At 46.0% G+C, this 288,358-nt stretch overlaps 4 protein-coding genes across 8 annotated transcripts; 3 read left to right on the top strand and 1 right to left on the bottom strand.

The window, feature by feature from the left end:
• Window positions 1-21,237: 21,237 nt before the first annotated feature.
• On the top strand, window positions 21,238-215,991 carry LRP8 (LDL receptor related protein 8). 2 transcript variants are annotated; one of them, XM_040408154.1, is made up of 19 exons: window positions 21,247-21,372; window positions 22,484-22,606; window positions 114,729-114,857; window positions 140,848-140,976; window positions 195,373-195,741; window positions 195,835-195,957; window positions 197,076-197,204; window positions 200,865-200,984; window positions 201,835-201,960; window positions 202,442-202,613; window positions 203,715-203,942; window positions 204,088-204,206; window positions 205,364-205,503; window positions 205,759-205,900; window positions 207,192-207,344; window positions 210,782-211,027; window positions 213,426-213,494; window positions 214,228-214,406; window positions 215,566-215,991. In XM_040408154.1, exons 1-19 carry the CDS (start codon window positions 21,297-21,299, stop codon window positions 215,602-215,604), a joined length of 2,811 nt encoding a protein of 936 aa, XP_040264088.1. In that variant the 5' UTR covers window positions 21,247-21,296; the 3' UTR covers window positions 215,605-215,991. The 2 variants fall into 2 exon arrangements, with proteins under 2 accessions (XP_040264089.1, XP_040264088.1); XM_040408155.1 differs by lacking the exon at window positions 22,484-22,606 and having other exon boundaries at window positions 21,238-21,372.
• Window positions 215,992-229,981: 13,990 nt separating this feature from the next.
• MAGOH (mago homolog, exon junction complex subunit) lies at window positions 229,982-239,968 on the top strand. The gene is made up of 5 exons (XM_040408161.1): window positions 229,982-230,161; window positions 233,714-233,772; window positions 236,732-236,842; window positions 238,670-238,752; window positions 239,743-239,968. The coding sequence occupies exons 1-5, from the start codon at window positions 230,074-230,076 to the stop codon at window positions 239,840-239,842; spliced, it is 441 nt and encodes a 146-aa protein (XP_040264095.1). The 5' UTR covers window positions 229,982-230,073; the 3' UTR covers window positions 239,843-239,968.
• Window positions 239,969-244,811: 4,843 nt separating this feature from the next.
• CZIB (CXXC motif containing zinc binding protein) lies at window positions 244,812-262,121 on the top strand. The gene is made up of 8 exons (XM_040408160.1): window positions 244,812-244,884; window positions 247,900-247,983; window positions 249,257-249,313; window positions 249,502-249,583; window positions 250,563-250,594; window positions 256,989-257,066; window positions 260,617-260,682; window positions 261,852-262,121. Exons 1-8 carry the CDS (start codon window positions 244,879-244,881, stop codon window positions 261,927-261,929), a joined length of 483 nt encoding a protein of 160 aa, XP_040264094.1. The 5' UTR covers window positions 244,812-244,878; the 3' UTR covers window positions 261,930-262,121.
• Window positions 262,122-265,203: 3,082 nt separating this feature from the next.
• Window positions 265,204-276,400, bottom strand: CPT2 (carnitine palmitoyltransferase 2). Of its 4 annotated transcripts, none has more exons than XM_040408158.1 (6): window positions 276,375-276,400; window positions 273,371-273,551; window positions 271,789-271,869; window positions 271,583-271,689; window positions 268,579-269,883; window positions 265,204-265,662 (listed from the first exon to the last, which is right to left on the bottom strand). In XM_040408158.1, exons 2-6 carry the CDS (start codon window positions 273,544-273,546, stop codon window positions 265,331-265,333), a joined length of 2,001 nt encoding a protein of 666 aa, XP_040264092.1. In that variant the 5' UTR covers window positions 273,547-273,551; window positions 276,375-276,400; the 3' UTR covers window positions 265,204-265,330. The 4 variants fall into 4 exon arrangements, with proteins under 4 accessions (XP_040264092.1, XP_040264090.1, XP_040264091.1 ...); XM_040408156.1 differs by having other exon boundaries at window positions 276,280-276,382; XM_040408157.1 differs by lacking the exon at window positions 276,375-276,400 and adding an exon at window positions 276,232-276,300.
• Between the last annotated feature and the right edge of the window lie 11,958 nt (window positions 276,401-288,358).

Consider the following 288,358-nt stretch of genomic DNA (forward strand, 5'->3'; position numbering starts at 1 on the left):
GCACTGTTATGGGGGATCTGTGGATGACACAGTTATGGGGGATCTGTGGATGACACTGTTATGGAGGATCTGTGGATGACACTTATGGGGGATCTGTGGATGACACTTATGGGGGATCTGTGGATGACACTTATGGGGGATCTGTGGATGACACTGTTATGGGGGGATCTGCGGATGACACTGTTATGGAGGGGATCTGTGGATGACACATAGCATCTTATGCTATATATGTGTCATACACAGATCCCCCCCATAACAGTGTCCCTGTGTAAATAGTGACCCCCAATACACAGCAGTCTGTATATGTAAAGTGTAGGCATAATCCTTAACCTGTGCTTTGTTAAAGTAGGTCAGTGGTCTGTACTAGACTAGGAGTATAGGGCCTCGTGTGACAAGGGCTGTGTCATGATCTGATCATCGGAATGGTGAAACATAAGGCTGTGGACAGACAGTGAGGGGAAGAGGTGTCACAGCAGCGCAGTGTATTTCCACAGAGTGTTATCTGTCCACTCATATGGTTAAATGCATGAGGAAGGGAATGGAGAAAGGTGGGGGGCCATAGATTTGAATGGAAGGGGCTTCACAGCAGTACAGAGTGTTTCAGTGTAGTGGTCTAGCGAGATGCAGGGATCTGTCCACTCATCTGATTTGCAAGGAGGAGGATGGAGTGGAAACATGGAGATCACAGACAGTGAATGGAAGAGGCTTCACAGCAGCACAGAGTATTTCAGTGCAGTGGTCTAGCGTGGTGCAGTAATCTGTCCACTCATCTGATTAAATGCATATTAGGAGGTGGATGGAGACAACATGAAGATCACAGACAATCTGTGAATGGAAGAGGCGTCACAGCAGCACATAGAATGTCAGGACTCCAGGAGTCCTACTAGTACTCATTCTTACTATCAAAGTAGTGTTGCGTAGCAGGCAGGCCGGCCGGACGGCAGCGTAACATCACTCACTGCGTCACACGCCTGCTCCTCCAACTTTAATAATGAAGCAGGCGGAGCAGGTGCGTGACGTTACGCTGCCGTCCGGCCAGGCCTGCCTGCTGCGCTACTTTGATAGTGAGTAGTACTAGTAGTACAGACCCGGGGCAGCTGCCGCGCGTTAAAGACGGCCCTGCAGGAGGAGCCTCTCACGGGGCCCCCTAGTAGCCGCGGGCCTTCGGTTCATGCCCAACTGCCAGAATGGTCAGTCCGCCCCTGACCCCCAGTAGTAATAATGCCACCACAGTGCCCCCAGTAGAAAAAGGCCCCCCTATAGTGCCCCCAGCAGTAACAAGGCCCTCTATAAGGCAACCATATTCAGCCCCAAGTAGTAATAAAGCCCCCCTATAATGGCCCCAGGATTTATAATGCCCCCAAACGTATGTAGTCCCAGAAGTTATAATGCCCCTAGTACTAGTCACAGTATTTATAAAGCCCCCCTGTCATGGCCCCAGTATTTATAATTCCCCCTACAGAGCCCCCTGTAGTTAAAATGTCTCCTGTAGCACCCCCAGTATTTATGATGCCCACCTGCAGTTATAACCCCCTGTATTATAATGCCCTCTGTATAATGCCCCCATAGTACCCATATGTATAAATCCCCCCACAGTGCCCCCTGTATTTTAATGCCCCATGTAGTGCCTCCTGTATTATAAAGCCTCTTATAATGCTCCTGTATTATAATGCCCCACCTGTAGTGAGTGTCCCCTTTATTATAGTGCCCTTTGTGTTATAATGTCCCCCCCTGTAGTGCCCCGTATGTAATGCCCCAATGTAGTGCTCCAGACTCTAAACCTCCCTGTAGTGCTCCAGCCTCTAATGCCCCCAAGAAGTGCTCCAACCTTTAATGCCCCCCCCCTGTAGTGCTCCATCCTGTAATTACCCCCTGTAGTGCTCCAGCCTGTAATGCCCCCTGTAGTTCTCTAGCAGCCTGTAATGTTCCCCCAACTATGGTGCTCTAGCTTGTAATGTCCTCCTGCAGCGCTCCAGCAGCCTGTAATGTTCCCCCAACTATGGTGCTCTAGCTTGTAATGTCCTCCTGCAGCGCTCCAGCAGCCTGTAATGTTCCCCCAACTATGGTGCTCTAGCTTGTAATGTCCTCCTGCAGCGCTCCAGCAGCCTGTAATGTTCCCCCAACTATGGTGCTCTAGCTTGTAATGTCCTCCTGCAGCGCTCCAGCAGCCTGTAATGTTCCCCCAACTATGGTGCTCTAGCTTGTAATGTCCTCCTGCAGTGCTCCAGCAGCCTGTAATGTTCCCCCAACTATGGTGCTCTAGCTTGTAATGTCCTCCTGCAGCGCTCCAGCAGCCTGTAATGTTCCTCCAACTATGGTGCTCTAGCTTGTCATGTCCTCCTGCAGCGCTCCAGCAGCCTGTAATGTTCCCCCAACTATGGTGCTCTAGCTTGTAATGTCCTCCTGCAGCGCTCCAGCAGCCTGTAATGTTCCTCCAACTATGGTGCTCTAGCTTGTCATGTCCTCCTGCAGCGCTCCAGCAGCCTGTAATGTTCCTCCAACTATGGTGCTCTAGCTTGTCATGTCCTCCTGCAGCGCTCCAGCAGCCTGTAATGTTCCCCCAACTATGGTGCTCTAGCTTGTAATGTCCTCCTGCAGCGCTCCAGCAGCCTGTAATGTTCCTCCAACTATGGTGCTCTAGCTTGTCATGTCCTCCTGCAGCGCTCCAGCAGCCTGTAATGTTCCTCCAACTATGGTGCTCTAGCTTGTCATGTCCTCCTGCAGCGCTCCAGCAGCCTGTAATGTTCCCCCAACTATGGTGCTCTAGCTTGTAATGTCCTCCTGCAGTGCTCCAGCAGCCTGTAATGTTCCTCCAACTATGATGCTCTAGCTTGTAATGCCCTCCTGCAGTGCTCCAGCAGCCTGTAATGCCCTCCTGTAGTGCTCCAACCTGTAATGCCCCCATATATATAAAAAAAAAAAAAAATACCTGGTTCCCGTTCTCCACTGCCACCCCCGATGCAGTTCTCAAGCCTCTTCCTATCTGTGGCCTGAGCTGCTGCATCCCAGGGCAGGTGGTTGTGATAACATTATCGAAACCTTCTGTGCCAGGTCTCAACCAACGTGATCACAAATGCCTGGGCCAGGATGCAGGAGTTATCAACCACGTGATTAACCCGCGCAGGAGGTCGTGATAATCTTATTCCAACCTCTTGCCTTGTTCTACTGCCTCAGACCTAGTGGCCTGCAGCCTTATGAGGCTGAACGGCGGCGACCATAGGCTCCCCTGCCCCTTAGTAAACTGCTGCCCCCATAGGGGCAGGTCTGCCGCCTGAGTCCAGAAGCTCATCTCGCCTCTTGGCAGATGCGGCCCTGCGTACTGTTTATGTGGTAGTTGATGAAACAGTGGCCGAACAACCTAATGTAAACCTGAAGGAGGAGGATGATGATGGCAATACGTATAATCGGAGGTAATGAAGCCTTCCACTTTCCCGCCTTGAGTGCCGATCGGGCCATATAACTTGGCGACTATGTAAAAATGCAGGTATACAGTAACCTAACACATCTACTCGTGTCTGAGCTACAGTGCAATGGGAATGATTGCAGCTGTGTATGTAAAGAAGAATAGTCTCAATTCACTGACAGCAAGCATGGATTTTGAAAACGGTTAGGAATTTAAACACAGAAAGTTGCAGAACTTTTCATTACGAAATAGAAGGATACATTGAGAGAAAATTCTACGAATACTTCCTCATACAACAGCCACGTGACACTACTGAAAAATCCCTTCTTCCTTCCATTATATGACTCACCGTGGACAGGACGAAGCAGATACTTCATTAGACAGATGTTGCAGTGGTGTCTTTGCAGTACGCATACATTTTCAGGCCTGGCTTCCCCGAACAAATTGTGAAATATAAAAGTCCTATCCATAGACACGAGCTCCGAGGCAAATTTTCCAGTCTAGTAAACAGGCGGCTTTACAGGGATTGTAACAGAGTGTACAGTGTAATACAAAGCCCCTGTATTATCCACAAAGAGAAGGTGGGAATGTGTAGTCACACCCTGATCTGGACCCCCCAGATGACCTGTAGTGCCTACCGATCCCCCAGCCCACCTCCCCATATTCCTGAAAATAATGGGAATGTTGCCAGGCATAATCAGTGGCATAAACTGGTTTTGCTTCAGGAACTATTGCTCAGTGGTTTGTACCAGGGGTGGGCACAAAAAAGAGGGGCACCCATCTTAAAGGGGTTGACCCATCTCGGCACGTACTCTATTTTCAGAAGTCTCAAAGTGAATGTAGCGACCCCTGCGTGAGTGGCCACCTCTCCATTCCTGGCGGTTTGTGATATAGGACCCTGTTCTGAACACTGGATCTGAATACTTTTGCAATTGGATGTAATTAAAAAGTTAGTATAGCCACTGAGTTATTCATTAAAATCTCTACAGCGCCACCTGCTGTTTGTTCTTCTCATCTCTCTGTCCACCTGGCAGAGGTGGTCACACATGCTCGGTTCCATCCTTCAACCGCCACCAGCCATATCTACTGTTAGAAGCTGTGACAGTTATAGGAGAAGAACTACAGAAAAAAGGGAACGCCCCTTAGGCTGCAGAAGAAAGAACGCGCCGGAGTCCTGAGTTGTTATAGGAAGAGAGCTGCATCAGAAAGGACACACCCCCTGAGCCGCCAGCTTGAAATAAGTCTAGCAGAACAACTGGAGCAATGAATGTGGAGATCTCTGGATACATGGGAGGTACATGGCGGGTTCTCTGTTTGTTAGAGATTGTCATGTACTATATAATGTCTGATTTTCATTTTTTTACATTAATCAGGGGATAACCTTAAGATAGGAAGTGGGACCTGCACCTATCGGACATTTATGGCATCCCCACTGGGGATGCAATGAGCAGGACACTGGTACGGTGGCTAATAATGCAGTGGGTCAGGATATGTGTATCTAAGTCTCTGGTTTGTTCGTGACGCCAATTGCAATGTGCACAGGGTACTGTTGCAGGGCCCTTTAAGATGTTATAGCTCACGTACCAGGTGAAGAAGGCCAGAGTGGGGATAGTGTCTCTGTGTAATGTCAACGGTGTCTCCTACCTTGGTACGGCTGGACTCCTGGACCCTGGCTCACTTGCAATAAATTGAGTGCGGTTAGTAGGAGTAACTGAGGGATTTTGGTAATAATGAATGAGATCCAGACTGGTGATATAATCCAACTTGTCTTTACTGGTTGCAGCTTTAATCCATACGAGTTACAGCAATAGTCTCGGGTCCCAGCAGGTATTGGCAATATGTGGCAGGGATCAATATCTCTTCTGCTTCTAATTATATGCCTGGAGAATCTGGCAGGAATCTATATCTTCTGCTCTGTCGGTCTTCTGCTTGATATGGGCCTGACTAGCTGAGGAGGAATTTGGCTTCTCCTGGACTCTGGATAGTACTCACAGCTATGCTCACAGGAAATGGCTCTTCCTGGAGGACTGGAGATGCTGCTTGCTTTGTCAACCAGCTGAGGCTGATGGCTCAGTCTGGGAATGGAGATCTTGGGCCTCAGCCGAGGCTGGCTCCAGGGTTGGGATCCCTGTAACTGGGAGCTCCTACCAACACAGCCTTCCCCTAGCAGGGGTGGCTAGTACACTCACTGAACTTCCTTCTCCTCCCCATGAGACAGGACATGGGACCAGCCCACTTCTGCTCACAGAGGGGAGACTAGACTGGAATGAACTATTCCAGTCTAGATATACTAAACTGGCTAAAGTCCTGCTGAACACATTGCTGCCACCTGCTGGTGTACATAGAAAACTACAGCATATGTATATATAACAGGCAAAATGCATATATAGGAAAATGCAATGTTAGATTACACCAGATGACAATATACATACACCTAACATGTTGTAACGGGGTAACAGAGTGTAGTAACATAACTCTGGGATGTTACAGGGACAACCCCTTTAAACCTCAAGATCGACACTTTTGAGTGGGCTGTGAAGCTTTTTCATAGCCTCCTCTACATTGCCAATCATCGAACAGTACACAATTTAGACATTTGCAACCGTTTTCTATTTCTCTGCGGCATCTAAAATGTGAAATGAACTTTGCAAATAATTTTTGCTACATGGCTACCATTTTGTGCATACAGCTCCTATGGAGACTTACCTGTCTCCAAGGTTACAGACCGCAAACAAACCCTGTGTGTATAAGGCCGAATGCACGCGGCCGAGAGCGGTCCGTGGTATGCCGGCCTGGATTCCTGCTGACAGCAGGAGCGCACGGCGTCATTGGTTGCTATGACGCCGGGCGCTTCATGGCGCCGCTGCACTACAGTAATTCACTCGTATAGATCATTCGAGTGTATTACTGTAGTGCAGCGGTGGCATGAAGCGCGCGGCGGAACACGGCCGTGTGCATTCGGCCTAATCCATACCTACCAACGTTTAGGTTGGTAAAATCGGGGCATTCGAAACCCCGCCACCTGGGAACGCCCCAACTCCGCCCGGAAACGGGTTTACATTATTCCTGATCATTTTCTGCACAGGACAGCCCGAATTTAACGGGAGTGTCTATGAAAATCAGAATACCCATTAGCTATAGTCCAGGGATGGCCAACCTGAGGCTCTCCAGCTGTTGCAAAACTACAACTCCCAGCATACCCACACTGCCTACAGCAGGGCATGGTGGGAGCCATCCCTGCTATAGTCTCTGGTCGCGGAGACCCTTTGATCTGCCTATGAGCTGTATACAGTAAACGGTAGGATACTTCTGACTGACTAAGGACTCACACACAAGAACGTGTGTCGGCCGTGCCCGTATTGCGGCCTGCAAACAGCGGGTCCGCAATATACGGGCACTGGCCATTTGTGCACCGCATCAAGGATGCGGACTCAATCCAGAAGGAGCGGTGCGAAACGGAGGCACGGAACGTTTCTCTACGCGCCTCCGCACCGCAAAAAGAATTAAACATGTTCCTTTTTTTTTTGCGGTGCGGACAGATCATGGACCCATTCAAGTTGAATGGGTCTGCACCCGTCTGCAGCTACCGCATAGATGGTGCCCATGCATTGGGGACCCCAAATTGCGGTCCCCAGTGCACGGAACGGCCGGCGCCGTTTGTGTGTATGAGCCCTAATCCTTATACATGGATCTCTATGCATGGGATTGTCTCAGAAGAGGGAGCAGAGGCCCTGGACTACAATCAATGTGACGACATATGAATATCATAGTAAAAGGAACGAACATCCCCTGTAACAGCGCTGCATTTTCTCAGGTTTCCGAAGCATTCTTGCGCTGTGATTAGTATTTTTGAAGCTGGCTGCGCGGTGGCCTCTTGCCCCTCTTAAATAATGAGTGAGCCACCTACAGCTAGTGGCCAAGCAATGGGGGTTAAAGCATTAAACTGTGCCCTGCAGCAGTAGTGGCACCCTGCGTCTCCATATACCACACGGGCTTAGATCTGCTTGACTCTCTCTCAGAGATGAGTGATTCACCATGACAGCCCATTTAGCAGGTTATAAACACTGATATGTAGCAGAGCTGACTGTGTGGCATTTCAGTTCAGTATCCTTGATAAGAGATACTGAGAGCTGTGGGGCTTGGGCTCAGTCTATCTCCTGGCTTACTGGGTGTAGCCCCTCGCTGCTGACCCAGGGGGGTTCTGCTATTTGCCTTTGTTTGTGGTGTCGCCTGGTAAGGCTACTTTCACACTCGCGTTTGGTGCGGATCCGTCATGGATCTGCACAAACGCATCCGTTCAGATAATACAACCGCATGTATCCGTTCAGAACGGATCCGTTTGTATTATCTTTAACATAGCCAAGACTGAAAGTCAAAGGGGGATGGAACCGTCTTGAACATCACTGAAAGTCAATGGGGGACGGATCCGTTTTCTATTGTGACATAATGTGTCAGTGAAAACGGATCCGTCCCCATTGACTTACATTGTGTGTCAGGACAGATCCGTTTGGCTCAGTTTCGTCAGACGGACACCAAAACGCTGCAAGCCAAACAGACGCATTCTGAGCGGATCCTTATCCATTCAGAATGCATTAAACTGATCCGTTTTGGACCGCTTGTGAGATCCCTGAACGGATCTCACAAACGGAAAGCCAAACGCGAGTGTTGTTGTTATGTGTTGTTGTTGTTGCCTTGTCTGATCTTCTGTACCTGTCCTGTCATGATCTTGATGTGATGTCCTTGCCTGTGCTTCTTTATGATGTTGATATCATTGTCCATGCCTTGTCTGATCTTCTGTACCTGTCCTGTGATGATGTTGATGTTGTCATCCTTGTCCATGCCTTGCCTGTTCTTCTGTACCTGTTCTCTGTCTGGATCCACTCTGTTCAATGTCTAGCCTAGCAGTGCTCTAACTGCGTCTGATAGCCTGGCAGTGCTAAACTGCTTCTGATCCTGCCTGTTCCTTGTCCAGCCTGGCAGTGCTTACTGCTTCTGATCCTGCCTGTTCCTTGTCCAGCCTGGCAGTGCTAAACTGCTTCTGATCCTGCCTGTTCCTTGTCCAGCCTGGCAGTGCTAAACTGCTTCTGATCCTGCCTGTTCCTTGTCCAGCCTGGCAGTGCTAAACTGCTTCTGATCCTGCCTGTTCCTTGTCCAGCCTGGCAGTGCTTACTGCTTCTGATCCTGCCAGTTCCTTGTCCAGCCTGGCAGTGCTTACTGCTTCTGATCCTGCCTGTTCCTTGTCCAGTGCTTACTGCTTCTGATCCTGCCTGTTCCTTGTCCAGTGCTTACTGCTTCTGTTTCTATGTGTGTCCTGCCTTCGTGAGAGGTTCCCTTGATTCTCCGGAGGGAGGATCTCTAGTCTGTGTGCCGCTCTGCCTGAGACCGCCATGCCTACTTCCGCTTAGGGTCGAGGCATCTGCTTCTTTGCTGGTCCTCATTCGTCTTGTTGTCTGTTCCATGTCCTGTGTTTGCTTGGGTTCCAGTTTTGTTGTCTTTCCGCCTGGTTCTCTGCAGGTAGGGGCCAAGTGTACCGGGGGCCCTTCTTGGAGGTGCGACCAGTGAGCCCTCGGCCCAGTTCATCCTCACCACCAGGGGCTCTGTGAAGAACGGGGCTCACTGGCTCTCCGCTCTCTTGGTTTTGCCTCTGCGCTTAGTTCTGTGGTAGTGCTACCACTATTGCCTAACCTGCTTACTGTCAGGGGCTTTTATTACACAGTTATCTGTCGGTCCTTGGTCTGTTTAGCCTGTGTCCTGTTTGCATGACGTCCCGGAGGTCTGCCTTGGGCCTCCGGCATGTGACTCCGGCAGATTCCACCTTTCATTTTTCAGAGCTCCTTTGGAAAATGAAAGGCGGAATCTGATTGGTTGCTATGGGCAACTAGGCCAGTTCTACTTTACACCGGTTTTGATCAGTCTCCCTGTGTTGCTGGAAATGTACGGAGCCAGACTCATAGTATACTACAGGGAGGCGTTCCTTATATTTGGGTCCCGTTACAGAGATCCCTCTTATCGTTTCATTTCATTTTTCTTCTCCATAAACCCTGGCATTTGTAAAAATCAGGACAAAGGTGTAGCATACAGATAATGTATAATGTCAGACTTAGGGCTCATGCACATGAACGTATTTTATTTCTGTTTCCGTTCCATTTTTGCGGTCCGTATGCGGAACCATTATTTTCAATGGTTCCGCAAAAAAAAATGGAATGTACTCCGAGTGCATTCCGTTTCCGTATTTCCGTATATCCGTTCCGCTAAGGGTCCATTCACACGTCCGCAAATGGGAACGGGTGCGGACCCATTCATTCTCAACGGGGCTGGAAGAGATGCGTAGAGCACACTATGTGCTCTCCGCATCCAGATTTCCTGAGCGCGGCCCCGAACTTCCGGGCCGTAGCTCCGCAAGAAAATAGAACTTGTCCTATTCTTGTCCGCAATTGCGGACAAGAATAGGCAGTTCTATGGGGGTGCCAGCCGGGTGTATTGCGGATACGCAATACACCACGGACATGTGAATGGATCCTAAAAGATAGAACTTGTCCTATTATTGTCCGCATTACGGACAACGATAGTACTGTTCTATTAGGGGCCAGCTGTTCATTCCGCAAAATACGGAATGCACACGGACGTCATCCGCATTTTTTGCAGACCGCAAAATACATACGGTCATATGCAAGAGGCTTTACTCTCCTTTCCCTGGTGCTCTGCTCCATCAATTTGGCCCCCGTGATGCTGAGTTCATTGGGCCACCATGTCACGTGGCAGCATTGTCGAAAAGCTGTAGACTGCTGGTGACGTTGGGAGTAGTGGTTTTGCATTTCTGGGGCCCTGAGCAAAGTTACATTGGGGCCCCCATCGCAATGCTATGCTCCCTGTTGCATCTCTAAGACCCTCCCCATTATACAGTTTAGCTCTGCCTTATCAGCCTATTAAGCCCTACTCTTGGCTTAGCAGTGCAGCCTGGTCACTTTTGCCATTGTTGTACAGCTGGTAAGGGCCCCTTCTTCCCCCGGGGCCCTGTGCCGCTGAACCAACTGCACAGGTACTCAGTGGCGTCGCCAGGGGGGGGCCACGGCCCCCCCTACATCATGCTGTGCCCCTCCAACTAAAATGCCCCCCACCTAGTGAGCAGCCGCCGGGCACAGGGAGATGAGTGCTTCCATTGCGCTCATCTCCATTGTAAACTGCCTATGCCAGCGGAGGTGCGGAGGTGCAGGGGAGGAAGAGGCGTGTCCCTTCCCCTTCCTCTGATAGGCTGCAGGCAGGCCCCGAAGTGGAGGAGAGGCCCCGCCCCCTAATTGCTCCTGTTTATCTTTCTAAAGCTAAAGGACCTTTGATGATGTCATCACAGGTCCTGTAAGGGAACTGCACAGTGTAAAGTGTAGTTCCCAGGTTAGAACAGTGCATCTGCCAGGACCTGTGATGACATTATCTTCAACATCACAGGTCCTGCAGAATCTAGCAAAGGAACTGCACCAAAAATGGTGTAGTTCCTAGGTTTCAAAGGTATATCTGCCAGGACCTGTGATGACATCATCACAGGTCCTTCAACCCCTAATAGCAAGTATTAGAAGTTCGCAAGCAGCTCTGCATTGATCCATACAGACGGGAATGGAGAGGTAAGGCCTCTTTCACACTTGCGTTGTCCGGATCCGGCGTGTACTCCACTTGCCGGAATTACACGCCGGATCCGGAAAAACGCAAGTGTACTGAAAGCATTTGAAGACGGAACCGTCTTCCAAATGCGTTCAGTGTTACTATGGCACCCAGGACGCTATTAAAGTCCTGGTTGCCATAGTAGGAGCGGGGAGCGGGGGAGCGGTATACTTACAGTCCGTGCGGCTCCCGGGGCGCTCCAGAATGACGTCAGAGCGCCCCATGCGCATGGATGACGTGATCCATGTGATCACATGATCCATGCGCTTGGGGCGCCCTGACGTCACTCTGGAGCGCCCGGGGAGACGCACGGACGGTAAGTACACTGCTCCCCGCTCCCCGCTACACTTTACCATGGCTGCCAGGACTTTAGCGTCCCGGCAGCCATGGTAACCACTCTGAAAAAGCTAAATGTCGGCTCCGGCAATGCGCCGAAACGACGTTTAGCTTAAGGCCGGATCCGGATCAATGCCTTTCAATGGGCATTAATTCCGGATCCGGCCTTGCGGCAAGTGTTCCGGATTTTTGGCCGGAGCAAAAAGCGCAGCATGCTGCGGTATTTTCTCCGGCCAAAAAACGTTCCGTTCCGGAACTGAAGACATCCTGATGCATCCTGAACGGATTTCTCTCCATTCAGAATGCATTAGGATAATCCTGATCAGGATTCTTCCGGCATAGAGCCCCGACGACGGAACTCTATGCCGGAAGACAAGAACGCAAGTGTGAAAGAGCCCTAAGAGGAGGTCCTCCACTTCTCATCATTTACCCCCCCCCCCCCCCCCATGCCCTGTTTTTACTCATTGCTCACTCATGTATACTACTTCAGACAGTTACAGGGACCACTACCTCATGTACTTCACACACACAGTGACCATAATGTATAACTGACCACATATTTCTATAAACACTGCATCTGCAGTATTATACCTTCTATGTGTCACATCAATACACTGCTCTGTGTGTAATATATATATATATATATATATATAGATACACACACATACATGCACACACACTGCATATATTACACAGTATTATACATGAAATATGTACAGATATATAGTATATACCGCAGTGCACTGATATGTGAGGTACAAGGTATAATAGATGCTGTGTGTACAGATATCAGTACACCTCTGTATTTACTATATATGTGAGGTACGAGGTATAATAGATGCAGTGTGTACAGATATATAGTATATACAGCAGTGTACTGATATGTGAGGTACGAGGTGTCAATACACTGCTGTATTTACTATATATCTGTACACACTGCATCTATTATACCTGGTACCTCACATATACTTTCACACCTGCGTTTAGGTCGGATCCGTCTGGTATGTGCCCAGACGGATCCGCACCTATAATGCAAACGCTTAGATCCGTTCAGAACGGATCCGTTTGCATTACCATAAACAAAAAAAAAAAAAATTTTTTTTTTTTTTTTTTTTTGTTCATGATAAGGGTCCATTCACACGTCCGTTTTTTCTTTCCTGATCTGTTCCGTTTTTTTGCGGAACAGATCTGGACCAGATCTGGACCCATTCATTTTCAATGGGTCCTGGAAAAAAACGGACAGCTCAATGTCTGATTTTTTTTCAGGACCCATTGAAAATGAATGGGTCCAGATCTGGTCCAGATCTGTTCAGCAAAAAACGGAACAGATCAGGAAAGAAACAACGGACGTGTGAATGGACCCTTATGCAAACGGATCCGTTTTGACTTTACATTGAAAGTCAATGGGAGACGGATCCGTTTGAAAATTGAGCCATACTGTGTCAAATTCAAACGGATCCGTCCCCATTGACTTACATTGTAAGTCTGGACGGATCCGTTTGCCTCCGCACGGCCAGGCGGACACCCGAACGCTGCAAGCTGCGTTCAGGGGTCCGCCTGCTGAGCTGAGCGGAGGACAAACTGAGCCAGACTGATGCATTCTGAGCGGATCCGCATCCATTCAGAATGCATTAGGGCTGGACGGATCCGTTCGGGGCCGCTTGTGAGAGCCTTCAAACGGAACTCACAAGCGGAGCCCCGAACGCTAGTGTGAAAGTAGCCTTACACTACTGTACATATTGTATACCTGTATACACTGTACATATTATACCCCGTACCTCACATATCAGTACACTGCTGTATATACTATATACCTGTACACACTGCATCTATTATACCCTGTACCTCACATATCAGAACACTAGGGAATATACTATATACCTGTACACACTGCATCTATTATACCGCGTACCTCACATAACTGTACACTGCTGTATATAATATACATCTGCATCTATTATACCTCTTTTGTGTGCCAGGGCTGTTTTGTAATCCCATTCCGGCCCTGATGGCATAAATTATAAAACGCAGCAGCAAGAATAGTTTATGGAACAAAGGGAGGGGCTATAAAAGGGGAATGGGGGCCCAATTTAGATTCCTGCTATGGGGCCCAGTGATTTTTATGGACGCCCCTGGCTGCAGGCACTAGGCCGGCAGCCTATCAGAGGCCGGCGCAATGACGTCATCGTGCCGCCTGAGCCTTACATTACAGCGTGGGACACAGGAAGAGGCTGCATCGCATCGCTGAGACTGAGGTAAGTATAAGTGTTTTTGTTTTTTGTTTTTTTTACAATAGTGTTACTGGCACTTTGGGGGGGGCTTATTACAATACTGGCACATGATGATGGGGGGGACTTTATACTGGCACATGATGATGGGGGGGACTTAATACTGGCACATGATGATGGGGGGGACTTAATACTGGCACATGATGATGGGGGGACTTAATACTGGCACATGATGGGGGGACTTAATACTGGCACATGATGATGGGGGGGACTTAATACTGGCACATGATGATGGGGGGGACTTAATACTGGCACATGATGATGGGGGGGACTTAATACTGGCACATGATGATGGGGGGGACTTAATACTGGCACATGATGATGGGGGGGACTTAATACTGGCACATGATGATGGGGGGGACTTAATACTGGCACATGATGATGGGGGGGACTTAATACTGGCACGTGATGGGGGGGACTTAATACTGGCACATGATGGGGGGGGACTTAATACTGGCACATGATGGGGGGGACTTAATACTGGCACATGATGGGGGGGACTTAATACTGGCACATGATGGGGGGGACTTAATACTGGCACATGATGGGGAGGACTTAATACTGGCACATGATGGGGGGGACTTAATACTGGCACATGATGGGGGGACTTAATACTGGCACATGATGGGGGGGACTTAATACTGGCACATGATGGGGGGACTTAATACTGGCACATGATGATGGGGGGGACTTAATACTGGCACATGATGATGGGGGACTTAATACTGGCACATGATGATGGGGGGACTTAATACTGGCACATGATGATGGGGGGACTTAATACTGGAATATGGGGGGGCTTAATACTGGCACGTGATGGGGGCTTATTACTGGCACGTGATGGGGGGCTTATTACTACCACGTGATGATGGGGGGACTTAATACTGGCACATGATGATGGGGGGACTTAATACTGGCACATGATGATGGGGGGACTTAATACTGGAACATGGGGAGCTTATTACTGGCACGTGATGGGGGGCTTATTACTGGCACGTGATGGGGGGCTTATTACTGGCACATGATGGGGGCTCTTGTTACTGGCACATGATAGGGGCTTATTACTGGCACATTGGGGGGCTCTTGTTACTGGCACGTTATTGAGGGCACTTATTACTGGCACATTATTGGTGGGCACTATAGGGGCATCTACTGAGGCCACAAAGAAGGGGTGTTTTATATGGGGGGCTCTGTACAGTAGCATTTTATACTGGGACACATTATGGTGGGTACTATGGAGAAGGGGAGAGAGGAGTACTATGGAGTCATCTACGGGGGGCACTAAGAAGGGGTATTTTATACTTGCAAATTATGGGGGACACTGAGGGCATCTACTGGGGCACGATATATGGGGCATTTTATACTGGTACATTATGGGGGGCACTAGCAGGAAGGGGGGAGAGGAGCACTATGGAGGCATTTACTGGTGCACTATATAGGAGTATTTTATACTGGCACATTATGGGGGACATTAGCTCAACTGGGGGCATAAGGGGGTATGTTTTGCACATTATAAGGAGAATTATTTCTACTGGGGGGCATTATGGTGGGTGTTATTACTCGCCCATGGTATGACCCCCTAGTAGCAGCACCAGCCTCTCCCTCCTCTGCTATCCCTCTGCCCCTTCTCCAAATCCTTATTATGAAATCTTTCTCATTAGGATAAAACACAACATCAGCTCCACCGAGCCCCCGGCCAAGTGTTGAAGTGGCGTCCGAGATCCCCAAGGGCCAAGCCAAGTAATTGTAAGTGTTCATGTGAAATATGTTTATTTTATATATGTACACTCCTGTGAGAGGCGGGGAGGGAGATCTGTGGATGACACTGTTATAGGGAGGGAGATCTGTGGATGACGCTGTTATGGAGGGGGAAATGGGGATGACACTGTCATGGGGTGGATCTGTGGATGACACATATAGCATAAGATGCTATATACGGTATGTGGCATCCACAGATCCCCCCCATAGCAGTGTCATCCACAGATCCCCCTCTCTATAAAAGTGTCATCCACAGACAGCTGGACTTTTCTTCCCTGTTGCGGTTTTAGGTATTGGGTAAAGTATCGCAGCATTTCTAAGCGTACTTGTGTAAATCTATCGTTGTTATAGCTGCCCCCCCTACTTTTGTCCTGGCCCCCAGTGTGCCCCCCCCCCCCAAAATTTGAAAGCTAGAGACGCCACTGCAGGTACTATGTCTACCCAAATGGGATGTGCTGCCAACAATATACAAGATGAATGGGAGACAAACAATCGTAGTAACGATCATTTCTCCACCATTCAATTTGCAACAGGCTGTATGAAAGGCACAAAAACCATGAGCCTTTCATATATCAGCGCTTGCTCAGGACTCAGTATATAAACTGTACCATAAGGGGGGGGGGGGGGGGGTAAAGGGCCCATGACCATTACTGACTGGGGGGCCCAGACGATTCTTAGGGCTCATGCACACGAACATGTATTGTTTCCGTGTCTGTTTTTTTTTTGCAGCCCATATGCGGAAACATTCACTTCAATGGGGCCACAAAAAATGGAAATGACTCCATGTGCATTCCGTTTTCGTATGTCCGTATTTCCGTTCCGCAGAAAAAAAATAGAACATGTCCTATTATTGTCCGCATTACGGACGAGGATAGGACTGTTCTATTAGGGGTCAGCTGTTCCGTTCCGCAAAATACGGAATGCACACAGACGTCATCCGTAATTTTTGCGGATCCGTTTTTTGAAGACTGCAAAATACCTACGGTTGTGTGCATGAGGCCTTAGTCTGTACTTTGCTCCAAATGATTGGACCACAATGCATAGGTGAAGACAGATAACAGGCCAACAGTTGCCTGTGGTATAAGCCAAATTAGGAGGAGGGCGGTGGCGGACTTTATTGCCATGTGATCCGGTAAACACAAAGCTTTAGGATTTCGGTGGAATCACTTCCCTGAATGCAAACGAGTTCACCAGAACCCCATCTGCCATGTCTATTACAGTAAATTGTGAACTTATTAGTAGGAGTCAATCCATTAAGAAGATGCCATTAAAAACAATTTAAGATGATCGGCCTCGTGGCTGATCCGTTCTCTCATGTAATTGGGAACATTTTAACTATTTATCAGGAAATCATGAATGAGATGAACCTGAAACAGGAATATTTAAAGGCATCAAAATCCTCTTTCATACACAGCCCTTTGATATAGGACGCGTGGCACTTCAAAGGCGACGGCGGCTCTCACCGCAATAAAGTGATACGCGCTCACGTAGCGCCGTCTTTTTTTTTATCCTGTAAAAGTAAATTTCAAAGTAATTTTCAGAAAAAAAAAAAAAATTGGAAATCATTGGATTTTATTGAGGGGTCACTGGGAATATTAGAATTGTCAGTATTTTGGTCTTGAGTCCCTAAAAATAAAATGATTCTGATACAACCGTTTTTTTTTTTTTATCCGTGTGCTATCCGGATATCACAGTGACCCATTCATTTCTATGGGGCCATGCACTTCCGTATTTTGGCTGGATCTGTTTTCACATTCCACAAATGATAGAACATGTCGTCCTTTCTATTGATAGGAGTGAGAAAACTATGGAATGCACGGGGAAGGTATTCGTAGTTTGCAGATTCACAATGCTTTCATGGCCGTGGACATGGAGGGTAAAATTTGCATTTCACAACCCATTCATTGAGCTGCTGACTATAGGGGGGCTCAATGCTGCCACAGATCACGCCTGCAAGCAAGCTGCAGTTGATTGCATGTTAGGGCACCATGGCACGGTTGGGACGTGGCTGCGCTGCAGTCCAGCAGCGATGAGCGGCAGGGGCAATATTCGAACCTGACATATTTTGCGAATATTTGGGTGATTATTCGTCATATATTCGCAAATTCGAGAATTCATTATCGCCAGTCATTATTTTCTTGATTGTGAAAATCGGAAAATTCACGTTAAAAATTCACGATACGAAAATTGGCGATCAACAATACTTCTAAAGTCAAAGATATTGCAGCCTTCTCATTGGCCCACAAGCAAGAAGCAGTGAGGGATCATGGGTACTGATAAAAAAACAAAACTAGAATATTCGCGATTACAAAGATATAGCACTATATTCTAGATATTCGCAAATTCTTGAAGTGCCAATATTCGTGCTAAAAATTCACGATTAGAATATTTGCGATCAACACTACAGTCCAGCACCCCACAGCTGTACGGGCCACAGTTGGCTCTTGTTAACTTTTTAGTCAGTCTGCATTGTTAATAGCTGCGTAGCATTGAATGTGCCATTAACAATGCAGACTGACTAAACAGTCTGATCTTCATTACTTAAAGGGGTTGTCCCATGACTAATGTGAAAAATGAAAATCAGACATCATCTAGAACATGACAGCCTCTTTCTAATAAAGCTAGGACCAGCCCTGTACCTCACATGGATCCAGAGATCTCCCTATTCATGGCTCTGCTAGATTTATATCAAGCTGACAGCTCAGAGGGGAGTGTCTTTTCGGCTGCAGCTAAGGGGGCGTGTCTCAGCTCTCCCTATCACAGCTCAGGGGGTGTGTCTCAGCTCTCCCTATCACAGCTCAGGGGGTGTGTCTCAGCTCTCCCTACCACAGCTCAGGTGGCGTGTCTCAGCTCTCCCTATCACAACTCAGGGGGCGTGTCTCAGCTCTCCCTATCACAGCTATGGGGGCGTGTCTCAGCTCTCCCTATCACAGCTAAGGGGGCATGTCTCAGCTCTCCCTATCACAACTCAGGGGGTGTGTCTCAGCTCTCCCTACCACAGCTCAGGTGGCGTGTCTCAGCTCTCCCTATCACAGCTCAGGGGGCGTGTCTCAGCTCTCCCTACCACAGCTCAGGTGGCGTGTCTCAGCTCTCCCTATCACAACTCAGGGGGCGTGTCTCAGCTCTCCCTATCACAGCTCAGGGGGCGTGTCTCAGCTCTCCCTACCACAGCTCAGGTGGCGTGTCTCAGCTCTCCCTATCACAGCTCAGGGGGCGTGTCTCAGCTCTCCCTATCACAGCTCAGGGGGCAGTTGAAGGATAAAACTGAGCATGTGCGGCCACCTCAGTGAGAAGGACAAAGAAATAAGAAAAAACAAGCAGCAGGTGGCGCTATACACATACATTTTATTGAATAACTCAGTGGCTATGCTAAATTTTTAATTACATGCAATTACGAAAGTGTTCAGATCCAGGTGCTGGTTTGAAAACTGTAGAATATTTTTCATGGGACACCCCCTTTAATAAGAGCCAGCGCAGCTCAGAGGGCCATGCAGTACCCAACCACAGTGCAGCTGCATCACACCCTTGTAGTGAGCGCAACCTAATAAGTGGCATGATTAATCCACTGTTCTGCTAAATTGCCAGCTCTGTGGGTGAATGCAGATTAAGCCTACCTATGGCTCTCGTGGAACTACAGTTCCCAGCATGCACCTGTCAGAGCACTCATGCCACAGGTTGGAGAAAACGTTCCTAAAGCGTTATGTAAATGCTACTGCAGATCCACTGTTGACCACTAGATGATGAAGGCTTGGTTCACACTTGGTGGAAATTCTTGCCGTGGATTCCTCTACTCTAAGTTTACCCCCCCTAAAAAAAAAAAAAAAACAACAACAAAAAACTGTACAGATATTCCAGCATCTCGAGCAAATTAAAATTGATGTACAACTGATCTGTCTCTATTGCTTGACTTTATTCCAAAACCAGCCCCCTGCTTCCTCCCATTTCTGCATGTGCAGTGCAGTCCAGTGCAGCACTGCAGCACTGCAGAGCGAGGGTGCACCAAGGGACAAGGCCCCACCCTCAGTGCACTTAAGAGCTCACTTACATATTGAATCAAAAGGCTTTTTCTTGAAGATGCAGCAACGGGTGGAAAAATGGTATCATTCTACAGTATTATTCCCTTTAAGGCCTCTTGCACACGACCATATGGCTTCTTCAGTATTTTGCGGTCCGCAGAAAACGTATCCGCAAAAAATACAGATGACTTCCGTGTGAATTCCGTTTTTTTTTGCGGATCGGACAGCTGGCCCCCGATAGTACAGTACTATCCGTGTCCGTTATGCGGACAATAGGACATGTTCTATCTTTGAACGGAACGGAAAAGCAGAAATACGGAAACGGAAGGCATACGGAGTACCTTCAGTTTTTTTTGCGGATCCATTGAAATAAATGGTTCCGCATACGGAACGCAAAAAACGGAACGCAAACGGAAAAAAAAAAAGTTTGTGTGCAAGAGGCCTAACATTGGGACCCATACTGAGGCAGCGGAGACGTCATAAGCCGTGGCGCCGTGCTGGATCCATTGTACGATAGATTCAATCAGTGAGGGACAGACTGCGCTGACTAAGGCCTCGTTCACATTTCCATTTTTCACTGACGTGTGCTATCCGCATTTTCCACGGACAGCACACGTACCCATTTATTTTAATGTGTCTGTTCACACGTCTGTATTTTTTCAATGAAATCACAGAGACCTGCAAACCTCTAGTCCGTGATGCGAACCAAACACGTTCGTTGTCCGTTGAAGTCTAGGGGTCCGTAAAAATCATGGAGGCAACATGGATGGCATCCGCATTGCATCCGTTTGGAAATTCATTTTCAGCCTGGAATACGGATGACACACGGAGGGCAAAAAATGGACACATGGACCAACCACGGATCCTTCACGAATAAAAACACGAACGTATTTTTTTTTTTACGGATGTTAAAAGGACCCGGAAATAATGAACGAGGCCTCACAGTGGATTCCGTTGGCGTTCCGTCCAAGTTTTTGTCATTTTGACAGCAACAATGGCGCCCCACGCTGACTACCGATGAGACAACAACAGCGGCGCAAAAAAAGAATGTTAGGCGCTGTTCACATTTGTCTTGCGGTCAGGTCACGTGGCTGACAGACGGATACCTCAGTGCTGCAAGCCATGGAGGCTCATTATGTGAACAGCGCCAATAAACCTTCATGGCGCCGGTTCTAACGCACAGTACTACAAGGTGATACTCCCCGCGGATTTTACTATTTTCCTCATTCCGATCTGATTGTGTCAGGGCTGCAGGTTTCCATCTTTTTTGCCGCTGTTCTTCCCTTTGCAGTTGTTCTGCGGCATTGGGCAGCGCTGTGTCTGAACTTGGCCTAAAACAGGCGGTTTTTTATTGCAATGGTGTTTTCCCCACTGAAGCCAATAATGATGTAACGTCTGATCACTGCAGCAAATTACAGAGTCAGAAGGTTTATACACTTTTACTATGGATGTGAATTTATAGTCTGGATTTTTGAAGAACCAGAGGTCCCGTCCTGGGCACTGTTCAGACCTGCGGTCTCTGTGAGGACAGCGCAGCCGGTATAGCAGATATTTCCCCGGACACTATGGCGTTAACAGCACAGTGCACAGTTTGTTTTGCATTTCCTCCTTTGCCCCACCCACAGGGGGCGTGTCACACACGGCGCAGGTTGACAGCGGCCACGCCTCTCTTTCTGACTGTCTCCTGGTAGCCACGCCCCCTCTTCTTGTCAATCCTTACGTGTAAACGCTTGCAGGTTCCTGAAGTCCCCGCCCCTCTCTGGTCACACCCCTTGGGCGGAGCTCCGGCCGTCAGTGCTCAGGCTGCCGGCTCCATGCGCCCCGGGACCCGGCGGAGGCACCATGAGGAGCGGCCGCAGCAGCGGGGCCATCCCGGGCCTCCTACTGTTGCTGGTGCTGGGGACCCGTACTGGGAGAGGTAAGGCGGCGGGGGACGGGCTCGGGGCTTTCCGCTTCTCCAGGTCTCATTATCACGTTCATCCTTCTCCTGTGCGGTGTCTCCTCCTCCATCACATCCAGGCCGGGGCTCCATCAGCACCAGCAGCACGACTCCGGCTACCCCCCCATCATCACCCCCCCACACTGTCCACCTCATCCCCTCTGCAGCCTTTCCTGCACAACGCACATGCGTCTTCCCTGCGATTTCCCTCATAGGTGGGTGAACATGCCAGCTGTGCCCCATCTCCATTCATTCCTATGGAATGGGACTGCAAAGTTTTGTAGACAGTGAACTGAGTGGCACATCATGACCCAGGGGGCCCTAAGTGCTGACCCAGGGGGCCCTAAGTCCTAGCTCAGGGGTCACAGGGGTTGCACAGTGGCTTCTGTCACCTGCCTGTGTGCAACCCTCCAGAGCCAACCAGTGGGGCAGGTGTAATATCGCCTAGTGGTGCTATCACTGTGCAGTATGTGGCGCTACTTGATTTCTATAACATGGCGCTAAATTGACAAGATCTGGTCGGAATCGCAGGGAAAGTTTCTGTAACTTGTGATCTGTCATATTTTGTGTCGCTCCATTTACACACAGGTTGCATCACGCACCTGGAATTGGGCAACACGCTTGCGCCAGCCATTGCTTGGCACATCCCTGTGTGGTCATACCTATCTACCCCCTCCCCAAGTATTGTGTAGCCACTGAGCCTTATTTAATGTCCCCTCATCGCCCCTCCCTCTAGTGCCCCCCATTGCCCCTGGTTTACCAGGCTGTGCCCAGTGAGGGTCACCCCCCCACCCAACCTACACTCCTGTGTGTGGTCATACCTATCTCCCCCCCCCTTGTGTTTTGAGCCTAATTTTATGACCCCCCTCATCGCCCCTCCCACTAGTGCCCCCATTGCCCCTGGTTCACCAGGCTGTGCCCAGTGAGGTTCATTGCCCGTAATCTACCCCCGCTCACCCATCATTTTCATTGCACGTCTCATGGTGCCCGCCATTGCAGAGTGTCTCATCCTCCATTCATCCACCACCACCACCCCTCTTTTCAGTTGGTACCCCTCTCACCTTTTTGCTTTCTCCCCCCCCTCCCCCAGCGCTGCCCCCCTCCGATTGTGAGGAGAACCAGTTCCAGTGCTCGAACCAGCGATGCATCCCCAGCTTGTGGAGATGTGATGAGGATGATGATTGCTCCGACAACAGTGACGAGGAGGGCTGCCGTGAGTCTGGGGTCCGGGTGTGGGGGGGGGTCTGCGGTATTGTTTATACTGTTACACTGCCTATTATATTAGGGGGCTGCCGGTACTGGATGGCCCCTATGGGCGCTGGCATGTTTATAGAACATTGCATTGATTGACATGGAGGAGATATTACATGGATGAAGATGCCTACATAGAAGCGATTTGGAGCTTCTCGTATATTCGTAAATCACGTTCTCAGTCATTTCTTGAAGTCCCATGTTGATCAGTCTGGAGGCAGATTGAGGCGGTGTGTGTGGGGGGACGGGACGGGGGGGGGGGACGAATTCCCAACGGTTGCCCCGGGAACCTGTCAACAAACGACAGCGCGCCATTTATGAATGCCCATTGTGTGTAGCCTGCTCATAGATTGTGAGGAATGGGTGCACCCCATGGCGCCCGGGTCCTCCGGCGTACTGTGTGTTCAGAATCCTACCCTACCTGCGCACAGAAAACCGCAGCATAGTACAGTATCGGCAACGTGTATGAGATGACGCAAATCTCGTGTATACTTTGCGGATGTTGTCTGTGTGGAAATTGACCTGCCGTGAGGATTTCCACATCCGCAGCGTGTCCGTTATATTGCGGTTTTAGCTGTGGATTTCATCATTTTCCAATGAAGGGTGAGATCTGTGGTAAAACCGCATCAAATCCGGTTTGCGTGCAGAAACGCACAGAAATCCGCACAGAAAGTTGCGCTGATCTTCTGCCCGTTCACATGCACCTGTGTACAGGTGCCCTTACAGCAGGAGGGGTGAAGATTGGGCATTTTGTCATATACAGTATAAGATGGTGTCACAATGTCTGCTCTTTCTTGCAAAAAAAAAAGTAGCGTTTTTATCAACTTTTTTTGTGGCGTTTTTCCATTGTGTATTTTATTTATTGCTTGCCCCTTTTTTATTTTTATTGCAGCATGTGTGGCATTTTTTTTCTGGCAAATTCCCATAGATTTCTCGATAACAAAAATTAAAGGTCTGGTCTCTCTCCCCCCCCCCCCCAGAAAACATTGTGTGACTTAAAAAAAAAACACTCTCAAAAACTGCTTGTAAAAAAAAAAAAAACACTTGAATTTCATGGTGTTTTTTCCATATCCAAAAAAAAACCTGTGCACATTGTGGATTACGAAAACTGCAGCCTAAGGGAGCATTCACACGACCGTGTTTTTCTTCCGTGTCCGTTCCGCAATTTTTGCGGACAATGCACGGACCCCTTCATTTCTATGGGTCCGCAAAAATTGCGGAATGCCTTTCATTGTCATCCGTGTGCCGTCCGTTCCGTGTGTCCGTTGCTTTTATTTTAGAACATGTCCTATACTTGGCCGCAAATTGCGGTCCGTGGCCCTCTAGAAATTCATTGGGTCCGTAAAAAACGGATAGCACACAGAAATGCATCCGTATGTCATCCGTTTTTTGCGGACCCCTGGACTGAAAACATTCTAGGAAACCCCATTTCAGTCCCATTTCAGTTTTTTGCGGACCGTGAAAAACAGATGACACACAGAAGCACCACGTCCGTGTTATACGGACGTTCGGAACGGAGACGGAAAGATAACTGAAGACATACGGAACACACGGATCCGTGATTTGCGGACTGCAAAACCAACACAGTCGTGTGAATGCTCCCTAACAAAGTACCGGAGATTTTCAAATCTCATGCACAATTTGCGGAAATTGACCTGCCGTGCAGATTACGAAATACGCAGCATGTCGGTCAGTTCTTTCACACAGTTTTTTGGGAGGAGGATGTGAGGCAGATTTTCCGGCAGGATTTTCAGCTGACGCTAGAAGTGGATCCAGCAGGAAGAAGTAACAATCCTTCCTTTATATTTCCGATTCCTTGCAAATCCACTTCTGGCTTTGACTTAAAAACCTGTAGGAAAATCGGCCCATAAAAACTCCAGACACCCCCTTTAATGTTTGTAAACCACGTCACCCCTACTGAGATCCAGTACAACAAATGTCTCCAGGAGGACTGGGTGTCTACCGCTAAGGCCTCTTGCACACGGCCGTTGTGGGTTCGTTCTGTGCATTGGGGACCGCAATTAACAGACGACGTCCGTGCGGTGGCTGGGACGGGTCGAGACCCATTCAACTTGAATGGGTCCGTGTATGTGGGCCACAATACGGTCACGGGCACACAACGGCCATGTGCAAGAGGCTTAAGGCCTCTTTCACACAGGCGAGTTTTCCGCGCGGGTGCAATGCGTGACGTGAACGCATTGCACCCGCACTGAATCCGGACCCATTCATTTCTATGGGGCTGTGCACATGAGAGGTGATTTTCACGCATCACTTGTGCGTTGCGTGAGAATTGGAGCATGCTCTATATTGTGCGTTTTTCACGCAGCCCTGGCCCCATAGAAGTGAGTGGGGCTTCAGTGAAAAACGCATTGCCTCCGGAAGCAAGTGCGGATGCAATGCGTTTTTCACTGATAGTTGCTAGGAGATGTTGTTTGTAAACCTTTATTTTTATCACGTGCGTGAAAAACGCATCAAAACGCATTGCGCTCGCGCGGTAAAAACTGAACAACTTGAACGCAATCGCAGACTTGCAAAATGATGCGAGTTTCACTGAATGCATCCGGACCTAATCCGTCACGCTCATGTGAAAGGGGCCTAAGGCCTCTTGCACACGAACATGTGCGCCCCCCGTGGGGCAGCCGTGATCTGGCCGTTCCGCAAAAAGATAGGACATATTCCATATTTTTGCGGAACAAAACCCCACGGAAGCACTCCGTAGGGTTCAGTTCCGCACCATTCCGCATCTCCGGATTTGCGGACCCATTGAAGTGAATGGGTCCTCATCCGTGATGCGGAATGCACACGGAACGGTGTCCGTTTATTGCGGATCCGTGTGCAATAAGCCTAAGTGATGGGGGCATGTGCCTCAGGGGGTCGACGTACCACAGCCTGAAAACTGGGGGCATGTTCTTATCACTTCGTCAGATATTGATGGTGTCAATTATATTGTATCTAATATTTGACATCCTGGATGATATGTGTCTTATATGTGCCTTAGGCGACTTTCACACTTGCGGCCGCAGGTTCCGGCGGAGGAATAGCCTGCTGGATCCATGCTACCGCTAGTCCACCGTGCCGCCGGTGGTCCGCTCTGGCCCCATTCACTGTAATGGTCCGGCCACAGCACGGCAAACAAGCCGAGAGGCGGCCGGACAAAATCCCCAACATGCTGTTGATATGTGTCTTGTATGTGTTCATTTATGTGTCTTGTATGTGTTCATTTATGTGTCTTGTATGTGTTCATTTATGTGTCTTGTATGTGTTCATTTATGTGTCTTGTATGTGTTTATTTATGTGTCTTGTATGTGTTCATTTATGTGTCTTGTATGTGTTCATTTATGTGTCTTGTATGTGTTCATTTATGTGTCTTGTATGTGTTTATTTATGTGTCTTGTATGTGTTTATTTATGTGTCTTGTATGTGTTTATTTATGTGTCTTGTATGTGTCTTGTATGTGTTTATTTATATGTGTTATGTGTCTACTATTCTACTATTCGGTAACATGTACTTTAGTTCTTTCTTTGAGCTCCATGTGATGAGCAGTCGCTCGCGTCCATGTGACCACCTGTTGTTTACCGCATGGACGCTCTGCAGCATCTATGAGGACGTGCACCTCTCCAGGTCTAGGCTTCACACGGTCAGATCTATGTTCATCAGATCCACTGGATACAGCGGCTCTTTCTGAATGAACAGGATCACCCGGGGCTCATTGGCTGCGGCGCAGCATCAGATGGAGTCACATGTAGCGGAGGTGCCCAGTAATAACTCCGAATTTGTATACACACCCCTGACCCTGTGTCTTAGAGGGTGTTTCCAGTATTAACCCATTGCAAGCCCCTTCCTTTCAGCTCTCATTCAGTGTCATTTATCACACCTTGATGGCTGATGATCAGTAACATGTGGGGTGGTATAGATCTCCTGACTGGGGGGGGTTATACATCTATAATATCCGCAGTGATATATTGCTTGGCTGTGCACACAAACCATGCAGCGTCTGGTTACACGAGGGAAGGAATGCACGTCCTGCTTTGTCACGCTGTCAGGGCATTGTCGCTCGCCACGCCTCATGGTGACATATGTGGCATTGATGCAACCACACTTCCCCATTACGGGGCTTTGATGCTGTCATTTGCTTTGTATTTGTGGATTTCTTTCTGAAATATCAAAGAATTATACTGCTGAGTATTGTGTACTATACACGTGTAGATGGGGAGTGACGATGCCCTTCCCTCCATAGCAGTGCTTGTAATGAGATTAGTCTATAGCTATAGGGTTAATGAGAGAAGATTACCGCCGGCGGTTAGCACTTGTGAATCTCCTGTTTAGCATGTTTGTTTTAAACGTGCATTCATTTGGTGGAAGAAGAGGTTGCAAGATACCTTTAGGTGCCGCTTATCTCGGGGACCAAAGTCTTGGTCCTTAAAGGGAATCTGTCCCCAGCGACCTCCCTATCCAGCTGTTTGTATAGACCAGGCATCCTCAAACTGCGGCCCTCCAGCTGTTGCAAAACTACAACTCCCAGCATGTCTGATCAGCCTACAGCAGGGCATTGCAGGAGTTGTAGTTTTTCAACAGCTGGAGGGCCGCAGGTTGAGGATGCCTGGTATAGACACATAGTCGTAGTTCACCTGATTAAAACTCTGTTTTTCTTTTGTGGATCCAAGGCTCCATTCCCAAATTAGGCCTTTGGTGCAATGAGGACGTCACCGTTGCTCTTGTTGCAGCCAAGCTCCGCTCCTTTCTGTGGCTAGCCCCTCCCTTGCCACTGTTTGACCCTGTCAATAAAAACAGCCAGGGAGGGGCTATACACAGTAAGGAGTGGGGCTTGGGTGCAACAAGAGCAATGTTGGCGCCCTCATTGCACCTAAAGTGAATATTTAGAAAAATTGACATAACTTTAGAATGGAGCTTAGGATCAACAAGAGAAAAACAGAGTTTACAACATAGGTGCGGGTCCCAGCGATTATGCTCTATTGTCTGAGATGGGAATAACCCTTTAATTTCCAGAGCATATCTTCGCAACGATCCATGAAAACCACGGTCCAAACACAGATAGCTTCTGTGTTGTGTCCACGGTTTTCACAGACCCATAGACTCAAATATGAGGAATCCATAATCGTAAACGATGATAGTGCATGCTTCCGTGGCGTCACCGCAGATCCGCGGTCTTTGGGTCTAAACCAACACTCTGTGTTGATAGATTTCGCACAACTTTTGGCCTCATGCACACGACCGTTGTTTTGGTCCGCATCCGAGCCGCCGTCTTTGCGGCTCGGATGCGGACCCATTCCCTTTAATGGGGCCGCAAAAGATGCGGACAGCACTCCGTTTGCTGTCCGCATCCTTTGCTCCGTTCCGTGGCCGCGCCAAAAAATATAGCATGTCCTATTCTTGTCCGTTTTGCGGACAAGAATAGGCATTTCTACAATGGGCCGCCTGTTCCGTAAATTGCGGAAGACACACAGGCGGCTTCCGTTTTTTGTGGATCTGCGGTTTGCGGACCGCAAAAACCAGAATGGTCGTGTGCATGAGGCCTTTAGCAGATGTTAGATAATTTACTCTACTAACACCAACTCTCAGTTGGCTTATGTTGGACTATTAGGCTACATGCACATGACCGTTCCGTTTTTTGCGGTCTACAAACCGCGCATCCGCAAAAAACGGAAACCGCCCGTGTGCCTTCCGCAATTTGCAGAACGGAACGGGCGGCCCATTGTAGAAATGCCTATTCTTGTCCGCAAAACGAACAAGAATAGGACATGCTATATTTTTTTGCGCGGCCACGGAACGGAGCAAAGGATGCGGACAGCACTCGGAGTGCTGTCCGCATCTTTTGCGGCCCTATTGAAGTAAATGGATCCGCACCAGAGCCGAAAAAACTGCGGCTCGGATGCGGACCCTAAAAACGGTCGTGTGCATGAGGCCTAAATTTGAAATTTAAAACTGGGACACACTGATACATTTTGCTCACTTACAACTCCAGCCGTGCCCACTTTTGAACCTAAAAAAAAAAAAGCGTTGAGCGTGGCATGCTCTGTCATTTTTTGGTGCAAACGAATAATGAATCTGTCCAAAAAACAATAGGCAAGACCATTAGGCCTCTTTTACATGTCAGTGAATCACGGATGTGTGCGGTCTGTGGTCTCCATGGACCATTCACGTATCCGGTGACTTTAATGTGTGTATTCCCAGATCAGTGCTTTACCATGGACCATGGGTCCGTGGCGACACCACGGATTACTGCATGTGTTGCTTGTAACATTTGGATTGGATTTGATGCAATTTTGCTGCACATTTCATCCTCCCACTGTAAAGGGTGAAATCCGCAAAAGGATTGACATGCTGTCGATTTCAAAATCCGCACGGCAGGTCAATTTCCGCGTGGGGAAGAAAAAAAAAAAAGCAAAGTGTACAGGAGATTTTTCTAATCTCATTCACTTTGCCGGTACTGTATTACGCTGCGCTTTTTTCCGCATGAGAATCCGCAACGTGTGCAGGCAGAATGATCTCTTTGCGGTTACATCGCTGTGTGCATTCTCTGGGCTGTATGAGGTACAGAGGTTGCAGTTCATACTCTTCGGTAAGTTAGCACGTCGTGGACTTTCTCTGCTAGGCATTTCCCCACTGGTTTCTAGTGAATGTTCAGAAATTTTAAATAAGTGAGAGCCTCACCCTGCCCTCAATATGCAATTATGCGCAGAGTGCTTCTCGAGCGAGTCGGAAAAAAATTACAGAAAGCCTCAAACTGCACCAGTTTGCACTACTTTTTAGGCCTCATGCACACGACGACTGTATGTATTTTGCGGTCTGCAAAAAACGGATCCGCAAAAAATACTATTGACGTATGTGTGCATTTCTTATTTTGCTGAATGGAACAGCTGGCCCCTAATAGAACAGTCCTATCCATGTCCGCAAGGCCTCTTGCACACGAACGTGTGCGCCCCGTGGCCGTGCTGCGGCCCGCAGATTGTAGGCCGCAATGCATGAACACCCACCCACGCAGCGGATCGCGGACCCATTCACTTTAATGGGTCCGCGATCCAACCGTTTCGCAAAAAGATAGGACATGTTCTATCCTTTTTGCGGAACAGAAGTACGGGACAAAACCCCACGGAAGCACTCCGTAGTGCTTCCGTAGGGTTCCGTTCCGGATTTGCGGACCCGTTGAAGTGAATGCACACGGAACTGTGCCCGTGTAATGCGGATTCGCAAATGTGGTCCGCAATACGGCCACGGAGCGCACACGTTCGTGTGAAAGAGGCCGTTGTATTGTTTTTATTTTATATTATGTACATTGTTTGTTATTGCTGATAAATATGTACTTTGTATCCAGTTGTTGGAAGGTTTTGTGGCAGTTGCCTCCACTTTTCGCTACTTTTCGGTTCTATCTGCCCCGCGGTCCGGCTGCTTTGCATAAAATACTGTAGAATCTACAGAAATTTCTGGATACTTTACTTGTGAATTTTGTCTTCGATTGTACAGCAGATTTTCCACAGTTTGCTAATGCTTTGCCGTGCTGCACTAGTTTTCCATGTTTTTTTTTTTTTTTCATGCATGGTTTTTACATGTGAAACAAGCTCCTTTGGCTACTTTCACGCTTGCGTTGTTATTTCTGGTGTTGAGATCCGGCAGAGGATCTCAATACCGGAATGATACGGATCCGTTTTGATTTTGCACATCAGGATTTATCCGTTCCTTTAGAATGCGGTGTGAAATCAAAACAGAAAAAATTAGATCCGTCACTAAATACATTAGATTCCTAAAAAAAAAAAAAAAAAAACCTGATCCGTCACCATTGGCTTTACATTGTTTTCAGCGAGGGATCCGTTTTTTATGACCGGACACAAAACCGCAGCTTGCAGCCTTTTTTGTGCCTGGTCACAAAGCGGAATGAAGACCTCCTGATGCATCCTGAACGGATTTCTCTTTCCATTCAGAACGCACGAGGACTAAACGGAAACCTTTATTTTATTATTATTTTTTTCCCGGCATAGAGATCCTCAATACCGGAAAACAACAACGCAAGTGTGAAAGTAGCCTTAGCGTGTTTTACTTGTAAAAACCATGGATGAAAAAACAATGCTATATGCCGTAAAAATGTATGTGGTTAAAGGGATTTTTCCAGGAGTAGAATTTTGATGATCTGCCCTCAGGATAGGTCATCAATATCTGATAGGTGGGGGGTCTGCCACCAATCAGCTTTTTGAAGAGGTCGCCGACACTTCTTAGGCACATGACCTAGGTGCAGCGACAGTCCCATTCCAGTGAATAGCAGTACCAAGCACAGCCACTATACTACGGATGGCGCTGTGCTCGGTAAGCTGTGAGCAGGCCGCAGTATTCACTGCAACCTCTTCAAACAGCTAATTGGCAAGGATGCTGGGAGTCGGACTCCCACCGATCAGATTTTAATTGCCGTCAATATTAAACTTCTGGAAACCCCTTTTAAGCTACAGTGTGATATTACATTAAACATTTTACCTCGCTGCTAAGTGTTATTTATTTTTTATTTTTTTGCCTAAATCTTCCGATGCCACTTCTTGCCAATGTCTATTTTTACGGGTGACCGTCATATGTCATCAATGTGAGATGTGCTGCCGAAAAGAATGACGCAGCATGTGCCCAAACTAACTGCACGTGTGAACACGCCCGCATCCTGACCGTGGAACTGAATATTCAGAGTCAAAATCTGCACTTTTTTTATATATATTTGTGGATAGGATCCGTCAACAGGACCCACCCCTGATAAGTCTCAAGTCTGAAGCGTAAAGCCTGAGACGTCCCATAGAGACGTGTGGAGTTATAACGCAGGCGCGCGGGGTTACGGAGACGTGAAGCTGAATTATTAATGTCTATATGCCGGATATTGCACTAATTGGTATTGGTCTGAGCGGAGATTTCTTCATGCAGGATTTTGACATTCCTTACAAGGTCTCCGTCGGTAGATCTGCTTGGTGTGCACCTATGGAATGTAAATATCGCGCTTCTCCATCACGGCAATGGCGGATGATGGTAAAATGCATCCAATTCTGGAGGGAAGTCTGCAGATCAGATCTGGCGGTAATGCCGGATGCTATAGTTATACTGTCTAATGTCTATTCTCCCGAGCTGTGCTGGTGATCAGCGAAGTTCTGCTGTGCGGCGGAGCTGAATCAGCACCACTCGCAGAGGACAGAGCTTGCATTGCTCAAACAATGACTTCATGCTTTCCAGTATTTGAAAGAATGTTCGCGGGGACCCGCTAGATCGCAGCGACACAAACCAGACCGTTTTAAAATATGGCGCGACACGCCGGACTTTAACAGGCAGCGATGGCCCGCGCTTTGCATGTACTGTATAGATTGATTTTATTTGCCTGGTCACATTATCCTCGTGCGAATTGGAAATTTATTAACAGGAAAATTAAACATTAGCTTACGTGTATGACGTTTGGTGGCGCACGTCACAATTTGCCTTCTGTCGGATGGTGGTTATGGATCTGTGTGAAATCTATGGGTACTGTAATACGGTTCCGTCTATGCACATGGTGCGTATTATTATAAGCAGATTTTTGTGCTAAACATCCACAGTGTAATACAGCACCAGCCAAAATCTCATGCACACGGTTTGGAAATTTTCCTTGTGGAAACGGACTAGGGACGTGGATTTTGAAAAACGTATTTGCTTGTGAAGATTTTCCATGTAATTGTCCCTCTTTTTGCAATGTAAAATTGGCAAATAACACATGTGGATTTGGTGCGAAAAACCTCATGAAAATCCACATAAACTACACTGCTGTGTGCATGTACCCTTAAAGGGCTTGTGCATCTTGGCAGACCCCCACTATGGCCGCTGCAGCCCCCACTGTAAACATTCAGTTTGATATCGTTGCAGCCAATGCCTTGCTGTAGTAGTGACCTCTCCCCCCCCCCCCCCCCTTGTGTCACATCAATTGGCCACAGGACCCAGGGGTGGGGGTGGGGGGGGGGCTGTTAACTGCTGCGGCCAGTCAGTGGCTGCAGCAACGTCAAACTGGATCTTGACCCAAGGAACTGCAGCGGCTGCGAGGTTCGGCATCAAGGTGGGGAGGTCTTCAGAAAGACTCCAGGAAGATCAACAACCCCTTTAAAGTCTTACAAAGCTGTGATACGACTTTAGTCCTTGGGGAAAAAGTTGCACAAGTTTTCTTGCAAAAAAAAAAAAAAAAGTTTGTCTAGCTGCATCTAAAAAAAAAATTAAAAAATCTCCTTGCGCTGACGTAACATTTGCATATCTGATTGCAGTCCTATAGACAGCAGCTGTCACTGAGCCAAAGTCCCCGCCCAAAGTGACGTCAGCGACGTGTGTCCGGTGTGGTTGTATGACTGGATTTAATACGCTGAGTCATAAACCTTCTGCCTCTGCCGCACCTCAGATTTGGGTTGTAAAATCCTTTCTAATCGCGCTTCAGGAACTGTCGCCGTGCCGGAAGTATTTGCATAGCCGACCTCGCTTATCTCGGATTGGACATGCTGAAATCCAACAGTCTGATCCTTCTTTCCCTTGACCTCTGATGTCGGGGAGTCTGAATCTGGAGTCGCAGAATCTCAGACATTGGTAGCATGTTGCTGGGATATGCCACTGGTGTCAGATTGGTGCGGATCCCACCCTTGGACAGGGGTGGTGCTGTTTTTGGAAGAAAGCAGCCATGTTTTTCTAACCCTTTAAAGGGGTTGTGTCATCTTGTATATTGGTGGAATATTGCTATGTCAGACAGGTGTGGGGGTCCCACCCAAAAAATTTATGAGGGTGCACTGTGCAAGCATGGCCACCCTCCATTAACTTCTATGGGGGTTCTGAATATAGCCGAGCAAGCCAGAACTCCCATGACTGTGAATGGAGGGTGACCCGCACCTCTCTGACATTGGTGGCACAGCCTAACGATATGCCACCAATGTATGAGATGACGCAACCCCTTTAAAGGGTTAGAAAAACATGGCTGCTTTCTTCCAAAAACGGCACCACCCCTGTCCATGGGTTGTCTGGCATTGCCCCATTGAATCTTATATTGCTGAGCTGCAGAGTTGGACGACCCCTTTAGGCGCCTTTCACTCGAGCGTGACGGATTAGGTCCGGATGCGCTCAGTGAAACTTGCACCTTTTTGCAAACAAGTTCAGTCAGTTTTGTCTGCGATTGCGTTCAGTTGTTCAGTTTTTTCCATGCGGGTGCAATGCGTTTTTCACGTACATGATAAAAATACTGAAGGTTTACAAACAACATCTCTTAGCAACCATCAGTGAAAAACGCATCGCATCCGCACCTGCTTCCGGAGGCAATGCTTAGTTTTTCACGCAACGCAGAACTGATGCACACAGAACCATTGAAATGAATAGGTTTGGATTTGGTGCGGGTGCTATGCGTTCACGTCACGCATTGCACCCGGAAAACTCGCTCGTGTGAAAGGGGCCTTAGGCTAGGTCTACACGACGACATTTGTCGCGCAACATTTTATTGCCCCAATGTCGCGCGACAACTTTTTTAATGATAGTCTATGGTGTTGCACTGCGACATGCTGCGACGCGACAGTCGCAGAAAAATCCATTTTGAATGGATTTTTTGTGACTGTTGCAGTCGCAGCATGTCGCAGTGCAACACCATAGACCTAGCCTTAGTTTGATTAGATAAGACAGCAATTCGTCCCCTTTCCTCTTGTTTCCCCCCAAAAAATAGGCTTACCTAATGCCCCCCATGCTGCAGCTTAGGCGACTTTCACACACTCGTTTGGTGCGGATCCGTCATGAACTCCATTGAAAGTCCGTTTTCTATTGTGCCAGATTGTGTCAGAGAAAACGGATCCGTCCCCATTGACTAACATGGTGTGTCAGGAAGGATCCGTTTGGCTCAGTTTCGTCAGACGGACACCAAAACGCTGCAAGCAGCGTTTTGGAGTCCGCGGCCTCCAGAGCGGAACGGAGACTGAACTGATGCATTCTCAGCGGATCCTTTTCCAATCAGAATGCATTAGGGCAAAACTGATCCGTTTTGGACCGCTTGTGAGAGCCCTGAACGGATCTCGCAAACTGAAAGCCAAAACGCCAGTGTGAAAGGGGCCTTAGGCTGGGTTCACACTTGAGCGTTTTACAGCGCGTTCAAACGCGCTGTAAAACGCTCAACAAGGAGAAACCAATGCTTCCCTATGGGAATGGTTCTCACCTGGGCGTTTTACAGCGCGTACGATCGCGCTGTAAAACGCCCGACGCTCAAACAAGTACATGAGCGTTTTTTTGGGCGTTTGTCGCGCGTTCCCGTACATAGACTTTCGGGAACGCGCGACAATGTGTGTTCACTTTGTCTCTGTATGCGCGCTTGTAAACGCCCGTACAATCGCGCATACAGAGCGCTTCTTTCAGAACGCTCAGGTGTGAACTGAGCCTAAGGCTGGGTTCAGACCTGAGCGTCTTTGATATGCGCGTTTTTGACGCGCGTTTTTGACGCGCGTTTTTGACGAGCGTTTTTTGCAATAGTAAACGCGCGTTTGACGCGCGTTTGTGTGATTGACTGCAATGTCCTATGGCCACAAACGCGCGTCAAAACGCCCCAAAGAAGCTCAAGTACTTGTTTGAGCGTAGGGCGTTTTACAGCGCGTTTTTCAGCGCTGTAAAACGCTCAAGTGAGAACCAGGGCCATAGGAAAGCATTGGTTTTCATGTGTTGAGCGTTTTACAGCGCGTTTGAACGCGCTGTAAAACGCTCAAGTGTGAACCCAGCCTAAGTCTTTAGGCTCTGTTCACATCTGCATTGGAGGCTCTGTCACATTCTGTTGCCTTTGCCAGAAACCAATAATGCTCTAAATAGCTTTCCGGGAAAATAATGGAGACCATGTGGGAACATCGATGGACCCCATTATAAGTCACTGAGGTCCTTTGGGCACCATCAATGTCCATCGTGTGACGAATCCATCCCAACTTGAATTCCGTTTTTTTATTTCCTTTGTGGAGCAGAAACTGGGAATTCAGAGATAAGACTTGTGCTGCAGAAGGCAGAGCCGCTTCTGTCACCTAGAAGGTGGCCATGCCCATATCCACCGGAGTGTGGAGATCCAGTGTGGTCACCTGTGGCGCCGGGCCTGTTGCTAAGCAACCATTTGGAATCATTGCTTAAGATTGCTCACTAGGGATCCCAAAGTGCTCTCTGAGGCTATAGGCACACGTCAGTGATTGTGAGCCAAAACCGGGACCGGAGCCTCCACAGACATGAGGTATAAGGGCTCAGTACCCGTACTGCGGATTGTAAACAGCGAGTGGCAATACACAGGCACTTGCCATGTGCACTACATCCATGACTTGAATGGGTCCACAATGCTATCAGCCTACAGCAGGGCATGGTGAGAATTGTAGTTTTACAACAGCTGGAGGGCCGCAGGTTGGCCAGCCCTGGTATACTGTATAGGCCATACAGAAAAACGGAACGGAACCGGAAACACTACTGAAACGGAAAAATGGATCCATTAAAACCGGCCCGCAAAACACTGAAAAAGCTATACAGTCGTGTGAAGGAGCCCTAAGGCCTCTTGCACACAAATGTTTTTTTTAAAAATTTTTTAATTTTTTCATTTACGTTACGGTTTTTGCCTTCCATATACGGAACCATTCATTTCAATGGATCCCCCCAAAAAAACAGAAGGTACTCCATATGCCTTCCATTTCCGTATTTCCGTTTTTACGTTCTGTTCAAAGATAGAACATGTCCTATTATTGTCCGCATAACGGACAAGGATAGGACTGTTCTATCAGGGGCCAGCTGTTCCGTTCTGCAAAAAACGGAATGCACACGGACGTCATCCGTATTTTTTTCAGATCCGTTTTTTGCAGGACCGCAAAATACTTGAAAAGCCATACTGCCTAAGGCCTCATGCACACGACCGTATGTGTTTTGCGGTCCGCAAATCCCGGATCCCAGCCATGTGCATGCCGCCATTTGCTTATTCACTTCAATAGAAATGTCCAATCCTTGACTACAAAATGGACAAGAATAGGACATGTTCGATCTCTTCTGCGGGGCCGCGGAACGGACATGCGGATGTGCACACCACATGCCGTCTGCATCTTTTGCAGCCCCCTTGAAATGAATAGGTCCGCCTCCGATCCACAATTGAAATGAATGGGTCTGTATCCGATCCTCAAAAAATGTGGATCGGATGCGGGCAGAAACTATGGTCGTGTGCATGAGCCCTAAGGTCTTAAGCCTCTTTCACCCGTCAGTGAATTATGGAGACAGCACCTAGACCCCTGGACCTCAATGTGTATATTCACACACGAGTGGAGGGAGCGTGCGTCATTCTGCCTGTGATCCCTCACGTACATTATAGTCTGAGACACAACATGGATGCCATGGAAGCTCCAGCTGGGGCTCCATTCACACTTTGGGAACTAGATTTTGCTGTATGTTTCGAGAAGGCCTGGGGGGCATAGGCTGAATATGTCCATTTTGTCCTGTTCACCTATGGCAGGGGTGTAGCTATAGCGGCTGCTACGGGTCCCGTCCGGGAGATTTTATTGTCAGGGCCCCCTCCGCAGTATATAGAGTGACATGATACAGTATATACGTGTAGGAAACGGAGCGGCCGCCGGGCCTTGTCTAAGGGTCCATTCACACGTGCATATGTGTTTTGCGGATCCGCAAAACACGGACACCGGCGTTCTGCATTTTTTGTGGACCGCACATCGCCAGCACTCTCATAGAAAATGCCGCAATTGCGGACAAGAATAGGACATGTTCTAATTTTTTTTGCAAAACGGAAATGCTAATGCGGACAGCACATTACGGCTCCATTGAAAATGAATGGGTCCGCACCTGTTCCGCAAAATTGCGAAATGGATGCGGTCGTGTGAATAGACCCTAAGAAAGCGATCTTGAATCGCCGCAGTAAGGTGGTTGAGGGTTGCATGGGTGGAGGGGGCGCGTTCAAAAATGTGCTATGGAGCCCAGTCATCAGGAGATCTTATAGCTATGCCACTGACCCATAGTTTGCCTAGAGGGTCCATTTGGCATGTGCCAGGCCAGTATATGTCGGCCAGCAGCACGGTATACATGAGAAATGCAGAGTACAGCAGCACGCAGTCTCTTCAGAGTATTTTTTTATTAATTTTATACTATATTTATTTTACTGTGTTTTTTTTTTTTCCTTAATTTTTAATTTGCAAAGTAAGACAAGTGGCTTATCTTTTCATATCCGGCCCTAAGCGGATTTGCATCGACTTGACTCGAAGACTCGGATAGTGTTCTGTTTACCCAAAGATCCGGCAATTTCATTCTCTATGTATTTAATCCAATTCAATGTGTGGTTTTATAATAACCTCGTTGAATAATTTAATCCAATAGAGATTTTTATTTTTTTTAAATGAGCGCCCATGTGTAGTGTAGCCACAATGTGACACGTAATTATTCAGACCCCGACATCTTTATATTTTTTTTTTTTTTTTTTTTTTTTTACTCTGTAATCTATTTGCTGGGCTTTAGATCTGAGGAGTCATAAAATCTGGGGCATTGCTGGTTTAATGCTTCTAAGATCGGATTGACTATTTTGTACGTATTTGTAGGAGTCAGCTAGGGTTATAGGCGCACTTGTCATTGCCAGGTTGTGGCGTTGGTATGGGTTATCCTCAAGTATTGCATCCTGATACGCGAGGCATTAAAAACGCACTCCTCGTCTCCTCAGTGCCTGGCCCAGCCGCTCTGTCCTCCCCTCATGCTTTACGCTGCAGCTCCGTAGGCGCGTTGCTTGTTACGTATACACACAAGCCCAACTCGAGTTGATCAGGAAGTCGGTGCACGTAAATAATGAGGTGCAATGTGGGGAGAAAATGAGGGTCGGGCCTGTTGGGTTTTAAAACGCCCAATCCTTTTGTTTATCCACAGCACCTATAGTATCAGGTAGCAGCATGTCTCCCTGTTGAAATAAACATGCATGCTTGATTGAGCTGAGCATGCATGTTTATGGGGACGTGTACCTGAAATGAATACGAGAGGGGTCAGGCATCCCACATCATAATCCCAGGGGTTGAACAGGTGTGATGTTCCCTTGTGAAGGCCTCTTCATGATGTTACCTCTGTGGTCTCCAGACCAATCTCCAGTATCATTGTGTGCAAGACAAAAGCAGGACTCGTCACTGATGAGGATAGACCTCCATTCCAGCCCCCACTGCCGTCTTGCTGTGCACCATGATAGTCTTTGTAAGCGGTGACATGAGGTCGGTTGAACACCGGTAGCTGGATGTCCGGCTCATAGCCCAATGTCATGTTGATGGTTGGTGTAGACACTGTTTGCCGCCCTAGGCTTGGGATGTGGGGTCCAATTTCGCTTGCAGTACAGAATGGATGACTACGCGCCTTTCTTGTAATCAATCTGTCCACGCAGAAGTTTGCGATAAGTGACGATAACTGCCACTTTCGATGAACAGGAGGCATCAGACAATCATCTCACATGACTCGATCTGATTTTTGAGATTTCATGTGGCTAAAAGCCTTTGCTTTCAATCTGGCTTTTATGCCCCTCCCACTTGCCACCGATTGGAGCTAGATGCTTGAAAATGTGATCATCAGGAGATCTTACTACTGCGGCTTCCTTGATTTGTATAACGTTAAAGGCGCATTCCCATCTGAGGCGATCAGGGCATATTGCTAGGATATGTCCCCATTGTCTGATAGGTGGGACACGCACCTATATCGAGAACGGAGCGGGGAAAGTGGTGGCTGGAGGACCCTGGGTTTCCCTGTGTCCGTCCACCAACAAGCGATCACTTGCCTGGCCACCGGTCCCATTTATTTCTATGGGGCTGACGGAAATAGCCGAGCCAGAGGTCGGTTATTTTCGGCCGGCCCATAGAAATGAACGGAGGGCAGCCGCACATGCGCGGTGTGCCCTCCGGGACATTGCCGGCTGCGTTTACAAGATAGGTGTGGGTCTCACCTCTGGGATCCGCACCTATCGGACAGAACTATCCCTCACTCCTCCTGCCAGTCCTTGGACATGGGGAGGATTTGGTCAGGACTTTCGTGAAAAACTGCCATTCCAGGCTCCCTCCTCCCTGAGGAATACAGAATAGAATGTAAATTCTGTTTATTGCCCACAAGTGAATACAGAATTATTATTTTTTCCCCTTAGTCCCATAAACATTTTGAGGTTAGCGTCCCTTTAAATGAACATTCAGCTATATATCTATTTATCTGTATTAGAGGACGGCAATTTTTATTCTAATAATAACCTCCTGGTAAATAGACGGGGGCGCTTGTCGCTGATCTTCCTACACTTTGGTCCCCTGTGAGCGTCTTTTGAAGAACGTCTCTACCATTAGCGAGATTTTCTCTGAGGAAACCTTTTAACCTGTTACTGCTGCCATTAGTGGTCCTCGGTGAAGGACCCTTACACTTTAGTCTTGAGTAAAGCCTGTGACTACCTCATTACCCTTTACTTGTACTTTACACACAGATGAATCGGCATCAAATCAGCATTGAGAGCTGGCTGTCACCGAAACTGGAAACTTTGTGTGTGCAAAGTGTCATATATGTCTAAAAAATAATAATAGGCTTAAAAGAAATCTGCCAGTTAAAACCAGATAGCACATATATAAAAAAAAATCTTTCTAATATTTTTGTTTTTTTGATTGCAGTATTATTTATTCTATTTTCTGAACATTATTATGGGGGCGGCCATCTTGCCTGAGCTGTTTATTAAGAAAATTGCTTTACGGCAGCCCCATGGGCCATAGACACAATGGAGGGGACCTCAGTGACTTCTATGGGAGAGTTTTCTGGGCATGCTCTGTGACTTGTGCAGAGGTCATTGTACAAGGAAAGTATAGATAAGGCTACTTTCACACTAGCGTTCAGGTGTCCGCTCGTGCGCTCCGTTTGAAGGGGCTCATGAGCGGCCCCGAACGCATCCGTCCGGCCCTAATGCATTCTCAGTGGAGGCGGATCCACTGAGAATGCATCCGCCTGCCAGCGTTCAGCCTCCGCTCCGCTCAGTGAGCGGACACCTGAACGCTGCTTGCAGCGTTCGGGTGTCCGCCTGGCCGTGCGGAGGCGAGCGGATCCGTCCAGACTTATAATGGAAGTCAATGGGGACGGATCCGCTTGAAGATGACACCATATGGCTCAATCTTCAAGCGGATCCGTCCCCCATTGACTTTCAATGTAAAGTCTGGACGGATCCGCTCAGGCTACTTTCACACTTAGAAATTTTTCTAAGTTATAATGCAGACGGATCCGCTCTGAACGCTAGTGTGAAAGTAGCCTTAGCTGTGACAATCGCCTGTTGTGAACGGTGGATTTTTGATGATTTTCTTTTTATATTTTTTAATCTTTTTATAATGCCGGATCCAGCACTAATACACTTCAATGTAAATTAATGCAAGTGTTCAGTATTTTTGGCCGGAGAGAAAGCTGCAGCACGCTTCGGTATTTTCTCCGTCCAAAAAAACATAAGAGGGACTGAACTGATCCATCCTGAACGGAATTCTCTCCATTCAGAATGCATTAGGATAAAACTGATCCGTTTTTTTCCGGTATTGAGCCCCGAGAACGGAACTCAATACCGGAAAAAGTACGCAAGTGGGAAAGTACCAGTTTTTCTTTTTGACACCAATTTTGATAAATCTCCCCCATTGAGTGAGCATATTCAACAATGTACCAGTATTCTGGGAGATTTTAGCTCTGAAGCCTTGAAAAAAACCCAAAAAACATTGGTACAAATATTAAGCAAGGGAGCCTGGTTTTCCTCATGCACACAACTGTGTTTTTCTTCAGTGTGCTTATTGTTTTTAATTTTTTTATTTTACACATAGCGCACTGACCCGTTCATTCCTATGGGGCCATATGCACTTCTGATTTATTTATTTTTATATATATATTTTTTTTACGATTCACAGGCCGGATAGGCAGATCTCGGCTGAGGTCCTATTTGTATTTGTGGAGGAGAATGGCTCTTTCTATTGATGGGAGTGAAAAAGAAAAAAACGGAATGCAAGTCGAGGATATACGGTTTTAATGGACTAAAAATCGGAGGCATGAGGCCGAATAGTGAATCTGAGAATATATATTTTTTTTTATTTATTAATCTGTATAGTCTGTTTTCCATTAAAGCAATCCCTCCTGCATTTTTTACGGCTGGTGAAATCCATTCCGACTCCCAGGAGGTTGAATAATGGGAATGTCATCGATGAGCTGGAGCGTCTGTGTGATATGGCTGCTCTCAATACCTGACATTTATCATATAGTAATTGTGATCCGGGGAGAGGTCTCACTATTATCAGTGAAAGTCTCCAATTACGGAAAGCATGCATGAGATGGGGATTACTAGAGGGATATCCGTGCCTCATAAATAAGGACTAGCCCTCAAGTCATTGCTCCTCTATGTTCACCTTTATCAATATAACAGTCCCGATGTGGGTTCTAAAAGGTGAACTGTATCCTACTAAGCATAAATACAGCGTGGACCGTTCTGTGTGATGTGCGCGTGGGCCGGATTATCAGCAGGCAGGTGCAGACTGGCAATCTGGGCACTGGCCACTCCGCTCTAAATGTGAGGCATGGTGATGCCCTGTGTGGGCAATCGGCAATATTGCCGAGCGCAGGAAGGGGTGCTGACGTCAGCATGTCAGACACTTTGCTGAGCTTCTGGCTGCTGCCATCCCCTCTGCATCCTCAGCGTGCGGTGGACTCCCATACAGTTTGGGACCCCCGAGACGACGTAGGTAGGCCTGTATATGGACTCCATATTATAGAGGTCCTCCATTGCAGGATGTATGTAAGGAGATGATGAGCTATGTATTATACTGCCCTATGGAGGATGTATGTTAGGAGACTATACAGGGCAGTATAATGCATAAGTCATAGTTGCGGCCCAAATGGCTTTGTAGCCATTTTGGGGGTAATTTATCAAACTGGTGTAAAGTAGAACTGGCCTAGTTGCCCATGGGAACCAATCAGATTCCACCTTTCCAAATGAGCTGTCCAAAATGAAAGGTGGAATCTGATTGGTTGCTGTGGGCAACTAGGCCAGTTGTGCTTTACACCTGTTTGATAAATGGCCCCTTTATGTTTGTGGGCTGGTGAGGTTTTTGTGCCAGAGATGCTTTTTAAGTGCCAGTTCAACCTTTTGTTAATGTAAGAATTGTTTTTTATAAACTAAAACCTCAATATTCCGGTTACATTGCCGTGTTGGCACTTTGCAATAAAGTGGGTTTTGGGTTGCAGTTTGGGCACTCGGTCTCTAAAAGGTTCACCATCACTGCCCTAGGGGTTTGCATTCAAACTGTGTGTATTTTGGGGTCTGCAAAACGGATACGGACAAAAGATACAGTCGTGTGCATGAGGCCTCAGTCAGAGCAGAGGGCTGCTGATGCTGAGGATTTCAGAAACGTAGCCCTCTGACCAGCGGGTTGGTTTCTATCTGGAAAGGTGGGGCATCTCCATTAGAAAACTCCTTTAGGGCTCATGCACACGAGCGTGTGCTGGCCAGGCCCATGCTGCGGACAGCAGTTTGCACAGGCACCGACCGTGGGGCAGCCGCATGCGGATCGCAGACCCATTCACTTGAATGGGGTCCGCAATCCGCATCCGACGGTCCGACCTGCAAAAAAGTAGTGCATGCACTACTTTTTTGCGGTGCGAAGGCACGTACAATAAACCCACGGAAGCACTCCATAGTACTACCGTGGGGTTCCAATCCGTGCCTCCATTCTGGATTGGGGACTCGTACAAGTGAATGGGTCCGCAATCCATTATGCGGGATGCACACGGCCGGTGCCCGTGTATTGCGGACCCGCCATATGTGGGCCGCAATACGGCCAGGCAACGGCCGTGTGCTAAGCCAAATAGTAAATGAACGCTGTGGACACTTGCCTTTTTAGGGCTTGGCACTTGTTAGGCCGCGTCCATGACATACTGTACAGCTAAATATTTTGTGGGTGTCCCAACGGTCTATGGGACTGTCAAAAACAGCCAAATAAAGTGCTCGGCTATGTCCAGCAGTCCACATAGTTTGAATGGAGAGGCAGCGTACGCGCTCAGCCACCAGTCCGCTGAAAGGAGGCACACTAGACCCTCATTCATGATCGTGGGGGTCCCAGCTGTCGTACCCCCATCAATCAGACACTGATAAACTGATCCTTCTGGTAAAACCCCACAAAAATGCAATATGCGGATAACTGGTGAGGCTGGAGGATATTGGGAGTCTAGGGGCTGAGACCCTACCCGTCGTTAGAATGATAAGGGGGCATTTACAGGACCGTATGTATTTTGAGCTCCTCAAAATCTGGATGCAGAAAGCACGCAGATCTGCTAAATCTGGATGCAGGACTGTGCGCCTTCCACTTCCGTATTTCCATTACACAAAGGATAGATTCTAGAACATTTCCTATCAATGGGTCCACAAAAAAACGGAAGCAACATGGTCGTCTTTTTATATTTTGTGGATCCGCGTTTTGCAGTTGTGTCAACGCACCCTAAGGCCGAGTTCACACGTGTGTGATCCGTGGCCGTATTGCGGCCTGCAATACACGGCCATAGCTCCATGTGCATTTCGCATCACGGATGCGGACCCATTCACTTCAATGGGTCCGCAAATCCGGAATTGCGAAACGGCCGCACGGAACGGGACCCCTCGGAAGCACTACGGAGTGCTTCCGTGGGGTTGCGTCCCGTACTTCCGTTCCGCAAAAAGATAGAACATGTCCTATCTTTTTTGCGGAACGGGCGGATCACGGACCCATTAAAGTGAATGGGTCCGCGATCCGATGCGGCTGACCTACGGCCGGCGATCGTGCATTGCGGCCCGCAGCACGGGCACGGGCCACACACGTTCGTGTGAACTCGGCCTAAGGTTGTGCTGTGCCCCTCCTGTCTCTATTGACTTCACTTGGGAGAGACCCTCTAGCGAAATCTCAGCAATTTTTGTTTTTTTGTTTTATTTTTGTTTACTTTTAATGATATTTTTAGTTTTCTAGTAAATATTTAGACGCCACCGTAGTGTGGTAAACAGATGAGGGGGTTATTTTCACCATATCTATAGGATCGTCGGTAGACCCCCCTCTCTCGCGGTGACTGCCCCTGCAGCTCAAGATACTTCTTGAAGCTTTCCGCATTCTTTCCGATTCGGACCTTTTCTTTTAGGTTGACACTGTTAATCAAACCTCTGTTTTATCCCGCTGTCTGCTTTCAGCTGGAAGTTCCGCTTCAGGGTGTGTGACCCCAAATGGCTTTTGTTGCTGCGTGAAATCACGGATGATCCGTTCCATGGGGTACAGATAAAAAGGCTTTTCTAGAGAACGTTTGTACATTGATACGTCTGTGAGAGAAGTGTGGATGAATGGTCCTAGGTATTTAAGAATGTACGTTTTTATTTTATACTACGGTATTTCACATGCTCCCCCCCTCCCCCCGCTTGTATGTACCCTGCGGAATTATCGTCATTGTGTCTTTTAATTGTTTCTTCTGTTTCACAGACTAGCAAATTTAATTGCTTGTGTTTTTGTTCCTTTAGTTAAATCAATTATGAGAATTATTATTCTGCTTGAAGAATTTTTAATATTTAATTTTTAAGATAATGTGCGATGCGATCTGCCGGCTTCTTCAGTACGGTGGATCACTGTTCAGGGCAGAATTCTGTCTTACCTTGTAGATGTCGTGCATCATTTAGTTTTCCACTATGAAGTGAACTGCGTGCTGACTAGCTGCTTATCACTTGTATCGCACTGCTTTAGGGCTCATGCACACGACCGTATGTATTTTGCGGTCCTCAAAACGCAGATCCGCAAAAAATACGGATGACTTCCATGTGCATTCCGTATTTTGCCAAGAGTTGATTGACCTGTAGTGCTTCTGCTGTCTTAAAAAAAGAGGTTCTTCAGCAGCTGATAGGCCATGTCACCGATGAACGAGACATCACTGGCCTAGGAAGAGGCCACAGCGCCCACCAGAGGGCTGCAGCTTCTTCCAACAGCTGATTGGCAGGGGTGCCAGGAGTAGGACCCAGAGATCAGATATTGATGACATATCCTGAGTATAGGTCATCAATATACGAATCCTTCCATTAGGATTGTGCTGCAGAAAGGCCGCCTGACCCATAGAAGTGACGTCGCTGGCCTAGGAAGAGGCTTCAGCGCCACAGTATGTCCCGGGAGTTGGACCCCACTCATCTAAGGCAGGGATGGCCAACCTGAGGCCCTCCAGCTGTTGCAAAACTACAACTCCCAGCATGCCCAGACTGCCTATAGCAAAGCATGGTGGGATTTGTAGTTTTACAACAGCTGGAGAGCCGCAGGTTGGCCATCCCTGATCTAAGGCATCATGCACACAACAGTATTTTCAGTCCACATCCGATCCACATTTTTTTGCAGATCGGATGCGGACCCGTTTCATTTCAATGGGACCGCAAAAGATGGATCATTTCTACAGGATGTCAGGATGCACACTGCCGGGATCTATGTTTTGCAGATCCGCAGCTTGCAGACCACAAAACGCATACGACCATGTGCATGATGATGACTAATCCTGAAGATAAGTACTCTTCAGTATTTAAGTACTGTCCTTGTATGTTTGTTTTGTGGACAAGAATAGGCATCTTTACAATGGGGCCCCCAGAAATTACAGGATCCACGTGGCTGGTATCCGTAGTGTACAGATCTGTGGTTTGTGGACTGCAAAATACATACAGTCGTGTGCATGAGGCCTTACACTGATGACTACCATGTAGCCGAAACGTTGCTGTTTTTGGACCTTTTTTCTGTCTCGTGCACCACGTGTGAATAAACCTTGTTGGACTGGAGATGCTGCCATCGCTTTCTTTTTGGATTCGGTCATATTGACCCCTATGGGGCCTTGGATGGGCTGATGCATTCCTGAAGTTCCACACCAAGGGACTGTTGTGCTGCTCTATATTACATATTGTCTAATCCTAAAGATAGGTCATTGATATCTAAGGCTACTTTCACACCAGCGTTTTTTGCTGGATCCATCACGGATCAGCAAAAACGCTTCTGTCTTGAAAATACAACCGCCTGCATCCGTTCTGAACGGATCCGGTTGTATTATCTCTAAAATAGCCAAGACGGATCCGTCATGAACATCGTTGAAAGTCAATGGGTGATGGATCAGTTTTCTATTGGCTTTGAGAAAACGGATCCGTCCCCTTTGACTCAGGGCTCGTTCACACGAACGTGTGATGCCCGTTGCCGTATAGCGGACCGCATTTGCAGATCCGCAATACACGGGCACTGTTCCGAGGCCATTCCGCATCACGGATGTGGACCCATTCATGTCAATGGGTCGGCAAATCCGGAGATGTGAAACGGAAGAACGGAACACTGCGGCAGCACTACGGAGTGCTTTCTGGGGCTCCGTTCCGTGCTTCCACACCGCAAAAAGATAGAGCAAGTTCTATCTTTTTGCTGAACGGAAGGATCGTGGACCCATTCAAGTGAATAGGTCTGTGATCCCCATGCGCCTGCCCCACAGACTGTGCCCGTGCATTGCGGACGGCAATTTGCGGTCCACTGCATGGGCATGGGCTTCACACGTTCGTGTGAACGAACCCTTAAGGCCTCTTGCACACAAACGTATTTTCTTTCCGTGTCCGTTAAGGTTTTTTTTTTGTTGATTTTTTTTTTTTTGCTGACCATATGCGGAACCATTTACTTCAATGGGTCCACAAAAAAAAACGGAAGTTACTCCGTGTGCATTCCGTTTCCGTATGTCAGTATTTCCGTGCCGCAAAAAAAAATAGAACATGACCTATTATTGTCCGCATTACGGACAAGGATAGGACTGTTCTATGAAGGGACAGCTGTTCCGTTCCGCAAAATACAGAATGCACACGGATGTCATCCATATTTTTTGCGGATCCGTTTTTTTGCGTACCGCAAAATACATATGGTCGTGTGCAAGAGGCCTTGCATTGTGAGTCATGACGGATCCGTCTTGCTCCGCACCACATTGCGGACAGAAAAACGCGTTAAAACAGAATGCATTCTGGTGCACTCAGTTTCGTTCAGTTCAGTTCAGTTTTGTCCCCATTGACAATGAATGGGGACAAAACGGAAGCGTGTCTCCCCCCGCTATTGAGATCCTGTGACTGATCTCAATAGCGGAAAGGGAAAACGCTGATGTGAAAGTAGCCTATGTGCTGGAAACCCCTTTAAGTTCGGTGGTGACCCCATGAATATTTATTTTCCTTGGACCTGTATTCCATTCATTTCCTGTTGACGGTCTTTTCACTTTGAACATAATTGCCCTTCGCTATGATTACCTGGGGCTCTGCTATGACTCCTGGGCGCAGCGTCTGCTTTGCTTTCCAGGGTGGTTATTTGGGAGGGGAAATGCGCACAGGACGAGCTTTCCTCTTGTTTTATCTGCTGGGCGGTTAATAACAGTTCCCACATATATCCTACAATGAGCACGAAACTCCCCGCCGGGATAAATAAGGAGTGATGGCGATAGTCTCTGCGGGCGCTCCGGCAAAGAAGAACTTCTGAAAAAAAGTGGAGGGATTATATAGCGGTATACGTGCAGAATCCGGGGAATTACTAGAGAGCGATGAGCAGTGTGAGCGGCTGTTGTATCGCTCAGGTCTGTGCTGTGTCTTTGTTCTCAGGCAATCAGATGGTGGTCCCTGTGTCCACGGCTTGTTTACCTGCTTCTTGCCCTATAATTATGCCCACGTCAGGGATCCGCTTTCTCTTCTGGTTGATAATAAGCTGCTCCCCCCCGCAGTCATTGTATACATTGTTGCAGAATGATTAGATGGGGACTTTCCAGTTTGTGTACATGATATGTTACATTGTTTCATATTTACATCTACTGGCGTTGTATGGATTGGATACTGAGTATATATTCATATAGGGCACTAAATTAGGCTACTTTCACACTTGCGGCAGAGAGATCCGGCAAGCAGTACCGTCCCTGGAACTGCCTGCCGGATCCGGCAAAACGTATGCCAACTGATGGCATTAGTAAGACTGATCAGGATCCTGATTAGTCTTAAAAATGCCTGATCAGTCAAAAAAATGCATTGAAATGCTGGATCCGTCTTTCCAGTGCCATCCGGCAAAACGCATCCGGCATTTACTTTTTTCCCCCTTTTTTCGGTCTGCGTATTTTGGCTAATACATTCCTATGGGAAAAAATGCCGGATCCGGCATTCAGGCAAGTCTTCAGTTTTTTTGGCCTGCAGCATGCTGCGGTATTATCTCCGTCCTGAAAAGTCAAAAAGACTGAACTGAAGACATCCTGATACATCCTGAACGGATTGCTATCCGGAAAAGAATAACGCTAGTGTGAAAGTACCCATAAGCTATGCTATGCGTTTTTGCTGGATACGGCAGGGTTCAGCAAAAACGCTTCCGTTACTGATAATACAACCGCCTGCATCCGTTATGAACAGATCCGGTTGTATTATCTTTAACGTTGCCAAGACGGGTCCGTCATGAACTCCATTGAAAGTCAAAGGGGGACGGATCCGTTTTTGATTGTGTCAGAGAAAACTGATCCATCCCCATTGACTTGCATTGTGGGTCATGATGGATCCGTCTTGCTCCGCATCCCAGGACGGAAAGCAAACTACAACATGCTGCGGTTTGCTCTCCGTTATGAGAACGGAACGCATTTTGGAGCATTCTGTTCTGTTCAGTTACGTTTTGTCCCTATTGACAATGAATGGGGACAAAACTGAAGCGTTTTTTTCCGGTATTGAAACCCTATCACTGATCTCAATACCGGTAAATATTAACGCTAGTTTTTGCTGGATCCGTCATAGTTCAGCACAAAACGCTTCCATTATGGTAATACAACCAGCTGCATCTGTTCTGGATAGATCCACTTGTATTATCTATAAAATGAACAAGGCGGATCCGCCACTAAAACCATTGTAAGTCAATGGGCATCGGATCCGTTTTTTTTTCATGTGCGAAAAAAATCGTATCCGGCACATTTGACTTACATTGTATTTCATGCTGGATCCCTCTTGATCGGTATCCCATGACGTACACGGCATGGGAACGCAACCAAATGGAACAAATGCGTTCTGGTGCGTTCTGTTCAGTTCCGTTTTGTCCCCATTGACAATCAATGGGGACAAAACTGAAGCGTTTCCCTCCCGTTGTTGAGATTCTATGATGGATCTCAATAGCGGAAAGGAAAAGCGCAGATGTGAAAGTAGCCTAAGGGTCCATTCACACGTCCTTTTTTTTCTTTCCTGATCTGTTCCGTTTTTTGCTGAACAGATCTGGACCAGATCTGGACCCATTCATTTTCAATGGGTCCTGGAAAAAAACGGACAGCTCAATGTCTGATTTTTTTCAGGACCCATTGAAAATGAATGGGTCCAGATCTGGTCCAGATCTGTTCAGCAAAAAACGGAACAGATCAGGAAAGAAACAACGGACGTGTGAATGGACCCTAATCCATACACAGAAGTCGGTAAAAAAGCAAGAGCAAAACAGACTGTATCTCCTGCATGCAGCCCTTTGACTTGGCGCATGTAAAGTAAAACTGAAGCACCTTGCACCCCTCTCGCCGGTGGACCCCAACATGTGGTGCACCTCCATAGCCACAACTCTGCTGTTAATGGCAGATATGCAATATTCTACCATACTGACGATGGCATGTACCTTTATTGGCGCCAAGTCATCACAACGGCGTGTGTCGTCCATCTTCGCAGTTTGTACCATCGTGACAAGGGTTTTCCAAGAGTTCAATGTTATGGACATCAATATCTGATAAGTTGGGGTCCGACTCTGATGCCCCTTCCCCCCCAATCAACTGTTAAGAGGCCGCGGCCCACTGGTGAGCAATACATCCTCTTCCTAGGCCAGTGGCATCACGTTCATCGGTCACTTGGCCTGGGCACAAGTGAATGGGGCTGAGCTGCGATGCCAGACACGGCCTCTATTCAATGTACAGCACTGTGCTAGGTAAGATGCAATGAGGCTGCAGTGATCACTAGAGTGCCCCCCGGCCTCTTTAAACAGCTGATCAGATATTGATGACCTATCCTGAGGCTATGCCCTTAATATTGAGTTTTTGGAAAATGTACCCACCACAAACATGAATCATCCCTTTAAAGGGGTTCTCAGGTTTTCCCATATTGATGACCTAAACTCCGCATAGCTCATCGATATCAGATCGACGGTGGTCTGTTTCCCGGTCAGCCTTTTTGAAGAGGCCGCGATGCTTGTGCGAGCGCTGCGTCCTCTTCACTGTCTGACTGCTCGCCATAGTGGTGCAGTGTCATTGCAAACGCTCGTCCATTCAGGCAGCTGTAGTTGCACTGCACCACTGCAGTGGGAGTCGGGGGCCCCCCCCGCCAACTTGATATTGATTATCAATATGGGAAAATCGGACAGCCCCTTTAATACATGGACAGCTCGACTCAGCTGAAGCTATTTTTTGTTCTACGGAACCACCTGAAAATCTGTATTGAGCTAATTTTCTTTAACTTTTGTTGATTCTCCCGATTCGTCGGCCATTGCTGATTTAACTTGACATGATGTTTTTGGCAAATTTTAAAAAGATTGCAATTAGTGAAACAGCTGGCAAATCAATTCACTCATCTGCGTTTGTCAGAGATTGCATTGCTCATCCTAAATAATGAACGCATTTACACAAATCTTATAGCTTTTATTCTAAGCACAGGTGCATGTAAAGGTTCCCACTCCCCGTCATAGCGTTAATATCTTCTGCTACAGTAGTCTATTCGCTAGAAATTCTTCCTTCGAGGGGTTGTCCAGGATGTTGATAGTACCAGATCGATGGCGGTCCGACACCCTGCACCCCCGCCGATCTATTACCTTATAGCTCCCATGCCTGATGTCTGTGCCAATGCTGCACAGCTCCATCCATTGTGTGTATATATGTGTATAGTGGACAGTTCTTCTCACATTCACTTCAATGGGAGCTGCGCTGCAGTTACCAGCTCTGTCCACTAAACAATCGATGGCGCTCTACAATTTCAGAGCTACCCCGAAATAGCTGATCGGCGAGGATAAGATAGGTCATCAGCATCAAAATCCTGTACAACCCCTTTAAAGGGGTTGTCTGGGTTCAGAGCTGAACCCGGACATAACCCCTTCACCCAGGCAGCCCCTCTGAGATGAGCATTTCATGCTCCAATGCTCTCCCTTGCCCTTTGCTGAATTGCGTGGGAAAAGGGCTTTTTCTGCAGATCCAACAGGCTAGGGCAGCGCTAAATCCTGTCTATTAGGGCCGGTAACGTCACCGGCAACACTGCTAGGCAGGAGCCTCTGTCTAGCAGTGTAAAATTGTAAACAAAAAAGCCCTTGCCCTGCACGATCCAGCTTGGGGCAAGGGAGAGCATCGGAGCAGGAAAGATGCTCATATCAGAGGGCCTACCTGGGTAAAGAAGGGGGTTATGTCTGGGTTCAGCTCTCAACCCGAACAACCCCTTTAAGTCGTTGATCAGTAATAAACTTTGCAGATACCTTCAATACTACAGTCGTGGCCAAAGGTTTTGAGAATGACACAAATATTAGTTTTCACAACGTTTGCTGCTAAACTGCTTTTAGATCTTTGTTTCAGTTGTTTCTGTGATGTAGTGAAATATAATTACACGCACTTCATACGTTTCAAAGGCTTTTATCGACAATTACATGACATTTATGCAAAGAGTCAGTATTTGCAGTGTTGGCCCTTCTTTTTCAGGACCTCTGCAATCCGACTGGGCATGCTCTCAATCAACTTCTGGGCCAATTCCTGACTGATAGCAACCCATTCTTTCATAATCACTTCTTGGAGTTTGTCAGAATTAGTGGGTTTTTGTTTGTCCACCCGCCTCTTGAGGATTGACCACAAGTTCTCAATGGGATTAAGATCTGGGGAGTTTCCAGGCCATGGACCCAAAATGTCAACGTTTTGGTCCCCGAGCCACTTAGTTATGACTTTTGCCTTATGGCACGGTGCTCCATCGTGCCGGAAAATGCATTGTTCTTCACCAAACTGTTGTTGGATTGTTGGAAGAAGTTGCTGTTGGAGGGTGTCTTGGTCCAATTCTTTATTCATGGCTGTGTTTTTGGGCAAAATTGTGAGTGAGCCCACTCCCTTGGATGAGAAGCAACCCCACACATGAATGGTCTCAGGATGCTTTACTGTTGGCATGACACAGGACTGATGGTAGCGCTCACCTTTTCTTCTCCGGACAAGCCTTTTTCCAGATGCCCCAAACAATCGGAAAGAGGCTTCATCGGAGAATATGACTTTGCCCCAGTCCTCAGCAGTCCATTCACCATACTTTCTGCAGAAGATCAGTCTGTCCCTGATGTTTTTTTTGGAGAGAAGTGGCTTCTTTGCTGCCCTTCTTGACACCAGGCCATCTTCCAAAAGTCTTCGCCTCACTGTGCGTGCAGATGCGCTCACACCTGCCTGCTGCCATTCCTGACCAAGCTCTGCACTGGTGGCACTCCAATCCCGCAGCTGAATCCTCTTTAGGAGACGATCCTGGCGCTTGCTGGACTTTCTTGGACACCCTGAAGCCTTCTTAACAAGAATTGAACCTCTTTCCTTGAAGTTCTTGATGATCCTATAAATTGTTGATTGAGGTGCAATCTTAGTAGCCACAATATCCTTGCCTGTGAAGCCATTGTTATGCCAAGCAATGATGGCTGCACGCGTTTCTTTGCAGTCACCATGGTTAACAATGGAAGAACAATGATTTCAAGCATCACCCTCCTTTTAACATGTCAAGTCTGCCATTTTAACCCAATCAGCCTGACATAATGATCTCCAGCCTTGTGCTCATTAACATTCTCACCTGAGGTAACAAGACGATTACTGAAATGATCTCAGCAGGTCCTTTAATGACAGCAATGAAATGCAGTGGAAAGGGTTTTTTGGGATTAAGTTAATTTTAATGGCAAAGAAGGACTATGTAATTCATCTGATCACTCTTCATAACATTCTGGAGTATATGCAAATTGCTATTATAAAAACTTAAGCAGCAACTTTTCCAATACTTATGTAATTCTTAAAACTTTTGGCCATGACTGTACACAAACTTGTCTTTTCCTTATTGCACTTTTGTTACACGGAGACCCAATTAATTTTACCTAAAATCCAAGTCCTTGAGATTTAAAATGTTAAAATTCTAAGTAGCTATTTGCTTTGCAAAGGTGAGAACTACTACTAATGAGCGTTTCGGGCCCTAAACGCGTTGTCACTAGGCCTGCTGAGAAGTGGGGTCCAAGCACATGAGAAACCTGTATCTATAGGTATAGACACTGGGCGGTGACACGTGGAATCCCTACAGATCCCTGTAATACAGAGCCGTAGTCACAGTGTAGTACCTCTGCGAGGCATCATATCCCCCCAACCCCCTAGAATATTCCACCGTCGAGAAGCAAATGGACATAAATCAAGCCTCTTTAACGGTGGAGTGTGCGGGACAATGCAAGTCACAATCGAGACTAGTTGCCATGTATGACGTGGTCAATTATTTTTTGCTCTTGCACGACTTCATAATTGGGCCACGACAACTCCTGTGGGAGCTGTACAATTGTGTGACAACCCCTGCGGGAGCTCTAAGGTTACCTTCATGCGTTGCGAATTATGCACGTTTTTTTGAGCGCAGAGTCTTGTGCAGAAAAACTGCAGAGTAATCCAGTACCAGCAAAGTGTATGAGACTGGACAAATCTCATGTACACTTTGCTTTATTTTTTTCCGTGCAGAAATTGCAGATTTAACTCTCATCAATGCAAGGGTGAGATCGGCAGGAAATCCGTATCAAGTACGCCCCAAAAATCACAAGTAATGTGGTTTTTCTTGCGGAATTGGTGCGAAACGGCACAGATTTTGAAATCTGCACTTTTCTATGCAGAAAATCCACGCCAAAACTGCCTGTAAATCTGCACTGTTTATTGCGATTTTGATGCTTTTTTTGTTGTTGCAGATTTTCTGTTCATGTTAAGATGGTTCTCTTACTTCAGCAATATGTAGAGAAACTTTAATACAAGGCACTTACTAATGTATTGTGATTGTCCTTATTACTTCTATTGCTGGCTGGATTAATTTTTCCATCATATTATATTATACACTGTTTGTTTCCAAGAGTTATGGCGCAGATACGAGGTGGCTGGGACTGCAACTGCTGCGCATGCGTGCCTGTGCACACTCCAACACTCTTTCCTGTAGTGTGCAGGCACAGCCACCTGTAACGGGGTGCCGAAGGCACACTCGGTCTCCCATCAGCCGCAGACCTGCTGCTTAGCTTCGGGAGCGAGGATCTGTGTTTGACCTCGTTACCAGGGCGGCTCCCTGCTCCTAGGTCTGCCTTGAGCGCCGAGCTGATCACTCGGTGCTAGACTGGTTGGTCTGTCGGTCATGTGACGCTGGCCACCTCACATGACCCTCACTCCCCACTATAAATACAGGCAGCCTGCTGGCCACAGGTTGCCTGTTAATTTAGGTTCCTGGCAGTTGTTGGATACCTGTGTACTTACCTGATCCTGTTCCCTGACGATCCTTTGCCTGCTCCTCCTGTACTGCGCATCCTTCTTGGTATATTGACCTCGGCTTCCACCTGACTATTCTTTGCGGACTCCTTTGGTACTTCTCGACTCTCCTGGTATTTATGACCCCGGCTTCCCCTGACCTTTCTTTGCTTATCCCTCTGTACTGCGTTGTCCTCTTGGTTTTGAGCCGGTCCGTTCACTATCCGTTATTTGTCTTGTCTGTCCTTCCCGCACGTATACTAAGTTAGGGACTGCCGTCCAGTTGTCCCCTGTCATCAGGACTCGTGAGGCAAGTAGGCAGGGCCAGGGGTGAGGGTGGAGCGCAGTGGTCACTATCCTCCCCCCTGTGTGTGTGTGTGTGTGTACGTGACCGTTACACCACCGCTGCTGGATTGCAGGGTGGTCGTAATGCCTGGAAACGAGCAGTGTATTATGTGATGGAAAAATGAATCCAGACAGCAAAGGAGGCAACATGGAGAATCATAATGCATTAGTAAGTGCCTCGTATTAACTTTCCCTACATGATAAATACCATTTGCTGATGTGAGACAACCCCTTTAAGAACCTCATTTAAGTCTATGAGGAAAGCCATTCTACAGACGGTGCGGAATCGCACAGACCATTGACATGCTGCGTATTTTTAAATCCACACAACAGGTGGTTTTCCCCACGGAAGAATAAAGCAAAGTCTACACGAGATTTGTCACATCTCGTACACTTTGCTGGTACCTTATTACACGTAATCCGCATCATGTGCACATACCCTTACGGTGACCGTATTGATTGTCATCCAACCATGATACAGGACTGGATCCGTCGCAACGGGCCCCTTCACTTGGAATCTAGCCTCCGACGCAGACGTGAACTTTAGAAACAATTCAATATAGGTTTTAACTCCAGGGCTGTCAACTGGGTTTTTGTTTGCGCATGAGACTGAGCAAAATGGATTCCGTAGTATTGTTTTCAACGCCAAAAAGAAAAATGGCGGCTGACCTTGTGATTTTTGGGGAGGGATAGGAAATAGAATTGCAATAGTTCCTTTCTGTTGATAACACGCACTCAATTAAATGCTCGTTTGAAATTTAAAGGAGCACAATGTCGTTTCTGTTTGGTGCCTCCGCTTTAATCTCCCAGCAGCTATTTATTAAGAGCGCTCCACTTCATACCCCGTTCCTGCCGCCCTGAACGGTCTTTTGTATGTGGAGTGGGGCAGAGAGGGTGTTGCGAGGAGGAGGGGTGGGGGGACGCTTTTGTATCACGTGAACTGTATTTCATGCACGTTGTGAATGCCCCCCACCTTACGGTATAGAGCTGCTGTCGTATGTACCATTCTTGTCTCCTAAAAGATTTGTTTCCTTTCTCCATGGGAGCAGTAGGCGGCCATATACGTCATGCTAGAGATGCCAGGCTGGGCATGAAGTGGACAAAGAATGTTGGAGTTTTGAGCAGTTCCTGGACGCGATCAGACTGCAGAGTGTAATTTGGAACAGGAGGCTTTGTGCGGAGGGGCATGTAGGCCAGGAACCGCTCCCCGAGAGAGGGGAAAGGAGGCCGGAGGATTTAGTCTTTCCCCAGATTTGTATTACCTATTCTTTACATGACAGAATGAAATAATTAGTGTCAGGTACACGCTGAATTACGGCAGCTAGACGCTTGTAAACTCCGTACCCTGTGTGTGTATGTAGCCGTGGAACCGTGCTGCCGGTGTAATGACAATTACAGAATAGTAGGGGGCAGAAGACAACGCTCGGAAATACATTGCTGTGTAGGTTTATAATGGATAACGCCAATAGGCATGCACGTATCTTGAATCCGATGCCATTTTGTTTGCTTTATGATAGAGTTCAACCTACCAGATAAATAGTATTCAGTCAGCTCTTAGGCTCCCTCTAGTGGTGGCTGCGAGCAACTACAATTTAGTCTTTTCACTTTGTGTCTGTTCAGTTGGCACCGAATTCTGGTTCTAAAACTGGCCTGATTTTGGTGGAGATTTTTTTATTATTATTATTTTTTTTTTTTAACAGGGATTGTACCAACTAAATAACTTCTGTCCATAGACCATGAAAGCTCTTTGGGACGACTGCTCACATTGCCTTGAAAAGAAAGTTGGTCCTCTGAAAGGACATGGCCAGTTTATAGAAGAAATGATGGAGCTGGAAATCTATCATGGAAAATTTTGCTCTATGTAATGGGTGATCTTGTCAAGGAGGTGGCCTTCTCTAGGAGGTGGTCATCCATTAGGGCACATAGATATCATAAGGAAGGGTCCTCCATTTGCATACGCCTTCTTTTAGGAGATAAAAAGGTGTACGGTAGATCTGTGATGGCTAACCTCCGGCACTCCAGCTATGGTAAAACTACAACTCCCAAGATGTAAACTTGCTTGGCTGTTCTCAGAACTCCATAGAATTGAATGGAGCATGCTGGGAGTCGTAGTTTAACCACTGCTGGAGTGCCGGAGGTTAGCCATTACTGGTGTAGATCATTTGGCACAGCTCCTTAAAGGGGTTTTCCAAGTGTTTTTAGTGATGATCGGTGGGGGCTCAAAATGCGGGACCGCCTGTGATCAACCGTTTGAGAAGGCATCAGCGCTCGCAGTAGAGCTGCAGCCTTCTTTTAGCTCACCAAGCACAGCGGGGCTGAGCTGTGCCTAGGCCACGTGACCGATGAACGTGAAGTCACATGGCCTAGGAAAAGCTGGAGAAGACCACAGCGCTACTTCTCAAGCAGCTGATTGGCGGTGTCCTCAGGTGTCGGACCCCAACAAATCATTTACTGATGACCGATCCTAAGGATAGGTCATCATAATTTAAAGCTCAGAAAACCCCTTTTAAGTGTCTTCATTCCATGCTCATCTTGTAGCACCTTTAAAAGGATTTTCACTAGAAATTAATGGCACAGCAGTGCATAGGCGTCTACAGGCTACGAGACCGCCTACTTTCTTGTGATCAGTGGGGGGGGCCCAACGGTAGTGTAGGATCCGCCACCACCAATCTTTAACTTAAACATACCGGAACACCCCTTTAAATCTGCATTTAACTTGACAAGCGGTGAGGATTTTAATTCCACAGCATGTCGATTTACATTGTAGATTCTTTGCCACGGATTTCGGTCTTTGCACTACCGAAGGCGAATTCTTCAGCGTTTCGGCACAGAATTCCACAGGAGATTTCACACTATTTTGGTCCGAATTGTGATGCTCTGGATCTTGGATAGGCTGGCTGCAGCTTTTCCACCGGCGGAAAATCCACAGCAGACCCACTACATGTGGCGTATCCTAAAGTAGAGATGTATGAAAGGGTTCAGCATGAGGACTAGAGTAAAAATACATTAGGCACCTTCTAGCTTATGTATGCATGGCAACAAATATTATCCCCGTCTTCCTTCGCATAACCACGAACCCTGAAACCCCCCCAAACCACTGGTCTATTTCGTTAAAGGGGTAACATCACATTCATGACCCATCCTAGTGAATGGCCCTGATCTTGCAGTGCCAAGCAGTCAGTGTACAATGTACGGATCTGTGCTTGGTAATCTGTCGGGGGGCCGCAGTACTCGCTTGAGTGCTGATTGGTGGAGGTGTCGGGGACCCCACCGATCAGATATTGATAACCATCAATACTGAACTCTCGAAGGAATGGCTGGAAATGTCCAACCAGTCAATCATTGTATGGCTGAGGTAGGTCACCACGTCCAGCCATTTCCTGCGGGTCAAGCCAGGACCAGGAAGTTGAGAGTAGTAGGCTGAAAATTGCTTTTTTTTAGCCCTTTCTGGCCCTTTTTGAAACCGACAACCACCTTCATTTTGTTTTTGCCTTTTTTACGATCGCTTCATCGAAGGTTTGAGCAGATGAGGAAGGAAATGACTCTCATCTACTCACTGTAATTGGTCTAGATGTTCCTCATCCTTCTTGCACCTTCCTTCCTTGGCAAAGTAATAGAGTAACTGTAAACAAGGAAGAGATGCAAGGACTTTGTAGATGTGAAGATTTTGGAAGTGATCGTGTTCTGTGGGAAAGAAGAAAGAGAATGGCAGATTAGAAATGTCTGAGGAAGTCTCTCTTTATGCTGAAAGTGGTGAGGGGGTAAGCCTTCAAACACGGTCAAGCCGTGCCAGAACTTCTCTGAACCGTGGCCCTCATTGGCCGGGAAAGACACGATTACCTGCTGGTGATGAATATATGAACATTTGGATGTCCTGGATGACAAGACACTGTATAGTAAAATATCCCCTTCATATTGCTGATATATGCTCAGCCATTGCAGGCGGCGGTAAAGAAAGGCTAAAGAGCTCATCAATAATTTAGGAAGAAGGTGCTTTGAAGAGTAAGGAGTATATCAAGACCACGTTCACCGCAATGTCATAGTCTGTATGCCATATACCAGTATGTCTCTGCTAAATGGTGCATCACATTCTCTTTGAGTTTTATGTTCATAAAGAAAAGCACAAAGATCAGCATTTTTTTTAAAGCATTTTTTATAACCGCCTGCATAAAATGTTGAACGTCGTCACTGTTTTGCAATGTATTTTTTCTTCTCTAGTTGCCTCTAAAGCCTCTTAACTGTTAATTCTAGGCAGTAGGAGTAGAAGGGGACTTCAGCGCGGCATGACCTCCAGACTCAGGAGGCATAAACTTTCATCCCCTATTGGTACATAAGTTGCGCGTTTCCTGCTTCTAGGGTCCTGTCTTAGCACTCTCCCCCTTGTAGTTTACTTTCCTGTTAGTCAAACAAAGTGGGATCACAAGTCCGTCTGCAGAACGTAGACAAATCACTAGTGAGCTAGTGGAATGTTTAAGTTCACTTTGGATGCGAATGGAGAAGAAAATAAGAAAAGAAAAGTATTTGAAGGATTACAGAACGTTGTATGTAGATATAAAGGGGTTCTCTGGGCTGTAGATAAGTGATGACTGATCTTCAGGATAGGTCATCGGTAGTGTTGAGCGAACTTGTGTTTTAAGTTCGGCGTCTAAAGTTCGGGTTATCGAAGAATCGCGTTATGGATTCTAAATTCCGTTATGATCCGTGGTAGCGGAATCCATAACGCGATTCTTCGATAACCCAAACTTTAGACGCCGAACTTAAAACACAAGTTCGCTCAACACTAGTCATCGGTATCAGATCATTGGGGTTCTGACACCGGGACCCCCACCAATCCGCTGTTTCAGGCTGGCGTACTGAAGTTCGGCTCCCAGTCACTTGAATGGGAGCTAATATGCACTAACCCGGCACGTTCACTACATAATATACGGACCGTGCCGGGTGTCGTATCCCCACCAATCTGATACTGATGACCTATCCTGAATATAAGTCATCGGTATCTGCAGCCTGGAGAACCCCTCGGAGAACCTGTCGCAGGTGGCCCGAAGCTTTTCCTGTTAAAGGGGAGGGGGGGGGGGTTAGAAACTGGATGTATTCGGTATTTCAGCAATACAAAATGTTTGAGAAAGATTATGAATGCTTATGCCCCCCCCTCCCCCGTGTTGATCATCTTTTGGGTAGGTTTTTGGCGATTATTATTATTTTTTTTCTACCACAAGTACATACGAAACAGGGAAAACACTGGTTAAAACTAACATTAAAAAGGAATTGTAGAATTGTAGTAACCAGTGTCAGGCGGCTGCTTGCCAAGCTCAATAAGATCATGGGGGGTGCATCAAAAGAGGGATAAGCAAGAACATGGTTCTACCACTGTACAAATCACTCGTCAGACTGCTCATGGGGGGAGATTTATCATCTCCCTATGCCTCTTTTTTTGGGCGAAAAAGTAGCAAATCTCACGTTTGTGACTTTTTAAACAACACAATTTTGTTGCAAGTGGTGTTTCTGTGCTACACTCGGCACTTTCTAAAAAGGAGGACAGGGAGCGGAGTCCGTTAAATTCACCTTCATTTGCGCCTGTTTTCAAGCGCAGATGAAGATAGAAATCTACGGCAGCTCTGAGCTCGCTGCAGAATGATTCAGGTTTGTACACAAACATAGAAGAGGATTCTTTACGGTAAGAGCAGTGAGACTATGGAACTCTCTGCCTGAGGAGGTGGTGATGGTGAGTACAAAAAAGGAATTCAAGAGGGGCCTGGATGTATTTCTGGAGCGTAATAATATTACAGGCTATAGCTACTAGAGAGGGGTCGTTGATCCAGGGAGTTATTCTGATTGCCTGATTGGAGTCGGGAAGGAATTTTTTTTCTCCCTTCTACCTCATGAGGGTTTTGCCTTCTTCTGGATCAACTTGCAGGATGACAGGCCGAACTGGATGGACAAATGTCTTTTTTTTCAGCCTGACAAGCTATGTTACCTGGTCATTGGAAATGGAGCAGGTGTAGTGACTGGTTTCCTTGAACTATTCACCTACAATGACATATATATATACCGCACACGGTGTAAGGGTCATACATAATTCTGTATTACAAATCTATAAAACATCCCTGTATTGCAGAGCTGTAAAATATCACCCATAGACTTCTACAGGACCCTCCTGTACCCCTGAAGCCTCCGTTCTTATATGGGGCATGGTAAGGAAGCTGTCTAATGGAGCTATTCCCTTCTAGAAGTGTTATTTTTAGGGGATAATACCTTCATAATATGGCGTGCCTAAGACCCCATTAGACTTATAGGGACCGTCTTTGTACCGGTCCACTGATAATAAAGGAGCCGTAGATGAAAATATATTATCGAAAGGAAGCTCTGCGTTTGGGAAAGCACTTTTTTCTTGATCGTCTTTGAGATTACTCATCTAAAACCTTGAGACTTGGGATGACTTGACTAAATAACAAAAATCTATAAAACCATAAAGCCATAAAAAAAGTGATTATATTACAAAGCGTCATAAAACAGAGGAGCCTCAACATAAAAGCTCTTCCTCTCGGCTGTAAATTAGCCTAGAAGAAAAGAAGCCCTTTGGGCGCGCTGACTAATCGAGGATAAGGTCCGCGCGTCGTGAAGTTTCTTGAGAAATTCATTAAACTCCATTCGCGCTCTGGAATTGGACTTCTCATAGGTTTTTTTGAGATATTTTAAGATACAGTGCTCACTTTTTTTATTTTGTCCTCCTGGTGTTTTTCTTCGATGTAACAGCGGGGAGTAGTTATTGATGTTACTGTACCGCAGGCCATAACTGGAATGATTTTAGCGCCTGAACTGACGAGAATCCTGCTGTGAACTGGGAGATAAAGTGTTGCTGTGTTACATGCTTGAAAATTGACTCTTGATTTTTCCCTAAAACAGGGGAAGCCTTAAAGGGGTTGTCTCTCTTCAGCAAATAGCCTTTATCATGTAGAGAAAGTTAATACAAGGCACTTACTAATGTACTGTGATTGTCCATATTGCTTCCTTCGCTGGCTGGATTCATTTTTCCATCACATTATACGCTGCTCGTTTCCAGGAGTTACGACCACCACTGCAGAGCAGATACAAGGTGGTCGGGACGGGAGCTGCTGCACATGCGTATCTATGTGCGCTCCCACGGTCCCGGCCACCAGAGAGGACAGTGCTTATTCCTATAGTGTGCAAGCACGACCACCGCTGTGGGAATGCATAATGGTCGTAACCCTGGAAACAATATGGCTGGACCTGATGAAGGAGCATTCAGTCCCTGTAACACGTAGCCTGAAGAAAGACAATTTTTAATATTTTAGTATTTAAAGTATTTCCCGGCAGAGCGGTTACAAAAAAAAACACTCAGTGTGTGCCTAAAAAAAGCCATATGGTGACCTATACTGTCTTGAAAACAGGATCTGGAAACAAGTGAGATTTTATTGCATTCATTTATTTTAATATTTTTTATATTTAAAAATAATTTTACCAAAGCAAAAGAAAAGGGAACCTGACATAACTGAGATGAAACAGAGGTGACTGATAAAGGAGGCAATTACGATAGTGTACGGTCATCCCATAGAAGTGAAGGGGACGGCCCTGTTCGCCGCTGCGATGGTGAGCAGGTAAACCATGAAGGGAAGGCTACGTGACCTTCTCTTCAACCAGCTGATCGGCAGGGGTGCCGGGTGTCGAACCCCCTGCCAATCTGACATTGATAACCTGTTCTGAGAATAGGTCATCAAATAACGATATCCCTTTAAGGCCACTTTCATTAGTCAGTATTTGGTCAGTATTTTCCATCTGTATTTATAAGCCAAAGCCAGAAGTGGGTCGAAGACATTTCCGCTAGACTTTTTCTCTGTGTTCCTCTCCTGGATTTAGGTTACAAATACTGATGCAAAATACTGACCATATGAAACCAGAATAAGGCCTCTTGCACACAAACATTTCTTTTTCTGTTTCCGTTTGCAGTCCGTATGCGGAACCATTCATTTCAATGGTTCTAAAAAAAAAACTGAATTTACTTTCCGTATATCCGTTCCCCTAAAAGATATAACTTGTCCTATTATTGTCCGCAAATAACATTCCGCGGCTCCATTCAAGTCGATAGGTCCGCAAAAAATACGGAGTGCCTACGGAACACATCCGTATGTCATCCATTTTTTGCGGATCCATGCCCACTTTGCCCATGTGTTTACTGTTTAAAAACATTACAGCAATGATGACAAATGTTATGTTTCCTTTTTGCGATCCGCAAACAATGGATCGCATAGGGAAACCATACAGAGATTTTTTTTTGTCTGATTTTTGTATTTATTTTTATTTTTATATATTTCAAATTTGTTGCATTTATAGTAAAGCTGAGTCTCCGTATTAACATAACCATTAAATATCCATCTCTCCTGGGGGTTATTATACCATATGCTGCAAAGTGCATGTTAGTTTTGCCCTACTTCTGACCGTCTGTGTTGAAATAAAAAAAATTAATAAAAAAATTCTGACTATGACATGCGCGGCTTTATAGGTGTGTGTTGAGCATCATACATGCAAATCATTTAATTTTCACGCTCCGTGCAGCAATGACCCCCAGTGTTACCGACTTGTACCTACTATAAAATGTAATTCTCTAAATAATCTGCCCTGCTAATTGAGTTCATTCAGCCTGTGGCTAACGTCAGGTGCAGCGCCGATGGCTTTTTAGTGCTCTCCCAAAGCTCGTAATTACATATGTTTCAGGTTTGTGCTTTCATCATCTCGAGCTTAGAAGGTGTGGTCTTCGGGGACCCGAGGTCGTCTTAGATGATTATAATTTTTCTAGTGTCAAGAGAAACCTGCAGCCTTCTGGGGAATGATTTGCTCGTCGTGTTAATTTTGGGCCTCTACTTGACAAAGACTGAATGAAGTGCTTTATTCTGTTTCCGAATCTTTCCTGAAGGAGCCTTCACTCGGCAGTACAGGCAAGACCTTCGTAACTTTTTGAAGGGAAATGTTGTACTTTTGGATTTTGGATAATTATGATTTAAATGACATAAAATAAGTCATTACATTGTAGCTATTTGATTCTTATTGTTTATTTATTTTGCGTTATTTCATATCTTCTCTATTCTCATTCTTCACTGCTTTCAAAATTCTTTTGGTTTCCTTGGAAATGGACAATCGTTCTTCACTGTCAGACATCTGACCTAACGGCACGGCTCGAACTGGCTAACTTTCCCACAGTGCACTCTTCTCATGAAGGTATTCAAGAGCAAGTACTTGCAAGCAGTGGTGGCCAGTTCGCAGTGTTCACCAGCGAACACATGCGGGCTGCCATCTTGACTCACTAGTCCGGCGATGCACAGGTAAGCCCTTACCCGTGCCGCGAGCCGGTCTGAAATCAGATGCGGTCAGCGGGAGCAGGCAGTTCCGAGAACAGCCCGATGAAGGCCCCCGGCGGCTGTTCTCGGAACTGCCTGCTCCCGGTGACCGCATTTGATTTCAGACCGGCTCACGGCACAGGTAAGGGCTTACCTGTGCATCGCCGGACTTGAGTCAAGATGGCCGCCCGCATGTGTTCGCTGCGAACTGGCCATCACTGCTTGCAAGTTTACTCGGCATTAGTGGACACAGGAGATGTGGTTCAATAGTGAAGTAGATCTTCCTAAATCCTATGTGGGGGTGCTGTAAGTTTCGAAAAGAGTGATATGGGTTTTCCTAGGTTGAGGATTATGAGCTAGAGCGGGGTGCTGCCAATTAAAAGCTATGTACACCTTTTGGAGGCAATTTGTTTAAATTATTGCATTGTACTCATTTTGAGCTAAATATTTTTTTTTTAATTGGCCTTTTTTTAAAATATGGCGTCCTTTTTTCGGTAAAGAGCTGACATGCTCTAGAAGCACCCTTTGGATTTTCTATCTTTTCCATCAGACCAGGAGCTGACGGACTCCTTATATCTGCTCTATGACCCCCTAAACATAGCTCCGTTCTTATCTTAAGCTACTTTCACACTAGCGTTTTTGCGCCAGGGTTCAGCAAAAACGCTTCCGTTACTGATAACGCAACCATCGGCATCCGTTATGATCGGATCCGGTTGGATCCATCGTGAACTCCATTTAAAGTCAGAGAAAACTGATTCATCCCCATTGACTTGCATTGTCTGTCATGCCGGATCTGTTATGATGGAATGAAAACCGCAGCTCTCTGGTATGAGAACGCAACCAAACGGAACGGAATGCATTTTGGAGCACTCCGTTCTGTTCAGTTCAGCTTTATCCCCGTTGGCAATGTATGGGGACAAAACGGAAGCGTTTTTTCCGGTATTGAGACCCTATGACTGATCTAAATACTGGAAAATAGAAACGCTAGTGTGAAAGTAGCCTTACTCATAAGAATGCGGCTTAAATAAGTGTCTATGACCTCTCAGTAGTTTAGAGATAAGGGTTATTAGATGACCGGCACCAAGTGAAAGTACCAGTCACACAGTTAGAAAACCAGTTAACCCTTTGTGACAGACCAGCTCAATATTTTTAATAAAGGGCAAATGAATAAATCGATTTTTAGACAAAAATTAGTTTTAAGAGGACTGATTTTAGGGTGGAACAGGTGCTGTTCAACAATATAATGTCCAGCAGCATACTTTTAGGCTAGGTGTACACGACGACATTTGTCACGCGACAACATTTATAATGATATAATCTATTTGAAATAGATTTTTCTGCGACTGTCGCGTAGCAGCATGTCACATGTCGCAGTGCGACACCATAGACTATCATTATAAATATTGTCGCACGACACATGTTGCAGTGTAGTTGTGCCCTATGTGTCGTGTGACAAATGTCGTCGTGTAGACCTAGCCTTGAGGCTTTATTCACACGTCTGTGGAACACGGTCCGTGAGATACCGGACTGGCATCCTGCTTAGTCCAGGAGCTCACGGCGTCATTGGTTGCTATGACGCCATGCGCTTTGTGCCGCCGCCGCAGTACAGTAATACATTCGTATGATCTGTCAGCAGCACATCCCCTATTTATTATTATGTGTCCGTCCCATTTTTTTTTTTTTTGCAGCCCATATGTGGAACCATTCAGTTCAATGAAATGACTCTGTGTGCTTTCCATTTCCGTATGTTCATTCCGCAAAAAAATAGAACATGTCCTATTATTGTCCGCATTACGGACAAGGATAGGACTGTTCTATTAGGGGCCGGATGTTCCGTTCCGCAAAATACGGAATGCACACGGGCGTCATCTGTATTTTTTGTGGATCCTTTCCTTTTTTTGCGGACCGCAACGTACATATGGTTGTGTGCATTAGCCCTTAAAAAGATGGTGCAGAATCTCCCCCTTTTTTTTTTTTTTTTTTTGTACTTTTAATGGGATTGTTTCACAAAAAAAATATTCTACAGCTCTTAAACCAGCCCCTCCTCTGAATACTTTAGTAATTGCATACTGTATAGTTAAAAATTTGGTCTAGCCACTGATCTATTCAATGAAATCTGTATAGCGCCACCAGCTGTTTGCTCTTTTTTAAAAATTTTATTTCTGTGTCCACCGCACTGAGGTGGACGCACATGCTCAGTTCCATCCTTCAACTACCACCAACTGCTGCAGAAAGGACATGCTCCCTGAGCTGCCAACCTGAAGAGAATCTAGTGGAGCAGTTGGAGCAATGAATGTGGAGATCTCCAGATCCATGTGAGGTACAGGGCTGGTTCTCGCTTTGTTATGTACTATATGATGTCTGATTATTATTTTTTTACATTAATCTTAGGATGACCCCTTTAACTAAAAAAAAACTAGAAAATGTACATGAAAACAGAATTTGCAGAAAGTGAACCACAAGGCTAGTCCGGTAAAAGTGATTTACTCCCTCTGTTGCAACGCTGCCAGCTTCCGTGTTTAGATGCTTTTGGTAGGGAATGTCGCTTAGCAGCATGTGTAGACCGTCCCATGACCTATACCTGACATATTTACTGTAGGAGCGCTAGACCATAGGAATCAAGCAGACTTATGGACGGCAGAAGGCGCAGTATCACAACCAGGTGTCAAAACAGATTTCAGTTTTTTCAAAGACAACGCGTTTCGGGGCACAAGACCCCTTTATCAAGTATGGGGAGTCACAGCTGCTGCATGGACGCGGCCGCTGCTTGCCAGCATGTGGGGCGTCTGGATCGCTGCGTGCTGGCAAGCAGCGGCCGCGTCCAGGCAGCAGCTGTGACTCTCCATACTTGATAAAGGGGTCTTGTGCCCCAAAACGCGTTGTCTTTGTAAAAACTGAAATCTGTTTTGACACCTTGTTGTGATACTGCGCCTTCTGCCGTCCACAAGTCCGCTTGATTCCTATGGTCTAGCGCTCCTACAGTACCTTTGTCCACCTGAGTGGCGTGATTGGCTCCTGCCTAAGGTGTTTGGACAAGTTCGGCTGCACCAACCAACGATCATCTTCATCCAGGCCTTCATTGTGGTTGCACCCAATTTGATGCAACCCAAATAGGTCTCCAGTGCGAGGGCAACATTACCTAACTTATTTACCCTATGAGCGCCTTTCTCTTCTTTTTGCCACTATACCTGACCTATTACAGCTGATGAAGTCTCTTGGGCGTTCTCCATAACCGAGCTGTAACTTCTCACATAACGGCTCTCCAGGTTGCCTGATATACCTACTATTGTAATGAAGGCGGCGGGCACTGTCGGTACTTCTTCCCAGTGTCTGCCAGTGCGCGCTGCTGCAGGCAATGATGAGGCCGCCGCTCACCTTCAGAGGGAGGGTTATGTTGTGGAGTACGGCTCTGGGTGATGTGATTGAATATTGTACATGGGTTTCATTGTAAAGACTGAGCCAGTCAAACAAAACCCGTCGGTGTTTGCTCTCCGATATTGGACTTTTTTTTTATGCTGTGTGCTCCAGGTTAAATCTCGCTCTTGCTTTGTGGAATATAATTTATATTATTTCCATGTTTCAATATTATTATCATTTTAAAGGGGCTGTGCAAGAATAGGGGGGAGGTTTGGCCGGACATGCTTCCTGGCGCTGGGCTCCCTCACTGTAAACATCTGGATTGATGTGGCTGCAGCCAATCACTGGCTGCAGCGGGACCAGAGCCCCTTGCATCATGTGACCACTTGTCATGACATACCGATATCTGGTCACCACTGCGGCCAGTGATTGGCTGCAGGTGGCATCAATACAGATATTTTCGGCGAGGGAGCCTAGCGGGGGGAGAAGGAGCATGGAGCCAGCGCAAGGAAGCAGGTAAGTAAGCTTTTTCTTTACAGGTCTGGCCAAGTGGGAAGTTCTTGCACAACCCCCGTTAAGTCTTTGTCCTCACCAGCATCATGGCTTTTGACTTTTATGGTGGATTGGAATCTATCGGTGTCTGTACTGTGCTGCGCCTGCGCTGAACACTGAAGCCAACGTGCAGGCGTGAGACTTCAGGACCCCTACAGTGCCTCCCCAATAGAAACGCCCCCATATAGTAATTGCCCCCACACTGCCCATATAGTAATTGCCCCCACACTGCCCATATAGTAATTGCCCCCACACTGCCCATATAGTTATATCCCCCACACTGCCCCCGTGAAGTAATTTGCCCACCACACTGCCCCCCCCCCCCCCCGAAAAGTGATTTTTTTTTTTTTCCCCCACTGCCTCCATGTAATCATTTGCTCCCCACAGCAATATGTCCTCCTCTGCCCCCCAAAGTTGGCACACAAAAAAAAATGGAATAAAACAAATAACAGCTAAAACTTAGCTGTGTCCAGGATGGTGAGGCAGGCTGCAGGCACGCATACTTCATTGTCCTGCGTCCCGACGCAGGCTCGCGATGATGTCATCATGCACACCTTCAGCGGGATTATACTACAACATAGGCCTCAGGCCTACTGAGCCTGAAGCCCATGGCGGGGATCGGCGGCGGGGCAGGGAACTATATGCTCCTGTGCCCTGCTGCAGTATGTGGGCATTCGGACCAGCGTTGGGCCCGCCATCTCGGCTGCCGACCCGAACGCCCCTATGTTAATCCGCCATTGTCAGCTGGATTTATTGAGATATATTTGATGACACATTCCCTTTAACAATAAGCTAATTACAACCTGCCCCCCTGCTGAGATCGCCAGCTGTATTCTGTGGGGAAACAGTAAGCATTCAGTTTCCCTACAGCGCCGCCACAGGAGACATAAAGCATTACACAATGTCCATGTGAGTCATGCAGGACAGGTCCTCCAGAGCGAGAGACTTCCATGTGTATCGGGGGAAGGGAGTCGGAAAAGGTAGCTGTTTGCTTAAAGAGTAGCGGTCCCCTCTCCTGACATGTCTGTTTTAGTAACTACTTGCATTCTCTATGTGATACAAATCCTGGATCATTCATTTTTATGACTCTCTCTCTATATTGTGCCATTCCTTTCTTATTCCTGCAAGAAGCTAGGCATGAATTACTAGCAGTTTGCAGTGAAGGTCTAAATGTTGGATAGTGTTAGACCAGTGCCATAACTGGTAACACCCGTCTGGACCTTCATTTCAAACCTCTAGCCGTTCATTTATAACTTCTAGTAGGAATAATATAGGAATGGCACAACATAGAATCATAAGACGAGATGCTCCAGAATAGTTTTTACATGAGAATGCAAGTAGTTACTAAAAGACACCGGTCAGGAGAGGGGATAGCCCCTCTAAGCATTTGGCTGTCAGCTGTCCGGCCAGCCTTACAGCCCGTAGATTTAGTTCAGGGTCCGTATCAATGTCCAAATGCAAACTAAAGGGAGTTCTAGTTTGGAGATTGATGTAGGCACTGATTTGGATCCTTTCAGATCTCTTGTGACAAAGCTGAAGCTCCGAGCACCGCATTTCCAATAAGGGCTCATGCACACAAACGTATTTTCTTTTTGTGTCCGTTCCTTTCAATGGGTCCATTAAAAAAAAAAACGGAAGTTACTCCGCGTCCATTCCGCAAAAAGATGTCCTGTTATTATAGGACTCTTCTATTAGGGGCCAACTGTTCCGTTCTGCAAAATACGGAATGCACGCAGACATTATCTATCTGTATTTTTTGTGGACCGCAAAATGCATATGGTCGTGTGCATGAGCCCTAAGGCTGCGTTTTTCACATGTTCTGGGAATATAATAGTCGGTATTTCTATTTGTTTGTGTAGAATTAAATAATCCTTTATGTCACGCTGTACAAAAATAATGTGGTGGCCCCAAAGGTAATTGCCACCAGTAATAAGTGCACCAATAAACTAGGGTTAAAGAAGTGACGTCTCCTTTAGGCTACATGCACACGACCGTATGTGTTTTGTGGTCCGCAAAAAAAACCTGATGGCATCCACATGCCATCCGTTTTTTGTTTTTTTGTGGATCCATTGTAACAATGCCTAAAACGGACAAGAATAGGACATGTTCTATTTTTTTTGTGGGGCTACGGAACGGACATACTGATGCGGATAGCACACGGTGTTCTGTCCCCATTTTTTGCGGAACCATTGAAATGAATGGGTCCGCATCCTATCCGCAAAAAAAAATAAACTGAATGGACACTGAAACGAACAACGTTCGTGTGCATGTAGCCTAAGAGTATTTTTTGTGGGAATAATATGACACTTCTTTTGTCGAGAATAAAGATGACATTAAGGGTCTATTCACACATCTGTAAGTGTTTTGCGGATCCGCAAATTGTGGATCCGCAAAACACGGACATTGTCAATGTGTATTACGCAATTTGCAGACCGCACATCGCCGGCACTATAATAGAAAAGGCCTAATCTTGTCCGCAATTGCGGACAAGAATAGGACATGTTCTGTTGGAAGCGCGGATCCGCAAATGCGGATGCGGACAGCACATTCCGGCCTCATTGAAAATGTATGGATCTGCACCCGTTCGGAACGGATGAGGACGTGTGAATGGACCCTTAGGCCTCATGCACACAAACGTATTTTGTTTCCGTGTCCGCTCCTTTTTTTTTTTGGAAAGATGCGGACCCATTCATTTCAATGGGTCCGCAAAAAACGCGGCCAGCACACTGTGTGCCGTCCGCATCAGTATGTCCGTTCCGTTGCCCCGCAAAAAAAATTGTGCATGTCCTATTTTTTCTAGTTTGCGGACAAGGATAGGCATTATTACAATTGATCCGCAAAAAAAACGGATCCGTCATCCGTTTTTTTAGCGGATCCGCAATTTGCGGACTGCAAAACACATACAGTCGTGTGCATGTAGCCTAATTATGATTTATTAAACTAGCCTTTATCCTACGTACAAGGTGGTGGCACCAGTAATAAGTGCGTCAATAAACCAGGGGTAAAAAGAGTAAATAGGGAAATATTGCTTTATGGGCGGGGTTACCTTTTTATATGTGTGAGTATTTTTTGTGGGAATAATATGACGCTTCTTTCGTCCTGAATAGAGATGACAGTAATTATGATTTATTAAAGTAGCCTTTACCCTGTTCCCTTTGACTCCTCAGTCCCCAAAAAAGCGGGGGCCAGTGTCCGTCCACAATCTTCTTATTCTGCCTGATTAGGTCCCGACTCTTCCCATCCATCTCGTGTTTGACATTTTTGCTTTGACTTTAAGTTTTCCCCAAAACAAAAGCTTTCCCTTTTTGCAGTCAGATTCCTGCCTTTTTGCCCCGAATCGCCAAGGGTTTCTATTGAGGACAAAACAAACAGCTCTTAATGTCCTGTCTAGACTCGTACAAGGGTGTCATGATTGGGTGCTTGTATCGGGGAGGGGGGTTTGTCACAACCCGGCACTAAGACGGAAATGGGACATCCGTCTTCGGAAGAACAAAACGGCGGCTTTATCTGCGGAACAGAATCGGCTCATTATTAATAGAGAATCGATGTAGAACGGAACAAGGGCGAGCGAGGTGTGAGAACAGAGAAAGCCTATTGTTCCCCGTGGCCATTGTGCTACCGGCTGTGTAGGGCCTGCACCGAGCCGGATGGCGCCCTCAGTGCCGAATTCCTTGCAGAATTAATGGGGTTGATCACAAGTGCTATTCAATAGCTATAATAATCATCGGTGCATCATAAGCTACAACCTCTCGGCTGCAGGTCTCCCGGGGAGCCGCTCGCCAAGTTTTACCTCTTGTACCACTCGGTCCTAATTAAGCATCACGTCAGAATGTCCTCGGCGCTGTGCGCCGTTTATGCAGACCATCATTTTGCGTGTTGAAGAAGAAAATGTATAAAAAGCGCGGTGCCAAAAGAATGCGTTAATTTTGAGCAAAAATAAATTGTAAAATTTCCTACAATAACAGTAGGGGTCATTTATCAATTCCGGCACGTCTTGGTCTCCCTTGCGCTACCAGAGGATATTTATGACGGCAGTCCGTGCACCTGATTGAAATCTGTCAGCTCATAGCTGGTGTAGAATACAGCAGTCATTGAAGCCGGAAACCTGACGTAAATGTTACACGGCACAAGGCGCCGCCCTTGCTACTCATGCTTTTTGGAAAGTGGTGAGGGTGATGAACCCATACCCCCCACCCCCCCAGTAGCCAATAAATTTAGTCACAAAAGGTGTTTCTAAAGTTGCAAACTGGGGCTTTGCTACTTTTTTACGCTGGAAAAAGTATTTTTGTAGTGGTGTTTTAAATGTTTTTATAATTTTTTTTAAATTTTTTATTATTATTAATGCATTTTCTAGATGGTTTCCCATAGATTTCTCTAAAGGAAAAAAAAAAAAGTCTGAAAAGAAAAAAACACCACTCCCCCCCCCCCCTCCCCTTTTTGCGGACCCATTGACTTGAATGTGATAAAGACGCCCTAAATTAGGGCATTTTAGATACACTCTGGTGTTCCAGATCAATGTACCCCCCCAGGGGTTAATATCCACGCGTGGCTGAGAGACTGAACACTGACACAGAAGTTGGTCAAAGCAATCTCTAACTTTTTATTACATGGGATAAGCCGTATATACATCTTCAGAAGAGGGCAGTCCTCTCTGAGGCTAAAACATTGTTTCATTGGTCAAAAAGGAAGAAGAGATAAGAGAAACAGAGATAACACTTCAACATCTGCGCAGTGAATACCACTTTGGAATGTGAACTAATGTAAACATCTAAGGGTCTCCATTTTGTAATGGCGGACAATCTAACAATAATACTGCATACGTCATATGTGACACTTCAAAGAGGTGCTTCTCTATAGGCAGTGGATAATAAATATCATCAAGTCATATGATTGGTCTACGCATTCCACTACACTCCATGGGACACCTGCAGAAAGATGAGAAATCAGACACTTCTCACAGCACTTTGCCCCCCTCTCTCTCTCCTCTCCAGCCTTGAAACAAAGAGAGGGGTGGGAGGAAGGCACTTGGAAAAGAAAAAGTTTAACTCATTACAGTCCTAGATATACAAAATATAGAATAAAATTCACACATCTTTAACAAATGGAGCCACGTAACGTTATTTGCGGACAATAATAGGACATGTTCTATCTTGGAACGGAAAAACTGAAATACGGAAACGGAATGCATACAGAGTACATTCAGTTTTTTTTGCGGACCGTATGCGGAACGAAAAAAACGGCCAGTAAACAGGGAAAAAAACGGTCGTGTGCAGGAGGCCTAACACAGAGAAATTAGATTGCAGGTCCCACTGAGACAGGGACTAATCTGACTCCATATAATCGGTGTACTGTATGGTTGCTATTTATCAAATTTAATACACACCAGCACTTGGACAGCAGCTCTCATAGGCAGCGTTCACATCTACGTTTCGTAGATCCGGCGCAAATGCTGGCTTTTAGCCGAACAAAAAATAGTTTTATGCAAACAGCAGCAGTTCCATTGGCTCAAATGGGGTTCAGCTGCAGTACCAGACACAGCCCATGGACAAGCGTGGCGCTGTTTCTACAAAAAGGCAATCATTTTGCAATCTCTGAGAGACCCTTGAGCACTACAGCTGAGAGGCGAAGTTCTCAAATTTATTTATTTTTAGTCGTCATCAGCCCCAGACGACACACTGGACAGATTTTCTGAAGTATTACAGCATCTTATTATCATAGCAAAGTGGTGGAGAAAACGTCAGCCATCTTGTTCGGTAGCAGTTGATGGCAGCACAAGGCTCATTTATCACGGCGCACACATGGACTCTGCGCAAGGAGCAGTTATTTTTTATTTATTTTTTTTATTACACGCGCTCCTGCAAAGTGGAAAAATAAAACTTGTACGTGCGGTGTCAGGCTGCGGCAGGAGCTATTACTGTAAAATGTGGCCTTTTAATATTAATGATGCCGTAATACAACACGGGAGTGCAGTCTATATTTGTCTTGATACACAGAGTACGCAGGAACCGCTCGTAACGCCGCCATCAGTCTTGCGCTATTGTCTGTGTCAGGACACGTACACTCACAGACTGATAGTTGCCGTACACATGCTAACATAGTAACTAATAGAAAAAATGAAATGACTCGAGCAATAAAAGAAACGCAAAGATCGTAAGACTGAGGCCACATGCACACGACCGTATGTGTTTTGCGGTCCGCAAATTGCAAAAAAAAAAACAACCATCCGTATGCCATCCGTTGTTTTTTTTTTTTTTTTGCGGATCCATTATAACAATGCCTAAAACGGACAAGAATAGGACATGTTCTATTTATTTTTGTGGGGCTACCAAATGGACATACTGATGCGGACAGCACACAGTGTGCTGTCCGCATTTTTTGCAGACCCATTGAAATGTATGGGTCGGCATCCTATCCGCAAGAAAAACGGAACGGACACAGAAACAAAATACCTTCGTGTGCAGGTCCGCAATGCACGGGCTGCGACTGTGGGCCAGGCGCATGCGGATCGCGACCCCATTCACTTGAATGGGGTCCACAATCCGTCCGTTTGCAAAAAGATAGAATTTGTCCTATCTTTTTGCGGAACGGAAGCACGGAACGGAACCCTACGAAAGAACTCTGTAGTACTTCCATTCCGTGGTTACGTTCCGCACCGCATCTCCGGATTTGCGGACCCATTCAAGTGAATGGGTCCGCATCCATGATGCGGAATGCACACAGCCGGTGTCCCGTGTATTGCGGGCTGCAATACGGCCACGGGGGACACACAGTCGTGTGCAAGAGGCCTAAGCCTGGCTGACAAACCCCCAAATAATACTGCATAAATAGAAATGTGAGTGGGTGTTGCTTGATCACGTCACAGAATGGGGACCGACCTGCTTCTTAAGCTTCCTTATATGGATTCCTGCTCCCACCACTTAGCGTCCACCAATCAGCAATCGTCATTATTTTAAGTCCTGCCCATGAGGAATTTTTGGGTGCTTCACCTACTCCTGTTATTACTGAATACTGAAATATCGGAAATGGGTTTTTTCTTTACCATAAGCTGTGACCGAAATCAAAAAGAATAGGTCTTAATTTACTAAAAGTGAGGACACCCACCGAACACTAAAAAGAAGGAACCACCGCTCCTTTCTCTATGTTTTCTGTATAACTTTGGATCAGAAAGTTACTTCAGTACAGCTTTAGGCCTCTTTCACACTACAGTATGTCCATTTCAGTGTTTTGCGTTCCGTTTTTAACGGATCCGTTGTTCCGTTTTTTGGTTCCGTTGTGTTTCCGTTTCCGTTCCGTCGTTCCGTTCCGTTTTTCCGTATGGCATATACAGTATACAGTAATTACATTGAAAAAATTGGGCTGGCCATAACATTTTCAATAGATGGTTCAGAAAAAACTAAACGGAACGGAAACGGAAGACATACGGATGCATTTCCGTATGTGTTCCGTTTTTTTTGCGGACCCATTGACTTTAATGGAGCCACGGAACGTGATTTGCGGCCAAATATAGGACATGTTCTATCTTTCAACGGAACGGAAAAACGGAAATACGGAAACGGAATGCATACGGAACACATTCTGTTTTTTTTGCGGAACCATTGAAATGAATGGTACCGTATACGGACCGCAAAAACGGACCGCAAAACGGAAAAAAAAACGGTAGTGTGAAAGAGGCCTTATTCAGAAGGAACAGGCCTCTGGCACCTCTGTTATAGTGATTGGAAGGGTCACAGAGGTTGGACTCTTACTTAAAAAAATACAAACTAATTAAAAAGCTGTACTGCAACAATAATGGCACGTGTGAATACAGTCCAAAACAACTTCTTGTACCAGGAAAACATTTTCATGGCATGAAGCAGAAATGCAGCATGTGAATACTGCTACCAAACTTAAGGCTATGTATACATTCGGAGTCCATTTTTTTAAATGATTGCCTGTTATTCATTTTTGGCCCAAATTTTTTTTTTTCAATTCGCCTTTGTTAAAAATATTGAGGCGTTCTGTCACAAATGGTTAACTGTGTTTCTAGCTGTGAGACTGGTACTTTGACACAAAGTAAAAGTGATGTAATAAACCTTGTCTCTAAACTACTGAGAGGTCATAAACACTTATTAAAGCCACATTATCAGTAAGATAAGAGCTGAGCTATAATGAGTGTTTATAATGTCAGAGAGCAGAGATAAGGAGTCCGTCAGCTCCTGGTCTGACGGAATAGACAGAAAATCCAAAGGGTGCTACTAGAGCATCTCGGCTCTGTACACAAAAAAGAATGCCATATTTTTAATGAAGACCAATTAAAAAAATATATATTTTCAGCTCAAAATCAGTATAATGCAATAATTTAAAAAAATTGCCCCCAAAGGTGTTTTATAACCTTTTAAATCCGTATCTGGGTGTTGGTTGTAGTATGGCTGCTAAAATACCGATTTTATTACGGCTAAGGGTACTTTCACACTAGCGTTAAAGTTTTCAGGTATTGAGTTCCGTCCTAGGGGCTCAATACTGGGAAAAAAAATGCATCAGTTTTATCCTAATGCATTCTGAATGGAAAGCAATCCGTTCAGTATGCATCAGGATGTCTTCAGTTCAGTCCTTTTTGTGGTATTTGGCCGGAGTAAATACTGCAGCATGCTGCAGTATTTTCTCCGGCCAAAATTCCGGAACACTTGCCAGATTGCCGGCAATAATTTCCATTGAAATGTATTAATGACGGATCTGGTACCAAGTGTTCCGGAGAAACTAATCCGGTATCCTGGTCTGCGCATGCGCAGACCTTTAAATCTGTGAATAAGATAAATACCGGATCTGTTTTTCCGGATGTCACCGGAGAGACTGATCCGGTATTGCAATGCATTTGTCAGATAGATCCGCATCCAGAAACAAATGATATCCGTTTGCATACGGGTTTCCGGAACTGCCTGCTGGATTCTTCTAACGCTCGTGTGAAAGTACCCTTAATGCTTATTGCGCAGGAAGTGAACAGGTTTTGTTTCTTTTTTTTTTTTTTAGGGAAGGGTGAAAAGAAATACACATACCCTCTATATTCCTAACAACTAGGCCTCTGAAGCAGGCCATGTATATTAGATTAAAGGGTTTATCCAATGATTACTATAAAAAATAAAATAATAATAATCGGATCATATAGTACATGACAGACACTTTCTGACAAACCTACAACCAGCCCTGCACCTCTCATGGATCCAGAGATCTCCCCATGCATTGCTCCATTTGCTCTGCTAGATTTTCTTCTGGCTGGCAGTTCAAGGGATGTGTCCTTTTCTCAGGGGGCATGTCCTTTCTGCTGCAACTCTCTCCATCACAGCTTAGTTGGCATGTCCTCTCTGCTGCAGCTCTGTCCCTGGAACTGTCAAAGCTTCTCACAGGTGTCAGTTGAAGGATGGAACTGAGCAATGTTACAGTGGTGGACAGAAAATAAGGAAAATAGGAAACACAAGGTGGCGCTATACGGATACATTTTATTGAAGAACTGGCTATACTGAATTTTTAATTACATCCAATTACAAAAGTATTCAGATCCAGCTGCCGTGTCTCTAGCTCTGCAGTCCTGTGCTATGGGCAGACGTTCATGGTATGGACAATTTTTATTAATTTTTTGCCGTATTGAGTGGTAATGATGGAAGGAATACTTTGGTTTTCGTGCACAGGATGTGGTGCCCCTGGCAGCTTAATCCTGGGTTAACCTTTTTAACTCATGGGGATCTCTTCCAATGCATGCTTGATTGCAGCTGCTTAATCCCGATCATCTCCTGCTTATCTCATAGCCTCAGATCAGGAACGTCTCACATAGACCCGACTCCTGCAGACAGATGGGCGACAGTTATCTAACTTGCCAGCCTCCTCGCTCCTCAGTCTTTTGTCTTCTGCCAGTGACTCTTCTGGGGTCTTCACAACTTCTGCCAACTTTGTGGTCCATTTAAAAAATTTTTTTAAAGTGGAGAGTCATTGTTCCAAATGCATTGTCAAAATAAATAAGGTAATGTGCAAGCCCCGCTGATCTCCGCAGTATCGAGCAGTCACAGCATGCACGAGGTGGAACGGCGCCTGAGCCAGGAGCATTTTATGGCATTAGATCATTCAGAGCGTGTACAAGGGAACTTTGTCAGGTTGTCAGTGTGACATCAGGATGAAGAGTCACAGACCGCTGTGCCTAATGACTGGTTGTGAAGTCTTTTTACCATGGCCTGGGTTAGTTGCAGCAGCAGCAATGTTAAAGTCTATGTAAAATAAAAGTTAATAGTATGTTGCGTCAAATATTGGGGAATTGCTTAAACAATGGTTTTAAATAAATCTATAAATGGTGACCACTAGGGGGAGCTTAGGAGCTTACTGCATACTGTTTATACATGGATCCCAATAGCTTTACAGTATGCAGGAAGCTTCTAAGCTCCCTCTAGTGGTGGAAGAATGTTATAATTTACTTACATTGTATGCAGGGATTTGGAGATTTGGAGCTTTGTATAAAAACTGAGCTCCTTCCACTATGAAGATTTATTAAAGGGATTTTATGGGATTTCCGGGATCAACTGGGTCCATCTCCTGGCACCCCACTCCGAGCAGCTGTATGAGGAGGCCGCTGCGCTCAGTGAGCACTTAGGCTTCGTCCCAGGCTATATTATGCCATGTTCATCAGTCACATGACCAAGCGAATAGGGCTGAGCTGCTATACCAAGCACAGCCACAATACAATGTACGGCGCTGTGCTTGGTAAGCTGTGAGGAGGCCATAGCGCTCGCTAGAGCTCCTGTGAGAGCTGCAGCTTATTTAGACAGCCCGTGTCAGACCCCCGCTGATCTCATATTGATGACCTATCGCTCTATATGAAAATCCTGGGAAAAAGCCTTTAGGAAATCAATCAAAAAAGTATGTTACAACATGACGTGAAAAAGTCTCTTGTTGCATAAAAGCTCCTCCTGAGGGTACGACCACACATAACGGATACACACAGTTGCCAATTGTCCCAAATTTGCCGGGACTGTCCTTGATTTTCAGAGATCTCGTCAAATTTGGGCGAAAAGTTGGCGGGACCAATGCAAAATCCACCTATAAGGGGGTCAGGGCAGGCTTAGATACCCCGATTTTTACCAACTAAAGCGTTGAGAAGTATGTGGCTACGCTTCTGATTTTCTGCAACATTTACATGAGATTTAAAAAAATCGGTGGCGTGAAATTTCTACAGTGGAGACAGCACATACAGTGGATATAAAAAGTCTAAACATATACATATATATATATATATATATATATATACACACACACACACACACTTTATATAAAAAGTCTACACACCCCTTAAAATGTCAGGTTTCTGTGCTAAAAAAAAAAAGACGAAGATAAATAATTTCAGAACTTTTTCCACCTTTTTAATGTGACCTATAAACTGTACAACAATTGAAAAACAAACTGAAATCTTTTAGGCGGAGGGAAGAAAACAAAAAAAAAACCTAAAATAATGTGGTTGCATAAGTGTGCACACCCTCTTATAACTGGGGATGTAGCTGTGTTTAGAATTAAGCAAATAAAGTTCAGCTGCTCTAGTTGGTCTTTCCTGAAATTTTCTTAGTCGCATCCCACAGCAGAAGCTATGGTCCACAGAGAGCTTCCAAAGCATCAGAGGGATCTCATTGTTAGAAGGTATCAGTCAGGAGAAGGGTACAGAAGAATTTCCAAGGCATTAGATCTACCATGGGACACAGTGAAGACCGTCATCATCAAGTGGAGAACATATGGCACAACAGTGACATTACCAAGAACTGGACGTCCCTCCAAAATGGATGAAAAGACGAGAAGAAAACTGGTCTGTGAGGCGACCAAGAGGCCTACAGCAACATTAAAGGAGCTGCAGGAATATCTGGCCAGTCCTGGTTGTGTGGTACATGTGACAACAATCTCCCGTATTCTTCATATGTCTGGGCTATGGGGGAGAGGGGCAAGACGAAAGTCTTTTCTTACGAAGAAAAACATACAAGCCAGGCTACATTTTGCAAAAACACATCTGAAGTCTCCCAAAAGCATGTGGGAAAAGGTGTTATGGTCTGATGAAACGTTTTGGCCATAATTCCAAAAGATATGTTTGTCGCAAAAACAACACTGCACATCACCAAAAGAACACCATACCCACAGTGAAGCATGGTGGTGGCAGCATCATGCCAAGGGGCTGTTTTTCTTCAGCTGGAACTAGGGCCTTAGTTAAGCTAGAGTGAATTATCAACAGTTCCAAATACCAGTCAATATTGGCACAAAACCTTCAGGCTTCTGCTAGAAAGCTGAACATGAAGAGGAACTTCATCTTTCAGCATGACAACGACCCAAAGCATACATTCAAATACACCAAGGAATGGCTTCACCAGAAGAAGATTAAAGGGTTTCTGTCACCCCACAAAACTCATTTTTTTTTTTTTTGGATAGTTAGATTCCTCATAGCGCGATATAGGAGAATATAATAGTCTTACTTACTTTCATGCGGCCGATTCTTTATAAAACGAAGTTTTATAATATGTAAATGAGGGCTCTACCAGCAAGTAGGGCGTCTACTTGCTGGTAGCCGCAGCAGCAATCCACCCCCTCGCCGTGTTGATTGACAGGGCCAGCCGTGATCTCCTCCTCCGGCCGGCCCTGTCAGTAATTCAAAAATCGCGCGCCTCTGGTCATTCGGCGCAGGCGCTCTGAGATGAGGAGGCTCGTCTCCTCAGCACTCCCTCAGTGCACCTGCGCCGATGACATCATCGAAAGAGAAGACGTCATCGGCGCAGGCGCACTGAGGGAGTGCTGAGGAGACGAGCCTCCCCATCTCAGAGCGCCTGCGCCGAATGACCAGAGGCGCGCGATTTTTGAATTACTGACGGGGCCGGCCGGAGGAGGAGATCACGGCTGGCCCTGTCAATCAACACGGCGAGGGGGCGGTTTTCTGCTGCGGCTACCAGCAAGTAGACGCCCTACTTGCTGGTAGAGCCCTCATTTACATATTATAAAACTTTGTTTTATAAAGAATCGGCCGCATGAAAGTAAGTAAGACTATTATATTCTCCTATATCGCGCTATGAGGAATCTAACTATCCAAAAAAAAAAAAAAAAAGAGTTTTGTGGGGTGACAGAAACCCTTTAAAGTTTTGGAATGGCCCAACCAGAGCCCAGACCTGAATCCGATTGAAGATCTGTGGGGTGATCTGAAGAGGGCTGTGCCCAGGAGATGCCCTCGCAATCTGACAGATTTGGAGTGTTTTTGCAAAGGAGAGTGGGCAAATCTTGCCAAGTCAAAATGTGCCATGCTGATAGACTCCTACCCAAAAAGACTGAGTGCTGTAAAAAAAAAAAATTATGAGTTTAAGGGAGTGCAACAATATTTTTATTTTTATATTTTTTCTTCCCTCTACCTAAAAGATTTCAGTTTGTTTTTCAATTGAGTTGTACAGTTTATAGGTCACATTAAAGGTGGAAAAAGTTCAGAAATTATTTATCTTTGTCTCTTTTTTTTTTACATCACAGAAACCTGACATTTTAGCAGGGGTGTGTAGACTTTTTATATCCACTGTAACTTAAGGTGCGGATTTCACCCTTCACAGGTCAGAAGGGGAAATTTACAGCAAACTCACTCAAGCTTTTGTGCTATAAATCTTGCAGCAACATCTGCACCATTTGCTCTGGATTTCGCTGCTGTGAAAAATCTGCAGCCGACCTGTCCCGTGTGGACGTGACCCTACTTGGAGGTTGCGCGGATGAGAAATGAGGTCCCTAATCATAGAGACTGTGGAGGTCCCAGCATTGGTGTCCTCAGCAGTCTGATAACATTTATGTAGATGGGAGATCAATGTTTTCTGCATCTTTTTGGTATCCTTTTTGTATCGATTCCTCACTGTATGAATGGATACATTCTTATATACAGTACATTCCACATCAGGTCTGTGATGCATCCTTTTTCTCTCCCATTTTCAATGCTTTTCACGTTTATTGATGTGCACCCGACAACTGACACCTCCGAGAGGTAACCTGCAGGTCGCTGACACAGTTCCGGGCCTGCATTTTGTATAAATCGCCTAACATATAGCAATGGCAAAGTATTAAAGGAGGCAACACAAACCCTTCCCCATGTACAGAACACATGGGCACTACACAGGAGCCTAGATTTCATCTTTGCCCATTTATTGCAGTCTTTTTGCTTTGTAGGTAGAATTGCTGAAAACCGTCTCTGCACGATAGTGGCTTAATGAATAAAGATGGCGTAAAAAAAACCCCCGATACCGTCCCCATCCCTGCGCTCAGGCGGACTGTCTCTGTGGTACTGGCATAAATTCAGCCATTAGATCTTGTGCCTCATTGAAATTTTTAGATCAAAGGTGGGTAAGCTGCTGTTTCCCAGGTGATGCAATAGCGTATATCCCGCATGGCCTGAGATAATGAGCCGCCAGTAAGGCGTGCGGATTGTATGTATGGACAGCTTCCAGCCTCTCTCTATAGAAAGAACCTGATTTAGTAAATACTTGTGTGCCTCCTACTATAACACATTTCCAGGAGGAATAACAGAGGAACACGCAATGCAAAATCTAGGAAAAATAGGGGATACAAGTATGTTGTCTTTTCAGCTATAGCGGGTGCTGAGGTCGGTGAGTAGGGGGCAGTTATGCCACAATATAAGCCACGTGGATTGGACAGAGCCATGTTTTCAGCTGTCATATTTCAATAATTGGTTATTCCAATCCAGTAACTGTCCCCATCTGTACATAGCAAGACTTATGCATCAATGGAAAATTAGGGACATGCTGCTGGTGACAAGTGTCTAGCGGGATAATTATATTTCGGTCCCAATTAGAGAACACCCTGCAGATGGCTGCATTGAATTTCTGGCTTCCAGTATAACACATTGTCCCTGTAGCACTTGTTTAGAGAATATTTTGCTCGCTTGTTGTGTATGACTCGGCATGAAATGCTTTTGTGACGGATGCCAAGCTGCCACCGGTGGGGGTCGTAAACCCGTGTGGTCCTTAAATGAAGCAGTCGCCGCACAGAAAATGTCTTCTTTGTCTTATCCCGTTATAGAGAAATATTCATTGTCCGTGGTTCTGAACTCGCCACGTTGGAGAAAGTGACTAGTGTTGAGCGAACTTGTGTTTTTAGTTCAGCGTCTAAAGTTCGGGTTATCGAAGAATCGCGTTATGGATTCCGCTACCACGGACCATAACGTATGGTCCGTGGTAGCGGAATCCATAACGCGATTCTTCGATAACCCGAACTTTAGACGCCTGTGTTATCTCTGTTCACGTAGCACAGCGCCGTACATTCTACAGTGGCGGTGCTTGGCATTGCAGCTCAGACTAATTCACTTGAATGGGGCTGAACTGCTCCTAGGCCATGTGACAGATGAGCGTGACACCACTGACCTAGGAAAAGCCGTGGCACTACTCTGAGCACAGCTGCCTTCTCGAACAGCTGATCTATGAGGGTCCCAAGTGTTGGACCACCGCCAATCAGGAACTGATGACCTATCCAGACCTGTCCACCAGCTCTCCATAGATTGAGATACTTTTCTTATGGTGGAAAGGTCCTCCACTTGGCCATGTAAAGGACCAGTACTTTGGACTATTGAAGGACAAGACAAGGTGTGACTCTATATAGCGGTACTTATACGCACCTATCTGCAGTAGGTGCTTCACATTAGGTTTGTACACGTCAGTGACTGAAGGGACTCATACGGAAGGTAATTCCATTATACCTTCCCAGGAGGCCGATAATAAGGGCTTATATAGTGGAAGAGTTCTATGAAATAATACAAAACCCGCCGCGTATCTTCACTGCGACACGGAGTGCATTAATCGCACAGGTAGAGAGGACCGAGCTGCGCTCACGAAGAGTCCTCATCCCGTGGGTAGAGATGCTGCCATTCCCAGTGGGGCTTCTTCGCGTGCCCAATCAAGAAGATCATTTTTAATGAGTGTTGTCATGGTGGAGGAAATCTGCATTTATATCGGCCGGCTGCTCATTTACCTGCATAGAACGGCTTTATTGTCGTTTACATCTCATGTGATCGGGAGTCCTGCAGAAGTGGACCGCGTCACTGCTTTATACCGATATACCAATTCTACTTCTTTGTGGGTATAAAGTTATGTCACAGATGCAGTCCATTCTCATTACGTTGACCACAGGAGTTAAAATCAGGCTGTATTCAAAAGAATAATGTGCGATATTAACCCTTAGCGTTAACCCGTGTCGATTTTCTGTTTTTGCAATCTTTTTTTTTTTTTTTTTTTTACTCCCTGCCTTCCCAGAGCCATTCTTTTCTGTTCTGTCGTTTTGATGGCTTTTTTTTTTTTTTGTGGGACATCATGCACTTTTAGTGTCACCGTTTAGTATTGTATATGATGTAGTGCAGGGATGCCCAACCTGCGGCCCTCCAGCTGTTGTAAAACTACAACTCCCACTGTAGGCCGATAGCTGTCACTCTCCAGGATTGCTGGGATTTGTAGTTTTGCAACAGCTGGAGGGCCGCAGGTTGGGAAAAAAATCCAAATGGCATGATGTTGGAAAAAAACCCACAACTGAGTCATAGTGTTCTCGTTTTTACCTCGTTCCCTATGCAGTAAAACTGGCCTGTTCCCTTTTATTCTCCGGGTCAGTGCGATTACAGCGATATTTATTTATAGTTTTTCTTGTGTTTTAATAATGAAAAAAAATTATGAAAACTTTGGGGGGAAAAAATGTTTTTCTTTGCATCGCCATATTCCGACCCTCGTACCTTTTTTATATTCCGATCTACGGAGCTGTGTAATGGTTGTAATCTGTACTTTTTTATTGATACCATTATGGCTTTTTTATCACTTGTTTTAAATTTTTTGGAAGGTAAAGCAACGAGAAAACTGCAGGAAGGCCATTTTGACTTTTTTTTTCCATTATAGTATTCACTGTTACAGGATAAAATATATTTCTATTTTAATCAGGCATTTTGGCATGCGGCGGTGCACTTTTTATTTTTATCCTCTGCCATCTGGAAAGAGCGGTTATCCGTGCGGGTGCGATGCGTGACGTGAACGCATAGCACCCGCACTGAATCCTGACCCATTAATTTCAATGGATCTGTGTACATGAGCGTTTTCTTTCACGCATCAGTTCTGCGTTGCGTGAAAATCGCAGCATGTTCTATATTCTGCGATTTTCACACAGCCCTGGCCCCATAGAAGTGAATGGGGCTTCAGTGAAAAACGCATTGCATCCAGAAGCAGGTGCGGGTGCGATGCGTTTTTCGCTGATCGTTACTAGGAGATGTTGTTTGTAAACCTTCAGTTTTTTATCACGCGCGAGAAAAACGCATTAAAACACATTGCAGACAAAACTGACTGAACTTGCTTGCAAAATAGTGCGAGTTTCACTGAACGCATCCGGAGCCAATCCGTATCGTTCGTGTGAAAGAGGGCTTAGGCTACTTTCACGTCTGCGTTTTTGCTTAAAGGGTTTCTGTCACCCCGCAAAACTCATTTTTTTTTTTTTTGGATAGTTAGATTCCTCCTAGTGCGATATAGGAGAATATAATAGTCTTACTTACTTTCATGCGGCCGATTCTTTATAAAACGAACTTTTATAATATGTAAATGAGGGCTCTACCAGCAAGTAGGGCGTCTACTTGCTGGTAGCCGCAGCAGCAATCCGCCCCCTCGCCGTGTTGATTGACAGGGCCAGCCGTGATCTCCTCCTCCGGCCGGCCCTGTCAGTAATTCAAAAATCGCGCGCCTCTGGTCATTCGGCGCAGGCGCTCTGAGATGAGGAGGCTCGTCTCCTCAGCACTCCCTCAGTGCGCCTGCGCCGATGACGTCTTCTCTTTCGGTGATGTCATCGGCGCAGGCGCACTGAGGAGACGAGCCTCCTCATCTCAGAGCGCCTGCGCCGAATGACCAGAGGCGCGCGATTTTTGAATTACTGACAGGGCCGGCCGGAGGAGGAGATCACGGCTGGCCCTGTCAATCAACACGGCGAGGGGGCGGATTTCTGCAGCAGCTACCAGCAAGTAGACGCCCTACTTGCTGGTAGAGCCCTCATTTACATATTATAAAAGTTCGTTTTATAAAGAATCGGCCGCATGAAAGTAAGTAAGACTATTATATTCTCCTATATCGCGCTATGAGGAATCTAACTATCCAAAAAAAAAAAAAAGAGTTTTGTGGGGTGACAGAAACCCTTTAATGGATCAGCAAAAATGCTTCAGTTAGGCCCCTTTCACACAGGCGAGTATTCCGTGCGGATGCGATGCCTGAGGTGAACGCATTGCACCCGCACTGAATACCGACCCATTCATTTCTATGGGGCTGTTCTCATGAGCAGTGATTTTCACGCATCACTTGTGCGTTGCATGAAAATCGCAGCATGTTCTATATTCTGTGTTTTTCACGCAACGCAGGCCCCATAGAAGTGAATGGGGCTGCGTGAAAATCGCAAGCAAGTGCGGATGCGGTGCGAATTTCACGCACGGTTGCTAGGAGACGATCGGGATGGAGACCCGATCATTATTATTTTCCCTTATAACATGGTTATAAGGGAAAATAATACCATTCTAAATACAGAATGCATAGTAAAATAGCGCTGGAGGGGTTAAAAAAAATAAAAATAATTTAACTCACCGTTAGTCCACTTGATCGCGGCCCGGCATCTCCTTCTGTCTCCTTTGTTGAATAGGACCTGTGGTGAGCATTAATTACAGGAACAGGACCTTTTGATGACGTCACTCCGGTCATCACATGGTACATCACCAGGGCTTTTTTTCTCAGAGAAAAGGTGGTGGAACTCAGCCCCCCTCCCCTGGCCACGCCCCTTTTTGAGAACAGGGATGCAAGTAAAATTTGGGGGGACTATAAAAGTCCAGCCCAGCAAAGAAACCCCCCAGATGGGGATGGCACTGTTAATGGGGGATCTGGGGATGGCACTGTTAATGGGGGATCTGGGGATGGCATCCGCAGATCCCCCATCCTATAACAGTGCCATCCACAGACCCCCCCCCCCCACCCCATAACAGTGCCATCCACAGACCCCCCACCCCATAACAGTGCCATCCACAGACCCCCCACCCCATAACAGTGCCATCCACAGACCCCCCCCATCCTATAACAGTGCCATCCACAGACCCCCCACCCCATAACAGTGCCATCCACAGACCCCCCACCCCATAACAGTGCCATCCACAGACCCCCCCTTAACAGTGCCATCCACAGACCCCCCACCCCATAACAGTGCCATCCACAGACCCCCCACCCCATAACAGTGCCATCCACAGACCCCCCCACCCCATAACAGTGCCATCCACAGACCCCCCTTAACAGTGCCATCCACAGACCCCCCCCCCTTAACAGTGCCATCCACAGACCCCCCCCCCATAACACTGCCATCCACAGACCCCCCCCCCCCCCCCCATTGCCGCTCCAGTACAGTTATAAAATGTGTAAAATTAATAATGATTCTATTCATGAGGCCCCCTCTGTAGTAGAACATTCAATATATCCATCCTACTCACAGGGCTGTTATCGTAATCCAGGCCGGCCGGGCAGACGAGCGGCAGCGTCACTGACTGACGTAACGTCCCTGCTTCATTCATAAAGTATGCCGGTCAGGCACGTGACGTCAGTCAGTGACGCTGCCGCCCGGCTGGCCTGGATTACGATAACAGCCCTGTGAGTAGGATGGATATATTGAATGTTCTACTACAGAGGGGGCCTCATGTATAGAATCCTTATTAATTTTACACTTTTTTTAACTGTACTGGAGCTGGGGGCCGGAGCACAGTGAACGCACCGGCCCCCAGTTCCTCCTCCCAGTCCCTCCCCGCTGATACATCGCAGCCTGCGGCTGCGATGTCAAAAGGTGGTGGAACGCCGTTCCGGTGCGTTCCGCCAGAAAAAAAGCCCTGTACATCACATGATCTTTTACCATGATGATGGATCATGTGATGACCGGAGTGACGTCATCAAAGGTCCTTTACCCAGGTCCTGAAGAAAGAATACAGAAGGAGATGCCGGCTGCGCTATCAAGTGGACTAAGGTGAGTTAAATATTTTTTATTTTTATTTTTTAACCCCTCCAGCCCTATTGTACTATGCATTCTGTATTCAGAATGCTATTATTTTCGCTTATAACCATGTTATAAGGGGAAATAATACGATCTACAGAACACCGATCCCAAGCCCGAACTTCTGTGAAGAAGTTCGGGTTTGGATACCAAATATGCGTGATTTTTCTCAAGCGAGTGCAAAACACATTACAATGTTTTGCACTCGCGCGGAAAAATCGCGGGTGTTCCCGCATGCACCCGCACATTTTCCCGCAACGCCCGTGTGAAAGAGGCCTTAGGATAATACAGCCGGCTGCAGCTGTTATGAACGGATCTAGTTGTATTATCTCTAAAATGACCAAGACGGATCCGGCACTAAAACCATTGTAAGTCAAAGGGGGATGGATCCGTTTTCTCTTGTGTCTGAGAAAACGGATCTGGCACCATTGACTTACATTGTATTTCAGGCCGTATCCGTCTTGCTGCATCTCCCATGACGCACACAAAAACGCTGCTTGCCGTGCTTTTGTGTCCATCATAGGAACGGAACGCATTCTGGTGCACTCCGTTCCGTTCATTTTTATTTTTTTCCCCATTGACCATGAATGGGGACAAAACTGAAACGTTTTCCTCCGTTATTGAGACCCGTCATAGGATCTAAAAAAGCAGATGTGAAAGTAGCCTTAGAACCACCAGATTCAGGAACAGTTTCTTTCCTTGAGCCTTAAATTGGTCACACCAGCAATACTAAGTGGAACATGACCACACGACAGACTGGTACTGAGCGGAATAATGCTGGAAGCTTGTACTTGGATTGAAAATAAGCTGCTAGTGCTTTTTTTTTTTTTTTTTTTAAGTCTTTTCTTTCTTTTTTGTTCCTGTACTGGAGAAGTTGTCTGAATAGATGATTGAATTGCATTAGACCGTGTCACTACCTGACTGCCATCCTTACACCAAACTGTGAACTGAAGGCAGCATTTACACAAGACTGTGACTGACCACTGTGGTTACAGAAGATTGTGCTTCACATTTTGGCTTCCTGCAGTCACCACTAGGGGGAGCACAGGAGCCCACTGCATATTGTCATACAGTGAACTCCATGATAACTCCACAGTAAGCTCCCAAGCTCGCTCTAGCCAGAATGCTTTCAAAGAGGTGTTCCAGTAGATAGGCCTTAACCCTTTTAGATTGGTAAGGGGAATCTGACTACTGGGTCCCCCCACCAATCACGAGAATGGGTTTCCCAGGCCCCAAAGTGGAAGGTTAAGCATCTGCCCTGCCGCAACATTCATCTCTATGGGACTGAGTGCAAATGCTCACCTTTCGCTCCCTTCAAATGGCGAGGCCTGACCCTCATTTTCATTATTGGTGGGGACCCAGCCCCCCCTCCATATCCACAAAATAGCAATTATCACCTAACCAAGGGACAGGAGAGAACTTGTCCATGTGATCGGCTTCCTGTAGCTTTATTTTCTGGCTGACAGTAAATTATTTGCATCCACACATAGAGACCCCTCTGTAGACTGAATCAATGTTCAGGAGAATGCAGGTTATTGATGGACCGGCTGAAATTGATCGCCTCTACTCTAATAATTGTCAGCTCCGAACGCCAGCGGTTTTAATTTTGTTTTTTAAAGTTCTTCACGTCTGGGCTTTAATTTATAGTTTTCTGACTAGAACAGGGTTAGGACTGTGATATCTAACAACCTTCAATGCTAGATATCTACAGTTAAAAAAAAATACAACTACATTTCTGCCCTTTTCACACTGGCCACCAAGTTTAGTAATAGCCAGACACTTTCTGTGCTGATCGCTTCTCAGCAGTCATATCATTATCATCACACATCATTACAATGACCGGTAACACCTCTTTTTAGATACACTGTTCACAATAGGTCAATAGGTGATAAAACAGTTTATCTACTCATACTACGTTTAGCAAAATGTCACCAAAAACATTGTGTGAACAGGCCCTAAGGGTTCTTTCCCATGTGGCGGATATGATTCAGATTTACCATGGCAGATTTTCGTCTTGCGGATCGGCAGCATTGTATGGTATCGGCTAAGTGGATGAGATTTTAAAGGGGTTTTCCATCTTTGGGGGCCTTTTGGGTAGACCATCTCCCCCCTCTTCCCTGCTTTCCTACTTTCCTGCTTGTTTGCTCCCCCACCACCGCTGCAGTGCTTCACTTCACGCTTGTCAACATCCGGTTCGACAGCAGTCACTGGCCGAAGCAGTGACCTGTCCGCCTTGTGTCATGTGACCTAAGGTGGACGCATCACTACTGCAGCCACTGATTGGCTGCAGCAGTTGTCTATCCAGATGTTGACATGCGGTAAGCAGAGAGCTCAGTGGCGGTTAGCAGGTAAGTATGCTTCCCGCCACAGGACTGGCCATGGAGTGGGTCAGTGGTGATGGGATCTGCCTGAAAGGCCTCCGAAGATGGAAAACCCCTTTAAGAAACACATCCACACACTGTGTAAATAATCCACAGCGTTAATTATCCTGCAGTGCGGATTTGAAATCTGCAGCATGTCCGTTTCTGCTGTGGATCTCCGGCGCGGATTTCACCCTCTGCAGTGAAGAGGGCGAAAGACTTTGGCCCGTAAAATTTGGAATGAATAGTAGATAGAATGTGATCTTGGGGGTAGTAGTACTTGCAAGTTGACAATTGAGAAGATCACTAACTGAACAGGGGTAGGGAAATGGCTTCTGAACAGTCGTCTGCAGAAGGGGGTGGGGAATCCCATGCGGGGAACCACTGTCTCCGGGAAAATAGATGCAGCGGAGGCTGAGGGTTTCCCTTCTTATGAAGCAGGTGTCACTTCTCAGCTCCTGATGGTAATGCTCTGCAGCAGTTTGCAGGTTGCGTCTGTTGGCCGTGTAATCAATGCACTTGTCTGCTTCCATCAGCCGCTCCATCCGTTATTTTCAGCTGAGTCGGGAAGATGGGGACCAAAGCGAGCGTTCGGCAAACAGATGCTGGAGAGTAAATAGCTGAACATAAATTTCCATATGAATCCAATGTCGATGTGATCGATAGATGCTTCTGTAGGCTTGGTGTGCATGATTTCTTGGAAGACCTGCAGACGTAAGACCCCCGTTTACATTTTGCTTTAATTACTCTCGGGAATCCGCCAAAAATGATTGTGCTGGTACCATTAGAATTGCTGTGTGACCAGTGCACGTAATGGGGGATACTTTATATTTATCACCGAAGCGGCACGTTCTGCTATAAACCTGACATGCCTAACTCACAGATTTTTCAAAAAACGTTTGATACGTCGTAGAGACATATCAAAAGTTTTGATTTGGTGGAGGTCGGAGGGCTGAGGCCCCCACCGACCACTAGAACAAGGATAGAGAAGTGCTCTCATATCACTTTGTCTCCTCGAAGGGCCTGGATCGATTCCGTCCCCTACAGGGAAGAGAGAGAACACAATAGGCAAGCGCTTCTCTCTTCTCGTTCTAGGGATTGGTGGGGGTCTCGACACTCAGACCCCTACTGATCAAGACTCTTGATGTGTCTCTATATCAAAAGTTTTACAAAAACTCAATGATCCTTTAATGAAAATGTGCCCTTAGGGCTCGTATGCATGGCACCAATTGGTGCATCGTCTATGGTCTGTGCACCTATACCCATGGGTCTGTAGAGGCACTCCATGTTCCACAGTATGGTGCCTCTATAAGACACATTGGGGCACATATAGTAGTCCTGCCTAAAATGTAGACCGCAACAGTCTATAGATGCGGCAAATATGTCACAGTGGATAATGCTGGATGATAAATTTGGTTCCGGGGCGAGGCACTGGTGTCTCACTTTATGCCACCTATTGTTTGGTTTACATTGAGACAGAATGGTGGGCCAAAACATTGGTGCAAAAGTTGCAGCCTAAAGGGGTTTTCCGGTCTCTTGGTCACCTATCTCCAGGGTAGGTCATCAATATCAGATTGATAAGGGTCTGACGCCCAGCATTTTCCGCCCAGCATTGATTTCGACATGTGCCAGAAACAAAACGGTGGATGCAATTGGAAATAAAAGTTAGTGGGAGCTTAACTGCAGTACTCCGGCCACACTGCTTCCTGTGGTGGGGAGTGCCAGGTATTGAACCACCACCGATCTGATAGTGATGACCTATCCTGAGGATACAGTCATCCATATGGAGAAACCTGAAAGCCCCTTTAAGCCAAGCTCCTTGAATTTAGCCATAGACATTCATTTTGTTTCAGTGGTCGCTACATACAGTAGTATATCATGGCTTATGAACTGCACATTATGAAACTTTTCTCAGGATTCTTTACCAGAAGCAAGTTTTTTTTATCATTGCATTTTACTCATTTTGAGCTAAAAAATAATTTTTATAGTTGGTCTTTATTAGAATTTTCTTTACACTTTTTGTTCTATAGCTTTCACTTTTAGTGGATCTGCAGCAGACCATACCTTTCTGCCTAACACTGAATCGGTCAGAGAACTGCGCTGACGGCTGGATGTGTAGCCTTTATTCCTGAACACCTGACAGCTCAAAATCACTCATTTAAAGGGGTATTCTCATCTGTTATCTGGTAATGATTTGACAGTGATAATTTTTCTAAATACATGTTATTACCCAATTCCCACCCTTTTTTAGAAAATAAGTGCCCTCTTACCTGATGTTGTCTTTGGTCTCCCCTGGTTACGACCACCTCTCCTGTCGAATCCCGCCGGGCCACGCTTGCGCAGAAGACTGAAGATTCTCTCCCGGCCGGGCCGTGCAATGTCCTGAACGCGCACGCGCCATGATGACTTCCTTCTGGCCAGTATAGTACAGAACCGCAAACGCGCGTTCAGGGCATTGCGCGGCCCGGCCGGGAGAAAATCTTCAGTCTTCTGCGCAAGCGTGGCCCGGCCGGGAGAAGAATCCAGGAAGTGAACGTCGCGCTCAAGGAAGGTAAGTATGAAAAGGGAAGATGAGAATACCCCTTTAAGCCATATTGTTATCAGCTTGATAAGAATTTAGCTATAATGAGTGTTTATGGGCTGTCGGGAGTTCAGAGATAAGGGCTGTACATAGCCGTCAGAGCAGTTCTCTGACCGATCCAGTGTGAAGCAGAAAGAAATGGTCTGCAGATTCACTAAAAGTGAAGATTGTTGAAAACTTTTAAAAACATTAATTGAAAAAAAAAGTTTAATCCCAAATGAATAAAATACAATGTAAAAAAAAAAATTGCCCCAACGGTGTCGATAGCCTTTAACATTAAACCAGAAAAAGCGGACTCCCGGTGTAGATACAGTGTAGTGAAGAAAGTATACAGACCTGCGTCGTGTAAGGCTGGGTTCACATCACTGTTTATTTTTCTGTCAGAAGAACAGAAAAAAATGGATCCTTTATTGTAAGCATCAATTTTGCTCTGTTTTAGGCTACTTTCACACTGGCGTTTTGGCTTTCCGTTTGTAAGATCCGTTCAGGGCTCTCACACGCGGTCCAAAACGGATCAGTTTTGCCCTAATGCATTCTGAATGGATAAGGATCCGCTCAGAATGCATCAGTTTGCCTCCGATCAGTCTCCATTCCGCTCTGGAGGCGGACACGGAACGCTGCTTGCGGCCTTTTGCTGTCCACCTGATGAAGCGGAGCCAAACGGATCCTGGCGCACAATGTAAGTCAATGGGGACGGATCCGTTTTCTCTGACACAATCTGGCACAATAGAAAACGGATCCGTCCCCCATTGACTTTTAATGGAGTTCCAGACGGATCCATCATGGCTATAAAAGACATAATACAACCGGATCTGTTCATGACGGATGCGTGCGGTTTTATTATTGTAACGGAAGCGTTTTTTGCAGATCCATGACTGATCCGCAAAAAACGCTAGCGTGAAAGTAGCCTTGGCCATTTTAGACGGAAAAAAGTCCTGCACAAAGTATTTTTTTTTTCCCATCTAAAATAACGGATCTCGGATGGAAATGGCTAAAACGGATGCAAAATGTGCATAAATGAGCATAACGGATGCTACAGATACAGGATCCGTTATTTTTTTCTGTTCTTATGACAGATTACCAGAACGGAAACGAAACGGTGATGTGAACCTAGTCTTACGGTAGATCAAGACGCCTGAGATGTACATGAAATGTATGATGGTAAATGTAATTTCTGTCTGTGCTTCACGTCTGGTATGTGGCCTTTATCGGATATGCCGGGGATACATTAGGCTGAACATCTCTTCTCCGTCACAAGGTTAGTTTACCAGAGCAGCAAGGTGACCGGTGCGCTGTCAGCCCTCACACAGTGCAGAATAAGATTAGACGTGAGACGTCCCTGGGGAAGCGGGGGAGTTCAAGGTTGTTTTCTTACGGAGAATCTGAAAAGCGGTGTGATCCGTCTCCGATCCTACGTTGTCCATATTTATACCATAGCCTGTCCTTATGTCATGTCTGCCCTCTTGCATCTGTCTTAGGCTACTTTCACACCTGCGTTAGGTGCGGATCCGTCTGGTATCTGCACAGACGGATCCGCACCTATAATGCAAACGATTGTATCCGTTCAGAGTGGATCCGTTTGCATTACGAAGAACAAAGTCAAAACGGATCCGTCCTGACTTACATTGAAAGTCAATGGGGGACGGATCCATTTTCAATTGCACCATATTGTGTCAGTAAAAACGGATCCGCTCCCATTGACTTACATTGTAAGTCAGGATCGATCCGTTTGGCTCCACATCGCCAGGCAGACACCAAAACGCTGCAAGCGCTATCCATTCAGAATGCATTGGGGCTGAACTGATCCGCTTTAAACCGTTTGTGAGATCCCTGAAATGGATCTCACAAACGGAATTCAAAACGCCAATATGAAAGTAGCCTTATCAGTGCTGCACATGGAGTACAAGTTCTGTGTGTTCATCTTTTTATTCTATTTTAGGTCTTCGGTTTGTCTATAGATAATGGAATGACTTTGTTGCTGTGATTTAAAGCAGCGGTCCCCAACCAATACAGAGGAGGGGAGATGCCAGGACAGGGGCGGGCAGGGGGAGGGCCCGCGGTCCCTCAAGTGCTTTTTATCAGTGCGGCGGCCGGGCCCTCCTTATATTTTGAGTGCACCTGTGCTGCGCTTCATAACTTCTCATAATCGCGCGAGAACCGTGACCTCCTGCGGTGGGTCTCGCGGGATCACTGCTGGAATGACACTGCTATATATTTCCTTTTCATTTTGCCCCCTCATTATTTGCTGCCCCTGCCCTAATATCATATCATATATCATATTATAATAATCCGACACTAATGTCTGAATTTAGAAAGGGGGGCCCACGCCGGCCATATGAGGGCAGGGGCAGCAAATAATGAGGGGGCAAAATGAAAATGAAATGTATACAGAGAGGGGCAAAAAATGAAATATATACGGTAGGAGTGGGGGCAAAATGAAATATAGTGAGAAAGGACGGACAAAACTTTGGCAATAATAACTATGAGCACCGCCGTGCCACGTTGGCCACATGAGGGGCATGGTGGTGCTCATGGTTATTATTGCCACAGGGGGCCCAAATTCTAAGTTTGCCCTGGGGGGCAGGCAGTAGTAATCCAGCAGCGGCGGCCGTGCTTGCACACTATAGGAAGAAGCACCAGCCTATGTGACCTCCCACGGTCCCAGTCACCCGAGAGGCTGACGCTTTTTCTATAGTGTACAAGCACGACCACCACTGCTGGATTGCAGGGTGGTCGTAACCATGGAAACTAGCAGCGTATAATGTGATGGAAAAATGAATCCAGCCATCAAAGGAAGCAATTTGGACAATCCCAATACATTAGTAAAAGCCTTGTATGTACTTTCTCTACGTGATAAACACCACTTGCTGAAGCGAGAGAACTGCTTTAAAGTGAGACCTTCACCCCGACATGTGGAGTTGTGAGTTGGGGTGTGCTAGTTATATTTTTAACTGTGCCGTTAATTACACCAGCACAGGTGGCTCCTGGGTCCGCAGCGACCTAATCAAAGCGTGTCACCGCACTTCTGGCAGGTTAGTGCCGGGGGATCGTTTGCCAGAAGGTGTTTAATCAAGAGCTGTCCACTTTCTAGTGATTGCGTTGCTTGTTTTCTGCGGGAGCGCCATTTTAATTGATTGAGGAGTATAGGTTGTTTACGAGACTGTGAAACTTTGATAGACTGTGAGGCAGACTATACCGTGACCTCATTCTCCGCCTCGCGCAGAGCCGTAATAAGACTGAGTTCACATCTGCCTCAGAGGGTCCGTCAGGAGGGTCCGTCACATTCGACAGATAAAATAGCACCGTTTTTTTCTTTTTCTCTTAAAACAGCAAATACCATGACAGAACCCGACAAAGCTCATTATAAGTCAGCTGGATCTGTCCGGTGCTGATGGTCGGCGGTGTGATGGATCCTGTTACAACAAACTGAACACTCTCAATGATTACCTGTTCATTGAGCTGAGATTTACATGCAGCAGCCTTCTCCTGTGTATGGGGAGGAATGATCACTACTGTGATCATTGATCCCCTATATAATTTAATAGTGTGTGGGCAGCAGATCCCTGTTTAGACAGGGCAATGTGCTTCCCAGAAAGAACGCTTTTATGTGACTATAAAAAAAAAATACAAATAAAAAACGTATTTGCAGACTCTGAACATATTATGTAGGTATTGCCCTGTAAATTTGTTGTAAATTGGTTCAAAAGCAGAATATTTACATATAAAAGCTTAGTAAATGCGTGGTACGCGCTACCTGCGGAAACCTCGGCATTACAAAATGAATAATTCCCAAAAGCAAATCTTTATGATCCGTTCGGCTTTGCCTACATAATTGCTTACTAGAATGTACCAAGCTGGAACAGCACCTTGCAGGGTCGGGCTGGCCCACCAAGCTCTGACGTATCAAAAAGGGCCACTTATATAATGTCTAGCAGATGATAATTTGGAGCTGACCTTGGAACTAATAAGCACCAGATATGATATTAAATCATATTGATGATGAGTCCCGAATACACAGAGGGTGGACCCTCAATCTAACAAGGAGTCCCTATAATTATTACCTTCAGATGTGTCAAAGTGAACAGAGTGGACGGCTCTGCTCTCGCAGGACCTCACCTCAGTCTCTAGCTTGCCTGACCCTTTTTTCAGACATGGTGTCCTTGTTGCTGTTTTGAAGTCCCTCTGTCATGGCACAGACATGCTTTACAGTGTGTCCCATCCAGACTATGATACTGGTGACCATTGAAGGACTTGTTGAACATTGATCGTCTACTCAAAAAAAAAGGCCATCACTGTTTTATTCCCAGAAAATCACTTGAAGGACATCCTTAATGTGGTTGTCCATCTTTGGGAGCCTTTTGGCCAGACCACCACCACCCCCGTCCATGTCGCCATACCTGCGGAGGGAAGCATACTTCTGGCTCATTCGGTCGCCTGCTATGGCACTCTGGTTCCACTCGCCAACATCTGGTTTGACGGGGGTCACGTGGGTGCCGCTGCAGCCAATGACAGTGGGTCATGTGACACATGGTTGACACATCACCGCAGCGGTCAGGCATTTGGATGCAGATGCGAGATCAGCGTGCCATAGTGGAGGGACAGAAGGAGACAGAATCTTGCAGCAGGGACCAGGTAAATATGCCTTTCTCACCAGGTTCGGCGACGTGTTGGGGCGTCTGGCCAAAAAGCCCTGAAGGTCGACAACCCCTTTCAACAGGGTCCTCCTACAAACACTAACCAATGGTTTGTTCAATTTTTTGGGAACTGATGAAGTGCACACTACTACTCTGTTGAGACATAAAGTTTAGAAACTACCATTCTTGGGATCATTGAGTATCAGAGCAGTTGGACCCCCAGCGATCCAACATTAATCACCTATCCTATGGGTAGGTGATGTTGTTTATGGGGTAACGCCTTCAAGATGGCTGCTAAGAGCTCTCAGTAACAGGCATCCAGAACCAGAGTTTTAGGGTGCTGTATATTTGTGCCTGGCATCCAGCTGAAAAGGACATTTGAGAGGAGCATTGTTAGTTTTGTGTGAGGATGACCTAGCTTTCGTACCGTGATACAGGATTCAGTTTAATGGGTTTTTCGAGATTTTTGTGATCTGTGCAGGTCTGACAACGGGGACCGCCACCATCAGTTGTCTGAGAAGGTAGTGGCGCTCGCAGCAGCTTTGCGGCTTTCTTGCCGATTTGCCTAGACCATGTGAAGTCACGTTCATCAGTCACGTGGCCTAGGTGCCACTCAGCCCCATTAAAGTGAATGGAGCTGCATTGCGTTACCAGGCACGGCCACTATACAATGTACGGCGCTGCGCTGAGAGAAGGCCACAGTGCTACTTCAAGCATCGGTGTCTTCTCAAACAGCTGATCGGTGGGGGTCCTGGGTGTCAGACCCCCACCGATCAGATACTGATGACCTATCCAGTGGAAAACCCCTTTAATACAAAATATAGGTATAATTAGATGGATCAATATTTTTAGGCCTCCATAGACTGGGAGATAGATGCATGTACTGTATATCCTCACTGATGAACATTGTCTAAGTATTCCAGAGATTACAAGTCAGGGTTGCAACCTAAATTTTTTTTATTTTTTTCTGGTCAATTTATCCAATAATCACGGACAGTCAAAAAAAATTTATGGACAAATTGGAAAACTATAATGAACTATAAAGATTATAATTAATATCGGTCTATAGATCAGATACTCATACTGAACACATTACCAGAGCTTAGTGGGAAGGCTAAAATACAGAGAATTACAAAGTGACCTGCTCAAGTACCACCAACCTCCCCAAAAAATTAAACATGTCAAAAAAATTTCCACCAAACTCAGACGGTGTTTACTAGGAAACACAAAATAGGCGCACCATAGGGTGATAACGTACAGATAATAATAAAATGTAACTCCAAATGGAGGCTCACCTTGTTAGGTTGTGCCAAACGTAGGCTCATCAGAGGGTAACCTCAGACCCCAGGGGTGGTTGGTATGCAGCCAAGGATGCAGGTACTTCTTGCAGGGGATGCCTGGAGTCCCTAAGAAGGTAAGTAGAATTTCATCCCACGGTGCAAAAAAACAGCCAGTCTATTCCTGAAGAAGAGGAGTTATCTCCCCGAAACGCGTTGTATTACCTGCTAATAAATACTGAAGACCTTTCTATAATATTCATGGAATAACTGGCTGGTTCATTGCGCCATGAAATTCTACCGATCTAGTTTTTTTCACCCACACTACAAAAAAGTCCCCTATTTTTACTGACTGTCCAGGAATTTCTGGCCGGTTGGCAATCGCAGCCCTGTTCCAAGTATAGCCGTTTGAATGGTCCTTGTATCATCGTGTGAACTGACGACCAATTCCGCCTGGATGTTCCGGACCCCTGCATCTTACAGTCGACTACTTGAAACGAAATTTTCCATCGCGTGTGGATGGATTGGAAGCAATTGGGAAGTCTGTGTCCGTGTGAAGATTCTCTGCGCTAGATTAGGAATAATATGGATTGAGCGGCACTTCAAACAGTTCGCGTGGAAGCGCAGCCAACGGAGCCGTCATTAAAGCAGAAGGATCCCGAGGCTAAGCGTCTTCCTGCTCCCCATGCTGTGCGGTAATTATTGGGAGGCTGAGTTATTACAGAGCGCTGTCACTCAATTTCCTTGATGTATTCTGTTACTGTTTTCTATGACACTGCGGAGGTATTTCATGTGGATGACGCTCTCCTCGCTGTGTCACAATGCATGGCTGCGCTTTAATACCTGCTGTACCTACATGTAAGTGGATAAGTGGCTCCAGCAGTCTTTGATATAATTACATTACCCAAGGCCTCATGCACATGGCTGCGTCATACCTCCGTACGACCTTTGAGTTCTGCAGCTATGATCGCCCTGTTGTACCTCCAGTTTCACACAGAGGTGGCGCTGTATTCCTCCAGACACATTTATTACAGAGCCCTCTCCTTTCTGCATGCAAGAGCCTGAATCGTCGGGGAACCTGTCACCAGTATGAACCCAGTGCGTGAACCCAGTATGAACCCAGTGCATTATTACAGAGCCCTCTCCTTTCTGCATGCAAGAGCCTGAATCGTCAGGGAACCTGTCACCAGTATGAACCCAGTGCGTGAACCCAGTATGAACCCAGTGCATTATTACAGAGCCCTCTCCTTTCTGCATGCAAGAGCCTGAATCGTCGGGGAACCTGTCACCAGTATGAACCCAGTGCATTATTACAGAGCCCTCTCCTTTCTGCATGCAAGAGCCTGAATCGTCAGGGAACCTGTCACCAGTATGAACCCAGTGCGTGAACCCAGTATGAACCCAGTGCATTATTACAGAGTCCTCTCCTTTCTGCATGCAAGAGCCTGAATCGTCGGGGAACCTGTCACCAGTATGAACCCAGTGCGTGAACCCAGTATGAACCCAGTGCATTATTACAGAGCCCTCTCCTTTCTGCATGCAAGAGCCTGAATCGTCGGGGAACCTGTCACCAGTATGAACCCAGTGCATTATTACAGAGCCCTCTCCTTTCTGCATGCAAGAGCCTGAATCGTCGGGGAACCTGTCACCAGTATGAACCCAGTGCATTATTACAGAGCCCTCTCCTTTCTGCATGCAAGAGCCTGAATCGTCGGGGAACCTGTCACCAGTATGAACCCAGTGCATTATTACAGAGCCCTCTCCTTTCTGCATGCAAGACATAAATCGTCGGGGAACCTGTCACCAGTATGAACCCAGTGCGTGAACCTAGTGCATTATTACAGAGCCCTCTCCTTTCTGCATGCAAGAGCCTGAATCGTCGGGGAACCTGTCACCAGTATGAACCCAGTGCATTATTACAGAGCCCTCTCCTTTCTGCATGCAAGAGCCTGAATCGTCAGGGAATCTGTCACCAGTATGAACCCAGTGCCTGAGCTGAGTCCATTGACGCCTATGTTATCCCAATCTGTTGCAGCGTTCCGGAGATACAGGGCTTTTTCTTAATATGCTAATGAGGTGTAAAGTGCACTGAGGGCGGGCCCAAGCTCTTTTGTGCCCCCTTGCTCCTCTGCTCTTCTTCATCAGTCACTCCTTCCCTCGGTTGTGGCGTTTCCTAGAGAAAATGACTTATTCTTTATGCAAATGAGGGCTTCAGTGCACTGAGGGCAGGGCTTGCCCCTCGGTGCACCTCAACTTTCCAGTGCCGGCCATGCCCTTCAGTGTACTGAAGCCCTCACTTGCATAAAGAAATTAAGCCTGTTTAACGCTAAAATCATTTTGATCAGCTGGATCAACCCTACCAGACAGTGTGGCTCATTGTCGAGGGTGGATTCTGCTGATTGGTGATCTGCAATGTCCGTCTACACTCCCAGGCTTCGTCATCTTGATGTGATCCGTGGGGAAACTTGCTGCACCTAAATAGGATTTGGGTGTTTCCTCTCCTGACCAGTGCATCCTGGATAGTGTTTACCCTCCGGTCGTTGGTCGCTTTGATGGTGTCATCGGTGAATCTTGTACACACAAGTCTGTGAAGCAGCACCTGTACAATTCCATAAAGGGCTGCTGAAATATGCTGCCTATAGGTGAGGCCGGATAATGTCATGCAGGGTTGTGGGAAATTTTTTACGCTCTTTTTTTATTTTTTTTAACCCTCAATAAAATAATAAATGGAAAAAGACATATAGTTTCCATGGTGCATACAAATATCCTTGGGCAAAATCAGTAGTACCTATAGTAGTGCATTTACACAACAGCTGGAGCGTAAAATTGCTAATCTCTGCGTCCTGCAGATAAAAATATATATAGAAAGGAATATTGAAAGTTCAGCTTTATCCCATAGGCATATCCAAACCCACGGAGAGTAGTGAGTCCTGGTGAGCGTGTGGTGTAGAAAGAGTAAGGGATTCATCAAAAATTCCTTACTTTTATAGAAATTATCAAGACAATTACATATTTTACAAGTTTCTCATAGACGAACTTAGCATTTATTCTATTGAGTGGCTCAGGTAGACATCTGACTCGCAGCAATAGTGACCAAGAATAGTACTCCAGGGTATAGAGACTTATTGGCAATGCTCCATGGGAAACAAATATGCAAAGAGGTACCCATGGTCTGTGGAATACCTCTCATGTGTGAATACACACCTTAAAGTCAGTGGATACATGAGCGATCTGAGATTCTCTTAGGTGTGAAAGAGACCTTTTGTGGTTCCAGGGAGAAATTGTTCCCCATCTCTGGTCAAGATTTTGAAATCAACGGGCATTGACTTGTGGCACGGCAAAAGTTTGCTTGGTCTGCATGTCTTTAGGGACTCGCTGTGCCGCTGTACAATACTCTTTCAGGTGCCATATATTGTGAGACCTGCGATGGAGGATGCAAAGCCTTCATACAAACTTGGAGGCGTACAGAGGTCCAGTAAAGCACCATGCACCTCTATGCGTGCCCTGAGCCATAATAATTGAATTCTAACGTTGTCACTACATCAGTTTTCCAATCACCATATTTTTCAGACTATAAGACGCACCAAGAAGATAATGAGAAAAAAAAATATTTTTCATCTGACCCCTCCCCAAGCTCCATCAGACCTCAGATAAGCCCCCCATCAGACCCCCATTCCATCTCAGACCTCCATCAGACACCCATTTCTCCTCAGATCAGACCCCAAGCTTCATCAAACCAAAGATCAGACCCCCATTCCTTCTTAGACCTCATATCAGCCTCCCATTCCTCCTCAGACCCAGACCCCCTTTCCTCCTCTGATCAGAGCCCCAAGATCCACTTGATTAATAAAATAAAATAAAAATATGAACTCACCGCTCTCTGGTCTTCTGCAGGCCCATGCTGCACAGAGTGAGTTCAGAGTGCGTGCCTACGTGCAAAAAAAAAGATGCTGTATGCAGTCAGGACACATGCAGTGAGGCGCCCGGAAGAAGACCAGGGAGCGATGAGTAAAGCCACCACAGCGCCTCCTGCATGCTGATGACTGCTTCCGTAATGGAAGCGGTCATAAGCATTCACAGTATAAGACGCAGTGGGGGGGGGGGGGGGGTGTTAAAAAGTGTGTCTTATAGTCTGAAAAATACGGTACGTTTTTCCAATTATCTAATATGATATGCAAGTTATTCCAAAGAGTCCTCTTCACTTTATCTTACAATAACCATTCTGTAAACCAGAAACTTTCTGAAATTAAAATATAAAAAAAGCATATAAGAGGCAGAAAGAGCTTTACGTGGAGGGTCTGTTGTGCTGCCATTTTCCTACAAGCATTTAACATTGCTTTTCACATTCCCTTTCTTTGTCCCTCAATGGGTTCCTTTTGTATGAAATCTAAAGAATATCCGCTGTTGTCTGATGTTCCGTCTATTGGGTAAGAATTCCCGTGTGCCGTACATTAGCCTGATTGAGGAATGGTGGGGGAAGAGACCCTTCCTGTGGATACAAATGACAGGGCTGTATCCCCACCGAGTATGTGTTTGTGTGTACAGTCCAGGTCAGGGGATTAAGGGGCCTCATTTTCCCAGCAGAGAAAAACAAGCCTTTTCCGTTCAGCTCCGCGGGCCGGCGTCGACGTAGGCAGAACGAGCCGTGGTCATGTCTATCTGCAGCTTCGCAGGTTCAGAACCCCTTGCGATAGTCGAATCCATTAGGTATCTGGCATACGGCACATAAACATTGTAGAAAAGGAGACTGAACGTAATTTGTTCACTTTGTTACACACCTACGCAATGTGGCGACATGCAGCTACCGAGCACAATGGCTGCCATTGCCTTTTATTATGTACAAGAGGCCTATGCACTGAGATATTGTGCCCAGCTCTATAGAGGTTTAGCGGGTTGGATAATATTGGCATTGAGCGCTTTTGCATTTTGGGCTACTTTATGTTTCCGTCTTGCTCTGTAATCCTCCTGCTCTGATTTTTGGTTAAATGACTAGTGCCGGGGTTACTATGTGACCCAGGCATTGTGGGCGCCGTTCACACCAAAGGGACACATGATAATATGCTCGGCCCCCATGCGTAACAGTGGAGCAATTGCTGTTCCCATGGAGCAAAAGGAACAGCGTAGGACATTAATAACCTACCGCTTTGTCCTCTGTTTGCCTACCGTGACCCCGATGACTCCCTGTTTACTCAGTCGCCCCCCCCTTACATTTGCATGCAGCTTCGATGCTTGCTGCAGCAGAGGTGATTTGTATTCTAATGGCGGCTGTTGTCTTGGAAACGTGCTGGGGACCTGGAAACTCGTGTAAAGGAAGGGAAGTTTTTGCAGGCATTGCTTGCCCATCCTCAGGATGACCACAAAAAAAAAAAAAAAAAAACATCCGCGGCCTGGTCTTTTTGCTGTTCCTAGAGGATCTAGATCGAGCTTGGCATAGGTGATGGTCCTGTCCTGGCTTTATTTCAGGCGTGCATAGTCCTCTAATCCCTGCTACACCGAAGGCTTTGCACGTTATTAAAATTTAATCCTACTGATCTGGACGTGCTGGGTCAAGAGACCGGAGCGTATTGTGTGCGCTTTCTATTCACTTACAACAATAGCTACAGATCGATCTCCTAATGACGGGCTCTTTTTACATCTGCTCGAGAATCTGTGGTCTACGTGGAGGTTCCGATTCTGAAACGATCCTGGTGGAATGTCATGATTTATGAACGTTTTGCAGGTTTCAAGTTATGGATTTTTCTATAATTGTAATCGATAAGAAAAAAAAAAAAACTTCAACAGAGAAGACTTGTCTCATGGCAGGTAATAAGCCATTGATTTCCATTCTCCAGACCAGCTTTCTCAACTCCAGTTCTCAAGGACCACCTGCTGGTCATTTTTTTTCTTCAGGATTTCCTTAGCATTGAGCAAGTGATATACTGGTAGTTATGGTCAATTCATCAGGACTTACCACCGGTATTAATGCTGTGGGATATTCTCAAATCACGACCAGCAGTTGGTCTCTGAGGACTGGAGTTGAGAAACACTGCTCTAGACCGAGCACCAGTCTTTCTTCTGACGTTTCCAAAGGTCATCACGTCATTGGTCTTAACAAGGGGAGTTTCACCTTTTTGTACGGTTCCTCCAGTATGAAGCATTCTCAGTTGTGTTTGCCCTTGACAGATACCAGTGTAGATTCATCGCATTCTCTCAGAATTTTATGGCAGTGATGTCACCAAGCGATCTGGAGGAATGAAGCCAAAGATGTTCTCACTTGGGGTTCCTTCAAGAAACTGGTGGAGGCACCAGCTCACGGGCTTCCAATAATACAATTTTAATTTGTCATGATGATATGTCAGAAAATTGCTAAAAAACTGTGGTTGTGGAGGGGTTAAAACTGGGGTTGAAGGGTGACAATAAAACAAACCTCCAGAAAGGTCAAGATAGGGAGTTGCTGAAAGGACACAATATCAAATAACATATAGCAAAGGGTGTTCCTGTAACCTCAGAACAAACCGGTCCTTCAGGTAATGTATACATGGGTATGATCATGTAGTAACTCTAAGTGTCAAGCTTTGTCGCACGCCATTGCCGAGGAACAAATCCCAACTTTTTTGTTCTCTTGACAGTTTGGAATAGTGGGAGTGGTTAGTTATGCTAATTAGGTACATGCTCAATCTATCAACTGTGACTTTTTAAAAACGTGCAAAAAAAAGTGCTAAATCTTTCACCAGCAGGGGGTGCTGTGCAAAAAAAGGGCAGGTTTATCAGACAGAGGGGCAGTAGTGGCGTAAAAAAAAGTTGCAAATTATGGTGCATGCCATATGTGTGCAATAATTTAGGACTTTTTGGGCTCTTTGCCACTTTTTTTTTTTTTAAAGTTTCGATAAAAGGGGTGGGGCTTAGTGGGCGGGCCGCCAGATTTACAGTAACTTACATAAACTGGCGTAAGTATAGGCGAAGTATACGTCAGCCCGTGGCGCACGGAGTGCCAGAGATGCGACTAATTTATAAAGAGGCGGCTGCCTCACTCCGGCACAAAGGGATCAAGACTGGGGTATGGAAATGCCATTCTTGAGAAATGTCCTGCAGTGTGCGCTGTCGAGAAATTGATAATAATTATAATTGATATCATTAATATTTCTAATAATAATGCCTTAAAAAGGCCATTGCTGCACCATGCTAAAAAAAAAAAAAAAGACACATAAAATGCCAACAAATTGATAAACCCGCAAAGCAAAAATAAAAACACTTTTACATCTTGCATTTGAATTGTTTCCCATAGGCTTTCGGCTATCTTTTGAAGTTGAGATTATCTCAGCAAAAAATGTATCTAAAAACATGTGCAAGAGACGCCGCTGAAAACCTATGTGTGAATCCACTCTTAAAGGGGTTGTCGCCCTTTTACAAGTGATCGCGTGTATCCTCAGGATACATCTGATTAACGGGGGTCTGACACAACCAACCAAGGCACCATTTGTCCTAAAATAATAGAACAACTTATACTTACCCATTTTATCCTCTGCCCCTTCCTCCACCCCCGCTCTGATCCCCCTCACACTGCAGCCATGACTTCACCTTCTTGGATGCAGTGATGACATGTCTACCGCTGCAGCCAATCACCGGCCTCTGCAGTATACAGCACATGACCGCTGAGGCTGGTGATTGGCTGCAATGGTCACATGGAGTATGCCGGGTACAGCCAAACAAACACATCTTGGTGCGGGGATAAAATAGGTGAGTGTGTACTAATTTATTATTTTGTACCAGTGCTGCCTTGGCTTCCTTTTTTTTATTTATTTTTTAATAACTTGGACGACCCCTTTTTAATAAAGTTTTTTTTTTTTTTTTTGGGATGACCCAGAGCACCCACGCATTGTATAGGTGGCTCATTGTAATGCCGTAGGGAAGTTGAGCGCTTGCTTTCGACATTCACATCACATTAGAGATGATCGATGATGGTTCCAGCAGTCGAGACGCCCTCATTTTGAGGGAGCCTTGTAGAAAAATGGGGTCATCCAAAGTAGACATCTCCTTTAATTAGGCGTCTCTATTCCTGACGTGTATTTTCTGGGTCGCAAGTTTGGAATAACTTTAATTTTTTTTTCTTCTTTAGCCGTAAGAGATTTGCCTTAAGCCATTATGTAAATGATGCGTGCATGCTGTCACACTTCGTACGTTCTCATATTTTCTGACATGCTATGCTTATGGAAAATATGTCAGAGAGGGAGCGATATTAATGCTTGTCCTGGATGCTGGGCGCCGCAGTACAGGGTTTTACGAGGATATTACACAAGGAATTTAGATTCATACATCTTACCTGCTGCTGGAGCCGCTCAGTGATTAAATGCGCTCCCTGAATAGCAATGACATCAGAAGAATTTCTGGACACTTTTTTTGTTCCCTACGACCTTGGACAAGTGACATTATTAGCACTTTTTTCATATATTTGGGCTGGGCATTGCATGAGGAAGAACAGTGTGGTATTATAGCAGGGTCTAATAGGCAGTGTCGGACTGGCCCACCAGAGGATCCTCCGGTGGGCCCCAAAGGTCCAGGAGAAAACAACACTTGGAGACAGTAAATTGCCACTAGCGACTGTGTTGATCATATGGGAGTTGGGCCCCGAAAATAATTTTCTCTGGTGGGCCTTAAGAACTCCAGTCCGATCCTGCTAATAGGCGTCTAGTCAATTACTATAAATGACATGCAGTGCAATACAGAGGCATTGCAGTATATTATGATCAGAGGATCGCAGGTTGACGTCTACTGGGACTTGGGTAGAATAAAAAAATGGAAAAAGTTTAAAAAAGTGAAAAAGTAAAAAGACACTTTTTTTCCTTTTTCATTTTTATTAAAGGGCATCTCTCAGCAAATTTGTACCTAAAAAAAACTGGCTGACCTGTTGCATGTGCACCTGGCAGCGGAAGGCATCTGTTTTGGTCCCATGTTCATATGTGTCCGCATTGCTGAGAAAAATAGTGTTTTAATATATGCAAATTAGACTCTAGAAGCAATGAAGGCATTGCCGTTACTCCTAGATGCTCTGCTTTGTCTCAGACAGCGTAAAAATAAAATGAAGAAACAACACCAAAATTTTGTTCAAACCACCTCCTGTTTCAGTGTGGCACTAATGAAAAAAATGACAACTTGTCCTGCAAAAAGCAATCCCTCACACAGCTCTGTTGCTGGAAAAATAAAAAATATTATAGGACTTTGAATGCACAGAAAGAAAATGATTTTCAAAAAAATTTTTTTTTTTATTGTGCACAGTAAAAAGTACAGATTGTACAGACTCTTGGAATAAAGTTATCATGTAACTTATACCACACGGTAAACACCACAAAAACAAAACCCCGAAAAACGTGGAGGAATTGCTGTGTTATTTTGTGCTTTCTGCCCCCCCAAAAATAAAAAGGGTTTTCTGGGAATTCAACATTGATGGCGTTAAAGTTTTCCGGGATTGAGTTCAGTCATAGGGGCTCTATACCGGGAAAAAAACGCTTCAGTTTTGTCCCCATTCATTGTCAATGGGGACAAAACTGAACTGAACGGAATGCTCCAAAATGCACTCCGTTCCATTTTAGTTTCGTTCCCAGACCAGAGAGCAAACCGCAACATTCTGTATTTTGCTTTCCGTCCTGGGAAAAACGGATCTGGCATTACCCCCAATGCAAGTCAATGGGGACAGATCAGTTTTCTCTGCCACAATAGCAAACGGATCCGTCCTCCATGGACTTTTAATTGAGTTCATAACGGATGCAGACGGTTGTATTATCAGTAACGTTAGTGTAGCCTAAGGCATCAATATCTGATGGGTTGGGGGCCAACTCCTGACACCCCTGTTGATCAGCTGTTTGAAGACAGGCGGTGCTCCAGTGAGAGCTGTGGCTTCTTCCTAGACCAGTGATGTCACGGTCATTGATCACATGACCTACGCACAGGTCAGTCCCATTCAAGTGACTGAGACTGGGCTGCAGTACCAAGAGCAACCACTATACAATGAATGGCACTGTGCTTGGTACATAGTGAGGAGGCCACAGCGCTCACCTGAGCACCACAGCCTCTTAAAACAGGTGATGGTGCCACAAGTTGGAACCCCACCGGTCCAATATTGATGACTTATCCTAAGAACAGGCCATTAATATTGCACTTCCAGAAAACCCCTTTAATAAAAGTTATATAATACATTTAGATGTATTTTAATAGTGTCTTTTAAAAATATACAAATCATCCCGAAAAAAACAAGCCCTGTTGTGGACATGAAAAAAATAAAATAAAAAATAGGCCACATCCTTAAGGGGTTAAGAATATTCTGTATGTGTGCAGAAACCTTTGCAGAGTCTTGCTGTGAAATGTTTGCATTGCCCAGATTTAGCATCCGCTCTTCTGGTTTGCTTTGAGTTCACATAATTACCAGGGGTCCTATATAAATCCGTAGCATAAAATCTTGTGATGTCTCTTTAAATTTGGTCTCTGGACAAACTCTGCTCTATCCCATTAGAAAAACTGAACCCTACTACATCAATATATGTGTTGTGTCCATACGGCTGGTAACTTCGTCTGTATTTCTGGGCAGAAATGTGTGAAATAACAAGTCCTACCTTCCCTTTCTCACAACGCCAGTAGGTCCCTTGTGTCCTCTTAGGGCAGATCTGAGAAGATGATTCGGCTTCTTGTAATAAGTGTTGTCAAGGCGCTTGGATAATACTGTAGTCGTTCCGAGCAAACTTGTCAAGCGGTAAGATCTCTTGCTTGGTTTGTGAGACATTTTGAAGGACTGTTTGGAGCAGGATCCTGGTGAGGGACAGTAGGTAGAATTTCGGTTACATCTTATCTTATTTCTGTAGTGATCATCTACTTCACAGAGCGCACTTACAAGATTAGACTATATGAACAGAAGTACTGGGAGACCTACACATTGCACCTACAGGAGCTTTTATGACACCCCATTCTAAATCCATAGGCATTAATATAGAGTTGGTCCTCCTTCTTTTGCAGCTACTACTCTTCTCGAAAGGCTTTCTAAAAGATTTTGGAGAGTGTCTAGAAATGTTTGCCCATTCACCCAGAGGAGCATTTGTAAGGTTAGACACTGATGTTGGAAGAGAGAGCCTGCTTTTCAAGCTCCTTGCGGCCCAGTCAAGTTCTTCCATACTAAACTCCTCCAACCATGCCTTCGTGGACCTTGCTTTGTGCACTGGGGCACAGTCATGGTGGAACACAAAAGGGCCTTTTCCAAGCTGTTCTCATAAAGTTGAACTTGGAAGCATACAGTTGTCCAACATGTCTTGGTCTGCTGAAGTATTAAGATTTCCCTCCACTGGAACTAAGGGGCCTAAGGCCGACCCCTGAAGAACACCCCATAGCATTATCCCTCCTCCACTAAACTTTTATCATATTATGCTAATTAGCCTCTAGGAGCAGGGGGGGGGGGGGGCGTTGCTCCTGCTCCTAGAGGCTCCGTTCTCCCACCTCTGGCCACGCCCTGCTACACAAGATTGACCGGGCCAGGCAGCCTTCACCTCCAACTGCCAGCCCTATGCGCTGGTGAAATCTCAACGGCGCAGGTGCAGTGAGGAAGCCGGCAGCCGGCGAGCGCTCTTCACTCACTGCGCCTGCACCGAATACTGAACGGTACGGCGAAGGCGCAACATTTACACGGCAGACAGGACCGGCAGTAGGAGACCAACGCTGGCCTGGCCCTGTCAATCTAGTGTAGCAGGTCGTAGCCAGAGATGGGAGAACGGAGCCTCTAGGAGCAGGAACAACGCCCCCCCCCCTGCTCCTAGAGGCTAATTAGCTTATTACAAAAATTATATTTCGGCAGTAACGGGGGCATAGATAAGAGTAGGAACAGGCTAGTTAGGTTCAGCTGACATTAGCGATGTGCTAATGTCAGCTAGTTTAATAGGGTTAATTCTGGTGACAGAAACCCTTTAAATATCAAGGTAAGGCCTCATGCACACAACCGTTTTTTTTTTTTTAAGGTCCGCAAAAACGGGGTCCGTAGGTCCGTGATCCGTGACCGTTTTTTCGTGGGTCTTCCTTGATTTTTGGAGGATCCATCGACATGGAAAAAAAAAGTCGTTTTGGTGTCCGTCTGGCCGTGCGGAGCCAAACGGATCCGTCCTGAATTACAATGCAAGTCAATGGGGACGGATCCGTTTGACGTTGACACAATATGGTGCAATTGCAAACGGATCCGTCCCCCATTGACTTTCAATGTAAAGTCAGGAGTCCCTTTTATACCATCGGATCGGAGTTTTCTCCAATCCGGTGGTATATTTTAACTTGAAGCGTCCCCATCACCATGGGAACGCCTCTATGTTAGAATATACCATCAGATTTGAGTTAGATTGTGAAACTCAGATCCGACAGTATATTCTAACACAGAGGCGTACCCATGGTGATGGGGGTGCTTCAGGTTAGAATATACTAAAAGAACTGTGTACATGACTGCCCCCCGCTGCCTGGCAGGTGCTGCCAGTCAGCAGGGGGCAGACCCCCCCCCCCCCCTGTATTTAACTCATTGGTGGCCAGTGCGGCCCCCCCTCCCTCCCCTGTATTTAACACATTGGTGGCCAGTGCGGCCGGCCCCCCCCCCTCCCTCCCCTGTAGTACTGTAGATTCATTGGTGGCCAGTGGGCCCCCCCCTCCCTCCCCCTCCTAATTAAAATACCCCCCCTATTATTGGTGGCAGCGGAGAGTACCGATCGGAGTCCCAGTTTAATCGCTGGGGCTTCGATCGGTAACCATGGCAACCAGGACGCTACTGCAGTCCTGGTTGCCATGATTACTTAGCAATTTTTAGAAGCATTATACTTACCTGCGAGCTGCGATGTCTGTGACCGGCCGGGTGCTCCTCCTACTGGTAAGTGAAAGGTCTGTGCGGCGCATTGCTTATAGCACAGACCTGTCACTTACCAGTAGGAGGAGCGCCTGGCCGGACACAGACATCGCAGCTCGCAGGTAAGTATAATGCTTCTAAAAATTGCTAAGTAACCATGGCAACCAGGACTGCAGTAGCATCCTGGTTGCTATGGTTACCGATCGGAGCCACAGCGATTAAACTGGGACTCCGATCGGTACTCTCCGCTGCCACCAATGATAGGGGGGGAGATTTTAATTAGGAGGGGGAGGGAGGGGGGCCCACTGGCCACCAATGAATCTACAGTACTACAGGGGAGGGAGGGGGGGCCGGCCGCACTGGCCACCAATGTGTTAAATACAAGGGAGGGAGGGGGGCCGCACTGGCCACCAATGAATTTAAAACTGGGGAGGGAGGGGGGTGTGCCCCCTGCTGCCTGGCAGCACATGATCTATTATAGGGGGCTATGATACGCACAATTAACCCCTCAGGTGCAGCACCTGAGGGGTTAATTGTGCGGATCACAGCCCCCTGTAAGAGATCGGGTGCTGCCAGGCAGCAGGGGGCAGTCATGTACACAGTTCAAAGTATAGTCTAACTAGAAGCGTCCCCATCACTATGGGAACGCCTCTGTGTTAGAATACACTGTCGGATCTGAGTTTTCACGAAGTGAAAACTCAGCTCTGAAAAAGCTTTTATGCAGACGGATCTGCGGACGCGGATGCCAATCTTGTGTGCATCGGTTGTCATTTAAAAAAATAGGACAGGTCATATTTTTTGACGGACAGGAAACACGGATCCTGGATGCAGCTGCAAAACGGTGCATTTTCCGATTTTTCCACGGATCCATTGAAAGTCAATGCGTCCGCGAAAAAAAACGAAAAACGGCACAACGGCCACGGATGCACACAACGGTCGTGTGCATGAGGCCTAAAGTTGTTGCACCCAGTTTAATAATGACTGGCCATTTTGTAGTGCCAATTATTAGCCTATATGTGCCCCAGTCATGAAGGGTTCTAAGAAGGGGAGTACGTGGAACATTCCTTGAAGGTTACGTTATGTATCTTATCACGGTATAGTTCATACTGTAGACGACTTCATAGAAGGCCCGTCAGGCATAATTACGGTATATGGATTGTTGGGTTATACCAAAAAAATCAAGGACTTGCCTATAGAAAGGGCTCTGGTGCTGGAGGGGGCCAAATGCTACATAAAAAGAGTCTGGTATTATAAATGGCAGGGCCCACGTTAAAGATTTTGTATTGGGGCACAGGGGTTTGAAGTCACTCCTCTGCAGTGAACCTGGAAGTAGCCGACTTTGTAAAACTGTTTAGTAAATGTATTCAGGTGTCCTATATACATTACAGGAAACTGGTTTCCATTATAAGGGCTTATTCTTTAGACTTGCTAATAAATAGTTATTTAGCCACATTAACAGCTAAGCTGGGGGCTGAATGTGTTCAAGCTGCTACTTAGTAACAGGGAACACAGCCCACGGGTGACTTCACTGGGTCTCCGCACTCTTGTGGAGATTCGACTCAAATTGACTAAGAAAGACTATGGGTGCACCAGCAGTGTGCGGCGTGACTAATTAGCCCCAGTTACAAGGGGAATACTTCCTCTAGACGAGGCTTGGGCTACACTTGGTTGTTCGACACTTGTCCTGGCTAGGATCGCTGAGTAGCAACGACCCCATAGAAATGAATGCTATTGCAAGAAATCCAGCCGTGTTGGATTTTCTAGTGACTGCCACAGCGATCCCATGCATTTCTATGTGATCAACGTCGCTCCAATCCTGGCCGTGACCAGTGTGGCCAGGATTGTAACCCTAGCCTTACTGCAGAGCTGATCTGGGTCTGCTAAGACCCAGCAGCTTTGGCAGTCACCTGCCAATCATTGAGCACCTTTTTATTCAGCGATTTGAGAAGGCAGGAATGGTAATAGACCATCTGTGTGGGGAGACTGGTTGTCACTGAACCTGCAGCTGCACAATCTCAACGCAACTGCAGACTCGGCATGTTCAGAAACGTTGCACAGTTGCATGCAGACCTGCTGGGCGTAACAGGAAAATCTGGTATTTTTCTATTGGTGGTCTGTCAAACTAGAATTTTCTCAGTTGCCAGCACCCTCTAACACCTAGCTTGCTGTAGGACCACTGTTTTTTAATTTGTGTCTAGAGGAGTTTCTTAGGTGGAATTTTTGTTTTAGATTGTCCTAAATGAAGCATAACTCATCTCTTCTCAGCTCTCACTGTTCCTCATTCTTCTTTCAGCTAAAGCAACCTGCATGGAGACAGACTTCACCTGTGACAACGGCCACTGCATTTCAGCCCGCTGGAAATGTGATGGTGAAGAGGAATGCCCCGATGGAAGTGATGAGTCTGAAGCCACCTGCAGTTACAGTGAGTGTGCCGTAGGCCTCTTCCTTCAGTTGAGCCTCATTAAAGCTTCATAAAATTACTACCCACCTCTGGAAAATGAGTACATGCATTCCAAGGTTGTTAAATTTAATAGCCTTATGGCAGGAAATAGATACTAAAACGAGCAAACTATTTAGGTATTGTTCATTGTGTACCAGCCACAGATAATGAAATGAACTTTTTTTTCTAAATGTGTATTTTTTCTGCTCTATCTTGCTGCCATCTTGCCTGAGCTACTAATCTGCCCTTTTAACAGCAGTTCAGAGACATGCTTTATGGCTACCACATGGACATCAGAAACTGTAGCCTGCCTATAACTCATTGACTTCTATGAGTGAGTGTTGTGGGCACCTTTCCTGAGGTCACTGTCTGCCATGAGGTGTAGATTCATCCTGGTCTGGAGATAACTCTTCGACTTAGACAAGAGAGTGTTGTGGTCATACTTTGTGAACTTTGCAGATGTAATTGTGCAGGGAGGGGGAGAAGGTGAGCTTATGACCGTCTCCTTTTGCCATTAGACGATCCTGTGTTGCGGTGTCTGCCTCCAAGGTGTGGAATTACCCTGATAGAGATTTCACCTATCGTTGTAATCCTGCCTGTCATGGTAATGAGATGACTGCTGAGAGTTGGACTCTACGGAACAGAAGGCTTGATCTCATTATGAGGCTCAGTAGTCAATGTCACAGCTAGAGGATTTAAAGGATTATTCCATGCCACAATAGTGACATGGAATTTAGAAAGTACATCACTAAAATTTTGTAAAGTTATGATTTAACCCTTTACGCGTTTTTACGGCGGTCACTGAGGGGTCCTTGGGCCGGAGCGCCGCCTTTTTACCGCGGCACTTCAGCCCAAGTTAGCGCTAAAATCATACTCTGTATCTCCGTGCCCGCAGCTACCAGAGGTAGCTGAGGGCTCGGGGCTGTGATCAGAGACCGTGACAAGTGGTCTCTGATCACCAAAAATGTAAGAGAGGAGGGAGAAAGCCTCCGGTGCAGTGATCAGGTCCCCTAGCTTCCCCATAAGGGAAAGCTGGGTCCTGATCCTCACCGCCACCCCCCCCCCCCCCCTGCCCTTAAGAAAGATGGCGGCGGCCTGGCTTATGCACACACTATAAGCCGGCCGCTGCCGCCCCTGCAAAGGTCTCTCTCCTCTGGAGAGGAGTCAGAGAGATGGATCTCAATTATGCCCCGATTGGGTCCCCCATTGGGGCAATATGGCCCCCAGATATGTTAATAAAGTTCCAGGCCCCCCCCCCTACCCCCCGTATAATAATAAAAACAAAAAAAAATGACGCAGACTGGTTACTGTGCTGAGGATCTGCCTTCAGCACAGTAACAATCAGGGACCAATAATAATGGTCCCTGATCATGTGATGATAAATCCATCATGGAGATCACATCCATTATATTTAGGACATGGGCTGTGCTTCTCTCTCCCCTCAGTGCAGTTCTTCTGTGAGGAGAGATCAGACTTCTGTCCTTGCTGTGCGATTTACTGTGGAAAAAAAAATATATATATATAAACTGTCCGTCCGTAACTGGCGGTCAGTGGTGTCCGTCAGTGACGGTCAATTATTGTCATTAGGGATCCTGTGTCCGTCTGTTACTGGCGTCCTGGGTGTCCGTCACTAGTCTATTGGGGACGGTCAGTTATTTTCATTTCTTTCTGAGCTTTGTAGTAAAAAAAAAAAAATGGCTCAGAGATTATTCAGTGCAGAGCAGGCCTGTGAATTTCTCTGCTCTGACACCGCTTCAGAGGCGGAAATAATTTCAGATAGCGGGGACACTAGCTCCGCTTCCATCTCCAGACCCCATAGCCTTATGGTGGCAGAAGTCACCACTTCATCTCATTCACCACCCAGCGGTCCCGTCCCTTCTACTATGTGGGTTCCTGCTACTTCATCCCCCCCCCCCCAAGTACCCCAATTTTTATCCACTCCCAAAATTAATGTGGACGTCACCAGTTTTACCCCTTATGATTTTTTTTAATTTATTCGTGGGCGATAAAGTCCTGGAGTTAATTGTGCAGCAAACTAATCTGTACACCACACAGTTTGCTGTACAAAAGCCCACGTCTATCTATATAAGACAGTGGACCCCCACAAATGTCCCTCAAATTCAAAAATGTTTGGGGCTTACCCTGCACATGGGCATTGAAAAAAAAAAAAAAAAAAAAAAAAAAGCCCCCGAACTGACCCAACCTATGACCGCCTAAAATAAGACCCCTTATTTCCCTCCTTAGGGATTTGGTCTTAAAATTATATACCCCTGATAAAAAGCCGTCCGTTGATGAATTTATCCCTTTTTAATTTTAAAGGCCGCCTTCCCTTCCGTCAGTTTATTCCCTCCAAGCGTGCCAGATATGGGGTAAAATTATATAAGTTGTGCGAGAGCACAACCGGCTACACCTGCGGTCTGTCTGTTTATGAGTGCAGAGACTCCCAACTTAACCCCCCAGGCTGCCCCGAAAAAATTGGGACATCGGGAAAAATTGTGTGGGATCTATTGGCGCCATTCCTACACAAAGGGTACTACATGTACACCGATAATTTTTACACTAGTATACCCCTTTATAAATCCCTCCATGCTGTAAACCCAGGGGCTTGTGGGACAGTCCGTAAAAATAGACTGGGATACCCACAACCGCTGGTGTCCAAGCGTTTGGAGAAAGGAGCATCCTTCGCACTTGCAAGTGACCAGCTGCTTGCAGTGAAGTGGAAGGACAGGAAGGATGTCTACATGCTAACCACCATGCACGGAGACACCACAGTAGCAGTTAGGGAGAGGGGGGGTCCAGCGGAGAAACACAAACTGGTCTCTGTGACCGACTCCAATAAATTTATGGGAGGTGTAGACCTCTTGGCCCAGTCGCTTCAACCCTACCTGGTGAAGAGAAAAAAACAGGGCCTGGTATAAAAAGGTAGCAGTCTACCTCATTCAGATTGCTACCTACAATAGTTTTGTTTTATTTAAAAAGGCCCAAGGAACCCTCAACTTCCTCGAGTTCCAGGAGAAGGTGGTTGAAAGTCTCCTGTTTGAGTCCCCTGCACCTGGGCAAGCCTTTAATTCTGAGGACGTTCGAAGGCTTTCAGAACGCCACTTCCCTCACCCCGTCCCTGCCAGTACCAGCGAGACATATACTCAGGAACGATGCCGGGTGTGTAGCATGCTGTATCATGATATTGGCATGATATTTTTTATTTGGAGGATCTCTAATGATTGAGTTCCTCACCAGTACACTAAGGGCTTATATACTAAGGGATGTCTAGAAATCCTGACCTCATTTTGGGAATTAGTGATCCATTACTGTTCCTACAGACGGTTCTGGACACTGTCCTTTTATATTTTTACATATTCTGTAGGTGACTGGTTTATGGTGTGCATAGCGGTTTCTACCTTGCTGGGCAGGGGCCTGTTATGGTGCACCGCATCACTTAGCACGTTCGTCTCTCATATAGGGATTGATAGGGCTAAAGAGACGTTGTACGACCAGTCACTGTCCTTGAATGCCACCATGTCATTATTACAATTTTAATAAAAACCATATATACTCATTATTTCATCCTATAATAATTTTGCACTCCGCATGCTTACTACACCACTAGATGCATGTTTTAAGGGATCTAGTTTTTAAAATGGGGTCATTTATAAGGGTTTTCTATCATTTTGCAGCTCAACACCATTACATGTGTGCAATGGGGCCTGAACCATTTTCAGTTTATTATCTGAAAGGCCCCAGGTGCTCATTTATGTTTGGGCCCTGCCGTGTGTCAAGACATAAGATTAGAGCCACAATGGGGGTATTTCTGAAGACAGGAGAAATGGGGTGATACATTTTGGGGTGTACTTCTTCATTTTCATGTGCTCTGTAGAAAAAAAATCTGTCTTTAAATTGACACTTTTGTGTAAAAAATGAAAATTATTATTTTTTCACCTTTTTTAGCATTAATTTCTTTAAAAAAACTAGTGGGTCAAAAAAACTCATTACACCCATAGATGAATACGTTAAGGGGTCTAGTTTTCAAAATGGGGTCACTTTGGGGGGGAGGGGTTCTATTATTTTGACACTTATAAGCCTCTGCAAACTTGACTTGTTGCAGGAAAAAATATGTACTTCAAATTTTTTTTAAATTAATGTTAAAATGGTAAGTCTCCTAAATAAAAATAAAAAAGTGCAGCCAAAATAAAGTAAAGATGTGGAAATATATTTCTGATAAAAATATTGAATAGTATTTATGTATGTATGTGAAATATTGCAGTTAAAAATAGGAAAATATGCCAATTTTTTAGTTCTTTTTTTAAAGATGCGCATATGTTATCGGTAAAATTTTACCACCTAAGCAAAGTACAATAGGTGACGAGAAAACAATGTCAGAATTACTTTGATGTGCAAAACCTTTACGAAGTTATTCTCTGTGCAAGTGACACATGTCAGATTTCCAAAATCTGGCTTGGTCATTAAGGCCCAAACAGGCTTGGCACTAAGGGGTTAAGCCATGGGTCATTTTCTGATGTTACATTCCCTTTAATTTAGTTAGGCAGTGGGAGGATGAATCACTACCATCAGATGTTAATGGACGATTCCTACACTTATTAAAATACAGAAAAAGTACCATTTGTTTCAATGCAAAAAGTGGTTGTTGTACTTGGAAGAGCAATGCAGCCTCCTCCATTCTTGGAGTTGGTGGCAGTCCCAGCTCATGGACTGGCCACTATCTTCTCTCAAAGCTTCAAAATGATTAATGCTAAGATTATTTTTGTCGAAAATTGTTTGTATATACAGTACAGACCAAAAGTTTGGACACACCTTCTCATTCAAAGAGTTTTCTTTATTTTCATGACTATGAAAATTGTAGATTCACACTGAAGGCATCAAAACTATGAATTCACACATGAAATTATATACATAACAAACAAGTGTGAAACAACTGAAAATATGTCATATTCTAGGTTCTTCAAAGCAGCCACCTTTTGCTTTGATTACTGCTTTGCACACTCTTGGCATTCTCTTGATCAGCTTCAAGAGGTAGTCCCCTGAAATGGTTTTCACTTCACAGGTGTGCCCTGTCAGGTTTAATAAGTGGGATTTCTTGCCTTATAAATGGGGTTGGGACCATCAGTTGCATTGAGGAGAAGTCAGGTGGATACACAGCTGATAGTCCTACTGAATAGACTGTTAGAATTTGCATTATGGCAAGAAAAAAGCAGCTAAGTAAAGAAAAACGAGTGGCCATCATTACTTTAAGAAATAAAGGTCAGTCAATCAGCCGAAAAATTGGGAAAACTTTGAAAGTAAGGGCCATTTGACCATGAAGGAGAGTGATGGGGTGCTGCGCCAGATGACCTGGCCTCCACAGTCACCGGACCTGAACCCAATCGAGATGGTTTGGGGTGAGCTGGACCGCAGAGTGGAGGCAAAAGGTACAACAAGTGCTAAGCATCTCTGGGAACTCCTTCAAGACTGTTGGAAGACCATTTCAGGGGACTACCTCTTGAAGCTCATCAAGAGAATGCCAAGAGTGTGCAAAGCAGTAATCAAAGCAAAAGGTGGCTACTTTGAAGAACCTAGAATATGACATATTTTCAGTTGTTTCACACTTGTTTGTTATGTATATAATTCCACATGTGTTAATTCATAGTTTTGATGCCTTCATAGTCATGAAAATAAAGAAAACTCTTTGAATGAGAAGGTGTGTCCAAACTTTTGGTCTGTACTGTATATAAAATAATTTTTCAATGAAGAGGTTGTCCGAGATTTTTACATTGATGGCCTATCCTCAGGATAGGTCATCAATATCTAAATGGCGGGGCGCTGTCTCCTGGAACCCCTTACCGATCAGCTATTTGAAGAGGCCGAGCTGCAGCCTCCTTAATGCATACCATGCACAGTACAGTACATTGCATAGTGGCTGTGCTTGGTATTGCAGCCCAGGTCGATTCACTTGAATGGGACTGAGCTGCACATAGGCCACGTGACATCACTGTCCTAGGGAGAGGCCACAACATTCAGTAGAGCACCATGGTCTCTTTAAACAGCTGATCGGTAGGGTAGGTGCCAGGAGTCAAGTCCCCTACAGTCAGATATTGATGACCTATCCTGGGGAAAGGCCATCAGTATAATCTCTGACAACCCCATTGCAGTGCGCCAGTCCTGCAGGGTGAGCGAATATGAGGTCACAGGGGTAGTTAACAAACCGAGGGTTGCTCTTGGTACTCTGTTTGTTTTTATTTACCCTGGGCAGGCGTACAGCAGTGATGGAGAGGCTGGCACATGAATCCTCTGGGGCACTCTCTGTGTATAGGGACCCGGCCAGGTGGTAGGTGAGGTGCCCTGGGTGTTGGAAGTTTAATGTGCCGGTGGCAAGATCCCTTATAGTTCGCGACGCCAGTGCCGGTAACGGTGGCACACCGATTTGTTGTAGGAATATTTGAGGTACACAAAGTTGCAGTGAACCAGAACTTCTTTTTACTGAACAGTTCAACTATTTACAGGTTTCAGTTAGTTCCACATGTACAATGTTGGTAACAGGCAGGCTTCACATAAGTGGCAGGCAAAGTCTTTGCAAGATACTCAGAGGGAATAACACTTACAGATCAGGCTGTATTTTCCTCAGATCCTGTCTGGCTTTCTCCAAGGCCCGTATGCCCTATAGCTGGCTTTATCCTTGGGTAGGGAAACCTTCCTCTGGTGTAAATCCTCTTGCTGTAAATATCCTTCTGCCCTTCAGCTTTCTACATAGCTGGATAAAAGTGGCTCTGCACTTTACTTTTCAAGGTGCTAGATATCTTCAGGAGGCAACTTCTTCTCCTAGGTTAACTTCTGAGCTTTTCTTACTCAGCAACCTCAGGCAGGCTAGACTGAGCTACTTAGCCTCCTGGACTAGACTGCACTCCCCCTTTCCTGTCTGGGCCTAACTATATATACTAGGGGGTTCTCTAGCTCCCTCTACTGCCTAGGAGGAGGAACTACACCCCTAACAGGCCTGGCACACAGGAGATAACATAAAATTATACATTACAATGCAGAATGCAATATAAAATACCATAGCAATTCCCCACAGGAGGTGGGGCAACATGACCCTTAGTAGTGCCCACCCTTACGTAGTGGGACACTACACCATTAATGCAAATAATTTTTTTTATAGTAGAGGTGTCGGGAGTTGGACCTTCACCAATCAGATATTGTCGACCTGTCCTAAGGATAGGCCATCAATATGAAAATCTCGGACAACTCCTTTAATGCATGTGTTGTCTGCTAAAGAAAACCCCTTTTACACTTGAAGCCAGCCCCGTGGGGGCTGCAGGGGAGATGTAGTATGTAGTATTACACGCTGGCCTGTCAAATGAACGACCATGTTGTAAATGAACGGTCTTGTAGTTGGTAAATTTTGGGTATGCAAACCCCCCCCCCGGGAGCACTTCCCATTGCCACTCAGGAACACCCACTTATGCTTGGGACTTACATAAGCCGTGCCCATGTTCAACCCGAGAGAGCCTGAATTTGCCTGGACTGTCTCTGAAATATTAGGGACAGTTCCTAATATCTCAGTCCCTCATGTACACTGCCTTATTCGTTTTTGCAGTCTGCAAATTGCGGATCTGAAAAACACGGAGACAGAACATGTGCGTTCCGTATCTTGCGGATTGGTACGTCCTGCCCTCTGTTAGACATGCCTATCCTTGTCCGCAAAATGTACAAGAAGAGGACATGTTCTATTTTTTTGCAGGTCCGCCGAACGGACATACAGATGCCGACAGCCCATGGAGTGATGTCTGCATCTTTTGTGGACTTATTGAAATTAATAGGTCCACATCCAATGCGCCAAATATGTGTATCGGATGCGGAACGAAACTACGGTCGTGTGCATGAGGCCTTAGTTTGGTTGATTACATTTGGCCTTGATGAGGAGGGAAGCTAAACATCATGTAGGGTCCCTAACACTGCTGACCCTTAGGCAGTTTCCTATTATAATACCCCAGATTTATGCTTCTAATTAATCCCATACGGTTTTCCTTTTGATTTGAGCTTTTGTACGTTGGAAAGGGCAAGTATTAATATCTCGTTTTGTAGTATAATGTTTGTCTCCGCGCTGTTCTGGAGCCGCAGGTCACGGCAGCAGATTCCCACGCTATCTCATGCGTCAGCCGTTCGTGGAATTTTTCCCCGTCCATCACCCAGTCGGCAGAATCTCCAAGATGAGATTTCGTAATGCTGTTATTTGCCTTAATAACGAGGACAGAGATTTCATTATCAGTGCGAAGAGCCTGGATGTTTCTGACACTGTAATTAATCTGACATCTGTCTCAGGGACGCAGATCTGATCATAGACCCATCTCTTCAAATCTCTGGCGTGGGGGGAGGGGTGAACCTCATAGAAAAAAACTATTTTTATTTTATTTCCTGAGGATATTGTGTGCAATGATGCTAAAATTTCACCGTCCTCTGAGATTGTTAGGTAACATTTGTCATTTCAAAACACCTTTCTTCTCTGGAGAGTCACACGGTACAGAAATAGAGGCTATGAAGGCCGATGACACGAGAGCAGGATTTACCCAGTGACCTTCATTGACTACGTTACTGCAGGATGACCCTATTTTGGCCACCATGTCAGGAGCACTAAAGTCATCACAATGTTCTCTAGGATACGGCACCGCCGTCTGTAAATTAGTTTGTATGGTGACCATAGGGATATGTTTTTACTTAGAATTGACACCTCAGCTGCTGCAGAACCTCAACCATGGATTGGTGTATATATCGGACACGTATCTCATGTAAAAAGTTTCCTCTGAGATACCTATAATGCTGTTCTTAGTAGATATATAGATATATATCCCTCAAGATTTTTAAGGTTTGACCATAAGAACCAGGATTATAATGGGTTAAAATCATACTTGGCAACTTGTCATAGCAGATTTGGGATTGATTGTGGCAAGCGAAATGTGCATTTTTAGAGCATGGACATGCCCCTTTTTCAGAGGACCCAACCCTTTCCCAGAATGTTCAACCCATACTTGTTTTGAACATACTTAACTTTTTAAGACAAAATAGGTCCTGTGTCACGGCTGAGGATGGGGGAAACCCTCAGCCGTGCGATGTCTCTCTGAGATATAGCTGTTAGGCCAGGACAGGAATCAGGGAGCAGGTCACCTCCTATCACATCCCTAATTCTGACCCTGTCTCCTAGCCGTATGAGCCGACCCTGATGGTGGGAGGGCTCATACACCGGAACCTGTAATTCCTACTAGCCCTCAGGGTGGCCCTGGACTAGGAGCAGGGTAAGACGACCTGTTCCTCCTAGACACGGAGCAACAGGAGTCTCACTGGCCAAGCTATAAAGGAGAAGGGAAACATATACAGACATATGGCAATGGCAGGTAGTTGAAACTAGTATCACACCTACCTGCCACAGACACACAGCCTGGAACCCGTGCACAAGTGCTGCAGTCCACAGCAACATAGACGGACACAGCACACACCAAACATCACACAGGAACCCAGGAACCATACGCTGCAATAAACATAAAGAGACACCACTAGACATAACATAAGAAGATCAATGTCTAAACATAAGTTTATGACCACAAGGGTGGCCCTCTCTGGCAGATGGTATAAGGAACCAGGAGGGTGCCTCCAGCTTACAAACAAGGCTGGAGTACCCCTCAGACCTCAGGTCTCAACTGAGGATATATAGCCCAAAGTAGCCACACTCATACTCAGACACACCCAGTGTTCACACACAGAAGGGAATTAACCCTTCTCACACCAGGGAAGGGAAGACAGCCACTTAAAGGGAAGCGCACACCAACACACTCACCTGTTACCGCCGGCAACGGCATGCGTGGCAACCATGTCCTGAGGAACAGCCAGCAGGCCGAGACACTGCCACCACATGCACACAACACCAGACGTTGCCGCGGACAACCACAAGTGAAGGGAGGCGTCACAGTGCACACAAACATAACCTCGTGCTCAACAAACAGACATACAAAGTGCATACCTACACACACACCCAACCAGGTGTAACTGCATGCACTTGACAGCAGGCTGCCCAGCAACAGCTCAGACTGCCACACTGCCAAGTACCAACCATGTTGCCAGCGGCAACCACACGTGAGGCAACATATAAACACAAAATGCCATAGGCAACCGCATGCATAGACAGTGAGCAGCCCAGCAACAAGCTCAGGCTGCTACACTGCCAAGAACACCATGTTGCCAGCGGCAACCGCACGTTAGGCAAAACACTCACAGCTGCGGTGAACAACCAAATGACCGCTGACAACTGCAAGCGGACTCAAAGAGTCACGACCATGACCATGGGTCGTGACATCCTGTCCCCGGAAACACCCCCAAACCATACAGGACTGCCAACTTACGGGTGGGACATACATACATACATACATACATAAGCTCTGTCCTACATAAGCTAGGACAGCTTGAATTCGCAGGGACTGTCTCTGGAAAATTTCAGGACTGTTGGCAACTATGTCTGAAGTAGTGGGTCAAGGTGTGGAGCTGGAACTTAAAGTGGCCCTGGAAAAATAAAACTAAAAGTGGCCCCCAGGTTGTAGGTAGGTTCTGATTGACAGAAGGCTGATGAACAACACAGGCGGGGACAAGTGAAGTAGGTGGGGACAGCAAGATACCGCCCCTGCAGAACCAAATACCACAGTGCAGCGCAAAATACTGTCGTCCCCACAGCAGTATTGAACAGCATCACCATCTTGAGGATGGTAATACAGTTTAATTTTAGGAGGGCACTTGCAGCTGCCAAGTACCTGATGCTTCAAGCATTAATGCTGAGAGGATAAGATTGTTGGGTACCTTGCTTGCCACAGTGAGGAGGGCTCAGGAAGCCCCCTGGGCATCGGCCAACCAGGAAAATTCCCTGTAGGGTCTATGGAGAGTTTGCCCCTCTATGGGTCTAATGACGCGGCATCCTGGTGCCAAATATAGTTAGAGCTCATGAAGGGATTCTTTCGAGGAGCAGAGATCCTAAAATGAAGCTTCACCTTTTAACATCTTCTGACGTGTCACTTGGACATGTCAGAAGAAGTCATCGGTAGGGACAAATGGTCAGTGACTCCCATTGAATACCAGAATGCAGAGACCATGATGTTCCACCAAGAACCATGCCCTTCTTCAGACTTGGTGATCTGCGGATCTAAAATTCTGTAGTTGGAAATATCACACTTGTAGAACCTGTGTGACTGTAGTTTACCACCACCACCACCGGACCCCCAAATAGGGCAAGCAAACATATTTGGTGGGCACCACACATTGTAAAACTGCTTTAGATGTCTCAGCACCATCCTTCAACATGGAAAGAAAATCTCAAGTCATGGGTGAATTTACTAAGACTGGTGTTTAATACTACAGCTTTAATAATAAATGCACAGGAGTAAGATTTGCCAAATTTACTTATAGTGCAGGCCCCTAAATAAATTTGGCACATCTTCCAGAAGTCCATGCACCTAAAAAACTCATTTCTGACATAGTTTTGCTCTATAATTTATGTCAGTTTCTGGCTTAAATCACAGTAAATTTGTTGGGCCGCTGCAGAGTAAAGCTCTTAGCAACCAATCACAGGGCAGCTTTCATTTTTCAAGAGCACAGTAAGAAATGAAAGCTGTGCTGTGATTGGTCGCCATTGGCAACAACAGCAGTTTCCCTATTAGACAAGGAACTCTAGTCATTTCCTACTTTTGCTTATTTCTTTCCCCTTGGCGCTGTGTAAATAAGGAAATTTCATCTTAGTGCTCATTCACACAGCAGATTGTGCAAAGGCATTCCCTGACTGTAACTGTTCTTTTTTTTTTTCAATATGAATGCCGTGGACCCTCTCACAGTTTAAATGGAGCTTAACTGCAAGCTCTCGCCGGGTTCCAGTGGCATCTAGCTAGACACCATACCGGGAAAGGACATATCCATTCTTCGCCCAGTCACGGCTATAAAACACAGTCGCACTCGCATGGAGTGACGAGCAGCATCACGTTGAAAACAATGGGAGGCAGATTCTGCAGTTTTTTTGGTGCAGAACCTGCTCCAGGCACAGGGATCTCAAATCTCCCGGACATTCAGGGAGTCTCCCGCTATTAGATAGCGGTTCCCTGACACCCGCATGTGAAACAATATATCCCGCAGAGAAGAGAGATAAGAGAAGTGACAGGACAGAGTTTACATTACAGGTTGAATTAACCCTTTAGGGTCAAATTGGCTTCTCAAGGAGATATATATGTTAAAGGCATCCCTTCTTCTGTCTCATCCAGTAGCTATAAAACTATTGAGAGAGATGTATTTTTTTTTTAAATACATTTACACATTTAACCCTCCATTTTAATTATATTATTTACCCCAGTGTTAAATTCACACCCCCTGGATGCTTTTTTTTTTTTTCCTACAGTGGGGTAGATAATTACACACAGGGTTTTAAAGAATAAACTTCCAGACTCAGACCAAGAGCCGACTCAGCGAGTCAGCAAGTGAATCGAAGCATCCGCGCATGCGCATTGCGCAACCTAAGCTTCGGTTCACTTGCTTCTTGTCAGCTCAGCGAATGAACCGATTCATGTGAAAGATCCGAACTTCCCATCTCTAGTTTACTCGCAGTAAACCTTTCCGGCAACCTGTAGCAGTGTCCCCTTCTCGGCGCGTGCGCACAGTGCAAGAAGAAGCCGATGCCAGCAGTCCGCAACGGCGCATCAGGCTGAGCCTGTGCGCACGCGTGGGATCTCAAAGCGGGAGGAGGGGGAGGGAGGGAGAGGCGGCACTGAGGAGTAGAAGGCGGCGCTGGGCACGAACGGCCATGCGTGCGGCCGGGCACCATGCATCCACAGACCTCCCCTGCTTGGGCACTTTAATTCAATGATTGACAGGTTAGTAAAACCTGTTTTTCCGCAGAATAAAGCCACAAATAGCTTTTATAAGGCCACCTTAGAAATCAGAATGCTACCCTGGACATGAGCAGATGTTTAGCTCACAGGGCTTATAGGTGGTGACAGAATCCCTTTAATCATATACATAAATATGATAATTTGGGGCAGGGTAATGAGCCCAGTTCTCCACACCATAGAGCAAAGTGTGCAGATACTGCATATGTTTGGAAAATGTAATAAAAAGTTCGTGAAAGAAAAAAAAAGAAAACCTCCCTGAAATGAGAAGTGCGCCTCCCTGAAAGGAGTTTTTGCAGGTTGGGATGTCTGCAGGCACCAGCCTCTGTACTAAACATGGTGCCTTTTTACGCCAGACGTAATATGTGAAGAATTTGTTTGTGAAAGGCGTCTTAGTAAAATGTTTGTCTTCGAAATGTCACGGCTTGAAGTCCGCTTGCAATTAGTATAAGTGAAGACGTTAGGTGTGAAGCCTAATCTCAGTAGGAAGCGCGCAAGGCTTGATATTTGTGTTCTGTGCCCACTGATGATGAATATGGATTTATTAACAGCTCCCGCTCACAGAGGATGCAGCCATTTTATCTACTGCAGCAGTTCACTGTGATGTAGAGTACAAAGTCACTAGGAACAAAAGCCAGATCATTAATCACCCTGAAACATGCCGGCTTCAATGGCGGAGTGAGACATTTTGGTACCCAAGCAATATATTACATAAGCAAAACCTTTCTTACCATTCTAGTCATTACTGCATACATGATTTCTGCTAATAAAATCTAAAATGTCAAATACCCTGATACCTAAAACTGTGACGCTGTCCATAATACAGCACAAGATATCGCTTTACAGGCCTCATTCCTATAACTTGTATATAGTGACATATAGGCCACTGACGAGTGTTATATACCTATATTGCCAAATGGTCCTTCTGTCTTCTCCACCATTTATTTATTATGTGCCTATAAAGGCAGTTGTAATTGTGATATTCAAAGTATTTGGTGCTCCTAATACCACTAGAGATGAGCGAATTTCCACTTATGAAATTCGTTCACACTTTATTTGTTGGTAAAAGGGGAATTACGTTATAGATTCCGTTACCACGGACCATAACACAATTCTATGACGAAATGCCTTTAGAGGCATTCCGTTATTCATTCTGTCATAATAGAAGTCTATGGCCTGCATAACGGATCCGTCCCGTTTCCGTTATGCAGGAGAGGACTCCCCTGCATAAAGGAAATGGGACGGATCCATTTGCAGCCCATAGACTTCTATTATGACGGAATGAATAAAGGAATGCCTCTAAAGGCATTCAGTCATAGAATTGCATTATGGTCCATGATAACTGAATCCATAACGCAATTCTGCTTTTACCAGTAAACGAATCGCAAACAAATTTCATAAGCGGGAATTCGCTCATCTCTAATTACCACCTTCCAGAGCTTGGACTGATCACCCCTATGAAGTTCCCCGATCTTTATTGGGTAACATTAGTTACAATACATTCCCTACAATAAAGAGGCTCGGACACATTGTTAGCTACCTCATGTATTGACTCATTTATTAACAGGCCAGTGGTTTTGAAATGGCCCGGATGATGGTGAACCCCCAACTCATCCTTCAGCACTCAGGGAAGGAAAAACCCCCTAGTGGGGGAAACCTCCAGGGAACCATGGCTGAAGGACTGCCCTTCCCCTGGGCAAGGGGGTAAAAGCCATCATTTGAGATGAGGTAGCTATGGAAAGTCCGGGTAATTGTCACATCCAGTATTTGGAAATTCTGCTAGATGTTGAATCCAGAAAATCCGGTAAATGTCAAATCCGGTATTAGGAAAGTCCGGTAAAATGTCACATCCAGTATTGAGGACAGAGACCAAGCCTGGAATCTGCCTCTTGATCCAGAAGATTCATGTCCAGCAATGTCATGATGGTTTCAGTTGTCTTGGCGCTCCACCCCTTGGATCTTATTGGGGGTTTTCAGGGTCCTGGGTCTTTTCTCTCAGGCCAATGGAGACACCTTCTCGGGACAACGTTAAAGACAAATGCTGAGAAAAATGAAGAAAGACCATTAATTATAAAACAGCTCTATATAATATATTACTTCTCTGAAATATTTCTGAAGCACATTAGACCTTCACACGGCATCTACCCACCTGGAAATCTGTATAGTTCATTAGTTGGTATATTATCAGGCCAACAAATCCAGTCCACTCGACCACCATGCCTGTCCTGGTGTAGATCTGCAGAAGACAGAATAGAGGATTAGTGCCTGGCGGTACTCACCATGGACTCTATAAGGAGTGAGATGGGAAGATGGAGGTGAAATAGGAGCTTTTATATTACTGCTACCCAGAAAAGATGTGGATTATACAAGACGGTGAAAAGTTGCATGAACTCACCTCTTCACATCGGCCAGTACATAGCTGGAAGAAGCCGATGGTCATACACACAGAAACTGGAAGGACGTGTTAAGGACAAGTAACAGAATTAATTCTATTATTATAGTGTTTCCTATACTGTGATGTCTGATCTGTGCTACAGTGGGGTCAGAGGAAGCAAATAATCTCCTAGTTGCCAATAGTCCCACATTTGCCAAAATTTTCCCAAATATTCAAAGACAATCTCTGTAAATTTGGGTTGTCCTGGGCCAAAAATGCTTGGGGCCTAGTTAACTCCAACAATGAGTGATCGTGACCTGATCATTTAAAGGAGAGGCGGGGGTCTTTGCTTAATTGACCCAAATTTACAAACAGCAGCAATGATGGTAAGTACGTATGTGTAAGTTTTTCCAGCAAACAACATGGCACTGTACCAGTCAGCTATAAGAGGATACAGGTCAGCAGGGCCACAATGGTCACCAAGGTTAATGCCATTCTAATGTGGCATAGGCGGCGACTGCTGAAGGATTTCTTGTACAGGCATACAGCTTGACCTAGGTTGTTAACGGCACAGAAGAAAAATGCCGGTCCTGCGGCGATCCTGTGGACTGTAGGACTGATCCTCATCTAGAAAAAAAGCAGAGGAATAAATGTCATCAATATGGACGTCATGAAGATCTGAGAATACAGAACAGCAGAGGCCGCAGGTGGTGTCATTATACAGTCGCAGTAATACATAAGAATAGTCACCAGGGCGCGTCATTGTATTTATACACATCTCTTGACTTCAAGCGATGTCCCCTCTGTATTACTAGTCCTGAGACCTCTGTATATAAACTTACCGAGACTATGGCGGTCACAACGGTCCCAATGCAGCCAATCCATGCAAAGGCATAGAGGATTCTCTGGCAGATGATATGTCGCCTCTCTGATTGTTCAGACCGGATGATCATGAACCGGTACATGATGGAAGCGTTGCCAGCTCCTGAAATAGACAATACATGGGATCAGCCGGGAACGTCCATAGACACTTGTGATAACCTCCAGGACTCAGTGATGATTATAATCTCCAGTGATGGCCGCCGCTCAGCAGGGAATAGTGATTAGGGAGATAACGTCATCACTGAGCGCTGGAGCCGCTGATCTCCTCATGATGTGATCTCTCTAAATCCACTTACCTAGAATGGCAGATATTAAGAAGACCACTGTAAAGACCACCGATTCGGGGAATATTGCTCCCGTGTCACTGAGAAAGAAATATTGGGAGTTATTTGGACGCAAACCAGAGATTTCCGTCATGTCTTCTAATAGCAGAGGACACTTTATTTCCTTCCATTGTTATCATCCTCCATAATATGATCTAATGTCCAGACACAAATAGAAGACAAACAACAATGGGAACAATATGGAGCCGTCGCCCATAGCAACCAGTGAGATTGCAACTGTTATTTGTCAGAGGCCCTTTGTAAAAGGAAATCAGGAACTGAATGGGCAACTGCGTCCTATTTCGCATCCCATCCCCATGCTATCACTTGCCCCACTATATAGCCATTATTTCCCCAGTACAACCAGTGGTAAAACCCATTAACACAATAATCATCATTAATTTATTCACTATTATTTTTTTTTTCTCCTTCAGTTTTCTGGAAAAGTAGCAAATTTTTGAGTAGGCGGCATTTTGTAGAAAATGTAAGACTTTTTGCATTTTTAAGCCATGCTTGCAATTTTTCCCAAAAAGTGGGTGTGTTCTAGACGGGCTCAGCAGGAGGGGGTGGGGCCTCTGCGGACTGGCAAATTTGCTTATAAGTTATGCCTGTCATAGTTGGTGCAGTTTTGATTTTTTTTTGGTGCATGGAGGTCAGAGATGCTCCTAATTTATGAAGAGGCTTGTGCATCTCACTCCAGAGCAGATTAGATGAAGGCCGGTGCATGAAACCGCAGTCTTCACAGACCCCCCGCACGATGGGATGTTTTCTGTACTAACAGTTATGAGATGGAGCTGATTAATAATCCACTAATAATAATAATAATCATAACATTCCAGGAATAAACTGATAATACGGTAATAACAGTAATGATACTACAGAGGAATCCCGCCCCGTCCCCTCTTACCTGATGTAAGGATATTTTACATGGCCTGGGATGACAGTCAAGGCAATCAGGGCACAGAGGCCCGAAAGCGTCCATATGACCCAGAGGAAAGGCAAGAATGCCAAACCCCGGATCTCCATGGCGCAAAGTAAATTACTCGCTAAGCGAAAACAAGGATTTGCTGAGCAAAAGCACAAGCCGATCTGTCTTTCTCTATATCCAGAGATATTCTGTCCGAGGTAATGTCAGGCAGTGGTTTTCCAAGGCTCAGAACTCGGTGATGTCACTAGCTTCTGTGACATCATCACGCCTGCCGCAATCTGATTGGTCCTTGCTATAATCTGTAATTTCATTGGTTCTCCCCTCATGTGTGATTTCATACTTGAATCTGATTGGTCCTCAGTAGCTTCTGTGGTGTCATCAGTGCTCCCATCTCCACACATGCCTGTATCTGATTGGTCCTCAGTATTTTAAATCTTCATATAGCTATTGCTGAGATGTTTTCAGCTCTTCAACGCCTTTGGACAAAAAAAATGTCTACTTTATACACGTGTCACCATATCACAACAAAATGAGTAAAGTTGGGTGATGGACCCTGCTCCCATGTCAGCCCCTCTGCTTAATATAGGGAATGAAGGCGCCATGAAAGGTGTCTCTATTCTGCTGATAATGCCATTAGGGAAAATGTTACCGCTCGCTGCTCTGGTCTCCTATCCAAATTATTCCTTCATGATGCAATTCCTAAATAAGTGGAGCATCCCTTTAATGTAGTTGTCTCACACTCTGAGCACCATATAATACTACATTTTTGCACAATAGGAAATATGTTGGAATGGCCATATATTTGGCTACCATTCAAATGTATGTCCAATAATACATATTGTTTCAATGTACAGTAAGTCGTATGCAACGTGCCGCCCCCCAAGGACGATCGTGTCGCAGACTTTTAGGAATTGCCAAGTGTTGTGGTGTGGCCCTAATAGTTTCTGTGTGTTTCACGGTGATCCTATTTGGATACTGTCGCTCTCCAGGGTTAGGCTCCAATGCAATAACAGGGAGAGTTGTAGTAGGTGGAGAATAAGATGACTCCAGACTTGATGAAAGTTCAAGAGCTTTACTTGAATAAACTTGTATCCAGACAATATTCGGCCTTTCTCTTGGTTCCAGCTGGTTTTGGGGTAAACTGGCAGGCAAACTTGGATATCTTGCTCTATCTTTCTCTGCTGTGCTAAACTGGCTTCCGTCTGGTAGCTGGACTTTAGGATTGTTCTGGTACCTTTTGAGCGGGGTGCCTGTGGCTGTTGACCCCCTCGTGATACTGTGTCTTTATCTGTAAGGAGTCAGGGTGCTCTATGAGCAGCATTCCTTGGGAGACTCCTGCTGCAGGAGGGGCGGCCATTCCCAGGGCCGGTGCAAGGATTTTTGGCGCCCTAGGCAAGATAAAAATTGTCGTCGTCCCCCCCCCCCTATCAGGTGATCTGCCCATATCATGACATCACATATGTTCCACCCGTTTCTCAGCATTTAAATTAAAAGAACTGCTATGTTTTCCTTAGGGTTAATCCAGCTTCTTGTAGCCGTCTCCCTGACAGCCGCTAGAGGTGCTTCCGCGATTCTCACTGTGAAAATTACAGTGGGAAGACGCGGAACATAGTTTTGAATGTGTGCGCATTCGCATCAGATAGTAGGATCGGGGAGAAGAGTTCCCAGTGACGGCGCTGGAGAAAGGTAAGTGGCTGAAGGGGTTTTAACCCCTTCAGCCCAGTGGGAGGGGGACACGAGGGTGCCCCACTCCTAACAACTATATAGTGCCAGGAAAATGAGTTTGTTTTCCTGGCACTATAGTGCTCCTTCACCACCAGTACTGCACAGTGTCTTTTCTCTGCAGGAACAGGCTATAGACACCAGTACCACTACATTAAACTGTACTGGTTCTGGGACTATAGTGTCATTTTAGGCTCCATTCACACGTCCGCAATTTCGTTCTGCATTTTGCGGAACGGAATTGCAGACCCATTCATTCCTATGGGCAACACGATGTGCTGCCCGGACACGGATTTGCGGATCCGCATTTCCGGGTCCGCACTTCCGTTCCGCCAAAAAATAGAACATGTCCTATTCTTGTCCGCAATTGCGGACAAGAACAGGCATATTCTATTACTGCCGGCAATGTGCGGTCCGCAAAATGCGGAACGCACATTGCTGCTTTCCGTGTTTTGCGGCTCCGTGTATCCACAAAACACGCTCCCTTGTCACTCTTCTCCCCCCCTCCCTCCCTTGTCACTCTTCTCCCCCCCTCCCTCCCTTGTCACTCTTCTCCCCCCCTCCCTCCCTTGTCACTCTTCTCCCCCCTCCCTCCCTTGTCACTCTTCTCCCCCCCTCCCTCCCTTGTCACTCTTCTCCCCCCTCCCTCCCTTGTCACTCTTCTCCCCCCCTCCCTCCCTTGTCACTCTTCTCCCCCCCTCCCTTGTCACTCTCATTTACTCCCCCCCTCCCTTGTCACTCTCATTTACTCCCCCCCCTCCCTTGTCACTCTCATTTACTCCCCCCCCTCCCTTGTCACTCTCATTTACTCCCCCCCTCTCTTGTCACTCTCATTTACTCCCCCCCTCCCTTGTCACTCTCATTTACTCCCCCCCCTCCCTTGTCACTCTCATTTACTCCCCCCCCTCCCTTGTTACTCTCATTCCCCCCCCCACCTCTAATGTAGCGTGGCCGAGCTCTGTTCGGTCCGCGGTACAGGAGCATTTGTTTCCTGTACCCGGCCGGACTGACGGGTAGTGCACACTAAGTGAGCATTTCCTCTCAGTCCGGCCAGGTACAGGAAACAAAAACTCCTGTACCGCGGACCGAACAGAGCTCGGCCACGCTACATTAGAGGGGCTTCCCTCCTGAGTCCCTCTCTTCAGGCTGCGCCCGGGCGGTGCACTATTATAGACGCACCAGCCCGGGCAGTGCGGCAGCCGCCCGGTGCGGGGGAGGGCCCATCACCGTACTTAAAAAAAAAAAAAAAAAAAACTTGCGGCAACGTTTTTTTTTTTAAAACCGCACGGGGCTGGCGCCCCCTGCTAAATTGCGCCCTAGGCGGCTGCCTAGGTCGCCTTACAGGTGGTGGCGGCCCTGGCCATTACCCTCACTGCACCATCTTGACTCGTCTGCTTCCAACACTAGACTCCACTTAGTCTAACTTTCTGCAACCCCTCCCTTGGTACGAAAGTTGGGAGAATGGAATGGTAAGTTCCATTCTATCTAAATATCTCTCTACACTGCCACCTGCTGGCGATCCAGGTACAATACATGAACATAACAGTTTCATAGCAATATTATGAATGCACAATGTAAGAGGACCTGGAATAAAAACACAGATGACATTATTGGTTAACCATTAGAGACATTAGCAGTGTGAAGTAATGTTAGTGCCTGCTCTATGCTTCATTAATATAAAAAGCTCTTAAAGGGCATCTGTCAGCAGTTTTGTACCTATGACACTGGCTGACCTGTTACATGTGCGCTTGGCAGCTGAAGGCATCTGTGTTGGTTCCATGTTCATATGTGTCCGCATTGCTGAGAAAAATTATGTTTTAATATATGCAAATGAGCCTCTAGGAGCAACGGGGACGTCGTTACACCTAGAGGCTCTGCTCTCTCTGCAACTGCCACACCCTCTGCACTTTAGGAGAAGTCAAGACCAGTTGTTATTTTGTTTACCCTGCCTAGTCCTGTCAATCAAACTGCAGATGGTGTGGCAGCTGCAGAGAGAGCTGAGCCTCAAGGTGTAACGACGTCCCCGTTGCTCCTAGAGGCTCATTTGCATATATTAAAACATCATATGTCTCAGCAATGCCGGCACATATGAACATGGGACCAACACAGATGCCTTTAGCTGCCAAGCGCACATGAAACAGGTCAGCCGGTGTCATAGGGACATATCTGCTGACAGGATGCCCTTTAATGAATTAACATGCTGTACTCTAATAAATCAGTCCAGGAAATCTGTTTTCATTCTATGCTGAGACATAAATATCAGAGTAGTGAGCAGAGCTGGAACAGGGAGACAAAGTGCGTCACGTTGTCCTGATGGTCGTAGAGTCCTTCTGTGAGCCAAACAGCTCTTTCCTTATGGAGATCAGTGCACAGAAGTAATCTGGCTTTATATATAGGAAGTTCTCCAAATATAGAACTAATTAACTGGCAAATCTCGCAAGAGGAAGAGCCAGCAGCTTAATTCAGGGCCCTGATAGGAGGCAGTGCAATTAGTGACATGCATATTCACTGACGACCCAGTTGGGTTTACGAGCAGTGCGTCCTGGCAGGGGAAAGGAGGGGGTGACACTGGCATCGACCCAATACTGTTCACAGGATCCTTATTCCTTTCATAGGCCAAAGTCTTTCACTTGCTACTATATCTCCACCCTCTGTTACTCCCCTACTTAAATATAATAATCTCTCTTTACTGAGCAGTCGTCGTAATTTACATCTCTTTGTGCTGCTTGGATGGGGTTTATTAATAAGGCTTGATCCGGATGTCTTGGCAAGAATGGCAACTTTAACATTCTCCATCCCTTTGTCCTCACCTGCTGGGTCTCTGTTAGCAGGCGGTTCTTTTACTACAGTATAAATACAGCGGCTTCCGAAGCAGGAAATACATTTTTTTAGAGCTGTCGGAGCATTATCAGGGGGAGGTGAGAGTCATTGTTGCCATAGTAAATGCAGTGTAGAAAGCCTGAAGCTATTTACTAACATTTTCACCATAACCACCTATCCAAAATCAGCTGTCACACATTTCTAGGTACCATACAGTGGGTCAGAGGTTAATACTGCACTATGGGCACTGTCCTACAAAGGGCAGCATTTGCATCAAGGTCACAAAGTAACCCAGGCACAGCAAGTAAATCCAACTGTGTGAGTATTGGATCTGATTGATGGTTAAACTAGGAAGTGGAGTCTTAGGGATTTAGCCTTTTTCACCTTAAGACACGGGAGAATGGAATTGACAATTGGAACCTCCAAGTTGCATCCCTGGAGAAGTCTTAAGGGATGCAACTTTGAAATTGCAGATGTAAGGTACAGAAATGTAATCCTTCAAATCTGAGGTTAGGGCAGGCAGTACAAGGATACAGTTCAGGACAGGCAGTATAGGTATACAGATACAAGTCAGGGCAGGCAGTACAGGTACACAGATGCAGGGTAGGCAGTACAGGTCAGGATATATGCAGGTCAGGAATGGCAGTATGGGCACACAGATAGAGGTCAGAGCAGGCAGTATGTGTACACAGATACAGGTCACCGCAGGCAGTATGGGTACACAGATTTAGGAAAGCCAATATGGGTACACAGATTTAGAAAAGGCAATATGGGTACACAGATTTAGAAAAGATAATATGGGTACACAGATATAGATTAGGGCAGGCAGTATGGGTACACAGATTTAGGAAAGGCAATATGGGTACACAGATATAGGTCAGGGCAGGCAGCATGGGTACACCGCTCAGAACGGGAAGTACTGGTACAGAGATACAGGTCAGGGAATACAGTATAGGTACAGAGATGCAGGTAAGGGCAAGCAGTATGGGTACAGAGATACAGGTGATGGCAGGCAGTATGGGTACAGATATACAGGTGAGAGCAGGCAGTATAGGTACACAGATTTAGGAAAGGCAATATCTGTACACAAATATACGTCAGAGCAGAAAGCATGGGTACATGGGTCAGGGCAGGCAGTACTGGTACAGAGATACAGGTCAGGGCAGGCAGTATGGGTACAGAGATACAGGTAAGGTCAGTGTCACGGTCCCTTATGTGACTGATGTCAGGAGATCAAGGAGACTGGCTGAGCTTGGAGGAATCTAACATCCTCCTTGATTTCTCTTGATTCAGTATTGATAGGGTTAATGACCACTTCCCTTTTCTCAGCTGTTGCTCAGTGGTTATTACTTCTACCCTTTATAGTCTGACCCCACCCTTCTGACAATGTGGTAGATAGTTTCATTTGGGTTTGGCTGAGCTGTTGCGAGGTCGTCTGTGGTGTCCCTGCTCGTCCCTCTCTTCAGAAGTTAAGTGTCGCGTTTGTTTGGGTTTGTTATATTCCCTGTTGTTTGTATCTGGGCCTGAGACAGAGACTTCCATTCATCCATCTGGGGAGGAATGGGTTGTCTCTGGTCCTAACCTTATTCCAGGGCCTTATAGGGAAATAAGGGCCCAGGTATCCTGCATATGACTATTCCTACCTTCAAGGTCTGTTCATATTGATAGGTAGTTAAGGGCCAGATTAGGGTTGTTTAGGAGGTGTCCTGTTCCTTCCCTAGTTTCCAGACCCAGTTACTGTTCCCCTTCCCTCCGGTGTTCAGTGTGGAAGTTTTTCCCCACACTGATCGTGACATTAACTACCGCCGCATTTGTCCATGGACTTTATCACGGATTTACCAAATTCTTCGGGGAAAAAACCTGATCCTGGCGGTAGTTGATCGGTTTAGCAAAATGGCGCATTTTATAGCATTGCCTGCTCTACCTAATGCCAAAACTCTTGCACAGGTGTTTGTCGATAACATCGTGAAACTACATGGCATTCCCTCTGACGTGGTGTCTGATCGGGGGACTCAGTTTGTTTCCAGATTCTGGAATGCGTTCTGTACTCGACTGGGGGTACAATTGTCCTTTTCTTTGGCTTTTCACCCTCAGTCGAACGGACAGACGGAGCGCACCAATCAGAATCTGGAGACTTACTTGAGATGCTTTGTTTCGGAGAACCAGGAGTAGTGGTCTTCATTCTTGTCGTTAGCTGAGTTTGCCATTAATAACCGTAGACAGGAGTCCACTGATAAGTCGCCGTGTTTGGGGCATATGGATTCCATCTGCAGTTTGGCACATTTTCTTGTTCTCAAACTTCCGGTATTCCTGAGGAGGAACGATTTTCCTCTTCTTTGTCTTAGATTTGGCAAAAATTCTAAATAACCTGAAAAAGATGGGCAACAGGTATAAGTGTGTGGCTGACCGGAGACGTATGAATGGTCCGGACCTGAGAGTGGGTGATTCTGGGTGGCTGTCCACAAGAAATAAGGGCCCAGGTATCCTGCATATGAATATTCCTACCTTCAAGGTCTATTCATATTAATAGGTAATTAGGGCCCGGATTAGGGTTGTTGAGGAGGTAACCTGTTCCTTCCCTAGTTTCCAGGCCCAGTTACTGTTCCCCTTCCCTCCGGTGTTCAGGGCAGACGGGAATCAGAAAACAAAGTCAATAAACAGTTCAGGTTCTATGAAATTACACGTAGAATACAATAATTTACAATTTCAGTCTCAGGCCACGTTCACATCTGCGGTATGATGACCCGCTGCGTGATCTGGCACAAATGCCGACTTTCGGTCAGACCAAAAAACGTTGTATGCAACAGTTTTTGTCAGACCGAAACCTGGCATTTATGCCAGAAAGCGGCCAGATCAAGGTTGGACCCCATTACAGTCAATGGGGATCCATCTTTGAACTGTAGAATCCGGCAATGGCAGATCTGTTGAAATACGGCAGGCTGTTCCGTCAGAGAGCAGCCTGCCGGATTTCACCAGATCTGCTGTCGTAGATATGAATGTGGCCTAATGGAGCCTTGTTGTTTAGGGAAAGTGAAGGTGGGATCGCGAAGTGTAGATAAGGAGACACACTCAGCTGTTGGCTAAGCAAAAACTATTGCCTGCTGACTTTTTAAGAGAGAAGCTGCAACATGCATGTGTCCCTGTTGTGGCCGAGATGAAGCTGGAAGTATCACAGGTGGCCACAGGACATTGGCTACAGTCATAGCAGACCTTATTTCATCAAAAGACCTCATCATGAGAGATACTCTTTGAGAGGAGTCATGTCAAGAGTTAAAAAAAATAATAATCCTGAAAAAAAGAAAGTCTTGTCTATTTTGTGGCATGTCCTAAATGGATCTTTGTGGGTTTTAACCACTAAAATAACCAGTCGCTTGGCTGATTTATGTTTAGCTTTGACATCCCATTTCCCTGGGGTAATCGGTAATGCCAAGTTTGGATGCAGCCAGCAGTAAAATCCTCTATGGTTGGTTGGTGCGAGTTCCTCAAGTAAATACTTCTAATGAGACAAAGCGGACAGGCGAGGGGCTTGTTAGGATGCCCATAACAGATTACATCCTCTGTTCTTGTTGTCGAGATTTTGCATGTGAGGATAACCCTTTCCTTGTTACCCCTCTTCTCCATTTTCCTTGCACCTCTAGCTCTTCATGGACTCTTCTTCATGGTTTCTTCACTTCTGACGTAGGACTGCAGGGTATAGCATGATATGACATATAAGCTGCCTATTCATGTAAAGCGCGATATTAGATCTGTAAAATAGGGGACACCATACCACACGTACTGCATGGAAGCCATAGACTTTGGAAAGAAGACCGTACATTACAACGTCAGCACCACAAATGTACTCTACTGTACTAACAAAGACCAAGATTGTCATAAGATTTCCTTGCTGCTGAAGGTGCTTGTGGTGGATTTGCTGCCCCATGGGACACGTCTAGTCCTTATGATGTGTTGGACGCTGTGGAAAAATAAAATTCTTTGCTTCATTCTCTTTCACGTTGACCAAAAAGCTGTTTTTCCCTTTCTCTTGCAGTGAAGCAGACATGTGCTGCAGAGAAGTTCAGCTGTGGAGAGTCCAGCAATAAGTGTATCCCAGCCACCTGGAGGTGTGATAGTGAGAGGGACTGTGAAAATGGTGTGGATGAGAAGGACTGTCCTACCGGTGAGTTACAATGAAGATTAAAGCTGTATTTTATTACCTGGAAATGTGTGAAGTCACTTTTGCAGAGAACCCTGGGGAAGTCGGAGCAGAGGATGGGAGGTGTAGTGGTGCTGGCAGCCACAGTCTATCACATTGGCTCTACTCACACCGTTGCTTCTAATATCCATGCAGCGTAACGTGGGCACACTTCCCTCGGGGCGCACCCGGGGTCTCCTGTCTGATGGTAGTTGGGGTGCCAGTGATGTTATGTGTTTGTATGGGTGCTAGCAGGGCGCGTGGAGTGCAGTGTCCAGTGTATGGTGTAGGAGTCCAGAAACCAGGCCAGAGATAGAAGAATTAATGTCTTTCTTTACTGTAGTGCAAAATGGGGGTTGTAGTACATCCAACTATACAAGTCACAGTGTACACAGTACAGTTCTCCCCCAGATAGTGATGTGTGGATTTAGGCAAGAATGGGAGTTATGGTCCTTTTTGTATACTATCTTGCTAAAGTCTCTTTCCGTACTCTTTGCAATAGTGGCTATAATGTCAACTGAGGGATACAGGGTTTTAAAGGCATGTCTGGCCATGACATGTCCAAGTGTGATGGGTGTTTTAATGGTGTCCCGCACTGTAGCATAGTCTGAATGGCTGTAGTAGCAGGCTACCTTGCTGGTCATGCAGATTCCAAGTTTTCCTTTATCTTCCTCTTTTTCTGTCCTTTTTCTCAATTTCTGTAGATCTTGCAGATAATTGTTAGTCTCTGAAACTTTCCATGCCTGAGAAGAGGGAGCATATGGACTTTTCCTACTCTCTTTCTAGGGGGTGGAGTCAGCCACCACCTATCAACAGTGGCGTATCTATCACGAGGCAAACAAGGCATTTGCCTAGGGCGGCACTTGCCAATGGGGCAGTAAAATGCCTTGTTTGCCCCTTGTCCCATCCATCTTATATGCCGGTATGCTCAGAAGATCCGATGGTATATTCTAACCCCCAGGCGTTTCCATGGTGACGGGGATGCTTGCCTGGGGGTTAGAATATACCATCGGATCTGAGTTTTCACGATCTCAGTGAGATCGTGAAAACTCAAATCCGATGGTATATTCTAACCCCCAGGTGTTCCCATGGTGACAGGGACGCTTGCCTGGGGGTTAGAATATACAGGGCCACGCCGCACACAGGAGTACATTTATAAACTAATCAGTAACTTTAACTTTAACCCCTTAAGGACTCGGCCCTATTTCACCTTACGGACTTGGCCATTTTTTGCAAATCTGACCAGTGTCATTTTAAGTGCTGATAACTTTAAAACGCTTTGACTTATCCAGGCCATTCTGAGATTGTTTTTTCATCACATATTGTACTTCATGACACTGGTAAAATGAAGTAAAAAAAATTCATTTTTATTTATAAAAAAAAAAAAAAGAAATTTACCAATTTTTTTTTAAAATTGCAAATTTCCAAGTTTAAATTTCTCTACTTCTATAATACATAGTAATACCTCCAAAAATAGTTATTACTTTACATTCCCCATATGTCTACTTCATGTTTGGATCATTTTGGGAATGATATTTTATTTTTTGGGGATGTTACAAGGCTTAGAAGTTTAGAAGCAAATCTTGAAATTTTTCAGAAATTTTCAAAAACCCCATTTTTAGGGACCAGTTCAGGTCTGAAGTCACTTTGCGAGGCTTACATAATAGAAACCACCCAAAAATGACCCCATTCTATAAACTACACCCCTCAAGGTATTCAAAACTGATTTTACAAACTTTGTTAACCCTTTAGGTGTTCCACAAGAATTAATGGAAAATAGAGATACAATTTCAAAATCTCACTTTTTTGGCAGATTTTCCATTTTAATAATTTTTTTCCAGTTACAAAGCAAGGGTTAACAGCCAAACCAAACTCAATATTTATCGCCCTGATTCTGTAGTTTACAGAAAAACCCCATATGTGGTCGTAAACAGCTGTACGGGCACACGGCAGGGCGCAGAAGGAAAGGAATGCCATACGGTTTTTGAAAGGCAGATTTTGCTGGACTGGTTTTTTTGACACCATGTCCCATTTGAAGCCCCCCTGATGCACCCCTAGAGTAGAAACTCCAAAAAAGTGGCCCCATTTTAGAAACTACGGGATGGGGTTGGCAGTATTGTTGGTACTAGTTTAGGGTACATATGATTTTTGGATGCTCTATATTACACTTTTTGTGAGGCAAGATAACAAGAAATAGCTGTTTTGGCACCGTTTTTATTTTTTGTTATTTACAACATTCATCTGACAGGTTAGATCATGTGGTATTTTTATAGACCAGGTTGTCACGGACGCGGCGATACCTAATATGTATACTTCCCCCCCCCCCCCCTATTTTTTACCAATTTTTTTTTTACTTTATTTGGGGAAAATGAAGTTTTTGTTTATTTTTACTTGAAACGTTAAATTTTTTTGGGGGAAAACTTTTTTTGTTCAACTCTTTTTTTTTCACTTTATTTTTTGTCCCACAAAAACTTTTGGGGATCTAATCCTTTACAATGCATTCCAATACTTCTGTATTGGAATGCATTGGCTGTATGAGTAATACTGTGTGTATTACTCATACAGCTTCCGGCCTGTGAGATCCAGGGGGCTGGATCTCACAGGCTCTTCACCGGAAGGCAGTGCGATGCCTTCCTTAGGCATCGCGCTGCCTTCCATGCCATCGGGTCCCCCCCACAGCCCCATGGGGACCCGATGGCACCGCCAACCACCGCTGCCGCACCAAGTAAAAGCCGCAAACCGCAGGTCTGAATTGACCTGTGGTTTGCGGCGATCACCGACACGGGGGGGGGGGGCACTGGACCCTCCCGCGCATTTAGCTGTGGTGCCTGCTCAATGATTTGAGCAGGCACCATGTTCCGATCACCGCCCGCCGCTCCTCCCACTAGGCGGCGCAGGCGCGTGACGTCAGTGAGTGAGCGCTGCCCTCCCGCACTGCCTGCTGTTACCGGAGCTAAGACAGAGTAAGGTATCCAAGTAAAGAGATCAGCAATGAATAAAGTTAAAGTTACTGATTAGTTTATAAATGTACTCCTGTGAGCGTCGGGGAGGGTGATCTGTGGATGGCACTGTTTAGGGGAGGGGGATCTGTGGATGGCACTGTTTAGGGGAGGGGGATCTGTGGATGGCACTGTTTAAGGGAGGGGGATCTGTGGATGGCACTGTTTAAGGGAGGGGGATCTGTGGATGGCACTGTTTAAGGGAGGGGGATCTGTGGATGGCACTGTTTAAGGGAGGGGGATCTGTGGATGGCACTGTTTAGGGGAGGGGGATCTGTGGATGGCACTGTTTAGGGGAGGGGGATCTGTGGATGGCACTGTTTAGGAAGGGGGATCTGTGGATGGCACTGTTTAGGAAGGGGGATCTGTGGATGGCACTGTTTAGGGGAGGGAGATCTGTGGATGGCACTGTTTAGGGGAGGGGGATCTGTGGATGGCACTGTTTAGGGGAGGGGGATCTGTGGATGGCACTGTTTAGGGGAGGGAGATCTGTGGATGGCACTGTTTAGGGGAGGGGGATCTGTGGATGGCACTGTTTAGGGGAGGGGGATCTGTGGATGGCACTGTTTAGGGGAGGGGGATCTGTGGATGGCACTGTTTAGGAAGGGGGATCTGTGGATGGCACTGTTTAGGGGAGGGGGATCTGTGGATGGCACTGTTTAGGGGAGGGGGATCTGTGGATGGCACTGTTTAGGGGAGGGGGATCTGTGGATGGCACTGTTTAGGGGAGGGGGATCTGTGGATGGCACTGTTTAGGGGAGGGGGATCTGTGGATGGCACTGTTTAGGGGAGGGGGATCTGTGGATGGCACTGTTTTAGGGGAGGGGTATCTGTGGATGGCACTGTTTTAGGGGAGGGGGATCTGTGGATGGCACTGTTTAAGGGAGGGGGATCTGTGGATGGCACTGTTTAGGGGAGGGGGTTCTGTGGATGGCACTGTTTAGGGGAGGGGGATCTGTGGATGGCACTGTTTAGGGGAGGGGGATCTGTGGATGGCACTGTTTAGGAAGGGGGATCTGGGGATGGCACTGTTTAGGGGAGGGGGATCTGTGGATGGCACTGTTTAGGGGAGGGGGATCTGTGGATGGCACTGTTTAGGGGAGGGGGATCTGTGGATGGCACTGTTTAGGGGAGGGGGATCTGTGGATGGCACTGTTTAGGGGAGGGGGATCTGGGGATGGCACTGTTTAGGGGAGGGGTATCTGTGGATGGCACTGTTTTAGGGGAGGGGGATCTGTGGATGGCACTGTTTAAGGGAGGGGTATCTGTGGATGGCACTGTTTTAGGGGAGGGGGATCTGTGGATGGCACTGTTTTAGGGGAGGGGGATCTGTGGATGGCATTGTTTTAGGGGAGGGGGATCTGTGGATGGCATTGTTTAGGAGAGGGGGATCTGTGGATGGCACTGTTTAGGGGAGGGGGATCTGTGGATGGCACTGTTTAGGGGAGGGGGATCTGTGGATGGCACTGTTTAGGGGAGGGGGATCTGTGGATGGCACTGTTTAGGGGAGGGGGATCTGTGGATGGCACATAGGAAGGGGTGGGGTATCTGTGGATGGCACATAGGAAGGGGTGGGGTTTAGAGAGAAAGGGGTTTGGCCTTGACAGGAAGGGGTGGGTCAAATTTATATTAGGGGGGTGCCAGAGTTTAGTCTCGCCTAGGGCAGGACAAAACCAAGATACACCACTGCCTATCAATCTACAAGGGCTTAACCCTGGCTGTGCCACCTATACACTGCTATGCTGGGTACATATAATCTGGTGGAGGTTTGTCACTGATGGCCTCCAGCTTGTACTGCATTTTTATCAGTATTATCCAGTATTATCCACATGTGATCATGCATTTTCTGCTGCTCAGGGCTGCCCTGGACATTGGTCTCAACTTTTACTTATAGAGGATCGTTCCAAGAGGACGATATTTGGTCATCTCCTAAGCATGTCTTAATAACTAAAAACCATCGAAAAAAAACAAGCGTCTCCATTAGGTCACCTGTACACTAACCCAACAACCTATTTCAGTAAGCTATATTCACCTCTGTGCTGTAACTTGTGTTCATATGGTAAGCTTCTACATTGTGCTGGATGTCTGACCCTAGCGTCGCTCGACTGACTTGTAATTGGGTCCAATGGGGTTCAGTTATGTTGTCATTTTGATGAATAGAATGACACTGCATGCTGTAGTCTTAAATTGTGATGGAACCAAAAGGCAGTGTGAACAGAGCCTTAGTGTTACAGTACATGGTCAGAGCTATGAGGCAAGGTATGTGTATGATGATGATACGACAATGCCTGTCTAATTTTAAAAGGTTTCCGAAGATTTTTCTTCTCAAGACCAATCCTCTGGATAGGTCATCAGTATCTGATTGTACGACAACTGGGACCTCGCAGATCACCTGTTTGAAAAGGCACTGGTGCTTGCAGTAGCGCCGGGGCCTTATAATTGCTTAGTCTAGGCAATATGACGACACGTTCATCAGTCACGTGGCCTGGGTGCAGCTCAGCCCCTAGAAGTGAATGGGGCTGAGCTGCGATACCATGCACAACCACTATCAAGTGGACAGTACTGTGCTTCGTAAGCAGAGAGAAGGCCGCGGCACTCACATGAGCACCACTGCCTTCTCAAACAGCTGATCAGCGGTGGTCCCAGTTGTTGGACCCCACTGATCAGATATTGATGACCTATTCAGAAAAGTTTCGAAAAACCCATTGAAACATAAAACCATTCACATTCTTGGGTCAGATCTATCAATATTTTGGTCCCAAGAGACAGTAAAATCTGGCCATGACCACATCCAACATGAAGACTGATTCCAACCATTCTTCCATTGCTTTTTTTTTTTTTTTTTAACTATGCGTGCAAGTTCTTGGTATTCTATTCTTTGGTGTCATTAGTCACCATCATACAAGAGCTCTTTGTGATCAGTAGAGCTAAAAATCCTGGTGGGCTACTTATCCCTTTGGTGTTGGCATCTTGGCAAACTCTAAACTGAGGGGTGTCCAGCAGTTTTAGTTGGCGGCTCTCTTTACAACAAGACTTGGCCAGACACATGTGAGTAAAAAAAAAATCTACAAGGATTACCCCTTCTGCTATAACAATGGGTATGTCTGGCATAGAATGATTTGGGGAGGTAACCAAATTTACATGAAAGGCCATGGTAATCTGGTAATCTACCATGAGAATCACTCCGGCTCAATGTCTCTTTCTTCAGCAGGAGAAATCTCTATGTAGGCTGAGGTTGAGAATGATTTGTTAATTAACTAATACGGAAAAGAAAAGCAGAAAGCTCCCAAAACTCCACCGAAGAGGAGGGGTATACAGTGTCTGCTTTATACCCCACCTGTTTTGTGCAAGTTGAAGGGACAAATTTATAACCTATCATGAACATGGGCGTACACAGATCTCATAGGGCCCCATAGCAAAATTTTGTATGGCCCCTACCTCACCCAGTTTCCCAGTATGCAGAACTCCCAGACAATGTGGAACGTAAAAGCATTGACTCTCCAGATTTGAAATTTACAATCTGAGATATATTAGACCACATGCACATGACCATATTTTTGCTCCACATTCATTCTTAATTTTTTTGCAGATCGGATGCGGGCCCATTCAATTCCATTGATTTTGGGGTTGCAAAAAAAGATAGAACATGTCCTATTCTTGTCCGTTTTTTGCTGGAGTTTAATAAAAACGGCGTCCTGCACACAGCTGGGATCCATGTTTTGCAGATCCTCGGTTTGTGGGTCCAGAACACATATGGTCGTGTGCATGAGGCCTTAAGCAGAAGAAATGTTAATTAAAAAATGGGATTAAAAAAGTCACTCTATCCAGTTCCTATGTCGGAAAAAGTGAAACCAATGCTTCAAAAAATATTGACCGCATTTTGAACACCATATTTCTCAATGTATTTACATCAGACGACTGGCATAAATACATTGTTATATCTCCCTATACAGATCTATGTTTGCGGCTGTCGTCATACAGTGTGTTATAAAACTGTCTGGATAATGCAACCACAAGGGGGTGCTCAGTGCATTGGAATTTATACAGTTGCCATTGACTGCAATAGAAACTTCTAAAAATCTTTTTGCGCTAAACTCCCTTCAGTAGGGGGCTACACGAAAAGGTGTTTTTATGTCGGGAAAAGAAGGAAGTCAGGCTGGATACGCCACTGATCATGGAGACATTTACTATATAAATTATTGGATTTTTTTAAACTATAAGATGCATTGGATTACAGGATGCCCTTAGGTTTAGACAGCAGAAAATAAGACGCAAAAATATTTCTTTCTAATTTCCTGGATGCCTCAGCAGTGACGCACTACAGTCATTGATAACCTGCGTGGTCACATTTCTGTGTCAAGAGGGGGCAGGACATACAAAGACTGATGGGGGGTCTGTTTTAATAGCTACATGCATTCCCCAATGTAATAACAATCCTGGAGCATCTATTCTTATGTCTCTATGTTGTACCATTCCTTTATTATTTCAACTAGAAGTTATGAATGAATTGCTAGCAGTCTGTAGTAAGGGTACAGAGGGGAGGTAACCAGTTGGGAATGTGTACCTGCACAGTCATCTGAAAATGGCAGCACTGATTGGATAGAGTGAGTCTGTGCAGGGACACCCGCCCAACTGGTTACCTCCCCTCTGTACCCTTACTGCAGACTGCTAGCAATTCATTCATAATTTCTAGTAGAAATAATATAGGAATGGTACAACATAGAGCCATAAGAATAGAGGCTCCAGAATTGTTATTACATGGGGGATGCATGAAGCTATTAAAACTGACATGTCAGGAGCGGTGACAGGTCCTCTTTAAGGAATGGTCCTAGTCCTAGAAAACCTTAATCGTCCCAACCATCCAGTGCATCAGTTAGAAAACATGGCTGCTTTTTTCCAGAGACAGTGCCTTGCCTGGGTTATGTTTTAATATGCCTGCTCAGCTGCATTACAGTGAAGGAAGCTGTACGACCGGTGGACAGACGTGGCTCTGTTTTTGTGCATTTTAGTGCTTCTATTAGTGTTGTAACCGCTGGACCCCTTTATAAACATAGAGGCTTTTAGCTAGAAATATTGTCAGAAATTCTATAGTGTAATGTGTAGGGAGAACGCCCAATAATTACAAGTGTCCACTATTTTGACACTCAGCTCTATCAAGTTCCTTAGGGCTCATGCACACGGCTGTAGACGTTTTTGTGTTCCGCAAACCACGGATACCGGCCGTGTGCATTTTGTGGATTGGACCATCCGGCCCTCTGTAGAACTGCCTATTCTTGTCCTCAAAACGGAAAGGAATAGGACATGTTCTATTTTTTTGGCGGAAATGGTGTGCAGATGCGGACATGAATGGGTCCGCGCGTCCATTCGTCAAAAAATGCAGATTAGATGTGGAGCAAAACAATGGTCATATGCATGAGTTTTTAGGGTAAATGCCCACGCCCAGGATCGCGTGCAGATGTATATTGTATACTATGAGAATTAGAAATTCTCATGCACACAATGCGGATTTTGACCTACGGTGTGGATTTTAAAATCCGTAGCATGTCAATTTATTTTATTTTTCTTCTGACCGGATTTTCTCCTTTCACTTCAATGGGGGAGAGTAAAATCCTCACCAATTGGGAATTGCGGATTGACAGCACGGATTCCCTGCGAACACCTGCGGATTTCAGTGCGGATTGTCCGCACATAAATCCTGAATGTGCACATTTACCCTTAATGTAAGAAGCAGCTTGTATTCTGTGAATGGCGTACGGGCAGCGGTGCCCTGGGCTGGTATCCTGCAGACAGTGCCTGCGGGCAGCAGAGGGAGGCACAGCAAATCCAGCCACCCAGGCTTTTTAGAACAGTTCATTTTACCAATTTGAAAAAAAAAAAAAGTTTTGACAAGAAAAGAACAATTTGGCAGATGATGAGATGAATCCTCCAGTGAGATCGGAACGTGCGGTTGTCCGCCCTCCGCGTTACATATACCCACATGGCAGACATCAAATGCAGAATGGACTGTGCGAGCTGTAAGAGGACTCCTCCCGCAGCTGGCTGTGTATAAAACATCACAAGCTCGCTCATATATGTTTCATAAAAAAAACAAAAACCTTGGCATCGAATCCTCTGTAGACACAGCGAATGCAGATTTCGGGGCACGCTGACGGGTTACCTAACTGAAGGGGGTCCTCGAAGACTGCAGATTACTAAAATGATAAGCAAAGATACTGACAGGAGCATTAAATAAGCAAGACTCTTCCGAGGATATGCAGATGAGGAGTCATCCTACATTTACCGAAAAGTAAACCGCTCCTTAAAGGCGGATGCAAATCCATACATGCCGATTACGCGTCAGCTTGCTGCAGGGTCACCTGTTGCTGGGCAGATTTACTGATCATATAGATGGCGTAAGCTTAGGCTACTTACACGCTGGCGTTATGGCTTTCCGTTTGTGAGATCCGTTTCAAGGCTCTCACCAGCGGTCCAAAAACGGATCAGTTTTCCCTAATGCATTCTGAATGGATAAGGATCCGCTCAGAATGCATCAGTTTGCCTCCGTTCAGTCTCCATTCTGCTCTGGAGGCTGCCTGCAGCGTTTTGGTGTCCGTCTGATGAAACTGAGCCAAACGGATCCACAATCTGACGCAATAGAAAACGGATCCGTCCCCCATTGACTTTCAATGGAGTTCCAGGCGGATCCGTCATGGCTATAGAAGACATAATACAACCGGATCCGTTCATGACGGATGCGTGCGGTTGTATTATTGTAATGGAAGCGTTTTTGCAGATCCCTGACGGATCCGCAAAAAACCGCTAGTGTGAAAGTAGCCTTAGACGGGCTGGGGGACCTCTGCACAGCATTAGAATGTATTGGCTCCGATGAGCCAAAGTTATTACTTCGTGAAGTCTCGCTAGACTTTGTGTAATAACTTTGTGAATTAATTATTATGTAAAAATCCTTGGTACCGAACTCTGGTTCAGTTCCACTACTCCTTCACAGTAGTTATGCCCACATTGTGCCCCTTTCACAGTAGTTATGCCAACATGTGCCCCTTTCACAGTAGTTATGTTAACATGTGCCCCTTTCAAGGTAGTTAGGCCCACATGTGCCCCTTTCACAGTAGTTATGCCCACATGTACCCCTTTCACAGTAGTTATGCCCACATGTGCCCATTTCACATTAGTTATGCCCACATGTGCCCCTTTCACAGTAGTTATGCCCACATGGGCCCCTTTCACAGTAGTTATGCCCACATGTGCCCCTTTCAAGGTAGTTATGCCCACATGTGCCCCTTTCAAGGTAGTTATGCCCACATGTGCCCCTTTCAAGGTAGTTATGCCCACATGTGCCCCTTTCACGGTAGTTATGCCCACATGTGCCCCTTTCACGGTAGTTATGCCCACATGTGCCCCCTTCACAGTAGTTATGCCCAGATATGTGCCCCTTTCACGGTAGTTATGCCCACATGTGCCCCTTTCACGGTAGTTATGCCCACATGTGCCCCCTTCACAGTAGTTATGCCCAGATATGTGCCCCCTTCACAGTAGTTATGCCCCGATATGTGCCCCCTTCACAGTAGTTATGCCCAGGTATGTGCCTCCTTTGCAGTTGCTATGCCCAGATGTGTCCCCTTCATAAGAAGTAAAAAAAAAAAAAAAATGTAAATACTCCCCTAGTTCTTCCGATGACAGTCACTTAGCTGCCAGCGCTCCCTAGCTGCAGGATACTGTCACACATCGCGCTGCTGTGTATGAGGAGGAGCACAGAGGCTGATTCCCTGCTGGCATGCTCCTCCTCCAAAGACCAGCAGCGAGATGTGTAACAGCATATTGTGCTGCTGCTGTGGAGCTCCGACAGCTGAATGGTGGAGCGGACGGCACCCGGACGGCTCCCGGACGGCTCCCTGCTTCACCATTATAATTAGCTGTCTCTGCATCTTATCATTCTACTGAAATCCAGGACTGTCCCGTCAGATCTGGGGCGGCTGCGGGGCATGCTTACCATCCCTTCTGGAGAGCAGCAACACGTGGTGACACTCTCAGTGGTGTCCAGGGGACCCACCGTAGTAGCCTGGACACTGCACAGACACCTTTCAAATCCCTCCCGACTAGCACTGACGACGGTCCTGTATGTTTTAGCAGCAGCCATGTACTGTGCCTACTGTACTCCTCTCACCGCCAGTTGCGGTCACGTGATGGTACGACATGTCAGAGCGAGCGTGGTGACGATGTGGGTGCTGGATCAATGGAGGGGGGAGTTTTTATTTTTTAAAATTAAAAATAAAAGTTAAAAATAAAAAATATTTCTTTAAAAAAAAAAAGGATAATCGGGAGATATCGGTAAATATTTGACGTATTAAACCAGTTTTATTCGTAGTTTACGTTTCTGTACGGAATCGCAGGCCAAGCTCCGTCACATCGGGACAGATTTTGGCGTGTTTGTATAGGACTTTGTTAGTGTTTTTTATTAGATTTTTGGATTTTCTCCATTGTATCGAGCTGGCGTGTTCATAATGGTTGCCATGGTAACCTCCTCTGATACGGGGAAAGACCCTGGAGCACGTGTCTCTTTGTCTTCCTAGAAAGATTAAATGACTGACTGCCCGGGAGTCATGTGATGTCACACGGGGGTCATGGGTTTCGTCTAGACTAGAGACCCCCCCCCTTTTAACCCTTTTGTCCCCTCAGCACTCACCCTGTTCTTTCCTCGTGTATAATTCCCGGGCATTGGCGCGTTGCAGTCGTTGTGTGTTCCACAGGCCAGATATCATCTATTCATGCTGGTTAATGATCTTTGCTGGTATTTTAGCAGATGCCTGTTATTGAGGATTAATTTGCCATAAAAAAAGCCCCCTTAAAAAAAATGCTGTGCAGTAAACATCAAAGGGATATCCTAATATCGGCTAGGATATGCCATTGTTTTATGATCAGTGGGGGTCTGACCTGCTTTGAAACCTCCACCAATCCTGGGAATGAAGTTCCCTTTGCTCCTCGGCCATGCGTTGCTCAAGGAACTGAAGTACAGCTCCGTTCAAGTGAATGGGGCTGCGCCGTAATTCCCCGCAAAGCCAGGTGACCAGGATTCTCAAGTGAAAGGGCCACGGTGATGCTCATGATCATTGGGGGTCCCAGTGGTCAAATCCCACTGATGGCAGAAGACCCCATGTCAAGGGTGTATCTTATATCTCCTTGCAGGGATGCTCTTTGGTAGGCAAGGACTATCTTATGGCTCTAGCTCAGGGGGAATGGGGCTAGGTGAGTATTACTTTTTATTTTATTTTAAAAGGGGACGCTAAGGGGCCAGCACTACTGTAAGGGGGCATGGAGGGGCAGTACTACTTTAAGGGGGCATTGAGGGGCCAGCACTATTGTAAGGGTGCACTACTATGTGGGGGCACTAATGGGAATTCTACAAAGGGGGCATGACCACTGTGTGTGGGCATACAGGGCCTCAGCGGTATACTGTAAAGTAAACGCCTCCTGTCCAGCGTGGGGCTGAGTCTTTTCTAGTTATGCCCCTTACACATCCAGTTTAATTATCACTACAATTTTGAGAATTTTGTTCACATCCAGTTTAGCAACAATTTTTAATGATAAAAAAAAAGACACTTTCACACCACTATCACGTCTTCCACCCGAATGAACGTATGACAGATCCATTTTCAAATGGATCCCAACTAAGGCCTTATTCACACAGTCCGTGTTTGGTCGGCGATTTCCATCAGGGATTGTGAACCAAAACCCGGAGTGAAGTCTGCACACAAATCAGGTGTAATGGAAAGATTTGCACTTGTTCTGTCTTTTGGACCAGCACCTGGTTTTGGTTCACTATCACTGATGGAAATCAGACTGTGTGATTGTGAATAAGGCCTAATCCTCATGGATCCCGTTGGCTTCTTATTCGGTTGGCCTATAATTTAGGAAAGCTTTCTCTGTGGAGCTGCAGGATTGATCTCATAGGTCAGTGAGCTGTAAAACTCACATTATGGGGTGATCTCATTACCACACGTGGTGCTCTTCTGCCTGGTGCATTACAGTCAAATCACATTTTAGTTTTTCATTGTACTATCCATTGTGGTGTGGTGGAGCTCCCTCCAGTGGTTATGTTATGGGACTGCATTCAGTCTGGATAATGTATGAAAATGTATTCTCTTTAGGGCTCAAGCACACCACCGTATGTATTTTGCTGTCTGCAAAACAGGGATCCGCAAAAAATATGCATGACGTCCGTGTGCATTCTGTATTTTGCAGAACGGAACAGCTGGCTCCTAATAGAACTGTCCTATCCTTGTCCGTTATAATAGGACATGTTCAATTCTTTTGCGGAACGGAAATGCTGACATGGAATGCACACGGAGTAACTTACGTTTTTTTTTGTTTTTTTTTGAAGACCCATTGAAATGAATGGTTCCGCATATGGTCCGCAAAAAAAACCGAACGGACATGGAATGAAAATACGATAGTGTGCATGAGCCCTTAGGGTGCATAGGCACAAGCGTATCCGTTTTTGCGGATCTGCAAATTGTGGATCCTGAAAACAAAGATACCGGCCATGTGCATTTCACATTTTACAGATCGAATCGTCCTGCCCTATGATAGAAATGCCTATTCTTGTCTGCAAAACGGACAAGAATAGGATATGTTCAGACGGTGGGTGCGCTGTCCGCATCTTTTGAGGCCTCATTGAAATGAATGGGTCCACAACCGATCTGCAAAATTGCATAACGGATGGGGAGAGAAAAATACGATGAGTGACTTGTAGATACACAGTGGAAAATGTGTGTAATGGTTTCCTCTCTCACCCACCAACTTTCAAAAATAAATTTTGAAATGAAATACTGCTTAATATAATGTTCTGTTATGAATATACATGGCACATCCTAGACACCCACCTCTTCTACGTATGCATACATTCTAAAACGCCGGTCTTAATAAAAAAAAAATTAAATATAGATAGAACCATGAAAAAAAAAAAAAATTCTAATATGTTTAAATATTATGTCATTCCCTTTAAGGGGGTTTTCCAGGCTCCTGACCTTGATGACTATCCTTAGGATAGGTCATTAATACGCAAATCAGTGAGGGCCCAACACCCCGCAGCAATACCAGTCAGCCGTTCCTTGGCGCCTCTGGCGCTTGAATTAGCACTGTTTATGGAACAGGAAGCACAGCGCCGTTCAAAGTGTAGTGGCTGTGATGGGTACTGCAGCTCATCTCCCATTCACTTTAATGTGTGCTAAGCTGCTGTGACCCAGCATGGCCACTACACTTTGAACAGAGCTGTCTTCTTCCTTCTTAATTCAAGTCATGATTGGTGGGGGAGGAAGGTGTCAGACCCTCACCAATCGGATATTAATGGCCTTTCCTAAGGATAGGTCATCGATGTCAGGAGCCCTTTAAAGCTGGAGACAGATACCAGGATCCACCACTAATAATGGGTGATAGAAACAGCTCAGCATCTCTCCCCCCACCTTGCACAGTAACCTCTGCACATGTCCCAAAGCATGCCCCCAACACTTTCCTGTAGAAGTCAGAGCATGCCCACAACACTTTCCTGTAGAAGTCAGAGCATGCCCACAACACTTTCCTGTAGAAGTTGGAGCATGCCCACAACACTTTCCTGTAGAAGTTGGAGCATGCCCACAACACTCCGTTACAGAAGTCATAGAGCATGCCCACAACACTCCGTTACAGAAGTCACAGAGCATGCCCACAACACTCCGTTACAGAAGTCACAGAGCATGCCCACAACACTCTTCTACAGATGTCACAGAGCATGCCCACAACACTCTCCTACAGAAGTCACAGAGCATGCCCACAACACTCTCCTACAGAAAGCACAGAGCATGCCCACAATACTCTCCTACAGAAGGCACAGAGCATGCCCACAACACTCTCCTGCAGAAGTCACAGAGCATGCCCACAACACTCTCCTGCAGAAGTCACAGAGCATGCCCACAACACTCTCCTACAGAAGTCACAGAGCATGCCCACAACACTCTCCTACAGAAGGCACAGAGCATGCCCACAATACTCTCCTACAGAAGGCACAGAGCATGCCCAACAACACACTCCTGAAGAAGTCACAGGGCATGCCCACAACACTTTTCTACAGAAGGCACAGAGCATGCCCACAACACACTCCTACAGAAGGCACAGAGCATGCCCACAACACTTTTCTACAGAAGGCACAGAGCATGCCCAACAACACACTCCTGCAGAAGTCACAGAGCATGCCCACAACACTCTCCTAAAGAAGTCACAGAGCATGCCCACAACACTCTCCTAGAGAAGGCACAGAGCATGCCCACAACACTTTCCTACAGAAGGCACAGAGCATGCCCACAACACTTTCCTACAGAAGGCACAGAGCATGCTCACAATGCGCTCCTATGGAAGTCAGTTGTTTTTTGACTGAAGTGTCCGACGTCAAGGTGCAGATCTCTGAACTGCTGTTCACTGATCAGTTACATACAGAAAAAAGTATAAAATCAGAAAATAAATAGGGATTAGAAAAAGAATGTTAATATAGTTTTAATCAGTAATAAAAAAAATAAAAAAAATAGCTGATACACTTCCTGTAAAAGAACACTGACATAAGAAATCACATATCTTGCAAATATTGTTTGCTTTTTCTTTGGCAGTATACGGTATGTTTTTCATTTTGTCATGACTATCCTAAAATGCGTTTTTCATGTGTACTGATATCTAGTGACCAGATAGACTTGCACCTCTTAGAAACTGCACCATCGCTGTCTGTGGGCTCTGTCTGGCATTGCATCTTCTTCGCTTTTGACATGTCTGTTTTAGTAATCACTTGCATTCCCCCATGTAATAGAAATTCTAGAGCATCTTTTCACAAAGCTCAGTGGCGCCATTCCTCTATTATTCCTACTAGAGGTTTATGAATAAATTGCTGGCAGTCTGTAATGAAGGTTCAGCTAGTCATCAGTGATGGCCAGTTCGCCGTGTTCGCCCCGTGAACACATGCAGACTGCCATCTTAAATCACAAGTCCGGCGATGCACAGGTAAGCCCTTACCTGTGCCTGCGCCGCGAGCTGGTCTGAAACAAATGCGGTTGCCGGGAGCAGGCATTTCTGAGAACAGCCGCGGGGCCTTTTATTGGGCTGTTTTCTGAACTGCCTGCTCCCGGTGACCGCATTTGTTTCAGACCGGCACAGGCACAGGTAAGGGCTTACCTGTGCATCGCTGGACTTGTGATTTAAGATGGCAGCCCGCATGTGTTCACCGGCGAACTGGCCATCACTGCTAGGCATTACCAGTTGGGCAGGGGGGGTCCCTGCACAGTTTGAAACTGGCAGCACTGACTGCTCAGGGACCCCCCCCCCCCCAACTGGTAACACCCATCTGGACCTTTATTTCCAAATGCATTCATAACTTCTAGCAGGAATAATAAAGGAACTGTGCATCCTACAGTAGATGCTTCAGAATTGTTAATAAAAGAAGTATGCAGACATGTCAGGAGAGGCGACACATTTCCATCAATATAATACTATTCGACCCCAGCAGTGCTGGAAGTTCAGGCCGAGAGTCCGCAGAGTGACACCCGCTCCTCTGAAAGGGTCCTCAGGCCTAAATGTATTCATTCAGTGTAAATAGGAACTGGTCATTCAGGTTGACAGATGAAGTCTTTGGTAGGTAAGGACCTTCACAGATTCTGTGGCCATGGAAATGGCGGATCACGGTCACCGGCGGGGATCACTTTGACCTTGCATCTCGGTGACTTGAGAAAATCCAGTTTGAGTCGTTTTCCGATTGTAATACAGTCAGGGTCGTCCTTGTAGCGCGCAATATCTGGACTCTCCACCTCCCATTCTACATCTCTGTTCTCCAGAACACGCTCGTATTTATTCCAAACCTCTTTCATGGCTTTAACTTCTTGAGTGGCAAGGGTGTCCTTCTTCTTAAGAGGTGGAAATATACTGCTTACAAAACGATAGGGTTTCTTGGCGCTGTTTAAGATCTGTGCCATCCAGGCGTCGTCCTTAACACATACTTGAATGGTGCAGGCCTCATTTTCGGTCAACCCAGGAACCACAAATCTGTTGGCCAGAACTTGGTCCTTCAAGCGATGAAACAGTTCAGCCTCAGGTGTTCCAGGCCAAAAAAATTCACAGTTTCTTCCGGTTAATTTATTTATCCTTTTTCTGAAAATACTGAACCCCGGTGTATACCTCACTGCATCATTTAAAATGGAAAAGGCGGATCGTAGCTCCTTGTCATTTCTAGGCAATTGAATGTCCTTGACTTGCTGTATAAATTTTTTGCCCAGTCTAACCCCGTCTTTCGTCACTTCTCTCCCTAAAAACTGCACCACCGGCATGGACGTTTGTTGTTCGTGGCGTATTTCAAAGCTGTTGTCCTTAAGGTGGCGCTTTAGTTTAGCTGTGAGTTCCTCACACTCCTCCTTGGTGTCTCCAGATATCAAGATGGTGTCTACATAGTAGGTGACACGGCTGCTCACCTTCAGAGGCAGCTTATGAAGCACCTTCTCCAGAGCCTCGCTAAGTCTACTGGTGGTATGTTTAAATCCTCCAGGCAGCCTGTTCCAGACATATTGCTTGCCTAGGAAAGTAAAGGCGGTTTTGTGCTTGGTGTATGTGTCCAGGGGGATCTGCCATTCTCCGTAGAAAAGCTTAAAAACAGAATAATACTTTCCTAGGGTGATGGCTTCGATGGCTCTTGGTCTGTGCAGCCCTGGGTGGCTATCTTCCTTCTCTGCAAAATCATTTAGATCGTCATAATGAAATATTATTTTGACCTTTCCATTACGTTTCGTGGCAAGTGAAACCGAGAAATTGCAGACACTATCGCAACGTTCGATCAACCCCTTTCTCACCCAGCTGGCGATGACTCTACGTGCGTCGCCTATCAGGTCCTTTTTTAAATATCTCTCGTAAAAGTCACAGTCTATGTCCCCCTTTATTACCACAGGGGGGACATCGGTCACGAAACCCCTTTGCGTGTTGACCTCCATCAGATCCAGATCACAGAGTTGCTTCCATCCAATGATATTTTCTTGGAAGGTGCGAACATATAGGATCTGACCGGTGGTTTTCTGGCCATTAATGTAAATGGGTGTTGTGACGACTCTTCCGAACTCTTTTTTCTTTCCGTTTTTCTGAGTAATTGCTACATGTTCTCCCAGGAGGACTTCTTCTGCATACACCCTCAGGATGGTGTAGAAGGAATGAGGATCTAATTTTGCTGTTACCTCCTCTTCAATTCCATTCATGTTTATAGCCACACGTATCGTCCGTTTTTTTGGGTGCTGGGAATGTGCGAGATCGTAGATTGACGTTTCGTTCCCATTCGTTAGCCTTTCAGGGTGGCTTCTTGCTACGGGCATTCTGAAAGAAAATGAGAGTTCATGGGGTGAGAGATAGAAAGAGTGTCAGTCCGGCCTCTGTAACATTTCAGAAAACATTAAAGGGGTTGTTTCGTCTTGGCCTTTCAAGATGGGAAAAACGGTAGAGCGTCCAGTTTCCTTAAAGGGATTATCCAGGAGCTGATAATGATGACCTATTCTCGGGATAGGTCATCATTATCACATCGGCGGGGGTCTGAGTCCTGGCACCCCCGCCAATCAGCTGTTTCAGGGATCCGCAGCGCTCACCAGAGTTCTGGTTAGGGTGATGGGCTCCCGCCAGGTTACCAAGCACAGCGCCGTAACATTGTATTGTGGCTGTGTTTGGTATTGCAGCTCAGCCCCATTAACTTGAATGGGGCTGAGCTACAACTAGGCCATGTGACCGATGTACGGTGATGTCATATGGCCTAGCAAGAGGCCACTGTGCTCACAGAGCGACGGGGGTCCCCACTGATCTGATATTGATGGCCTATCCTAAAGGAAAGGTAATCAATATTAATTCCTAGATAACCCCTTTAACTCCCATAGCAGTGAATGGGAGCTAGGCTAATAACTTAGCACAGCAAGGTATGAGGTTGGCGAAGCTCCCATTCACTGCTATGGGAGTTATGGAAACAGTGGAGCGCCAGGCACCCGGCTGTGTACATGCCTCACCTGCTTGGATTGGCACTTACTGTGGGACATTTGTGTAGGGTTTGCTTTATTGGTCCTCCCAAAAACAGCACTGCTCTTTGCTAAAGGTTGTGCCTGGTATTGCAGGGCAGCTTCATTCACTGGCATCAGGGCTCATTCAGACGGCCGTATGCTGTCTGCAAAAATGTGGATCCGTTTTTTTGCAGACTAAATGCAGACCTATTTACTTCTATGGGGCCCTTTTTTCCGTTCTATAGCTCCGCAAAACAAATAAAACATGACCTATACTTGTCAGTGAAAATCGGGACATGGCCCCATTGAAGTCTATGGGTCCGCAAAAATGCGGAATGCCACCCGTTTTTTTTGTGGACATGTTGAACTGTCCCCAAAAAAAACTATCTGCATTTTTGCGGACAGCATACGGCCGTCTGAATGAGCCCTAAATCAGGCGCATCCTCTGGCAGGCCGGCGTTTTACAGAGGTCTATTAGATCCCCTGCACTGCCGGAGGATGCGCCTAATTTCCCCCCGTAGAGTTTAGTGTCTCTCAGTTGCAAGGGAAGGGATGCAAATGAGATCTTAACGAGCTCTGCCTCTAATGCCACCAGATGTAAGGCAGCCTCCTACAAGTCAATGCTTATAGTATGTAGAGTGAATCTGGATCGCACCTCCTCATTCCTATGCTACTGATATGACCATTGTTTACAATAATAAGCAGCATTTCTTATGATAAAACATGGCTATGCAGCAATGCTATCAATCATTTGCTGTGCACTAGAAGAGGCAATTAGTATACAGTTTGATCAAAGAGCATAGGCCCACTTACCGCGACAAGGTTGCCTCTTGTTTAAGAATAGAAGCTGTGAACAGGTGATCCCTTAGCACCAGTTCACATGCGGCGCTGGATGGCGGCCGTCGCTGTTTCTGTGCTGTGCTGGTGGAGCTGTGGAATCCGAGGCCTAGGTGGCTCCGCTGTACAGCGGGGTAGCTGGTTGGCTGCTGGATCCCATTGCCTGCTGGAGCAGTGTGGAGACGCGGTGGTCGCCACACGGCACTGCGCTACGGTTAGAGTAGGTTCCCACTTAACAGGAGGCAACCTTGTCGCGGTAAGTGGGCCTATGCTCTTTGATCAAACTGTATACTAATTGCCTCTTAATAGTGCACAGCAAATGATTGATATAACCGCTGTATAGCCATGTTTTATCATAAGAAATGCTGCTTTTTACATACAGTAGTCAATAGTATAGGAATGAGGAGGTGCGATTTAGTTTCACTCTATAAACCATGATTTAAATGCTCCTACAAGTCAATGTTCAGCTCTTAAAATAAGCCTTGAGACATGACTTGGATATTAACTAAGCCAGCATCTCATCTGCAGACAGCTGTTTCGGGGGGATTGCCCCTCATCAGTGCAGAGCAGAGAGTACTGGCTTAACTGGGTTTCCCCCTTACCTGGACACAGGTCTCTCACCCAGTTAAGCCAGTACTCTCTGCTCCGGCAATCTGTATGCAAATGGATACCATTTGTAGACTGATCCGGATGCGGATCCGTCTCATAAATGCATTGCAATACCGGATCCGTCTCTCTGGTTGTCATCCGGAAAAACAGATCTGGTATTTATCTTCCGTTTTTCTGGAACACTTGGGGACTTATCCAGCATTAATGCATTTCAATGGAAAATAATGCCGGCTGCGGGCATTCCGGCAGGTTTTCTGGAATTTTGGACAGAGAAAATACTGCAGCATGCTGCTGTATTTTCTCCGTCCAAAAACCGTACAGTGACTGAACTGAAGACATCCTGATGCATCCTGAACGGATTACTCTCCATTCAGAATGCATTAGGATAAAACTGATCAGTTCTTTTCCGGTATTGAGCCCCTAGGACAGAACTTAATACCGGAAAAGTTTAACACAAGTGTGAAAGTACCCTAATATATAACCTCATTATGACTTGTCGTTTTTTTTTTTTTTTTTTACCTCTCTTCCCTCTTTAAGAGTACTTTCACACTAGCGTTTTTCTTTTCCGGTGTTGAGTTCCGCCACAGGAGCTCAATACCGGAAAAAAACTGATCAGTTTTATCCTAATGCATTCTGAATGGAGAGCAATCCGTTCAGGATGCATCAGTTCAGTCCCTCTTACGTTTTTTGGCCGGAGAAAATACCGCAGCACGCTGCAGTTTTCTCTCCGGCCAAAAATCCTGAACACTTGCCAGATCCGGCATTAATTTCCATTGAAATGTATTAGTGCCGGATCCGGCATTCAGTGTTCCGGCAAAATGGATCCGGTTTTCCGGTCTGCGCATGCGCAGATTGTTCAAACTCCGTTTTTCCGGATCCAGTATTTCATTGCATTTGTCAGACGGATCCGCATCCGTCTGACAAATGCCATCCGTTTGCGTCAGGATTACCTCTGCCACAAGTGTGAAAGTACCCTTATTTGTTCACGTGGAGTTTCCAACATATGGACAGATCTGTTTTAGAAACTACTTCCTGTAAAATAACAATGCTGGTGCAGTTTTATTAGAATTTTGTGTTGTTCTGTACCTCTGTTATTCCTCCCGGAAATGTCTGAATAAATTGACAACCGGGAGCCAGTTTTAACTTTTACGCAAACTTATAGCAAGTGTGTGTGTGTGTGTATATGTATATATATATATATATATATATATATATATATATATATATATATATATAGTACAGACCAAAAGTTTGGACACACCTTCTCATTCAAAGAGTTTTCTTTATTTTCATGACTATGAAAATTGTAGATTCACACTGAAGGCATCAAAACTATGAATTAACACATGTGGAATTATATACATAACAAACAAGTGTGAAACAACTGAAAATATGTCATATTCTAGGTTCTTCAAAGTAGCCACCTTTTGCTTTGATTACTGCTTTGCACACTCTTGGCATTCTCTTGATGAGCTTCAAGAGGTAGTCCCCTGAAATGGTTTTCACTTCACAGGTGTGCCCTGTCATGTTTAATAAGTGGGATTTCTTGCCTTATAAATGGGGTTGGGACCATCAGTTGCGTTGAGGAGAAGTCAGGTGGATACACAGCTGATAGTCCTACTGAATAGACTGTTAGAATTTGTGTTATGGCAAGAAAAAAGCAGCTAAGTAAAGAAAAACGAGTGGCCATCATTACTTTAAGAAATGAAGGTCAGTCAGTCAGCCGAAAAATTGGGAAAACTTTGAAAGTCAGGGCTATTTGACCATGAAGGAGAGTCATGGGGTGCTGCGCCAGATGACCTGGCCTCCACAGTCACCGGACCTGAACCCAATCGAGATGGTTTGGGGTGAGCTGGACCGCAGAGTGAAGGCAAAAGGGCCAACAAGTGCTAAGCATCTCTGGGAACTCCTTCAAGACTGTTGGAAGACCATTTCAGGGGACTACCTCTTGAAGCTCATCAAGAGAATGCCAAGAGTGTGCAAAGCAGTAATCAAAGCAAAAGGTGGCTACTTTGAAGAACCTAGAATATGACATATTTTCAGTTGTTTCACACTTGTTTGTTATCTTTATAATTCCACATGTGTTAATTCATAGTTTTGATGCCTTCATAGTCATGAAAATAAAGAAAACTCTTTGAATGAGAAGGTGTGTCCAAACTTTTGGTCTGTACTGTATATCCTCAGGATAGGTCATCAATATCTGATAAGCGGGGATCCAACTCCCGGCATCCCTGCTGATCAGCTTCGGTGAGTGATGCGGCCTCCTCACTGCTTACCAAGCACAGTGCCGTCCTCCGCATGGTGGCTGTGCTTGGTATTGCAGCCCAGGCTTGTTTACTTGAATGGGACTGAGCTGCATATAAGGCTGCGACACATAGGGCACAACTACACTGCAACATGCAATTTTTATAATGGTAGTCTATGGTGTCGCACTGCGACATGCTGCGACTGGAACGCGACAGTCACATAAAAATCCGTATTGAATGTTTTTTTTTGCGACTGTCGTATTGCATGTCGCAGGACGACACCATACACTCCCATTATAAAAATTGTCGCGCGATATTAGTGCGACAAATGTCGTCATGTAGCCCTGGCCTAAGACATGTGACCGATGACTGTGACGTCACTGACCAAGAAAGAGGCTGCATCTCTCACTAGAGCACCGCTGACTGGATCCATTGCAACAATGCCTATCCTTGTCCGCAAAACGGCGAAGAATAGGACATGTTCTATATTTTTTGTGGGGCTACGGAACGGACATACGGATGCGGACAGCACACAGTGTGATATCCGCATTTTCTGCGGACCCATTGAAATGAATGGTTCCTCATCCAATCCGCCAAAAAAAAAAAAACGGAACGGACACGGAAACAAAATACGTTCGTGTGAATGTAGCCTTCAACACTTGAACAACCCCTTGATGGAAATCTACAAATAAAAAAAACTACTGTAAAATTTTTCTGTGCAGTGAATGGGGTTTGTTTACAAAAATTTTGCTAATTAGGGTACGCCAGGTTGTCATAGCCGTACGCACATTCGGAAATGTTCAGCCTGGAAAAACGTCTTTAACCGTTTTTATTCTGTAGCTCTTCCTGTACAATTCTGACTGCTGCTTTCACACAGCATTTTGCTTCAGTCTTTCTGTACTTTTATGTACGGTATTTAGTGGCATATTTTTTTTTTGCTCTTGGTGTTTTTGTCCATTAGGAGGCATTTCTTATATTTTTGGCTTCTTTAAAATAAAAAATAATAAAACAATATGCCGTAACTTTCAGTCCTTTTGGCATTTTCTCTATGGACGAAAAACACCATGAGAAAAACATTACTGATCTGCACACCGGGGCTGAAAATACACCGGATTTTATTGGCTGATTTTGAGCCAAAATACAGGCGTGCATGCTTTTGTAAGTATTTTGGGGGAGATTTATCAAACCGGTGTAAAGTAGAACTGGCTTAGTTGCCCATAGCAACCAATCAGATTTCACCTCATTATCCAAAGGAGCTCTGAAAAATGAAAGGTGGAATCTGATTGGTTTTCCTTTACACCAATTTTTGATAAATCTCCCCCTTTATGCCTTGTCCGACAAGGAGGTGTGGCTGCACAGGAAGGGGGCATGACCTAAGCGCACCTCTATGCTCCAAAAATACACTAGAATTTAGCTGCATTTTTTGAGTAAAAATACACTAACTTATAGGTGGCGTGAACTTAGGCTAGACATTTTTTTTTTTTTTGTCGCACTGACATTTTAGCTGCACAGGCAAAATTCTGGTGCATGGACAAGCTTTTGACGCAGGGACGGAATGGTAGCCTAAATCTGGCGCAGGATTTACAATACTCCAGTAAATTTGTCTAACATTAATTGAGACTGTGATTCGTATTCTTGGACAGTGTAAATCTGTGCAAAAAAAAAAAAAAAATGTATAAAAAAAAAAAATCGCAGGTGGTAAACAAAAAATGCAAGCAGTTATTTTGGCGTATTTTTAGTGGTAAAAAAAAAAAACACCACTGCCAAAACCATGTGAGTGGGGACCCTAAAATATGGGGATAGACTTAGGGGATCTATCCCCCCTCCCAACCTCTAGTCTACAGCATGCAGGGGAGTAAGGTTTTGCAAAACCCTCTCATGTCCTGGAAGAATCTGCGCAGATGTGAAGCATAATCCGTGGTGGAGAATTTCTGTTACATCTGAACACAGCCCAAGAAGGCATGCATCTGCCAGCCAGGGCCAGACCTGCAGCACTACCACCACCATCATACATCATTCACCGCAGCACCGCTTACTTTGATGTCCTCTTTCCAGCGTTCGCAGTCCAGACTCGTCCACGACCTGCACTTCTTTCTTCACCAGTCCTGGTGCAGTTTTTGCGGAAGGTTGTGCTACAACTTGTCACTCTCTTCCTGATGTGGACAAAAGCTCAAAACTGAAGTGCTGAAAAAAAAGAGACGAAGAGACGCAGAGGAAATCCCCTACCGCACCCCACAGGGCAGAATTCGCCACCCTCTTTGGGGAGGGCTGTATTCAAGGCCAGAGATCAGAGATGACAGTGAAATAGAAGCCTTTACAGCTGGAGCTCAGGGCTGGGGGCGGTTTTGGAAAACACTTTTCTATTCTACTCCTGTAAAGTATTTTACGGTATTTTTTTTTTTTTCATGACCCATAAGACTGCTTGTTACTACATTTTATTTTTATTTTATTAGTATTTTATATCATACAAAAAAAGAGGGTACTTTCACCCAGAGGATTCCGGCAGGCAGTTCCATCGACTGATGGCGTTTGTCAGACGGATCAGGATCCTGATCTGTCTGACAAATGCATTGAAATGCCGGATCCGTCTCTACGGTGTCATCCGGAAAAACGCATCCGGCATTTTCTATTTTATTTTCAATTTTTTTGCAATGCCGGATCCGTTTTGCCGGAACACTCGGGGCTGGCATTAATGCATTTCAATGGGAAAAAATGCAGAATCCGGAATTTTGGACGGAGATAAAACCGCAGCGTGCTGCGGTATGATCTCCGTCCTCAAAAGGCAAAAAGACTGAACTGAAGACATCCTGATGCATCCTGAACGGATTGCTCTCCATTCAGAAGGCATGGGGATGAAACGGATCAGTTATTTTCCGGTATTGATATTCCCCTAGGTATTGATATTCGCCGGTATTCCCCTAGGACGGAACTCAATGCCGGAAAAGAAAAACGCTAGTGTGAAAGTACCCTAAACCTATCACTCGTATCTTAAAGGGGTTATTCAAGAAATAAAAATGTCCCCCATATGCCGGGCCCCTCACACTGAATATACTTACCTGGCTCCCCGCTCCACTCCTGGTCCCCGCACTGCCGCTGCTGCTTCTCCCCGTGCGCAGATGAAAACATCCGGTGTCGGGGGGAGCAGCCAATGGTAGGTGGTGACGGGTACAAGCTTCCCAAGCATCGTGGGTGACACTAAGGAGACACGTTCCTGTCTCTGCCTGCCATTGGCTGCCCCTTCCCCCGACACCGGATGTTTTCATCCGCGCATGGGGAGAAGCAGCAGCGGCGGTGCAGGGACCAGGAGCGGAGCGAGGAGCCAGGTAAGTAAATTCAGTGTGGGGGACCCGGACATATGGGGGCATTTTTTAGTCCCTGATAACACCTTTAATCAATAACTTCACATTGGAACCTTAAAACCTCTTCTTATCCATTAGGGTACGGCTACATGACGACAAAAAGAGTACAGCTATACTGTGACACCTGCCGCGCGACATTTTTTGTAATGATTGTCAATGGTGTCGCACTGTGACATGCAACAGGACTGCCTGCCAGAACATTTTAGAGCTAGCTTGAAACTTGGCCTAAGCTGGCTAGCCAGGTTTGTTGGATCATCTACGCCAGGAAACTGACCTAGATTATAGTGGAAATCTCCACCAGGCGCGCGCCTCTTAGGCTACATTCACACGTCCGTGGTGTGTTGCGGACCCGCAAATTGCGGGTCCGCAACACACCAGACCGTCACCCCCATAGAAATGACTATTCTTGTCCGCAAGCTGCGGACAAGAATAGGACATGCTCTATCTTTTTGCGGAGCTGCGTACCCAAAATCGGGGGCGCGCTCCGCAATTGCGGCTGCAGACAGCACACTGTGTGCTGTCCGCATCCATTCCGTCCCCATAGAGAATGAATGGGTCCGCACACTTTCCGCAAAATTGCGGAAAGGATGCGGACCCATTTTGCGGACGTGTGAATGGAGCCTTAAAGGGGTTCTCTCACTTCAGCAAATGTTACTTAATATGTAGAGACTCCAAGGCACTTACTAATGTATTGTGATTGTCCATATTGTTTCCTTTGCTGGCTTGATTCATTTTTCCATCACATTATGTACTGCCCGTTTCCATGGTTATGACCACCCTGTAATCAATCAGTGGTGGTCCTGCTTGCACACTATAGGAAAAAGCGCCGGCCTCTCTGGTGGCCGAGACTGCGGAAGCGCGCATAGGCTGGTGTTTTTTCCGATAGTGTGCAAGCACGGCCACCGCTAATAATTTAATCATTGTTGCACATCGGACGCCCCCGTTATGTTTTCTTTTTTTTTTTTTTTTTCCCACTATAAGGCCTTTTGCTCAAGACCGTATATCCTCCGAGACATACGGTCCGTGAGCGGGCCCTAGCTCCCAGAGCGGCATTGATCGTGCGCACGGGAGCGCACAGCATCATAGATTACTATGATGCTGTGCACGTCGGGGCTATTGTCCCACACTCATACGATCTTATGAGTGCGGGACAATAGCCCCGCAGGCGGCCCGACGTGCACAGAATAATTGTAATCTATGATGCTGTGCGCACGATTAATGCCGCTCCGGGACATATGGCCCGCATGCAGGCTCGGGCTGGCCCACAGGGGTACAGGGGAATCCCCCGGCGGGCCCCTGAGCAAGGTGGGCCCCTAGTCTCCCACCCCCTGCACAAGAGGCACATAACACATTAGATTTAGTACACTACATACATATATTCAATGTACAGCACCTCAACCAGCTTATGTTCATATAAAAAACTTGTTAGATAATTTATTATATTTAAATATATCCGTACGGTGGGCCCCCAAAATAAATTTTACTGGTGGTCCCTAGGTACCCCAGTCCGACACTGCCCGCATGTCTCGGAGGGGATACTGGGACATTCATAGGAGTTATGGGAGAAAACCGCCTCCTGTCGGTGGTGGAGCTGCTCTAGGTCTGCTAAGACCCGGCAGCTCTGCTATGCCTGGAGACACCCAGCAAGCATGTGATTGCATTGCTGCTTCCTATGTTCACTATGTAGTGCTGACTATTCTATGCTGGAGGAGCCGTTATAAACCACTTCTATCTTCTCCTCTAAATTCCCGGCTGCCGGAGACCACCAAACTGCTTTTACTAGATTGCAGGAGCTTTAAACCTGTGCCTTTTTAATTCGCTTAGAAGAATTGGTTTTAACATCTATGGTCTAACCTTAAAGGAATTGTCCACTGTATGTTTTTTTGTTTTTTTTGTTTTATTATGCTGGTACTGCTTTAACATTCTACATAGCAGATACTCGCCTCCTTAAGTCCATTCACACATCCGCAAATGGGTCCGCATCCGTTCCGCAATATCGGTAACGGGTGCGGACCCATTCATTTTCTATGAAGCCGAAAGAGATGCGGAGAGCACACTATGTGCTCTCTGTATCTGCATTTCCGGAGCGCAGCGCCGAACTTCCGTGCCGCGGCTCCGCAAAAAAATAGAACAGGTCCTATTCTTGTCCACAATTGCGGACAAGAATAGGCAGTTCTATAATGGGTGCTGGCCGGGTGTATTGCGGATCCGCAATACTCCACGGACGTGTGAATGAACCCAAAGGATATGGACACCTTTTGTAAAAAAATAAATAAAATTATAATACATTTTTTTTACACTAATTTATTTTGTGGAGAAAATCATTTCTCCAATTGGTTCTATTTATCTATCTTTTTTTGTTTTCCAGCCTGCGGTGCTTCCTATGCACAGCATCTGACGGATTCTCTGTAACTCCTCCTGTGTGCACACCGGAGCGCGCACTGTCTCCCTTAGAATTGCAAAATGGCTACAAGACTTTGTAGTCTTGTCACCATTTGAGCTGCTGGAGACATTTCAACTAAAGGAGGACGCACAGAGCTCACGCACAGTCCACGGACCAGGCGAGTCACCCGTATACAGATTTATTACTGAGGTCTTGGGGTCCATTCACACGTCCGTATGTGTTTTGCAGATCCGGACACCGGCAACGTGCATTCCGCATTTTGCGGACCGCACGTCGCCGTGGCTCTCGTAGAAAATGCCTTTTCTTGTCGACAAGAATAGGACATGTTCTATTTTTTTTTGCGGAACGAAAGTGCGGATCTGTAAATGCAGATGCGGACAGCACATTCCGGGCCCATTGAAAATGAATGGGTCCGCACCTGTTCTCGCAAAATTGCAGAACGGATGCGGACCCATTTTGCGGACGTGTGAATGGGACCCTTAATGAGAAGCCAGGGATTGGTAAACCCTGTAAGAACACGTATGGGTCTCATACCACAGTATGTCGGTGGAGTCTGCCTAGCACTGACCGGGTGGCATAGCTTTATATTGATTTATGATGCCACGTAACCCTTAGAGGTGATGAGACTGACATAATGCTGTCAGTGTTATCCAATACATTCCAGAACTGTAGGGGTCACTTAGCATCATAAATCAATATAAGGCTATGCCACCCGGTCAGCGCTGGGAGGTCCGGACTCCTGCAGACACTCTGTGGTGTGACGCCTGCACAATCCTATCAATGCACAGACTAGTAATGTCTGTAATTAACCGTTTCTGATAATAAGGCTACATGCACACGACCGTGTGTGTTTTGCGGTCCGCAAAAAAAAAACGGGTGACGTTCCGTATGGCATCAGTTTTTTTTGCGGATCCGTTTTTTTTGCGGATCCATTGTAATAAGGCTCCATTCACACGTCCGTGCTGTGTTGCTGACCCGCAACACACCCGCCCGGCACCCCTATGGAAATGCCTACTCTTGTCCGCAGCTACGGACAAGAATAGGACATGCTCTATCTTTTTGCGAAGCTGCGGACCCAAAGATCGGGGCCGCGCTCCGCAAATGTGGATGCGGACAGCACACTGTGTGCTGTCCGCATCCATTCTGTCCCCATAGAGAATGAATGGGTCCAGACCCGTTCCGCAAAATTGCAGAACGGATGCGGACCCATTTTGCGGACGTGTGAATGGAGTCTAATGCCTATCCTTGTCCGCAAACTAGAAAAAAATAGGACATGCACTATTTTTTTTTGTGGAGCAACGGAACGGACATACTGATGCGGACAGCACACGTTTTTTGCGGACCCATTGAAATGAATGGGTCCGCATCCTATCCTAAAAAAGGAACGGACACAAAAAACAAAATACGATCGTGTGCATGAGGCCTAAATCATATAATACAGGGATGCTCAACCAACGGCCTTCCAGCTGTTGTAAAACTACAACTCCCACCCTACCCTGCTGTAGGCTAAGGCATGCTGGGAGTTGTAGTTTTGCAACAGCTAGAGGGCCGCAGGTTGAGCATGCCTGATATAATCTATTATCATTATTCGAAAAGTATTCACTTCCAAATAGGGGACAGCAATCAGCTCTCAACCTTCCCCTCAGTCCGTGTTACTGCTGGCAGAATGATGAAACGGTGGGACTCCCGCGGCCTGGGGGTTCGCCCAGCAGTCCCAAGGCACGCAGATGGACAGGGAGAGATTTGCCGCCTAGACTGCGCACAATGTCGGAAAGGATGGCGATGTCCGTGCATGGCTATTTATTGACACGCAGGTGATGGGAAGAGATCAGTTAGGCCGAGTTCACACGAAAGTGTGTGACCCGTGCTGCGGCCCGCAAATAGCGGGCCGCAATGCACGATCGCCGGCCGTAGGTCAGCCGCATCGGATCGCGGACCATTTACTTTAATGGGTCCGCGATCCGCCCGTTCCGCAAAAAGATAGGACATGTTCTATCTTTTTGCAGAACGTAAGTACGGGACGCAACCCCACGGAAGCACTCCGTAGTGCTTCCGAGGGGTCCCGTTCCGTGCAGCCGTTCCGCAATTCCGGATTTGCAGACCTATTGAAGTGAATGGGTCCGCATCCGTGATGCGGAATGCACACGGAACTGTGGCCGTTTATTGCGGCCCGCAATACGGCCATGGATCACACACGTTCGTGTGAACTTAGCCTTAGGCTTCTTTCACATTTGCAGCAGAGTGATCCGGCAGGCAGTTCAGTCGCCGGAACTGTCTGCCGGATCAGGCAATCTGCATGCAAACGGACAGCATTTGTAGACGGATCCTGATGTGGATCAGTCTCACAAAGGCATTGCAAGAACGGATCCGTCTCTCTCCGTTGGTCATATGGACAAACTGATCCGTTTCTGGGTTTTTTTCCACACGGATCCGGCATTCTGGTATTTTTAATACCGAATACATTTCAATGTAAATTAACACCGGATCCGGCATTCCGGCAACTGATCCGGAATTTTGGACGGAGATAATACCGCAGCATGCTGAGGTATTTCCTCCGTCCAAAACACTGTTCAGTGACTGAACTGAAGACATCCTGAACGGATTTCTCTCCATTCAGAAGGCATGGGGATAAAACTGATGAGTTCTTTTCCGGTATAGAGCCCCTAGGACGGAACTCAGCGCCGGAAAAGAATAACGCTAATGTGAAAGTGCCCTTAGCTGCTCCTATCTGCTCCAAAGACATGTAGTAAAGTTAAAAAGAGGGAAAACTGAAGCAGGCTATAAGGGGTTAAAGACAGGCTAGGTCAGCTGCCAGAGGAGGTCCCCTACCTTTCCCACATCTCTGCTTGTTGGCAGTAAATGGAAACCTTCAAGGTTGACATTCACAGACTGAATGTCCAGCCACAGTCGCACAGTGAGCAGCACTAGAATATGGGCAATCTTTCCTCAAGAAACAACCGCAAATAAGAAAGGTTTTCATTCACTGACAGGCAAGCAGAGGGGTTGAGAATAAAGAGGTAGAGTCCATTCACACGTCCATGGTGTATTGCGGATCCGCAATACACCCGGCCGGCACCCCATAGAACTGCCTATTCTTGTCCTCAATTGCGGACAAGAATAGGACATGTTCTATTTTTTTCTGGAGCCGCGGACCGGAAGATCGGCGGCGTGCTCCGGAAATGCGGATGCGGACAGCACACTGTGTGCTGTCCGCATCCATTCCTGCCCCATAGAGAATGAATGGGTCTGCACCCCTTCCTGGATAATTGCGGAACGGGTGCAGACACATTCTACAGACGTGTGAATGGACCCTAAAGCTCCTGAAGTATTATATTTTTATCTGTTATATTATATTTTTTCTAAATGTAAAAAAATACAAGGAGTGCAGTGGGGATAGTTTATTCTAACCCATTCTGTGTCACATATAGACGAATACTGGTTTGAAACCCCTTAAAAAAAAAAAAAAAAAGTAACTCCTTAAAGGGTTTGTATACACTAATTTCTGAGACTGGCAGGACCCTTGTTGGTGATCATACTTCTGTGAGAGTAATTGCAATACGTTTCTTAAGATATATCCATATATATGTATTACCTGTATGTATCATTCTATAAACTGGCATATGCAATATAAGAACAGTGTAACCTTTATCATATATTCCACTGAACGTATTTGCTAATCTGAGAATAACCAGAGAGAGCGGTCTACAAGAAGAAGGGGGACTATGGTCTATTTAAGTAGAAGGAAAAAGGAGTTATAGGGAGATTTTATTTTCTATTGTGTAACTCTGTTTGTTGGACAATTATCAAATAGACCTTGTGACAATGAACTGGATATTCCGATGAGCCTACATTAACATGTGTCCAGGCTAAATATAGATATGTGGCCTTCTGGTTGTTGTTGAATCATTACCCTATTATGTAAGGCTCTCCATTGCCAATATGTATCAGGTGTGATTTATATATTCTGTATTGGCCAATCATAGTACTGTAAACATCTTAAGACCTATTGCACACGACCGTATGGCTTTTTCAGTGTTTTGCGGTCCGTTTTTCATGGATCCGTTGTTCCGTTTTTTGTTTCCGTTGTGTTTCCGTTTCTGTTCCGTTTTTCCGTTCCGTTTTTCCATATGGCATATACAGTAATTACATAGATAAAATTGGGCTGGGCATAACGATTTCAATAGATGGTTCAGCAAAAAACGGAACGGAAACGGAAGACATACGGATGCATTTCCGTATGTGTTCCGTTTTTTTGCGGACCCATTGACTTGAATGGAGCCACGGAACGTGATTTGCGGGCAATAATAGGACATGTTCTATGTTAAAACGGAACGGAAAAACGGAAATACGGAAACTGAATGCATATGGAGTACATTCCGTTTTTTTTGCGGAACCATTGAAATGAATGGTTCCGTATACAGACCGCAAAAAACGGCCAGTAAACGGGGAAAAAAAACCGGACGTGTGCAGGAGGCCTAACTGTCTTGTAACTCCTATATTGAGATATGTATAAAATAAAGTGCTTAGGGGCGGACTAACCAGATCTCCTCAGACATATCTATCTGCATCTGTCTGTGAATTTCAATAATTGATCAATCTCCCCCTGAGCCCCTTTATGAAAACGTCCTATTTGACAATGTTACAGCCAATAACTGATCACTGCTTCCCTTACATTATGTTAAATGCTCTTGTGATGCACGGGGAGCAGATCTCCACTGTGGCCAGTGATTGTCTTGATGCCACTGAGGCCAAATGTTTTCAGGGAGAAACCCAAGACAAGCAGCGGAGGCCGGGAAGCAAAGGAGCCGAGACCCAGCACCTAGGGGTTACCAGCGCGAATCCGGCTAGTCTGACAGGTCATGGAAATGAGTGCACAACCCCTTTAACTGCGTGGGCTGTAGCTTACAAAACCCCATGTTCTGAAGCATCCCAGCTATATTATATGTATTTTAAATTTGGCGACTAAAAATTTCATTTGGCTCCTAAATTTTTCAGGGTAATAGCCAATAGCTCCTTGATATTATTATTTTTTGTCTGGAGCACTGTAGTGAGAGCCTCAATAATGAGATCTATATCCTGCTTATAACGCCATGGTCCTGACTGTAGACCGCAGAGATATCTATTGTGTCTACAAATAATGGACAGAATGGAAAGTGAGAAATAGATCTGCTGATTACAGGCTGTAGCATACTGTAATGCCTCATTCACACGTCCGTGGAACACGGTCCGTGAGATACCGGACTGGCATCCTGCTGAGTGCAGGAGCGCACGGCGTCATTGGTTGCTATGACACAGTGTGCTTTGTGCCGCCACCGCAGTACAGTAATACACTTGTATAGATCATACGAGTGTATTGCTGTACAGCAGCGGCGGCACGAAGCGCACGGCGTCATAGTAACCAATGACGCCGTGCGCTCCTGCACTCAGCAGGATGCCAGTCCGGTATCTCACGGACCGTGTGTGTTCCACGGACGTGTGAAGGAGACTTAAGATTTACCATGTTGTGGTTTAGGAATGAAATCTTACTACCAAGTTAGGCCTCATGCACACGACCGTATGTGTTTTGCGGCCCGCAAATTGCGGATCCGCAAAAAAAAAAAAAAAGATGACGTCCGTATGGCATCCGGTTTTTTTGCGGATCCATTGTAATAATGCCTATCCTTGTCCGCAAAGTAGAAAAAAATAGGACATGCACTATTTTTTTTGCGGGGGCTACGGAACGGACATACTGATGCAGACAGCACATGGTGTGCTGTCCGCATTTTTTCCGGACCCATTGAAAAGAATGGGTCCGCATCCTATCAGCAAAAAAAAACGGGACGGACAAGGAAACAAAATACGGTCGTGTGCATGAGGCCTTACTTGGTAGTTCCAGCAGCCTATATGTAAGTGGCTGATGGCTGTGCTGTGTAACAGGATGTGGGGGCGGGGCAGCAGAGCTTGTGCTGGTGCATGTGAAATCAACAGGAACGCCCACAGAGCCTGATGAGATATCCGAACGGTGAGTAAATCTCATAGAAGAGCATTTCTGAGGGCATGTGAAGAAAAGCTGATACCAGTAAACAAACAAGTGCAATTTTATTATGTGCTGCATTACAGTAAGATATGGGGTTATTGATTTTTAGTGCACAAAGGTGTCCATAGCCTTTAAGCTGCCAATGCTCCAGTCCTTGATGGTCTCCATTTACTTTTGGGCAGCGGACAGTGCTTATACCTCTACAGCTATTGTTGTAGAAGAATTTTACCCGACTCAGCTTTGCATGTCACTTTACAATTTTTTCTTCTCGGGCATTAATGAGCTGGATTAAAGGGGTTGTAAATTTTATTGCGATCAAATCTGTATGGGCACCTGGTCACGAGTAGTGTTGAGCGAACTACTGCGTACAAGGTTCTGGTTATCTAAGAATTCCGTTATGGATTCCTCTACCACGGACCATAACTTATGGAAATCCATAACGAAATTCTTAGATAACCCGATCCTTAACCTTGTACGCCCAACTTGAAAACAGAAGTTCGCACATCCCTAGTCACGAGTATTCAATTCCTTGCAGCTCCACCACAGGTGAAGTGAAACATTACACAGTTTTCAGCAAAAATCAGTGGGTTGTCTGGATAATGCATGGGCGTGCCAGGTCCCCTCCATAGCTAATATATAGGGATCCTGTATTATGCAGCATTATCTAGAGCCCCATGGGGTGAGACTCCAGCTTTGGCAAAACTACAACTCCCAGTATGCTCTAAGGAGTCACAGGCTGGAGGGCGGCAGGTTGAGGACCTCTGTACTTCGGCCAGTGCTGCTCATTTCAGGACTTCAGGCAGTATTTTAGCTACAAAGTATTTCTGCAGATTATTGTAACCTGTTGGAAATGTAGAAATAAATTCCTTTTCAGCTGCTTCACGCTCTGCAGATTGTTGGGGAGTATAAGCCGCATGGAAACGGCAAAGCCAAGGGAACAAAATGTAATGAGCAGCGTTATCTGGGTAATGAGGTCCAGGACGCGTGACGTTTCTCCTATGATTGTATTTCTATTGTTGTGTCTGTTCCAAAGATTGCAAAGAATCGATAAAATGCTGCAGCGAGAGATAGATGTGCATGACAAGTGCGGCTTCCCATTGATTTGTAGAGGTTTGTGTGGATGGCAGAGGCATCCCGGTCTTGCTGGCCTATAGTCTGGATTAGGAAGATACTCCAGACCTAAAACTACATTTACAGAAAGCATGCCGTTAGGGAATCTAGGTTGTTGGTTTTTCTGGTTTTATGAGTTTCGTTACAGTTCTTCGTGTAGCCCTGCTACATATCAAAACACCCACTGCAATATGTTCCACTCCTGATAACACGTTTGCCCTGGAATCCATGGCCGAGTTAAAAATCTTATCGTGGAATGTTAGGGGGGACTGGGTACGCCTCAAAAGAGATCTGTGGTGCTTGCCTTTATTAGAAACTGTAACCCACAAAATTTGTGTCTCCAAGAGACGCATCTTATCACCAACACCTCTCAGGTCCGAAAGAAGCCTTGGGTACAGTGGGCCGCACATTCTTATCGCACCTCTTCTTGAAGAGGGGTATCTCTGTTAATGCACAATTACGCTGGGAGGTGAAAGACCTAGCTATTGATCCAGAAGGCAGATATGTCTTTGTTCATTCTCTAATTGACAATGTACCATACACTTTATTAGGGTACTGTCACACTTGCGGCAGAGTGATCCGGCAAAACGTATGCCAACTGATGGCATTTGTAAGACTGATCAGAATCCTGATCAGTCTTAAAAATGCCAGACGTCAGAAAAATGCATTGAAATGCCGGATCCGTCTTTCCGGTGTCATCCGGCATTTATGTTTTTCACCCCCTGGCTATATGCAGGTTTTGCATTTAGCGTCTACCTTTGCGGCTACTTAGCCACATGCTAAAGTAATCTGCATGGGAGACCTAAACATGATGTTAGACCCTTCTTTAGACCGCTTTCAAGATGCAGCAGACCCAACAGGTGCAGGGAGTCCCTCGCGACTAAACTTGTTCCTAACTGAATTCAGATGGTTTGACCTTTGGAGAGCCAAATCTCCCAGTGATGGGGTGTACTCCTGCCATAGTGGTGGTCACAACCAGTGATGGTCAGTTCGCAGTGTTCGCCAGCGAACACATGCGGGCTGCTATCTTTAATAAGGTGGACTCACCCATCCAGCGATGCACAGGTAAGCCCTTACCTGTGCCTGTGCTGGGAGCCGGGTTTGAAATCAAATGCAGTCCCCGGGAGCAGGCAGTTCCGAGAACAGCCGCCGGGGGCCTTCATCGGGCTGTTCTCGGAACTGCCTGCTCCCGGTGACTGCATTTGATTTCAGACCGGCTCCTGGCACAGGGGCTTACCTGTGCATCGCTGGACAAGTGAGTCCACCTTACTAAAGATGGCAGCCCGCATGTGTTCACTGGCGAACACTGCGAACTGACCCTCACTGGTCACAACTCCCTAACCCGGATAGACTATATGTTGGGCATTGGGACAGCGATGTTAAATCTTCGCTCTGTATCATACTTACCTAGGGGGATATCAGATCACTCGCCGATACTAGGCATTCTGATACGTAGCGTTCCCTCAGTGATGTATAGAATGAATATACATCCGTTCTGGCTGAATCTATTGGGCGCAGCGGACCGCACTCCATATCACGTAAAGGAGTTTTTGGAAACACCTGTAGATGAGCCTAATCTGGCCCTTAAAGAGGACCTTTCACTAGAATAAAACATCTAAACTAACTATACAGACATGGAGAGCGGCGCCCAGGGATCCCCCTGCACTTACTGTTATCCCCGGGCGCCGCTCCGTTCGCCCGGTATAGGCTCCGGTATCTTCATAGTTAGGCTCCACCCAGGGGAACCTGCCGGCGTCTCATTCTCCCGGGCTGTAGCGCTGGCCAATCGCAGCGCTCAGCTCATAGCCTGAGAGGCTTTTTTTTCTCTCAGGCTATGAGCTGAGCGCTGTGATTGGCCAGCGCTACAGCCTGGGCGCCGCTCTCCATGTCTGTATAGTTAGTTTAGATGTTTTATTCTAGTGAAAGGTCCTCTTTAAAGGCGTTTCTCTGCGGGTCCTTAAACTCCAGCATATCTTACATAAATAAGATACTTAAACGCTCAGAAATGGAGTTGGAATCTCAGTGTACCACACTAGACCGGCCATATATACACCATCCGACAGACGCTAACAGGATTGCTTGGCTCCAAGCGGGCAGACAATATCTAACGATACTTAAGGATAAAGCAGACAGTTTTTTATGAAACAGACAGCGTTTGAGTTGGGTAATCAGTCGGCTAAATTACTGGCTCAGCTAATCCGCCATAACTCACCCTCTTCAACAATCTTAGCAGTTAGGAATTCTGCAGGACGAGACCTCTGCACACAGGAAGCAGTTATACACACTTTTACTAAAATCTATATCAATCCAGCATAACAACATCTGAAACAGAGATAGCCACGTATTTAAAAGGCATATCCGTCTCCAAACTCGCTTCAGCACAAAGTGCCCAATTAGACCGACCAATTTCCTTGGAGGAAATATTACAAGCCATATCTGACCTCAATAACGGGAAATCTCCTGGCCCAGACGGCCTTCCCAAAGAAGTATATGCCAAATATGCGGGGGTGTTAGCCTCTCAATTGTTGTCCACCCTCCACTCGGCCTTGGAAATGGGACGCTTACCCGACTCATTCATGGAAGCCACTATTATACTTTTACTTAAGCCTGATAACGATCCCCTAGAATGCAGCTCCTACAGACCCATAGCATTGCTAAATGTGGACCAGAATTCTGGCCACTCGCCTAAATCAGGTAATTCTGTCACTGGTCCATCAGGACCAAACTGGATTTATGCCAGGGAAGTCCACTACTGAGAATATCAGACGGGTGCAGATGGTTACACAGGTGGGCTATTCATGAATGCGCATTGGCTTCATTAGATGCCGCCAAGACATTTGATTCTATAGAATGGCCCTATTTGCTTGGCTGCCTGCAGGGTTTTGGGTTTGGTCCACAGTTCCTCAGATGGATCACTATCCTATACAGCAGCCCGGTAAGCAGACTACTGATTAATGGAGAACTATCAGATAGCTTCCTATTATACAAAGGGACAAGACAGGGCTGCCCCTTGTCACCGCTCCGGTTTCCCCTGGCGGTTGAGACACTGGCATAACTGGAGTCAATATGGGCGAGAGAGCGGTCTGTATGGGACTATATGCTGATGATATTATTTTGTATTTATCCTAACCTGACACATCCCTTAGCAATGCAGTGGCTTTGATAAACGAATTTGGGGAGCTCTCGGGCCTCAGAATTAGGCTACATGCACATGAACGTTGTTTGTTTCCGTGTCCTTTCCGTTTTTTTTGTGGATAGGATGCGGACCCATTCATTTCAATGGGTCCGCAAAAAATGCGGACAGCACACCGTGTGTGGTGGACTCATTCAAATATCTAGGAGTAAATATTACTAAAAAACATTCCCAGGCCTTGTCACTTAACATTTACCCCTTAATTGATCACATACGGAGCAAGCTTCAAAGCTGGAAGACACTGCCTATCTCAGTGGCAGGACGTATTCACTTAAATTAAAATGATTATACTCCCCAAGGCTCTCTATACTATTCAACACACAGAGGTACATATACCCAAATCTGTGTTTAAAAAAAATAGATTCACTGACCAGAGTCTTTAGATCCCGCGCCAACTAAGCATAGACACACTAAAGCGCCCAAAAACAGAGGGAGGCATGGCGCTACCGAACTTCTATATATATATTACCTGGCGGGCCAGCTACGGCTCATTAATACCTGGTATACAACAGAGGACTTGCCTACCTCAGAGTACTTCTTAAAATACTACCTAAACTGCCAGTTCTGGAAGTGCCCCCTAAATTCCAGAAATCATTGCTGCTGCTGCACAAGCTGGCTCAAAAGACCTGGAAAGAGTCTAAATCACTGTCCCACATTACGGGATCATCTCCGATATACCTATGTGGGCCAATCAATCTTTGCTGCAAGCCCAGGTGGTTATGGGGGCAGACAGATGGCAATCCGCAGGGGTTAAAACCCTTGGAGATATATATATGATCAAGGAATGTTAATGACATTCAAAGCACTATCCCGAAAATACAACATCCCCCGTACCCACTTCTTTTTGTACTTAAAGCTTAGATCGGCCATACAGAGTAAACTCCCGATTATTAGCACCACGGTCTCTAAGTACCCACTTATAGGAGTTGTCAAAACCCAGGGCCCCAGAGGACTAGGACAGCATGGACCAGCCACATTACCACTACGGCATCCGCTCTTCCACAAAAAACCCAAACCCCATTTGATGGAGAAAATGAGGCGGCCACAGCTTTATTAAACGACCACTCCCTGAAGGCTGCCTTGTCACTCTTCCTTATTTCGATGTTGCTTTTCTGTATGCTCCCCATGATGCTGTATTACATTGAGCATGTAGATCTATCAAATGCATTCAGGGCCAACTCCCCCGCCAGCTGTGACACCTGCAACAGAAAAGCCAAAACCACCAACCCAACCCACCAACCAGTAGAGGACACCTAAAACCGCAAATAAAAATGTCACTCTCCTCACAGTGGATTGCATCACCAACAATCAGCTACCCCTTATATAAGTTTATCCTCCACCCCACCCCCTCCCTCCCTTTGAATCCCACAATCCTGCTCCTGTATTTTCCCGCTCCTACCCTTGCTCTATTAACCCCTTCCACTTTCCCTATGCGGTTCACTGGCACACTATCATCAATCTATTCGCATCTAGTACAGGTAAAGGTCAGTGCCAATCCCCTCATGGTAATAGACAAATGGAAAAGACTGATAGCCACGCTTACAGAAGAGTCCATAACGTTTTTATTGGAATCACATTTACAAGTACAGTTGTGCTCATAAGTTTACATAACCTTTGCAGAATTTATGATTTCTTAACTATTGTTCAGAGAATATGAATGATAACACGGACACTTTTCTGTCACTCGTGGTTAGTGGTCGGCTGAAGCCATTTATTGTCAAACATCTGTGTTTACTCTCTTTAAATCATAATCCCAACACAAACTTCCCAAATGACCCTGATCAAAAGTTTACACACCCTGGTGATTTGGCCTGATAACATGCACACAACTTGACACAAAAGGGTTACAATGGCTATTAAAGGTAACCACCTTCACCTGTGATCTGTTTGCTTGTAATTAGTGGGTGGGTATAAAAGGTCAATGGCTTTCTTGACTCCTGACCGACCCTTGCGTCCTTCATCCAGTGCTGCACTGATGTTGTTTGGATTCTAAGTCATGGAAAAAAGCTAAAGAATTGGAAAAGGTAGTGGAACTCTATAAAACAGGAAAAGGATGTAAGAAAATATCAAAGGACTTGAGAAGGCCAATCAGCAGTGTTCAAACTGTAATTAAGAAGTGGAAAAGTAGGGGTTCTGTTGAAACCAAACCACGGTCAGGTAGACCAACTAAACTTTTAGCCACAACTGCCAGAGACATTGTTCGGGATACAAGGAAAAACCCACAAATAACTTCAGGTGAAACACAGGACTCTCTGAAAGAATGTGGTGTGGCTGTTTCAAGATGCACAATAAGGAGGCACTTGAAGAAAGATGGGCTCCATGGTCGAGTTGCCAGAAGAAAGCCATTACTACGCAAATGCCACAAGGTATCCCGCTTACAATATGCCAAACAGCACAGAGACAAGCCTCAAACCTTCTGGCACAAAGTCATTTGGAGTGATGAGACTAAAATTTAACTGCTTGGAAACGACCATAAACGCTACATTTGGAGAGGAGTCAACAAGGCCTATAATGAAAGGTACACCATTCCTACTGTGAACCATGGTGGTGGATCGCTGTTTTAGGGATGTGTGAGCTACAAAGGCACAGTAAATTTGGTCAGAATTGATGGCAATATGAATGCAGTAATGTATCAACAAATACTGGAGGAAACTTTTCACTCACTCATCCCGGAAGCTGCGCATGGGACGTACTTGGACATTCCAACATGACAATGATCCAAAACACAAGGCCAACTCCACCTGGCATTGGCTACAGCAAAATAAAGTGAAGGTTCTGGAGTGGCCATCTCAGTCTCCGGACCTCAATATCATTAAGCCAGTCTGGGGAGACCTCAAACGTGCAGTTCATGCAGGACAGCCCAAGAATTTAGGGGAACTGGAGGCTTTTTGCCAGGAAGAATGGGCAGCTTTTACCATCTGAGAAGATAAAGAGCCTCATCCACAACTATCACAAAAAACTTCAAGCTGTCATTGATGTTAAGGGGGGCAATACATGGTATTAAGTTTTGTGTTGTAATTATGATATAAAAAGAGTAAACACAGATGTTTGACAATAAATGGCTTCAGCCGACCACTAACGACGAGTGACAGAAAAGTGTCCGTGTTATCATTCATATTCTCTGAACAATGATTAAGAAATCATACATTCTGCAAGGGTATGTAAACTTATGAGCACAACTGTATCACCAGCAGTCAATAACAAAATAATCCAACTTTACATCATCCATCAAGCATATCTCACACCAACTAGACCATATAGAATGGGTAGAGCACCATCCATGGCATGTCCACGGTGCTGAGAACTGGGGGCAGACTTCTGGCACATGATGTGGAGATGCAGCCCAATTGCCACATTTTGGAAGGAGGTAACCTAATGCCGGTTCAGGTAGCTTGCACACCTGAGGTTTGCCTGCTGGGAATACTGAATGAAGATATGAGGCAATAGGTTGTGTGGGTGCTCACCCATCTAATATCATGCAAGGTGCTCTAGGTCTAACCGGCTCACCCAGCCAGTGGCAAGGTTACGTGAAGATAGGTTTGGGTTTGTTCCAGTCTGATCACCAAACCTATCTTCACTGAATGAAGATAGCTGGGATCATTACATGACTACATTTTTAAGGGAATCGCTGTTTATGGCACGTAAATGTATTGCTTTAAGATGGTAGAACTAGTGTTGAGCGAACTTCTGTTTTAAGTTCGGCGTCTAAAGTTCGGCTTCCGGTTAGCGGAGAATCCCGATACGGATTCCGAATTCCGTTGTGGTCCGTAGTAGCGGAATCAATAATCGGCCATTATTGATTCCGCTACCACGGACCACAACGGAATTCGGAATCCATATCGGGATTCTCCGCTAACCGGAAGCCGAACTTTAGACGCCGAACTTAAAACAGAAGTTCGCTCAACACTAGGTAGAACCCCATTACAGCGAACTTGTCCATGTGGAAATTACAGATAAACCAGATCCTACCATATATAGAGTTGGTGTATAAACACCATAACAAACCTCAAGAATTTGACAAGGTTTGGGGCCTGTGGTGTGGGTCATGCCTCACTATGTACACCTCCTCGAGACAGCGGCAAGCTTTGTCAACGGCTCGAGGATCCATGGTTCGGACGGTTTAGTGGTTTAGTGGGGCCACCTCATTGTAATGTAATGCCAGCCAAAGAAATGAGGGATTCACCACTGGGCAGTGGGTGGGTGAAGTAACTGACAAAAGGAATCTTTATATTGGTCTGTATTATGACATGTAACAGGAATGTATGATGTCGATGTTATTCTTCCTATTCTGTTAATAAAAAATAAATAAATCCGGATTGCCCGATGAACGAGCGATTTCTCATTTATCAGGTAATCGGTGGCAGAATTAAACAGCCAGATCATTGCAGATCCTCCTTTTGGATGTGGTTCCCTATGAGTCAAAGTCCTTAAGTTCTTACTTAAAGGAGTTTTCGGGGATTATAATATTGATGACCTATCAATATCGGACACCAGGGACCCCCACCGATCAGCTGGTTGAAGAGAAGGCCACTCTCCGTGCAAACGCAGACTACCCTTCATTGTTTACCTGCTCACCGTCAACAGCGCAGCGCTGAGCAGGTGTAACTATAAGCCGTCCCATTCACTTCAATGGGACGGCTCGTTCTTATACACTTGAATAGGAAGGAGCCATCGCATTGCAGTGAATGGGACGGCCTATAGTTACACCTGCTCACCGCTGCGATGTCGGCGGCGAGCAGGTAAACAATGAAGGGAAGGCTGCGCTCGCACTCACGCTCTTTTAGATAACTATTAATCTACTGTAAGGGGCAGTTCAGCATCACTTTGGGCCTCTGGACTTTGGTCCAATATATTGCTGTGTCCTGCTACGGTATACGTGGGAGTTTGGCTGGTTTCCGCCCTGGCCAGGCTTCAAAGCGTTTTCAAGTTAATAAACTGCAGATTAGCAGACCCTTTGATATAAGAAGATTATTGGGGTCATTTGTCAAACTAGTGTAAAGTAGGACTGGCTTAGTTACCCATAGCAACCAATCAGATAACTCCTTTCATTTTCCAAAGAGGCTGTCAAAAATGAAAGGTGGAATCTGATTGGTTGCTATTGGTAACTAAGCCAGTTCTTCTTTACACCAGTTTGATTAATGACCCCTTATATCTTTATTGGGCCTGATTTATTCTTTTTAAAATGCAATAAAAATGTATTGCACGTCAGTTTAGACTGCCATGGACAAATATAAACCTTTCAAGTGTATATTGGTGCAGAATGTTTACCAGGGACGTAGCTAAGGGCTCGTGGGCCCTGGTGCAACCTGTGTATAGGGGATATAGTAGTGTTCAAAAAAATAGTGAGTTTAAAGAGGACCTTTCACCGCTCTGACATGTCTGTTTTAATAGCTTCTTGCATCCCCCATGTAATACCAATTCTGGAGCCTCTATTCTTATGGCTCTATGTTGTGCCATGCCTTTATTATTTCTACTACAAGTTATGAATGAATTGCTAGCAGTCTGCAGTAAGGGTACAGAGGGGTGTGTCCCTGCACAGACTCACTCTATCCAATCAGTGCTGCCATGTTCAGACTGTGCAGGGACACCCCGCCAAAACTGGTTACCTCGCCTCTGTACCCTTACTGCAGACTGCTAGCAATTCATTCAGAACTTCTAGTAGAAATAATAAAGGAATGGCACAACATAGAGACATAAGAATAGAGGCTCCAGAATTGGTATTATATGGGGAATGCAAGAAGCTATTAAAACTGACATGTCAGGAGTGGTGAAAGGTCCTCTTTAAAAAAAAAAAAATCAACTAAGGGGTTAAATAAGGGCCATAATTACCACCTGTTATTCCACAGACTGAATGACATCACCGATATAACCCCTCACTGCTATTATTTTGAGCATGGCCCTTTTAATTATTCAGTTACTCGGAACAGACGGGCAGACATGTCCTAATTGTTGGGTCTGTTTCTTTTCTTTTGCTCTACTACACTTACAAGTAAATTATTTACTATGTAGGAATATCGTTTCTACCAAAAACTGTGATTTATTGGTGGACTGCTATTTTTATTTTATTTTTTTTGACAGTACTGTAAGTATTGTTAGTGGGAAAACCCTGTAGCTCTTTTCTTGGCCCAAGCATTCATGTGTGTGGGTGGGGATGGTGGAGAGGTTTATCATATGTATGGAAAGCCTTGCTCTCCTGCATATGTGATCTACTACGTCTTACTGTTACTAGCATTGCTCTTCTCTGCACCTCGGTGCTCCAGTTAGTACTGGGCCGGCCCCATTTCCTGCTAGCCGACTGGGCTACACGCCAACTCTCCGCGCACCCGTCGCTGTAGCTCCACTGCCGGCTGCAGCTGCACCTGAACTGCTTCCTGCTTTATAGAAGTATGTCTACATTGAAGCTAACTGCTGCACCCAGCTTTTCCACAGTCTGATATTGTCTACACCCCTCATCTTTCCTTCTCATCCCTGGTATGTCTGCATTGAACGTTAATGTCTCTTTCCCTGCTGGATTTATTGAGTATTTGTTTACATTGACTATTTCACCCCTGTATCTGGTCCTCCCTTGATTAGGCCATATGTGGCCCCCTCCCCCCTTGGTCACACCTGATTGAACACGGAGTGGTATAAATCACTTGGTCTGTCCAAATGCAACATCTTTCAAGTGCAACTCTTTAAGTGTACAATTTAGGGGTGGGCGATATGGCCTAAAATCTATATTGCGATATAATTTAAAACATATGCGATATATATTGCGACATATTATTTTTTTCTGTATGTATACAAAAAATACAAATTTTTAATGTGTATTGTGTAACAGTAACAGATCTTTTTCCAAACAATGTAAAGATGAAGACTAAGTGTTAGTCCCATAGCATTTGCCATCATCATCATACATGATTGTCCCTCAGAGTCAGTGCCATCAGCCCCATGGCATTTGCCAATTTCCATCATCAGACATGTCCCTCAGAGCCAGTGCCATCAGCCCCATGGCATTTGCCATCATCATACATGTCCCCCTGTGGCCCAGAGCCAGTGCCATCAGCCCCATGGCATTTGCCATCACCATCATACATGATTGTCCCTCAGAGCCAGTGCCATCAGCCCCATGGCATTTGCCAATTACCATCATCATACATGTCCCCCTGTGGCCCAGAGCCAGTGCCATCAGCCCCATGGCATTTGCCATCACAATCATACATGATTGTCCCCCAGAACCAGTGCCATCAGCCCCAAGCCCCATGGCATTTGCCATCCTCTGCCATCAGACATTCAGACATGTCCCCCAAAGCCAGTGCCATCAGCCCCATGGCATTTGCCAATTGCCATCATCATACATGTCCCCCTGTGGCCCAGAGCCAGTGCCATCAGCCCCATGGCATTTGCCATCACAATCATACATGATTGTCCCCCAGAACCAGTGCCATCAGCCCCAAGCCCCATGGCATTTGCCATCCTCTGCCATCAGACATGTCCCCCAAAGCCAGTGCTATCAGATCAGCCCCATGGCCATCCTTTGCAAATAGATTCCCCCCCCCCCCCCCCCCCCCGATGCTCCAGGCCCAACCAGAAGAATCGCTATACTTACCTTTCCTGCAGGGAGCTTGGCAGTCCACAGGTGTCGCATCTTCTTCCCAGCATTCATTGGGCAGGACCTGACGTCACACACAGCGTCAGCCAGCAGGCTGACGCTGTGTGCACACCAGGCCCTGGCCACTCCAGTACAGCGCGGTGCGGAGTCAGGAGCCGGAGCAATGGAGCGGTGAGAAGCTTCTTCAATTCACTACCGCTCCGTGGTCATATCGCGGTCCAGCGATATATGCGATATGGACAAAATCTGTTTCGTTTCACAGATTCATATCGTGCATATCGCATATATCGCCCACCCCTAGTGCACATCCTGAATTATACCAGAATTGGACCAGAAGTGCACCACAGGTAATTACAGAAATAGTTAATGCAAACAATGTTTCTATTTTTCATCTTACTCTTCCCACTTTTCCAAAACCTCCTAAAATACCCCCACATTCATTCACCCAGCAAGGAACTATTCATCTCTTCCTCCATCTCATCTTCTCATCTGACCGCTTGCACAAACCTGTTTGGCAACGTAAAACACTTCCTTCCCAAACACGCACCGATACCTCATGCCCTCTCTTATTCTCATCTATTAAAGGGCTTCTGTCACCCCACTAAACTCATTTTTTTTTTTGGGGTACTTATAATCCCTATACTGCGATATATCTATACATTATGTTATTAATCATTTTCGTTCTGTAGATAAGGCAAAAAACGTACTTTTATAATATGCTAATTACCTGTCTACCAGCAAGTAGGGCGTCTACTTGCTGGTAGCAGCTGCAAAAAACCGCCCCCTCCTCCTGTTGATCGACAGGGCCAGCCGATCTCCTCCTCCGGCTGGCCCTGTCTGCATTTCAAAAATCGCGCGCCTGTCTTGATTCGGCGCAGGTGCTCTGAGAGAAGGAGGCTTGCCTCCTCAGCACTCCCTCAGTGCGCCTGCGCCGATGATGTCACCGAAAGAGAAGACGTCATCGGCGCAGGCGTAGGCGCTCCTCCTTGACCTGTCCTCTGCCTTTGACACTGTCGACCACTCCCTTCTGTTGCAAACACTCTCATCTCTTGGCATCACTGAACTGGTACTCTCCTGGATCACATAATACCTCACAGACCGGATGTTTAGCGTCTCCCACTCTCACACCACCTCCTCGTCTCATTCCCTCACTCTTATGCTGACAACACACAAATCTACCTCTCTGGTCCAGACATCACCACCTTATTATCCAGAATCCCACAATATCTATCTTCTAGATCATCCTTCTTCTCCTCTCGCTTTCTAAAACTTAACATAGATAAAACATAATCCCCCCCAACAGACTTATCTATCACGATCAATGGCTGCACTCTCTCTACGGTCAACCAAGTCCGCTGCCTTGGAGTGACCTTGGATTCCGCCCTCTCCTTTTGACCGCACATCCAAGCCCTTTCCACCACCTGCCGCCTCCAACTCAAAATCATCTTCTGCATCCGCACTTTCCCTAACTTTGAATCTGCGAAAATGCTTGTACATGCCCTCATCATCACCCGCCTAGACTACTGCAACATTCTCCTCTGTGGCCTTCCATCTAGCACTCTCGCACCCCTCCAATCTATCCTCAACTCTGCTGCCCGACTAATCCACCTCTCACCCTGTTACTTCTCTGCCAATCCCTTCACTGGCTCCCCATTGCCCAGCGAATTCAGTTTAAAATACAAACAAATACATACAAGGCCGTCCACAACCTGTCCCCTCCCTACATCTTTGAACTACTTTCCCGATACATCCCCACACACAATCTCCGAACCTCACAAGACGTCCTTCTCTCCTCTTATCACCTCTTCCGACAATCGCTTCCAAGATTTCTCCCGTGCATCCCCCATACTCTGGAACTCACTACCCCAACATATCAGACTCTCACCTACAGTGGAATCCTTCAAAAGAAACCTGAAAACCCACCTCTTCAGACAAGCCTACAACCAGTGACCCCGCTGCCTCTATACCGCCATGACCAGCTTCACCCGCACCTACTGTGTCCTTCTCCCATACCATGTAGATTGTAAGCCCTCACGGGCAGGGCCCTCTCTCCTTCTGTACCAGTCTGTAACTCGTCTTGTTCATGATTAGTGCAATGGTCTGTATTATGTATGTGCACTGCTTATCACATGTACAGCGCTATGGAATGAATGGCGCTTTAATAATAAATAAATAAATAATAATAATATAAGGAGGCTCTCCAGTTTCGCCATCACAAACGGCATGCTTCTCTCCTCCCACTACATGGAAGATTAACCCCTAAGAAACCGGGCAAGTTCCTCTTCCCTCCTCCCTCTACATGGCAACAGATTATAAAGGCTCACGACTGTTCTATTTTTTGCAGTCTGCAAATTGAGGTTTCACTAAACACAGATACCGGCCATGTGCATTCCGCATTTTGCGGAACGGAACATCCGGCCCCTAATAGAACAGTCCTCTCCTAGTCCGTATTGCGGACAATAATAGGACATGTTCTATTTTTATGCAGATCAGACATGCGGACATATTGGTAATGGAATGCACACTGAGTTATTTCCCGTTTTATTTTTTGTGTGGCCCTATTGAAGTGAATGGTTCTGCATAAGGACCGCAAAAAATCTGAATGGACACTGAAAATAATTACATTTGTGGGCATAAGCCCTAAGGCAGAACTTGCAGTTGTCTGATTAAAGGGAAAAACGTGATGGGTTGGATTTCCCAGACCCTCACAACAGGTTGCTTCCTGTCAAATTTGCGTTTGGAAATTGGGAAACCTGGATGTAAAGTGCTTCCAACTTTCCTACCATCTATGAAGTCTGCTTGTGTTTTTTGCCAATCTCTGGACCCTTTATGCTGTGTGATTTTAGTTTTTTCGCTTTGGAGAACTAGTTCTGGTCTGTCCAGTAACCTTGACATTCCGGTAACTGATAAATCATGGTGTTTCATTAGAACATTCCTTTCTCTGGGTACTGACTATTCAGCCTTATCTCTTAGGGAGTAAATCTTTGAGGAGGAGAAGGAAAATAATTGCTGTCTTGACTGACCCCATCAAGAAGCTTGCTAAAAAAAAATGTCTGAGAACCTGGGCGCCAGACTGATAACAGAAAAAGTTTTCAGTTTTTTCTTCAAACAGACCAGTTGTGTCCACGGGGCCGTGACTGCAGCTCAGCGCTATTCACAGCCCGAAAATTCACATTGTCGAAAATTCGCAAGCGCAAATATATTGGAGCACTCTATCTGCATATAAAGCTATTCTAATGTTCTGCCATGCCAACCATTTTCTCCAGTCTCGGGAAACTTATAGCAGCTTGAAAAATGTAGCATAAGTGACCCACGCCTATATTTCGCACACATTACGCGAATATTACATTGCCGATTTTCGCAATCAAGAATATAATCTCGAATTTCTAGAATTCGAAAATATATGACGAATATTCTACAAAATATTCGTGAAATATCGCAAATTCAAATATTGCCCCTGCCGCTCATCACTAATTATGACACACTCAGACTCTGTGGCCGATGACTTCACAATCACTGTTTCTATGGAAACAAGAAGTTGTTACAGTGCCAGGATTCTAATGATGACATCACAAAAAGTGTGACCATGCCAGGATTCTAATGATGACATCACAAGCGGTGCCTCAGCATGACAGCGGCCATCTTGAATGTAATGTTCTTACTTTTTATGAACATAGCGTTAAGGGAGATATTACTAGTGGATGAAGTATTACCTGGGTGGATAATTTTTTTTTTAGACTTGTGCAAGTTTTCTGGCATACTAAGTCTCAAGCTTTGGTACACACAGATTTTCTGCAAAAATATGTGACTTTAAATAAAACGCTTTTGAAAAATGGCAACTCACCCCTTCAGGCTCCAGCTCTGAACTCACCTACTACAACCTTAGGATACCCATAGAAAATAAGAGCTGAGTACACTTTGTGCAATTTAATAATTAAGAGAAATAAAACACAATTTTTTTCTTTAAAAAAACAACTATGTTTATTGTAAAACATTTTGGCTTTTAAGTGCATTTTTTGCGGCTCTGGCTCTTTAAAGAGGCAGTGGTTCCGTCTTCAGGATTGGCTGGATTCAGGTTCGCTAACTTGTAGAGAGGAGGTCAGTGGTTCCACGTCTGGCAGATTTTCAGGGACGGAATAGTGTCACCAGAGGTTCCTCATGTTGTTTTGCAGTCGGATCCTAGAAGAATAAATATCCACATAGGAAAAAAACAGTTTACAAAAACACAAGGAGAAGACGGAGGGAAGCGGACAAACTTACCAGACCTGGTCGTGCACCGCTCATCTTCAAGGGAATTTCAGAGGGTTTGGATGGTAAAAACCATCTATAGATGGTAAATGGGCCCAAAGGGGAAGATGGTAAATGGGCCCAAAGGGGTAGATGGTAAATGGGCCCAAAGGGATAGATGGTAAGTGGGCCCAAAGGGGTAGATGGTAAGTGGGCCCAAGCTGCAGATGGTAAGTGGGCCCAAGCTGCAGATGGTAAGTGGCCCCAAGCCGCAGATGCTAAATGGCCCCAGGCGGCAGATGTTAAATGGGAGCCAAGCAGCAGATGGTATTTGGCTGAGGGGCAGATGTTATTAAAGGGGCCTAGCGGCAGATCTTATAGCCGGCGGCAGATGATACACGTTGGCCGCTTTCTCTTCCGGGGGATTGAGGCCCTGATGGTGGTGGCCCCCTGAAGGTCTTTCATCTCTATATCGTCGGGATATTGGCGAGGGCCAACATCCATCTTCTCATCCTCGTGGACAGACTTCATGTCTTCATCATCTGGATACTGCCGTGGGCCGATATCCATGCTCTCTACAGCGTTCACCACAGGTACAGTCAACCGCCTCCTCTTCCTAGACTTCCCCATGGTGACAGCCAGCTAGAGAAACTGACACTGATGTCAGGGCGCGACCCTGATTTATGGGATTTGACCACACCCCCCGATTGTTATGTCATATGTAAATGAGGCATGCCCCCATTATGACATCACAATTAAAAAGGTCACGTCATAGAGACGGGGCGGGGACAAGCATGACAGTAGCATTCTAATAATGACATCACAAGAAGTGCCTTAGCATGTGAGCGGCCATATTGAATGTAATGGGCTCACACTTTGCCCCCAGAAGTGTTCTTGGGACAATTTTTTTGATATCACAGCATCTACCTACATACATGTTCTTGTCTGAAATTTTCTTTGTGTCTATTCATTCCCTTTGCATAGATTTTGGGATGATTGGTGGGATACATGACCCTAGAGATTTATGAAACCGCCTAAAAGTAGAACTTTGGTTCCTGTGGCAGCCAATCACAGAGCAGCTTTCATTTTGTATTGTGCTCTTGGAAAATAAAAGCTGAGCTATGATTGGTCGCTATGGGCAACAAGGACAGTATTCCTTTTTGCCCATTTCAACACATCTGCCCCATTGTCATCTAAATCCCTCAACCTCTCCGTTTTCATTTCTAAAATTGCTTTGTAAAAATGAAAGCAGGTCTGTGATTGGTTGTGCAGTACAATATACAGGACTATACATGGTGTGCAGTACAATATACAGGACTATACATGGTGTGCAGTACAATATACAGGACAATACATGGGGTGCAGTCTAATATACAGGACAATACATGGGGTGCAGTACAATATACAGGACTATACATGGTGTGCAGTACAATATACAGGACTATACATGGTGTGCAGTGTAATATACAGGACTATACATGGTGTGCAGTACAATATACAGGACTATACATGGTGTGCAGTGTAATATACAGGACTATACATGAGGGGCAGTACAATATACAGAACTATACATGGGTGCAGTGTAATATACAGGACTATACATGGGTGCAGTGTAATATACAGGACTATACATGGTGTGCAGTACAATATACAGGACTATACATGGTGTGCAGTGTAATATACAGGACTATACATGAGGGGCAGTACAATATACAGAACTATACATGGGTGCAGTGTAATATACAGGACTATACATGGTGTGCAGTGTAATATACAGGACTATACATGGGTGCAGTGTAATATACAGGACTATACATGGGTGCAGTGTAATATACAGGACTATACATGGTGTGCAGTGTAATATACAGGACTATACATGGGTGCAGTGTAATATACAGGACTATACATGGGTGCAGTGTAATATACAGGACTATACATGGGTGCAGTGTAATATACAGGACTATACATGGGTGCAGTGTAATATACAGGACTATACATGGGTGCAGTGTAATATACAGGACTATACATGGGTGAAGTGTAATATACAGGACTATACATGGGGTGCAGTGTAATATACAGGACTATACATGAGGGGCAGTGTAATGTACAGGACTATACATGGGGTGCAGTGTAATATACAGGACTATACATGGGGTGCAGTGTAATATACAGGACTATACATGGGGTGCAGTGTAATATACAGGACTATACATGAGGGGCAGTGTAATATACAGGACTATACATGAGGTGCAGTGTAATATACAGGACTATACACACGAACGATACGGATTGTCTCAGGATGCGTTCAGTGAAACTTGCACCATTTTTCAAGCAAGTTCTGTCAGTTTTTTCTGCAATTGCGTTCAGTGTTTTAGTTTTTTCCGCAATGTGCAATGCGTTTTGATGCATTTTTCATGCACGTGAAAAAAAACCTGAAGGTTTACAAACCTCTCCTTGCAACCATCCGTGAAAAACGCATTGCATCCGGACGCAATGCGTTTTTCACTGAAGCCCCATTCACTTCTATAGAACCAGATCGGCGTGCACAATGCAGACTGTAGAACATGCTGCGATTCTCACACAACGCAGAACTGATGCGTGAAAAACAACGCTGATGTGCACAGACCCATTGAAATTCAATGCGGGTGCTGCGTGTTCCCCTCACACATTGCACCCACACAGAAAACTCTCTGGTGTGAAAGGGGCCTAAGGCTAGTTTCACATTTCCGTCTGTCCTCTGCCGCAGGCTGTTCCGACATAGAGCGACCTGCTGGGGTTCTCTGGATTCGGCACTGCTGTCTGCTTGCCGGACCACATTGACCATAATTGGGGTTTGGCAGAGATCCAGCTGCTACCCGGCAAAAATGCGCACAGGGGTTTTTAGCTGGCCAATTCGAAGATGTGAAAATAGCCATAAAAGGGTTATCCCATCTTAGACAATGGGGGCATTGTCCATGTTCAGCTACCCTCCATTCATTTCTATGGAGCCGCCGAAATTGCCGAGCTAGCTGGCTCGGCTATTTTCTTCGGCCCCATAGAAATGAATGGGAGCGATGGCCACGTATGCGCGGTGCCCTCCCATTCACTTCAATGGGAGAGGCGGGGACGCACCCCGGAGTCCTCCAGCCACAACTCTCCCCGGCTCCATTCTCCTTGTAGGAGACAACCCCTATATACTCGCGATATGCCCCCATTGTCTAAGATGGTATAACCCCTTTAAAGGGAATCTGTCACCAGGAAATTCACTGATTAAACCGGGCACAATGCCTTGTAAGGCTAGCAGATGAGCAGTTAAGTGCACCAAGGGCGGCCCTAAACCACTCAGTGCACTCTTGCTCCTCCTGCCTTCTTTCTTTGCTGATAGGGCTAGGTTCCTGCCTTTGCCCTGTCAATCAGAAAGTAAAAGGAGGGGCAAGCAGAGGAAGCAGGAGGAGCAAGGGTGCACACAGTGGCTTGGGCCCGCCCTCTCTGCACTTAACCGCTCATTTGCATAGGGATTAAAAGTACTTTTTCTCCAGAATGAATGATCGGTAAGTAAAAGGTATTATTACATTCAGCTGAGGTAGCCCTACAAGGCACAGTCAATTTCCTGATGACAGTCTCTCTTTAAAAAAAATAACTTGCTGGTTTCCTGCCACCACTAGAGGGAGCTATAGTTCTCTTACCAGTATGCATCTCGTGCTATTTTGCTATGTATCTATGTGCTATTTTACTACTTACTTAATTTTAATTTGCGTTCTGACAGGTCTTTTTGTGTCTTTTGTGCAGGTTGCCCGCGTGGCGAGTTCCAGTGCCGCAATAAGTTCTGTATCTCTGCGAGTTTTGTGTGCGACGGCGTCGATAACTGCAGTGATGGAAGCGATGAACAGGATTGCGCCTTAGTCACGTGTAAATCAGGACAGTTCCGCTGCGGGAAGGGCGTTTGCATCCCCGAGAAGTGGCTGTGTGATGGCCAAGCCGATTGTGCGGACCAGTCCGATGAATCCGAAGATCGCTGCGGTCTGAAAAGTCAGCCACAGGCAGTGACGCAGTGTGGCCCGCAAGAGTACAGATGTGGCAACGGCAAGTGTATTCACCTGAACTGGAGGTGTGACGGTGACCAGGACTGTAAAGACCACTCCGACGAGAAGGACTGCCGTGAGTACAGTCGCATTATATTCATAGGGAAAGTGACGTGCTCCAATCTGATTGGTTAGAAATGACGTTATATGCACTCTCCTACTCGCGCAGCTTTGGTGTCCTGCCGTCCGGATGAGTTTCAGTGTGGAGATGGCTCCTGTGTATATGGGATGTACCAGTGCAATGGAGTCAGAGACTGCCTCGATGGCAGCGATGAGACGGGGTGCCGCACTGGTGAGTCCGCTTTATTGATATATATATACTTGAGACAGACTGGGGGCAAGATATTCCCATCTTAAGTCTTGGCATATCTCTAGGATATGTCATCACAAATAAAGGAGCCATAGTGCTGATTCAGCGATGCTGCACCTTCTAAGCCTTTTCCCGCGCAGCTGCATTCAGGGGGACAGCTGCAATTCCCTGCTCAGCCAGGAGGGCTGCTCTGCGGGCAGAAGCAGTGAAGGGTTTCAGTGCTGCAGCCCCTTCATTCCCCGGATTGAGGGGGTCCCATAGTTTGGACCTTCACCAATCAGAAAATGACGGCATATAACTTGAAAATCCCCCTTCCCTGTACACATGCATGCTCGGCTGAGTGTGGCTGTATTTAAAATGGGGAGAAGGCTGCTGCCGGCTTCTCTTCCCTGAGAATATAAGGATCTGGCATATTGAAATCCAACAGCTTGATCCTTCTTTTCCCCTAACATCTGGTATTACAAGAAAGCCAGCACAGCCCCATGTATGGCCTGTGGTCGGCCGCTCCCGCTGAAATCGACTGGTTTGGCCAACGTTAAAGGGTTTATCCGGGAAATAATATTGATGACCAATGACCTCAATATCACATTGGCGGGGGTCTGAGCCTCGATCAGCTATTTTGGGAAGTTGCGGCGCTCACCAGAGCTCTGGTGATGATGGCGAACTCCCAAGCTCGGCGCCATACAATGCACAGTGGCTGTGCTTGGTATTGCAGTTCAGCCCCATTGACTTGAATTGGGTTGAGCTGCGTCTCGGTCACATGACCGATGTACGGTGACATCACATAGCCTAAAAGCTGATCGCTGGGGGTCCCAGCTCTTGGACTCCTGAGGATAGGTCATCAATATTTAATTTCCGGATAACCCCTTTAAACTCATGTGTATGGCCAGCTGAAGGGATCTGGAGGGGACAGCAGGAGCTGGCAGCAGCTTACTCCCCTGACCCCATGGTGATTGGTTGATAACCCCTGCTGAGGGTGGATTTACCGGATAGTACCCAATTTTTCCAGAACCAAAAAAGAGCTTAATAAAACTTCCATCAACTTTACAACTCATGGCGTTATACCGCTAACACCAATAATACGGATTTCGTCTTTGCAGCAGTGGAAGGGCCTTGTGATACCGAAGGAACGTTTCAGTGCAAAAGCGGGGAATGTATTGACATTCGCAAAGTGTGTGACTTTCGTCAGGACTGCCGGGACTGGTCTGATGAGCCTCTGAAGGAGTGCGGTGAGTTTCTTCCTCCCCCGGTTTCATTATTTTTATAGGAGGGTTTACGATGTTGATTGTACCGGAGCTCAGACTTGTAGATGAAGCGAGACGTTGGATCCTACAGCCGTTCTGTGCACGTGGGACCCAGACGTGGCATTTACAGACCAAGCAAAACTCATGTAATAGTAATGTGCTGATCCCCGTCCTCATTAAATTTTACCAACTCAAACAGACCTCAGGATTTCTGATCCGTGAGTCCTTCCCCAAATATCTTGTCAGTAAGCTCCAAGTGTAACTGTGACCTACATGTAATAACGGGAAATTACTGGAGTAATAAATTATAAAAAAAGAAAATGGCTGCACACCATTATACATACAAACAATAGAGCTAAGAAATGGGGGTCATTCTAAATAAAATACCTACTATAAATGAGTCCATGGAAGCTCTTGGCGCACATATTTGATCAAACGTGTGTCGGGACCATCTACCAGGTGTCAAGGTGGCTTCCGCAGATGGGTCCCTAACACTAGTATACTGCCTCTCCTTGGACTTGGTGTCGTTCTAAAGACCAGTCCACATAAACTGTGGCACCGTTCCAGGCCAGCCACCAACACTTTGATATCATGTGTGGCTATGATGCCATGGTCCAAACTCCTGGAGGCCAACGAAAATTGTGTTACACATCAGTTAGATGATATGATATTCGTTGGCCTCCAGGAGTTTGGACCATGGCATCATAGCCACACATGATATCAAAGTGTTGGTGGCTGGCCTGGAACGGTGCCACAGTTTATGTGGACTGGTCTTTAGAACGACACCCACCCCCCCCATATAAATTATGTGTAGAGCGATGAATTATCTGACTATGTAACCTGGCTGTGTGCCAGTATATATTATGTTACATTAGTAGATTATAGACTTTTAGTGTTATTATACCTCCTGATGATCCCATAAGCACTGTCTAGGGGGAAACGCGTCGAGGTAATTAGGTGTGTGACTATATTGTCAACCCTCACTATCTATATATTTCCTTTTTTGTTTTGCACTTTGTCTCTTTTGCATCCAGTTAATGGGTGTACCACCGGTACTCTAGTATCCTTACCTCATACCAGGGGTAATCCAGAATATTTCCCTTTTTTTGTTCTTTTCATAGGGACAATATAGGGATAATAGCCTAGGAACGTGGACAGGGGGCCTCCACCATCAGGAGCCTTCCCTGGGCTGAGGTGTTTAGGATAGGGACGGATCTAGGGATAATTTATTCCCATACCCCAATTGTATTATCAAAACTCTGAATGCAATGTATTAGTCACATACCCTGTATGTAATTTTTTTGTTTTTGATTGAGGATTCAAATAGGATCTTTTTTAACGTATACCATTAAAATTGTGTGTTTAGGGTTTTTTTCTGCTGGAATTTAGATAGGTCATCAATATCTGATTGGCAGGGGTCTGACACCCCCGCCGATCAGCAGTTTGAAGAGCACGGATCGTCACTACCTCTTCATTACACTGCACTTTGTCTCGTAAGTGCAGTGTAATACAAGTGCCCTCTCCATTTAACTGAATGGAGCGAGTACTTGTAATGGCACTACACCACCGCTCCACAGGAGACGAGGCGTAGTGTGAAGACCAGGAAGCGGAGCGCTCGCATGGAGGTCCACCTCCTCGTCAAACAGCTGATTGGCGGGGTGCCTGGAGTCGGACCCCCTACCAATTAGATATTGATGACCTATTGAGCAGTTGGGTCATCAATATTAGCGACTGTACAACCCCTTTATTTGTTGTGGTTTTTTATGACATAAATTGTGCATTATTTTTATATATAACGCACAATTTATGTCATGAAAACGCAACAAATAAAGTAAGTTACATGTACGCCAAAATAGAGGCAAAAAAAACAAAAACTTGTCCCGTAAAAAGAGAAGAAGAGCTCACATATGACTGTCAACAGAAAAGTAAAAAGGTTATATGCAGTGCTGCCCATAATTATTCATACCCCTGGCAAATTTTGACTTAGTTACTTTTATTTAACCAGCAAGTAATTTTTTGACGGGAAAGGACATAGGTGTCTCCCAAAAGATAATAAGACGATGTACAAGAGGCATTATTGTGGGGGAAAAAACCTTTCTCAGCTTTTATTTACATTTGAGCAAAAAATACAAGATGTTCCGCACTGTGGAAAATCTCAGAGGACGTGGTCGGAAGCCAAAAGTGACACCTGTGCTGGCCAGGAGGATTCTTAGAGAGGTGAAAAAGAATCCAAGGATCACCACCAAGGCCATCCTGGTGAATCTGGGCTCTGCTGGTGGCAATGTCTCAAGGTGGACAATCCAACGGGCACTGCACACTGCAGACCAAGGAGGACGCCACTTCTCCAGATAAGGCACACAAAAGCTCGCTTGGCCTGTGCAAAAGCTCATCTGGACAAAGAAGAAGACGTCTGGTCTTGTGTGTTATGGTCAGATGAAACAAAAATTGAATTGTTTGGTCACAATGATGTTTCCTTCTTTTGGCGTAAAAAAGGAGAAGCCTTCAACCCAAAGAACACAATCCCCACTGTCAAACATGGTGGTGGGAACCTAATGCTTTGGGGGTGTTTTTCAGCCAATGACCAGGGAACCTAATCACAGTAAACGGCACCATGAAAAAAGAGCAATACATGAGGATTCTCAATGACAACATCAGGCGTCTGCAGAGAAACTTGGCCTTGGGCACCAGTGGACGTTTCAGCATGACAATGACCCAAAACACACAGCAAAAGTGGTGAAGAAATGGTTAGCGGACAACAACATTAACGTTTTGGAGAGGCCCAGCCAGAGTCCAGACTTGAATCCAATTGAGAATCTGTGGAGGGAGCTAAAGATCAGGGTGATGGCAAGAAGACCCTCCAACCTGAAAGATTTGGAGCTCATTGCTAAAGATGAATGGGCAAAAATACCTGTGGAGACCTGCAAAAAGCTGGTCTGCAATTATAGGAAGCATTTGATTGCTCTAATAGCCAATAAAGGCTTTTCTATTGATTATTGAGAAGGGTATGAATAATTTTGGACTGGACACTTTTTGCTCAAATGTAAATAAAAGCTGAGAAATGTTTTTTTTCCCCACAATAATGCCTCTTGTACATCGTCTTATTATCTTTTGGGAGACACCTATGTCATTTCCCGTCACAAAATTACTTGCTGGTTCAATAAAAGTAACTTTAAGTCAAAATTTGCCAGGGGTATGAATAATTATGGGCAGCACTTTAGCTCTTGAAATGTGTTGGAAAAAACATTTAGAAAAATCTCTTCATTCATGGTCCATAGGGTGTTCATTTTACTCCATTGTGATTTTGTGTTGACGGGAATGTATTGTTTACTGAAGGAAAAAAGTACTGAAAAGTAAAGCTCCGTTCAGAGAGCCGTCTACATGACCCAATATGAAGAGGTATTGCCCATAGCAATAAAGAAAAATAATAATAAAAACTGGAATCTGGTCACTGCGGGCAATGTCCGATTTTTGATAAATAGTGAGTTTTGATTCAAAATAAAAACCATTATTATGGTCATTTTCTTATTTTTATTCAGCCATGATGAAAAATATAGTATTAAAGGGGTATCTTTTTTTCCGCTGGATATGCCATAAATGCCTAAGATAACCCCTTTAAGAGTATGAGACGCTTTCATCTTTTCTTAGGAGTCAACGAGTGTTTGATAAATAATGGCGGCTGTTCGCACATCTGCAAGGATCTGAAGATGGGACATGAATGTGACTGCCCCACAGGCTACAAGTTAATTGACAAAAAAACTTGTGGAGGTAAGTGATACACTGGACAAGGTCTTCACTGTGCTCCTTATCCGCCTCTTATCAATCTGTTTCCCTGTAAAGCTGGATGGAGGCATACTATGCAAGTGCTACAGGGCCCGGGTAAGGGGAGGGGGGGGACCGATGCTGAGCTCCTTTTCATGACAAGAAAACACAGTATTTTCGTGTAGCCGTCACTAGGGGAAGCTCAGTGCAAAGAGATTATGTTCTCTTTCATTCCAGTAAATGGTAACTGTATGCATTCCTATGCACTGAGCTCCCCCTAGTGGTGGCTGCAGGCAGACTGCTTTCTAATAGAAGGGAAGCAGATATATCAATGTATTTATACCAGTTGTCTGGTGTAAATAAATGGAGAAATATGTTGGTCAGAAGTAGTGCCATATTTATGAAGCACCTGTTCTACTTTTTTGGCCATATAAGTCAGATAAAGTGGATAAGGTGGAGGGTGACTTTTTCAATTACAAAATGTTTCAATTATGTTTTTGTTTTTTTCACCTAATAAGAAAAAAAAATCTTATTTGACAGAAATCTGGGGCGTTGCACTTTGCATTGCCTGGGAGTGATTGTCACCCAGATCCTGGGAAACTGGGTGCGGCAGGGGGGCCCTTACTAATTTTTGCTATGGGGCCCTATGAGATCTGTGTACAGATGTCAGGGGGGAAAAGAAGGATTGCACGTTGTAATTCAGCATGGCCGATCCTTTTGTTCTGAGGGGAGATAAGCCGCCACCTGAGCAACAGCGACTTACTCCCCTCTCCCCGCTAAGAACTAATGCGCCCCTGGCTGAGCCGAGCGCATTCGTTGCACATTCCCATATATCGCCTTGTATATTTGATTTCAGATATTGACGAGTGTGAGAACCCTGATGCGTGCAGCCAGATTTGTGTCAATTATAAAGGAGACTATAAATGTGAATGTTATGAAGGATTTCAGATGGACAGTGTGTCTAAGACGTGCAAGGCAGCAGGTGAGTGACAAGCGCGTCAGCGAGGGATGAGCAAGAACAAGAAGCGGCTTTAGATCAATTTAATTATTCACAAGTTTACAAGGTGTGATGGTGTAAAGACAAGGTCTAGGAGCCTGGAGGGAATAGCCTAAAGGCAGCGAGTAAGGCGTTGTTCTAACCAGTGTAATATGTCAGCTCCTAGATTAGGAGATTAGGCACATTGGGGGAGGGAGGGGGTAAAAGATGTTGTTGTTTTTTTTTGTTTGTTTGTTTTTTTTTTAAACAGGATCATTAAGGGTCTAAGAATGCAAATTGGGTATTGGGGTTCATGCTTCAGTCATTTTATTCCCGAAAAAAATTGCTTCTCACATAATGTGGTTTACAAAATAATTTATATAAAACATAAAATATATATATTTTATTTTAAGTATAAATATATAGAATGCAGATAACTGTTGAAACAACATGTAAGAAGTAGCGCGCCACTTCCTGTCTCCTCCAGGACAGAGTCCATATCTGATCTTTACCAACCGGCATGAGCTCCGCCAAATCGATCTAGTCCGCAGAGATTACTCGCGTCTCGCCTCGCAGTTAAAAAATGTTGTATCCCTGGATGTAGAAGTGATAAACAAAAAGATTTACTGGTGTGACCTCTTCCATCGCAAGATTTACAGGTAAATTTCGTCTGGACCGGCCGACTATCTGACGTGTATGGTGGTGTGCCTGGGCATGTTGAATTTAGATAACCGAACCTTTTTGTTCTCAAGTGACATAAGTCACTGCTTATTCCCCTCTTCTTATTGAGAACACGTGCCCTCTTGGCCGAGTCAAGTTGGGTCTCTGGAAGAGTCAGTATTGAGGTTGTACGGGCACCTTTGATGTATATGTGTATTGTATAAAGTGTAAAATCAGGGCTACACTTATCATAGGATGAATATGGAGATATGAATGGACAGAGCCAGAAAAACTCAGCACCCCGAAACAGCTGTCTGCAGATGAGATGCTGGCTTACTTAATATCCAAGTCTTGTCTCAAGGCCTTTTTAAAGGGTTGAACATTGACTTGTAGGAGGCTGCCTTACATCTGGTGGCATTAGAGGCAGAGCTTGTTACATCCCTTTCTTCCCAGAATTCCAGAGGACCATGTATGGCCTATAAGTCTCCTCACACTGACTAAGGCGCTCTCTCCCCAAGAGAGTACCCCTCCCCCCCCCCCCCCCCCCCCCCCCCCCAAAGCATTACAGACGGACACACATTTCTTCTTTATAAACAAAACAGAACACAATATCTTATAATCCCTAAACTTTAAAGGTTCTATCATCTCTAAAATGAACAAGACTGATCCGGCACTAAAACCATTGTAAGTCAATGGGCGCCGGATCAGTTTGTTTTCGTGTCTGAAAAACGGATCAGGCACCATTGACTTACATTGTGTTTCAGGCGGGATCCATCTTGATCAGTATCTCATGACGCACACACAAATTCTGCTTGCACGGGAATGTAACGAAACGGAATGCATTCTGGTGCACTCCGTTCCGGCTCGTTCAGTTTTGTCCCCATTGACAATGAATGGGGACAAAACTGAAGCGTTTTCCTCCGGTTTTGACGGATCTCAAAACCAGAAAGGAAAACGCAGATATGAAAGTAGCCTGAAAGATGTCCTTTCTTCGCACGATCAAAGCAATAAACCACTGCCAGCATGGCCTCCCATTAAATCCACACCAAAATTCCCTAACCCTGATTTTCCAGTTCACTTTTTTTTTTCTTTTTTTGCAGTGCCCCTCTGGATCGTGCCTCAGACCCTGCAGAACATGTTGTGTTGGTCAACAGCCATCTCCACTCCCCGGAGGGTCTGGCTGTAGACTGGATCCACAAGAACATTTACTGGACAGATTCTGGAAATAAGACGATTTCTGTCGCAACCTCCGATGGCTGCAAACGGAAAACACTCTTTAACCAGAGCCTGGGGGACCCAAGGGCCATTGCGGTTGATCCTACAACAGGGTGAGTCCTAGTACGAAGATGACTGGAGATTCCTAATGCTAGAAGATTGATTCACATGGGGGCTGTATAGCCCATATTAAGGAGGTTATACTATATTATGTTTTTACAGTAACCATTGATTGCGAATATGTGTGCTTGCTTTAAGGTTCATGTTCTGGTCGGACTGGGGAGACCCCGCTAAGATAGAGAAGGCTGGCCTGAACGGGGGTGACCGACAGGTTCTGGTTTCCGATGAAATTGAGTGGCCCAATGGGATCACATTAGGTTGGTGACAATTCTAATTATTAATAATAAATAAATAAATAATTGATAATTCCAAACATGTCAGAATCTGCCACCTTCAATCTGATGCATTAAAACAGTCTATAGCCTGCACTTTATAGGCACACGATACAGCGCCATCTGGCCCCAGTGCACACAAAGAGGAGTTGTCCTCTCCTGCCATGTCTGTCAGTGAATACTTGCAAAACCTAACAATTCTGGAGCATATTTTCTTTTGTATTATGCTGTCCTTCAGTTATTCCTCCTAAGAACGTGTGAATAAAATGTCAACTGTTACCATTCCTCTTGCCAATGATTGAGGTCTATAGACAGTCTGACACTAGCGGCACTGATTGGACAATCTCCGACTGTGTAAGGACAAACCCTTTTGAAAAGGGGAACGGTAACACCCAACTGTCAGTGCATCGAAACATTTCCAGGAGGAAAAACAGAGGATTGGTGCGGCACAGAATTCTAAGAAAAGATGCTGCAGAATCGTTATTTCCTGGGGAATACAGGTATTTACAAAAACAAACCCGAAAGGAGAGCTGACAGTTTTTTTTTGTTTTTTTTTTATAGAGGGGATGGCCCATCTCATACATTGGGGCATATCAGATACCTCTGGGACCCACAGCTATCTCTAGAACGGAACCCGCAAAGTGAAGGAGAGCGCCACCCTCCATTCATTTCCATGCTCGTCTATTTTCAGACGTCCCAAAGAAATTAATGGGAAGCGCAACGCCCGAGCTCAGCCACCGCTCCATTCACTCCCATGGGGCTGACAGAAATAGCTGAGCCGGCAGTCGGTTATTTCTGACGTTCCCATAGAAATGAATGGAGGGCATCAGCGCATACGTGATCCTCTCTCTTTTACTTCGGTGGACTTTGGACCTGCACCTATCAGACATTGGTGGTATGTCTTCGTGATATGCCACCAATGTTAGAGAGGGGTCAGCCCCTTTAAGTGCCATTTTACAGTTCTATTACATTTTAAGTGGCAACGTGTGTATTCGGTCAAATGTCTTTATTTTGGAAAGGGGTAGGTAGCATGCAATCTGTTTTCCTTAACATGACGCCAAGAAAACATGCCTCTTGCATGGCAGCGATGAAGTTCCATGTCTCTGTGTACCATCACTGATTCCTCCATCTTATTACCCCAGATGTGCTGACCCATCGTTTGTATTGGGTGGACTCGAAGCTCCATACCCTCTCCAGCGTGGACTTCAATGGGTCAAACAGAAAGCTGCTCATCTTCTCCGAGGAAAAGCTCAGTCACCCCTTTGGTCTGGCAGTCTTTGAGGTAAAAGCCCTATACTGTAATATTATAGTCCGTGGGACAGGTGGTAAACGTATCTTCATTGAAGACCCCTCATGCATGATCAGTGCTGCTCCATCCCAACTCCTCCTCACCATGGTCTTGTACTTGGGGGACTCAGTGCCCCCATTCTATACAGGACCCTGACCGACCAAACACTTATTGTGAAACCTATGGCTAGATGATGTGTTTTGTGGGATAATCTGCAGATTCCATTTCACCTCTGACAATCTTCTCCAGGATAAGGTGTTTTGGACAGATCTGGAAAATGAAGCCATCTTCAGCGCCAACAGATTGACAGGAAAAGACATTTCTGTCCTGGCTGAGAATCTCAACAATCCTCATGATATAGTTGTTGTTCATCAGCTAAAGCAACCAAAAGGTACGAGTGCCATCTTGTTCTGCAAAGTGTTGGCATGTGTGTGCGATGAAGAGAGAATAGGATTTTGATATACCACATGCAATTACTATACAGTATGGTAGCTTTTATGCAATTGTGTATGTGAAGGCATCTGCAACCCATCGCCTGTCCGACACGCACCCAAGGTCAGCTGTACTTGGGCCCATGGGCAATAGAGTCACAGTTAGCAGTCTGCCTACTTCACCCCAGGATAGACTAGTATAGAGCAACCCATGGCCTGTCCGACACACAGGGGCATAGCTAAAGGCTCATGGGCCCAAGCCCAAGAGTACAGCTTGTGCCCCCCTTCCCTCGGTGCTTTGTGGTCAGAGAAGCACATAGCCTTTGTGCAGCCTAAGGCAAGCAAAAATTTTAACGCCTAACCTCTTCCCTCCAGCCAGAGGTGTAACTTGACCAGCATGCACTTTCTATTATTCTATTATTTACTGGTGTCTTCTTATGTGGCACAAGGGTCTTTGGGCCCCCTCAGGCTCCTGGGACCAGTAGCGACTGCTACCTCTGCACCCCCTAAAGCTACGCCCCTGGCTTGTATAGGCTCTGTTCACGTCAGTGCTGGAGGCTCCATCACAGCTTGAATTCCATTTTTTCCAAGTCCTAATGCATATGTGAACTCAGCCTAACCCATACAGTCATGGGCATCTGCCAAGGTTTGTCTGATGATATCCGCCCCGATCACACCCATTTTCCTAAAAGGCTCTACCCCATTGTTAATACTCCTGTACCTAAAAATTGGTTCTGATTCTTGGTAAATACAGAAGTGTTTATGGATGTTAAAGTTGGTTTATGAGCTAAAGCCCTTCCATTCTCATTGTTCATGGGAACCCCAGTGATCAGACCTCCAGCAGAGGTTAATGACCTATTCTAGCATTATATTATCATTTATAGGGGTTGTCTGGGACATTTAAAAATCATGAAGAAGAAAGGGATGTGATAAAATCACAAAATTCCCCGCCAGCTGTTGTAGCCACCTACATGTGACTGCTGCAGGGCAGCAACAGCGACTGTCAGGAGCCTTTTGCAACTCACAGATTTGGGGTATGTCCTGTGGAGACCCCATAAATGTGTAAGATGGGAATACCCCTTTAAGCTTTGTCAAATAGAATGATGTCACCTGGCAATATGGTGACTGAGCTCTGCCTCCCTCACAGTTTTGGATAGGTCTCTCTACACCCCTTCCAATGTGTAGTTCCCGAGCTGAATTTTTCTTTATTCCTCTTGGCTCTTGTGGTGACAATGATTGAATGTTTTGCAGCTGTAAATGCCTGTAACCAAGGCCCTCTACCGAATGGTGGGTGCGAATACCTGTGCCTGGCGGCCCCTCAGATTTCTGTCCATTCTCCCAAATACACATGTGCCTGTGCAGACGGTGTGGAGTTGGGGCTGGATATGAGGAGCTGTGGGAAAGGTAAGAAGAAAAATAGCCGTGATGCAGTGCATCAGGAACATACTCTTTATGGTTGGTTATTGGCGGTGTGATAAGCTGGAAATGTAAGGTAATTGTAAAGAAATCAATATAATTAAAGCACCTCTATCTGGTCTTATCTGAGGGCTATATAGAATGGGGGGGGGGGGGGGAGATGCTGAGCTTGGAGATTTAACGTGTTTCATTATTTTATTCAGTATTTTCATGTAATTAGCTGATTATAGGTTGAGTTCTGCATAACCCACCCACACATAGAAAAAGCCTGTGAGTCCTGGTTACCCCACCCACGTGTAGAGGAAGCCTACTTATCCCAGGTACACATCGAAAAAGCTTGTTAGTCCTTCTTATCCCACCCACATGTAGAGGAAGCCTGTGAGTCCTGCTTATACCACCCACATGTAGAGGAAGCCTGTGAGTCCTGCTTATACCACCCACATGTAGAGGAAGCCTGTGAGTCCTTCTTATCCCACCCACATGTAGAGGAAGCCTGTGAGTCCTGCTTATCCCACCCACATGTAGAGGAAGCCTGTGAGTCCTTCTTATCCCACCCACATGTAGAGGAAGCCTGTGAGTCCTTCTTATCCCACCCACATGTAGAGGAAGCCTGTGAGTCCTTCTTATCTCACCCACATGTAGAGGAAGCCTGTGAGCCCTGCTTATCCCACCTACATGTAGAGGAAGCCTGTGAGTCCTTCTTATCCCACCCACATGTATAGGAAGCCTGTGAGTCCTTCTTATCCCACCCACATGTAGAGGAAGCTTGTGAGTCCTTCTTATCCCACCCACATGTAGAGGAAGCCTGTGAGTCCTTCTTATCCCACCCACATGTAGAGGAAGCCTGTGAGTCCTCCTTATCCCACCCACATGTAGAGGAAGCCTGTGAGTCCTTCTTATACCACCCACATGTAGAGGAAGCCTGTGAGTCCTCCTTATCCCACCCACATGTAGAGGAAGCCTGTGAGTCCTTCTTATACCACCCACATGTAGAGGAAGCCTGTGAGTCCTTCTTATCCCACCCACATGTAGAGGAAGCCTGTGAGTCCTGCTTATCCCACCCACATGTAGAGGAAGCCTGTGAGCCCTGCTTATCCCACCCACATGTAGAGGAAGCCTGTGAGCCCTGCTTATCCCACCCACATGTAGAGGAAGCCTGTGAGTCCTGCTTATCCCACCCACATGTAGAGGAAGCCTGTGAGCCCTGCTTATCCCACCCACATGTAGAGGAAGCCTGTGAGTCCTGCTTATCCCACCCACATGTAGAGGAAGCCTGTGAGTCCTGCTTATCCCACCCACATGTAGAGGAAGCCTGTGAGTCCTGCTTATCCCACCCACATGTAGAGGAAGCCTGTGAGTCCTTCTTATACCACCCACATGTAGAGGAAGCCTGTGAGTCCTCCTTATCCCACCCACATGTAGAGGAAGCCTGTGAGTCCTTCTTATACCACCCACATGTAGAGGAAGCCTGTGAGTCCTTCTTATCCCACCCACATGTAGAGGAAGCCTGTGAGTCCTGCTTATCCCACCCACATGTAGAGGAAGCCTGTGAGTCCTGCTTATCCCACCCACATGTAGAGGAAGCCTGTGAGTCCTGCTTATCCCACCCACATGTAGAGGAAGCCTGTGAGCCCTGCTTATCCCACCCACATGTAGAGGAAGCCTGTGAGCCCTGCTTATCCCACCCACATGTAGAGGAAGCCTGTGAGCCCTGCTTATCCCACCCACATGTAGAGGAAGCCTGTGAGTCCTGCTTATCCCACCCACATGTAGAGGAAGCCTGTGAGCCCTGCTTATCCCACCCACATGTAGAGGAAGCCTGTGAGTCCTGCTTATCCCACCCACATGTAGAGGAAGCCTGTGAGTCCTGCTTATCCCACCCACATGTAGAGGAAGCCTGTGAGTCCTGCTTATCCCACCCACATGTAGAGGAAGCCTGTGAGTCCTCCTTATCCCACCCACATGTAGAGGAAGCCTGTGAGTCCTTCTTATCCCACCCACATGTAGAGGAAGCCTGTGAGTCCTGCTTATCCCACCCACATGTAGAGGAAGCCTGTGAGTCCTGCTTATCCCACCCACATGTAGAGGAAGCCTGTGAGTCCTGCTTATCCCACCCACATGTAGAGGAAGCCTGTGAGCCCTGCTTATCCCACCCACATGTAGAGGAAGCCTGTGATCCCTGCTTATCCCACCCACATGTAGAGGAAGCCTGTGAGCCCTGCTTATCCCACCCACATGTAGAGGAAGCCTGTGAGTCCTGCTTATCCCACCCACATGTAGAGGAAGCCTGTGAGCCCTGCTTATCCCACCCACATGTAGAGGAAGCCTGTGAGCCCTGCTTATCTCACCCACATGTAGAGGAAGCCTGTGAGCCCTGCTTATCCCACCCACATGTAGAGGAAGCCTGTGAGTGTTGCTTATCCCACCCACATGTAGAGGAAGCCTGTGAGCCCTGCTTATCCCACCCACATGTAGAGGAAGCCTGTGAGTCCTTCTTATCCCATCCACATGTAGAGGAAGCCTGTGAGCCCTTCTTATCTCACCCACATGTAGAGGAAGCCTGTGAGCCCTTCTTATCTCACCCACATGTAGAGGAAGCCTGTGAGTCCTTCTTATCTCACCCACATGTAGAGGAAGCCTGTGAGCCCTTCTTATCTCACCCACATATAGAGGAAGCCTGTGAGTCCTTCTTATCCCATCCACATGTAGAGGAAGCCTGTGAGCCCTTCTTATCTCACCCACATGTAGAGGAAGCCTGTGAGCCCTTCTTATCCCACCCACATGTAGAGGAAGCCTGTGAGTCCTTCTTATCCCACCCACATGTAGAGGAAGCCTGTGAGCCCTGCTTATCCCACCCACATGTAGAGGAAGCCTGTGAGCCCTGCTTATCCCACCCACATGTAGAGGAAGCCTGTGAGCCCTGCTTATCCCACCCACATGTAGAGGAAGCCTGTGAGCCCTGCTTATCCCACCCACATGTAGAGGAAGCCTGTGAGCCCTGCTTATCCCACCCACATGTAGAGGAAGCCTGTGAGTCCTTCTTATCCCACCCACATGTAGAGAGTCCTGCCTCACCCCGCCTACAAAGAGTGATTGGCAGCTCTTCCTGCACACAAACTCATACAATAGAAGCTGTTAGTACCTGTATTTGAGCAGTGGGAGCAGGAATCACAGGATTTCTCTGTGTGCAGGACTCACAAGCTTTCTTAAGTCATATAAACAGCTATTTGCATGAAAATACTAAATCAAACAATAAATTATATATCTCCCAAACTCCGCGTCTCCATCTATCACACAATACCCTCAGATAAGAGACCTGACAAATCCCATTTTTAATTTAGAAATGGAAATATGGGATCCAAATGAATAAATATATATATATGTATATTATTTATTTTAACAATTACCTTTTATCTTTTTATTAGTTGCAGTGATTACTACTACTCAAGCAACTTTACCACCACTCCTGACTGAGTCTCCTGCTACAGAGCCTATTCCTACCACAGTTACCAAGACTACTGCAAAGCCCACCACCACCACCACCACCACCACCACGACCACTAAGATAATCTATGACTCCAGCCCTACTGACAACCTCCGAACTACCTCTAAGCCCAGCCACCGAGAAATCCACTTTACAACTACTGGGAACACCAGCGTATACCAGCACTGTAAGAGTCTCATTCTGTCTCCAATGACTGCCTTAAAATGTCTATGTTACCTAATAGAATGTACAAGGTTCAGTTGTTGGCATAGTTTCTTGCAGAGTATGTATCTGTGTGCAAGCTAAGGACTAGGACTAAGGACTATTGTGGTTCCTAATGAAGATCGGCATGGACAGCAGCGCTGTTGCTGCCATACAAACAAATGATGTACTACTGATACTAATGTATAGCTGTAACTTCAGCGAACACAAACCTACCCAGTATTAATACTGCCAGTAGAAACCGAAGAATCCTGCCCAAGGCTTTCTGCTAGTATTATTCACTGTTACTAAGTTATACGCAGATTGTACAGATGCTTGTGCTGGATAATTGCCCTGTGTAAGTTTGCATTCAATTTCCTGACAATGCTCGTTTGTTAGGTGGTCATCACTGATGCTCTACATAAAGATCTGCAACAGATCTGCCGACAACAATGAATCTGTATGGGAACAAACAATCGTAGTAGCCACCATTTATCACCATCCGGAGAATAAATGCAGCTCACACCATCGGGCAATGACTGGGAAAGAATGATCCTTTCGTGATCATTATCGCTAGTATCGGGTCATGGAAATGGATCCTAAAGCCATGCAAAGACACCTCTTTGCTTTTATAATACCTGGTCAGCAAGACCGGAATATTGATTCTATGAAGGTAAAGGAGAAGAAAGGGGAGAGCAGTGTTCATCATTTGGACCGCTATACAAACAGGGGGTAATGTGCAGGATCACAGAGGCTAGGAGCACAACATCCAAAACTCCATGTAGCATATGGGTGCCGGTGCTGCCAGGCTTCTTCTTTCATGCATGGACATGCACAGCCAGGTACAGTGATAGGAAAAAAATAGGATAAGCGGCGGCGCGTCCAGACGAGTCAGAAGCAGATTAATGTTCTTTATAAGTATCTCTTATAGGTTACGCGGCCAAACGGGGCCCCTTCTTCAGACCAAAGAGCAGTTAGCTATGAAGGTGTGAGATAAGGGGTTACCAGTCACGTTTTTAAGTCCCTTGTTGCGGATAAAATAACATGGAAAGAGTCTCCAAATGAATAATAGACGATCATAGTGTCTATGCATCACATCACATGCAAGTATGAGGAGGTCCCATTAATCCGATAAGCAGGAGGTTTTATAGAGAACTTGGATTCCGTCCCAACCGATCCAGGATCGGGCATTTAGGTGACGTGGGCTCCGTTTCGGTTTTCTTCAGCTGCAGCTGGGATCGTGGGATGTAAGGGAGTCCATCTCTAGGTGCGCAGTGGAGATATCGGAGGCTTGTTAGACATGTTGATAACACTCAAGGCCGAGGCCACACAACATTCTTTAGACTGTAACGTTTTCCTTATACACAGCACAATAGATTGTTTTGTCACGGAAATGATACGGTAAGATAAAATGGAGTTTATAGGACGAGGCGGTAGAATTATTTATCTGTTGAACACTCGGACAACACACGGACCTCAAAGCTGCTTGTAAGAGAGCGGCTGCACCGTATGTGAGGGGTGGAAGCATTTGCCTTGGGGCTCAAGTTTTAACATGGTGACCTTTTAGATAGTGATGGCCTATGACTTAAATGGGAGCAGAGCTGCAGTAGCCCCAGTGCCAGCAGTCAGACCCCCATGATATTGATGATGATGACCTATGTTTTTTGGCTGCTGACCAGATTTAAAACGGGAACATAGATAATTAGTGTTGAGCGAATTGAAGTATCCAAATTTCAGGGAAAATTTGATTCGCCGCGGAGCCAAATTTCCTTGTGCTTCATGGTAACAAATCAGAAAAAAATAAAATAAAACATACTCCCCTCACCCATTTGAGCGCAAAGAGGCTGCCGCGGCCATCTTGCTTGAACATCCCGTGCAAAATCTTGCGCACGGTGACATATGACGTCATCATGCACCGCACAAGATTTTGCACAGGATCTTCAAGCAAGATGGCCATGGCGGCCTCTTTGCGCTAAAATGGATGAGGTGAGTACAATTTCATTTATTTTAATTTTTTTTAACTGATCAACCCCTGAAAGACCTAAATATTCCTCTCAGATGACACGATCAGTGATGAACGCAGCATCTGAGGGGTTCAATGACGCGGGGCGTTCCTCATCATTGCACCCACTACTTACAAAGAAATGCGAATTCTTTTGTAAAACTTGTCAAAGCAGCCAAATTGAATTTTTGAGAACTTCGCTCATCTCTATAGGGGATCTATAATGTGTCCTCACTCAACTAAGGGAACCCATTTGATCAGACTCAAGGCCTCGCAGAATTTGACAATGCCATAGGCTCTGGTAACGGGCAGGTTGTAGCTGCTTGGTGCACGTGCACGGCTGTCAGGTTTTTCTAACCTGTATTGTTTCATCTTCTTTCAGATGGTAATGCAGCTTCTGACCTCAGGTCCACGCTGACTGCTGCAGTCATTGGAGTAGCGGTGCCAGTGGGTGAGTAAAATGGAGACTAATGGGAACAAAGTGTGTCCTGAAATGTTGGTCATGGAGGAGGCCTAAGGGAAATAGACAAGAAGGCAATTTATTTAACCCAAACATTGACATTTCAGCAGTCCCATCAGTCTGGGATATAACATTGCTCCTCACAATTACTGTAGACAAAAAGCCCAAGATGCAAGTGCATAAAATCTAACTTTGAATGAAAAATTGTATATTCCCAAAATAATTTCATTAATACATAAAATGCCTTTGATTAGGATGGAATTAACCTGATTACAACCAAGCTTTGTACATGTACAGCACTTGGTGCAGGGCTTTAATCAGGAGCTCTGTATGTGTACTGTGCAGTCTAGCAGGTCTGGTCAGTTTATTGCTGCTTCTGCCTTCTCCTCTGCCTGGTGCATAGCGCTCAGTGAGTATTATGCAGCGGACAGAGGAAGTGATTGGACCCTGCGATCGCATGATCACCACGTGTCTCGGGCATAGAGGAGCTGCCAGTTCTTAGACCCGGATCAGCTCTGCTGGGGTTGTTTTCTCCTGTAGCTGAGGCTCTTCTGGATGCCCCAGTTACATTGGTGACAGAGCAAAATGCAACAAAAAAAAAGTCTGTGTCCTCCAAATTATAAAAATGTCTGTTACCGTCTCCTCTCTCCATGCTCTTTTCACTGCCACCTTGTTCTTCTTGTCAGCCATCATTGCCAATGTGCACCCTCTTCCTCTCTCTTAGCTGTTCTTGCCCTCCTCTGCCTGTCCGGATATCTCATCTGGAGGAACTGGAAGCGGAAGAATACAAAGAGCATGAATTTTGATAATCCAGTCTACCGGAAAACGACGGAAGAGGAAGAGGAGGAGGAAGAAGAGATTCACATTGGTCGGACAACTCAGATTGGGCATGTCTATCCAGCTGTGAGTACTACAGCCGCAAAGCAGCAATAGGTTTATATGTGTCAGTACTGCTGCCTGTTTTATTAATAAGATGGTGTAAAAATGTGTGGCTGCTAGATCTATTATAGCTTTATCATGTATTGAGAAATGTATAGTACCATACAGTGTCCTAATAACAGCATTGTACAGTGCCCCAATGACAGCACCATACAGTGCTACACAGTGCCCCAATAACAGCATTGTACAGTGCCCCAATAACAGCTTTGTACAGTGCCCCAATAACAGTGCTACACAGTGCCCCAATAAAAGCACCGTACAGTGCCCCAATAACAGCTTTGTACAGTGCCCCAATAACAGTGCTACAGTGCCCCAATAAAAGCACCGTACAGTGTCCCAAAAAGGTGCAATAGTCCCCCAATAACAGCTTTGTACAGTGCCCCAATAACAGTGCTACACAGTGCCCCAATAAAAGCACCGTACAGTGCCCCAATAACAGCTTTGTACAGTGCCCCAATAACAGTGCTACACAGTGCCCCAATAAAAGCACCGTACAGTGCCCCAATAACAGTGCCCCAATAACAGCACCGTACAGTGCCCCAATAACAGCACCGTACAGTGCCCCAATAACAGCACCGTACAGTGCCCCAATAACGGCACCATAAAGTGTAAAAAAAAAAACGCGCCATAGTCCCCCAATAACAACACAGGTACAGTGCCCTAATAATAGCTCCATACAGTGGCCCAATAACAGCACTGTACAGTGTCCCAAAACCAGCACCCTACAGTGCCCCTTTAATATGCTTTGCTACTATGGTACAAAACATTAACACTTTTAATGTAACACAGCCTCGTACCTACCCCTCCTCCACCTTTCCTTCCTTATCCAAAATACACTGTCATCTTCTGGAAATAATCATTGCTACTATAAAGGTGGACAAGGTTCGATGAATCTACACAGCAGTAAAAACAAGTTCTCTGGTAGTCTTTAATCAAAGTTAGAAAACCCTATGCTGTGCCTCCTGTAAGCCGCAGGTTGCAGGAGATCTTGGAGACCCCCGGCTGCTCTCCCGGATTGATGTCATGCATCCTTTCCGGTGGAGGAGTCTCCTCGCTGGGTTGTCACTTTGTTCTACTCCCGTCACATCATGTCCTCATTTTCTATTCTTATTTTCCTTTCCAGCGTGTGGCGTTGAGCCTGGAAGATGACGGTTTGCCTTGAGGATCGATACCAGGTCTGACACTTATCTCAGTTGAGCGAGGAACATCCGAAGAACTGTCACCGGCCCCGAGTCTCTCGGCATATGACAAGTCAACCATATCATGTTATGTGCTGCCACTGCCAGGGCCTGACGAGGCAGATATGTTACAAATCCGTGAGACCTAACAGATTGCGTCTGATGCGTAAAATTCCCTGGATACCGGGAACGACAAGATTTCATAGATCACAAGCGACAGGCAGCAGAGAAATTCTTAAACCCGCTGTTATTTATTTTGGTGATGGACAACCACAAAAAAATATAATAATTCAAACATCCAAAGGATGTAAGGGGTTTCTATGTATAATCTTTTATACAGATTTTTACTTGACCCTCGGCCGAGGCATGCCCTTCTCTCCCCCCCCCCCCCCCCCCCCCCCCCCCCCCCCCCCCCCCCCCGCTCTGTATATAGCCGTCTCCTGGGACAACCTGCTGTTTTAAAATATTATATTTATAGACCTTTTTTATGTACATAACAAAACTTTGTGGTTCTCCATCAGCATATGCATTAAATTAATGATGAAAATTAGATTTTTTTTTGTAGGATATTTATTAACCTGGGCATGTGTGGGGGGGGGCGGGGGACTTTGCGATCGGCTAAGGGAGATTTGCTAAAAAGGACAGGGATGAGAGTATTTATTTTTTGTATGTTCCGGGTTTCTATGTTTGCAGTAGTAGATCTCTGATCTGTTCAGTAACTTTACATACTTGTTAATGTTCCTCTTTTTTTTAGGTTCCCTTAGGTGGGTGTTAATAAAAAATAATAAAAAATAAAAAAATCTATAATTCTGGTGGCTGGAGGAAAAATTCTAAAAATAATAATAAAAAATTAGGAATAAAACAGCTGAGAAAGAGAAGAACATTTTTGGAAGCCAAGTTTAACCCTTGAAGATCTCAAATACATAATAATATGCTAAACAGCGGTGTGTCTTTTATGGAATAGGTTGAAAAGATGTTAGTTTTATATTTGCTGGATGATGAATTGTAACACCGGCAAGTCAAGGACTCGGGTTTTTAGGGAGAGATTTTTTAAGACTGCTTTCTGCGCCAGTGTTCACATCTCCTGTGCTGCCGGAGGGCACGCCTAATTTGGTGCTTCCTTCGGCATCCCATGCGTCTAAACAGAAATCTGTTTCTGGCTTCTTTTGCAGCAGAAAAATGGCGTAAATGAAGATAAATTCTGAAAAGTGGCAAGAGCCGCATAAACCTACCCTTTGCATTGCACTTTTTTTTTTTTTAAGTCACACTTAAAAAGTTGCAAACACACGTGTGATCTCTACTGTACCTCTGTATGCCTCCATTTTTATAGTCACCCAGAAGTTATTTTTATTAATTTTTTGTCGTATGGAGGCCGTACAGCTCCGTACTGATAAGCCGTATAGTTTCCTTGCGCTGCCGTACAGGCTGTGTGCACATGGCATGGCCATGTGCGTGAGCCCATAATACCCATGCAAGGGCTGAGATTCCTGCACACGGGCAGGGGGCACAAACTTTCACACATATCCGCTCTGCCATCTGAGCTAAGGGCTGCAAAAATACATTCTGGTGCTATTAATCTCTCCCATTATAAAAAACAAACAAAATCACATTGAATAATTCTCATTGATGAACCATTTGAAGGACAGTCCGTTGCCGATGCAGCACGTACTGTATGTACACTATGGGCCTCCTGTATAAAAACGAATGACAAACAGCGAGGGGGAACTCCAGGAACCAATCAGATTTAAAGGGGTATGCCCATCTCAGACATAGGGGGCATGTCGCTAGGATATGCCACCAATGTCTGATAGGTGGGGGCACCTAAACTTAGAATAGAGCCCGCAATGTGTTGGAAGACGCACGGCTGCCATTTATTTATTCCTATGGGAGCGCCCGAAATAGCTGAGCGCTGGCTCAGCTATTTCCATCAGCCCCATTGAAGAGAATAGAGTGGTGGGCGCTCCTGCGCGGTGCGCCTTACCATTCATTTCAATAGTAATAGTATTTTCGGAGCTCCCGTAGGAATGAATGGAGGGCGGCCGGGCATACGCAGTGCACCCTCCAGCACTTTGCGCGCTCCGTTCTAAGTATAGGTGCGGGTCCCAGAGGTGGGACCCCTACCTATCAGACATTGGGGGCATATCCTAGCGATATATCCCCAACGTCAAAGAAAAGCAAAGTGGAACCTGATTGGTCGCTAAAGGGACTTTTGTGACTGCACAGCTTTTCATGAGAGATTTATCATCTTTGCTCGTAAATTGTAGGTAGGAGCGAATCCATTTCAGTCGAAGAGTACAATCACTTTATATGGACTGCAGCGCCGGGTGCTAATCGAATGTACAGTTTACTATTCTACCTGCATGGGGCTCAATTGTAATATACTAGTCTTTTAACAATTTGCCTAAATGTATATTTCATTCAACTCCTTAAATACATGTGTGGAGTCATTTGAAATAAATGTGAAGCTCTTGACACTAGAAAGGGCTGCTCCGTGGGCATTTCACTTGTGTTCTATCGATGAGCGCCCCCTACAGCTTGTATGACCTCAGGCATCCTCTTTGACTTTAAGGGAGAACACTTTTGGACATTCCAGCTATTTCAAATGTTTGCTTTACTTTCGGTTTCCATCATTCAGATGCAGAGCTAAATTCCGAATTCTGCTGGTTTTCCTGTTACCAGAGAGCAGTGCATGACAGTAAGGCCTCGTGTCCGTAGTAGATGCGGAGGCATACGGAGTCCCTGTGCCTTCGTGATATGACATCCAATGGAACATGGCACTTCTCTTTCCTCACAAATTCATACGAAATACAATAGAGCCCCACAGACTTGGGCCTCATGCACACGTATACAGGCCCCCGACGTTTTTGCACCGCATCACGGATGTGGACTTGAATGGGTCCGCAATCTAGAAGGTCCAGTGCAGAACTGAGGCACGGAAGCACTACGGAGGGGGTAGCTCATGGGGGGGGGCTGCTTTCTCCCAGAAAGAACCCCCCCCATGACCTCTGACTATATGTGGCACCAGGAGGCTGTGCCATTAGAAATACCTGCTCTTTTCCTCACACTCGGTGACCTCCCTATCAAACCAAGGGCATAGATAGATAGCATTAGGTCACCTTAGTAAAATGTTGTTTTTTTTCTGCTTCCCGATCCGAGTCTGTGATAATAAAATATGAGCCTTTTATAATACGCAAATGAGCTGTTTGGTGTAACGAGGGCGTCACCCTTGCACCATAACGCCACTCCTTTCAGCATCTAGCCCCACCCGCCCTTCTTTGATTGGCAGGGCCAGGCACCGTCCTCTCACTCATGACACATATCTTGGCATATTGGTGCATGCGCAGTGTAGCCCTGGTTCTTGTCAGAGCTGAAATCGCCTGTGCTGCGCATGCACAGTAACGTCGATCTCCACACAGAAGAGACGGATCTCGGCATCCTGTCATTGGCGCATGTTCAGTACAGACAGATTTTTTTTTCCTAGCGAGAATTCGTGCTGTTTTGCGTATGCGCCGATATGCAAAGCTACAGCACATAAGCAAGAACAAAGAACCAGGTGAGAATACATCACCACTGCTTGGCCCTGGCAAGCAAAGCAGCGGCCGTGTGCTGAAATAAGTGAAGGAGTGGTGTTATGGTGCGACAAGAGCAACAATGACGCCCTTGTTGCACCATATGGCTCATTTGCATATTATGAAATAGCTCGTATCTCTAGAAATAGGTGACCTAATGCTATCTATCTATGCCTTGGTGCATGTACGGTAATGTGCATGAGGGTTTAAACTGGCCATACACATAATTCCCATGGGTATGGCCAACCCTGCAGGGATGCTCAACCTGCGGCCCTCCAGCTGTTGTGAAACTATAACTCCCACCATGCCCTGCTGGAGGTTGATAGCTGTAGGCTGTCTGGGCATGCTGGGAGTTGTAGTTTTGCAACAGTTGGAGGGCCACAGTGTAGTATGAATGGCTAGCTTTACACTTAGCATTCAAGTCACTTGTCTAACAGCTGAGTAGAGGTAATCCGTTGTCTGTTGCCGAGGGCAACCATCAGCATTCCAAAGGTCTCTCTGGATATGAATGAGAAAAACATGAAATAACTCCAAAGCGGCACAAAATAAATAACGTATTTGCAAAGTTTCTTTAGGGAGAGAAACATTAGTAAAATTGTGTTAAAAGTGGTGCTTAAAGAGAACCTGTCACCGGGATTTTGTGTATAGAGCTGAGGACATGGGTTGCTAGATGGCCTCTAGCACATCCGCAATACCCAGTCCCCATAGCTCTGTGTGCTTTTATTGTGTAAAAAAAACGATTTGATACATATGCGAATTAACATAAAAGAGTCATATCTTACTTGTGTGACCAGAGAAGAGTCATATTTTCAAGCTCTGACTCATCTCAGGTAATTTGCACATGTATCAAATCGGTTTTTTACACAATAAAAGCACACAGAGCTATGGGGACTGGATATTGCGGATGTGCTAGTGGCCATCTAGCAGCCCATGTCCTCAGCTCTATACACAAAATCCAAGTGACAGGTTCCCTTTAAAGGAGTTATACCATGAATAATGTAAAAAAAATAATAATAACCTCTTTCTAACAAAGCTAGAACCAGCCCTGTACCTCGTGGATCCAGAGATCTCCACATTTGTTGCCCAATTGTTCTGCTAGATTTATTTCAAGCTGTCATCTTAGGGGGCGAGTCCTTTCTGCTGCAGCTGATGACAGTTGAAGGATGCAACTGAGCATGTCCACCTCAGTGATCAGGACAGGGGAATTGGAAAATGAGCAAACAGCAGGTGGCGCTGTGCAGATAGATTTCATTGAATAACTCAGTAGCTATAATACATTTTTAATTACATGTAATTACAAAACTATTCAGATCCAGGTGCTGGTTGGAAAACTGCATTTTTCATGGGACAACCCCTTTAAATCAGTTTAAAAAAAAAAATGACATAGCTCCAAAACCTGCCTCTCAAGACAGTAGTGATGCACAAGCCTGTCCCTAGGCTCCTGTGTGCAACCATTATACGTTACTCTTCGCGTATCCCATATATAAGGTGATGTCATCAGATCTCACTGTAGAATGTGTGTCCAGGCTTTTATACTGCAGAGCTTTGTGTCCTTTAATTGGAATAAAAAGAATATTTTATTCTAAATGATCACATACATTTTTTTATTTACAATTTTGCCAAGTTTCATGCATCAATTATAGATGTTATTTCACTTACGGTAAACCCCGAACTCAAACCTGCCAAAAGCTCAACTCTATTTATAATAAACTTGTCCTGGAATCCTGCTCTCCCTGTTTGGCCTATGCTTATATACAACAGCCAGTCTCAAGAAGAGATGCACTGTAAAGCATGGTGGAGGGACAGACAAGCAGTCAGAGCCAGTGGTAAGACAAGAGGAGGATTTCGGACTAGCCCAGGGTTCTGAAAGACAAATCTGATTATTGAGGTGTACTTCTATATCGCTATAGGCAGATTTTCCATTTGGGGGCCTGATGACTGACACTGTGGAGCTATATTAGGGGACCATACTGGCCGTCACTCTGCTTTTCCAGTAACGTATACATTTAAGGAAAATGGGATCTGTAAAAAAATAAAATAAAATCTGTGAGCACATTGCCATTGACTTACAATCATGCTGAAATTTTGTGCGTATTTGCAAATCTGCACGGAAACTGCGATGTGTGAATTTAGCCCATCATCCAGTCCATCATCTTTATTTTTCCATTCCTTCTGAATCCACATTTGGCATGACTTGTGTCATACCCCCCCCTCCCCCCGGGTATGAAACCATACACATTTATTAGAAAGCAGTAAGCTTTTCAAGTAATGATTGTCAATGGTAGTGTAATGCGACACGCAATATACTCTGCACATGCTGGATTTGGTGTCGCATGCTGCGTGGGACTTTTACTCCATAAGCTCTAAGGCAAGGGCTACACCTGTCGCGGCCAGGAACGCTGAGTAGCGGTGGTCCCATAGAAGTGAATGGGATCGCCGCGGCAGTCGCAAGAAATCCAACACGGCTGGATTTCTTGCGACTCCCGCGGCCATCCTATTCATTTCTATAGGATCACCACTGCTCAGCCATACTGGCCGCAACAGGTGTCGCTGTGTAGCCCTTGCCTAAAGGACATCTGTCAGCAGATTTGTACCCATGACACTGGCTGACCTGTTAAATGTGCACTTGGCAGCTGAAGGCGTCTGTGTTGGTCCCATGTTCATATGTGTCCGCATTGCTAAGAAAATAATATGCAAATGAGCCTCCAGGAGCAACGCGGGCGTTACCGTTGCACCTAGAGGCTCTGCTCTCTCTGCAACCGCTGTGTTCCCTGCACTTTGACAGGACCAGGTGGGATCACATTTACACTGCCTTGTTCTGTCACTCAAAGTGCAAAGGGTGCAGCAATTGCAGAAAGAGCCTCTAGGAGTAATGGTAACGCCCCCGTTGCTCCTGGAGGCTCATTTGCATATATTGAAACCTCATTTTTCTCAGCAATGCGGACACATACGAACATGGGACCAACACAGATGCCTTCAGCTGCCAAGCGCACATGTAACAGGTCAGCCAGTGTCATAGGTAAAAGGCCTCTTGCACATGAAGTTTTTTTTTTTCCCGTTTACGTTCCGTTTTTTTGCGTTTCATATACGGAACCATTGATTTTAATGGATCCGTAAAAAAAAAACGGAAGGTACTCCGTATGCCTTCCGTTTCCGTTCAAAGATAGAACATGTCCTATTATTGTCCACATAATGGACAAGGATAGTACTGTTCTGTTAGGGGCCAGCTGTTCTGTTCCGCAAAAAACGGAATGCACACGGATGTCATCCATATTTTTTGCGGACTGCAAAATACTGAAAAAGCCATACGGTCGTGTGCAGGAGGCCTAAGTCTGCTGACAGATCCCATTTAATGTAAGTCGTGCACAACACGCGACCCACCTGCGACATGTTGCACTAACCTAATAGAGCTCTTGGTCGGTACTTGGGACGTTTCAGTTTGTCGGGCGATCCTTTTTGGCCATAAAAAGGGTTAATATCAAACTCATTAGTTAGCGACTCAGAGCACAGATATAATGCCAACTGCTGCATGTTGGTATATGTGTATATATATGTGTGTATGACTGTGTGGATGTGTATATATAGCTACATACAGCGCACATCATGCAGATCTGTCAGTGGATGCATTGCAGGCTGGCCTAGCATTGTACGAGGGCACTTTACATTGTTCTAACCGACATAGATACAGATCAACCAAAGCTGTTCATATTTTTTAAAATAAGGGTTGAATTTCTTAAAATTACATTTTGCTCTGTGTGTCTTTTTTATATATAATGTCTGGCTCCAACGAGAGGTCATTGAACCCCTACATTCCCCCACCTGGGTGCGGAAATCGCCCTTCTGGCTGGTGGTGGGCGGCGGGTTTGGCACGAGGTGTGATATCTGATGTTGGGGTTTACATCTGTAAATAATTGCCATGTCTTAACCCAGATTTTTAACTTGTTGTACAATTACGACTTGTTTCTACATAGACAAATTAAACTTTTTTTTACCCTACGTGTTTGTGTCCGCTTATTTGGAGGTTACATTTTCAAGTACAATTGTCACCTCACCTGAAATACCCCTTGAGTAACCCAGATTTTCTTCATCACTGTCGGTACGTATCCCTGGCCTTAGGCTGAGTTCACACGGGCGTTGCGGGAAAAGGTGCGGGTGCGTTGCGGGAACATGCACGATTTTTCTGCGCGAGTGCAAAACATTGTAATACGTTTTGCTTTCGCGTGAGAAAAATCGGCATGTTTGGTACCCAAACTTCTTCACAGAAGTTCGGGCTTGGGATCGGTGTTCTGTAGATTGTAACATGGTTATAAGGGAAAATAATAGCATTCTGAATACAGAATGCATAGTAAAATAGCGCTGGAGGGGTTAAAAAAAAAATTTAAAAAAATTTAACTCCCCTTAATCCACTTGATCGCGCAGCCCGGCATCTCCTTCTGTCTCCTTCTTTGCTGTGTGCAGGAAAAGGACCTGTGGTGACGCCACTCCGGTCATCACATGGTCCGTCACATGATCTTTTACCATGGTGATGGATCATGTGATGACCGGAGTGACGTCACCACAGGTCCTTTTCCTGCACACAGCTAAGATGAAGACAGAAGGAGATGCCGGGCTGCGCGATCAAGTGGATTAAGGTGAGTTAAATTATTTATTTATTTATTTTAACCCCTCCAGCGCTATTTTACTATGCATTCTGTATTCAGAATGCTATTATTTTCCCTTATAACCATGTTATAAGGGAAAATAATAATGATCGGGTCCCCATCCCGATCATCTCCTAGAAACCGTGCGTGAAAATCGCACCGCATCCGCACTTGCTTGCGGATGCTTGCGATTTTCACGCAGCCCCATTCACTTCTATGGGGCCTGCGTTACGTGGAAAACGCACAATATAGAGCATGCTGCGATTTTCACGCAACGCATAAGTGATGCGTGAAAATCACCGCTCATGTGCACAGCCCCATAGAAATTAATGGGTCCGGATTCAGTGCGGGTGCAATGCGTTCACCTCCCGCATTGCACCCACGCGGAATACTCGCCCGTGTGAACTCAGCCTTAGATACTCTACAGCTCCTTTCACGCGAACGATACGGATTGTGTCAGGACCACGCAAGTTCACTCAGTGTTATCTGCTATTGCGTTCAGGTTTTTCCAAGCGGGTGCAATCAGTTTTTGATGCGCTTTTCAATCGCGTGAAAAAAAAAAGTGAAGAATTACAAACTACATCTTCTAGCATCCATCAGTGAAAATTGCATTGGATCCCGACGCCTTCCGTTTTTTTACGCAAACCCCATTCACTTTTATAGAGCCAGAGCTGTGCGAAAAATGCACAATATAGAACATGCTGCGATTTTTTTTTTTCCTGAACCCAGAGATGATGTGTGAAAAACGTGTGCACAGAGCCACTGAAAACAAGGGGTCAGGATGCCATGTGTTTGCTTCACGCATTGCACCGAGACAGAAAACTTAGCTCATGTGAAAGAGGCCTAATATCACTAAGATTGGTGGGTAGGGGGGCAATTAATGTCCTATTAGGCTACTTTCACACTTGCGATGTTGCTTTCCGGTATTGAGATCCGGCAGAGGATCTCAATACTGGGGGAAAAAAACGTTTCCGTTTAGTCCTCATGCATTCTGAATGGAAAGAGATCCGTTCAGGATGCATCAGGGGGTCTTCCGTTCTAGCAGCATTCCGTTTTGTGTCCGGTCATAAAAAAAAACAGATCCAGCACTGAAAACAATGTAAGTCAATTGTGTCGGATCTGTGTTTTTTTGTTTTTTTTTGTCTAAAAAACGTTTTGATTTCACACAACCGCATCCTAATAGAACGGATGCCTCCTGATGTGCAAAATCAAAACAGATCCGTTTAATTCTGGAGTTGTGATCCTCTGCCGGATCTCAATACCGGAATTAACAACGCAAGTGTGAAAGTAGCCTTAGGCTACTTTCACACTCATGTTTTGTGCGTTAGATAATACAACCGTCTTCATCCGTTCAAAACGGATCCGTTTGTATTATCTTTAACATAGCCAAAACGGATCCGTCTTGAACACCATTAAAAGTCAATAGATGAAGGATTCTATTGTGCCAGATTGTGTCAGTGAAAACTGATCCGTCCCCATTGACTTACATTGTGTGTCAGGACGGATCCGTTTGGCTCAGTTTCATCAGACGGACACCAAAACGCTGCAGGCAGTGTTTTGGTGTCCGTCTTCAAAGCGGAATGGAGATGGAACGGAGGCAAACTGAGCGGATCCTTTCCCATTCAGAATGCATTAGGGCAAAACTGATCCGTTTTGGACCGCTTGTGAGAGCCCTGAACGGATCTCACACACGGAAACCAAAACGCCAGTGTGAAAGTAGCCTTAGGGTACTTTCACACTTGCGTTAAAATTTTCCAGTATTGAAAAGTTTTACCCTAATGCATTCTGAATGGAGAGCAATCCGTTCAGGATGTCTTCAGTCCAGTCACTGTACGGTTTTTGGACGGAGAAAATACCGGCATTATTTTCCATTGAAATGCAATAATGCCGGATCTGGCCCCAAGTGTTCTGGAAAAACGGATCCGGTTTTGCGGTCTGCGCATGTGCATACCTTTTTAAAAATGTGAAAAAGATAAATATCGGATCCATTTTTCCAGATGACAACCGGAGAGACGGATCCGGTATTGCAATGCATTTGTAAGTCGGATCCGTCTACAAATGGTATCCGTTTGCATACAGATTGCCATATCCGGCAGGCAGTAACGGCGACGGAACTGCCTGCCGTAATTAACAACGCAAGTGTGAAAGTAACCTTAGATAGCCAAAAATGCAGTTACCAGAAGGCTGCGAGAAGTACTGGTACAATATGAAGTGAGAAGCCTGATGAAGAGGTCAGCACTGCCTCAAAATGCGTTTTCTGCTGTAGATGTTTTTTTTTATTCAAAAATCCTTTGGAAACTTTATTCTCCAGGGCTCTTTCTCCTCTATACAAGCTCCTCGCACTTCAGTGGTCAAATGTCTATAGCCAGCTACCTTTAAAGGGGTTGCCCCATGACAACAACTTATCCCCCATCCACAAAACAGGGGATGTGTGTGATAACCGGGGCTCCAAAGATGGATCCCTAGAATGGTGCCCTGTGCATCCCCATTTGAATGTAGCTGCAGTCAGGCATGCATGGGACTTTGGGACTGCAACTGATAAGAGCACAAGCGCTCAGCTATCGCCAGCAGCCCCGTGAAGCAGCAAGTACGCATGTATGTCCGCCACTCAACTGGGGGAACACATGGGTGAACCTATTCTAGTGATCCAGCAGTCTAACCACCACAATCAGACAAAGGATGGGGGATAAGTTATAATAAGGGTCCATTCACACGTCCGCAAATTGCGGATCCGCAAGACACGGATACCGGCCATGTGCGTTCCGCATTTTGCCGACCGCACAAGGCTGGCACTATGATAGAAATGCCTTTTCTTGTCCGTGGCTGCGGACAAGAATAGGCTGTTCTATTTTTTTTGCTGGGCCGCGGAACAGAAGTGCGGATGCGGACAGCACGCGGTCTGCTATCCATATCTTTTGAGGCCCCATTGAAAATGAATTGGTCCGCACATATTCCGCAAAATTGCGGAACGGACGTGGACCCATTTTGCAGACGTGTGAATGGACCCTAATGGAACAACACCTTCAAGGATTTTTTTTTTTCAATTTGGGTACCTTTTAAAAACACTTTTACATTTTTTTTTTTAACACAGCTTGTTGACAGAATGGCATTTTTTTCAGGACTTTTACCATCCACTTCTCTATAGCGAAGAAAAAACCTGAAAATACAGTTCAAATATGTTAAAGAAAATTCCTCCACTGGTTGTTGTATACTTTATAAAAACGCTACATCCGCAATTCCGTTCCGCATTTTGTGGAAAGGAATTGCAGACCCATTCTTTTCTATGACTTCCGCAATTCCGATCCCGAAAAAAATAGAACATGTCCTATTCTTGTCTGCAATAGCGGACAAGAATAGGCATATTCTATTAGTGCCGGCGATGTGCGGTCCGCAAAATGTGGAACGCACATTGCCGGTTTCCGTGTTTTGCGGATCCGCAAAACATAAACGGATGCGTGACTGGACCCTTAATCTGTGTTTTCGCTATCCTCAGAGTCAGCTTGAAGTCAAGTGGGCAGCAGCCTCCTTGCTTCAAGTCAAGCTCATCCTGCCCCTTACCCGTCCTCCCTTCACTGTGATTGACATCCTGCTGTGAGGCTGGGATCGTGCAAGTCTCGCGCATGAGCGGTGCTCTCCTTGTCACTGCACGATCCCGTTTCCGGCACTCAGCCGGCCGCTTTCCTCTCTCTACGTCAGGCTTTTCCATCATGCGCGCGCGAAAAGGACAGATTTGACACATAACTGAGCCGAACGGAATCTAAAGACCCCATAGACGTTAGGTTTCCGCTCAGATGGTTTTGGAGCAGAGACAAAAGTTGTGCGTGTAGGACTTCTGTCTCCGCTTCAAAAATCTTCCTCTGAGCGGAAACCTAATGGACCCTATTATAGTCTATGGGGTCCTTAGATTCCGTTCGCCTCAGTTATGTGCCGAATCCGTCCTTTCCGTTCTCCTGCTCCTAAACGGAAAGGCTGAACGGTGATGTGAACTAAAGGCCGCCATTTCTGTCTGAGAACCGTTATTTTAGACAGAAAACAAAATACTTTGTGCAGGACTGCTTTTCCTAAAATAACAGCTGCACATGGCATTATACCTTCACATGGCCATTGACTGGCGTAAGTGTGCAGGATATTGCCTAGTTTTTATTTTTGTCATTCTTCACAAAACTGTTTTAAAAAAAAGTAGTTGCCAACAGCAACCAGTCTGCCACTTTTAATCATTGCGTTCACCACTTTTGATACTTGTCTATAATGGGGCAGGAAGTTATGCTCTTTTCAGTAAAGCGCTGCGGAATACGTCAGCGCTATATAAGTGAGTAAAATTCACTGCTCAAAAAAATAAAGGGAACACTTAAACAACACAATGTAACTCCAAGTCAATCGCACTTCTGTGAAATCAAACTGTCCACTTAGGAAGCAACACTGAGTGACAATTAATTTCACATGCTGTTGTGCAAATGGGATAGACAACAGGTGGAAATTATAGGCAATTAGCAAGACACCCCCAATAAAGGAGTGGTTCTGCAGGTGGTGACCACAGACCACTTCTCAGTTCCTATGCTTCCTGGCTGATGTTTTGGTCACTTTTGAATGCTGGTGGTGCTTTCACTCTAGTGGTAGCATGAGACGGAGTCGACAACCCACACAAGTGGCTCAGGTAGTGCAGCTTATCCAGGATGGCACATCAATGCGAGCTGTGGCAAGAAGGTTTGCTGTGTCTGTCAGCGTAGTGTCCAGAGTATAGAGGCGCTACCAGGAGACAGGCCAGTACATCAGGAGACGTGGAGGAGGCCGTAGGAGGGCAACAACCCAGCAGCAGGACCGCTATCTCCGCCTTTGTGCAAGGAGGAACAGGAGGAGCACTGCCAGAGCCCTGCAAAATGACCTCCAGCAGGCCACAAATGTGCATGTGTCTGCTCAAACGGTCAGAAACAGACTCCATGAGGGTGATATGAGGGCCCGACGTCCACAGGTGGGGGTTGTGCTTACAGCCCAACACCGTGCAGGACGTTTGGCATTTGCCAGAGAACACCAAGATTGGCAAATTCGCCACTGGCGCCCTGTGCTCTTCACAGATGAAAGCAGGTTCACACTGAGCACATGTGACAGACGTGACAGAGTCTGGAGACACCGTGGAGAACGTTCTGCTGCCTGCAACATCCTCCAGCATGACCGGTTTGGCATTGGGTCAGTAATGGTGTGGGGTGGCATTTCTTTGGAGGGCCGCACAGCCCTCCATGTGCTCGCCAGAGGTAGCCTGACTGCCATTAGGTACCGAGATGAGATCCTCAGACCCCTTGTGAGACCATATGCTGGTGCGGTTGGCCCTGGGTTCCTCCTAATGCAAGACAATGCTAGACCTCATGTGGCTGGAGTGTGTCAGCAGTTCCTGCAAGACGAAGGCATTGATGCTATGGACTGGCCCGCCCGTTCCCCAGACCTGAATCCAATTGAGCACATCTGGGACATCATGTCTCGCTCTATCCACCAACGTCACGTTGCACCACAGACTGTCCAGGAGTTGGCAGATGCTTTAGTCCAGGTCTGGGAGGAGATCCCTCAGGAGACCGTCCGCCACCTCATCAGGAGCATGCACAGGCGTTGTAGGGAGGTCATACAGGCACGTGGAGGCCACACACACTACTGAGCCTCATTTTGACTTGTTTTAAGGACATTACATCAAAGTTGGATCAGCCTGTAGTGTGTTTTTCCACTTTAATTTTGAGTGTGACTCCAAATCCAGACCTCCATGGGTTAAAAAATTAGATTTCCATTTTTTTATTTTTGTGTGATTTTGTTGTCAGCACATTCAACTATGTAAAGAACAAAGTATTTCAGAAAAATATTTAATTAACTCAGATCTAGGATGTGTTATTTTTGTGTTCCCTTTATTTTTTTGAGCAGTGTATATAAATCATATTGCAGCAGTCCACAAACCTGCCTTCCAGGCGTCCTTACACCTCACACAAGCATTCAATACTATCTTCCATACGACCGGTGGCCATTTTCTCGGAGACCAAGCTTTGTATCATTACACAGAAACCTGGCCCTCCTAGCACAGTGCGAAACAAATAAAAGCACACGCGCCCTCTAGTGAATGGCGCACGTATAATTCGTCAGACCTCCCTCTCTCCCCTCATTGGTTGACTTCGCGTCGCGTAGCTTTACGTCACTAGCGGGTGAGACGTTATCCGCCTGCGCCTGCTGCACGCTGGTCTCGTCGTCACGTAAAGTGCACAGTAACAACATGAGCAGCGACTTCTATCTCCGGTACTACGTAGGGCACAAGGGAAAGTTTGGACACGAGTTTTTGGAGTTCGAGTTCCGGCCGGATGGTAAGAAGCGGGGAGGCTGGGCGGTGTGCTTCCGGCTGGGTGCAGGCCCGGATTGTGTGTGTTGGAGGGATTCTGCGCGGCAGCTGCTGGGATACCCGGTGGTGTGTCCGCACGGCTTCAGACCACTTTGCTTCGGTGCTCAGAGTGTATTCCTCAATGGGACGGCAAAGGGGTTTCCAAAAACAGCACCACTCCTGTCCTCAGGTTGTTTGCAGTACTGCAACCTAGCTCTGCTGACACAACCCATGGACAGGAGTGGTGCTTTTTCTCTAAAGCTGGAGTAATCCTTTAATACCGTCTGCAATCCTAGGTGCAACCACTACTTCCGTCTGTACAGATCCATGATGGATCCGCACCAAACGCGAGTGTGATTAATGGTGTTCAAGACGGATCCGTTCAGATAATACAACCGCCTGCATCTGTTCAGAACGGATCCGTGTGTATTATCTGTAACATAGCCAAGATGGATCCGTCTTGAACACCATTGAAAGTCAATGAGGGACGGATCCGTTTTCTATTGTGCCAGATTGTGTCATAGAAAACGGATCCGTCCCCATTGACTTGCATTGTGTGTCAGGATGGATCTGTTTGGCTCAGTTTTGTCAGGTGGACACCAAGCGTGGCCTCCAGAGCGGAATGGAGGCAGAACGGAGCCAAACTGATGCATTCTTAGGCTACTTTCACACTGGAGTTTCTGGGTCCGCTTGTGAGATCTGTTTCAGGGCTCTCACAAGCGGCCCACAACGGATCAGTTCAGCCCCAATGCATTCTGAATGCATAAGGATCCGCTCAGAATGCATCAGTTTGCCTCCATTCCGCTCTGGAGGCCACGCTTGCAGCGTTTTGGTGTCCACCTGACAATGCGGAGCCAAACTGATCCGTCCTGACTTACAATGTAAGGGCTCTTTCACACTTGCGTTCTTTTCTTTCGGCATAGAGTTCCGTCGTCGGGGCTCTATGCCGGAAGAATCCTGATCAGTTTTATCCTAATGCATTCTGAATGGAGAGAAATCCGTTCAGGATGTCTTCAGTTCCGGACTGGAACGTTTTTTGGCCGGAGAAAATACTGCAGCATGCTGCGCTTTTTGCTCCGGCCTAAAATCCTGAAGACTTGCCGCAAGGCCGGATCCGGCCTTAAGCTAAACGTCGTTTCGGCTCATTGCCGGACCCGACATTTAGCTTTTTCAGAGTGGTTACCATGGCTGCCGGGACGCTAAAGTCCTGGCAGCCATGGTAAAGTGTAGCGGGGAGCAGTATACTTACCGTCCGTGCAGCTCCCCGGGCGCTCCAGAGTGATGTCAGGGAGCCCCAAGCGCATGGATCACGTCATCCATGCGCATGGGGCGCTCTGACGTCATTCTGGAGCGCCCCGGGAGCCGCACGGACTGTAAGTATACTGCTCCCCCGCTCCCCACTACTACTATGGCAACCAGGACTTTAATAGCGTCCTGGCTGCCATAGTAACACTGAACGCATTTTGAAGACGGCTCAGTCTTCAAATGCTTTCAGTACACTTGTGTTTTTCCGGATCCGGCGGGCACCTCCGGCAACGGAAGTGCACGCCGGATCCGGACAACGCAAGTGTGAAAGAGGCCTTAGTCAATGGGGACGGATCAGTTTTCACGGACACAATATGGTGCAATTGAAGACGGATCCGCCTCCCATTGACTTTCAATGTAAGTCAAAACGGATCAGTTTGCTTTATCGTGAACAAAAAAAAAACAACGCAGGTGTCAAAGTAGCCTGAGTTGATAATCCTTTTCCATTCAGAATGCGTTAGCGCAAGACTGATCCGTTTTGGACCGCTTGTGAGAGCCCTGAACGGATCTCGCAAACGGAAAGCCGAAACACCAGTGTGAAAGTAGACTAAAGTGTGATTGCATTGATGTTTTCTGGTATTGAGATCCAGCAGAGGATCTTAAAACTGGGGAAAAAAATAAGTTTCCGTTTAGTCCTCATGCATTCTGAATGGAAAGAGATGCGTCCAGGATGCATCAGGGGGTCCTTTGGAACTTCAGCATTCTGTTTTGTGACTGGACACACAACCACTGCGATTTGTGGCCGATCATAAAAACGGATACGGCACTGAAAACAATAAGTCAATAGTGACGTATCCGTGTTTTTGTTTTTTGTCTAAAAAACTGGATCGGTCACCTATTGACTTTAAATGTATTTAGTGTTCCTAACAGAACGGACGCCTCCTGATGTGCAAAATAAAACGGATCCATATAATACCGGTACTGAGATCCTCTGCCGAATCTCAATACCGGAATTAGCGACCCAAGTGTGAAAGTAGCCTTTTTTTCAATGTAGGGGCCATTTTAAATGACCCTTCCATGTTCCCATCCTCTGACAGCAAGCAGAGATCTTTTGCTGTTCATAGTCCTATCACCTATCCGGCAGTGGGCAGACATTGTTTGTGGGTTGTTAGTATGTTTCAGTCCTGATCATCCAGAATTTGACTCCTGATATAAAGTTGTGCCTAAAGAAAATAACCACGTACTGGACTTAACCCTTCACTGGATAGATCTGCTGGAGGTCATGTCACCATGTACGGTATACAGCTGGCGACCTGCGTCTTTCTAGAAGTACGGAGTCAAGTCCCTTTTATTCTCCCCGCTTCCTACTATTGGCATTAGCAGCACGTAGCTCATGTAGGAAGCCAGGTGTGCGCTCAGCTGGCTCAGTGGGTATATATAAGGTGTGTGATGTGTGCGCACATATTCCTCGTTACTGTCTTGGGTAAAAGGGATAACTTATCACCGTTGTAGAAGTGGATAATTATTGGCTTATGGGCCAAGGGTGGCGGTATTTCTGTAACTGCGCAGTGTGAACTGTTCTTGAGCTGCTGTGGTAAAAGTGTGTTGTGAGTGGACAAATGGCGCCCTAGTGAGTAATAGTGGTAAGTGCGGAGCGTCACGTGCCACTGATGTGATAGGTGAAAGTTGGCTACGAAGGTGCGCAAGGGCGGACTGACGCGCTACAGCAGCTCGCCCTCTAGGACTACTAGATGTGTCTACTTTCACACTTGCGGCACAGTGATCCGGCAATTTGCCTGCAAACGGACAGCGTGTGTAGACTGATCCGGATCCGTTTCACAAATGCATTGCAAGAACGGATCCGTCTCTCCGCTTGTCATACGGACAAACGGATCAGTTTCCAGTTATTTATATTTTTTTTTTTTACATTTTTGCCGGTCTGCGCAAAAGGACAGATCTGGCACTAATACATTCCTATGGAAAAAAAAATTCGGATCCGGCATTCAGGCAAGTGTTCCGATTTTTCGGCCGGAGATAAAGCCGCAGCATGCTGCAGTATTATCTCCGTCCTGATCAGTCAAAAAGACTGAACTGAAGACGTCCTGATGCATCCTGGACGGATTCCTCTCTATTCAGAATGCATTAGGATAAAACTGATCAGTTCTTTTCCGGTATTGAGCTCCCGTGATGGAACTCAATACTGGAAAGCCAAAACGCTGGTGTGAAAGAACCCTAAGACGACTTGTAACAGAAGAAGAGATTTTAATTTATTTTAATTTTTTGTCTTCATCAGGTAAACTGCGTTACGCCAATAACAGTAATTACAAGAATGACGTCATGATCAGGAAGGAGGTAAGTTCCTATCGCACTTACACGACGGCGTATAAGATCATAACGACACCAAATGTGAGATTTGCTAAAGACTGTTAGGGTGAGTTCGCATGAGGCACAATTTGTCGCAGAGGCGCCTGGGGCAGTCGCTGTAATTTCTGCAAACAATTTGCTTTGTGTGAATTTACATTAATTTTATTAGGGATGTCGTATCGGGGCCGATACCGGGCATTTGCACGAGTACTTGTACTCGTGCAAATGTCCCCGATACCACTGCCGATACCTGTGTGCCGCTTCTATGTGTCTGTGTCCGTCCGCGGCCCCTGCATCTCGCGCAGCAGCAGGCAGTGTAATAGGAGCCTACAGTGGAAGCTAGCCCCGCCCCTCCCCGCCCTCCAACCAATCAGAGGCAACCAGCACTGACTCACAGCACAGGGAGCGTAGTGCAGGGACTCAGAGAATCGTCTGAGAGTTTATTAGTTAAAAGAATCCAATGAGTCACAGACTGTCACCGAGTCCCTGCCAGGCTTCCTGCTCTGCGGCTTCCTGTAAGTCCGTCCGGGGGAAGGGGGGGCATTATTAGCATAGCATGTAGTGGAGCTGTGTGTGCACAGGGTGCATGTAGCAGAGCAGGGAGCCTGGCAGGGACTCGGTGACACAGTCTCTGACTCATTCGATTCTTTTAACTAATAAACTCTCAGACGATTCTCTGAGTCCCTGCAATAACTATACATTGTAATTACATCAGTCTGCTTCACTGCAGCAGAGCTGTGTTTGCCAGGAGCGAGTCCCTCTAAAGGAGATAGTGTCTGTCTTCTATGGCCCTGGTCCTTCCCTTCCTGCCTGCAAGCTGCACATTGATCCCTAAAAGCAGGCATTAGGGCAAGAAGAAATATACATTACTGTATGATGGCCACAAGACTATTATACTAAGGAGGGGCTTCAAAAATTGTTGTCCTGACTCCTTACAGTAACGTCTCCTTGTGGCTGCCCCATACAGTGTAACGGCTCCTTGTGGCCGCCCCATACAGTGTAACGGCTCCTTGTGGCCGCCCCATACAGTGTAACGGCTCCTTGTGGCCGCCCCATACAGTGTAACGGCTCCTTGTGGCCGCCCCATACAGTGTAACGGCTCCTTGTGGCCGCCCCATACAGTGTAACGGCTCCTTGTGGCCGCCCCATACAGTGTAACGGCTCCTTGTGGCCGCCCCATACAGTGTAACGGCTCCTTGTGGCCGCCCCATACAGTGTAACGGCTCCTTGTGGCCGCCCCCATACAGTGTAACGGCTCCTTGTGGCCGCCCCCATACAGTGTAACGTCTCCTTGTGGCTGCCTCCATACAGTGTAACGTCTCCTTGTGGCTGCCCCCCATACAGTGTAACGTCTCCTTGTGGCTGCCCCCCATACAGTGTAACGTCTCCTTGTGGCTGCCCCCATACAGTGTAACGTCTCCTTGTGGCTGCCCCCCATACAGTGTAACGTCTCCTTGTGGCTGCCCCCCATACAGTGTAACGTCTCCTTGTGGCTGCCCCCATACAGTATAACGTCTCCTTGTGGCTGCCGCCTCCATACAGTATAACGTCTCCTTGTGGCTGCCCCCCCATACAGTATAACGTCTCCTTGTGGCTGCCCCCCCATACAGTATAACGTCTCCTTGTGGCTGCCCCCCATACAGTATAACGTCTCCTTGTGGCTGCCCCCCATACAGTGTAACGTCTCCTTGTGGCTGCCCCCCATACAGTGTAACGTCTCCTTGGAATGTTATAGTTCTGTTTTTGGGCCTTTTGGTTTGTCAGTGGTCAGAAAATACATGTGTGTATTTTATTGTTAAAATTAGTATCGGTAATTGGTATCGGTGAGTACTTAAATAAAAGTATCGGTACTCGTACTCGGTCTTAAAAAAATGGTATCGGGACATCCCTAAATTTTATCATGAACTTTCTGATCCTGCAAGATTCTCTGCTTTTTCTGGATTGCTCGCTGCTTTGGGGAAGATTCCAATAATGTGAATAGGCAGCCAGATGTTTGGTGAAGAGCTTTTCAGCAGTGTTGACCCCTAGAGTACATGCTAGTGTAGGTTTTTGTAGATTTGTTTTTTAATTCCGTTTCCACACCTAATTTTTCATGTGTTGTGCTTTGCAACGGGGGAAATCTGCACAAACAATTACCATGCTGCAGATTTCAAAATCCACCATGTAGGTCAACTTCTGTACGGTGTACGCAAGACTTTAAAAATCGAATCTACTTAACAGGCAGTTTATTACACTGCAGCTTTTCTGCATGAAAATCCTCATAATAATGCACTGTGTGCATATACTTTTACATTAATACTTGGTAACATGAGGGAGGCAAGGGGGTTGAAGTAAATCCTAAAGAATTCTCTCTCTAAAAGGCACCTGTCGGTCACTGATTTCATTTGGGTGCTGTATGGGGAGCTTTAGTGATTACGCACTGGTTTAATTGACCATGGGTGCCCCCAGCAGGGAGACGGTTCTGATTTGCCAGTCTCTGGGGAAACCACTGTTTGAAAAGTTTGTCTAAACTGGGAAACTGCTTTTAAAGGGAACCTGTCACCAGGATTTTGTGTATAGAGCTGAGGACATGGCTTGCTAGATCGCCGCTAGCACATCCGCAATACCCAGTCCCCATAGCTCTGTGTGCTTTTGTGTATAAAAAAATTTGATACATATGCAAATTAACCTGAGATGTGTCCTGTACATGAGATGAGTCGGGGACAAATTATTGCATATGTATAAAAAAATAAAAATAATTTTACACAATAAAAGCACACAGGGCTATGGGGACTGGGTATTGCGGATGTGCTAGCAGCCATCTAGCAACCCATGTCCTCAGCTCTATACACAAAATCCCGGTGACAAGTTCCCTTTAAGCATTTTTCTGCTTTTTCTTGTAAATGACACGTATTTTTTCCATGAATCTCTGCGGTGTTAATGGAGTTATCCAATCTTCTCGTTTTAGTCCTATGTACACAAGAGTGTGATGGAGGAGCTGAAACGCATCATAGACGACAGTGAAGTCACAAAAGAAGATGATGCCCTCTGGCCCCCTCCTGACAGAGTTGGACGACAGGTCGGTTTTGGGGTCATTTTGCATAGAGTTCGGGGTCTTAAAGGGGGCGCCCACATCTAACCACATGGCTGAGAATAACTACCTGGTCTCTCTTAGATAAGTTTAGTACATGGGTAACCACGGATAATATGGTAGCAGCCGGCATTCACTGTGGAGATTATATATATATACACTGCTCAAAAAAATAAAGGGAACACAAAAATAACACATCCTAGATCTGAATTAATTAAATATTCTTCTGAAATACTTTGTTCTTTACATAGTTTAATGTGCTGACAACAAAATCACACAAAAATTAAAAAATGGAAATCAAATTTTCCAACCCATGGAGGTCTGGATTTGGAGTCACACTCAAAATTAAAGTGGAAAAACACACTACAGGCTGATCCAACTTTGATGTAATGTCCTTAAAACAAGTCAAAATGAGGCTCAGTAGTGTGTGTGGCCTCCACGTGCCTGTATGACCTCCCTACAATGCCTGTGCATGCTCCTGATGAGGTGGCGGACGGTCTCCTGAGGGATCTCCTCCAGACCTGGACTAAAGCATCTGCCAACTCCTGGACAGTCTGTGGTGCAACGTGACGTTGGTGGATAGAGCGAGACATGACCCAGATGTGCTCAATTGGATTCAGGTCTGGGGAACGGACGGGCCAGTCCATAGCATCAATGCCTTCGTCTTGCAGGAACTGCTGATACACTCCAGCCACATGAGGTCTAGCATTGTCTTGCATTAGGAGGAACCCAGGGCCAACCGCACCAGCATATGGTCTCACAAGGGGTCTGAGGATCTCATCTCGGTACCTAATGGCAGTCAGGCTACCTCTGGCGAGCACATGGAGGGCTGTGTGGCCCTCCAAAGAAATGCCACCCCACACCATTACTGACCCAATGCCAAACCGGTCATGCTGGAGGATGTTGCAGGCAGCAGAACGTTCTCCACGGCGTCTCCAGACTCTGTCACATCTGTCACATGTGCTCAGTGTAAACCTGCTTTCATCTGTAAGGAGCACATGGCGCCAGTGGCGAATTTGCCAATCTTGGTGTTCTCTGGCAAATGCCAAACGTCATGCACGGTGTTGGGCTGTAAGCACAACCCCCACCTGTGGACATTGGGCCCTCATATCACCCTCATGGAGTCGGTTTCTGACCGTTTGAGCAGACACATGCACATTTGTGGCCTGCTGGAGGTCATTTTGCAGGGCTCTGGCAGTGCTCCTCCTGTTCCTCCTTGCACAAAGGCGGAGGTAGCGGTCCTGCTGCTGGGTTGTCGCCCTCCTACGGCCTCCTCCGCGTCTCCTGATGTACTGGCCTGTCTCCTGGTAGCGCCTCCATGCTCTGGACACTACGCTGACAGACACAGCAAACCTTCTTGCCACAGCTCGCATTGATGTGCCATCCTGGATAAGCTGCACTACCTGAGCCACTTGTGTGGGTTGTAGACTCCGTCTCATGCTACCACTAGAGTGAAAGCACCGCCAGCATTCAAAAGTGACCAAAACATCAGCCAGGAAGCATAGGAACTGAGAAGTGGTCTGTGGTCACCACCTGCAGAACCACTCCTTTATTGGGGGTGTCTTGCTAATTGCCTATAATTTCCACCTGTTGTCTATCCCATTTGCACAACAGCATGTGAAATTGATTGTCACTCAGTGTTGCTTCCTAAGTGGACAGTTTGATTTCACAGAAGTGTGATTGACTTGGAGTTACATTGTGTTGTTTAAGTGTTCCCTTTATTTTTTTGAGCAGTGTATAATATCCATTTGGATGGGGGTGAGTAACTCTTCAGCAGTGCATATTAATTAATATTCTGCCTTCCTCGTGTTACAGGAGCTGGAGATTGTGATCGGTGATGAGCACATTTCTTTCACGACTTCAAAAATCGGGTCTCTTATAGATGTGAACCAGTCCAAGTAAGTTTTTTTTTTTTTTTTTTTTTTTTATCTCCAATTATATTTTATATTAGAATTAAAGGGGTTGTCTAAAGCTACAGATAATGATGACCTCTCCTCAGGGTAGGTCATCAGTATCAGATCGGTGGGGGGGTCGAACACCCGGCGCCAGAAACTAATATACAGTGTATGGCACCCAACGTATGATGGATGTGTGTCTTAATGGGGACAACTTCTGTAGGTTGTGCACAACCAAAGCAGATGTATAATGGAAAAATCACACAATGCATAGAACAACCCAGACAGATGGGTGGGGCCTATTCTGCATCAAACCTGCCATTGACTGGATTAAAGGAGTTCTCCGGGTTTTTAATATTGATGACCTATTCTCAGGATAGGTCATCAATTACCTGATAAGTGGGGTCCGACACCCGGGATGCGCCCCTATCCCCCTTCAATCAGCTGAATCAGAAGATTGTGCGCCCAGTTTGCACGTGCCGTCTCTCTTCCTGTCCCCTGCTGCTATGTCTATGGCAATGCATTCCACATTCAAATTGGAAAAACCCTCCCAAAAATGTCACTTTTTTTTTTTTTTGTAGATTTTTAATATTTGTCTGAAGTAAATCTTGTTTGCGCACAACTCAGGGGACACTATTGAATTTTTAACGCCTTTGGACCAGTAACCTGTTCCAGCAGTCATAACTTATGTGGGTCAGTACAATGATGATACCAAATTTCTATAATTTATTTATATATTTATTTTGTTACGATTTTATTTTCCTCCTGCAGACTGTCTGCAACTGCTCCTCCTCCAGACTGAAGGTGGGGCGGCTGCTTTAGCTGCTCATATCTCTGGATTGTATTGTTTGAAAGCTGATATTCCAAGCTTTCAAACAATACCAAAATAGCTTGAGCACTATTAGGATATGGATGAATACATTGGTACTATATAGATAATGTGACATAAATCTCATCTACAGTCTAAAACCAGCTTGTTTTCCTGTCTTGCAGAGACCCCGAGGGACTACGAGTTTTCTATTACCTGGTTCAGGACCTGAAGTGTCTGGTCTTCAGTTTGATTGGTCTTCACTTTAAGATTAAGCCCATCTAAGTCTTGGGAAGGCGGATGCACATTGTATTGTATTTAGGTTAAGTCTTTCTGACGCTGGTTGTATGTATGATATATTTTGTTTTTATAGATCTGACTCATTTAAATAAAATGGTAAAATTCTCTGAACATCGTCTTGTTGAATTTGTTATAATAATAAATAAAAAAATCTCCTGTTATACAGTTATGTATGGCTCCATCATCATCGCACTTGTACAAAAAAGTGTGCATCACAAATCCCTTCTCTCACATCTTCATGAGACCCAGGGTGTTATCTAGCCCATGTTTTTAAAGTTGCCCTGCCTGTTAGAAGGGCCCCTGACAAGATCTGTAGAGAAACCTGTCAGAAATTGTTCACTTTCCTTACAGCGCCCCCATTGAGCAAATTAAAGGGGCTGTCCAGGATTAGAAAAACATGGCTGCTTTCTTCCAAAAACAGCGCTCCACTCTGGCTAAGAGATCCTGAACAGAAGACCCCCTCTATTATTCCGGAACTCCCTAATACGTTACATACATCAAAGATGACCTATCACCTGGGTAAGGGCTCATGCACATGACCGTATGCCCTCCGAGACATACAGTCCGTTAGCGGGCCATATGTCCCGGAGCGGCATACATCGTGTTACTATGATACTGTGCGCATCAGGCCGCCCGCGGGACTATTATCCTTCACTCATATGAGTGCAGGACAGTAGTCCCGCGGGCGGCCCGATGCGCACAGTTATCATAGTAACCTATGATGCTGTGCGGATGATGTATGCCGCTCCGGGACATATGGCCCGCTCACGGACTGTATGTCTCGGAGGGCATACGATCGTGTGCATGAGCCCTAAGGGTTCTGCTTGATAAATCTGTGCAGCCAGATTTGGAGCCATATTAAGATTATACTGGGACGTACAGTACAGTTTGCAACAATGGAACAAGTCCCATTGCTGTGAAGAAATGTTATATTCCCTATGCTTGCCTTGAGGATCTGTAGACTGACCAATGCTATTTTATGGCAGCCTGTATGATGTTGATGGAACTGCTACATATTAGGCCTCATTTAAGCGACTGTATTTTGCGGTCTTTGTTGCTACCGCATATTTTTGCGTATCTATTGACTTCGTTGGTCCGTGGACTCTATTTTACAGCCAAGTATAGGACATGTTCTGTTCTTTTGCGGGAACAGATATATGGATTCGGAAAGCACACTGACCATATGTCCGTTGTGCAAAATGCAGAACACGGACCTATTGTAGTCAATGGGTCTGCAAAAAGAATGTGTCCGGCACATGGACTGCAAAACAGATATGGTCGTGTGCATGAGGCCTTAGAAGTAGCTCTAGGGCGGTACTTCACTTTCTAATGTATAATTCAGTAAGGGCTCGTTCACACGACCGTGCCGTTTGTTGCGGGCCGCAAATTGCGGATTCGCAAAACACAGATGGTGCCTTCTGCAATTTGCAGAACCGACAGAAGGCCTATTATAGAAATGCCTATTCTTGTCCGCAAAACGGACAAGAATAGGACAGGACTCATAATTTTTTTCGGGGCCACGGATGCAGATCGCACAGAGTGCTGTCTGCATCTTTTGCGGACACGTTGAAATGAATGGTTCCGTATACGGAATGCAGATAACGGCCCGTATACGGAACGCAAAATATGTTTGTGTGAACGAGCCCTAAGTGTACACAAGTCCTGCTGATTTGCCCTACTCGGTTTCATGCACACAGCCGTATCTGTTTTAGGCTATATTCACACTAGCGTTTGGGGTTCTGCTTGTGAGTTCCGTTTGAAGGCTCTCACAAGCGGCCCCGAACGGATCCGCTCAGAATGCCTCAGTCTGGCTCCGCTTGGCCTCCGTTCCGCTCAGCAGGCGGACACCCGAACGCAGCTTGCAGCGTTCGGGTGTCCGCCTGGCCGTGCGGAGCCAAACGGATCCGTCCAGACTTACAATGTAAGTCAATGGGGACGGATCCGTTTGAAGATGACACAATATGGTGCAATTTCAAACGGATCCGTCCCCCATTGACTTTCAATGCAAAGTCTGGACGGATCCGTCTGACTAACTTTCACACTTTGTTTTTTTTCAGAAATATAATGCAGACGGATCCGTTCTGAACGGATCCAAACGTTTGCATTATAGGAGCGGATCCGTCTGTGCAGACACCAGACGGATCCGCTCCGAACGCTAGTGTGAAAGTAGCCTAACAGACTTCAAACGGTAGATATTGGCAGTATGTATCCTGCACTTTTCGTGGGCCCACAAAACAGACAAGAATCAGACATGTTTTTATCATTTGCAGCCAATCCGAGTGCTTTTTTTTTTATATATATATTTTTTGCACCTGGCATCCCCGCAGATCAGCTGGTTGAAGAGAAGTCCATCCTCTGTGCCAGCGCAGCCTTTCCTTCATTGTTTTCCTGCTCGCTGGCAACATCACAGCGTTGAGCCGGTGTAATTACAGCTAAGCCGTCCCATTCACTTCCTATTCAAGTGTATATTACAGAGCTGCCCAATTGGAATTACACCTGCTCACCGCTGCAATGCCGACAGCGCGCAGGTAAACCGTGAAGGGAAGGCAGCGCTGGCACAATGCACCTTCTCTTCAACCAGCTGATCGGCAGGGGTGCCAGGCGTCGGACCCCCGCCTATCTGATATTGATAACCTATCCTGAGGATAGGTCATTAAGAAAAATATCTCAGAAAACTTTTAAGATCTTAAGGGGTTGGGGGGTGGGGTGGTGGTATCCCAGATTGAAAGCCCCTGCCATGCACATTTTTAATCAGTGGATCGTGGGCCAAAGCCAGATTTGGGGTGCCAGCAATTCAGAAGGGGACCTGCTAGAGAGTGGGGGACAAGGTAGAAAGATGGACCAGAAAAAGAAGAGGACGGTAACAGAAAAGATGAGCTGATGGCAGAGGGGAAGGACGGGCGCCAACACACAGAGGAGATGAAAGCTCAGGTGAGATCTGTAACGGGCATCGGTGTACCCTCTGGAAAGAAGCTAAAACGTGTACCTCCCCTGTTTGCGGCTTGCAGCTAGTACCGAGTTCTGGACTTACATGCAGCTTATTCACCAGACATCGTATTTACCTGATTGAGGAGCCGTGTGGTAGATCGGGTTTTGGCTTCGCAGCATTTGGCACTGTGCACCTGTTCAGAGGTATATGGCGAGCAACACTCCTGATGGATAAGACTGTCACCAGGCTCTAATGCTATGTGAACTGACCCTTAGGGCTCATGCACACGACCGTATGTGTTTTGCGGATCCGCAAAAAAAAGATGACGTCTGTATGGAATCCATAATTTTTTTTTGGTTCTATTGTAACAATGCCTATCCTTGTCCGCAAAAAAATGGAACGGACACGGAAAGCAAATACGTTCGTGTGCATGAGGCCTAAGGCTACATGCACACGAACGTTGTTTGTTTCCGTGTCCTTTCCGTTTTTTTTGTGGATAGGATGCGGACCCATTCATTTCAAAGGATCCGCAAAAAATGTGGACAGCACACAGTATGTCCGTTCTATAGCCCGGCAAAAAAAAGTAGAACATGTCCTATTCTTGTCCGTTTAAGGCTACTTTTACACTGGCGTTTTGGCTTTCCGTTTGTGAGATCCGTTCTGGGCTCTCACAAGCGGTCCAAAACAGATCAGTTTTGCCCTAATGCATTCTGAATAGAAAAGGATCCGCTCAGAATGCATCAGTTTGCCTCCGTTCCGCTTTTTGGTGTCCGTCTGACGAAACTAAGCCAAACGGATCCGTCCTGACACACAATGTAAGTCAATGGGGACGGATCCGTTTTCACTGACACAAACTGGCACAATAGAAAACGGATCCGTCCTCCATTGACTTTTAATGGTGTTCAAGACGGATCCGCACCAAATGCGAGTGAAAGTAGCCTTAGGCATTATTACAATGGATCCGCAAAAAAAAAACGGATGGCATACGGATGTCAATCGGTTTATTTTTGCGGACCGCAAAACACATACGGTCGTGTGCATGTAGCCTTACTTCTGTTTTTTTGCGGACCCGTTGAAGTGAATGCTTCCGCATACAGTCCGCAAAAAAACGGAACAGACACGGAAAGAAAATACGTTCATGTGCATGAGCCCTTAGGCCTCTTGCACACGAACGTGTGCGCCCCGTGGCTGTGCTGCGGCCAGCAAATTGCGGGCCACAATGCACGAACACCCACCGTGGGGCAGTCGCAGCGGATCGCGGCATCCATTCACTTGAATGGGTCCGCGATCCGGCCGTTCCGCAAAAAGATAGGACATGTTCTATCTTTTTGCAGAAAGGAAGTACGGGACGAAACCCCACGGAAGCACTCCGTAGTGCTTCTGTTCCGCATCTCCGGATTTGCGGACCCATTGAAGTGAATCTGTGATCGTGGAATGCACACAGAACGGTGCCCGTGTATTGCGGGTCCGCTATACGGCCACAGAGTGCACACGTTCGTGTGAAAGAAGCTTTAGGTGTATGTTCACAGCTCGGACCTTCACCCGAGGTAGTGGAGCGGGGCTTACCCCTCTGTGGATGGTATACTGTACCAAATCCACTCTGCTACATCTATGCAAAAATGTGACTAATGACATGTTCCTCCCATGCAGTAGTAGTCCGGGAGCAGGAAATCTGTGGTTTCTGTTGGTGAACTATTAGATACATTGGTACATAGGTAAACTGGTGTAAAGTAGAACTGACTTAGTTGCCCATAGCAGCCAATCAGAATCCTCCTTCATTTTGCAGAGCTCGCTTGAAAAATGAAAGGTAGAATCTGATTGGTTGCTATGGGCACTTAAGCCATTTCTACTTTACGCCCAGTATATTTATGATATTTCTGTCACACCATTCCAGATCCCCTCATGCAATCCAGTCCTGGTTATATCCTGGGGTTTTACTCGTCAACTCCTGGGCAATATCAAGTTACTAGCAGCAGGTGGCGATGTTGTGCCAGCTCTGTGCCTAACGGTCACGTGACGGTGCTTTTCCTTCAGCTCTTTACGACGTGTGTAGAATTAGTTCTGTGCCGTAAAGCACGCAACCGGTGACGTCATGGTGGTAAGTTCTCGATTAAGTTCCAGCCGCCATACAATGATCGGATGTCCATTTTTTTTGTAACGCAATAAGGCTCTGAAGCAGCGGTCTGCAGGAAGGGAGAGGGTTAAATATGCGTGCACGGTACATACTAGAGCGGCAGGGTCATGGAATATGCAGTAGGAGAGGCTGCACACTGCATAGCCTATTCGTTGTCATATATTTACCCAAAGAAATGCTCCTCTTGGCACATTGATCTCTGCCATCTGCTGCAAAACTAGGGCATGCTGGGAGTTGTAGTCTTGCTACAGCTGATGGTCACAGGTTGGGGACCAATACATGGATCATTTGGTCACAATAATCTGGTTGTAAATGAGAATGCAAATGTCATGGATGGCGCGGTGTCCTGCGCACCGATACTTTACGTATCACAGAATTGTATTCGGTCACATCAGTTTGCAGCACTGGAAAAGCTCTGCGAGTCCGAGCGCCATGCACCTCCTTAAAGGGGATGTGTCGAGATTCTTTTCACCCCATTGCAAACCAATTTTACTAGGGATGAGCGAATCGACTTCGGATGAAACACCCGAAGTCGATTCGCATAAAACTTTGTTCTAATATTGTACGGAGCAGGAGCTCCGTACAGTATTAGAATGTATTGGCTCCGATGAGCCGAAGTTATTGCTTTGCAAAGTTCCATTTGGAACGGAACCCGAGTTCGGGAAATGTTTTTTTTTTTTACAGTAGAAATCAATTTATGAAGTTATTACCCGAAGACTAAGCGAAGCAATAACTTCGGCTCATCGAAGCCAATACATTCTAGGAGCTCCGTACAGTATTGGAACGAAGTTTTACTGCGAATTGACTTCAGATGTTCTATCCGAAGTCAATTCGCTCATCCCTAAATTTCACCATTTTGGGTATACTTTTCTGAATATATCCATGTGTTCTGTCCATTTCTTCAGCAGGCAGATGTCCGGTCATCTTGGCAGATCCCCCCCCCCCCCCCCCCCCCCCCCCAAGCCATCTAGGGTTGACAGTCTCCTGCGTCCGCCACTGCCCCCTGTTTCGTGTGGAAAAACCGCAGTGTAATACAATACCAGCAAAGTGAATGAAATTAGACAAATCGCACGTACACTTTGCTTTTTTTTTATTCTGTGCGAAAATTTACCAGCCGTGCAAAGATCTGTGAACTAAAAACGACACATGCAGTCCTTGGTGTGGAAGCGAACACAAACCCGCATGGAAATCTGTCCGGATTTTCTGTTTTAAACCTGCCCCTGTGTGCGGGTAACCTTAGGGAGCTGCCACGCGGTTTATTTCATGGTGTTTATTTTTTTACTGACAAACCACATCCAAAAACAACAAAATGCATGTTTTTTTGGCATATTTGTAGCATTTTTGGCCAAATAGGTTTTAATGTTTTGTTTTTGTATTTTTTTACATAAAAAGTATGTGCTCACTAGGCTAAACTGAAATAAGTTCACCACGCTACTGCGGGCACCGCTGTCTTCTCAAACAACTGATTGGCGGGGGTCCCATGTGTCAGACCCCACTGATCAGATACTGATGATTAGGGATAAGCGAACTTCTGTCTTCAAATTCAGCGTTATTCAAGAATTCCGTTATGGATTCCGCCACCACAGAACCTAAGTTTTATGGTCCGTGGTAGCGGAATCCATAACGGAATTCTTAAAATAACCCAAACTTTGTACGCCAAACTTGAAAACAGAAGTTCGCTCAATCCTACTGATGACCTATCCAGAGGATAAGTGCACTCTTCTGTGGATCTGTATTATTAATAGCGATGTGGCACCTTCAATGCTGCGTCCTCTGCAGCCCTTTCCACCTCGCGGTGCTCGAATGTATCGCTGCCGCGTCGGACAACCTCACCATGTTGTTGTACCCACTTTTTGGAAATATTTTAGCATTTTTTACACCTCTCGCCCTAGGTTTCAAAAGTGAGCATGATTTTTTATGTTAATTAGCTGCACTCCAAAGTCGCAATCTCGCCCCACTAAGGAAGGGCAGGGGGAGTTTATGTAAAAAAGGCTGGAATAGACAAAGGTGTGAAGCCTAAAGATGCGCCGAATGTAACGAAAAACATGTGGCATTTGATGGGCGTCGCGTGTGAGGGCCGGATAGGATGCGGGTGCGTTGCGGGAAAATTCACAATTTTTCAGCGCAAATGCTAAACGTTTTGATGCGTTTTGCACGTGCGTGAGAAAAATCGGCATGTTTGGTACCCAGACCCGAACCTGGACTTCTTCACAGAAGTTCGGGTTTGGGATCGGTGTTGTGTAAATTTTATTATTTTCCCTTATAACAGAATGCTAAGTAAAAAGTCCATTGAGGGGTTAAAAATAATAAACAAATTTAACTCGCCCCATCCACTTGGTCGGGTAGCCGATCTCCTCTTCTTTCTTCAGGACCTGGGTAAAGGACCTTTGATGACGTCACTGCGCTCATCACATGGTCCATCACCATGGTGATGGATCATGTGATGAGCTCAGTGACGTCACTACAGGTCCTTTTCCTCCTGGGCATCAAAGAAAAAGACGGGCTGGGCGAACAAGTGGATTAAGGGGAGTTAAATTTTTTTAATTTTTTTTTAACCCCTCCAGCGCTATTGTACTATGCAGTCTGTATTCAGAATGCTATTATTTTCCCTTATAACCATGTTATAAGGGAAAATAATAATGATCAGGTCCCCATCCCGATCGTCTCCTAGCAACCGTGCGTGAAAATCGCACCGCATACGCACTTGCTTGCGGATGCTTGCGATTTTCACGCAGCCCTATTCACTTCTATGGGGCCTGCGTTGCGTGATAAACGCACAATATAGAGCATGCTGCGATTTTCACGCAACGCACAAGTGATGTGTGAAAATCACCGCTCATGTGCACAGCACCATAGAAATGAATGGGTCCGGATTCAGTGCGGGTGCAATGCGTTCACCTCACGCATAGCACCCGTGCGGAAATCTCGGCCGTGTGAAAGAGGCCTAAGTGTTCACCGTTTTCTCTTGTTTTCTTGTAGAAGTTTGCGTTACAGCTGAAGGCCAATCTAGAAAATATCACGAGGCTGCGGCCGCTGGGTGATGATTTCCGCTGGTTCCTGAAGGTGAGAGGACATTTTGCTTTTCCCTGCTATACAGTAATGCACGGGGTAACGGGGTGTGGACCGTGCTTAGATACAGGTGGCTGTAGATTTCTATAGGAAGTGATATTTAGGTACTACTATGTTGCTCTACTGTGGATTAATCTGTTATGTCCATTGGCGGGACAGTGATAGGGGAGTGTCTATGTTAGGCCCCTTTCACACGAGCGAGTTTTCCGTGCGGGTGCGATGCGTGACGTGAACGCATAGCACTGAATTCTGACCCATTCATTCATTTCAATCTTGACCCATTTTTCACGCATCAGTTCTGCTTTGCATGAGAATCACAGCATGTTCTATATTCTGTATATTCTTTTTCACGCAGCCTTGACCCCATAGAAGTGAATGGGGCTTCAGTGAAAAACGCATTTCATCCGGATGTCATCTGGATGCAGTCCGGATGCGATGCGTTTTTCGCTGATGGTTGTTAGGAGATGTTGTTTGTAAATCTTCAGGTTTTTTTTTTACACGCATGAAAAACGCATCAAAACTGCACCCTCATGGAAAACACTGAACGCAAATGCAGACAAAACGGACTAAACTTGCTTTCGAAATGGTGTGAGTTTCACTGAACGCACCCTGACACAATCCGTATCGTTCATGTGAAAGAGGCCTAAGGCTACCTTCACACCTGCACTTTCCCTTTCCGCTATTGAGATCCATCATGGGAACGGAGGAAGGAAAACGCTTCAGTTTTGTCCCCATTCATTGTCAACGGGGACGCAACACACCCGCCCGGCACCCCTATAGAAATGCCTATTCTTGTCCGCAAGCTACGGACAAGAATAGGACATGTTCTATCTTTTGCGGAGCTGCGGACCTGAAGATCGGGGCCGCGCTCTGCAAATGCGGATGCTGACAGCACACTGTGTGCTGTCCGCATCCATTCCGGCCCCATAGAAAATGAATGGGTCCGCACCCGTTCCGCAAAATTGCGGAACGGATGCGGACCCGTTTGCGGACGTAATAATGGAGCCTAAGTTCCACTCAAGTGAATAAGCTTTGACTGCAGTACCAAGCACAGCCACTATACGATGTACGGCACTGTGCTTGACATGCTGTGAGGAGGCCACAACGCTCACTGGAGCACCCCTGCCTATAGCTGATTGGGGTGGGGTCACCTGATATTGATGTGCTATTCCGAGGATAGGTCATCAATATGGTACACCTAGAAAACCCCCTCTAATAGCAATGACATTGATGTTATAACACTTTTTCCTTCTTCTCCCGCTTTTAGTTAAAATGTGGAAACTGTGGAGAAGTATCGGACAAGTGGCAGTATATCACATTGGTGGTGAGTGAGAATATATCTGTATTGGTATAATGATTCTGTATATCAGTGTTAGATTGAGGGCAAATTTGCGTTTTAACTAATGGTTTTGATGGTCAGGTGTGGATGAAGATGTTCTATAAATGTCATGGTCTGTTATGGATCTGGTCATTCACTTTCATTAGTTTGATCTTTCATGCGTTCACTCCTAGGACAGTGTCCCCCTGAAGGGTGGGAGAGGCAGCGCCAGTATGGTACAGAAGTGTAAGCTGTGCTCTCGGGAAAACTCCATAGGTGAGTCACAAATAAAGGGGTGAACTGCTTTAGGGCTCGTTCACACAAACGTTTTTTGCGTTCCGTATATGGAACCATTCATTTCAATGGTTCCGCAAGAAAAACGGAATGTTCCTTATTTTCGTTTTTCCTTTCCATTGAAAGATAGAACATGTCCTATTATTGCCTGCAAATCATGTTCCGTGGCACCATTCAAGTCGATGGGTCCGCAAAAAAAGAACAGAACACATACGGAATGTATGTTTTCCGTATCCATTCCGTTTTTGCGGAACCATCTATTGAAAACGTTATGCCCAGCCAAATTTTTTCTATGTAATTACTGTATACTGTATATGCCATACGGAAAATTGGAACGGAACCGGAAACACTACTGAAAAAAAAACTGAAAAACTGATCCGGAAAAAATGGGCCGCGAAACACTGAAAAAGACATACGGTCGTGTGAACGAGCCCTTAGACAGAGCTTCTTGGTTAGAAGGATCTTCCCCAGCAATCAGCCTTAGGGCTCATGCACACGGCCATTGTTTTAGTCCGCATCCGATCTGCATGCAGTGCTGCCTGCATCCTTATGTCCGTTCCACGGCCTTGCATTTTACGGACAAGGATAGGACTGTTCTATAGAGAGCAGGACGTTCCACTTTGCAAAATGCAGAACACACACGGCCGGTATCCTTGTTTTGCAGACTACAAAAACGGCTACAGCCGGGTGCATGAGCTCTTAATCGGAAAAGGAATTTGGCGGCAAGTTTTCCGTTTCCCTACAGCACCACCACAGGAGAAATGAAGCATTACACGGTTCCTATTAAAAACAATATGCTGTATGTGTAATGCATGGATGTTCCAGGTCCCCCAGAGTGGGAGATATTCTTTGTAGCTGTGCTAATAGATGAGATACCTGAATAGGAGACCACCTTCTGGTACATGATAATAGACAGACTGTATTAATCTGACCATTTCTCTTTTTTGTTTTTCTTGCATAGATATTTTGGGTCCCTCGATGCAGCCGTACAATGTAAGTGACTTTAAGCATACCTAACCTTTCAACAAACTTTGCATTAATTAATAGTACAGTGCATTTGCATGAGGGATAACACTATTTCTGGCCAATATATCACTTGCATCTTGCATTTCTTAGTAGTTTTCCTCTGTGCATGCCGAATGTCTGGTTTGCAGTTCTCTCAGGCATGGTGAGTGGAGGCTAGCTGCATCCACTGCACACAGAAAGTAAAGGAGAACCCGCTTCCTAATCTTCTCTTACTGAACTTTCTATGTAGCTTCAGTCGTCTCTTTTAGGGATGAGCAAATCGACTTCGGATGAAACATCCGAAGTCGATTCGCATAAAACTTGGTTCTAATACTGTACGGAGCAGGAGCTCCATAAAGTATTAGAATGTATTGGCGCGGCATGTAGGGAGGATGCTGATACTCGCGCTCCCGGACGAGAATCCTGCAAATCCTCCTGCATCCACACAACATCGTACAGAACAAGTCCCCTGAACGACGATATTGAGTACGGGAGACCGGAGCAGCCAGGAACGAGCAGTATGACGCGCCAGAGTAAGAAGGAGAAGGAGGGGAGGGAGAGCGGACCTGCAGTGCGGATGAGGCAAGATGGCTCTTTAGCAGGGATAAGGGCAGCGGAGGTGGCAGCGCGACTGGAGTAGTTTGCTAGAGTGGCTCCTGCAGATGCCCCAAGTGTCCTTGAGAAATGACAGAGGGGAGACACTGGACTTTTGGTGCATCATCCTCTTACCAACTGCAATAACAGTCCAGAAAGTACAGTGGGCCAGGTGGCAGACGAAGAGGCCACAATAGTGCAGTACCAGCACAAGAAATAATGAACCCAGAATTGCAGATGTCTTCAAAGCGGTCACCAACTGCGGCGCTGCGCTTGTTGGGGAACTTACAAGAGAATATGTCTTTCATTAGACACGACTTAAGGAAGGTCTCTGAGAGAATTAAAGAAGTAGAAGACCGGGTCAGCTGCTTGGAAGATGCAGTACCTCCTCTAAGAAAAGACCTAGGAAAAGTCGCCCACGATGTCTCATATCTGCTAAGCAAGGCTGATGATCTAGAAAACAGACTCCGCAGGAATAATCTGCGCCTTGTGGGTATACCAGAACAAACGCTGTAGTCTTTTTTGAGCAGTGGCTGACTGCAAAGTTTGGAAAAGACTCTGTCTAATATGTTTGCTATTGAAAGAGCTCACAGAGTGCCCTTCCGGTCACCACCACCAGGGGCTCCTCCAAGACCGATCCTGATCAAGCTGCTGCAATTCAAAGATGGAGACACCATTCTGCGTTAATCCAGGGATCACACGGATTTATTAATAGATCGCAAGAGGTTCTTTTGGAAACAAAAGTACTTTGAGGAGGGAGAAAGTGTGGGACACATGCTGGCTACTATTATTAGGGCTCGACAGGGTTCTTCCTATATAGGGTGTATCCGAGATACGATGGGCGATTGGATAACGGAAAGTCCAGGCACACTCAAGGTATTCAGTGATTACTATAAACAATTATATTCCACTAGATTGCAGCGTAGTGAAAGTGAGATTCAGAACTTTCTCGCGCCTCTGAGACTGACAGAAGAACAGAGAGCAAGCCTTGAAGAACCGCTAAGCTTAGAAGAGCTTGAGGAGGGGGTGAAGGGACTTCAAAATGAGAAGACTCCAGGGTCAGATGGCATACCAGGGGAATTCCTAAAGAAATATAAGGATTTTGTATTCCCACAACTTTTGGCAGAAACAATAGGCAAATTACCTGACTCCATGGGAGAGGCAATAATAATAGTGTTGCCTAAACCTGGTAAAGATCCTACCTGTCCGGCCCATATCCTTGCTATGTACAGATGTCAAACTTTTGGCCAAAGTCTTGGCTAATAGATCAGTGAGAGTGATCCTTAACCTGGTTCATGGTGATCAAAGTGGCTTCATGCCGGGTAAGTCTACAGCCATTAATATCAGGAGACTATATCTCAATCTGTCTAGAAGTGAGATGGGGGTCGCGCAATTCATTCACTCGACGCTGCAAAGGCGTTTGACAGCGTTGAGTGGAAGTTCTTGTGGGGGGTGATGGAGGTGATGGGTTTTGGCCCTAATTTTTTTTCTTGGATAAAATTGTTGTATGGCCAACCAAGGGCCCGTATACGAACAAACGGGTTGCTATCTGATGCATTCGCCTTGCAGAGGGGCACAAGACAGGGTTGTCCCTTGTCACCCATGCTCTTTGCGCTGGCTCTAGAACCCTTGGCCCTGATGATACGTATGGACCCCAAAGTGATGGGTCTAACATATGGAAGTATAAAGGAAAAAATAGCGCTTTACGCTGACGACATGTTGCTATTCTTAGGTAATGTAAAACAATCACTGCCACATGTGATGAAACGAATTACGGTTTACGGTACTTATTCTAGGCCTATTGCACACAACTGTGGCTTTTTTTTAGTATTTAGCGGTCTGCAAAAAAACAGATCCACAAAAAATACGGATGACTTCCGTGTGCATTCCGTTTTTTGCAGAACGGAACAGCTGGCCCCTAATAGAACAGTCCTATCCTTGTCCGTTATGCGGACATAATAGGACATGTTCTATCTTTGAACGGAAATACGGAAACAGAATGCATACGGAGTACATTCCGTTTTGTTTTTTTTGCGGACCCATTGAAATGAATGGTTCCGTATACGGAACGCAAAAAACGGAACGTAAACGGGAAAAAATAACTTTTGTGTGCATGAGGCCTTAGACCCTGTGACTGAATCTCTCAAAGAGAAGATAGCCCCCTTACAAATAGATACAACCTTTAAATATTTAGGGGTGCAGGTATCGTCTAGACCGCAAGAATATCTTAATATGAACTTGTTTCCATTACTTGACAGAAGCACTAAGAAAGTAGCCAGTTGGTGTAAACTGCCGCACTCAGTTATAGGACGAGCAAACTTAGTTAAGATGGTGCTGATGCCACAGTTCCTCTATATACTGCATAATAGTCCTGTGTGGATACCTATAGGTCTGTTTAGATCCCTGATATGGAACAAAAATATCTCAGAGAAACCGTTTAGAAACTCTACAAAGAGATAAGGACAATGGGGGGGCTTAGCGATTTCTAACCCATGGTTGTACACTGCTCAAAAAAATAAAGGGAACACTTAAACAACACAATGTAACTCCAAGTCAATCACACTTCTGTGAAATCAAACTGTCCACTTAGGAAGCAACACTGAGTGACAATCAATTTCACATGCTGTTGTGCAAAAGGGATAGACAACAGGTGGAAATTATAGGCAATTAGCAAGACACCCCCAATAAAGGAGTGGTTCTGCAGGTGGTGACAACAGACCACTTCTCAGTTCCTATGCTTCCTGGCTGATATTTTGGTCACTTTTGAATGCTGGCGGTGCTTTCACTCTAGTGGTAGCATGAGACGGAGTCTACAACCCACACAAGTGGCTCAGGTAGTGCAGCTTATCCAGGATGGCACATCAATGCGAGCTGTGGCAAGAAGGTTTGCTGTGTCTGTCAGCGTAGTGTCCAGAGCATAGAGGCGCTACCAGGAGACAGGCCAGTACATCAGGAGACGTGGAGGAGGCCGTAGGAGGGCAACAACCCAGCAGCAGGACCCCTACCTCCGACTTTGTGCAAGGAGGAACAGGAGGAGAACTGCCAGAGCCCTGCAAAATGACCTCCAGCAGGCCACAAATGTGCATGTGTCTGCTCAAACGAAACAGACTCCATGAGGGTGATATGAGGGCCCGACGTCCACAGGTGGGGGTTGTGCTTACAGCCCAACACCGTGCAGGACGTTTGGCATTTGCCAGAGAACACCAAGATTGGCAAATTCGCCACTGGCGCCCTGTGCTCTTCACAGATGAAAGCAGGTTCACACTGAGCACATGTGACAGACGTGACAGAGTCTGGAGACGCCGTGGAGAACGTTCTGCTGCCTGCAACATCCTCCAGCATGACTGGCATTGGGTCAGTAATGGTGTGGGGTGGCATTTTTTTGGAGGGCCGCACAGCCCTCCATGTGCTCGCCAGAGGTAGCCTGACTCCTATTAGGTACCGAGATGAGATCCTCAGACCCCTTGTGAGACCATATGCTGGTGCGGTTGGCCCTGGGTTCCTCCTAATGCAAGACAATGCTAGACCTCATGTGGCTGGAGTGTGTCAGCAGTTCCTGCAAGGCGAAGGCATTGATGCTATGGACTGGCCTGCCCGTTCCCCAGACCTGAATCCAATTGAGCACATCTGGGACATCATGTCTCGCTCTATCCACAAACGTCACGTTGCACCACAGACTGTCCAGGAGTTGGCAGATGCTTTAGTCCAGGTCTGGGAGGAGATCCCTCAGGAGACCGTCCGCCACCTCATCAGGAGCATGCACGGGCGTTGTAGGGAGGTCATACAGGCACGTGGAGGCCACACACACTACTGAGCCTCATTTTGACTTGTTTTAAGGACATTACATCAAAGTTGGATCAGCCTGTAGTGTGTTTTTCCACTTTAATTTTGAGTGTGACTCCAAATCCAGACCTCCATGGGTTGAAAATTTTGATTTTCATTTTTTTATTTTTGTGTGATTTTGTTGTCAGCACATTCAACTATGTAAAGAACAAAGTATTTCAGAAGAATATTTAATTAATTCAGATCTAGGATGTGTTATTTTTGTGTTCCCTTTATTTTTTTGAGCAGTGTACTTTCTAGCCGCACAAGCCCAACAGTGTAAAACTTGGGGTCAACTGGACAGCCTGGGTCCGGTGGGCGAGTTGGTGTCTTATTTGATGGGAGGGAGGCCACCTGGATATATACTAGAAATTGGCTCGGTAATACGTCTCCCTGACAATATCCCAAGTATACATCTCATCTGCTAAGTTTGGCAGAAATTGAAAGACATCACGAAACTTTCGGGATGTCATGGCCTTACTCCACTCTGAAATAATCAAAACTTGTCAGAATTTTTGGGTTAGCTTATTGTAAAAGTTCTGTCTTTGACAATTGCTGTCCACAACTGGGTATATATTTATCTTTACAAATGACAATGTGCTACTGTCTTTTTTATTTATTTCTTGTTTATGTATAAAACCAAGAAAATCAATAAAAATTTATTGATAAAATAAAAAAAAGAATGTATTGGCTCCAATCAGCCAAAGTTATTGCTTCGCGAAGTGTCGCGAGACTTCGCAAAATGTAAAAAAACATTTCCCGAACTCTGGTTCGGTCCCAAGTGGTACCTTGGAACCGAACCCGGGTTCGGGAAATGTTTTTCTACAGTACAAATTAATTTGCGAAGTCTCGCAGCAATAACTTCAGCTCATCGGAGCCAATACATTCTAATACTGTACGGAGCTCCTGCTCCGTACAGTGTTAGGCCTCTTTCACACGACCGTTTTTTTTTTCCCCGTTTGCGGGCCATGTTTTGCATTCCGTGTTCGGAACTATTCATTTCAATGGTTCCGCAAAAAAAAACAGAATGTACTCCGTATGATTTACGTTTCTGTATTTCCGTTCCGTTGAAAGATAGAACATGTCCTATTATTGCCCGCAAATCACGTTCCGTGGCTCCATTCAAGTCAATGGGTCCGCAAAAAAAAACAGAACACATACGGAATGTACTCTGTATGTCTTCCGTATCCGTTCCTTTTTGCGGAACCATCCATTGAAAATTTTATGCCCAGCCCAATTTTTTCTATGTGATTACTGTATATGCCATACGGAAAAACAAACGGAAACAAAATAACGGAACAACGGATCCGTGAAAAACGGACCGCAAAATACTGAAAAAGCCATACGGTCGTGTGAAAGAGGCCTCAGAGCGAAGTTTTATCCGAAGTCGATTCGCTCATCCCTAGTTTCTTTGTGTCTCTTCCACAGTCCCATCTCATTCAGCTCCTGCTTACTCCTCCCCTCTTCATAGTTTTGCATTGACGTGTAATATGATGCTTCAGTGGAGTTGATCCGTCCTGGACAGATTCAAAACATATTTCAAACAGAAAAGGAATTAGCGAGGGAGGGGTAAATGGCTGACAGCATGAGACATCCTAAGGATAGGTCATCAATATCTCTAACCCGGCCAACCCCTTTAAGCCATCTGGTTAGGAAGGCAAAGATCACTACCTGTATGTAATGCTGCATTCACACGTCAGTGTTTTTCATCAGTGATTTTGAGCCAATACCAGGTGCGGCTCTAAACACAGATCAGGTGCAGATCTTTCCCTTATACCTGATCTCTGTGGAGGCTCCGATCCTGGTTTTGGCTCACAATCACTGATGGAAATCACTGACCGGAACACTGACGTGTGAATGAGGCTTAACAAGTGTTAATTCTATAGGACTTCATTCATACTTTACCTGAGTGCTCTCAGTTTCACCTCTCCTGTAATATTTCCGTTCTGCCCTTTATCATATTTAGGCTGAAGACAGTGAACGCTTTAAAACTATAGTGGAATTTGAGTGTCGGGGGCTGGAGCCAGTCGATTTTCAACCTCAGGTAAACTGTGATACGTTTGTTGGTGGTGACATTGGTTCTTTCCATCTCTTATTTGTCATTCAAATGGATCACATAATCTCTGTTAAACTATTTGGCCCATTGTGAAAGTCAAGCTAATGAATGCAGCATGTATGGCAGCTTTTCGCAGACTTTACAACATGTGATGATGGTCCGCTGAGCTCCAGATCCTCTGCATTGTCAGAGACTATAAACATGACATTCTGGCTGCCTGCAGTCACCACTAGAGGGAGCTCTCTGCAGCGTTCTATGCGGTACACCTAAGCAATACAGGATACCGCCTGGTGATGCCTGCAGACAGCCAACAGTGTTATGTTCTAGATCTATATCTATGCAAGGGATTTGGAGCTTTGTGTCAGAAAAGCAGAACCCTCACCACCTAAAAAGGTTATGGTGTTAAAAGGTGGACACTTGTAATAACCCTTTTGCTGCCATGGCAGTTTTTAAAACGTTTGACAAAGAAAAATAAAACCTGAATTGTAACATAATAAAATCATAATACACTACCGTACCTATCTATTTTCTGAATTTGGACACCCAGCACTTTTTACTTCTGGATTACTTTATCAAAGTTTTACATTTTGTAAGAAATGGATGCAGCTTCATAATTATTTGGCAAAAATTCTAAACCCAAGGCACACGACACTCCCTAATAATAAAGTTTAGGATGTGTAGAGTTTATACAGGTCCCTTGTGCCTACACCTCTGTCTGCCTGCACATATTATCACTAGGGATGAGCGAATCGACTTCGGATGACACATCCGAAGTAGATTCGCATAAAAGTTTGTTCCAATAATGTACGGAGCAGGAGCTCCGTACAGTATTAGAATGTATTGGCTCCGATGAGCCGAAGTTATTGCTTCGCGAAGTCTCACGAGACTTTGGGTAATAACTTTATAAATTAATTTGTACTGTAAAAAACATTTCCCGAAATCGGGTTCGGTTCCAACTGGTAGATTGGAACTGAACCCAAGTTTGGTCAATAGTTTTTTACAGTACAAATTAATTTATAAAGTTATTACCCAAAGTCTCGTGAGACTTCGCGAAGCAATAACTTCGGCTCATCGGAGCCAATACATTCTAATACTGTACGGAGCTCCTGCTCCGTACATTATTGGAACAAACTTTCATGCAAATCTACTTCGGATGTTGCATCCGAAGTCAATTCGCTCATCCCTAATTATCACAATCGCCAGAACTCAATCGAACAGGGATCAGCAACCTCCCGCACTCCAGCTGCTCTAAACTACAACTCCCAGAATCCTCCTTTCACTTTTATAGGAGTTACAAGAACAGCCGAGTGCATGCTGGGAGTTGTAGTTTCACAGCAGCTGGAGGGCTGAAGGTTGCCGATCCCTGGAATAGAGCGGAAATGTCTGTGATCCAGATGCCGGTAGATACCCAAGTCCCAGTGTCTTTAACATGGGAACAACGACCAAAAATCTCAACATCATGAAAGTGAATATGGTCGAATTGCAACACACAAGTTAGTAAAACATTCAGCTTGTCTGCTGCAACTAGCGGGTCACAATGAGACAACATTCGCCTTTATTACATTGCGATGTAGCATCGCCATACTGCAATTTATGGCCACATGAAAACTGAAGTCTTTCCTGGGACAATGTCTGGTATCACAGCTCATTCACAGTTTATGTTTTGGAACTTAATTGGGGGTTCCCTGGAAGATACAGTTTATTTCCCATTAGGAGGGGGGGGTCCTCCATGGTGAAAAGTTGGGAATTACTGGTGTACGGCCAGTTTGAGTAACTATCGTTACCCATACTCCTGAGTGTACCGTATCCCTCCTGACGACTCCTTAAATGGGTTTTGTCATTTCCGCAAGTGGCATTTATCATGTAGAGAAAGTTAATACAAACCACTTACTAATGTATTGTGATTGTCCATGTTGCCTCCTTTGCTAGCTGGATTCATTTTTCCATCACATTATACACTGCTCGTTTTCATGGTTACAGACCACCCTGCAATCCATCAGTGGTGGTCGTGCTTGCACACTATAGGAAAAAGTTCCTGCCTCTCTGGTGATCGGGACCGCGGGAGCCCATATAGGCTGGTGCTTTTTTTTATAGTATGCAAGTAAGGCGACGCCGAGGATATACGGTCTTGAGCAAAAGGCCTTATAGTGGAAAAAAAAAAAACATAATGGGGGCGTCCGATGTGCAACAATGATTAAATTATTAGCGCTGGTCGTGCTTGCACACTATGGGAAAAAGCACCAGCCTATGCGCGCTTCCGTAGTCTCGGCCACCAGAGAGGCCGGCGCTTTTTCCTACAGTGTGCAAGCAGGACCACCACTGATTGATTACAGGGTGGTCGTAACCATGGAAACGAGTAGTGTATAATGTGATAGAAAAATGTATCCAGCCAGCAAAGGAGGCAATATGGACAATTACAATACATTAGTAAGTGCCTTGTATTAACTTTCTCTACATGATAAATGCTATTTGCTGAAGTGACACAAGCCCTTTAAGGTCCCTGTAGACGGGACGATACAGCAGGTAATTGTCAGGAGGGAAGCGATCCTTCACGGCAATCGTCAGCTGAGGAGAGCGCTGCCTTTTCATGCAGTGATCTCCTCCACAGTATGGGGAGTAGTGATCGCCAATGTCATCGCTCTTCCCCATACTGACCCTTTGTTTGCCGGCAGCAGACCGTGTTTACACAGCACGATCTGCTGCCGGCAAACAATAATTTTTGTGTCTGCTCAAATGATCAACTATCCGATTAAAGGGCGTTTCGCTCGTTCATCGTGTGTTCGACAGCACTTTTACACCGTCAGATAATTGCCGATTGTTCCTATGAAAACTTATTAGCAATTATCTGGCGGATTCTCAGCCGGTGTGAAGGGCTCTTTACACACGCACTCTTGGATCAGCCCGACGTTCATGTGTTTTTGATGAGGAGAAGGTAAACTGCAGCTAGAGGTGTCTGGCAGCAATTATTATCTCCCCTGGGAAGAAAGGAGCAGACATGTTGAAATCCAGATGCCTGTTTACTCTTATTTTCTAACATCTGCCATCAGGGTGGTCTAGCGACCAACTTTACACATTTGATGGTCAACAGATGATGCGTTTGGTTTATAATGACGCTTCTTTTGTTGTACTTTTTAAGTCCGGTTTGTCCTAATCTCTTTAGTAGATTACAGATGAGTCACAGCGCAGGTCTCATGTAACTGGTGACGGACTGTTATGTAAAAGGGAACACTCACAGGGATTGAAAATCAATATACCTAACCAGGGTTACACAACGTCCTTATCTATTCACCGCCAGATGGTCACACACATAATGGCAGACATATAGAATTGACAATCAGTGCTTGCACACCGCTGCTCCATTCATTCTCCATGAGCGGTGTACTAGCCCATCTCCGGTGCAGTGCACTATGTCCCGGGACCCCTCGGTGGGGATCCCAGCAGTCAGACCCTCAGCGATCAGTTATCCCTTATTCTGTGGATAAGAACAACCCCTTTCAACAGATGTAAGTGACAGCTTCTTTGTATAATCTTCCTGCAGGCTGGATTTGCTGCAGAAGGGGCAGAAACAGGGACTCCTTTCAATGAGATCAACCTGCAAGAAAAGGTTTGTGTTTTGCGGCACATGATGTACCAAACACATTGTAAGTTATCGAATTTGCTTATAGGAAATAAGGAGAAACAGAATTGCACCACTGGGCACCCCGAGCAGGAACCCCTTCCTCTATGGCATATGCCCTGATATGGAAAGGGTTATGTAGATGAGACCATTAAAGGGGTATCCCTCCCCATCTATAACATTTATGGCATTGTAAGCTCTTGCGGGCATGCAGTACCATGGAATTAATAACAGTAATTTATGTCTTCTCCATTCACTGCTATTGGAACAGCGCTTGCTTGGCTATTTTCAGAAGTGCCACATCAGTGGATGGAGAGTAAGGCCTTTTTCACACGGGCGTCGCGTGTGAGGGCTGGACAAGATGCGGGTGCGTTGCGGGAAAATGAGCGATTTTTCTGTGATGACTTCCTGCCGCACTGCGGGTCACAGCGCAGCGCGGCATCTCCTGGTTTCTACTGTCTTTCAACTCGTCCCTGCACCCGCCCCCCTCATACATATTCTCCGGCCGCACATCGTCCACTCCCCCTATCGATCCGCCCCCCTCATACATATCCCGCTTCCAGCAGCACATATTCCTCCCCCATATTTACACCGATAAACTCCTCCTAGCTCTGTCCTCATTCTGCCTCTATTCATTAGACCAGGCATCCTCAAACTGCAGCCCTCCAGCTGTTATAAAACTACAACTCCCACAATGCCCTGCTGTAGGCTGTTTGGGCATGCTGGGAGTTGTAGTTTTGCAACAGCTGGAGGGCCGCAGTTTGAGGATGCCTGCATTAGAAAGATCCATGCCCAGTGACGTCACCGGACCAGAGGGGCGTGGCTTAACGCTATGTCTGCAAGCCTAGTTACCGCCACTCCGTGCGCTCTGCATAATGAGTTAGACTGACGGTGACGTCACCGGGCTCCCTGCGAAGCCGGAAGAAGAGGACCCGGTACGTCACTCATTTTACAAAAATAGTCACTTCCGGCCAATAACTTGCAGTATCAAAACGGGGCTTCAGAAATATGTGGTGCAGGTAGGACATGCATGTGTGACATATGTATGTCACTCTGGTACTAATACAACAATGTCCCCAATCCCGGACAACCCCTTTAAATCATTGTTAGAAAATGTGTATTATTTTAATGACTGTCAGTCGTTTGTGCTCCCACAGGACTGGACAGATTATGATGAAAAGGCACAAGAATCTGTGGGGGTCTACGAGGTGACGCATCAGTTTAAGAAGTGCTAACACCATCTTATATGTCCTGTTGGTCCAGGGGTTGGCGATCGGGTCAAGAACCAATACACAGACTTTTTGTTACACACCATATACAGACATTGCCAAAACTTCTACGTTCAGCCCTGCAACTTACAAGTGTAAATAAATTGTGGATCTGATTATTAAAAATATTTAAAAGTTGAATAAAATTGTTGAAACGTTTTCTTTGTATTTGGACAGACTGTACATTTTACCCTTTTTACATGGGCGGACGCAGCACGTTGATCAGCACCTGTTTACATGTGGCAATCATCATGAGTATGGGGACGGCCGGTCAGAACGTATTGGCAGTAGCACATCCCATTTAGACAAGGCGATGATGTGCTGCTGACAAACGACATGGCACGTACACCTATTCTTGAAGATTTTATATATTTTTTTAACTTTCCTAGTGTTCAACAAATCTTCACTGATTGAATTGGCCCTAAAAAAAAGTCAGGGTAAAGTTGTATTTCCTATCCCATTCCCCCGTTTCAGCACTGCTAATTCCCCTTTATGCTTTTAGGTGCTTCATAGCTTTGGACACACCAGTCAAGGTCCAAGCTCATATTCTTAGCCACTTTAGAATTTTTTTTTTTTGTCATGTGCAATCATTTTCGGTGGATTTCCCCTTTAAAAAAATTAAAGTGTCTATAAATGGCTTACATCTAGCTGTTTTCCTATCACTACGGGCCTGTAGCTATCAGTCGGTTTGGTACTCTGCCCTGACATACTCCAGCAGTAGAAGATCTGACCAAAGTCCATGTACAATTTTTCTAGTACAGGGATCAGCAACCTTCGGCACTCCAGCTGTTGTGAAACTACAACTCCCAGCATGCACACGACCGTATGTATTTTGCAGTTCGCAAAATATACGGATGACATCCGTGTGCATTCCATATTTTGCGGAACGGAACAGCTGGCCCCTAATAGAACAGTCCTACCCTTGTCTGTAATAGGACATGTATTTTTTTTTTTTTTTTTTTGCGGAACGGAAATACAGAAACGGAATGCACATGGAGTATCTTCTGGTTTTTTTGCAGGCCCATTGAAGTGAAAAAAACGGAAGGGACACGGAAAGAAAATCGTTTGTGTGCATGAGCCCTTACTTGGCAATTTTTGCATCTCCCATAGAAGTGAAAGGAGGATTCTGGGAGTTGTAGTTTCAGAACAGCTTGAGTGCCAGAGGCTGCTGATCCCTGTTCTAGTACAACACGTGAGCTCAGCAGGACACGCTTTCTGATGGCGCATTTGCAGGCAATTATTGGAAAGGAACTGCTTCTTCCTGATAATTGCCTGCTCCTCAGAAGAGGTGGAAGTTGGATTTACATGCAACAATTACCTCTGGTGTATGGGGACAAGCAATTGTTACTGCAATTACTCATCTTTAGGGCTTAAGCACACAACCGTATGTATTTTGAGGTCTGCAAAAACAAACAAAAAACAGACGACTTTCGTGTTGCATTTTTTTTTTGCGGATCCCTTGTAACAATGCAACAAATTTTTTTTTGCGGAACAGACATATGCACACGGAGTCATTTCCGTTCTTTTCCAAGCCCCATTGAAATGGATGGTTCCGCATACGGACCTGTAAAAAAAAAAAAAAAAAAAAACAGAAGAAAAATATGTTTGTGTGTATGGCTGAAACGATTACTCCATTGAATAGAGTAATTCGATACAAAGAAAATCAGCGTCGCTTCACTCAGCATCGAGGATTCCTTTGTGTTATGTGACCACAGAGCAGGAGTGAAGCGCTTGCTATTACTCACCGCTCCGTGGTCGTCCGCCCTGCACCGCACTGTATCCTGACACATCGTCAGGTCATAGTGCGCACTTACGTGCACTATGACCCGACACTGTCTGAGGTCAGGATGACAGTGCAGCACGCAGAGAAGATGGAGGAGCTGTGGAGCGGCGCCCCTTACAGGAGGTAAGTATTTTTTAAAGGGTGGATGGGGGGCAGCTGGTGGCTGAGGAGTTTTTATTGAAAACATTTTTAATAAATTTTAATTAGTTTTTTGTTATTAGAGTACTTGATTAATCATTGGATTAATCAATAGAATACTCAATTACAAAAATAGTCTATAGCTGCAGCCCTATTCGTGTGCAGGAGCCCTTATATAGATTGTTTCTGATCAGCAGAATGTATTGTGTAAAAAGGGATCTGCTGCCCAGAAACTATGATTTACACATCAGATTAGCACCACGTTTAGATGGGCCGATTATTGGGAACAAGCGTTCGTAGGAACGTTCAATCCCGATAATAGTCCTGTGTAATAAGCACCACAAGTCCAGATTATCTGTACGTGTTACAGATGCATTATTCGTCTCTATATTAGAACGTACCATGTGCCTCCATACAATCACACTGCCATATGCATGAGGATGAAGACAGCGGACTCGCACTAATAAAAGCCTAACAATCTCTGCAGCCATTTACTGGTAAGGTTACCTCATAAAAGACGTGTTTGCACGCACTATGAAGTAGTGACATCACGAAGCACAGTATATAAATCATTAGTGGATGTCACACTATAGTTACGAGATATGGTGCTGCTGCTGCTGCAATTCCTAATCCAATTCACATGCCAAATAAAAGGTCAAATCCCTGATGATCCATAATAAAAGTGCTTTACTTTGGTATAGATACCATTCATGGCAATTGTATCCTATCATATTCAAAGAAAAATGTTTAAAGAAAATCATAGAAGTGACAACTTTCTCTATGATCAATCTGTATCAGATCAGTAAAAATCTATTACATTTTTACAAGAGGTTTTAAGATTTTGATTGTTCGTTATTCCTATAATTACGTCTCTTCGACGCCTTAAAAGGGGTTTTCTGGGATTTTTTTTTTTTTTAACTGATGACTTATCCTCTGGGCCCGACCCATGGAACCTCAGCTGTTTGAGAAAGCAGTAACACTGCGGCCTCCTCTCCGCTTAGCCTAGGCTATGTGACGTCACATTCATCGGTCACGTGGCCTAGACACAGCTCTGCTCCATTGTAAATAGGGCTGAGCTGTGATACCAAGCACAGCCACTATACAATGTATGGCGCTGTGCTCGGTGAGCTAAGAGACGGCCGTGGCGCTACTGCGAGTGCCAGTGTCTTCTCAAACAACTGATCAGCAGGGTATTGGGTGTTGGACCCCCACTAATCAGTCACTGATGACTTATCCATTAAAGTAAATCTGAGAAAACCCCTTTAAATGATAATTCAGTATAATATACAAATCACTATTTTTTGTTTATTGCACGTTTTATGCATTTTATAGGAAAACTATGTCTATGACCACCTCAACCACACGGTACAATCTCAGCTGCGAGTACAGAGGTAGGTATTAAAAAAAGGCAATGTAATCATTCTGTGTCCAGTGGTTGAGGGGTCATCTATTTATTCACACGTTTATCTTCCAATACTTTGAAAATGTCCTCCAAGGATTGATATACACATTGCACAAACTGCTTAACATCACGAGCCGGGTAGGCAGATACATTGCAACCAATCCAGTCATCATGTACGCCATAGCCCACTCCGAATCCATCTGGGACGACAGGAGCAAAGCCTCCGAGCTGCACGGCTGGGCTGGTCAGCGTGCTGGTAGATAGGACGTTGTGATTTATCCGCGCATAGGCTGGGTCTTGGAATAGGTCTGGAACATTCATGCCTTTGCCAGCTGCAAGGTATCTTAGAGCAAACAGGTGCCTGTCAAAGCCCTGACCTGCGGAGCATGAAGCAAACAAATATGGAATAAATGCAATTATAACACTAAGTGAGGTCTGGAAATGTTAGATTAAACACATAAAACCTTCCACCAAATATTAGAGTCCATTTACTTTTGTAGCTAGCCGTACACATAAGATAGCTGAGGGCCGAAGGAGCCATTTTCTCGGATCTCTTCATACTTACTGCTAATTATTTTAGTGGGGTGACCGCAATGCACCTCTGACATTGGCTCATGTCCCAGCAGAACAATAGGATCCGTCATGCTAAAATCCACTTTCCAACAAAGCTTTTGGGTAGGTTCACATGGAGTTTTTTGGAGGGGTTTTGAGGCAGATTTCCCTTCAGGTTTTTCAGCCAAAGCCGGAAGTGGATTTCAGCAAGAAGATGTGTAAGTCATTCCTTTAGATTTCTGATTCCTTTCAAATCCACTTCTGGCTATGGCTGAAAAACCTACAGGAAAATGTGCGCGAACCTTTTTAATATTGCATTTTATTATTTTAGACAACCCCAGTTTAAATGCCCTGTAAGACCTCATTGTGCCTCTGAGGTCTATTTTCTTCCCCTCATAGTGGGTCCCGTCATGTTCTCCAAGACACTAGACTAAGGGTCCATTCACACGTCCGCAAGTGTTTTGCAGATCCACAAAACACGGACACCAGCAATGTGCATTCCGCCACCAGCACTAAAATAGAAAATGCCTTTTCTTGTCCACAACAAATAGTACATTTTTTATTTTATTTTTTCTCTTCGGGAATGGAATTGCGGATCCGGACAGCACATAGTGTGCTGTCCGCAATCGTTCCGGCCCCATTGAAAATGAATGGGTCCGCACCCGTTCCGCATAATGGACCCTAAAACTGGTTAGCCTAGTGGCTGTGGAAAGGGTATAGCCCATCTGGGCGGAGCCAACCATTTTGATATCTAGTGTCGCCTCCTAGTGGTAGCTGGGCATATACCCAAGGTGCTGTGTCCCCCAATGAATTGAACAAGAAAGGGATTGTACGGCAAGTACAAAAATCAAATTTTTGCAGCAGCCCTCCATTCTAAGAGGGAAGACCCAACAGCAACATGGATAGAACATTTAGATACAATTTTAGTCTATTTTAGACATTCCATATTTTATTCCCCCCTTAAAAGGGTTTTCAGGGTGTTTAATATTAATGAGCTACTCTCTGAATAGGTCTTCAATATCAGATCGGCAAGAATCCAACTCCCGGCAACCCTGCCGATCAGCCATTTGTCTCACCAGAGTATATAACCATCTATCGGATAGCGCCTTGGCTTGATATTGCAGCTCAGCCCCATTCACTTGCACCTAGGCATGTGAACAATGAATGTGACATCACTGGCCTAGCACTCCGGTGAGCACAGCAGCCTCTTCAAACAACTGTTTGGTAGGGGTGCCGGGAGTCTGAACCCTACCGATCTGACTCTGATGACCCATCCTGAGGTTAGGCCATCCATATGAAAAAGGGGTAGTCTGACAGTTTTTAAATTCTCAGGGAGTGGACAGGTTTGTAAAAGAAAGAATAAAAGATTAACTCGCCTGCTGAAGGTCCCACTGTTCCAGTGCAGTAGGTCCAGTCCCAGCCAGACCATAAGTGACATCCACTGTCCACATGACCGCTCAGCCAATCACCGAGTGGTCATGTTAAAAATGGACATGACATCCATGGAGGGAGCCTTTAGGAAGCGAGTAAAGGCCCCTTTACATGGCCCAATGTAACAAGTGATTGACGGGAAAGAACCATTCCTTTCTGACAATTGCTTGCTCATCAGTGGAGGAGAAAGCTGAACATACATGCAGCGATCTCTTCCACAGTATGGGGAAGAGTGAATGCTAATGCCATAGCTCGTCCCCATACAGAATTATTGTTTGCCGGTAGCAGAGGCCGTTTAGACTGCAAGATCTTCTGCTGGCAAATGATGATTTAGGTGACCACAAAAATCGATGAACGAGTGTTTCGCTTGTCCATCGGGTAATCAGTGGCAACTTTTCACAGGCAGATTAGGGCCCTAAGGGCACTTTCACACTAGCGTTATTCTTTTCCGACACTGAGTTCCGTCCTAGGGGCTCAATACCGGAAAAAAAAACTGATCAGTTTTATCCTAATGCATTCTGAATGGAGAGCAATCCGTTCAGGATGCATCAGTTCAGCCTTTTTAGGAGGGACATAATACCGCAGCATGCCGGATCCTGCATTTTTTCCCATTGAAATGCATTAATGCCGAATCCGACCCCGAGTGTTCCGGCAAAACGGATCCGGCATTGCGGTCTGCACATGCTCAGACCGCAAAAAAAATGTGGAAAAAAATATAAATGCCGGATCCGTTTTTTCCAGATGACACTGGACAGACGGATCCGGGATGTCAATGCATTTGTCATATGGATCAGGATCCTGATCCGTCTGACAAATGCCATCAGTTTGCATGCGTTTTGACAGATCCGGCAGGCAGTTCCGGCGTGCCTTAAAGCTTCTTTCTTTTATGAGCCTGTTTGCATCCCCGAGAATTTTAAAAACTGTCAGACAACACCCTTTAATCCTCTTAGATTAGTTCTACAGAAGATAAGAAGTGATCCCTTGCAGGAACATCTTTCAACATGTAATACTCTGCAGATTCGTAAGGTGGATTCTTGAAAATGCTAAAAATTCAAGAAGTTAAATGACATCATTTCATATGGCTTGAACATTAAGCAAGAATGTTAAATTCATTTACATATTACCTGCCAGAGTCCCATTTTATGTCCGATATTGCAGCTCATCACTAATCAAGTAAATGGAGCTGAACTGCATTACCGGAAGGTCCATGGGGAGACATGCTTCTGTGAAAAACAGAAGATCTTTTTCTTTCTAGTCCTTCAATAGGGGTGTACAAATCTTCACAACCACCCTGTCTGTATAGTACTCACCCATTGCCGCCTCTTTTGTGAGCTGTCCATGATATTTGGAGCAGTCGTGCAGCATTTCCTTGAGCTCTGCTGGAGTATATTTAGAAGGATTCTTCACAAAAGCTTCAGAGCTCTTCTTGGTATAAATGGAAGCAGGACGGATGGTCTCTGTTCGGCCATGTTTAAAGGCTGCCGTGCTACACGACTCATAGGTTGCAGTTGTTTGCCCATACTGCCTTAAGAAGGCCATCTGGAAGGAAAGCTGAGACACGGCATCGGGACTGAGCTTCTGCATCTTCAGGAACTCCTTCCCTCCTCTCTTAAATTCCATGGCCTCAATGGTCAGTGATCCCACTAACGCATCAAACTTCTTCCTAGCCTCAGATACTGCTGCTTTGAGCGAGTCGTCGAGATTGAAGGTAAGTTTTTGTACGGCTTTAGTGGAGTCCACAGCTGCGGGGACGCTCTGAGGAGATACACTGGGCCTCTCTGTGCTGTCCTTGAAAACCTCATTTTGGAATCGGAGAACGGCGACCCCATCTCCCCACGAGTGCTCGAAGTTAATTGCTGCTGCGCCGTCCTCAGTCATGATGATGCTGAACGATTTATCAAACCAGCGGTTCAGGCCGGACCCGTGGAGCATGTTGTGCGACAAGTGAAGGCGATCTCTAGTGGGGAATTCATCCAGGCATAAGCAGAACACAGCAGAATCTATTCTCCTCAGAGCCTCTTCGTTGCCATTGTTGAGCAGCTTCTGCCTCACTAGCGCCCATGTATTTCTATTTTCACTTGTCAGATACCCCAATGGGAATTCTGGGGCTGGGCTTGAATCGGACAGGATGTGTTTCAGATGGGCATGGATTTCTGAGGCTTTCAGTACGTTTCCGTCTTTATCCAATACATCAAATACATAGAAGTTCCCCTTCCTGAGGACCAGAAGATGTCGTCCTTTCTCATCTGTCATCAGTTCATCCTTGTTCAGCTTTGGTATCCGGGTGGAGTTAAAAAGACGGAAATATTGAGACATGTCTAAGGGGTATGCGTTTACCATGTAGGCGCCGTACCAAGAAAGGGAGGACGGCACAAGTCGGATAAGCTTCCTAAATTTCTGTGTGTCACTTTTGGCAGGATTCAAGTGGAAAATCTCTGGCTCCAAATAGCCGGCACGAATGGTCTTCAGAAAACGCACGGCAGACACCGTCATGTTTGTTGCCCTGAGAAGCTGGTCGTTATACTCTGGCTTTGGATCCGGGGTAAAGGACATGAATGGGTTAAAATTAAGAACAATGGGCTCACGTGCGCATAAGTACATGTCAAACCATGGACCTGCAAGTGAAAGAGGAAAGTCATTAGGGGGTCGTCCCAAAATAATCATTTATCACCTATCCAGTGTCTGATCGGTCAGAGGCTGCTGGGACAATCACAATCATGTCCCCATCTAAACACCCACTCCCTTCAATCTCTATTCATGGTACTGATGATAGTTATGGTTGGTGTGCCCCTTTAGGCTCGGACTGGATGAGGATACATTCAGGGTGCGCTCAGTGAAACTCTTCAAAGACAAAGCAAATACTGCAGCGCTCACCTGTGTAGTCCGTTAAGGGAGGCACGGATGAAAAACCTGGAAAGGGTCAGACGAATCCGAAAAAGCAGCAGATCCAGTTCCCCATAAAAATAATTCTTCATTTATAGCAGATAAAATCCAAACATCAGTGTAGTCTACGCGTTTCGGACCCTAGACATGTTGGTCCTTCATCATGACCTTTATCTTTTTATGGAGAGCTGGATCTGCTGCTTTTTCAGTGAAACTCGTACCATTTTGCAAGCAAGTTCAGTCGGTTTTGTCTGCTATCGCGTTCAGTTTTCTGCGTGCGTGTTTACAAACAACATCTCTTAGCAACCATTAGTGAAAAACGCATTGCACCCGGACTGCATCCAGGTTACATCCGGATGCAATGCATTTTTCACTGAAACCCCATTTCACTTCTAGGGGGCCAGGGCTGCGTGAAAAATGCTGAATATAGAACATGCTGCGATAACTGATGCGTGAAAAAAAAAAAAAAAAAAGGTACACTCCTGTACACAGACCCACTGAAATGAATGGGTCACGATTCAGGGCATTCACGTCACGCATCGCACCCACGTGGAGAACTCGCTCGTGTGAAAGGGGCCTTAAAGGTTTGTTTTTTTTCCCTGGCTCTTTGGGCAGACCTGCAAAGAGGAGCACAATTACCTGCTTCCTGGTGACGGCCCCCTGCTCCTTCTCTCCCCGGCTGCTCTGCCTTGCACCTAATATGTTAACTTCTGTTGGACGCTACTGCAGCGGTGACCTGCTCCCCTTGTGTCACGTGAGCGTCTGACATGACGCAAGGGGAGCAGGTCACCGCTGCAGTGTCGACAAAACGGAAGTTTACATCCTGGGAGTGTAGTTGGGCAGCCGAGGCCGGGGAGAGAGAGTGAGGAGGTAGTGCAATGAAAAAGGTAAGTATGCTCCATTTCACAGGTTTGCCAACTAATCCCTCCCACAAAGGTACACAACCCCTTTAAATACTGTAGTCATTTATCTTCTGCAATCAGTTTGGATGAGTGGCAATGTCCATGCTTGACAGACGCTCCATTCAAAGGACAAACATGGAACCCCTCCATTTTTATGATGACCTGTTCTCGTTATCAGGTGGGGTCTGTGATCGTACCCCTGCTATTGACACACTTATTTTCTATCTCATGAGTAGGGAATAATTGACATTCTGGGACAACCCCTTTAACACCATGTCGTTCTAGGTCTAAAACTTGCTCCAATTAATTCACTGATGTTCTTTACAGCCATCAGAACTCTAGGTAACCTGCATAGAAATAGGGTTGAAGATAAAACTCATACTCTCTACAGTCACCACTAGAGGGAGCTTAGTACATACTGTTTATACATTGAAGTCAATAATAGTCAGTATGCAGCAAGCTACCTTCAGTGGTAGCTGCAGGCAGTCCAGATTGTACAAGAAGCTACCGATCCAGTGTGGGCTTTTACCGGAGATGTAGCTTGTGTGTTTGTTCTGCTTATCTTGCAGGACGAGCTCCTCGTGCAGCTCTTTGCCCACACCATTCTGGAAATTACGTGCCAGCTGCTCAGTCTTGCTGAAACATAGAATGGTTATGGTGGTGAAGGTGATCATTTATAAATGTCTATGTAGAATATTATTGGGTAGCATTGCTATCTGGATATTATCCCCATACCTGAACTGTTCATCGTCTAGCAGAGGTCGCTGTGCATTCAAGTATCTCTTTATTGTGTCTTCAAGTTTAGGAACCGGTAACCTAAAAAAGACAAGGGAATTTAAGTACATCAATCTGTAGTAATCCACAGCTAATGCAATAACACAGATATACCAATATACAACTAGCCCCCATTGTAGACTGTGTACTCACAAAACCCCCTCAATGCTCTTCAAGGGGTTGTGCCATGCAGGGGCAGACTGGGAACTTAAATGGCATCTGTCAGCAGTTTTGTACCTATGACACCGGCTGACCTGTTACATGTGCACTTGGCAGCTGAAGACATCTGTGTTGGTCCCATGTTCTTATGTGCCCACATTGCTGAGAAAAATGAAGTTTTAATATATGCAAATGAGCCTCTAGGAGCAAAGGGGGAGTTGCCATTACACCTAGAGGCTCAGCTCTCTCTGCAACGCCCTCTCCACTTTAATTGACAGGGCCAGTCAGTGAAAACGTCATCACACCTGGCCGTGTCAAAGTGCAGAGGGAGCGGCAGTTGCAGAGAATCGGGGACTTTAGGTGTAATGGCAACGCCCCCGTTGCTCCTAGAGGCTCATTTGCATATATTGAAACCTCATTCTTCTCAGCAATGCGGGCACATATGAACATGGGACCAACACAGATGTCTTTAGCTGCCCAAGTGCACATGTAACAGGTCAGCCAGTGTCATAGGTGCAAATCTGCTGACAGATGCCCTTTAAAAAACAAAAAATGGACCCATGTAGGCAGGTCCAAATTGACAGGCGGCAGGGCCAACATTACATCACCCCAGCAGAGCCAAATGCCACAGTACAGCACAATATACTGCCCCAGCAGCACATAATATCTCCCCAGTAACTGCCCCTCAGTGGGCACTAGTCCTGTCTTCCAACTCCTCATGAATATAGCAGAATCCATGAGTCAGGAGGAAAGCGTCAGATCATTACTTACCTGGCTGGCGGTCCTGAGGAGGGCTCAGGTGAAAGGATAAGTATCTGACTGTAATGGGTCCAACCACTGATCACAGGAACAGGGAGCTGAACTCCTCCGTATGAATGGAGCAGTAGGCAGCGTATATGTGCTGGCACGCCATTCATTCTCAATGTCACAGCCTCATAGTAAATGAATGAATGCAGCAGCAGTACACATACGGGTGCACGGGGCCCCTGATCTCCTATCAGTCAGACCCCATCAGATGCTTACAACCTATCCTGTTGGGGTAAATTGATATGTCAAATCTGGTTTACTATTGCTAACCGGTAGGGATTTAGAGAGTCAGAGCCCCGCGATCAGTAAAATCTTGAAATGCCCTTTTACGAGAGGTTCCATGGAGATATAATCATTGCTGCAAAATAACTATTGTCCCTCTCGGGTCAGGTTCACATGGTGCTGATGTTGACAATGAGGTACAATATAAATGAATTAGGGTTTTAACAAACCCTATTCACTTACAGCATAAAATTCTAGACACATTCTGTGGATTCTCACTCTGGGTGGTCAAACATGTCACTGCACTACAAGGAGAGGCCCCCCCCTTTAAGAAGAAGATATTACAGGTTCTCACCTGGGTAGACTTTTCTGGAAGTGCATGGTTGGGACAATGCTTTTCTGCAAGTATTCCGAGTCACCACTTCCAGAGCTGTATGCCCTGAGCAAGATGGGCCCCGGGGCGCAGGACGAACCCCCTTTCAAGAAGCAGGATTTAGTCAGCAGGCGAGCCATTTCAGCCAACAGAATCATGAAACCTGGAGAAATACAAAAGTCTGGTGAATGAGTGAAAAACCAGGTGAAAAAGGAACAGTGTGGGCTCCATATCCATCAGACCGCTGTGACATATTTTAAGGCCATTAAACGGGTCTTCCAAGATTCGGAAAACAGCGCCATTCTTGCCCATGGGTCATGTCCACTGTTGCAGCTGAGCCCCATTCAGTTACCCAAGTGCAAAAGTGGTGAAGTTTCTGTATCTAAGCAGACCTTTTTTTCCTAATTCTTGAAGACGCCTACCATGTTAGGCCTGTATTACACTGCACAATTTTTCGGCAGATAAACGCTAACGAGTGTTCGCATGAACGCTTGTTAGCAATCATCTTGCAGTGTAATACTGCTGCCGATTGTCCGATGAATGAGCAGACGCTCGATCATGGGGCAATCCAAATCTTATGAAATGTTAAAAAAAAAAAAAGATCATTTGCAGGCGGCAGATCGTGGAGTCTATTATAGGGCTAAAACAATTACTCAATTGAATTGAGTAATGCAACACAAAAAAATCCTCAATGCAAATTTTTTGCATCGAAGATTCGTTTGCGTCACATGACCATGGAGCCGGAGTGAAGCGATTGCTATTACTCCCGCTCCGTGGTCTCCCGCTGGCCCGCAATATTCACCTTTCCAGCAGGGGGCCCCGGACACTCCACAGCACGTCCATGGTCCCGCGCTGCACTGACCTCCTGATGTATGCACTCCGTGACCTGACGCGCAGCGCGGAACAATGGAGTGTCGGCGGAGGTAAGTTGGTGCGACTAAGGCCGGGCGCCCAAGGTGCACAGCGTCATAGCAACCAATGACGCTGTACACTCAGGGGGTCGGGGAGATGATTTCACAAGGGGGTGGGGGAAAACTGATGGCACTGGGGGGAACTGAAGCACTTGGGCTGAACACACGGGGGAACGAAGGGTGTTGGGGACTGATGAGTTTTTATAAAGGAAAACAGTCTATTAATTCATTTTTTCTTATTAGAGTACCCGATTAATCGTAAAAATAATCGATAGAATACTTGATTTCTAAAATAATCGTTTACTGCAGCCCTAGTCTAACAATAATGCTGTAAAGTGGCAAACCACTTTACAGCATGGGGATGAGCGATGGCATAGTGATCACTCCTCCCCATGCTGCGGAGGAGATCTCTGCATGTAATAGTAGCAGTCTCCTCCGCTAGCGAGCAGGCGATTGCCTGGAAGCAAAGCTTCCCTCCCGACAATCGTCTGCCACAGCCTTAGGCCTCTTGCAGACGTCCGTATGCCCTCCGAGACATGCGGTCCGTGAGTGGGCCATATGTCCCGGAGCGGCATCTTATGAGTACAGGACAATAGCCCCGAGGGTGGCCCGACGTGCACAGCATCATTGTAGTCTATGATGCTGTGCGCACGATCAATGCCGCTTCGGGAGATATGGCCCAATCCTGGACCGTATATATCTCGGAGGGCATACGGTCGTCTTCAAGAGGCCTTAAAGCTGCCCTAAATTATGCCTCCGCTCTGGGGCATGGTCTGTGCACCATACTTATCAATGCCTTAACACAGGAAGGGAGAGGTATTACAACCAATCCGTTCGCTGCTTTTACTTTCCAAATGGCCTTAAAAATATGACGGCTGGAATCCAACTGGTTGTTATCAGCGACTCCACCACAACCACCAGTTCTCCTTTATGCTAGATTTGATTTTAAAAAAAACTCCCCCGGAATATCCTAAAAAACATGATCATGATTTGTTATTACATGGGGGATGCGAGTAATTACTAAAGCAGACATGTCGGGAGAGGAGATCCATCTCACCTCCACCCATCCCCCACAGTTGCCGTCCTGACATTGCCCGGGCAGCGCCAAGCTGAGGGCATTTCAAGACATTTCCAGTTTGTCTGGACGGGACCCAGAAAGCAGTGGGGACCCGAATAGCATCAGAACAGCAGCGGAAGGGGATCGGTGGAGGGGACCATCTCTCCTTCACATCTTAAGCCCCTCTGACAACTACACCTGAAGTGAAGCTCCCACCGAATAGACATCAATGGCAAAAAACGTAAAAAAAAAAAAACACTCCATAAAATGTCTCGGATGGTAATACCTGCGGATTCCGGAAGTAGTAAAATCGGAAAAAATGATTGAATGGAGTGGTTGTCGCCTACTATTGCCTCTATTAAACTCTATGGGAGTCAAACAGCAGTCCACGGGACCCCAAATCTTATGATCGGCAGGCCCCCCAAAAATCAGAGACTCTGCCCCTATAAGCATTACCCATATTATGTGCAGACATCATGGAATAATGACAACTGTTGATTTGCATTTACGTAGTTTGTGCGGCTTTTCATGTCCACGGCGCGCTGACAACTACAGCTCTGCACAATCTCACGCTGTCACGGAGCAACTGCATTTCACGTCGCGTTTTGCAGCTTTCACTATATACACACACAGGGTTTATGTATGCTTATTGCATGCATGACACTTCTATTGAGTTCTATGGGAAGATAATCACGGTTGCACCACATACTTGTGTAGACACTGCATTAAAAAAAAAAAAAAAATGTCACAGACAAAATACAACGACCATTAAAATCTAACGCAAAGTGCACAAGCCCCTGCCCATAGTGAATAAGCACAATAGTGACAGGTGTGCACCACCCTTAATCTTCCGACAGGTGAGTTACTAAATTCACCTCCCCAATTCACATTTATTTAGTTGAGGGTCCGGTCTCCCGCCATACCAGGGTGGACGTCCTCCGCTCTGCGAACTGTCACCTCTCTCCTACACTCCGTCCCGGTTACCTTTGCCCTACTTCCCTCATCCCCTACGTCTCACCTTTGCCCCTCCCCCGACGTCCTCCCCGGCTTCAAATCAAGGATAGTTGTAACGTAAAATTCTGACCCTCCGGAAACTTTCCTCACAGATGAAGGTTCCGGGAGATAGAAACGCGCACACTCAGATTACAGCGTGAAACCTGAGCGGTTTTCCTTCCAGATAATCTGCATTTTGATTCAGGAAGCATTGGCCGAATAATTATCCATCAGGCAAAGTTCACACACAATGGAAAATAGATACTTTTTAATTAGTTAGAAAATTACCCCAAAAAACTTAAATTTTTTGTGTATATTCTACAAATTTAATTCTGCAACACTCAGGCCGGGTTTACGCATCGCGGGTGCTGCACGTAGACAAAACCAGGTTATTACCTCAAGGCTAGGGATACACACGGCGACATTTTTTATAATGATAGTCAATGTTGGCGCACTGCGACTGCGACGTGATAGTGGCACAAAAATCCAATTTGGATGGATTTTTTGCCACTGTCGTGTCTCAGTCGCAGCATTTCACAAGTAACGGTGCGACACCGTTGACAAATGTCGTCATGTAGCCCTAGCCTAAAAGCTGTCATGGGTGCACCCGGTCTCATGCAACGTCTGAAAATGCAACTGGGGCAAACACTAAACTTGCGCTCTCTTATAAACAATTGTAAATGTTCAACGCAAATTTTGAAGTATTGTTTATTTTCATGAAAATACTGTAATTAATGTCCTGCTTCCCATGAAACTATATGTGATAAAGCTGTCTGCCTGCAGCCACCACTAGGGGGAGCTCAGTGTTTCGGAATTTAGACAGTTACCATTGAACTCAATGGAAGCTGTAAAAATCTCGAGGCACAATGTTCCTCCTAGGAAAATGCTGTAGGTTTATGTCGGGAGCTGGAAAAGGAGTTCATATTTGTGCCTCCCTTCACCACTAGGGCCCCTTAGCAGCAACGTAGTTTGCCTCCAAGGTAAGTACTCTATGGTCGTGGCCAAAAGTTTTGAGAATTACATAAATATTGGAAATTGGAAAAGTTTCTGCTTAAGTTTTTATAATAGAAATTTGCATATACTCCAGAATGTTATGAAGAGTGATCAGATGAATTGCATAGTCCTTCTTTGCCATGAAAATTAACTTAATCACAAAAAAACTTTTCCACTGCATTTCATTGCTGTCATTAAAGGACCTGCTGAGATCATTTCAGTAATCGTCTTGTTAACTCAGGTGAGAATGTTGACGAGCACAAGGCAGGAGATCATTATGTCAGGCTGATTGGGTTAAAATGGCAGACTTGACATGTTAAAAGGAGGGTGATGCTTGAAATCATTGTTCTTCCATTGTTAACCATGGTGACCTGCAAAGAAACTCGTGCAGCCATCATTGCGTTGCATAACAATGGCTTCACAGGCAAGGATATTGTGGCTACTAAGATTGCACCTCAATCAACAATTAATAGGATCATCAAGAACTTCAAGGAAAGAGGTTAAATTCTTGTTAAGAAGGCTTCAGGGCGTCCAAGAAAGTCCAGCAAGCGCCAGGATCGTCTCCTAAAGGGGATTCAGCTGCGGGATCGGAGTTCCACCAGTGCAGAGCTTGCTTAGGAATGGCAGCAGGCAGGTGTGAGCAGGGGCGGATTAAGTGCATGATAGGCCCGGGGCTGTCTACCAAACTTGGATCCCCCCACCCCCCTCCTCCTCCTCCATTTTAGTTTTTTTTTATTTTTTTTTATGAAGAGGCTGCGGTGCTTCATGGGCGCCACAGTCTCTTCTTAGGCCATATGACATCTTCAGACTAAAAAAAAATACCCCAAATTGGGTCCTAAACTGAAAAATTTAGTCACCAAATTTAAAATACACATAATTGTAATAAAAAAGACATGAAGGAGAATACAGCACCACATACCTCTTACATCCAGTGACATCTCCTGTCATGTAGACCTTCTCTTTCCTCTTCTCCTCCATTTGACCCAGACCACCATGGCAAATTCTTTCAGCCGCATCTCGTCTCTATAGTTTGTAACACAGACACGTTCGATTTCTCAATTTTTCCATCCACCTCCTCATCCTGGTGTCGCCACAGCGTCATCCTGCCACCCCCAATACTGTGCCCGTTTTGCTCCCCAATGCTCCAGGTACTATACTGCTGAAAAAATAGTGACCCTAATAGACATAATTGGGGTAATTTATCAAACTGGTGTAAAGTAGAACTGGATTTCCAAAAGAGCTGTCAAATATGAAAGGTGGAATCTGATTTTATCACAAGACACGGAGGCTTCGTATTGCTTTAACTTCCTTTACTGTTACCATAGCAGCAAAGAAAGAATATGTCAATCAAAAGAAAAACCATAGTAACCGACTCCTCCCCACTATCCCAGCATATAATGACTCCACGCTCTGGGATCACCCTCTTTCTTTGCTGCTACCATAGCAGATAAGTACCTCAAATGATAATGCTTAATTTTGCCTTAAGGTTTTAAGATTACTTTGCTTATTATGTATTAGGAATTTTACTTGCAGGCCCTCATTACTTTGCTATTTATTTGCGGCCTCCAGGTCTCTTCCTGGTTTTTTGGGCTTGCTGGTTCCCCTCGGTTCCGCTCATTCAGCTTATCCTTGCTGATCCATTTTTCCTCCTTCCCTACCTCCCTGCGTTTAGGCCCACCTTTGGTTGGTTGTCGCGGCGCTTACCGTTCCCTGTGCCGGGTTGTTTCCTCGCGCGCCCATTACCAGCTCGGCCGGCCGTAGTCTCGTGATACCTGAGACTTCGGCCGCCTTCCTAGGCCTCAGCACGTCCACCTTGCCCGAAATCTCGCGATTCACGAGATTTCGGGCGCTTCTGTTGCCGCGTCTCTTGCCGCTCGTCCTCTGACGTCACCTCCTGCAAATCTCGCGGGATCTCGGCGTCTTACACCGGATCTTTTCGCGCCCACACCGCATTCCTTCTGGGTCCTTCTGTGCCGGTATTGTAGGTGAGTGTTCACCCACTGCGCCTATTATCACCCCCTTTTTCTCTGGACAGCCCCTCATTATGCGTTTTTCTCTCCTTCTAGATCTCTTGTGCTAGTTTCTGGTGGTCTGGGGTGAATTACTCCTGCCATCACTCTCATGTCTCGTCACAGTGCCTCTTCTACCCCTAGACAGGGTGTCCCCACTACTCCTCCTATGCCCTCTACGCTAATTAGCCGCAGGGATGACACCTCACAGGAGGAACAAAACGCTGCACTGCAGCAATCTATATCTACTGCGATCATGGCTGCCATGGGCTCTATGTCCTCAGCACTCTCGCAATCTATATCCCAGGCCCTGTGTTCACAGTCAGTTTCTGACCTGAACAGGCCATCAGCCTCCAGAACCTCTATGACTGATGGTAATCCATCACATGACCACGCGGTTGTCCCGCGAAAAAGAGCCTGCACGCGACAGGCAGAGCGATCTCGCGCATGGAAAACGGCCAGGACTCTTCCTGAGCCACTGTCTGATTCATATAAGGAATCAATTGAGGTGGCATTGAACGAGTCACATTATGACTCAGTAGACGAACTCGAAGACGTGGCTGTTGACCCTCTAGAGTTTATGCCCGATCCCACACCACCCACACATGTGGCTACTAGGCAAGAGGGTCAGTCCTCACTAGACGACATTCTGGTTGATTCCCTGGGCACTCCCCTATTCAACCCAGATGAGCTTCATCATCCACGCTCCGCAGAATGGCTTCCCGCCACTCACGTAGCTCAATATTTGGAAGCAAAAATCCGCACTCCTTTAAGTAAGGAATCCCGCAACAAGTTGCGAGCGGAATGCCCTCGCCCTATTATTCCCAATAAGGTGTGTGAGACGCCTACGGTGGACCCGAAGATGGTTCAATTCCTGACCAAAACAAGGTTTAACCCGAAGAAAGGGCTAGATTCGGCCCTACGGGCCGTTCAAGATAAGCTCCTGGACATCACGGGTCCCCTAGCCAGGATCTTCGATATGGCGGAATCCGCCAAGACAGAGGGTAGAGCTGTCGACCCTATCGAATTGGGGGGATGGATCCAGAGGGCCATTTGCATTGCTGGCAATGTTAATACCTCCTTAGCCATAGAAAGGCGAAAAGCCATTTTGATGAAGGTGGAGCCGAAACTCTCCAACCTGGCCTTATCTGAGGCGGGCAAGAATGCCCAGGGCCTTCTTTTTGGAGACTCCTTTATAAAGGAGTTGGGTAGATATGTTGGAGCATTCACGGCCCTAGATAAAGCTCAAACATCTATGAAGAGGGTATTTAACACCCGTTTCTCCAATAGGGCCGGCAGTTCTAGGGGCCGTCTGTCCGGCCGATCCGATTTTCATTCCCGAGGCACGGGAAGAGGCTCCTTCAGCTATAGATCCTCACTCCAGGATCCCAGGCACCAACCTTCCTTTTTCCCCTCCCGGGGCGCTACAGGACGTTTCAGAGGTTTCCGTGGAGCTCCCTCCTATCGACGACCAGTTGGTAAGTTCTCAACCCGTTCTAACATTGTATTCTTCAACAGACTGTGTCGGGGGCAGACTCCGTCTCTTTTTCAATGCTTGGTCCGAGATCACCTCAGACCGATGGGTACTGGACACCATAAAGGGTTTCACCATAGAATTGGTAGCCTCCCCAATTCTTCTTCCCGCCCCCCATCCCATTCACTTGTCCGAGTCGCTTCGACACCACTTACACAGGGAACTAAAAGAATTAGTCCACAAACAAGCGATAGAACGTGCCACCCCTCACACCACCGGTGTGATCAGCAATATGTTTCTGGTACAGAAAAAGGGTGGTCAGATGCGCCCTGTTATCAATTTGAAATCCCTCAACTCGCTAGTACAGTATCGCCACTTCAAGATGGAAGGCATCCATCTTTTAAGGGACATGCTTCTCCCGGGCGATTGGATGGTCAAACTCGACCTCAAGGATGCGTATCTCACGGTCCCGGTGGCCCCCGCCTCCAGGGATCTACTGCGTTTCCTTTGGGGAGACCAAATTTGGCGTTTCACCTGCCTGCCGTTCGGCCTATCGTCCGCCCCTTGGTGTTTCACCAAGGTTATGAAACCAGTGGTAGCCTGGCTACGCAGCAGAGGGGTACGCATGATAATTTATCTGGACGATATCCTTATCATGGCACGAAGTCCGTCCCTTCTCCACAAACACCTCTCCATGACCACCAGTCTCCTCTCAGGGTTAGGTTTCATCATAAACCAGGAGAAATCTTGTCTCACTCCATCAACGTCTATGGAGTTTCTGGGTTTCCAAATAGACTCCACTTCCATGACCCTTCATCTCCCCCTGTCCAAGGTCCGATCTGCGACATGCGCTGCTCCTACCTCAATTGTCACTTCGACACCTGGCACGTCTAATAGGACTTCTAGCGGCTTCTATCCAGGCCATTTTTCCAGCTCCCTTGCACTACCGGGCCCTTCAGAGGCTCAAGATTGCCCATCTCCGGACTGGGGCCACGTACTCGGACATCATCACTCTGGACTCAGAGACGAGGGACGAGCTACGGTGGTGGATCCAGAACCTATCGGTCTGGAATGGCAAGGCCTTATTCGGTCCGGTACCGGACTTAATCATAGAGTCGGACGCCAGCTTACGCGGTTGGGGAGCCCACTGCAATGGGGTGTCCACCGGGGGCCCCTGGTCCTCCGAGGAGTCTCGTCTCCATATCAACGGACTGGAGTTGCTGGCAGGGTCTCTGGCGATTCGCAGTTTCGCCAATGGCACGCTCACTACCTGTATCAGACTGCGGATGGACAACGTGTCCGCAGTCCGATACGTCAACGGGATGGGCGGAACTCATTCCTCAGTCCTCACCTACCTAGCTCAGGACTTTTGGGAATTCTGCCTCGCCAAGGGTATTGTAGTGATAGCGGAGCATCTTCCCGGCCTCCACAATACGTTGGCGGACTGGAATTCACGTTATTTCACGGATTCCAGCGATTGGAAGTTAGACGAGGAGGTATTCCTAACTATATCATCTCACTGGGGTCTTCCCTCGGTGGATTTATTTGCCAATCGTTTAAACGCCCAGGTATCCAGGTTCTTCAGCTGGCGACCGGATCCTCTGGCAGAAGCAGTGGACGCATTCCTACAACAGTGGAAGGGAGCGTTAATGTATGCCTTTCCCCCATTTGCTTTGATTCCCCGGGTCCTCCTTCAAGTTCAGCGCCAAGCGGCGGAGTTGGTCTTAGTGATACCTCTGTGGCGATCTCAACCTTGGTTCCCTCTGGTCCTGGACCTGTTGGTGCAACCTCCTCTCCTCCTGCCGGATCTCCCCTTTCTGCTGCGAGACCCGTCGGGGGAGGCCCATCCCCTTATTCGAGCAGGTTTACTTCGCCTTCTCGCTTGCAGGATCTCGGGTGTTCCGGCTCACTGTCTGAAGTTTCGAACACAACTGTTTTCCTATTGGAGAACGCATGGGCTCCCGGTACCAGACGGGCTTATCGAGCCGCCTGGGACGCTTGGGCTCGTTGGTGCGGAGAACGCGACCTGGATCCCCTTCGAGCCCCTGTAGTTTCAGTCTTGTCATTCTTGTCTTCCTTGTATGATTCCGGTAAGGCTTATCGTACGATAAACCTCTACAGATCAGCGATATCCTCTAGGCATGAGGGTTTTGAGGGTTGTCCTGCGGGTCAACATCCTCTGGTGTGTCGCTTGTTAAAAGGCTCTCGTCTGACCAGACCTCCCAGACCTCGGTTCTCTACAACTTGGGATGTGGGGTTAGTCTTGAACTTTTTATCCTCATGGTCTTCTAATGACCAGTTGTCCCTTCGCCAGCTCTCAGCGAAGTTAGTTACATTGTTATGTCTCATCTCTTGTAAGAGGGTTTCGGACGTCCGGGCCCTAGACTACGATGCACGATCATTTACCCCAGATGGTGTTCTCTTTAACATTTCCAGACGTACTAAGACGGGCATTCGTTCAGTCTCTTATCCTGCTTTCCGGCAGTCCCCACAACTTTGTCCGGTTACATGCTTACAGGAGTATGAATCTCGTACTGCTTCCCTGCGTACTTCTACTTTTCCTAATCTCTTTATCTCTTTTAGGAGACCCTATGCTCCGGTATCCAGCGTGACCCTGTCGCGCTGGGTTAAAGAAATCATGAGTCAGGCAGGTATTGACACCAATATCTTCACGGCTCATTCCGTCCGCAGTGCCTCTGCTACCTCCATGTCAATCTCAGGGGCCCGTCTGGAGGACGTTATGCGCTTGGCGGACTGGTCTAGGGTTTCCACTTTTCGTGAATTTTATTTTCGTCCTGCTACACATGCTTTTGATGCTGTCATTTCTCAGCTTTAAACTAGCAATACGAAGCCTCCGTGTCTTGTGATAAAATTTCATGATTTTCCTATTTTATGACGTAAAGTCATGATTTTATTAAAGACACGGAGGCGAGTATTGCCCACCCTTCCCACCCCTTCTTGGGTTGTCTTGAATGTGGATATATTTTTCCATTGCTTGTTATGACAATTTTTCTGTATTATTTATTTCTAATTTGAGATTTATGTTTGATTTTTTCATTCAATTGCCTTGTGAGTCTATCTCGGTTTTTCATCCTACAGGCTGAGACGTCGTTTTCTCTACAGTTCCGGTTCAGATTACGGGGTTGATTCCGTTACATCGTCAAAGACCGTTTCTCCTTCTGTTGAAAAGTTTGGTTTGAAGGTTCAAGTTGTCGGTTGAGGTCCGGGAGGCGTAATTTCCGGAAGAGTTCTGCAGTTGGAGTAGCTGCTCAAAGAAAGAGGATGATCCCAGAGCGTGGAGTCATTATATGCTGGGATAGTGGGGAGGAGTCGGTTACTATGGTTTTTCTTTTGATTGACATATTCTTTCTTTGCTGCTATGGTAACAGTAAAGGAAGTTAAAGCAATACTCGCCTCCGTGTCTTTAATAAAATCATGACTTTACGTCATAAAATAGGAAAATCATGAAATTGGCTGCTATGGGCAACTAAGCCAGTTCTGCGTTACACCAGTTTGATAAATTACCCCAAATGTCCCTATAGTGTCTACAGCAGCTATAATGTCTCCTAGAGTGCCCCGAGTAATAATAACACCCTATATTGTGCTCCAGGCAATAATCCCTGTATAGTGTCCCCAGAAATAATAGAATTGCCCCTACAGTGCCTCCCCAATAGCAACACCCCCATATAGTAATTTCCACCACACTGCCCCTACATAGTAATTTCCACCACACTGCCCCCACACAGTAATTTGCCCACACTGCCCCCACACAGTAATTTGCCCCACATAGTAATCTGCCCCCACATAGAAATTACCCCACACTGTCCCCACATGGCAATTTCCCCCACACTGCCCCCACATAGTAATTTGCCCCCACACTGCCCCATATAGTAATTTGTCCCCACATAACAATTTCCCCACACACAATAGTTTCCCCCACACTGCCCCCATATAGAAATTTGCCCCCACATAGCAATTTGCCCCAACACCGCCCCCACATAGCAATTTGCCCCACACTGCCCTCATAGCAATTTGCCCCCACACCGCCCCCACATAGCAATTTGCCCCCACACTGCCCTCATAGCAATTTGCCCCCACACTGCCCTCACATTGCAATTTGCCCCCACACTGCCCCCACATAGTAATTAGCCCCCACATAGTAAATAGCCCCCACACTGCCCCCACATAGTAATTAGCCCCCACATAGTAATTAGCCCCCACATAGCAATTAGCCCCCACATAGTAATTAGCCCCCACACTGCCCCCACATAGCAATTAGCCCCCACACTGCCCTCACATTGCAATTTGCCCCCACATAGTAATTAGCCCCCACATAGTAATTAGCCCCCACATAGTAATTAGCCCCCACACTGCCCCCACATAGTAATTAGCCCCCACATAGTAATTAGCCCCCACACTGCCCCCACATAGTAATTAGCCCCCACATAGTAATTAGCCCCCACACTGCCCCCACACAGCAATTTGCCCCCACACTGCCACCACATAGTAATTAGCCCCCACATAGTAATTAGCCCCCACATAGCATTCCCTCCCATAATAATTTGGCCCCATACAGCCCCCACATTCCCCCCCCCCAATGTACTCGATTTAACTTCCCTAATATGTCCTCCTGTGTGCCCCCCCAGTAGGCACATGAAATAAAAATAAAAAAAAATGAACAAAAAAATTAAAAGATAAATACTCACCTACTGTATGTCCAGGGCCAGGCGCTTGCTCGCAGAGTCAGGCGCGTCACAGTGCTGCGTCCCGGCACAGGCGCGCGATGACGTCATCACGCACGCCTGCGCCGGGATTTCTCTACCGCATAGGCCTCAGGCCTTTAAGGCCTGAAGCCTATGGCGGTGATCGCGGACGGGACAGGGAGCTATGCGCTCCCGTGCCCCGCAGCAGTATGTGGGCGTTCGGGTCAGTGTTGGGCCCCCCAGCTGTGCTGGGCCCGGGGCTGCCGACCCGAACGTCCCTATTGTAATCCGCCACTGGGTGTGAGCGCATCTGCACGCACAGTGAGGCAAAGACTTTTGGAAGATGGCCTGGTGTCAAGAAGGGCAGCAAAGAAGCCACTTCTCTCCAAAAAAAACATCAGGGACAGATTGATCTTCTGCAGAAAGTATGGTGAATGGACTGCTGAGGACTGGGGCAAAGTCATATTCTCCGATGAAGCCTCTTTCCGATTGTTTGGGGCATCTGGAAAAAAGCTTGTCCGGAGAAGAAAAGGTGAGCGCTACCATCAGTCCTGTGTCATGCCAACAGTAAAGCATCCTGAGACCATTCATGTGTGGGGTTGCTTCTCATCCAAGGGAGTGGGCTCACTCACAATTTTGCCCAAAAACACAGCCATGAATAAAGAATGGGACCAAAACACCCTCCAACAGCAACTTCTTCCAACAATCCAACAACAGTTTGGTGAAGAACAATGCATTTTCCAGCACGATGGAGCACCGTGCCATAAGGCAAAAGTGATAACTAAGTGGCTCGGGACCAAAACGTTGACATTTTGGGTCCATGGCCTGGAAACTCCCCAGATCTTAATCCCATTGAGAACTTGTGGTCAATCCTCAAGAGGCGGGTGGACAAACAAAAACCCACTAATTCTGACAAACTCCAAGAAGTGATTATGAAAGAATGGGTTGCTATCAGTCAGGAATTGGCCCAGAAGTTGATTGAGAGCATGCCCAGTCGAATTGCAGAGGTCCTGAAAAAGAAGGGCCAACACTGCAATTACTGACTCTTTGCATAAATGTCATGTAATTGTCGATAAAAGCCTTTGAAACGTATGAAGTGCGTGTAATTATATTTCACTACATCACAGAAACAACTGAAACAAAGATCTAAAAGCAGTTTAGCAGCAAACTTTGTGAAAACTAATATTTGTGTCATTCTCAAAACTTTTGGGCATGACTGTATTACTGACAGACAGGAATTATACAGTGTTTTGACATTTTTCTCCTATATGTTTTTTTTTTTTTCTTCCATACTCTTCACCAGTGTTCTGGCTTGATGTCGTAAAGCTAAAACTTTTTTCACAAAATAACACAGACAAGAAAAGGCATTTCTATTATAGTGCCGGCCATGTGCAGTCCACAAAATGCGGAACATGCATGGCCGGTGTCCGTGTTTTGCGGATCCGCAATTTACGGACCGCAAAACAGTTGCGGATGTGTGAATGGACCCTAAAAGGGGTATTCCCATCCTGGCCATCGCCCCGATGCCCCATATTGCTAGGTGATACAATGGAGCCCACAAAGTACAGGAGGGTGCACCACGCATGCACAGCTACCCTTCATTCATTCCTATGGGAGCGCCGAAAATAGCAGAGCCCTGACTCGCTTATTTCTGTAAGCCACATACAAGTAAATGGAGCTGTGGTCATGCTTGCGCGGTGTGCTTCCCATTAATTTCAATGGAACTTCCAAAAACAACCTAGTGCTTTGCTCAGCTATTTTCGTCAGTCCCATAGAAATTAATGGAGGATCGGGAGTAACTTCGCGGTGCACCCTCCGGCACTTTGCGCTCTCTGTTGTACAGAGGTGGGATCTGCACCTATGCGACATTGGGGGCATATCCTGCTTCCCCTATAGCTATGCCCCTGCCCACTAGTGACCTGGCCACCTGGTTAGGAGGGGTTTTGCTACATTCGGTAGCAGTACAACTCGGTGGTGTGTGCATTTTTGACATCCCTATACAATTTCTCCAAAAATGTGTCATTTAAAATGACAACCACTATAGACATATAGGTCTGTGGGAGAATTTAGCCCTGCCATTACCACCTTTTTCATGTCCTTTCCTCAGCTCTTACCTGTGCCTGTGCCGCCAGCCGGTCTGAAATCAAATGCGGTCACCGGGAGCAGGCAGTTCCGCGAACAGCCCGATGAAGGCCCCCGGCGGCTGTTCTTGGAACTGCCTGCTCCCGGTGACCGCATTTGATTTCAGACCGGCTCGCGGCTCAGGCACAGGTAAGGGCTTACCTGTGCATCGCCGGACTTGTGAGAAAAGATGGCAGAACAATGCGAACTGGCCATCACTGGTCATCAGTCCACCAGAAAGTTCCTCAGTCTCTAGTAGGTAATTGTAGTTACAATACGTTGTCTATAATAATCAATAAAGATGCTCAGACAGATTGTTTGCTACCTCATTTATTGACTTACATATTAGCAGGACACTAGCCTTGAAATGGCCCTGTTGATGGTGAGCCGCCCCCCCCCCCCCCAACTCACAGACATTTGTCCTTCAACACATAGGCCCATTTCACACGGACGAGTTTTCCACGCGGGTGCAATACGTGAGTTGAACGCATTGCACCCGCACTGAATCCGGACACATTCATTTCAATGGGGCTGTGCAGATGAGCGGTGATTTTCACGCATCATTTGTGCGTTGCGTGAAAATCGCAGCATGCTCTATATTCTGCGTTTTTCACGCAACGCAGGCTCCATTAGAAATGAATGGGGCTGCAGGAAAATCCCGAGCATCCGCAAGCAAGTGCGGATGCGGTGCGATTTTCACGCATGGTTG

Source organism: Bufo bufo, chromosome 9, assembly GCF_905171765.1.
Source record: "Bufo bufo chromosome 9, aBufBuf1.1, whole genome shotgun sequence".
Taxonomy (NCBI): domain Eukaryota; kingdom Metazoa; phylum Chordata; class Amphibia; order Anura; family Bufonidae; genus Bufo; species Bufo bufo.

Coding starts and splice junctions, on each gene's coding strand:
- CPT2 (XM_040408158.1), bottom strand. CDS start 273,546: ATGATTCTGTTGGCTGAAATGGCTCGCCTGCTGACTAAATCCTGCTTC. Junction 271,870..273,370: donor TTCCAGAAAAGTCTACCCAG/GTGAGAACCTGT, acceptor TGTCTTTTTTAG/GTTACCGGTTCCTAAACTTG. Junction 265,663..268,578: donor CACAAAAGAGGCGGCAATGG/GTGAGTACTATA, acceptor CATGCTCCGCAG/GTCAGGGCTTTGACAGGCAC.
- LRP8 (XM_040408154.1), top strand. CDS start 21,297: ATGAGGAGCGGCCGCAGCAGCGGGGCCATCCCGGGCCTCCTACTGTTG. Junction 197,205..200,864: donor TGAGCCTCTGAAGGAGTGCG/GTGAGTTTCTTC, acceptor ATCTTTTCTTAG/GAGTCAACGAGTGTTTGATA. Junction 202,614..203,714: donor TTCCATCGCAAGATTTACAG/GTAAATTTCGTC, acceptor CTTTTTTTGCAG/TGCCCCTCTGGATCGTGCCT.
- CZIB (XM_040408160.1), top strand. Junction 247,984..249,256: donor ATTTCCGCTGGTTCCTGAAG/GTGAGAGGACAT, acceptor TCCCGCTTTTAG/TTAAAATGTGGAAACTGTGG. Junction 260,683..261,851: donor AGATCAACCTGCAAGAAAAG/GTTTGTGTTTTG, acceptor GTGCTCCCACAG/GACTGGACAGATTATGATGA.
- MAGOH (XM_040408161.1), top strand. CDS start 230,074: ATGAGCAGCGACTTCTATCTCCGGTACTACGTAGGGCACAAGGGAAAG. Junction 230,162..233,713: donor GTTCGAGTTCCGGCCGGATG/GTAAGAAGCGGG, acceptor TGTCTTCATCAG/GTAAACTGCGTTACGCCAAT. Junction 236,843..238,669: donor CTGACAGAGTTGGACGACAG/GTCGGTTTTGGG, acceptor CTCGTGTTACAG/GAGCTGGAGATTGTGATCGG.